At 47.1% G+C, this 284,260-nt stretch overlaps 6 protein-coding genes and 1 long non-coding RNA gene across 13 annotated transcripts; 3 read left to right on the forward strand and 4 right to left on the reverse strand.

Moving 5' to 3' along the window:
* The first annotated feature begins 324 nt into the window (after positions 1-324).
* On the forward strand, positions 325-38,060 carry OSBPL2 (oxysterol binding protein like 2). 4 transcript variants are annotated; one of them, XM_042801089.1, is made up of 16 exons: positions 325-383; positions 1,114-1,210; positions 9,011-9,170; positions 12,659-12,823; positions 21,080-21,227; positions 21,476-21,551; positions 23,169-23,303; positions 24,361-24,458; positions 25,180-25,362; positions 28,232-28,339; positions 29,607-29,696; positions 30,330-30,453; positions 32,328-32,456; positions 33,133-33,256; positions 33,923-34,013; positions 35,284-38,060. In XM_042801089.1, exons 4-16 carry the CDS (start codon positions 12,787-12,789, stop codon positions 35,384-35,386), a joined length of 1,446 nt encoding a protein of 481 aa, XP_042657023.1. In that variant the 5' UTR covers positions 325-383; positions 1,114-1,210; positions 9,011-9,170; positions 12,659-12,786; the 3' UTR covers positions 35,387-38,060. The 4 variants fall into 4 exon arrangements, with proteins under 4 accessions (XP_042657023.1, XP_042657022.1, XP_042657024.1 ...); XM_042801088.1 differs by lacking the exon at positions 9,011-9,170; XM_042801090.1 differs by lacking the exon at positions 9,011-9,170 and having other exon boundaries at positions 30,333-30,453.
* A 1,184-nt stretch (positions 38,061-39,244) lies between these two features.
* On the forward strand, positions 39,245-46,533 carry ADRM1 (ADRM1 26S proteasome ubiquitin receptor). Of its 2 annotated transcripts, none has more exons than XM_042801113.1 (10): positions 39,245-39,305; positions 40,054-40,264; positions 40,530-40,646; positions 40,726-40,849; positions 41,297-41,383; positions 43,626-43,707; positions 43,944-44,170; positions 44,473-44,630; positions 45,550-45,652; positions 46,308-46,533. In XM_042801113.1, the coding sequence occupies exons 2-10, from the start codon at positions 40,055-40,057 to the stop codon at positions 46,412-46,414; spliced, it is 1,215 nt and encodes a 404-aa protein (XP_042657047.1). In that variant the 5' UTR covers positions 39,245-39,305; position 40,054; the 3' UTR covers positions 46,415-46,533. The 2 variants fall into 2 exon arrangements, with proteins under 2 accessions (XP_042657047.1, XP_032866286.1); XM_033010395.2 differs by lacking the exon at positions 39,245-39,305 and adding an exon at positions 39,670-39,798.
* A 337-nt stretch (positions 46,534-46,870) lies between these two features.
* On the reverse strand, positions 46,871-150,901 carry LAMA5 (laminin subunit alpha 5). 2 transcript variants are annotated; one of them, XM_042801065.1, is made up of 80 exons: positions 150,584-150,901; positions 144,401-144,553; positions 110,768-110,885; positions 98,309-98,427; positions 97,913-98,083; positions 97,330-97,427; positions 92,230-92,345; positions 91,186-91,304; positions 90,294-90,384; positions 89,434-89,568; positions 88,904-88,966; positions 87,430-87,570; positions 86,936-87,073; positions 86,553-86,687; positions 85,935-86,069; positions 81,614-81,751; positions 81,385-81,437; positions 81,094-81,193; positions 80,540-80,592; positions 80,022-80,127; positions 79,216-79,315; positions 78,860-79,016; positions 76,600-76,729; positions 74,094-74,236; positions 73,886-73,992; positions 73,017-73,170; positions 72,522-72,682; positions 71,865-71,973; positions 71,251-71,348; positions 70,506-70,707; positions 69,973-70,099; positions 69,639-69,778; positions 68,710-68,825; positions 68,229-68,440; positions 67,786-67,990; positions 67,412-67,556; positions 66,701-66,841; positions 66,146-66,307; positions 65,861-65,962; positions 65,690-65,773; positions 65,197-65,427; positions 64,511-64,624; positions 64,101-64,228; positions 63,778-63,858; positions 63,130-63,344; positions 62,445-62,545; positions 61,791-61,971; positions 61,395-61,538; positions 61,167-61,318; positions 60,980-61,090; positions 59,868-59,979; positions 59,163-59,333; positions 58,064-58,260; positions 57,847-57,963; positions 57,615-57,769; positions 57,258-57,399; positions 56,851-56,953; positions 56,653-56,766; positions 56,354-56,533; positions 55,810-55,952; positions 55,401-55,586; positions 55,003-55,139; positions 54,405-54,558; positions 54,130-54,263; positions 53,851-54,013; positions 53,218-53,349; positions 52,864-53,015; positions 52,354-52,486; positions 51,920-52,060; positions 51,555-51,685; positions 51,312-51,470; positions 51,090-51,222; positions 50,815-50,972; positions 50,530-50,716; positions 50,126-50,278; positions 49,845-50,004; positions 49,607-49,737; positions 49,413-49,503; positions 48,446-48,565; positions 46,871-48,310 (listed from the first exon to the last, which is right to left on the reverse strand). In XM_042801065.1, exons 1-80 carry the CDS (start codon positions 150,887-150,889, stop codon positions 48,156-48,158), a joined length of 11,085 nt encoding a protein of 3,694 aa, XP_042656999.1. In that variant the 5' UTR covers positions 150,890-150,901; the 3' UTR covers positions 46,871-48,155. The 2 variants fall into 2 exon arrangements, with proteins under 2 accessions (XP_042656999.1, XP_042656998.1); XM_042801064.1 differs by lacking the exon at positions 76,600-76,729 and adding an exon at positions 77,018-77,156.
* A 37,536-nt stretch (positions 150,902-188,437) lies between these two features.
* Positions 188,438-192,618, reverse strand: RPS21 (ribosomal protein S21). The gene is made up of 6 exons (XM_033010353.2): positions 192,532-192,618; positions 192,279-192,372; positions 191,244-191,307; positions 189,394-189,465; positions 188,679-188,734; positions 188,438-188,500 (listed from the first exon to the last, which is right to left on the reverse strand). Exons 2-6 carry the CDS (start codon positions 192,326-192,328, stop codon positions 188,491-188,493), a joined length of 252 nt encoding a protein of 83 aa, XP_032866244.1. The 5' UTR covers positions 192,329-192,372; positions 192,532-192,618; the 3' UTR covers positions 188,438-188,490.
* A 212-nt stretch (positions 192,619-192,830) lies between these two features.
* On the reverse strand, positions 192,831-216,866 carry CABLES2 (Cdk5 and Abl enzyme substrate 2). 2 transcript variants are annotated; one of them, XM_042801140.1, is made up of 10 exons: positions 216,343-216,866; positions 202,657-202,728; positions 202,387-202,479; positions 201,602-201,679; positions 200,106-200,214; positions 199,293-199,458; positions 198,438-198,541; positions 197,933-198,039; positions 196,427-196,631; positions 192,831-195,952 (listed from the first exon to the last, which is right to left on the reverse strand). In XM_042801140.1, the coding sequence occupies exons 1-10, from the start codon at positions 216,837-216,839 to the stop codon at positions 195,812-195,814; spliced, it is 1,572 nt and encodes a 523-aa protein (XP_042657074.1). In that variant the 5' UTR covers positions 216,840-216,866; the 3' UTR covers positions 192,831-195,811. The 2 variants fall into 2 exon arrangements, with proteins under 2 accessions (XP_042657074.1, XP_042657075.1); XM_042801141.1 differs by lacking the exon at positions 202,657-202,728.
* Positions 216,155-226,301, forward strand: LOC116965746. The gene is made up of 3 exons (XR_004409618.2): positions 216,155-216,289; positions 224,155-224,360; positions 226,173-226,301. It is a non-coding gene; the product is annotated as an uncharacterized LOC116965746 (long non-coding RNA).
* RBBP8NL (RBBP8 N-terminal like) lies at positions 225,553-249,324 on the reverse strand. The gene is made up of 15 exons (XM_033010351.2): positions 249,225-249,324; positions 243,516-243,681; positions 239,755-239,897; positions 238,412-238,454; positions 237,818-237,913; positions 237,341-237,453; positions 236,125-236,197; positions 234,652-234,815; positions 234,053-234,135; positions 232,438-232,589; positions 230,574-231,390; positions 230,028-230,136; positions 227,876-227,937; positions 227,431-227,557; positions 225,553-226,175 (listed from the first exon to the last, which is right to left on the reverse strand). Exons 3-15 carry the CDS (start codon positions 239,819-239,821, stop codon positions 226,057-226,059), a joined length of 2,025 nt encoding a protein of 674 aa, XP_032866242.2. The 5' UTR covers positions 239,822-239,897; positions 243,516-243,681; positions 249,225-249,324; the 3' UTR covers positions 225,553-226,056.
* Positions 249,325-284,260: the final 34,936 nt, after the last annotated feature.

Below are 284,260 nucleotides of genomic sequence, written 5' to 3' on the forward strand. Positions count from 1 at the left end.
GCAGCGGAGGCTGCACCTTCCCTTCCTAAAGGCGCTCGCTGCCGCGGGGGCTGCCGGTACAGGTTTTATCTGCATATCCCCGCCCCCCGACGCGCCATTGGCCAGCAGTCTCCCCAGCCCAGGGGTGGTGCGGCGCGGGGGGCTGTGAGGCTGGGCGCCTTGCTTAGCCATTCGCCCCGCCTCCGGGCGAGCGGGCGGGGAAACCGATTGGTCTTTTCGACGGCGGCGGGGCGAGGCCGCCCTCGGCGATTGGTGGAGAGGCGCGTCGCTCCGCTTGCTGCGAGGGCCGCACTTCCGCCTCGGTGTCGGCCGTGGGCCGGGCGGCGAAGGGGCGGGAAGGGGCGTGGGGGGGGGCGGGGGTCGTCGCGGGAGCGTGGTGTCAGGTAATGCCGCCTCGCCTGTCCCGGCCCCCCGCTCTGCCCTGCCCTGCCCTGCCCTGCCCTCCCCGCCGCTCCCCTCCGCGGGGGGCTCGGCTTCCCCCAGCCCGCTGCAGGGGGTCCCCTCCGTGCTGGGCCGCCCCGGTTCTCCTCAGCGCCGTGGGCCGCCCCCCTGTCGGTCACCGGGCTGAGGGAGCGCGGTTCCCCCCCCCCCCCCCCCCCGGCATCCCGGCGCTGCGCTCGGCGGGCGCAGGATCCTCAACCCCGCTTGCTTGTTTTCCTCAGGGCGCTGCCAGCCCGAGGCCTGTGCGGCTGAGGCGGCGAGGTGCTGGGTGGGGGAATGGTGCTGCCCCTTTCCTGGGGGGCAGAGCCCGGGGGGTGCAGGCGGGGTGGCCGAGCCCTTCCCAACCGCGGCGTTCCCCTCTGGGGACAGGGGAGGCAGCGGGGGCTGAAGGGCATCGCTGTGCAGGGCGGGGGGTGGCGGGTCGGTGGAGCTCTCTCAGTCCTGCTGTAGGGATTCTTCAAATTTTATTTATTTATTTTTCCTCATTGCTTTTGGAGCTGGGTAGTTTAGCAAAGGTGCCTACGATACCCAGTTCCCAAGATGAATGTGTTGAGCTCAGCCCGAGAAGCCTCAAGGGGCCTTTTAGGCCACAGCTGAAGCACTGTTAGGATTTATTTGAATTTGTCTTTATTTTTTTATTCTTCATTTACCTACTCAATTTTTCTCTTACAGAGCTCCTGAAAGGGAGACAAGCAAGATGGGAAAAATAGCAGGAAAAAAGGCTTTTTTTTAAATAACATGCCACCAGAACTTCTGCTTGGTAACAAAGGTATAAATTATGTTGCCATTTATTTAATTTGGATATTAATCATGTTTGTGTTGTCTGTATGTTTGGATTCAAGACCCCTTTTGGAAGCGGTTTGTTACTCCGCAGCACTTGCAGGCCAGAATTTCAGATGTGTGTTTGAAATTGCCTTCTGTTTTTTATGTCTGCCATAGCCTTGTGTTTTGTCTCAGAAGTATCTGCCAAAGCGTGTTGAATGCAAGCAGATATTGCTTTCATTTACTGTGAATTTTCTCAATTAAAATACATAGTCTTCATTTAAGATTTCAGAAAGGAAAAGTAAAAAGGAGGTGCGGATCTGGAATGTAGATGAGCTTTATTGTACCACTCTTCTCATAGTGTTTCCTTTTTTAAAGCTTATGCATGCAAGAAAAAATGAATTTGTTTCATTCCAACTTAACCTTCCAAAGTTCAGTAACTCCATGTTCACGTTGACATCTGGGGGCAACCACATATGCATCATCTTAACAAACTTTATACCCGTATGCTCTGAGACTTATGAAACCTCAGGGCAATTTCGGGAAGCAGTGACTTGGGTAATTTCCAAACGTAAAGCACTGTGCCGTGGGATGGAAGTAGGAGAACTGGCTAAACTAGCATGGAAGCAAGAAATTCCAAGCAGTGATTTTCCCCTAAGTAACCCCTTGGGTTTTCAGTTACTGTAAACATAGCTTTTCTTAAAATAGTTGTCAAGTCATGCGAATGTTTGACCACGTGACAGAAAGTTGAGGGCAATCTAGGTTAAGATCAGGAGTGATTCTTAATGTTGCTTTTCTGAACCAACAGTACCTCATAATGAACCTGTAACTTAAGTGAGTGTTTGAAAGGAAACACTGAGACATCTGCTGTCCAGGAATAAATATGCCGTTTTTCTCCAGAACTAGCTCTTCAGCCATGCTAATATAAACTTAGAAGACAAAAATTCAGCATAGAAAGTGATGATTAGACAGCAAACTGTATGCCTGTAAGTAGTTGAGGACGGGATAGGTTAAAGGTTTCAATTGATGCAATACTGAAAAACAGTGCAGTGCACATAGTTATTTGTTTGCTAACATCTATGCAAATGTACATGATTTGGTAGCCGATCATGGAGGGTACTTTTCCCTGTTGGATGGTTTCTTTAAATCAATTTTAATACTGTTACTGCTTTCTATGATACGTATTTGCTTAAGCTGACAGGTCTTATGATTGAAACTGGTATTTCTTTTAGTCTTTCTTATTGTGAATTCTACTGTGTGAACTTCACACATGCTGACCTAGAACAAAGGTGAAAAGCTTAGCTTTCTGTTATATTAGTGTTGGCTGGAAAACACACCAATCAGGCTTTTTTGCTTTGATAAGGCTAGATTTTTAAATCACTGTTTGTAGTGCCAATCAGATGGGTTTTTGTTGTTGTTTGAAAGCAAGTTTCACATGCAAGTAGACTGAATTTTTATCCATTAGCTTTGGTATTTGAAGTAACTTGTTCTTGAACAATACAAAATTACATCATGCTACTTGATAACTAGAACTTCTGTTTACACGTTGGCATTTTTTCTAGACTTTCACTCAGCATCAGTTTTATCACCTGAGTCATGAAGATGTAAGAAATGTCTGTATTTGAGGCTAGTGCAATGTTTTAAAATGCTTAGTGTTTAGTCTGTGCTCAGCATCTTGAATGTTTTTGCCAAGTTTGAATTTATAGCTGATCACAGGGGCATCTTCACATTGTTGAATAAATTGGAAAGTGAGAGCAATCAATGAGTTGATCACCCTGTATCTGCCACTTTGGAAGATATGGGACTTTGATATGTTTCCTTTTGCAAAAAAAAATAGGTGGTGCATTATATAGATTCTTTTATGTTTTTTATTATTTCATGGAATATACCACTGTAGAACTTGGAATTAAAAAATACATTATAACAGTCCTCAAATTCTTAATAATTACTATGCAGAAGAATGTATGATGATGTAATTATTTACTTTTTTTTCCTAAAGGCTTGTAATAGCAAGTTCCATGAGAGCAGTAAGCAATTAGAATGTGTCAAATGTGGCTTATCATTACTTTCAGTTATAGTCTTCAAAAATTTATTGTTGATTCAGTGCACAAAGATAATGTCTTAATTTTCAGGATCAATAAGTTGCAAGAATAGACTAAGCTTGCTTAAACTTGATTATTTTATTTTTATACAGTTACAATTGGAAATTCATTTGCTGGTCTAGACAGATCCTTTAGATTATTTCAGTGTATTTTATTATGCATGTAATTTAATGAGACAGATTTTTAGTAAATTACAGCAGCCCTCCATTCAGAAAATGCAGGAGGCTGGATAGCGTTGTCTTCCTGGGATTGTTTATAAATCTGGCGGGAGCATGCACAAAAGGTGAATTGTGCCTGCAGCTGCAGAAATACATCTGGACCTTTTAATCTTGGCCCTCTTAGTTTTATAGTCCAGAATTTAAACTATACATTGCTTGGTTGGATGTGTTACATCTGTGCTTGGCATTAGGCTGAATGGAAACCTTGATCTGTGGCATTCCTGTTTGAGTTCAGTTCTTTTAATGTGCTGATCAGAGGTTTAGATGGGATAAGGGTTGTGCCTGTTGGGATACTATGAACCTCTGCAGTATTACAAAAAAAGTTTGCATGCTTATGATATTTGTCAAGAAATGTGTTTTCATGAATGGATAACTTAATTACATTTTTACAAGCATTATTTTTACTCTTCTGGGTAATTTTTTTTTTTTTTTAGGGCTCCCCAAAGAATCTGTTACTATATCTCATTGGGTTTTGATTCTAGTGATAGTTCAAAAGTAATGGTGATACAGAAAGTTTGAAGATGGTAAGCTCTTGAATTCTGAGGTGTCTGTGGTTCATGTCACTCACTTCTGACCTAACCAGCTCTGGCCACTGAAGTGACAGAGGCCAGTGTAGACCCTGTTCCCTACCATGTGTCAGTGCAGTCAAGTGATAATGAGAATCCTTTGAATAACTCAGTTGGGCTTTGCTGCTTTGGTTGTGTTGTGGGTTGACCCTAGCAGGCAGCTGAGCCCCACACAGCTCCCCTGCTCTGTGGGATATGGGAGAGAATCAGGAGGGCAAAAGTGAGAAAACCTGGGGGTAGAGACAAAGGCACTTTAGGTAAAGGCAGGGGAAAAAGCCAAGTGGAAATAACGAAAAACAAGAGATGCAAAAGCAATTTCTTGCTGTCAGCTCACACGTGTCCAGCCAGTCCCTGAGCAATGGCAACCCCTGCAAAACTCTCCTCCAGTCTTATTGCTGAATGTGATGGTATATGGTAGGGAAGATCCCTTTCGTCAAGACCGGGTCAGCTGTCCTGCCTGTGTTGCCTTCCTGCCACTTGTCCACCCCCAGCCTGCTCGCTGTGGGAGCAGAGTGAGAAAGCGAGAAAGCTTTGGTGCTGTGTAAGCACTCTCCAACGATAAAACATGGGTGTGTTATCAACACTGCTTTGGTCACAAATCCAAAGCACAGCACCATATGGGCTGCTAGAAAGGAAATTTCACTGTTGCAGCAGGACCCAGTACAGGTACTCAACTGTCCCCTTGTCATTTAGTAACTCCCAGCAACTTTATAGTAGGGATGGCTGTGATCTTCAAAGAAATGGAAAAGTGACAGTGAGCCAGGTCTTCAGCTGATCCTCTCAACCTCTCTGCACTTTGTTTAACAGACTTGAGAAGGAAGTTGTCCTTCTATTACTGTGGATATGGAGTTTCATGTTGCCAAGACATGTTGGTGGAAGATGCTATTACACTCAAACTTTGGAGTAAGAAACAAATTTATCTTGGTAAATAAAATCCTGTTCTGGATTCTGCCATCTGTGTAGCTGTGCTCTGGTTGAAGAGATTTTAAGTGCATAATAATTACAGCAGGTATCTAAATTGCCAATTAAACTGAATTCTTGGCTAGTTTTTATAGCTGTTTCAGATCCAGTGTTGTTGGTAACCTAATTTCATGAGTCAATTAAGATTCATCCTTGCCGAAGCTTTCATTCAGAGATGAAACACTGCAGTTTGATGCTTTCAGGAGATGTGTATGAAACAAACACATAAATATTTATCTTCTAGTTCAAGCTATTTCTTTCTTTCCCTTGAAGTACTACAGCTATATTTTATTTCAGCTAACAACTCAAGAGAAGGTGGGTTTGACTCTTATTCTACCAGTCATACCGTAGGACTGTTGAGTTTTTTGTTCTTTTGTTTAATTTATTATTTTTATTGTTAATATGAAAGGTATGTATATTTGATCTTCTGCTGGCTCTTTTAGAGTCTCTTTCTGGACAGAAGGTGCATCCTGAACCCAGGATAACAAACTAATGAAAATGTTGCTTTTTATTAACATACACTGATAGGTGGATTAAACAGGCCATGGAATTAATTTTCCTTTGTATCCAGCTATTTTTAAATTCTGTCAATACTATTTCTATTAAACTGAGCTTGTGCCCTTTTGATGTGTTAAAGCAAATGAAAAACCTGAAAACTGAGTATCTTTTCAGAGTTGGTGGGATTTGCTCTTTCTCTTCCTCCCCCTGGCAATACTTGTGCAGTATTTCTATCATGTGAGATTTGACAGGTTTTCTCTCTTTTTTTTTTTTTTTTGAGGAAGGCCTCCAGTGATTTTTTTTTTTTTTTTTTCTTGCTTGCAAGTATTCTCCTTTCAAGTTAATAAACTTAATTTGTTTTAAAATTTGCTGTGGAAGTGCACATTCAACAAAGCCTTGTTAGGCATGTGAAAAAGCTGATGAATGTGCAAGTTCATTAATTCTTTGGTAGCCAACTAATTCCAGTGTATTAAACTTCTAACACCCTACCTGCTCATGCTGGTGACCGTTTGTGTTTATTGTCATGACTGCTTACTGTTTCCATACTTGGTTTTTCTTAAATGCTTCTTGATCTCACAAGTAGATTCAATGCCTGTATAATGAACATGACCAAGTGTTCTAAATATGTCTCAAAGAGCTAGAACATGTGCTTCAAAAGCAAAATAAACAGGATTTGTAAAGGTAGCAGGATGGTGTCAACAAAGCAGTGGCTTTCCAGAATTGCTGCATGATGTGAAATTTCAACTTCAGATCTGGGGGAATAAGGCAGTGTAGCTGTAGTCAGCCAGCCAGACTCCAAACTGATCTTGCTGAACCGCATTCCAGTCAAATTAGCTGCTCCAGCTGTAAATGCTTACCTTTCTATAGAAATGTAAATGTTTCTTTAAGGAGGAGTAACTTTTGGTTAACCAACTGGGTCTTTATTGAGGATTAACACAGAAGAACAAGTTAGTATAGAGTAACTAGTTATTTTGAATTAACTAAGTCAAAGTAATTGCATATTTAAACACTTGTAGGTTGTTTTGAATGGGTACTAGTGTTTGAAGTTCTTTAATTGGTGTATAAATTTCAAGGATCCAGGATCTCAGAGACACAGACATAAGCTGGTTTTTTAATTTTTCCTGTTGAGGAATGGAATTTGAGAAAGGAGCAAGCGTACACGCTGACAAATTTGAGGGATTACTAACCTATCCAGATAAATGGCATAGGAAATTTCAACTTTCAGTACTTGATAGAGCTGCAAGCAAATGAAATGATGTCATGGACAACCATTACAGCTCATCTCCACAGCCTCATCTGGCGTATAGGTGTGGAGAGTGCCGGTGCCAGGGAGCAGCCTTCAGCTGCTCAGAGGCAGCGGGTGTCCCTGCCTTCCATCCCCGCTCGTAAAGATGCTTGCACACTTGTCACAGAACACGTTGAGCAAATTAGATACTTTATAAAGTGATTTGTGGAGTCTTGCACTTCAGGTGGGAGGAAAGGGTTTAAAATAGGTGGGATCTGTGTAAAGTCTGGGACTGATCTTATTGATACTGTATCTCTGGGAAAGAGTTCCCTGTACCTTCTACTGCTGGGGGCTGTGAGCATGTAGGGGACCCTCCGATCTGTGCAGAGTTAAGCTTTTGAAAGCAAAGAGTGTTACAGGAAACCAGATCACCTAGTACCTGTCACTGTTGAGTTACAGGTTCAACACAGTGCCTGACAGAACACTTTGCTTGACATTATTTGTACCCAGCTGATTGACAGGTATGCTGTGACTTTGTTCTTCCTTTGTCATGGGACCTTAGCTGTCACCGTAGTGTAGGTGGTATGAATAGCTGCATTCTCTGCATCAAGGCTGTAAAGATCACTGAGAGAAGCATGTTTTCTCCTGAGAGTAAGCCTCTCAGGATCTTAGTACTTGTTGTGACCATTGGTGTGCCATGCCTGTTTAGGAACAGCCCTTTCTGTTCTCTCTGACCGTGACAGATGTACTTCTGGAAAGCAGTATATCAATCTTAGGTTCTACAGAGAGGAAGAAATTACTATCTCAAGGTATGCTATGGACATGGTGCAGGTATTTTCTTGTGTTTCTGTAGTATTTATTGCAACTGCTGCTTTGTTTTGTCCTTTGCCTTTGCAAAACATCCTCATGTCCTTTAAGAAAAGGACTGTCCATGGTCTTCAGTCATACAGGAACGTGCAAACTTTTTCTAATAAATTGCGAGGATTTGAAGGAGCTTTAATGAGTAACCTGCTTTTGAGTAGTTGTGCAGCACTGGTGAGACCTTTAAATAACAAAAGTACAAAACAAACTTTGCCCAAGTGACCAGTAGTTGTATTTCTGTCCCTTACCTGTCACATTTTGGGGTTTCTTTTTTCTTGTTTGGGACAAACTTAGCGTTTTTATTTCAGCATTGGTATCTGCATTTCCAAATTGTGTTATTGGACAGCATAATATCTTGTTCAACCTCTTTGTGGATGGCTTTACAGCATCATCAAGGAGCAAAGCTTATTTCAGAGGAACCAAAATGGTAGTCCTTTGATTAGAAGAAGCTCTTACAAGTCTTTGACTTTGCATGCTATGCTTAGCTTAACTCTTGCTAGTCTGGTTTTGTATATTGTAGGCACTGGCATGCAAATAAGCAAAATGACTAGAAAAACTAGGTTTGGCCCAAATAACTAGTTCAACACTTGCTTTAATAAATTATGGTAAGCTTTGTTGTTTTCTGATAATTGCTTTGCCTCTCACTTTAAATGTAATTTCAAAGAGTAAAATCTCATTGTAACTATTCAGGACAACCTCATACAGAGAATTTCTTGAGACAGACTATTAGATAATAGAGCCTGCAGTACAGATTTACTAACCAATTATGAAGTTGTAATGTTGTGATGGGTATTATACTTTTTTTGAATGTTTTTATCTGTCTCTGTCAGTTTGAGTTTCAAAAATAGCATCTCTTTTGTAGGGAAATAAATCTATTACAAAAATAAAAATAAATATGGTAGGTTTTGTGCACACAAATCCCATAATAAATCAAATTAGTATGTAACAATCCATAGCCTTAAAATATGAGGAAATAAATGAGCTTTGTCGCTTATCTTGTAAACCACAAAGTCTGGGCTGCTTGTGGTCAGGGGTGTGTTATCATCATTAAATTACGCAGTTCCAGTTCTCAGCAGATGCCTCTACTTGCAGCTTTTTCCTATTATTTAAAAAATTATTTATATACAGTCTCTCTTTGGTCATCAATATGGCAGTGCAGCTGGGCTGCAGTCCCCAGGCAAAAGCCCCTTAGTGCTGGCTCTTAAAGTGAAGCCCACTAAGGTAATTTTAACCTGTAAATCCTGATTGCTGAAATAACATTCTCTACAACAAAGAGTGAGTGAAGTCCCGCATGGAAAACTGTTTGCTACGTGCCTAATGATTGCTCAGTATGTAAGAAAATATCTAAATAAATTTTTTATTTCTTCTTCACTGTAGGACTGAAAGATGTGAACGTGATATTGTGTTTATGCTTTATGAAAGATTTTCCAGAATGGCAGTTGATCCTAAGGTTCTGAAGGTCTGTCTGACACAGGAGTATTGCACCCTTTCTTGAATGGCAGTTTTGATAAAAGCTGTTAACTACGCTTGCTAGTGTGTAAGTGAATTCTTTTGGGTATATCATGGACATGGAGGAGGAAATACAGATTACAAATGCTGAATAGGAAGCAAAGAGGATGTTTTTGTCTTCTTGTATTTAAACCTAGTTGAAAGTAACTTTTTACTGATGCTTTTAGTAAGAGAGAAGGACTTAATCCTAGCTTTTTGGCTCATGAAAGCTAAATGCTGTTATCATTGTATGTTTAGCTACATGCAAATTCACGTTAATCTCTGGTAAAGAAAAGAACTGAATGTAAAAGTGATATGAGTGTTAAGTTATTCCTAGTGTAGCTCTGATGCAAAATATATTACTTTATCCTTTTAAAAATGCTTCTAGCACCTTAGGAGAATTTGCAACTTATTTAAAGGGACTTGCATGAATATTTTGTTCTTTAGGTAATAATTACAAAGCTTGTATATAACTTACAGGGGTATGGCTGAACTTTAATTTTCAAATAACAGTGAGCCTAAGGTGTGGTGTGAGGTGCTTATCAGGAGAACACAGCATAACTCTTGCTTTCAGTTAACTCCAGTGATTCTGGTTACTTCATTTGTACTTGGTGTTTTTATAGGAAAGCTTCATTGTCTTTGTAGTGAAACTGTATGCTGTGTGATGTAGTTCTACTTCACATGTCCTTTTGTAATTCAGTTGTTATAGTGCAGGACAGGGAAGAGGAGAAACTGGTGTTCATCTGTATGACCCTGTTTAAGGCTCTTAATAGAACTGGCGATTTTTTAAGTCATAATTTTTATTTCTCAGTGCCTTCTATACTGGACTATAGCGTACTGGAGTTGCTGTTCTGAAGCATCTCTGGATCTTGCAAGCTGCTATGTAACATGGCTGTGTTAGGATAGGGACCCTGAGGAAGTGTGCTCTTTGCATTTGAACTGAATTGGGGGTGGGTTTTTGAACTAGCCCCTTTTTTTTCCCTTTTATTGTTGCAGATAGATACAAGGCTGTTTCAGGACAGAATCTCATCACATGTGCCATATGCAACAATAGGATAGTCCTGTTGCAAGAGCTTAAATAAAAAAAAATAGAGACTAAACATAACCAGGGAAGATGCAAGAAAACATGGAGAAAGTGAGGGAATTATAGCGCTGATAATGAGAGGGCTCTATCTTGTGCATATACACATTCCTTCTGGAAATACTGGCTGTTGTTTTGCTGGAAGGATGCAATACTTTCAGAAAACTGAAACCATAAATGTCTTGCATCTTCAAGGATACAGTACCTTAGAGAGTTAAAGAAGCGCTTTAATGTACCTTCTTTTTTGACAAACTGATGGAATCACTCCAACATGGTGATAATGGCTTCTGGGTGAGCAGTTGTCCTGAGATGTCGAGTTCCTGTTTTCTGTAGCAGTAATTTTCTTTGGATTCCCTCTTTCTGCCCCTGTTGAAAGGTTCACATAGTTGCATCCTCAAGGACAGATTTTCCCCAAAGATACATCATATTTGGAGACCTTGGAAGAGGTACTTCCAGATATCCTGCTGGTGGGGCTGGAAAGTTTAGAGAAACTCTGACTGACAGCAGCTTTGGTTTGAACAGGCATTTATTTTTTATTTTGTTAAGAGTCAAGGACTGGCTTTCTCTAGGCAAGATAACACAGGGGTAGGTACACTGCCTTGTACTTACAGTCCAGATTTAGAACAATGCTATCAATCCTGCTGTTTAGTTCACCCAGAAATCTGAGCTCGCTGCTACTCTTGAACTAGTTGTTAGTTAAGAGGATTTCTCCCTTTCTTTGATTCTAAGGCAGGATGGTTGCTAGTGGCCTGAACTCCCTGTATCTTTTTGAAGTGAAGCTGCTGCTCCTTTCCCTTATTCAGGCAGAGCACTTGCGAATAACCTTTCACTGGAAGTCTTCAGCCATACACGTATCTGTTAATGTTTTGACCATCCTTACCTAGGAGAATGCAGCACTTTGACAAAAATGAGTCAGAAACTGTTGCTGATGAGCAAGAAATCTGAAGAAGGTTTAAAGGTTTCTGACTGGAGAACAGCACAGGAAAAAGGGAAGGAAACTATCATCCAGCTGAGAGCAATTGCAACAGCAGTGTAGCAACAGTCAAGAGAAGCAGCTGTATAAAGTTTTGTCCTTGTGGAGGTGAGGACTTGTAAATGAGAAATTGCTGTAGATTATGTGGAAGCTCAGATACCATGATGCAGAGATTGATATAAAATCATATAATGGCAAGGAAACAGGAAATTCCTAAGGGAAAAATGACAAACTAAAACACTTGGCCTTGACAGACATAACACTTCAAGGCAAACACTACATTCATTTACTTAGATGAGTTCCAAAATAGGCTATTTTAGCTCCTCCTGAATGTAGAATTGGAAGGACTGTATGTGTGTGAGACATTCAGATAGCTTTTGTTCTGGGCCGTGAGGTAAAAAGACTTGAAACATGGGAGGAGTCATGCAGTTTGATTTCTTGCAGAGAGGAAGAAGGAATTGGCTTCAAATATGGCAAGCTGTTCTACTAGGAGTAGAGTTTGCTTCTGGCTTTGTTTCTCTTAATTGGAATGGAATTGTGCAAGTTATAATTACTCTGGAAAAACTACTGTCACAAAAGCAGTGGGATTTTCAAGGATCATAAAAAATCGGGACGGACAGATTGAGGTTGTTTTGGAGGAGATATCTATAGCATTGCCATGCTGTCATTTATCATTGTGTACTTGGCTCATCATTGGTACCTGATGAACATTTGTAAGAATGGAAGCTAAATTGTCTCATTATTCCCCTTAGACTAAAACTGGGTGAAGTAAAAATGTTTACGTTACACCATTGCCAACCATCTGGAAAAAATCTAATTTAGGCTATCCATAAAGTAGAACTAGAGTGCTTCATAAATCTGTAAGTTATTTGCAGTGTGCTTGATTTTACTGAGAAAAGGTTTGTTGTTTCTTTACACTGTCCCTCTAGAGGGAAAAATCTCCAGTTGTCTCCTCAAGAGTTCATAGCAGTAGCCTGACAAAACTTCTCTAATGGTCACTAGATGCTAATTGCATGATGTACAGTGAGGCCCAGCATTTTTATGCAACAGTGAGATAGATTTTGAGATACAAGGTTCTCTTAATTGTTCCCAGCTTTCTTGGTTAAGGATATGGTAAGGCTAATCCTCTTGATGAAGAGGGAAATTTTTATTTTGCTACCTATATCTTCCTTCAGTTCTCTGTTCCTTCTAGCTGTATTTGCCTAAAAGGTACCTTGTGGTAAATAGGATATATTTTACAGTAATGTGTATATGATATATTTCTATATAGAGGAGCGTGACACAGTACATTAGCTGTTCTTGTGGTAGGTAGTACTCGTCTTCAGAATGTCTTTTGTATCAAAGAAGGCTGTTTATTATGAATGCAAAAATCCATCTTTTACCATGGGGAGAAACAGGAATATTAGTATTTGTCAACCGTGCATATTTGTGCACATAAGAAATGTGGAAACTGCTAATTCTGTTTCCCTGTCTTGTCAAATAGATCATCTAAAGCAGCTGGGTGTTTGCAAAAGAAGACTCTGACAGCACACAGATACTTAATCTCTAAATCAAGTTCAACGATGCATTAGAGGAAGTTGGATTGGCTGTACGGAGATTTCACACTGAAGGATGAATAGTGAAGAAGAGTTTTATGATGCCGTTACGGGTGAGTGAAAAAGGAAAAAAAAAGAGCTATAAACTGCATTGTGTGTGTGGCGAGGGGCTAGTAATATATTGCTGTTAATAAATAAATAAAATGTAAACCACTGTTGGTAAAACTTGTAGTGCTATCTTCTGAAAAGCAGAAAGGAAGAATTATAATTCAGATTCAGATTTGGAAATGAGAGTTTTTTTTATTAAAGCTTAATGCTGGCTATCATTTTATCACTGTAACAGTCCTTTAGTGGCCAAGTCTTGCTGTCATTTTCTGTAAAACGCAGGTAATTTAATAGCAGCTTGAGAAGTAATGCCTTTAAGACCCTTTGAAAGGTGAAATATCTTCTGTGGGTTACTTTTATTAATTTCTTTATTTTAATGGAAAACCTATCCTGAAGAATTGAAGTAGAAAATGTGTTTCTAGTCAGAAACAAATTACTGTAAAAGTATGGTTTCAAGATAGGGAACCAAAAGTCTTTGCAATCCAGCGTTGTTTCTTGAAAAGCAAACATGAATCACTTCACACTTGAGCAGTGTATCAAATAGTGCTTTTCTTTGAACTAATAAGGATAAATGTTTATTTATAAGAGCCTTACATGGTTTTAGTGGTGAAATAAAATGCTTAAAGTGTTTTAATAAAAAAAAAAAAATAAATCCTTTCAAAGATCTCAAACAATTTTAAAGTCTTCCAGTTAAATGTTTCCTCAGAAATGCTGTAATAGAGGTGAAAAGAGAGATGCTGGCAATGGTGAGTGTAGAGCGCTTGATGTAGGATCACAGGAATGAAAAGGGACTAATGGAAAGCATGAAAGCTGAAGGAATGTAGCATGGTAGATATGAATGGGTAAGGTAGACTTAGACATGGTTGGTTGGAAATTCATGAGAGGAGTAAACAGAGGGGGCTGGGTGAAGCGATGTGGCTGACAGTGGGTTGTATAGGGCTCATCACAATTATGTCATGGAGAAGAGAAGGAAATTTGGACTGCATTCATGCTAGCTAAGAGTGATAGCAGATAGTACTCCAAGTTCATCTGTAAAATCAAATTGTTGTACCATAAAAATCTTGAAAACACAATGGATTGTTCCTGTATGTCTTTAGTAATCTTTCAGTTCCAGGCACTCAGGACCATGGCCATAAATGAACTAGATTTTTTTTCTTCCACTGAAAAAGGTAAACAGAAATGTGCCTCTAAGAAAGAGGTCTGTGTTGTACAGCTTTGATGCATTCCTTTGTCTCTTGCTGCAGAAAGACACAGCCCTCAGTGTTTGGGTCACCTGTGTTTGAACGCTCTAGTTTTGTCCTCTTTCTTTCCCCCCCCCCCCCCCCCTTTCCTCAACCTCAAAAGGTTGATTCTCCCTGCAGGTGCTCAAGGTGGTAATGACTTCTGAGCTATTGTGCATGAGATATTCTTGTACTTTGCAGTCTTGGCTGGCTCTGCTCAGAGGTGGGATGTTGTGCATCAGTTCTGTGAGCACTCCTTCTCTTGTCCTAATCTTATTCTTCCACATGGAAGATTGTGATGACATGACATAAGTTTTGAAGCAAAAAAAGATCTGGTGTCTTTATAAGCTTTGAGCACAACCCTCTTCTAGTGGAGGGTGTTTGGTCTGCAGCAGCCACTCCAGGAACTGAGTGAGGTTGAACACTTTTTTCCCCCCTTATATATGTTGCCCTGGAGTGTGCCCCACAGGTGCTTGGTTTAAGAGCAGTGCTACGTCTGGAATAGTTTGTTTCAGATTCTTTCTCCCTCCAGACTGTCTTTAAAGACAGATGCTCAATCTCTTTTGCACAAACCTAGTGAAGTCTAGACCTAGTTCTTTGTAGCTGTGTCTTGTTCAAGTCATACATAAGTGTGATGCTAAGAACAACTGTCAGTAGGTTTTTCTGAATTCACGTTCCCCAACTGTTGATTCCTGTAGCAACTCTTTGCTCCTTTTAGCACCATGGACTGCATATCTTTCAGACAGTGCTTTGCTAAATTTTTGAGGTTCTAATGGGTCCTGATTGTGCCTGCCTATCTCTTAATTTTTGGATGGTCTGGATATGGTAAGTGTAGACCAAGTATTCCCAGGAGATCAAGTTCAGAATCAAGATCCTTTCTGAGGTAAGGTCAGTGTTCAGGTTCCACAGTGAAAACTTCAGGATTTGGGGTTCCAAATTTTGTTAAAAAAATGAAATGTCCTTGGCAGACTCCTGGTCTTTCCAACAATACTGTTCTTCCTTTAGGTCAGATCAGTAGATGGGCAGAAGCCACCTTTAGACATGCTCTTGCTCTGCTCTAAGTCTAGGATTAGGACACAGCTACCAGGAACGAGACATTCTCCAGCTGTGTCTTAGCTCCATGTTGCAATGAAAACAGCATGTACACCATACTCTTCTCATCATGCTCCCCCAGCATCCTGGGCCCTTGTTGCCCCAGAGGGAACTGCAATCTGTTCCCACAAGTTCACTGATGTTAGTAATTGGGTGCTATGGTTTGTGTCCTACAGGTAGCAGACCAGGCTTAGGAGAGCACTTCAACTCCATGGGAAGTTATGCTTTAGAACTCGGCAGCTGTCTCAGCAGTAGCCCAAGGATGCTGCCTCCTTCAAGATACTATGAGTTCACTCCTTGAGGAAGTCACAGCTTTTCTGTAGTTGTTAATTGATAACATCCACTTCTAGAACATGAATCTATCCTAAGAAGACTCCTGGGTTTTGTGCTGGATTTCGTCTCTTTGGCTGGGAGGTTTCTTGCTTCTGACACTGTCCCCATCCCATCCAAAAGATGCTCATGTGATGGAATTGTGAGCTGTGTGGTTGGGAATCATCCTCCTGGCAGATGGTTTGACTCTGACTAGATGATGACTGCACCTGTAAATGTGCAGGATGGACTGTGTTATATAGGTGATGAATCAAGTTGGTGACCGGTAAAGAGTTTCCATGGAAGTTTCTTTGCATTCAGAGGTTGTTAGCATTGCTGATTAGTTGGACATTTGACATCCTTACTTCACGAATGAGTACTCCCCTTGTGAATCTTTTGGGAATGTTACCTGTGGTCTCATTGAATTCTTGACAGCACAGCATCTGCTTTTTCTCAAATACAAGAGGTAGTCTTTTCTGAGTCTGGATGTTCAATGCTTTGATGAATTTCAGATTCTCTGAAATTTTATGTGAGGCAGCATATAGCTTTGATCTCTTGCCTCCTAGCCTATGTCACCTTGGGTTTATTAATTTCATTGCAGACTTGTTAAAGGCTGTGTGCCGTCAGGTTCTGCTCTGTCAGAACTGCACCCTTCATTAATTCTGCCAAATACCTGTTTGCCAAACTGTTTTGTGAAAGGGTCGCCACAGCACAGGAAAATGCTTGGTTCGTTACCAGGGTAATTTGTTTTTAATAAACATGAATAATTTAGTTTTGCTTTTTTAAATATTAACCTGCAGTTCCATGGAAATCTGTTCTGTGACCATGAGGTTAATCTAGCCTGGTGTATTTGTGAGGATGTTGCCCTTCTGTTTCCTACTGCTTGGCTGTTGTTCACTGTAAACTATTGCTTTCACTTGAGGAGGAGGAAGTGAGTTATTTGCTGCCAAATTTATATATTTTCATAATGTCTGGATCAAACTGAATCAGTGGATTCTGCCATAATGTTTAAGTATTGCAGATCTTGTGAAAGGCCAGCCTGCCTCCTGTCAGAGCAGCGCGATATGGCTGCATGTTGTGAAGATGGACTTGTGGAAAGTGGAGAATGGTAATTTCAGGCAAAGAAAAAATTAACCTCTTGCTTCACTTGCTGTCAACACTTCCAGCATATTTATCCCTAGTCCTTATGCCCTTTTGAGGTCTGAAGGTTCTTAGTACTATGCCATTTTGATTCCCTTTCTGTCTTGAGTGACAAGGCTTAATTAGTGTTTAAGGAAGTTGCTGACTGTACGAAAGAGGCAGTCTTGTGTCTTCGTACATGACTCATAGAACAGTGTGCCTCTCTGCTCCGTTGTAGGTGGATGTATTGCTTAGCCTGAGTGGACTTGTTTCATTTGCAGGATGTGGAAGAAGAAGGCTAAGAAAACTAAAGTTACTGGCAAGTCACTCTTTTTAAGCTCTTGAAATAGATTAATGTTGGCACCCAACTTAAGTGTTTCACTTTGAAAATTTAAGACTTTTTAAAAGCTTTTGTTTCACCCTAAACATACACGTTGGGACTTTTGGTTAACCAAATTTTTGATGTTTTATTTCTGTATGTGGTCCCCTAACTCCCTTTTAAGTCCTCGTTTTTATCCTCACTCCCAGAGGCTTTTCACTATAAAAACTGTCCTGTAATTAAAGCTTATCTACTCAGTTTTGAAAGTTCAAGACTTTAATAGCAGCTGGAGAAAGGCCCTTTTTTTAACTTAGAAAAACTACAAGAGATCTTTTTAGTGAAATGTTTTTATTCCAGATCACTACTTCCTCTGTGAAGAACATTCTCTGGATTGTTCTTCACAGAACTATAATGCTTATAACTTCATTGAGAAACAGCTTTTAAAACTTTCTTCATGGGTTTGTAGTAGACAAACCAGCTGATACTTAATGTTGAAAGTATAGTTGAAAGTCTAGTGAGTTTTCTAGCTGTGTACCCTAGAGGGTTTTATTTTGTTTTGTTTTTTAAAGTAGTTAGGTGGAGGTATACTCTAATAAGGCGGACTTTAAACTTCTGATATATCTTATTTTTCTGGAGCAGGGATTTTTGTTGTTTGTATGCAAGGCGCTTGTTTGAATTGGCATTTATTTACTTACCAATGACATATTGTTGTCCATAAATAATATATATACCTGAATCTAAGTTCCCGTTGTGCTGTACAGGAAAAGGGCAAACCAGTTCTGAATCATGGAGAAACAGAAAGGCTAGTGTGGATGAAAAGATTGAACACTTGATAGGATTTGAAAGGTTTCGGGTACAATGTAAAGACTATAATTCCAGTAACATTTTTCATAACTATTCCCCTATAAGCCAGTTGACTGTTCCTGTTATGAAGCTTTCCTTTTATATTTAGATGCCTTTATCTCATTGAAATATCCATTAAATGTGATGCTGTTCCTTATGTTGTGTGCGCTTGATCAGCTTCCTGGGTGAGGGCACATGTACCAGAGAACTCATCTGTTTGTTCCAAATTCATCAGTCAAATTAATAAAGGTTATTTTGTTATGCCCTACAGTACTTGCCTTTTCCATCTCCCTGTACTGTAGCAGATTAAAAAAAAAAAAAAAACTAATATGTGGTTAGAAATGCCATTTTTAAGTTATAAATATTTAGTTGTGGGTTGACTGAAGATAGGCATGTGGTTTTTTTGAAGACAGGTGTTTCAGGGTAGTCTTCATTTTAATGACCTGAATATATATAACTATCATACTTTCTAATTAAGTACTAAGTCTGCTAAGGTGTGGTTATTGCTGTATAATTACATGCTTGTGACATCAGAATGTAGGAGTTGGTTTAATACATGACATCACCCATTACGCCTGCTGTTTACCAAATAAGATCCTATTGGTGGTGTTTCGTTGTGCAGTTTTGAATGTTATTGTAACATGGTCTTGATCCCTGAAAAAAATGCAGCTTTTTGTTTCTGAATGTGTGCTTTGAATGAATTGTTCTAATAAAGTAAAAGCACCTTGTTGGAGATCTTAGCAAAAAGAAAAATTGAAGTAATAGTAATGATAGATACTATCTGTTTTTTAAAAATTAATGTCAGAGGATCACAACATTCTACTCTATTTAAAATTAAAATAATCTTTGTCAAAACTGATTTATTTACTCTATTAGAGTGCTTAGATGCTGTGTAGTATTTTGGAATCTTTATTTATCCACAGCTGGAGTTTGACATAGGCTGTAGCTGAGCGTGATGGTAACTGTCAGCACATACACAAGCAGTTGCACAGGTTGTGATAGCTGGAATGAAAGGAACACAAAAATGATGTTAGTGTATTCCTTAAAACTGTGGTAAGAATCCTATGCCAGTGGATACACATGTTTTCATGTTGCTTTTGGATTCTGACTCTTAAATTGGAAGCTGGAAACTAAAGTTGTCATGTGGTTCTTGATGAAGAATTGACCCTTGTGGCAGTCAGAAAGGACTTAATGCTCTTTGAATTATTTTCAACAAAAATGTTCATTTATGGATGGTTGCACTCCAAGAGTTGTGGTCCATGTCTCAATGTCCTAACAGAGAGCAGTGACAAGTGCTGTTCCTCAGGGGTCAGTGTTGGGCCTGGCGCTGTTTAACATCTTTGTCGGTGACGTGGGGAGCGGCATTGAGTGCGTCCTCTGCAAGTTCACCCGTGACACCGAGCTGTGTGGTGGGGGACAGGCTGGGGGCAGGGATGCCATCCAGAGGGACCTGGGCAGGCTGGAGAGGTGGGGCTGTGCAAACCTCATGGAGTTCAACAAGGCCAAGTGCAAGGTCCTGCCCGTGGGTCAGGGCAATCCCCAGCACAAACCCAGGCTGGGCGAGGGGTGGCTGGAGAGCAGCCCCAGGGAGAGGGACTGGGGGGGTTGGTGGGGGGAAAACTGCTTGTGAGCCAGCAGCGTGTGCTCACAGCCCAGAACCCACCCGTGCCCTGGGCTGCAGCCAGAGCAGGGGGGGCAGCAGGGCCAGGGAGGGGATTCTCCCCCTCTGCTCCGCTCTGGGGAGACCCCCCTGCAGTGCTGGGGCCAGCTCGGGGGCCCCCAACAGCAGAAGGACCCGGAGCTGCTCGAGCGGGGCCAGAGGAGGCCACGGAGATGCTGGGGGGGCTGGAGCAGCTCCCCTGGGAGGCCGGGCTGAGAGAGTTGGGGGGGTTCAGCCTGGAGAAGAGAAGGCTCCGGGGAGCCCTTCGAGCGGCCTCCCAGGGCTTAAAGGGGGGACAGGAAAGGTGGGGAGGGACTCTGGATTGGGGGGTGCAATGATAGGATGAGGGGTAACGGTTTTAAACTGAGGGTGGTGACGCTCTGGCACAGGTTGCCCAGAGCAGCTGTGGCTGCCCCCTCCCTGGAAGGGTTCAAGGCCAGGTTGGACGGGGCTGGGAGCACCCTGGGCTGGGGGAAGGGGTCCCTGCCCGGGGCAGGGGGGTTGGAACTGGTTGGGCTCTAAGGTCCCTTCCAACCCAAATCATTCAATGATTCTATTACAGTGAATGATCAACAGTGCTTTCTGTTGTGACACTGTGACAGTTGTGAAGAGGGACTGTATTAATGCATCTTTTTAGGGTGCTCTGTATTGATGCTGCAACTGATCCTCATTTGTTGTTAACAATTGTTTTGTTTCTGCAGTCAGTCTGTGTAGTAGTATTGACAAGAGGCCTGTTGCTGTTGATAGTGACCAAGTGTGTCTGTGTGTGTGTATATATGCATAAAATGTTGTATAAAATTTTCTTATTTCAAGGCATATGCAAAAATAGTTGTTGATCTAAGTGTGTAGGGAGAAGTAGTGTGACTGAAATAAAATCATTAGACTAAAATCTTGGTTTGTTGGTTTAGTGCAGTTTGTACCTGGGGCTGCTTGGTTGCAGAAGCTTGTGTTCCTGTAGATTTCTGTTCTTTTAACTTTTTTTATGGTTAAAACTGTTCAAAGCATGTTGTTATTGGGGGTGCTGGCATTTAGTTATGACAGTGTTTCCAGTAGCTGTCTACCTGGAATTGGGTCATAGGAAATGGAGCCACCTACTGTAGGTCATGCTTTGGGTCACTTATATTGCTCAGGGAATAATTCATCTTGGTGCCCACAGGTTCTTGCTGTAACCATTAGGGAAGTGTTGTATGGTTTGCACAGAGGGATGGCAAAAAAAGTTAGATATCCTACATTTCTATTGCTGTAGTCTGGATGTTTGCTGATGGATTGTCAAGTGGCCCTTTTCTATTTTTTTTTTTTTTTACTCCTTGCCTGTTAGCAGTGTAAGTAAGCTAAGTTAAAATTTTCTAAGGCCTTTCAGTTCTGTAGTTTTCCTCCGCAAAATTATTGTAATCACACTGCAGCTCTGAAGAGGAGACAATACAGCTAATCTGATTAGGAGCTACTGAAGAATTTGTAAGATTCTAAATTGGTTTTATATTCAGTGTGAAAAATAAGTTGAGAATGCTTGATTCTAATGAAGTACTTGACTCTAAGTACTCTTGGAAATTAGGTCACTTAATAAAGGGTTTTCATTCTGATATTTTTAAAAATAAAATAACCTGGTATAAGTGTATTTATGCTGTGAGAGTTATCATGTGATTGCTACTCTGTGGCATAATAAGGTTCCTAAGAAAACTGTTGCCTTACGGTTTTTATACAGGCTTTGATTCTGACAATTCCTCAGGAGACTTTTCAGAAGCAAATCATAAAGTTCCAGAAATGCTTGATCTAGATCCACACCAAAGCAATAGGACTGGAAAGCATAATGGAGAGACAGAGATTCAAGAAAATGGAATTAAGAAGCACAGGTAAACACATAGTACTACATAGTAAATGAGAAGTGAATATGTTCTGGCTCATTATCTTTTGAGGCATTACTGTTCTCATTGGAAGAGGTTAATTCTCTGGAACTGAAAAGACATTTCACTTGTCTGCTTCCTATCACAACTCTAGATTAACGGTTTGCTTCCTTTTAAAATTACTTTAATACCTATAAATGAAAATGTCTTGTTGTTTAAGGGGCTGATAATGACAGTTGTTTTTTTCCCAATTACAGGACGTCATTACCTGCCCCAATGTTTTCTAGAAGTGATTTTAGTGTGTGGAGCATATTAAAAAAATGCATTGGACTGGTAAGTTAGCTCAGATGAAACACAGTGATGTTAGGTCTCCTAACTTCAACTGGTTAATTTTATTGCTTAAACCTTAAGACACAGAATAATACCTGGTGCATTTTGCATTTTTTTTCTGTTGGGAACATCATCTTAAACTGCAACTCTCTAAATCTCAACATTCATTTATTAACTGTACTATTTCTTTACCTTCTTCAGCTGCTGGGAGCATGTGGATTGGCATTTCTAATGCTGTCCTATAAGAACTAGACTAATACCATTAAGAGTATAATCAAATATGGTTTGATTAACACGATACTTTTCTCTCTGCTTTTTTTATTCTTAGCCAAAGGTGATTTAAGGCTTTATTTTGGTGTGGGCTTTTTTTTTTCTTCCCCTCCATAATTTAAGCAGTTTGTGCAAAAAAAATTTCAATTCCTTCAATCAGATGAAAGCAAAATTTGGGATCTGTTAGAGTTTCTTAGAGAGCCCAGCATAGGCTTCAGATACCGATGGTGTGATGTAATTGGGTGACAAGATTTGTTCTTGGATTCAGAGACAGACCTTTACATCGCTCTGTGTTGTTAAAGGACCCTGATGCTTGCATTGCTACTGGCCATCACTGCTGTTTTCTTTTAATCCTTTAAGAATTCACTTACATGTTTGATTATTTCATTCTTATTAGGAATAAAAATTATGTTCTACACTGGAGGGCCTTGCTGTCATAGCTGCTTTTTAGAAGCATTAAGCATTACATTTATATCTTGTCTAGGTCTGCCAGTACAGTCCTTTGTGAATGCAACAGACACAGCACTGAGCCCTTCTGCTAGCTTAATTTGTCTCATCTAGGAGATACAGCTGTACTGAATGCCTTGCTTGAAACAAAGCAGTATAAGTCAGGGGTAACCCTTTTTTTCCGCTTACTGCCTGTGACAGTGTGAGGAAAATGTTGCATTAACTTCATGCAGTGGCATTCTCCTTTCCAAGTTTTCAGCACTTAAATGATGCTATAGTGCTCAGTCATGAGTGCAACTTTTTAATTAAACAGCAAAATTTGCTTCATTGTAGTAAAAGATCAGGGGAATTGGCAACCTCTCTGTGAACTCCATGTCTGTCTTGTATCCACATGTGAAATGAGAAACATTCTGATGCAAATAACAGGTTGTTTAAAGCTGCTAACATTTGTTAGAGCAATTCAAATCCTATTCTTTATGTAACTGTTCCTTTCAAAAAATAATTTGTGGTTACTGCAGTAAAATAGTTAGATTTTATGCAAATATGTATGTGAGGATTTCAAAGGAATGCATGGTTCTTAAATATCATTAATGAGCTGGTTGGCACATTATTGCTATCTATGGAAGTTTTAAGCTCTTCTGTTTTATGTGGACTGCAAAAGAGAGGGTAACATTTTTCTTGCATTTACTAGGTTAGCTGGATCAATTGTTGAAGTTGTTTATTCTTTCAGATTGTACTTCAAGCCCCTTTCAGTTGTAGCACTTAGAGGTCTACAGTAAACTTGCCAAATGTCTTTTGAAGAATGCTGTAAATAAACTAACCCACAACATATTTTCAAAATTCTTGTTGTCAGTTGTTAACTTAGTGTTCTGTCTAAGAAATTAATAGCCTTTTGTTACCTAGGAGCTGTCTAAGATTACGATGCCTATTGTCTTCAACGAGCCGTTGAGTTTCCTTCAGCGGATAACAGAATATATGGAACATATATACCTCATTAATAAGGCTTGTAGTCATTCAGACCCCCTGGAAAGAATGCAGGTAGGTAACAGCTACCACCTTCTTTTTAGTTCAGAAGAAATTTTTGTCTCCTAGAGTCTTTAAGTTTAAGACAATTTCTCACTTGTGTGTATTTCTTTCTCTGGGGCTATCGTGAGAATGCCCTTATTTGTCTGTCTAGACAAGTTTATTTTTTCACAGTGGCTGTGTCAGATATTTGTGACATTTTAACATCTGATTGTGCACAGAGTTTGAGCCAAAACTCTAGTGCAGGAAAGTGGCACAACTGACAATGCCCAAGGACCTCAGCCCTTTCCAGGACTGCTTTAACTGTGACTTTTTTTTGTGGCTTTATGTGTTGCGAAGGTGAAATCTTGGCTTTAAGTCACCCTAAATTGATTTATTGAGTGGCTCCATGATTTTTAAATTACTGGATGAAAAATTGTTGTGACAGAGATAAGCTTTACTGCTCTTTTCTTCTCCAAGCCTGGCTGTTGTTGGGAGTAGAATATAGTACTTGGCTGGTCTCTCAACAGTGAACTGAATATGGGTAAACCAGGCCTATGTACATAGCTCTGGTTTTAGTTAAGTGAAACTGGAATGTGTATCTTGTGTTCTGTGTTTGTGTAATACATATCTCTACTTACCAGCCTGCAGGAGCTTCTAAGTGTCATTTGTACCTGCTGATATGATTCAAGAAATCTCATCTGTGTTAAAAATAATTCTTGTTTGACACTAGGAGAAGCAAGACTTTGTTCCCAATGAGCTGAGTGTAGGGGACAGTCGAAATAGGGGAAAAGTAGATTTTAAAAAATCAGGCTGTCCTTTTGGAGGTAGGTAGAGAAGCATGGGGCAGAGTGTGACCTGACAAAATCTACTACAGAAAACAATTCCTTTTGGAAATGAGATGCTTATTATCTGCTTGTATTTCCCCACTTCTATATTACTTATCCTATGGCTTATGAACATTTTGGCCTTAAGCGATATATAGCGCTTTGTTTTTGAAAGAATAATGAGTTACTGTAATGTGCAACAAATAAAATATATTGGAATTTTAATGTACTGTTCTCATAACAATGTGTTCTTAATTTGCTTATAGGCTGTGGCTGCTTTTGCAGTTTCTGCTGTAGCTTCTCAGTGGGAGAGAACTGGCAAACCATTTAACCCACTGTTAGGAGAAACCTATGAATTAACCAGGTAATAATTACTTTAAACTGGGAGCTGGAGCTTTTTGTGTTCACGAGTTAGAAGACCCTTGTACTAGTTTGGTTGTTTATTCAGTGAAATAAATAAAAATTTGCTAGACTATATTTTTGAATATAGCTAAAATTCTTTTGTCCAACCATCTCGAAATCTTTGAGAAGCTGTTATAAAAGCTAAGAATTTTATTTCTAGGTTTAGGCAGAGTATTCTTTGAATTATTCGGAGAAAAACTGGTATCTGTTCTTCCACCAAAGACATTTCCTGACCAGACACTATTAATTAATTTAAATAGTGTTTTGCTGATCTTGTCAGATAGAGGAGTTAGTCTGAAGGACTTCCAGCTTGCTTAAATAAATGGATGATCTGTCTGCAGTAGAGAAAAGAATTGTCAGTCAGACCTCCTGCTGCCCAAAGTTTTTGGAGTATTTTCATGAGTTATTTCAGTGAAACTTCTTCAGATACCTTTCTGGGTAGAAAGTCATTTAGGTGTTTGAATGTGGGTTGGTTTTAGGTATAAAGAGATAGTGTTCAGAGTACAAATTCTTTCATTTCATTAATTGTAAGTATGTCATGGGATTAGAAAAGGAAAAGTCTCACCTTCAGTTTAATCTAATAATCCTTCCAAAATTTTTAAAGTATCAAGTAGCTCTTTTCTCTTGTAACATTACAAAAATTATTTAATGTTTAATTTACTGTTCTTTTTTGTTGTTGCTAGGGAGGATTTAGGATTTAGGTTTATATCTGAGCAAGTCAGCCACCACCCACCTATTAGTGCATTTTATTCTGAAGGCCTCAATAAGGACTTTATTTTTCATGGATCAATCTATCCCAAGCTAAAATTCTGGGGAAAGAGTATAGAAGCGGAGCCTCGGGGAACAATTACTTTGGAGCTTCTGAAGTGAGTATGAGAAGTAAATACCTTTATTATGTTGATCTCCTTAATGCTCAAATACTTGAATAAAAAGATAGGTGATAGTCATTCTCTTGTCTCTTCCTAGGTGATTATCTAAAAATCTCTTGCTGAAGGTGTTGTAAGAGTTTATTTACAAGTTAACTTTCACTGCTTAATTTCAGGGCTCTGTTTAAGCTCTGCCATGCTTGCATAGCTGTAGCAATTTGACCCTTTTTTTCCACTAGGAAAGTTAACGTTTCTTAAAAATTGAATGCTACTGACAGATAGTTCTGTGAGGGCATGTAAAATTTAAATAGAGATAAAATTCTATTACCAGGCTATTCAAACTTGTCTCACTTTTAAATATTGTTGTTGGTTTTGATTATTAGTGTGCATCTTTGTGTGGAAAGAACTGCATCTTTAGCATAGCTGTTCTGTGTCATAAGGGAGCATGAGAAATTTGTCAGGATTGCCTTGTCACCTGTTTAACACTTCCTGTGTATGATCACCTTCCTGTTAAAATCAAGAATGCCCGTCCAGATTACTCCCAGACTTAACTCTAATTGCATGTGTCTCATAAATGATGTGACTTGCCCTAAGCTGGCTTGTGCCCTGGTGACACAAAGACTTTTGAGCTTTCCCAGGTAGGACATAAGGATGCACTAGATAATAGCTGCAGAAAAAGTATTCTGCAATTGAACATTTCAAGGTACTTTTATAAAAGCTTTCCTCAGGCCTAACTCTGAGGTTGTTTGAAATGCTGTCTTACAAAATTTCTAGACATTTGTTTTCAATAAAGAGTCAACTTGCCTGCCATATCAAGCACTGACTTTTCCTGTAGTTTCTTTTGAAAGTATGGTTTATTTGTTGAACTGCTGGCACCTAATCTTCCAAAGCTTATAAAAGTATGAACTGATCTTGGATATAAATAGTGATGGAAATAGAGGAAATTTCTTCTGAATGTAGAAGGAACTATGAATGTTAGTGTAGAATGCAGACATGACAAAAATAAAGTTTGTTACTTGAGAGAGTGCCTTTATTTAGAAGACTACTAAAATGCTTGCTCTGTATAATCAAATTACAGGGCACAAATTTAAACTGGAATATAAATGGTTAAAGCATTTATTTTAAATAATTGCTTCAAGTTAGCAGCAGAAGTTGAAGTAAAATTTTGAGCCTCTCAGTGTTGTGATTCATACCATTCTGTTGGTTTGAGTACTCTGAGAACTGCTCAGGGCTGGAATGAACAAGTTTAGGAAGCAAAATTGCAAGTCAATGTTAAGTACTGCATTTATGATAACCATGACTATGCTTTCAAAACATGCATTAGGAAACACACTTCTTCCTCACTTCTGTAGCACAAATAAATGTTTCCATTTATCAGCACTGGCCATGAGTGTATTGTGGTTTGTTTTATGCTATACAGCTTTTGGTGTCAAGTAATTCATGAATAAAAATGATGTGCTAAGGCTGGTGGGATGCATTTGGGGGGTTCTGTTATTTTTTTCCCCACTTGAAGAGTAGTCATTGTTCTAAAGTATGCTTGAATACTTGTTTTGGAAAATAGTGAGACAGAAATGATCTGGTTTTTCTCTGTACTGGAAAATGACAGACTGGTTGGAAATATTAAATAGGGGTGTTCTCTCCATACTTACTGGAAGTAGAGTGTAAGGCGTTTGTTACATAGAGGACACTGCATATTTCTGTATTTTTTGGTATTGAAATAGAGTTTGCAAGCTTTCCTAAGAGGGATTGATTGCCAACCAGGTAACTTCAGCATTTCTTCTACCACTGTAGAAAGATGAATGAGAATAGATGGCTTTGACTCTGCTGAGCTAGTGATATCAGGAGTCCTGTTGTTTAACATTTTGACCGCTTTTAGAATAACGTCTTTTAAGGATTTAGAATCTGTTAACTCATCTTTGTAAAGCTTTTCACAAAACATTTAAAAACAAAATGAAACTAAGTGGAAAAGTCTTACATTCTAGGACTTTCCCTTCTCAGTAAATCTTTGGGAAAGGATGGAGTTGCATAATAAATTGGATTTTTAAATGTAATGTTTATGAAGCTTGAATATAGTGCTATTGTGTCCCACTGTTGTTAACCAGCCAAACAAAAATACCCCAAAACCACTCCCCCAAAACTGCCTTCAATGACAGTGGAGGAGGCTTTATATTGCCAATGTGGAAACCACTTACACGGTTTGCTGACTCGTGTCACTCTCTTCAGACTCAGAAGCCTTTACCATTCAGTGTTTGTAAAATAAAAAATTTTTAGTCTGACCAACCCTCGAGGAGGGGTGTCTTCGTATCAAACCTTTATCAGAACTGGTAGTGACTAACTCCTCTGCTAGAAGCCTCAAATATTTATGTTCAGTGCTTTTTTATCACAAAAAGGTACTCTGGATTATGATAGAGATTTACAAGAAGGAGCTTTAGGAAGAAGTTTGCGGTGCTGCTGCAATAATTGAAGACGCTATTAGGTGTTAGTCTGTCAGTCCGGTTCTCCTGCAAGTATTATGTTTTATCACGTACAACTTTAAAAGGGCAAATGAAAAAGATGAATTCCTGGACTGCTGTTTATGTTGGTCTGGATTTTGTAATCAAAAGCATAGCAACTCTAAAACTTACTACTTCAACTATGTGAGAAGGCAGAAAAATAAAGGGGGATATCACTTTATTAACTTGCACTAATGTTTAGATACAACACATTGTTGGCTTATAAAGAAAAGTCTGTTTCTTTTCTGTTTTGAAGTTAACTGCTGGCTGTTCATAGGAGTGTTAAATGCTTTGCCCTGCCATGAACAGGATTAAAAACATGCTTACATTCAACTCAAACTCAAGAAAAATATTTATTTCTCTTATTTTCTTTACAGACATAATGAAGCTTACACATGGACAAATCCAACCTGTTGTGTACATAATGTAATTATTGGTAAACTGTGGTTAGAACAATATGGAACGGTAGAAATTGTAAATCACAGGTAATGGTAATCATGATACTGAGGGTTGGCTTATAGAGACTGGTGCATGGTCACTTTTGTTACAAAGGAGAGAGTTCTGATTTTTGTCAGATTACACAGGAAGCTTTGTTTTGCAGGTCCAAAGTCTTGTCTGCTTTATTTATTTTTTTTTTTTTTTTTTTTTTGGCTTATGGGATACAAAGATTTTACATTTCTGAGTTACTCATTCAAATTCAGCCCTATTGACAGAGAACAGAATTTAAATTTAACTCCAGAACCATAAAATGGAATAACTGTTGGAGGCTTGCAGTGGCCCTTCATATTGACTGTGATTTGGCCTTCTTTTTAGTTTTGAAAGAAGATAATGTCTTAAATTAAGGGTACAGCACAGAAAAATGACTCCAGAGTAGGATAATGTGAACTTAGAGCATGTCAATTGCTCTGCCAACTGCCTATATAAAAGCTTTTGCCTTATATAAACTAAATTACTTCCTCTAATGATGAGGGAGAGAATTTTGTGAAAACTGTATTACTTCTGCACATGTTTTTCTGTCAATAAATGGGAGCTTTAATTCAGCAGGGCTGCTGTTTTGGTACTTCTCATAGCATCAAATCTACAATCCTGTCTCTTATATTGGCACAAAGGACCCAAAATGATCTCTGTATGGTTTGTGCTTGACATAGAAATTTGGCCTGATACCTCATCATGAGAGTTTAGTTACATATACGTATATTTCAATGCAAGGATGATGCAGAAATATAATGCTGGCTTATGTTTGTAAAACATTTAGTTTGGAATTTTTTATATGCAATTTAGAGGTACTTTTGGATGCATTTAACTAGATTTTCCTGCCTAGGTAGTTTGTAAAAGTTATTTCTCATTACAATTAGCTGTAAATAGTTATTAATCTGAAATGCAGTGTCTTAATAGTGTGGGTTAAGTAGTATGCAAGATTGCATTCCATTTTATTCTTAGTACTTTTGATAAATTTTAGATATACATGAAAATTGGAAGTATGGTTATGTTTTCTGTTGGCTTTCACAGACTGATGTCTTCATGTGCACATTGGTTTCTTTTCTGTCCTTTCTGTGGAATTTTGAAATTTGTATGCCTTTTTTTAATACCCTGGTCAGATAATAACCCATAGTTAAGGAAAAATAATGATATAAATAACTAGCCCCCAGCTAACTGTAATGATATGAAAAAAAGCTGAATAAGGTAAAAAAGTAAACTTACTAATGTATTTAGGGGCTTGGTTCTTTAAGCATGTACTTATTTTCTCTACAGTACTGGAGATAAATGTGTCCTTAATTTTAAACCGTGTGGACTGTTTGGGAAAGAGCTTCACAGAGTAGAGGGATACATTCAGGACAAAAAGTAAGTGATAAAAGCCTCTTGGCCTCTCCATTTCTGAGCAGTGTGGCATTTCTTTAGTGCTGGCATAGTGACCACAAGTGATGTGACTGCAAAGTTGCTAGCAATGCAGACTGTAGCCCATTTCTGTTCTTTGTGTCAGTATTAAACCCCTTGATTCTAGGGAGGTTGTTTGAAGCATGGTTAGAAAAACTCTCCAGGACAGTCTTTGGAAATAAAGGTATCCAGGGGAAATGCAACTCATTTCACTGTTGTACAGTCACAATTCCAGTCTTCAGTGTAAAATAATGAGAATATGGTTATTAGAAATTTTTAATCAAACCCAAACCTGTTTCATGACTCTGAGTCTCTATATTGTAAACAATTGGCTTTATTGCACCCACACTCATTTTAAGAGTGGCAAAAGTATGTAACTAAGTCATGAAGATGTCAGAATGTCTGAATGCCAGAAAGACTGGAATAAGCTGAAACCTTTTCTTTGCATTATCAAATACCAGACTTCTAAGAAATCTAGAAAGAAACATAAAATACAACAAAGTAGTAAACTGGATATTTAATATAGATCAGAATCATCATAACTTGGCTTAGAAGGCTTTAGAAGAAGCAAAAGCTAAGTCTCCTTTGCTTTCTCTATAGCAGAAAGAAGCTGTGCGTGATCTATGGCAAGTGGACAGAATGCTTATGGTGCACTGATCCCACTACTTACGAGACTTACAAAAAGAATGAGAAGAGAGGTGGTGAGCAGAAGAAATTGAAGCCGGTAAGGTTAAGGATTCTTTAGGGAGAAAAGATACTGAACTATAAGAAATGAAAGGAGAACATCCCCTTTACAGAAATGCTCAGATGATGGTAAATGGAGTGTTAAAACAGTCCATCTTTTGGTGGGGGTCAGAGGTGGCTGGTGTTAGTCCTGCGGGAAGGGATTGCACTTTTAACTTGCTTAGATTTTCATGTGAGCTGCTGGTATCGAAGAGAGCTCGTAGAAATGGCACTGGCTAGAGATTTGTCGAAGTAGTCATCAAATACCAGTCCCCAGCTGATGTTGTCCAGTCCTTGGGTGAGGAAAGTGGCTCTACTGCTAACTCCAGATGTAAAAATATTAGGATTTGGGCTTTAAAAAAAAAGTAATTACGTGGTTTTTAAGTTGGTCATGCTTTTTGGTGATGCAGCCTTTCAGAATTTATGATGTAGGTAGCCTTGACAACAAAGGGGTCTGGAAACATGTAGGGTTTTTTTCATCACGTGTAAGCAGTGTCAGTTGAGTTACCACCAAAGCCTCAGTGTTACATGGAAAATGCAAATTGTTGTATGGTGCAGCAGAGGACTGTTGGGTTTCCTGATATCAACACGGTCTTGCAGACCCTGGTTGTTCATTGAAAATGAAAATGATAAGTTAAACAGAAGCTAATCACTCTTAACATGAAGAGGTTCAAATTTTTTTAAGAATCAGAATAATCTAGAGCAACAACAGGCCTTGCTTACAGGCTTATATTTTGACTTTTTTTTTTTAATAATAAGACTCTTTTCATCTTATGAAAATCAACTCTTTCTTTCCTTCCTGTTAAAACTATATTTAGACGGGGAACTCTCTAACAGTAAACCAGATGTTGACATGGAAAGTAGTTTAAAAGAGTCTTTTTAAATAATGAATACTCAAACCAAATGATTGAAATTAGACTCTTAACCATATGGAGCTATTTTCTAGTGTATAAAACAGGACCTGTTTAACTTTAATATGGTATTTTTGAGTAAAATAAATGAGCCATGTCACAGGGGGGCAGAAAGAAAATAGAAAGGAGGTGGGAGTAAGGGGAGGGAGGAAAACTGTGTTGCTTTCACTCTAGGATGTTATTGCCTCAGACTTGCATTCTGGTGGTTGTGGTTTTGAATGGTTTCTCATGGTAAAACCCTCTGAAATTCCACCATGTAGCTGTCTGATTCTCTCAGATTCTGAGAGCAGCCTCTTGAAGAATACTGTATTTGATTTTCATATATGCATTTTAGCAGAGCATCTGATAACAAAGGAGCTTGGAGGGAAAGGCACTCTATTTATAAACTTAAGTACAAAGTCTCTAGTGAGAAAATTGGCAGTGATAACAGTTACTAGAATCTAGATAATAGGAAATCCGACTGAAACAAGGGTATATCTGTTTTTTTAATCTCACATCCAAATCTTTTGCAAATGATGAAGCAATATCCAAAAGCAGGCATGTCCTATTTATCTTTCTTAGACCATTACAGGTACTGGTTTAAATTGCAGTCTTGGCTCATTTCAACCTGAAGAAGTAATAGTCATGTTAGGTGAAATTAAGCTATGGCATGGCATGGAAGGGAAGCTAGAGAAAAGATTTCTGAAAGACAGTAATGTAATATTATTAATTTTTTTTAAACAGATATTCAAGTTGTACATAGGTGATGGAGACTATTCAGACATATCAGGAGCAAGACATTAAGATAAAAATGATAGGAACAGTATCCAGAGTGAGGAAAATCAAACATGAGGGGTGAGGCAGAAGTACAGGAGAGTGTTTAATATCTCAAATTTGAACAGATTCTTCAACAGTCACTGTAGAACTCTAGATGAAGCTGTCCAATTTCCCTTTGTTCCCCTGCCAAATGTTATCTCTGTTTCAGAGTGAAGATGTTATTAAATCTGAAAATGATGAGGCTGATGATATGCCAGAGGTTCAAGACACGGTGCAGTTCATACCGGGCAGTAAATTGCTTTGGAGAATAAATTGTAGGCCACCAAACTCATCACAGGTAACTGTTTCAATCAGTCTGTCTCTTGCTATCGCTAGTGAATTATTCTGGGGAACATGAGCTCAAGGGAAACCTTGCTGAAGTGTCTGTCCTTAGCATGAATATTGACAGGCTCTGGCAGTTCTTGCTGGAGCAGTAACGTGATAATACAGCAAGATCTCTGCTTCATTCCTGTGCAGAAAGCATCACTGCTGTGTTGAAGTTGATAGAAGGAACGGGTGCTCTGACTGCAGCAGCTTCAGTGTGGGTCTGGTGTCATAGGTTCTGTTGACCCTGCTGTTAGAGGACAACCTTCCAAAAAATGCAGTAACTAGGCAGCTGGATATTAACTTGAATAGTTTCAACAAGACTTTTCGGTCTTTTAGGTGTGGGTGTTTTTTTTTCATAAAAATTATGATGTCAGATATGGAGGAAAAATCTGTTTTGATCCTCTGAAGCATGGACCGCTTAAAAAATGAAAGCTCTGATTTCCATCCCCTTCTGCCTGTCCTTGTCCCTGCCCTCCAACAAAAAAAAAATAGTTTTGTATGAACCTAACCTTGCTTTCAGGGTAGCCAGTGGGAGCAGGTTCGACTCAGTAATTTCTCTTGACAGTTCTGTTGTATCCATTCGGTAGAGGGAACCCAGAGCCACGTTGCCAAAATAACTTGTATGTTATCTTCAACTTGTTTTTAAGATGTACAATTTCACCAGTTTTGCTGTGAGTCTCAACGAGCTAGAGAAGGGCATGGAAGCGATATTAGCTCCCACTGACTGTCGGCTACGTCCAGATATCAGAAATATGGAAAATGGAAACATGGGTATGTGTTTGGAGGAAATATTTTTACATGAGTAAGTTTTGAGGAGAATGACTGAAGGGAGGTTGGTTGGTACAGGTACACTGTCTTCAGTTTCTCATTCCCAGAGCAGCCTTAACTCTTTTTCATCCTGTGTTAATGAACATGCTTTTGAACAATGTATGATGTCTGATTTCTCCCAGAAAAGTCTGGGAGAGCAAATGTGTCCAAGGTGGATCTCAAGACTGCTATCCCATGTGATGGTGTGTTGCATGCTTGTTCACTTGGGGGGAACTCGCAGGCATGCTCTATTGCTCCGGGCTTCATCTGGAAGGACAGGTGGTGAACAGACATGCTCTGTTGCTCTGGTGTTTGTCAGAAAAACACATGGCCAAATAGTCAAAAAATTACACTCTATTATACCCAAGTTCTTTCCTGCTGTCTCAGTGCAGTGATTTTGATAAATGAAATTTTGGTGTTTTATCTTTGAGACTGTGGTAGCAGCTTTTCTGAAATTACAGTTTTAGTTTTTTGTTGCCTGAGATTTTCATTGTTGAGTGAGACTGTGTACAGCAAATGCTTTCTCTTCCTAAATGAACTATATTTAAGTTCTCTGCGGTCTTTTCTGTGTTTTCTGCATTTTTGATTTTATTTTGCTAAGTAACCAATTCCTCTTGAAATATTTGTTAGATGTGGCTAGCAAAGAAAAAGAGAGACTAGAAGAGAAACAAAGAGCTGCTCGCAAGGAGCGTGCAAAAGATGAAGTGGAGTGGCACACACGGTAAGGGGGAAGGAAGTTAAGCATTTGTTTAATGCTTGGAATGGTTTCGTGTACTGCTTGAAATATTTTTATTCAAGACAGTGTGTGTTTGATTTGCTGCATGACAGCACAATTTGTAGTGTCACTTAAAGCGTTCGCTGGGTCAACAATTAAACAATGTAGCTGGAAGCCAAAATTGCTGATAACTTTGTCCTGGAGAAATTATCTCATAATAAATGCTGAAATCTGTCATAATTAACTACTGTGGTAATGTTGGGGTTTTTTGTTTTTTGTTTTTTTTTAAAAAAAAAAACCTACAGAGGTCATATTTTTGTTAGAATTAATAAAACGTTAGGTCTCATCTCTCCTTTAACCAATTCCTGTCCAGCATTTGGCAGTTGAGTAAGACGTTGTGGCCCTCTAGGGACTTCATTTTCACACTCCTAGGACTTCTTGTCTCAGATGCTTCAGAAATTGCTTTTTTGATTGCATATTCCAATGACTTCTCAGTCATAGAATGCATCATGGAGTAATGTGTGATTTGGCTCTTGCTCCCACTGGTTGCTTTTCACAGATGCCAGTGCTATGCAGTCAAGTTTATGCTCATGGCCAGTTGCTGCAGGTGCTTCCTTCACAGGCAAGAGCTTTGGGATGCTCCCATGACTTCATGAAATTCAGAAGAGAAAGCATTCTCTTCCCAAAGCCTGGAGGAGCAGCAGCTACAGACTAATGCCAGTTAATGCCTTTAAAAATCTCTTCCAGAGAACATAAAATTGTTTTCAGTCAATGTTGCTAAAAAGTGAGCATCTGTTAATGTTCTATGCAAAGTACAGCTCCACAGAACAAAACTGTTTCCTGTTTGGACAGGTTTACAAAAAGGATTGTGTAACTGATTTGGCATTCTTTTAAAGTAAAAATTAATATATATAAATATAATCAATATATGGTCTAGCGTATCCATGTTACTTTTATTTGGAATAGGACAGCAATTTAAAAATCCATTTCCTACTCCTTGACTTTATGTACAAAAAAAAAGAAAAAAAAATCTTTAAAAGGTGGTGGTACTTGTGTAGAAAGTTTGCGTCATTTTTTGTGTTCAGAATATTTCCTGATATTTTTTTCTCTGATAAGAAATACCAGTGAGTTTTTGCAATGTTGTGAAAGAAGCAAAGTTTTTTTCCCTATTAATAACTGTTCACTGTCTGCTTTTTTTCTTTTATTGTTTCTTTCTCTTTCCTTTTCTTTTCTTTTCTCTCTTTTTTTTTTTTTTTTTTTTTTTTTTTTTTTACAGATGGTTTCATCAAGGCACTAACCCATACACTGGGACTTCAGATTGGCTGTACTCAGGTGGCTATTTTGATAGAAATTTCTCAGACTGTCCAGACATATACTGAAATTATGGAACCAACTGCTCATCTCATCTGGACATCTAGTTACTAGATTCATTCCAAGCCAGTTCCTCTGGTTTTGTTGATAGCAAAAACCAGCTTTTCTAAGTAAATTTTATCAAAAATTATATTGGTCAACAATCAAGGATTTAATTATCACTAATGTTGGATTGCCAAATATTTAAATACTGTTGCATTCTTTCCATAAAGCTGCATCTGAAATCATCATGTTTTCACTAACTTTCAAAGGGACCTTTGGTTCTTCATTTTTTTCCCTAGTTTCTTTGTCAGGAAGATACGCTGTATCCGGTAGAGTACATAACATCCTTGAAAACTAGGTAACTTAAATAAAATAGAGATAATATCCTCATTACTTAGTACAATAGTGAAGAATCTGAAGTTTTTGGAACTCGGAGCAGGGATGAAAAGCTAGTCTGGTACCAACAGGATCAAATCTAGTGCTGTCGATACTCCCCGTGAAGAGATGCATGCGAAACTTCCATACGGTATGTAGCACTACGTGGGGGCTGGAGCTCCTGGCCCCTCTCAATACGATTCAATAATTCAGAGACTCGGGGAAACAAAAACCAACCTGAGCTTCTCAAACTGTAGTTGTCTGTTACAGAGTCTTCACAACTTTTGGACACTGTGAGCATTAAACTGTGTACCTGTGATAAAACGACATAAAGCATACGTTAGGAGAAGGGAAGGGTGCATTAAAAAGTGTACTTTTTCTGAAGTCAAACGCTGTTCTTAAAATAGGAGAAGCTTCAGAAGCATTTGCAGGAATGTAGAAGTGGTTACAATGTAAAATATATTGCTTACTACCACTTGGAGGCTTAAATCTTCTGCACTACCTTTGGCAGCTTTGGCACTATGTATGCTTCTAGACTAAACTTTTATTTGGAAGCACTTTGGTATGTATATCCACACAAGTTCATATTTTGGGCAAGTTTTGGTTTGCATGTTGTTCCATTACTAGGTCATGTCTATTTTGTATGTTGTGAAAAAGCAGATTCAATTTAAAGCTTTGGCAGAATTATACCTATTACAAGTTTTCTGTGAGCACGTGATGTCAAAAAGTGGGATTTTTTGGTTCCATATCAAACCATTGAAGCCGTATAATACTGGAAATAATCAATTACTGAATTGACGCAGTCATTTTCTTTCAAGTGGTACGCTTCGGGGGGTAAGGGAGAAGAGAGGCTTGAAAAATTTGGTCCAGTAATTAAAACTAATCCTAATATTTCTTCTTCTTTCATGGATGTTTTTAATTGAGTAACCAGGCAAAAATGGAGAGTGTCAACATTGTTGTGAAGTTCACAGTAATTCAGAAATTGTCGGTGTTAAGCACCAGCAACTTGAGGATTTTGTGGAAGAACTGATCTGATTTGATGTCCAAACACGCTTGTGGTTTCACCTGAAGAGTAGATTTTTGAAGTGCTTCTCTCCCAGCCACAGGATTAAAAAGCAAAAAAAAAAAAAAAAAACAAAAAAACATACTCACAAAGAAACATTTTTGTATCAAATCATGCATCTAAGGATTGGATTAACTTTAATTGTTTGAGAAATGTAGTTGTTGTCTTCATTGGAAAAACAAGAGAAGCTGTAAAACTTCAAGGCAGTAAGTAAGGGCCCAATCTGAAACGTGCTTGTGGCAACTTTATTCTGTTGCCAGAAGTTGTACTTTGTGTTGACTGCAAGTCTTTGGGACTCACAAGCTAGACTTGGCAATACAGTGCGGACAATAGGGTTGTATTTGTTCCTAGTAAGTGCATAGGCACTTGTCTTTTTAAAGACATTGCTGATCTGTATGGGACAGCATAAAAATGCTTTTTATAAAAAAACTGGACTTTAATGACTGTGCCAGGCACCGTAACCCCCTTTCCAGACTCGCTCCAAGCAGCCTACGGAACCCTTTGTTAGGTGAGGATTGAAAGAATTCATGTATTTGTCCAGTTTAACATCTCATAGGAGTTTAAAACTTGGTTAAACTAAATAGTATGTTTAACGCTGGAGTAGTGTATTCAAAACAATACATATAAATATCAACTGCCTGAATGGAAAAACTGTAGAGTATAATTGCTAAAGAAATACTCTGTTTATAAGATGTGTAGAGGTTAGCATCCCTCTCATCTAAGTTATGGTTTAAATTCAAAGACCTGAAGCCTTGTTGCTATGTGAAAGCATGAAGAAATTGTAACACATTTAATCCAAACTTCAGTATAGCATCTTCATGGGATTTAAAAATGAACTGGGATGATTTCTGAAGTAAGAACACTTCGTTAGTTATGTCTTTACCCCCCTTCTCCCCTTCCTTTAGCGTAAGGTTTTTAGTAAAATTTCAGGTTCGTTCCAAATCCATTCTTCTAATTTATTGTTCTTCATTGACGACACTTAGAAAATACTTGCCCCTCGCTGCCGACACGTCTGTGCTTGGCTAGCCATGGGACTCCTAATGCTCTGAAAGTGGAAGAGTTTTATTTTCAATGCAGATCTCGCCTTAGTAGTTTACGTGTCAAAACATTAATAACTTTGCACCTTTTGAAAGAATGTCACTTTTATAACTTGATTAAACACTGTATATAAGATAACTGTGTTAGTATATGTTGATACAGCTATGTAGAGAAACCATCTAGAAAGAAATTATAATAAATACTTAATACCCTTTGGGCCTCTAGATGGTGATGGAGATGTTTGTGGGACTCTGGTACCAGGTCTGCTAGGGCACGAGGAGGGCTGGGGATGACCCTGGCTTTGTCCAGCCAGGTCCGGGTCTGTACTTTGTTTTCCCTGTGATGCTTATTAGACAAAGGCGATTTAAATCGGAGCCTTGAACACCTCCCGCTCCGCTTGCAGGAGCTTTTTCTCAGCCGTGTGTGGACTCGGTTCCTTAGCAGCCCGTGGCACGCCGGGTCTGAGAAGCGTGGGGTGACGGCGGCGTACCCCGAGAGCGGTGGTGGCGGGGGACGTGAGGTGTGGAAGCTGGGCTGGGACCCCACAAGCTGCGGGCAGAGGAACGGCGGAGAGGCCGGGCGGGAGCGGGAGCCGGCCAGCGAGCGGGCTGCTCCTGAAAAACGTGGTGGAAGTGGAAAATTAACTTCATGGCTGTGTAGCGTCTGCGTTTTTGTGTCTTTGAGGCAAAGTCATATTGTAAATTGGAAGCAGTTTGTTCAGACATCTGGTGCTTATATAATTATTGGTACCCAGATTAATGAGGACAGGAAGCATGTACCTTAAACTACCCAGAGAAGACAGAACTAATTAGCAGTATTTGTTCCTGTCTAATAATTAAAAGTAATTTCTCAGTAAGTTTTTTGCTGAAAAATGTTTTTCAAAAAAACAAAATGAAGACGCTTCCACCGCAGGGAAGCGGGGAGGCAGCTCCTCCTGTGCTGCAGCTGGGGCTGGCTGGGAACACCTGAGGTTTGGGCCATAAAGCAATACTTAAATTCTGTAAAGGTAACACCTGCTCTGAGCCTGGGTCGGGTTTCAGCGGGTGCCTCCTCCATCCTGCCCGGCGAAGCCCCTTCGCTCTCCCTGCTGTGGGGGGAATGGAATTTATTTTTGTAATATTTAATAACTGCCACTCCCCCCCTTTTTCTGTTGACAACCCATGTCTGTACAGGTCTGCGGACGCAACTGTTACGCTGTAAAGCTGTAAATGGGAATAAAGGCGGTTTTTGGAGAAGAGCCGGGCTCCGGCCTCCGCTTGGCGGGCGGGGCGGGGCCGCCGCCATCTTCCGTTGCCGTGACACAGCAGGGCGCCGCGGGGGCCGCCGGCCCTGACTGACAGCCGCGCCGTCCAACCGCGGGGGGCCGCGGCGGCGCCGGTGCCGCCCCGCCGGCGGGAGGGGTTCCGGGGCCCGGGGGTGAGGGAGGGCAGGAAGAAGGGGAGCGGGGCCTGCGGCGGCGGCGGTGGCAGGTACCGGTACCGGCACCGGCGGGACGGGGCTGCTGCCCGGGGGTGGGCCGCGGTGGAGCGGGGACTCCCGCCTGGGGATGGCTGGCTAGAGGCGGGCGGCTCTGCGTGAGGCGCCGGCCTGGGTCCGACCCCCGCCCCGGCCCGGCCCGGTGAGGCCCTGAGGGGGCTGGTACCGGCCGTGCGCTCGGATCGGCCACCCCCGGCTGCGAGTGGGGTGTGGCGAGCTTAAAAACAACTGCAAAGTCACTCAGGCTCGAGCGCTCTCCCGGTGTTAACGCCCGGGCTTGCCAGGGTGGGGGCGGTTTTTCCTCGGGAGAGACGCGAAGCTGCCGCGGGTGAGGCCCGGGGCGGTGGGGGGGGGTGCGGTGCAGGATTGCAGCCCGCGGTTCGCTGCTGGGATGCTGAAGCTGGAGCCCGAAGCTGCGCGTTGTGTCAGGGCTGCTTGCGGTTCAGACGCCCCTGGTCCTGGGAACCGTGATACCAACCGAAAAAGGTAGAGTCAGGGGGCAGGCGCTTTCATTTTCAAGTACCTCAGCAGACAGGCTGCTCGTTATTAGCGAAGATCTGAGGAGTGTCCTGTCTTCATCCTGGGTTCCGCTTTAGCTCTTCTGGGTCGCCCTGAAATCCTGCAGGCAGTGAGACCTGAGGCCTTTTGTGGAGCTCACTTGATAAAAAATTGAAATTTGATATTGGGAGGAGAGGATACGGGAAGGTTTCTCATCACATCTGCTGCTCTCTCTCTTTCCAGGATGTCTTCAGGTGCGTTATTTCCAAGCCTGGTGCCAGGCTCCCGGGGCTCTTCGAGCAAATACCTGGTGGAATTTCGGGCAGGGAAGATGTCCCTGAAAGGCAGCACTGTAACCCCAGACAAGAGAAAAGGCCTTGTTTACATCCAGCAAACTGATGACTCCCTCATTCACTTCTGCTGGAAGGACAGAACTTCAGGCAACGTTGAGGATGTGAGTATGGTTTTGTGTTTTGGTGCTGAGGTGTTAAGTCATGGTTCTGTCTTGTTCTTGTTCTGCTGGCACTGCTGAAACATCTTCTCCAAGACAAATTAGGATGAAATGCCACTGTGGCCTGGCAGACCTGTGCGTCCTAATCCTTTCTGCTCCTCAGAGCAGATAGAAGGAGGTTTGGGGAGGAAGGCAGAGGTCTTTGGGAGGCTAAAAGGAATGTTCATGTATTTCATCAAACATTTGTTTCTACTGCCACATTTTCTAGGATTTGATTATTTTTCCTGATGACTGTGAATTCAAGAGGGTACTTCAGTGCACTACAGGCCGTGTGTATGTATTGAAGTTCAAGGCAGGATCAAAACGACTCTTCTTCTGGATGCAGGTTTGTGGGATGTCAGTAATAAAGGTCTTGGAACAAAATACTTCCAGTTTGACTCGTACCAAAAGCAACTTTCTTGCAGGAGCCGAAGACGGACAAGGATGAAGAACACTGCCGCAAAGTGAACGAGTATCTCAACAATCCACCAATGCCTGGTGCTTTGGGTGGAAATGCAAGCGGAGGCCACGAGCTCTCGGCATTAGGAGGTACAGTCCATTCTCTGCTCCTTCATGTGAGAGCCTTTTTTTTTTAAATTTAGTTTTAGAATGAGCACTTATAGTTCCTTAGGAAGAAAGCACTTATAGTTCCTTAGGAAGAAATTCCTGATGGCTATGGAGGGTGAGTTGGGGACAATGTTAATACTAGAAGTGTAAACGTGCTTTTAGCAAAATAAGCTGTGCTGTTTAATAGGTGCAGGCTGAAAGTTAAGACTGCCAGAAGAAATCTCTCTGTTTCCAGTAGATTCTCTGGAGTCTTACTTCTTTATGAAGCCAAGTTGCATTTATCTTTTATGAGCATCATGAATCAGTAAACACTTGAAACTGTTTTTTCCATACAGAATGTGATGCCAATTAATCTCCTGCTGTTTGAGCCGGAGTGCTGTGAAAAAAAAAATATGTGAATATGTTGTTTCAGAATGTTTTTGTTTTTAGGTGAGGGTGGCTTGCAAAGCCTTCTTGGAAACATGAGCCATAACCAGCTCATGCAGCTGATCGGACCAACGGGCTTAGGAGGACTTGGTAAAATGCTTTAATATCTTTATGCCAAAATGGTATTTTCTCCTGCCAGGTTAAATCTTACCTGACAATATTTTCAAGTAGTGCTGTTGATTTGAATAGCGCTGCTTTCACGTGAGAAAGCAGGGCCCTGCCTCAAAGGTGAGCTAAGGGGCAAAAAAAAGGATACAGGAATCAGAGGGTACCAGATTCTACACAGCACTCCTCTTAGGGCTTGATCTGCAAGCAATGTCGGTTCTACTCCTTGCTCTGCTGAATCTTCTGCCTTTTTTCCCCCTCCTTTTTTCCATCCCTCCTCTTCCTCCTAAATATTCATTGGAGCAGGGATTGAAAATGGGCGACTCATCCCTGGTGAATGTCCCGGTTACCAAGCTGTGGAGTTGCTCACGCTGTCTCTGATCCAGTGAATATTTGTGTGCAAAATAGAGTTCCAGAGGAAGGTTGGAGCATACCCATCCCACAGCACGCTCTAGTCAGAGGAGTAAGGCTCGGGTTAGGGCTTTCTCTCCTGGGAAGCAGTGGGGAGAGCTTAACTCACCGTGCTGTTTTTCTGGAGAGGAGGAGAGGTGTGTTGGAGTCTCAGCTGTGGTCTGTTTGTAATGCTATCCTTGCTCCAAGGCCAATAGAGCATTTTCTGAGAGGTCAGACCCGCGAGGGGAAGTAGGCAAAGGAATGCTGGGCAGGTAGCAGTGACTAAGGTTTTGTGCTTAAGCTCCAAAGTCCATTTTTGTGGACCTAGCTCATGTCTTTTTAGCTTCAGATGCAAATCTCATGTTGGTGGGATGTTCAGATGCAAATCTCATGTTAGTGTTGAAAAATTCTGGCTTTTTAGGATGTGTTTGGAAAAGATCTCCCTTCTTGAAGCTTCACATAACTCCTGAGACTGTCTTCCTCTTCTTCTCAACACTTTTCTCAGCAGCTCTTCTTTCTTTGCTTTTACATCTAGCTGTAAGACAGCTTGATGTGAAGCTTACTACTGTAATGCAAAGAAAACCATCTGCTTTCCTCTGCAGAGGGTGATTGTGGTCAATCTGTGTGCATCTCTTGTCCCAGTAGCATCTTGTTCTTTTGCATCTGGTTCGCATCTCTCTCAGGACTCTGCCTTTACTGCAGAGCTCCTGCAGCAGAGCAGCTTTCTTACTCCTGGGTAAACTTTCCTAGCAAGGACCAGCTGCGTAGAGTAGCGTGTGGTACAGCCTGGTTAGCTTCACCCTGCTGCCGTGGAAGCTCTGTCCCTAGTGAACAGCGGTGTTACAGGCACGGTTCCATAGGAGTGGGTCCTGTACAGAGGGAGGAGCTGGTGGCTGGTGCTTGCTCTGATCCCCAGTGGTTCAATTAATCCCTTGTTTGCTAATGGAGCGCTGCAGTTCAGCCTTCTGCTTGCAGATTGCTCCCAAAAGGTGGGTGATGGATGCGGGTGCTTGTGTAGGGGCGTCAGACAGGGCACAAGAAACCCCCTGGGTGGGAGGCCTGTGGTAAATGGATGATGGGGCTCAGAGGAATCGTAGGGGGACGATTGGTCACTGGTGGCTCCAGTGGACCTAGAAGCCTTTCCCCAGCTCCTTTCAGCTGATGTTCTCAATGCTGGGGTGTGTGAATGGAGGAGGCTGATTCTGGTTTCTTTTGCACATGGCAAAGGCTCAAAGGCCAAGTGTTGGTTTCCTGCTGCGTTTCCTGATCATGGCTCTACTGGGAGCACTTTGCTCCTGCGTGGGGTTGTCCTTCCTTTGCTCTGCCTGTGAAGGGTTTAAGGACTTGGCTGATTCTGCTGCCACGTCTCTGTGTTAGGTTTGAAGCTGCAAAACTCAGGTGTGTGGGGAGACAGTGGTGGTGGTGACTCAAAAGCTGCCTCTCTAATCTTCGGCGGAGGGCCTTGGCTTTCAAATTCAGAAAAGTGTTACGTTTTTGAAAACCAGTAAATAAGAGGAGAGGGCTGTGTTACAGTGATGGTGTATGTATGATGTAAACCAAAGTAATTTTATCCTTGTGTACATCTCGAAATTGAGTCCTTTCTAAAACATGCAACTCTGAGACAGTTTTCTAATAGGGATGCAAGATCAGAAAACAAGAGCTGTTAATTTACAGAAAGGGGTGGGGGGGTTGGTCTGGGCTCTTTCACCCCCTCCTCCTTTATTTTAGCAAATAAAACGTTTCAGGTACAAGATCGACCTCTCTAGAGCAGAGAGGTGCAAAAAACCTGAAGAAATGAATTTCTAAACCTGTTCTTCTTTTATGTTTACGGAAGGTGGGCTGGGTGCACTGACGGGGCCTGGGCTGGCCAGTCTGCTTGGAAGTGGGGGACCCCCGACCAGCAGTTCATCGTCAAGGTAGGATGCCTGTCTGCCTGGGGTTTGTGGTAGTTTCGTACCGTAAAGTTGCCACTTGTGTGGGAGGAATCGTGGCCTACTGAATAGGAAATATGATGGGAATTAGGACTGCTTATGACCTCTCTAAAATGAGGTGGGAGATCTTCATAATGTAAGGGCTTGGAAAGAAGCTTTTCAAAATAGAAGACGCAAAGCTGTTTTCTGCAGGGAATTGTTGTAATAATTACCTTCTCCAGCTCTCGCAGCCAGTCAGCTGCTGTGACACCACCTTCCACTTCTTCTACCCGTGTAACGCCTGCCCCGTCCGTTCCTGCGGCTGCGTCGGTCACCAGCCCAAGCCCCGTACCAAGTTCGGGTAACGGAACCAGCTCAGCCACAAGCCCAACCCAGCCCATTCAGTTGAGTGACCTTCAGAACATTTTAGCTACTATGAATGTGCCATCTGGAGCAGGAGGACAGCAAGGTAACAGTGTTCTGAGCAGACAGCTATTGGGTCCAGGAGTCCTTTGGGGCTCTTTCACTGCCCTATCCTCTTTCAAATTGATTTCAAAGGTCTCTGGGAATTTTTTTTGGTTCTTTTTTGCATTTGAGTGCTGTTCTTGGCTGCTTCAAGAGGCTTATTCTCACTCCAAAACTGAGAGAGGGAGGAAGGATGCTAGCAGTGCGCTGTGTTCCAGTACTCCTCTGACTAGATCATTTGTTTTACGTGGCAAAACGTGGGGTTCTGTCCACACTCCAGCAGCCAACCCTTTATTTTCTTCCTAGTTGACCTGGCAACTGTTCTGACTCCCGAGATAATGGCTCCCATCCTGGCCAACGCTGAAGTGCAAGAACGGTTGATGCCTTACCTTCCCTCAGGGGAATCTCTGCCGCAGACTGCAGAAGAGATTCAGAATACCCTGACGTCTCCTCAGTTTCAGCAGGTAGATGCCTAGCTGTCACGGGAAGCGCAGCTCTCCTTCCCTCCTCCCCACGCAGCATGACTTGCCTTGCCCTGATTTTTCAGGTTCCTGACACTCTTCCAAGTAGGAAGTTGCTCAGTAGAAGTGGAAAGGAGGAGGGACGTGGTTTAATGGATCACTAGTTCTTCCTTCCTGCCGTCACCCAAGGGCAAATCAGAATGTTTTTCAGTTTTTCGTTTAGAACTGGGCTTTACCTTTCTCATTCTTCTAAATGCTCTCTGGCAAATGACAGGAATTATAGCAAATTCATTATTCCCTGTCAGAGTGGTGTGTCAGCAGTCTCCTTAAAGGTCACTTGAAGTGACATGGAAGATAAGAGACGCTCATCTATACACCAGTACACCCCTTCTTTCTCTTGAGATGGTGGTACTTCAGGACTGTCTGTGCATGACTAAAGCTGGTGTGTTACAGGCCCATTTGAACTAGTAACATTGATTGAAATTTGTCAATTTGCAAAATTTCAGTGGCTGAGACTGATTTTAGTTTAAACTATGGCAACACTTTCATGCAGACAAGACTTGGAAATGAGGAGTGTTTTTAATTGGGGATTTGATAGTATCTGCATCTAGATTGGAAGCCGTCCACGCACTAAACCAGCCAGAGGCTGCGTCGCTGGGGTTTGGTGTGTGCTCAGGCCAGAGGGGCTCATCATCAGTTTGCACTTACGGGCATCTGCCTGGCTGAGAGCAGGACGTGCTCCTGCCCCATGTATCCCCCCCACAGCCTCCCCCCGGCCCTTGGGGGCAGTGGTGGGAACAGGGACCCCCAGCAGCACCGCGCTCCTCACGCAGTTACCGCACAGGAGCCACCAGCTGCGGGAGAAGCGTGATGCAAACTGTTTTGTTTTTTCATTTTTGACGCTGTTGACTCCGATTCACAGGCATTGAGCATGTTCAGTGCTGCCTTAGCTTCAGGACAGCTTGGCCCACTCATGAGTCAGTTTGGCTTACCCGCAGAGGCGGTAGATGCAGCAAATAAAGGAGGTAAGTGTTGGTGCTGTTGGGAACGTGACGGAGTGGTTTGTTGGGGTGGTTTTCTTGCAGTGTGCACAGCCATGGAATGTGCTGAGTGACTGTCAGGAGCTGACTCTCGCACTGTTCTTTCTGCCAATGAACAGGCGAGTGGCTCGGGCGTTCCCCAGCAGACACGCTGCCGTGTCACACAGGCATTTACCAAAGTCAGGGCTCTGCGAGATGTGCTGAGCAGCCTTGGCCTTGTTGTCTTGATAGAGACGCACAAGGCTCTGGAGCTGTCACAGTCACCTTGTTCAGGAATGCCTGTGTTTGTGGAGTCGCTCATGAGTCATCTGCAGTAAGTGCACAGCTGTGGCCTGCAGCACCAGAGGAAAGGGGGTTACTGCTTTTCCCTAACGAGCTTTTAGCATCCATTCCATGACTGAAGTAATTCTGGTCTGAGGCTGCCTGTGCACAGAGTTAAAGTGCAGGAAATGCTGGCTATGTCAGGGAGATCCAAATGTGTCTGATACATTAAAGGAGTGCTTAAAATTTTCTTCCCTGCTAATAGATTCTTACTAAAGCAACCGTTTTATTTTCCAAGTAATGAAGCTTAACTTCATGTGGACAATGAACTCCTTCCCAGAAAGCTCAAAGTTAAATAACGAATGTGTTTAACTTCTAGATGTAGAAGCATTTGCCAAAGCGATGCAGAACAGTGTCAAGTCAGACCAGAAGGAAGGAGACTCTAAGGACAAGAAAGATGAAGAGGAAGATATGAGTTTAGATTAAGTTATTTGCTCTTCCTTACAGATATTCCTAGATACTAACTTAAGCAACCGCAGTAGGATTGCTAACTTCATATTATGCTTACATAAATCTACAAATAAAGGAATTTTCTTTATCTGCCATATTGCTCTTTCTCAGTCAATGTAATGTGCACTTACACAGTACTTGCTCTGGTTTCTGTGGAGTTGCTTACCGTTACATTTTGATGATTCTGACACCAGGCTGGGCTAAATTCTTCCTTGTGAGACGAGGCTGAGCCCTGTGCTGAGTATTGAGCATCTCCCTGCCATCCGCTTTGGACCCACCAGGTTCTGACCTGCAGGGCTCACCCCCTGGTCCCCCATGTACTGGGGCAAACACGCACACCTGTAACATCCCTATTGCGCCACGTCCCCAGGCGGGGCTTGTTCCTCATGCAGGTCTACATCAGCCTCGGATACTTGCTCTTCACGAGGAAAGTGAAAGAGAGTAACAAAACTTTATTCGACTCCAAAGTATGTACCAGTGATTTACAAAGACCATCTTTAATACTACAACTTAAAAACAGGTCATAATTACATTTGTTTAAGATAGGGACATGTTAAAAACCCATTTTACAATATTTACCCCTCATAAAAAAAAAACCCACAATATAATGATATAAGTTATAAGTCCATTTCAGAAGCAAGATTTTGTCCCCAAGTGGCTAGATATATATACACACACACAAATATAGATATGACGTGTAAGTGCACAAGTGAACCAGGTGTGTCTTGGGAGAAAAAAGGTTTTTTTCAAGTGAAGACTGCACTGCAGCAGGCAGGCGTGAGGCTGAGCAGGAGAGGGCCACGGCTGGGGGGGTGAGGGCCCGGGGCCGCCTCTGCCCCCAGCCAGGCCCCAGGTCACCTTCCTTTATCACTCCCCTTTCAAGCAAGTTTCGTTCTTGATGCAACAGGATTTTTGTCAGTGTGTCTAATGCAGCCGCAGAGAGTCAGACTGGTAGTTGTGGCTTCTGCTTTCCCTCAGCAGTTCTTCCAGCCTATTTTGTTCTTTTTTTTTTTTTATAAATTAATCTGATCAGAAGATGCTAATTCTGTGAACAGAATTTTGTCCAAGTTCCCCCTTGCAGAGCTTTTTGCGTAGCGGTGGCAGGTGAACTGAGACTGCCCCTGGGGGGGAGGTTAAATGCGTCCTTGCTTAGAAAAACACAAAGTGACAGAATTAATCCAGTTTGTCCTAATTGCATTTATTCCAAACCAGAAACTGCCTCCAGCCTTTAGCAGAAGACAGTCTGTGACTTATTAATAGCCTCGAGTGTTCCGTGAACTAAATCTATCCGTGCGTTGCAAGCGTGGGGTAAAGGGAACAGGATTTAGGACAAGATGCACGGCTGCTGTGTGCTTCAGCCCACGCTCTGCCGAGGACAATCGCTCTTCCCGCGAGCCCTGGGGCAGCACGAGCCCTGGGGCAGATCGCTTTTTTGTCGGGGAAGGACTCGGACCCGTCTCCACACCCTGCTCCAACGTTTCGGTTGCATTTGTGAAAGATGTCCCCGAAGTGGCCCCCCCTTCTCCCCACCTTCCTCCCCCTTCGGATTCGTGGCCCCCCCCCCCCCCCTCTGGTTTTGGCCCCAGACTTTGCGCCTGCAGTCGCTTGGAGATCACGTACGTTTGACCACGGTTAATGCTATGGAGTAGGCGATGTCTGGGGCCAGGGGAGCAGTGCAGCTTGCTGTCGGTCAGGCTGTACAGGGAGGTGCACTTACTTACAGCACGGGGCAACCCTTGAGGCCAACAGAGCCCCTGACAGTCCCGGCTCGGGGCAGGTCCACGCGGCTCCGGTTAATCACCAGGTTCCTTATACAGCCCACATAATGAGGGAGGGGAGGTAATGGTGACACTGTGCCGGCCTTGTCTGTCTCTGCAGAAGGAACAAGGAAAAAAATAGCATTAATCTGGCTAGTAACAGGGATTAAGTACCTCGTACTTGCACCAGGAGTTGTGTCTCTCTTGGCTCTGGGGTTTTTCGTTCTGGAGCGCGTCTTTCCCAGCTCACCTGGCAGCCCCCCCACGTAGACGGTCGCTTTTGTGCTGGGGGCAGGAGGCTGGCTGGGTCCCGCTGTGGAGTTGCCTTCTGTGTCCACATCCACCTGGATTATGTTTTTCCACTTGGTAACTTCAAAAGAAAACAACAGTCAATGCTGCTTCCTTACCCAGAAAGCACGTCCAGCCCTTGCCCCCCAGTCCAGCCCAGCCCAGCCAAACTATGGGAGGGTCAGTGGACCTGGCCTGGCTCTTGGGAAATGCCCAGAATCTGGACAGCCTCCCCAAAATCTGTCCTTTGGCCACAGCAGTCGCCCGTGAAGCGCCGTGTCTTGCTCTAGGGAAGAGGGCTGCCCTCTCCCATCAGGGTAGGACAGCACACGTCAGGGGATCGGCTCAGACCGGCTCCGGCCACAGCTGGGGAGAGGTCCTGGAGCTGAAAATGGGTCTCACCCTGTGCTGTGTCAAGCAAGATGAGGGCGCAAAATAGAGGTGCCCTGACATGGGGGGCTGTAGCTGTGACCCCCATCCCCGGAAAGGGCTTGGTGCAAAACCTTGGCACTCATTCAATGGCAACGACATTTAAGGCTGAGGTTTGCCTGTGCAGGTGTGAATCCTGCAAATCCCCAGTCCCAGGTGTGGGCTTCGAGCCTTTTGCGCACCCACTCCGCACCAGAGCAAGTTGGGCTTTTGCTTTTAGCAGGGCATGACTGGCACCCTGGGACATCCCTGGCCTTGCCAGCTGCTCCGTGACCTGGGGAAACACCCTGCCCACCACACCTGACAGCACTAACAAGATCAGGCAAAGACTAATTAGGAAACGACTTAATGGCAGTTACAATCTCCCAAATTAAGTGCATACAGGTGGGACACGGGGGTTTAAATACTCAAGGAAGGGCTCTGGGCTCCCCCCAGGAGATGTGGGCTGAGCAGCGGGAGTGGAGCAGCACCCCAGAACCAAGTGCTGGCTGTCACCTCACCCGTGATGGTGTGCCACCGCCCGTCACAGAGGGATGGGTATGGCACCGATGCGGAGAACTCCTCAGCCCCAGCGTTTGCTCTCGCAGTGACCTGTTGGGTGAGACAAACCCCTCAGAGCCCCGTGAGCTGAGCGGGGTGGGCAGGAGATGGCCGCTGCATCTGAAAACCTGAAGGGAAGCCACCCTCCCACTACCTTTGTCTCTTCCATGTACAGCAGGAGATGGTGGCTTCTCCTCGTGCCAATGTGGAAGATGAGGCCGGAGGCGCTGCGGGGACGGACCTCCAGTGTCACCTCCAGGTCCTGCTTGGTCACCACCGCGTCGGCTGGAAGAGAAATGCCATGGGCGAGGAGAGGGACGAGGGACCTCCCATGAGATCTGTCCCTCCCAGTCCCAGGGCTACGGGAGCCAGCCCAGGCTGGTGTAGGGTACCTAGGGCAATGGACCCGCCCTCCGCGGCGAAGAAGACCCCGCTCTCCAGTGTGCCCTCGTAGCACGGCGTCACCCCAAAGGTGCGTGAGGGGGGACCCAGGGGCCTCCCGTCCAGCTGTGGGTTCCTCAGGCAGCCCTCGAAGCTGGAGGCTGATGCAACCTGCAGAGAGAGGCCCCAGGAGTGAGCGCAGCGGGACCACAAACTGGCAGGCACGGGGTGACGTCCCAGGACTGGGAACGGGCAGAGGTAGGACAGTGCCATGGGACCGCCAAGCCCTTACCGGTATGTGAGCCTTGGGTTTTCCAGCCGGCACCCCCCCTACATACAAGGGGGTCTGGGCTACAAAGAGCCCTGTGGTGGCCACTGCAGCATCCTGGGCTCGCAGCCCGTCGATGACCAGCTGGGCTCGGCCCCGGTCTCTGCTGAAGAAGACCTGCAAGGACCAAAGGTCAGTGGGTTGGGAGGAGCCCCAGGGAGGGGAAACCTCAGCTCGGAGGTTCCGTCAGCCCTGGCCGTGGTTTTGCCGTCCCCTTCCCTTCCGTGGCACCGCGGGTGCCCCGTGTGCAATTAGGAAGCAATGCCCGCAGCAGGGCTGCACCGAGCTAACCCCTGCGGGGGCACCGGGCCTAAGGGGGGAGCGATGTGGCTCGGGGGGGTCCCGCCGAGCCCCGACTCTCTGCTCACCGTGTGCCACTGCCGGTCGCGGTACTTGTCTCTGCTGCGGATGCGCAGCCGGCGCCCGCCGACGTCCGCCAGGAAAACGAAGCGCCCGTTGGAGACAAAGAGAGCCATGAAGGCGCCCCGCTCGCCTCCCACGTAGAAGAGCAGCCCGCTGGAGGAGTTCAGCTTCACCTCCAGGGAGAAATGGGACCTGCAGGGATGAGGAGGGGGTGAGGGGAGCACCCTGCTCTCCCCAGCGCTGGTCCCCGGGGCTGAGCTTGGGTGGGGTGGGCACGGGGCGAGCCTCACCCCTGCCCGAAGGAGGCCGGGATCTCCTCGAACTCCCAGCGACTGCTCGGGGAGCCACCGAAGCGGAAGGTGCCCCCGGCTGCGCGGGGCTGCGGGTGCAGCCGGCAGAGCCCGTCCTGATCGTGGCGGCGGTCCTTCGAGGCGGGCCTGCCCGGCGCCTACACAAGGTGCACCAAGGAAATGAGTGAGGGGAGCGTCCCCGTGGGTGTCACGGGGCAGAGGAGGAGGAGGAGGAGGGGGAGGAGGGTGCGGGGAGATCCAGCAGCAGCTAGCACCTTGGGTTTCCGCCTGTCCTTCTTCAGAGTGACTCGGAGCTGCTGCAGCGGCTCACCCCAGGGGCAGCTCATGGTGACGTTGACGCTCTCCACGTTCTGCTGCAGGTCCACCACCATCTGTGGCTCTGACACCCTACATGCAAGGAGGAGAGGGTCCCCGTCACCGGGGCAGCTGGCAAGGGGCTGAGCCCCGCTCTCTGGAAGTGGCACGGAGCCGCTCACCGCTTGACAAAGACGTTCCCGATGCAGCCGGTGAGGTTGCCGAGGGCACCTGGCTCCGGCGAACCCCCAAGGTGGAAGAGCGGCCGCCCGTCCTGGCGCCGGCCGGGCCCAGCCCCTGCCACGCTGTCCTGCAGCTCGTCGTCCACGTACAGCCGGACCCTGGGGGGGGGGGGGGGGATGAGCAGCACGGGCTGAGCGTGGCCCCCTGGCACCCCGTCCCCCACGCGCCGCCAGGACACGTACCCACGGGTATCGCTGTAGAAGGCCACGTAGTGGGTCCTGCCATCCGCATAGACGTTTTCAGTGGTGACTTTGGTTTCCAGCAGGCTCAAGGCCAGCTGGCCCCTCTGAAGGGACACCCGGCACGTCCCCTCCTGCAGAAAGCATCACCCCTTTACGGCTCAGCAGCTGAATCCCAAGAAAAGGCCCATTTCCCCACCACCCTCCAGGAGCTCAGGGTGCAGATCTCACTGTGGATTTGCTCTCTGGTCCCACCAAAATCCTCCCTCCCCCCGCTTTCTCCACGGGGAGCAGCACCATCCCCAGAGCAGGAGAAGACGTTTCTGCCCTGCTGCTGGGGTGCCCGGGGGGGAACTGCAGGCGCCCACCTGGGTGGCGTGGTGGTACAGCAGCCCCTCGCGCTGGCTCGTTCGGAAGCTGAAGCCGCTGTAGAAGTCCCGCAGCCCTGGCACGTCCTTCAGGGCCAGGGTCAGGTAGCCGTGGCCGTGGATGCTGACTGAGCGAGCCACCTGCGAGAGGGACACCATGGAGGCGAGGTGAGAGCCCAGTTCTGGCGTTGCAGGGGGGCTGGGAGGCTGCCTGAGGCGCTCGGGTCCTCCCTGGGTCTGGCTAGTGCTATAACCAGCCATGTGGAGCACATTGCTACAACCCCCCTGCACTGAGGACCTGGGTTTTTTGCCTTTTTTTTTTTTTTGCTTGTTTCTGTGTGAATGAGGGGACATCAGGCCTGTTCTGGGGGTGGGTCCTGTGCTTCCCCCCTTTCCCTAGCATGCTGGCCAGGCTCCCAGGGCTTTCTGCTTACCAGGAGGTCTGAGGTGCACCCATAGCTCACACCGACGGTGCTCATGCGCTTCAGGTCGACGTATTTGCCCAGAGCCTTCAAGCCCTTCATGCAGCCCCGGATGGGCCCACCCGTGGGGAAGAGAGCTTTCAAGCTGCAGGATAAACAAGCAGTGTTACAAGAACAGCCCCAGGCAGGATCTGGTCCTGCAGCCCTCCAAACAGAGTGCCTGGGAAGGACCCAGGAAAGGTACAGGTATCTCCAGGTGCCTCAGGCACAAGGCTGCTCTGAAGCACCCAGCACAGCAAAGGAGGTACTCGGTGACATCCACCAGCACCTCATCCCTTACCAGAGGTGGAGATGCCCCATCCTCCAAAGCTCACACTGATGGACAGGAAGAGGAAATCTTCCCCCAGAGCTTCACCAGGGCCCCGACAGCCCTGGATGTGGCTGACAAAGGACCTGGGCCACCACCAGGGACACTGGAGGGGAAGATGTGACCTGTCCCACCTCACCGCAGGCTGGACCCACCTGGGGGGAAGCACAGCTGGGGGCACACCACCCAGGTAGTAGGAGACCGCATTCTCCAGGGAGTTCTCCTGCTCCACCATGAAGATGGTGAGGCGCTCCAGCCGCACCAGGATGCGCTTCTTGTTATTCATTTTGAGGAGGAAAATCTGGATCTGGAGACGGAGGAGAAAAATGATCCACCAGCCTGGGGCAGTTAGCTCCATTACAGAGGGCAGCACGAGGTATCTGGTTCATGGCTCTAGTCAAAGAACTTCTTGCAACTCTCCCCCCGCAAAAACAAGGGTCCGGGTGCCCCCCTGCCTTCTGGATGAGGAGCCCCCCAAGCGAGCTGGGCAGGCAGCTGTCCCCCCTTACCGCTTTGTTTGTGGTGCTGCTGATGGTGAGGGAGGAGGAGTTGCTGCTGGGTTTCGCCATCTCCAGGCCGGTGCTGAAGTCATAGTAAAGCACCAGCTTCCCATCCCGGATGGCCAGACACAGGAACTGACCCTGGGGGAGGGAGGGAGGACAGACGGACACTCAGCCCCACGTCCTGGTGTCCAGCTTGCAGTCGCGGCACTGTGCCCAACCTGCCTGTCGGCACTGGTGGGAGCAGGCCCCACTGCCAGTGCCCCAAAGTGTTGCTGTCACAATTATTGGGGATTTATCTGTAAACGGCAGCCGTGGGCTGGGGCACAGGGATAGCACTGCAAGCTGGAAATGCTCCTTGCAGCGCTGCTTGCCCCAGCTCACAGGGTCTGTACATGGATGTTCTCCAAGCTCAGGGGAGTCCCTCCAGCACCAGACAAGGGATTGCTTCGAGGTCTGGGTCCACCCCTCCTGTGGCTTTTAATAATAACAACGCAGAAATACTGCTCAAAGCAGCCCTGCCATCTCTGAAGCCCTCTTCTCTCTGGTGTCTTGACCTGGGAATGCCTGCAAGTGGGGCTGGGATTGTCCCAGCCCACCAGCTGTGAGGGGGAAAGGCTCCCCAGAGGAGCAAGCACCTGCCTGGTTCTCCAGGAAGAAGAGGATGCCGTTGTAGGAGACCACCCGGATCTCCTGTTCGAAGCGTTTGGTCGTGCCAAACTGGCTCTCAAACTTGATCTCCGCGTAACCGGTGCCATCAAAGTAGGAGCCATCAGTCAACCAGGGATCCCCGGTGGACTTGGACCTGAGCCACACGAGAAGAGGCAGAAGGCATCACTCCAAAGCCAGTTGCTGTGCTCTGGAGCAGCCGAGGGCCAGGGTAAGTGCCGTGGACCAGAGCTGGCCGGGCGCAGTCCTTACCTTGCACAGGGCTTCTCGGCGGTGGTATCCAGCTGGAAAGTGTGCTGGAAGTTGTACAGGCTCACCACCTCCTCGTTCAGCGTGTCCAGCTCCAGGCACCCGCGGTAGTTGGGATAGCGCAAAGTGGGAGGAGGCTGGGAATGAAACCGGACAGTTAGAAGGCAAGTTTGATCCTGGTTTCCCCACGAAAGCAAGGGCTTTCCCCCCCAAGAATCTCCAAAGGTATTGCTAACACCTCCTAAAAACCAAGCCTCCCTCCCTGCTGCCTGTCTCACCATGAAGCTGGAGGGATAGCCACCCACGTAGAAGACGACATTGCGCGGGTCGAGGTTGAGCAGCCCCTGCTCCCCCTTGGCCACGCTGTCCCCCTTGGTCTCGTGCACCGTCTGCCTCTCCACGATCACTGACATGTGCCCATACTGCAGGATCCTGAAGCAGGGGAGGGATGGATGGCTGGTCAAGACAAGGGGAGACCCCCAAAGAGGAGCAAACCCTGCTCTCCCTCAGCAAAGAGCCTCCCCACACAGCTCTACCAAAAAGGGGTGCATCTCCCCCTGGGGAGCCCCACAGCAGCAGTGCATTGAAAGGAGTCAGCTCTCGTGTTATCAGCACTGCTGAATGGACTCTCCATGATGAGCTTTGTCTTTCTTTTCTTGCAGACACCCCCAGACCCTCCATGACCTGGTAAGGCACCATCTCCCTGCTAGCTTTTCTGAGGTATCTCAGCGTCGATCATTTAGGGCTGACTGGATGCTGGAGTCCACACCTCTGCAAGCTCAGGGCCTGTCCAGGCTTGGGCACAGCACTACCTGCATCCGCTGCAGGGAGAGTCTCCCACTGAACTTCCCTGGGATGCATCCCATCATCACGTACCTGTTGATGCTGATGGTGGCAAACTGCTCTCCAATATCCTCGTCCACGGTTATGGAGGCTGGCTCCTCATCACCTAGTTTGTAGACCCACTGCACTTTGCGGTCCTTGAGCACGATGCCCAGGTAGTCTCCAGCAGCCTGAATGCAGAGAGAGAGACAGGGTGGCACGCTGGCATTCGGGACAAGCGATGCTCTCCTTGATGCTCCCAGGGCTGCACTGCTCTCCCCGTCCACCTCCAGCCAGGCCGACGACTGCGCCCAGGGCCCGTTTGTGATCCCCACAAAGACACTCAGGGAGCAGGCGAAGGGAGAGGGCCGGCGTCCAGGCGTGATTCCCCGTTGATGCTACCACCACAGGCTCCTGCTGCCCTCCCTCCTGCCCGCACAGCCCCGTCTCACCTCCCGGCTGCCCAGGTACAGCACGAACCGCCCCTCCTCTGCCCCGTCCTGCCGTCGCTGCCGGCTCCTGGGCTCAGGGTTTTGGATGTAGAATTTGAGGGATGTATAGGCTGCCAAATCCTGAAGGTTGCTGGGCATCCGGACCTGCACACCTGAGCTGCCGTTGAATTTCATGGGGACTTTCACCTGGAGGGAGAGAAACCCAAACCCACGGCACTGAAACCACTGCTGCTGTCTCTCACCTCATTGCCAAGTCAAAAGCATTTTCTGGAATCTTCCCATGAGAAAGGGACGCTGCCTGGCGGTCCCAGAGCTCTTCTAGATACCCTTTCCATTTGCATGCTGCCCTCAGGTCAGCCCTCATTCACCCCAAGCCCCGAGCACAGTCCTCACCCTGCCATGAGCCCACCTTGCTGGCGGCGTTCCTCGCCTGCGTGATGAGCTGCCGGATCCGCACAATGTTCTCCGACACGGTGGCGTTCTTGTTCCTCCTGTTCTCCAGGTTGCTCAGCTTCCCCAGCAGCAGTGGGATGGTGCTTTCCAGGCTGGACACTGGGGTTGGAGAGGAGCCAGGGGTTTTGAAGGTTAGTGAGGAAGGGAGATGTGAAGCTCAGGCAGTTTTGAGACATGCAAGTGAAAGCAGCGGCAGCTGGGAGCAGAGTCACAGAATGATCCCCTAAATCCAGCAGCCTTGATGGGGGGTTGTGAAAATGCTCTAGTGCATGCAATCTCCTGCAGTAAAGGTATAGGTGATATAGACACTGCAGGGAGAGAAAAAAAAAAAATAAAGGGACAGGACTTAAAACACCCAGTATCGGCCGCTACCTCCCTCTACTCTTGACCTGGAGCTGCAAAGCACAGCTTCCAAAAGCACAGAGCTCTCTGGGGACATCTGTCCATGCACTGGCTCATGCCAGACTCAGCCCTGGCAGCCCAGCAGGCTCTGTGCTCACCAGACTTCCTGGCATCCTGGACTGCCTGGTTCAGGTCTTCATTTCGAAGGCCTCCATACTCGTCTTTCCACTCATCCAGCTGTTTCTTCATAGTGCTCAGAGTATCTTCCACTCTTGCAGCTGTTTCATTGGCCTCAGCAGCTGCTGCTTTGGCATTCTGGATCATCTCTTTTGTGTCCTCTGGAAAGAGAGGAGAAAAATCTCTGGGATGGGCAAGAGCAGGGAGAAAACATCCTTGGGTCACAGCCTAGGTGTGAAAAGGGAGGAGACAGATCCAGTCTAGTTACCCCAGGACAAACCTTGGTCTCTGCCCAGCATGTCCTGCACAGACTGGAGCTGGCTCAGGAGCTGATCCTTCTTCACACGGAGGTCAGCCAGCTTGTCCTTTGCTGCCAGCAGAGTGCCTTTAATAGCTGCGATTAAAGAAATGCATACGTTGTGTGTTGGATCTCAGTCCAGCCCGAAGGACATCATACCCTGCAAGGAGCCTCTCTCACCCCCGTTGAGTTTCCTCTGCTCTCTCCTCACAGCCTCCTCCAGGTTGCTGCTGTTCCTCTTCAGCTCTTTAGAGATAGCCCCGAGATTTTCTGATATGACATTCTGCAAAACAAGCACACACTACCTGGGAGTCTGAAGAGGAATTCCAGCCTCCAGTCCTGACTGCACACGAAAATTCTTGTTCAGACAACTGCAGTGGGGTGTGCTGCTGGGGCGTGATGGGGAGACCCAAACCCCCGGAGTCAGGCCCCAGCCATGGCAGAGACTTGCTCTCTGGCACAGAACAAAGTGCTCGAGTCTCAGAGGGAAGGGGCAGCACCGCCCTACACGTGGGTGTGAAAAGCCAGAGGACTGTCAAGAGAGTTTGGCTTTTGCTCATCTTCACGGGGCTCCCCACAGCACGTACCATCAAAGCCTCGCCGGCTGCCTCGTCAGCGTCGTGGGCTGCTCGCTCGGCTTTTTTCACAGCTTCAATGATGCTGGCGTAGGCATTAGAGGCATCGATTGCCCGCTGGATAAAGCCATCCTGGTTTGTGCCCTGGATAATGCTGTGTCGGAAGACGAAGCCATCAAGTCCATGGAGACCACTCAGGCTAGGCTGTTGCCCATGTCCCCACAGACAAACCCCTTTGGGTTCCTCCTCCCAAACATGTTCTCCAGGATAAAGCTTTGGAGGTGGCACCCCGCTGCTCCCTTGCAGTTTCCCATTCCCAACTCTGGTCAGAGATGGCCTGACTACTGAGTGTCAGGACTGGTGCCTCACCTGGACAGGTTCCTTGCGAGCTCGTCCAGGAGCCGGGCATGCTCCTCCGCCTGCTCCACGATGGGGATCTTGCTGCTGGCTGGGGAGAACTTCTTGACCCGCTCAGTCAGGGGCAGCTTTGCCCCATCCAGCAAGGCTGCCAGCTTCTCGTACGCCTGCAAGGACACACGTCACTCCTGGGGGCTGCCACCCCCTTGCACTCCGCCTGTGCTGAAGTACCTCCCTCACTCACCTCCTTTGCCCTCTCCATCTTCTGCAGGAAGTCGGAGACCTGAGCCAGAGAGTCCTTGGCCATCCTCAGGGTCTCCTGCACCAGCACATGCTGCTTTTGGAGCTCACGGCTCTTTTGCTAGACACACAGACGCAGGGTTAGGCACTGGCAGGGTGGGGGTAACCCCCCCCCCTCCCCTCACTGCACGGTGGTGTGGGACCACCTGGTGAAGCTCTACCTGGCTCTCCTCCAGGTTGTTGCGGTTCAGGCTGTTCAAGTCCTCCGTCTGCCTGGTTTTGTTCACAGCCTCGTTGAGGGCGTCGCGGAGATCCATCAGCTGGGAGCTGTGCTGCGCCAGCCGGTCCCGGACGCTGCTCACCAGGTCCTGGTTGGCCTCCCAGCGAGCGTGCAGCTCACTCTTCACCTGGTGCAGCACTGAGGATGGAGGAGATGAGAACTGTTGCTAATTCATCCTCCTGTGTTAAAGGGCTCTTTCTGTGCTTGGCTGTGGGAAAGTCTGGTTCAGGTCTCACTCGGCAGGCACCAAGGACAAAAGTGACCACCTTCCCTCCCTCCCTGGCTGGATAGCACAGACTACTGTCCAAAATTGTCTTCCAAACACCCAGTGCTGGTAGGAGGGATGGGACCTCTTTCAGAAAGACACCCAGCCATGTCTGAAAGGATTCAGATGGTGGAGAAAACCCACCTGAGGCCTGTTTCAGTGCTTGATTACTCCCACTGTGAAAAATTACTTATTTCTAGAAAGGTCCAGTTTGTAATTCCAGCTTTCACCTTCTGATCTGTGTTTTGCCACTGCCTGTTAATCAAAAGCACTTGCACCCCACAGTCCCAGCGTGCCTGGTTATGCAGTGGGGCTTTGTGTGGGAGCACAACCCAAGCCCTTGCTCTTGCAAGAGGTGCCCACAGGATGGCAAAGCTGATGAGGGTGGGGGGCTGCTGGTTTTTACTCTGGACCCTTTTCCTGGGACAGCAAATATGAAGAAACATGGGGTGACTTATTCACATCCACATGTGGTGCATACATAATAATGATAACCCCTGGTTCTAAAGGTTGTCATTTTTGGTCAACAGAACTACCCAAGCTAATACAATCTACTCTAAAATTCACCTTAAGGGAAAAGGAACCATAAATGGAATGTCACAGGGGGCCCTAAAACTACTGTAAAACTCGTTCGGGGTGCTTCTTTTATTAACAGCACTCTCCAAACATGACCATGACATGTAGCATTCACATGGGCTCCAAGCCAGGCTTTGAGGAATAGCTAGACCCAGCAGGATCTGTGCAGCCCTGTCCCATGCCACGGAGCCAGACTCACACTTCCGAGCCTCCTCGTGCTCACGCCTTGCCAGCTCCTCCTGGCTGCCCAGACTTCGCTCCTTCATCTCCCTCAGCATTCTTTCCACCTCGGCCATCTTCTGCCGAAAGTCCTCAGCGGAGGTAGTGCTGGTGTTTGCTGCCCCAAACCTGGCCATCTGCCGCACCAAGTCTGCAGAGAAATCCAGATCCCCCGTAAACATTGACCAACCCAGGTCCTTCAGAATCCCCTGAGATCCATCACCCTCAACAAACTGCAGCCAGCTTTTATGCAATATTCAGGCACCTGAATTGCTTGAGAAGAGGTATCGTCCCCCATTTCTGTCTCCTTGGCTGTTACAGTAATGCATGTTATATCCCAAGCATCTTTTTGTGGCTTTACCTCCTCTCCTAGATCCAGTCACTCCCTGTTTTCCTAAATCTCTCCTGAAGCAGTAGTGCAGATTTCCCCCGTTTTATGCATTTTAATAACATGTGTGCAAGTTTAATGTGCTTCTTCCATAGTTTGTGTTTAGCCAAACAGCTGGGACTCACAATAAGCCCGCTCTACCTGAACAGCCAGAATTCTGCAGGGATCTCCATTTCATTTGTATTTCCCCTTGTTTTCTCCATGGCTCTACGTGATGCGATACTCAGTGCAGTTTGAAAGGAGAAGTGACGTTCCCAGCAGGAAAAACCCACAAAGCAGAGACCCTTCTTTACCTACCTGCAATGCCTTTCTGAATGCTCTGGATATTTAGCAGGAGCTGCTCCCCCCTCTGGTAAGTCTCTCTCGTGTGCTGCTCAATCCGGTTTGCTTCTCTGTGAGTCATTGTCATCTACAACAAAAACCACTGACTTAGCTGAAGTATGTGATTATATTTTTAGGTGATCTGTCAGCAGCAAAGATGTTCCCAAAGGCAGAGAAGGTTTCGGAATGTGCAGCTTTTGAGGTCCTGGAACCAGGTCTCCTCCAACAGCCTGTCCTGTGCTGCTCACCTACGATGCATTTAGTGATGGTCTTATTTAGCACCTTCAGAGAAGCACAAGTAATAAACGCAGCTCCACCGCAACAGGCTCTGGATCCTGAAACAACCCTAAGACCATAGAGGACAGCACTGTCCTGCGCTCTAAACACAGGAATAGCTCCAGAGCCTGGAGCCAGGCCCACCTGGGACCTGACCAGGACACAGGAGGAGATGGAGGGCTGCAGCTTGGCCGTTCAGAGCACAGATGTGTGTAGCTGTATGTATACACAGAGGCAGTTTGTCCATGCGGCTGCCTGGGGACACACTTCATCAAATAGAGACTTTTTTCTCTCCCTTAGATTAGGAGCGGGTCATTTATAAATCAAATCTAATCAAATCTTGCTCAGTTTAGAAGTTCTCTGAAGACATAAGTGGTGGTTTTTAGACTGTATATAGGTTGCATCTAGCAAAAGGTGTTGCTGTACTGAGGCTGCCAAGGACTATTACAATAAAAAGAGTCAACTCATTTGCTGACAGTGCCAGGCTCTCCCTGCCACAGCACAGATACATTCCTTCCCCATGTGCTTCTTCTATAAATGACATTTTATTGAATTTGTTTTTACCGGTTAAAGTTGGAGCTGCCCCAAAAGTAAGTAGCAAATGAAGAACCAACAATCAGTATCACAAGATGTTTAACAGCCCTCCAAGGGAGGGAAGCAGGTAATCTAGCTTGTAAGAGACCCCAAGCCTAGTGCTGGCTGGGCAGGAGATGCATCCTGCCTGAGCTAGGCTCCTCACAGCCTTCAAAGCCCTCATTTTAGGAAAAAGGGGGACTCATGCTCTGGCAAAGAAAGATGGAGAAATGTCTTACTTTGTGCTGCAGCGCGTTCAGGTCCTGTGTGAGGTCCACATTTTCATCCTCCAGCTCGTCAGCCCTTTGCCTGACCTTGTTCATGGCTCTCTGGTACTCACGCAGCTGGTTCTGCAAAAAAAGAGCTGAAATCAGGCCGGCAGGCCAGGAAACATGGGCAGAAATTGATGTTAAACCTTCCACGTACAGCAACAGCCGCCACAGTGCTGTTGAGACCGTGGAGGCGAGCCCAGGCGATGGAGCTGGCGTTGAGGTTGAGCAGCTGGCTGCGGATGGAGGGGAAGGACATCTCGACGCTCTGCAGATCCTCCAGCAGAAGCAGGACACAGCTGTCGCACACTGCCAGGGGAACGGAGCGCTCAGCACAAGGGCCCTTTCCTGGGGCTTCCCTCGCCTCTTTCCCCAGGATACAGACCTTCACACCTCACGCTGTCCGGGCCGTTTGCCACGGGGACCTCGTACTCGTGCATGCAGACGTCGCACTGCTTCCCCGTCAGCCCGTTGGAGCAAGTGCACTCCCCAGTGCGCGGGTCGCAGGAGCCCCCTCTGCACTCGCACTCTGCCGAGTTTAAGAACAGGTCAATGCCCCCACGGCATCATTTTGTGCCGTTACCACTCCGGAAAGAGGGGCAGGAGTGGTTCGATTCCAGCATCTCTGCTTATCTACATGCCACTGCTGGGGGTTTCCCCGTGCAACCCAGCGACAGGCGCAGGATCTCGGGGAGCGGCCAGTTATTTTCCAGCCTTTAACAGCGCAACAAGCACACGCGCCGCCAACGCCGCCTCCCACTCCTCCAGGCCCAGGACTCACTTGTACAGCCGCCCTCGCTGAAGCCCCAGTAGCCCGGGGCGCACTGCTGGCAGCGGGAGCCGCTGACGCCGGGCAGGCAGCTGCACTGGCCCGTCTGCACGTGGCAGCTGCTCCCCACAGCGCCCACATCACAGTCACACCTCCGGCAGCCGGAGCATCCCTCGAAGCCATAGTATCCCTCCTAGGGAAAAGCAGGAGAGCGGGTGCCCTGTCCAGCAAGAGGGCATGCGTGCCTCCCTCCCGGGGCAGGCTGAGGCAACGTGGGACCCCAGCCGTGCTTTCTAGGAGTGTTTTGACCCCCACAAAGCTCCTATCGACACGGCAAAGAGGCGGAGCTGCAAGAAGAACCCAGACACACTGCAGCACTGCCCCGCAAACCTGCCCTTGCCCTGCAGTGCCCACGCCGGATGCATACAGGAAAAGGGGGTTGATTGCAATTTCCCAAAGGGTACCCACATTACTGCCCATGCTGCAGCTGAACGTTGCCAGATCTTTAACGGGCTTTTGCCACGTACAGGGAGATCACACAAATCCAGCCTTAACCACCTGCCTGCCAGCACCTCTCTGCTCACAGGCCTGGGGATGACACACCGGGGCTGCCCCTCATCCCCGTGCCAGGGACAGGCCCCATCCCAGTACGCAGGTGGCTCTTACCTCGCAGCGGTCGCAGTGCTGGCCTGTCACTCCAGTCTTGCAGAAGCACTGGCCAGTTCGGGGATGGCACGAGTCAGTCCCGCAAGGCGAACAGTTGCACTCTGCCAGAGAAGAATACACCCAGTTATACACTGAAGAGCCTGCTCGGGCACTCACAAACCTTATTCCCAACAGAGAATCCTATTTCCCCCTTATTTAGCACAGTCTGAGCAAAGACAGAGCCTCTCTCCTCTTGGATTTGCTCCTCCCGACGACTTATTCCCATGACACCTGCGCAGGGCAGACCCCCTTCGGTGAGGTGCAGTTTGGCTGCAGTTCCTCAGAGGGAGATGAGCAGCACTGAGAGTTGGCTGTGCAAACCCGCGCTCCCGAGGGAGCGCCAGCACCGCTGCTGCAGTAGCTGCTGAGGGCAAGACCGTCCCAGCCTGGGTGCGGTTTGGCAGCTCGCATTCAGGGCTGGATTGAAGGTTATGGAGTTGTGATGCTGGAGGGCAGGTTTTTGGAGTTGTTTTGTTTTGTTTTGTTTTGTTTTTTTTCTTATTATCATCTTTAGAGGATGCCTGCGACGTGTGCGACCGCGTGACTCACCGGGGCAACGCGCAGCCTGGCCGAGGCACTAAACACATCCACAGCCAGTCTGTCCACCTCTCCCCCCATAACAGTGCTCACTCCCTGCCCCACTCACGTGTGCAGTTCTTGGCTGCCACCGCGTCCCCAAAGTAGCCGGGGGCACAGACCTCGCACCGCGCGCCAGCCGTGTGATGCATGCAGCCTGTGCAGGCGCCCGTCAGGGAGTCGCAGCTGCTGAACAGCATGTTGGGGTCCGTGTTCCCGCTGCAGTCACAGGGCTGGCACGAGCTGCCAATCACCAAAGGATTGCCGTAGTATCCTGGGGCACACCTGAAGAAATACAGAAAGTTAAAACACAGCCAGGGCATCAGGGGATCCCCGCAGCTCACGCCTGCGCCACCCTTGAGTTGTACAACTGTAAGTGCGAGCATCCAACACTTGTAACGGCTGCAGCCCTCAGGGATCTCAAAATGCTTTGTGTTTTGCCTTACAATACTCCAGAAAGGTGCCTTTATTACACACTTCAAGTCAAGGCAAAGCACAGCTAAGTAATGCATGCACGGTAACACAGTATTTCAGCAGTGGAGACAGCAATAGGGCATTTGCAGGCTGAAAAGTATTGAAAGAAATGCTGCCAGAACAGAGCACACTGGGGGCAGAGATGTTTCCTCTGCAGTTTTACTAAGACAACTTCTGTCACAGCAGTGGCTGCATGGGACTAGTGTGTCTGAGACCCCAGGGACATGGGTGCCATCACCCTTACCGCTCACAGTTGGGTCCAGCGTAGCCAGGCTTGCAGAGGCACTGTGTGTTGGAGCCCTTGTGGACACAACCGATGGCAAAACTGAAACGATAAGGGGTAAAGAGGAGGATGCAGTTACTCCTGACGTGGTGCCAGGGGAGCTGACCACTCGGCGTGGGCTGCTGGGACCCTGGGTAAGAGGCCGTGGACATGGTTTGGGGCCACGGACAAGGCTGGCACTGGGACACCTGCCAGAGCCAAGCCAGTGCCCCAGTGCGACACAGCGTGGGTCCCAGCGGTTAAACAGTGAGGCCAAACAGGGAATCCCATCCAAGGGTGCTTACTTGTTGGAGGCAACTGAGAGAGGGCACGGACACCCAACACACCGCAGGGGTTCTTCGGCAGAGTGGCTGCCCACATAGCCATCCTTGCATCGCTCACAGTGGTCTCCTTCTGTGTTGTGCTGGCAGTTCTGCAAGGAAAAGGCAGGCTGCAGGCTCAGCACTGACAGCAAGAAATGGTGGGTTGCACAAAGAATTCCCAGCCAGGTATCCGAGTGCTTCAGTCCTTCCTCTCTCCCAGAACTGTCTTGCTCCCTAAGCTGACCCTGAGCGGGACCACTCCTGAAACGGCACATGCAGCTAGTACTCCAATTCAGGCGCAGTTCTGCCAACTCAGTATGTGAAGAGCTTTTTAATTACATGCTACAGACCTTATAACTCCAAAATATCATGCTGCTTCACTGTTTACTTACAAGGCATATCCCAGAGCCTGGCAGACACTGATCTGAGTGGCCGTTGCAGTGACATGGGATGCATTTTCCCAGAAAGAGCCCCTTAGTGTCCCTGTAGTAACCCGGAGCACATTCCTGAGGAGAGAAAAAGACAGAAATCTGAAAAACAGCCTGATACATTCAGATAAATCAAAGAAATTAATTTAGTTTCCATGACAGAATTCCCACAGGGTTGTAGTGATGGAGAAGAAATTAAACGCAACAAAGAAGACTTTTCAGTGCAGCTCCTTCCTGCTCCTCGTCAATAGGAGATAATCGGCCAGACAGAGCGACCTATTCCAGGTACTGCATGCATGTAATTTTGGTCTGCAACACCTGAACGATTTCCCCATCATGCCTCTTCCAAGAGGGCAGATGCAGGTAACACACCTCTCCCAGGTGCACTGTGTTGTGGTGGGAGGGGAGCTGGGAGCGGGCTGGTGTGGGCAGCCTGGGAGACGTTCCTTCCTCCAGCACAACCCGATGTGTAACTTCACCTGAAGCCTTCAGGGGTCAGCTTGGAGGCTGGTACTCTGGCACCACTCTTTTGCACAAACATCCAAACCCTGCGGCTGCCAATGCCGCCAAGCACGAGGGGTGGCTGAGACCCAGAATGCGACTACTTGACCCCCCTCTGCCCGGAGCAGCACGTCTGCTTTCACCCTTACCTGGCAGGAGTCCCCCTGGTAGTTAGCTGGGCAAAAGCACAGCTCCACGTTGCTGGCACGGATGCCTGTAGCTGTATCTGTTGCCGTCTCCAGGACCACGCGGCGCAGGGACACGGATGAAGAGAGCTGGGAGAAGAGCGCCCGGATCTGCAGCTGTTCCAGGTTTGCCAGCACCATCATGAGCTCCTCTCTAGACACAGGGTTGTGAGTCTCTGTGTGCCTGAAGTTACCCTAGTGGGAACAGACCTGACGTTACTGGCAGGAAGCACAGGCATCTGAACATCCAGCCCAGCCTTCACTTCCCTGCTGCTGGGATGTCTCCCCTTTGCACAGGTAAAAGAGACCCTGGATTTTCACAGTCGGTTCTGCTGAAATAGGCAGCACCCAAAATACTGAAATCAAAGCAATTGTCCCTTCTGTCTACATGCTAGACTTGTCCTTTCAGTAGCATCTGAGCACTTAACTCAGTACACACTTGTGTGTGCAAACTCACCTCCACCAGCTGCAGCTGGCCTTCATGTACCTCCCCTGGGGATGGGTAGGTGCCTTCCAGAAACATGATGCTCATCTGATTTCCCTGGGAAAAGCAAGGAAGGTGTCAGCCGCCACCTCATCCTGCTCATGCATTAGCAGGGGGCGCACCAGGGAATTTCTCGGGTGGCACCTTCAGGATCACGTCCGGGCGGGACTCCATGGGAATGAACACGTCACCCCTCCGCGGGTTGGAGTGCAGCTCGTAGAGCAGGTGCCCACCATAGGAAGAAACCTAAGGGAGAGATAAATTGCATAAATGTTGCTGCAAGTCCACACCACTGAGATGAGTCAGAGCGGTTCAGGTTCAACCAGAACGTGAGCAATGCCTGCATGTCAGTGGGCATGCTGGTGGCACACACGTCCGTGGGGTCAGGGATGGGCACGATGGCTGGTCCAGCTGCCGCTGTGCTCTTACCTGGTCCCCAAGGTAGGAGCTGGGTGCGACCCAGTAGAGCTCCTGGTAGGCATCTGGGAGGTTCTTGAGATCAGCGCGGAGGAGCTGCTCCTGCAGGCTCAGAGCTGTCGGCACCTCCTGGCGATCGCTGCTCAGCAAGAGCCACCCGTTCATGTCGACAAACTGTGGGGGAAGAGCAACTGTAGATCTTCTGGTGGAGCTACAGAATGTATCTGGCGCTGATGCTTCAGAAGAGCAAGTCCCAGAGCAGCAGAAAGGATGGTAACAGGCTCACAACCTCACGTGCATTCTGATGAAGCCACTGGAAAGCTGAGCACCATCCCTGCCTCCCACCTGGCACCGACCCCCCCACGCCATGCCTTCCCACCCTCTGAGATGCCAGAGACTAGGAAAAGGGCCTGAAAGTGGAGGATAGGCACAGAAAGACAAAGATAACTCTCCTCACAGTGCATCTTCCAAAGGGGTAGGATTAATGCAGGACAGAGACCCGAGGGCAGCAGGGCAGATGGGACCACAACTGAGCTGCAGGCTCTGGCGGCCCCCGGCCCCTCTCACCTCAGCTCGGTGCTTCTCAGCACTGCGGCAGCGATCGGTAGCGCCAAAGCAGAAACACTTGGTGCAGCCCTTGGGGTTGCTGGCATCCAGAGAAAATGTCCCCAGGCGGCACTGGTCACACCTCGGGCCCTCCACATTTTCCTGGAAGACAAGCAAAGCTCAACAGCGTCAGCAGCTTGTCACTAGACCTTAGTGGAGGACAGAGGGGGCCCTACGAGTAGTCAAAGCACAGTGATATGATGCTGCAAGATGATTGAGCAGTCCCCGAACAGGTTTGCTTGCACATCAAACATAAAATTCACCTGGAGAAAGCACTTGTGAGCCCTGCAAAGGGGCTGGAGCAGGTAGCTCGGCAGCAGTTTATATTACTCTGCTGTCACACAGAAGCAGGAAGAGTCAGCAGGGCTGACAGCTTTACCTGCAATGGGCTCTGATACAGGGCAGGATTCAGACTGCCTGCCTCCTCAGTGACAGCCCCAAAGTAGGCCTTCATGGCCAGGAAAGATGGGGAGAAGGAGTCTTTCAGGGTGCTCTGAACCCACCACCACATGGGGTGGGCTGGCTGCTCTCCTCCTCAAGCCTGGCTCCTCCTGGCACACCAGAGACCCACAGCCCCCCCCCCGCCCCGCCAAGGCTGAACCAGTTGTATTGCCAGAGCAAGAGAGTTGGGCTGAGCAGAAACACACCACGCGAGGGCATCGCCGGACTGACCTTGCAGTGACATTGCCCCGTGACCGGGTCGCACACGCTTGCTTCGGTGCCAGCCTGGTGGCAGTCACACCGCCGGCAGTTGGGGTAGTGGTAGAAGCCAGAGGCACAGAGGTCACACTGTCGCCCTACGATATTGGGCTTGCACCTGGATGGGATGCAAGAGCTGCAGCATTAGAAACCTCTGCCTTGTGCTGCTGTGCGGGGAGCAGCTGGGCTTTCGGAGCTTCACCCGCCCTGGCAGGGATACAGTGCTGATGAGGATTTTCTCATCCTGCACGTTTCCCCCCCTGCAACGTGCCGATGAGTCCCACCACCCCCCGTGGGGACTGGGGTTGCTGTCAGACGTGCCCTGTGCTGGGACAGGGCTCCCTCACCTGCACTGCCCGCTGTCCACGTCGCAGCCAGGCTCCGTCAGCTCCTGCACGCCGGGCCGAGAGCAATTGCAGTCCTCACAGCCGATGAGGGGGTGGCAGCCGAAGGTCTGGGGCTCGCAGACGACACACTCCGGCTTCAGGGTATGCGGAGGGCAGATGCACTGCCCCGTCACTTCGTCGCAGAGACGTGTCCCACAGTCGCAGGCTGGAAGGGGCAGAAAAGGGGCTGTGTTTGCGGGGGAGCAAGAGCCAGGCAGCCCAAGGACAGCACGGGGCAATGGATGCAGAACTCAACTGCTCTGCGGGCAGCTGGGCTCTTTTCATGCAAGTGGAGCCATTGCACAGCTGGAAAATGCAGCCCATTTTCCCCAATCGGCCTCAGCTCTGTAAGAGGCAAAAGCAGCGAGTGCTGGGAAAGGAGGGCTGGAGATGGGACAACTCACGCCTGCAGTTGGGGAAGCCCCAGTAGCCGGTGGCACAGCGGGAGCACTCTCGCCCGATGACATTGGACTTGCAGGGACACTGCCCGCCGAAGGGCTCGCACTGGCTGCCCCGTGCTCCTGCCTCGTGGCACTGGCAGGGCTGCGCCCCGTTGTTGTAGAAGAGGGAGAGCGAGATGGCAGAGTCACGGCAGAACCTCGACGAGGTGCTGGGGCTGCAGGGGGAAGGCAGGAGTCACTGGGCTGCACACCCCCAAAGTCTCCCCCATCACCCCAAAATCCCGATGCAACAGGTACTGAATGAGTGGGAGGGACAGCCTCGTGACACTGAGATTCCCCCAAATAGCCACAGGTTTGGTCATTAGATAAGGAAAGCTTTAACCAGATCCCACCTCTGCCAAACACAAAGGGAATGGGTTTTTGCTCCCTGAGGAGCGTGCAGCCTCTGGACAGCAGAGCAGCCACTCAAAGCCAAGGGTCTCACTTGATGTAGAAGCTGTTGATGCCACAGCTGCTGATGAAATCATAGGACTTGTCCAGGGGTTCCTCCTGCAGGTACTGAGAGCTGTAGCTGTCCTCAGGCACCACAAGGATGTAATCCTGGCAAAGCAAGGACAAGATGGGTGAGCCAGGCTCCTTAGCTGAACCAGACAGATACCGTCCAAAATGAGCTCGCTCACAACTCCAAATGTACCTTTAATTTCTCATCAGCTCATCACTTGCTGGGACAGAACATATGCAAAGTGCCCAAGTACTAGAAAGACCAGGGGACACATCTATATTGGGACCTGACCATCAGGATCCATCTAATCTAATGCTCCACATGAGAAGTGGTCCAAATTCAGTGGAGTTAAAAAAGGCAGAATACTCCAAAGGGGCAGCACCGACTGTGCTTCAGCATAGAGGGAGGCAGTCACTGCCATCTCAAACTCCTAGACATGAAGGCACTTGGATTCCAATTTTGTATGTCAGCAAATTATCCAAATCAATCAAGACGAAGAAGATCAATCTAGGCCTGTTGCCTGAGGATAACAAGGGCTACCTGCTCCCATGATGAGACCTGACTGAACAAACAATATTATGCAGGTGCAAAATATTGCTGGGGCAGGAATAAGGCTTATTCTGGATTGCCACAAGCTATGTATGCCAAGCAACAGCTTCAAATTCTGCCTTATTGGTATCGAAACTACACAGTGAAAAATAACTGTCATATACAGATCCTGTGTGAGATTTCTGCCCTCAATTCTATACCACTAAGGTTGGAGACTGCAACTTTCTAGAGTAGTTCAGAAACTGAGTGATGGTGGGAAACATTCCTGTGGTCACTCAGTGACAAAAATCCCAAAGGACAAACTTCAGCCCTGCTGGAGCCTGGTCCAGCATGCCCTGAGAGCTTCCCAGAGAAAGGCTCACCAGCCACAGCTGTTTGCCCTCTGGCACTCGAACAACCACAGTCAGATCATTATCAGTAACATCCAGGATAATCTGGTCCTCGGAAACTACCAGGCTCCGGCACCCATAGCCATGGGGACAGAAATTAGCATTGGTCTGACCTGAAAAGACAACAAACATATTGGTCCCACATTTCCCTTGCAGTCCCCATCACACCCTCCCAGTCTGGAAGAGATGAGTCAGTCTCACTTCATCTTTGCGACCATCAGAGAACCCACAGTTGTCCTCTGACATGAAAAGCTTCCCAGGGTTTCTGCCTACCAGCAGCTTCCTCCCAAGTCCCTGCTCCTCTCACCCTGCCAGATGCGCCCACCGTTGATTAACACTTCCACGGGGAAGGTGGGATGGTTGGGCTGGTAGTAGTGTAAGATGAAAGCATAGCGTCCCAGGGTCTGGATCCGGCTGTTAAACACAACAGCAGCCTGGCCCAAAACAGGAGAACAAAGAGACAAAAAATCCACATCTGATGCTTGCACTCACAGCTGGGATATTGTTTTTATTATTGCCCAAATTTGTGCTCTTATTGCACAACTCTCAGGTCTTGAAACTCCTGGTGAATCAACACCCCGTGTCTCCACACTGTTCCCTCTAATGATGCCGCCTGCAAAGCTTTTCCTGGGAGCCCAAAGAACCAAGTAGGGTTGGATGGAGCAAAGGCAGGAGAGTCCACGGGAATTACAGGTTCAGGGACAGGTTGAAAGTCCAGATTAAACTCTGAAAATGCTAATTGCTAAAGCAACTCAATAGAGAAGAAGAACTTCTCCCCGCCCCAGGTGTGCGGTGTCACAGCACCAGCAAACCAGCCCAACCCACACCCGTGCCACTTACCTGCGGTGGTTGCAGGAGGAGGAGCTCTGCGGTGGGGTCCACCGTCGTGGGAGGCCGAGGCGCAGGCTCCAGCGGGACCCCAGCTGGGGCCACATGAACAGCCTGAGCCAGGGGGATGTCAGGGGCAATGGGCAGAGCCTGGCCCCCCTCCAAAATGATCGACTGAGAAAGCTTCAGGAACCTTGAGGGAACACAGGAGCTGCTGCAAAACAAGGAGAAAAACAGGACGTAAAAATCTCTGACAAGGAAAGAGAGATGCTACGGGGTCCTGGCAGGAGGAACGCGCCCTGTAACACCTAGCAGATCCCAAAGTGTGCCTGCTGAGGGACAGCTTTCTCCCAGGACCTCTGGGGCTCTAGGACACAGGCTCAGCAAGAACAGGAACCGTGCACAGGCTAATTTCTGTGCAAACATTTATTCAAAGCAGTGTCAAAAATTTGGATACAGTGAGTGTCTCTTGCTGTAATGTCAGCAAGCACAGGAAGGCCTATTCGGGATAATATTTGAGTGTCTGTCACAGGAGGCACTGTGGTGTTCAGATAAAGGACCAGCAGCCTGGCTTCCAGTCCTTACTCCATTGCTGCCTGCTCGGTGGACACGGGCAAGGCGCTTCACCTCAGCCAGAGATTTGTTTCTACTGCATCAAGAACTGAAAAGGCTCCAAACCTGAGGGAAGTGGGTGGAGCAATTGCTTTTGGAAACAGACACATTCATGCTAAAGCCCCGAGGGACCTGAGACTCTTACCTGTTGGATGAGAACGTGCCATGGACACTGATGCAATGCACTTTCGGCTCGATGAACTCCATGGTGAACTGTGCAGCGGGTACGAGGTACACTTTGTGCTGCCACACGTGAAAGAGAAAGACGCCCGGTTACATGACAGTCTGCCACTGGGAGCCTACAGCAGTTTTTGTGCCCACCAGTGATGAAGCTGACCACACTAAGCACCTCCTGATCAGACATTTCACTTAGTGCCCGCCAGGTCACGGTCTGTTTACTGCTCCTTCTTCCTCATCGCAAGCCCTAAGGCATTCAGGAGGTCCATATACTTATGGGATTCTCCTATCCTTGGCTAAGCAACTGTGAATACCTTCAAGAATTCAAGCACTGTCACACTCCTGCAGAGCTCCCTCTGCAAAGAGCAGCTTCTTCTCCCCAACTTCTTCCCAATCCCAGTCCCATGATCTACTTCAAAACACACCACTGCCCACATTCTCCACTTTGGATGGCTCATGATATAGACTAAGGTCTAGTATCCAGTTCAAACAGGACTAGAAAACTCTTCTAAAGGCCAGGTACCACTCCTGCCTCTCCTCCTTGCAACCTGTCAACAGAGCTGCCCTCGCAGGGAGCCTTACCAGGAAGAAGTCAGCCAGATCAGAGGTGAACCGAATGGTGGCCTCTGAGGTAAGTTCAAAGGTTGCCATGCGGCTCTGGGAATCTACAGCAATCCCTCGACAAAGGAAACTGTAAGAGAAACACCAATTTTGAAGTCAGCCTTGAGCAGGGTCATGACCCATTTCTTGTCTTGCCAGCTGTATGTCCTGAAGGTATTTATACAAAGTCCCTGAAAATTGATACCTTTTCTGGCAAGTCGTAAGGGTGAAGTTTCCCAAGAACACCCCAGACACTTGTTTCCTATTGCAAAGGTTGCAGTCTGAAGTCAGACACTTCTACAGTAAGGGACAGGATTTGACCTGCACCAACAGCTCCAACAAACCTGCCTGTAGGCCATTCCCTAAATCAAGGCATCCAGCTTTAAACAAAAACAACAGGCTATCTCCTAGCAGAGGCATTAGAGGACTACATTGGCACCGGCAGATATTTCCCAGGGATGGTCAGTCACTAAAATCTGTGTCCAGCTAGAATGAGTTTGGACGTATACAGCTTAGATGTACAACACCGAGGCATTGCTTTGTTCATGGGATAAAGCAGAAAAAGCTTAACTGGCAGGGCAGCCTGTCCTTGCCATGCCAGAGGACTGAACCCTTTCTCCATCTCGGAGCTGACCATACCTGTAGACACACGGGTAGAAGATGAAAGTGCCCTGCTGCATGGCTAAGTGTGGCGAGCTCACAGCAATGCCCACCGTCTGCAAAGCGTTGGTGTTGGCGTACTCCACCACCAGCACGTATTTCCCAGGCTGGGAAACAGGTAGGGACAGCTGGACTTCCACCTGGAGGATAGAGAGATGACTGAGTGACTCCCATTAGTGAGAGTGTACAGGATGCCTGTGTTACAAACCAGCCTCCTCTGCAGCTGAGGGGACAACGGGACAACCCTTACCATGTCCTTGCAAGCCTTGTGTGTAAGACACATTGCTTTTGTGTGCCTTGAACAACAGGGCATGCAAGCACACAGCTTCAAGACTGATGGGGAAACGGTGGGTGAACACAGATGCAAAATCCTTCAAGGAATCTGCCCGGGTACGTGTAAAGCACCAGACGGTGGGAGCAGAGAGATGAGTGCTGCAGTGCCCATGTGAGGGATGAAACAGAAGTGCCACTCACATCACTGCCGCTGCACGTCGCCATCCTGGGATGAAAGGGGGTGAGCTGCTCGGTGGGACACACTCTGGGTAACCGGTTGTCCAGCCTGCACACCGCATCCACCCCTGACGCAGCAGGGAAGCCGTCCACAGACAGGTACTTATATAAAAGGCAGCTAAAAACATTAAGAAAAAAATTGCAAAGTACAGTTGTTATATCATGATTGTAAGAGCCAAGAGCATCCACGCAGCCTGATCCCCGCAAGATCTGTAAAAGGCTTTGGTCTAATGTGAGGGCTCCACTGCCCCAAGGAGCATCTCTGGTTAGTGTGGAGCAAGAGATAGGACCAGTGGGGGCAGTAACAACAAAAAGCTTCTCCCCTTGCAAGGGGCTTTATCCTGGGGACCATTGCTATAGTGGAGTGGACAACTGGTGTCCAGAGCTCAACCAGTCTTCTTGCCAAGATGGAGAGGTCCTGGGCAAAGCAAGAAGATGCACTGAGAAGATCTAAGTACTACCAGACTCTGCCCATTTATTTTAAATAGTCCAGCAAGACCTAAATGACTGTAGCCATTTTCCAGGGCTGTTGACTAACATACAAACTGGCACTGGGAACCCAGCCTAGCAGAGGAGAGGGCTGTGGTCTTACTGGGTGAGCTGGCCCTCCAGTGTCCATAAGAACACAGACTGACTGTGCCATGGATGAGGAGATCTATGTGTTGGCTTTCTGGGACAGTGCAGGTTCAGCAGGCTTTACCAACCATGGCAAAAAACTATGTAGTTTTATTGCATCCAGACCCTCACAGAGTGTGGACTGCATATATTTCTTAATCCCAGGTCAAAAGGAGCTGAGTAGGTCCCACACAGCACAAAGACGTGGAGATCCTTACTTCTGGGTGGCTTGTTCTGGGGCTGGCTGGTAGGTACATGGCTCCGTGACCTTTAGCTGCAGTATTGGAGCTTCATAGTACGAGCTGGGTAGCAAAACTAGATAGTCCTAGGAGGAGAGATGGGAGAGTTGGTTATGTTTGGGACACTTGCCCCTGGGGAGCTGCTGAAGCTCCCTGTGGTGGATGGAGCATGGGGGCTGGTCCTTACCAGCAGCACGCCCTCTGCTTCAACAACCAGAGACCAGGTGTTGGGGTTGAGTACGAAGGGCTCCCCAAAGCTGTTCTGGGGGACGGTGACGAAGGCTGGCTCTGTGCTGGGAGCAAAGACAATCTGCTTGGTCTGCTCTGTACCTGGAGTGGGAGGGATGAGAGGTTGTGAAGGGACTGGGATGGAAAACCTGGGGCTGCAAACAGGAGGCTACACTCAGGGAAGCAGCTCTGTAGTACAGCAGGGAGTCCCGGGCTCCTGCTCTCTCAGCGCTGCCATAGCAGATGCACCACAATCCCACACTGTCCCGTAACAGAGACATCCACTGTGAATCTGCTCAGTAGCTTAATTGGGGAAAAAAAAAAAAAAAAAAAGAAATTCCTTAGTGCTAAGCCACAGCTCTCACAGTGTGCTCTGCATCCCTGGAGTGCAAATCACGAAGTATCAGATGTCAAGGAGCGCTTCACCAGCTAGAGAAGGAAGGAACTCATCTGCGAAGAATTTATTCTGAGACAGACAAAAAGAATTGCCCAGATACGTTCTTCCTTAGGGACAGGCTGACCCCAGCTCCACGGACGAGATACCTGTATTCTGGCAAACTCTCAGACCCCCAAGCTGTGCTCCTGTCTTTCTTGCCAACCACAGACTCGGCACCTGAGATTTAGACATTAATTTTAACTGACAGGATGGAACGGGTTTAAGGCCTGATCCTGCTGCTGTTGAACAGCTCCTTGGCTCAACTGACACAGTCCCATAACTGCTGAATTCATTAACTTTGGATGCAATAATGATACAGCACCTAGAAGCAAACTGTCTGCCTGTCCAGCAGTCTCAGGAGTGTTTTGAAGAGCATGGGTGACAGGGATTCACTGATTATGGCTGCATGGTGAGCCGATGAAGAAGGAAGCAGGGAATGTGGCACGCTGACTATCCTGGTACAGTACATGGACGTCAAGGCACAATGCAGAGGATCAGAAGCTAAAGCAAGGGCTTCTGCTACTGCTGGGATGGGTCAGCCCTTCCCATGTGTGCTAGCTCTGCAACATGCCTGGCATCAGCTGAGGCCAAGCCCTCGCTTTCTCAGATGCGAAGCAGAAGTGAGGACACAAGGAATGAAGATTTTCCTGAACAAGCAAGCAAAGGAGTAGATTTCTTGTCAATCTGAAGCTTCATATCTCTTTGAGAAGAAACACAACTCAAACTGGGATAGCTTCCGGAGGTGGGGTGAGAGAAACCAGTCTGCAGATCATATACTCAGAAAAGGCTTCCCTTTTTGCAAGCCACATCTTCCAACTTATCTTCTTTCCAGGCTGTTTGACCTTTACCATGTGAAGCCCATTCCACCCAGGCAGAAGGTGGCTCAGCATTTCTGGAGCCGATCTGGCCTATCAAGGAAGCTGCCCTCCTGGATCCCATTGCTGGTGCATCAGTCTGGCAGCACATTATATGGCAAATGAACTCTGCTGCTGGATAGGACAGATTAAATACTTCCTGACCTTTAGTGGGAATCTAAAGCATGGGCATGGCTCACGCTTCTCTTGTCTTTCTGCTGCATAATATGACTGGCCATAAAAATAACCAGCTATTTTTCCCCTCCAAAAAAAAAGCAGAAAAATAGTTTCTTGGCATTTCAAACCTTGCATTTCACATCAATGGCAAAACACCTTCTATGTCAATTCAAGACAGAGAAGAGAACTTCACACACTGATAAATTAGGTAAGCTGGTGTCAACAGCCACGTGCTGTGCACATATGGTCTGGAGGGAGAGCTTCAGCAGGATGATGTGGCTGTAGTACCAGAAGGGTTAAAATCAATCAGCCAACCACCCACTAGGACACTTGAATGGCCTCAGGTCTGTCCCCATGCAGTCTTGCTCATATTGATTCCCAGAATATTTGCTGTCCGATTCTCTAGGCTTGTTCAGCCATCTTTTGGCGGCTCTTCTTCTTCAGCAACTCATGGCTTGATGAGAAGACACTGCACCAGAGTGCAATGCCCGTATAACACGAGCAATTCCATGTCACTTCCAAACCCCACACCATGTGTGAAGCTAGCAGCTGGGTTTGGGAGAAGCGCAAGGCAAGGGCAGGCCTGCCACATGAGGGCACCTGCAGAACAAAACCACGTCCAGCTGCCAAAGTCTCCATCCAATTCCCAGCACTTGGCCTGTTCTGGTTTTGTGGTAACTCAGCTCAGTTCTGCCTGGGGCACTGGAGTGATCTTGTCCCGTGCTGGAAAGTCTGCACTGACTTGTACAACAGCCTTATCTCACAGCAGCCTGGCTGCTAATGGTCCTCAGTGTGCAGCCCCAGGACAGGGCCAACTTGCTGCTGTTTTGTTAAATAAGGGGGTCTGCAAACTCAAATCAGTCTTTCAATTGGAAGGGCAGGACTAATGGGATAAAGCCATATGGAAGTGTCTTCTGAAAAGGATGATGCAGAAGGTTGCCTGGGATGGGGAGGAGGTGGCGATGGTGCAGGGGAGCAGAGCAGTCTGGGATCCTTACCTCTCCTTCGTGGCTGATAAGCTGTAATTTTGCCATACACAGTGGCCCCTCCTGAATTAATATACCTCAGGATGACATGGAACAGATAGAGCTCTGCCTCCTTCACGTCTACAGTGACTCTGATTTTATTCTGCAAAAAGCAAAAAAGCACACGGGGCACACGTCACTGGGGGGCCAGCTCCTGGCTGCTCACCCGCTCTGCGGGAGAGCCGTACCCTCCTGCCTAACTGCCTGCCTGCCTGCCTCTCTTCCCCCTCCCTCGCCATCCCACGGCACGGCGCTGGCCGGCCACCTGAGACGGGCACACTTGGGATGGGCACACCTGGGACGGGCACACCTGGGGCAGGAGAAGGGGCAGAGGAGGAGTGTCGCAGCGTGGGATGCTCTGAGTTAGTCCAGAAGTGAAAAATGCACTTACAGTTGCCACAAACATTAAACTTTCCTTCCTCAACGACCGAGACCCTCCCTTCCACACTGGCGGGCCCCCGGCTGACGTAGCGGAAGACGAGGCGGAAGAGGTCGGGGGAGGTCACATTGAGAGTCACCACTACCTTGGGCTGGTGGGAGAGAGAAAGGGGAGAGAAGCAGAGCACACCTTCAATTACCTCCACCGCCAACAGCTACCAGCCCAAGCGCAGCCGCTCGGCTCACTGCTCCCAAAGCAACATGCCACAGCGCAAGGAGGAGACAAGCACGCCGGCCCTACTGCAGCGTCACGGCACGGGCACCTCGCGACACTGTCCCTTTTGGGACCGGCCCACCCAGGGAGCAACCTGCCTGCAGGAAGGGGGTGGAAAGGCTCTGACCACATCTGAAGATGCTGTGGCACAGCAGGGCGGTTCGGCTATCCTGGGGCACACGCCACGCCTGAGGAAAGGCGTTAAGAAATTCTTGCTCTTGTTATCGGCATGTTGCTTTTGGGCTTAGCGCGCCGTAACCAGCCAGCAGGTACCAAATGCTGAAGCGTTGGCCCTTGTGTTTACGGGGCTCTGCCCACAGAAGAGGCTGCAAATTGAGCTGTGCCTCGTCCTTGGGAACCTGCAATGCTAACGACTAGTGATGCTAAAGGAGTGTGCCACTGGTGGGTGGGTCAGCCCTCTGCCTGCCTGGACACTGCGTGGCCAGACCCCAGTTAAGGAGATGCTTAAATCCAACCCACTTCAAAGAGATCTAAGCATCTGCTTAAATACCCTCCTGGCTACAGGGCAAAGCTGGGGTCTGTCCGGGAAGACTCCTAATGAGGGCTCTGTGTTCTTCAAAGCTCCAGTTACACACCGTCTTCCCACTGGAGAGCAAACTGGAAGGATCTTGCAGAGACCAAACTACAGGTGAGACCTGCCAGCAGAAAGCCATGTGATAGCCATTCAATCAAGGCCTATTTCTATCTCCAACACCAACGCTGGATGCAAAACAAAAGCCGTGAGCTTGAGCATGAGCTCCACTCTTAAGCTTTAAGGATGGGGTTTTCTCAAGGGAGCCTATAGGAGTTCATTGCTTAACTCCTACCTACAAATTCAATGGGAAATGGCTAATGCATTTGGCCTCTCTGTTATTTTACCTAAGCATGAAAAAGTGAAGAAAACTGAAAGCACATGCACCAGAACAAGGAGCATCTTATATGGGACAAGACTGTCAGAGAATTGCTACCCTGCACCCCATCCCCAAACACAGGGGCGACACTTCTGCAGGGGCCATGCAGAAGAAGAATCTACCGAGGAGAAAAAAGGGTCAACAGATGAAATAGCTTCACTTTTATGGCTTAGACAACTCCAGATTAGTGTAAACCATCGTTACAGCAAACCAGCTAACAGCAAGAGCAGAGGCAGAATGGTAACAAGAGGTCCAAGCTGAACATGGCAGCTAAGGAGGAGCTAATATATTTTTGGAAAAGGAAGGGAAGGTTATGCAGAGTTGCAGGAAAGAGCAGTCAGATGAAAGAGCCACAAGGAAACCCAGAGACAGTGTTTATAGACATCCCTGTAAGTAATCACTAAGCTACCACCTTTGTCTAAATGGATTAGGATGTCAGGGGATTCCCAATTTAGGATCTTTTCCCTCATCAGTCTATGCTGTCCCCAGAGCTACAGGAAATATCTGCGCAAACAGGCTATATATATACTCTGCTGTTTATGTTGGCCACCATGTGACTTTGGGGGGTTTGAGAAACACTTGGGTGAAAGATGTGTGTGCCAAAAGCACGTCAGTCCTCCACCAGCTGCACCCTCCCCAGGAGGAGATGGGATGGAGACACCAGGCATACCTGGATGGAGGACATCTGTGCGTATCCTCGCCAGCTGAAGCCCTCAAACTCCAGGGGGTTGTAGCCAAAGCGCACAGCCCGGCCAGCCGGCGTGGTGCCTTCCTCCAGCTCGAATTTCAAGTGGTGAAGGTCAGGGAAATAATGGTCCCGCGCGGGTCTGGGGAAAAGAGGGAGCACAGTTATCTGCTGGGCGACCTGGAGGCAGAGGCAAGAGGACACCTCCGCCAGGCATGTGACTGATGTGGCAGCAGCCCAGCCGATGAGGTCCCCAACCCCACGGTGGCAGAGGACACCACCCCGCAGGGAGTGAAGGGGAGGCAGAGCACTCCAAGGTGCGTCTCTAGCTAGAGGCTTACTGGGTGCAGGTGGGGCCACGTGTGCTCTGCCGGCAGCGACAGGCTCCGCTCCGCTCCTCGCAGGATGGCCCCAGGGACCCGCCGACATCGCACCGGCAGCCTGCGGGCAGGAAGCGCCTGTTTACATTCCCCCCCCCCAACTAATGAGCTCCCGGTCACTAATCAAAGGCGTGCCCCAGCAGGCGGGAGGGCTGGGGCCGCTATTTTTATTCCATTGTATCCGTTTTCATATTGGCCCCGGCCCCACTTGGATCAGCTCCCCTTCCACCTCAGCACCGAGCTATTTCCAGACGGCTGATGGCTGCGGGAGAAACAAGGTCTGCAAACCCTCATGGCTGGGTGCCACAGCCCCGCTGCCAGCAGCAGCCTTGCTCCCTCTTCCCAACCCTGCCAGGACCGTGTGGGCCGGCTGAGAGCGGCCGGATCCGCTCCTTTACCTCCTCCCATGGGCATGATGGAGAGCAGCCAACCCCACATGTCCATGCCCACCTGCTCCCAACAGGAGGAAGGGGTACAGCAGCAAGGACACGGCCAGTGGTTAAAACACCTATCTTTCTAGGCTTTGTTACTCCCCAGCCTGACAGACCTGTGTACAATGGTGGCAAAACCATGAACTCGGGTGTCCAGATCCACAGCAACACCCAAGCCCCTGCTCTGGGTCATGCTATGATCAAAAGCAGAGGTGGGACATCTGCCGCTCCTTCTCTCCAAGTCCAACAGCCAGGTGGTATTTGCAGAGCTGCTTGCTCCAGGGTCAGCTCTTGTGGCCCCTCTCATTCACCCGACACATCACCAAGGGGGCTTACCTTGGCAGCCAAAGTAATTTGCGTTCTCCATGTTGAAGTAGCCATCTTTGCATGCCGAGCAGAACTGGCCGCAGATGTTTGGTTTGCAGAAACACTGCCCGTCGCTCTAGGAGAGAGCAGGCATGGAAGCTCATTCCCTCCCATTGCTCCTCACGGCTAAACTATTTCTCAGTTATTTGGGCTCTAGTCTGAGACACTGGAGAAACATTTTGCATTTCATGCTTTACACGGCTTCCTGTGCGTGGGTGGGCCAGATAAGGGCCAGATAAGTTAAATTACCCAACAATGCAGGCAAACAAAAATCCAGGCATCCTGGGCCAGACCCAGAAATATTTAGGTGCCTAATTTATGACAGGTCTTAATCCTATGTTCTCATACAAACCCAGATTGTAGTGCAACCTTTGAGAGCTCAGTGTTGGGACAGGCCTCTCCAGCAGCTGCTGGGATAGACGGAGCTGAAACACTCCCAACACAGCACACACCCGGAGATGCCTGGGAGCAGAGAGGAACAAACCCACCTGCTGGCACTCTGCGATTCTGCTGATGGTGCCCTTGGTATCACACTTGCAGCCTGGAGAGAGGGAGATGAACAAGAAAGCCAGAAGATCAATCAGCCCCCAAGATGAAGACTGATGGGGGACAGTACCCACCACACCAGAGGACACTGGCTGGGCTAAAAGGAGCTGGGAAATGGTCAAGTAGAGGGTAGTGTTGCACAAGAGCTGACGTTTCATTTTGGACAGTTACTGTTGAGGACACAACTACCAAAGACATTTGCTTTTTCTGCTCATTTGGCCATGAAAAATTAAGTCTGCAACATCTGCAGGGAGGGCTGAGAATGGCACAATTCATTGCATGAGCCCTGTATTTCATACCAAGTAAAAACTCCAGGCTCCAGCCTGTGACAGTTACCCAGACCACTCCAGCTTTGACATGTCACTTCAGGGTGAAGATGAAAGGAAGGGCATCCCTTCCATCCAGCAATGATGGTCCCCACTGGCTTGGGTTTGGGTCTTACACCGTTACAGCATGAAGGGGACTCTTTGGGGCTGTGCAAATGCCATTTCCTTACTCAAGCAGCCGTAGGGGTTCTCTGGAGTCAGGTTCCAGTATAAAGGCTTGCATCTGTCACAAGCTGGGCCTTCAACGTATGCCCGACATGAGCAGGAGCCCTGGGGAAAGGGAGGGGGAGAAAAGAGCAGGTAAGAATTAGCAGCACGGCAGCTGAACGTGGTGTCTGCTACCCTCACGTGGGTAATGGCTGCTCTCAGGCTGTGCTTAAGCAAGGACTTGGCCCAAAGTGAGAAAAAGGGGATCACGCAAAAATGACCTGCAGGGGTTGGTGGGTTTATTTGATACTCACCGGGGCCAGCGAGGGATCTGCAGTCACCAACCCTGCTGGGTTACAGGAGCCCACTAGAAAAGAGGCACAAGGAGAGATTCAATAAAGAGATAGCTCACACCCTGGCTGTTCCTAAAGGAGGTTATTTCTTCCCTTGCGAAGCTCTTGAGGGATGATAAGCCTGTTTATACCAGCACCACACCACTATGTCCCAAGACACCAGAGTCCCTCCCCATCAAGAAGGGGGTACCTTCACAGTGTGGAAATCCATAGGCGCCCGGCAGGCAGCTGTCACAGCGCAGCCCCGTCACTTTGGGCCGGCAGCTGCACTGCCCCGTCTCCTGGTCGCAGGTGCTGTGCAGAGAGCCCTCTCGGGAGCACTGGCAAGCTGCAAAAGAGGGGAGAGCAAGTGCTGGAGCTGCAGGGCACAGGGACTCCTGCATTCAAGGCGTCCCACCAGCAACCTCTTTTGTCTGCCTGACCTTCACCACCATCACAGCAGCCAGAAATACGGGTTATAAATAACATGCACGCTCATTCTTTGCTTTTGGTTGAAAGCACCCCCTCTTTCAACAAAAACAATAGAAGCTGCAATGTTTATCACACATTTTCATATACATTTATGTGTATTTCTGGAGGCTGGGAGAAGCTTTGTTCGAGGAAAACGGGAATATGTGAACTCATCTGCAAAAGGTCAGCAGCCAGCGACACCTCAGACCCTACAAAAGCCCATTTGCACCTGAACACCCAAGAGCAGCATTTGGCCATCAGGGTCTGCCCTGTGGATGTTGTAAGTGGGCAGCAGACCTGCAAGTGCCGGGCCAGCAATATGGCTTTGGCATTGCCAGCAGCCAAGGACAAGGGCAGGGCAGTGGCTCTGTGGCTCCCTGCGTGACCTGCCTCCTGCGAACACACATAGAGATCCTGCTGCCCTATCACACGAAGGTCAGCGAGCTGCCGGGGAGCTGCCCATGCCCTCCTTGCCCAGCCAGCTCTCTGCAAATCCCTGCCAAAACGGGATGTTTTAGGCTGACACCCTCAGACTGGCTAACTGCAAAACATTGTTCATAAAACAACAGATTAAAAAAAAAAAAAAAATGAAATCAGGTTCTCCTCTTCTTTCCTTGCTGTGACTCCTCTACAGCTCTGAAATTTGGACACTGCTTTATGAGACAAAAAAAAAAAAAGACTACTGAACTCCTGTGAGACCATTTCATCTATGTCTCCAGCCTCTTCAAAGGCATATTGCCGGCATCAGCATTTGTGAGCAGTGCTCGGCCAGCTGGCTGCGGCTCAGGCGTCTACATTTAGTATGGTGCAAGAGGGTGATGATGCTCTTTTGTTGTTTCAGGGAAACTGTAGCACAGATTATTTTTTAATGAGCAGTAAATTCTTGCTAGGAGACATAAGAGTACATCTGGCTTCCAGTCGGACAGCCGGCGCGACGGAGGGAGATGGGGACACGGCCCAGAGCTGGGGAGGGACATTCAGCGTATGTGGGGCCACAGGCACCTGCCACAGGCATTGCTCAGCCCTGGCACCAGCAGCTCTGCTCCAGGAGCAATGCTGTGCCCAGGGAAGTGGAAAGAATCATAGAACAATTCAGGTTAGAAAAGACCTTTAAGATCATCAAATCCCACCATAAACCTCGCACTGCCAAGTCTACCACTAAACCGTGTCCCTAAGAGCCACACTGACATGTCTTTTAAATACCTCCAGGGATGGCAACAAACCCACTTCCCTGGGCAGCCTGTCCCAGTGCTTGACAACCCTTTTGGTGAAGAAATGTCTCCTAATATCTAATCTAAGCCTTCCCTGGCTCAACTTGAGGCCAATTTCTTGTCCATCAGTTGTTACTTGGGAGATGAGATCAACACCCACCTCGCTACAACCTCCTTTCAGGTAGTTGTAGAGAGTGAGAAGATCTCCCCTCAGCCTCCTTTTCTCCAGATTAAACACCCCCAGTTCCCTCAGCTGCTCCTCACAAGTCTTGTCCTCCAGACCCTTCACCAGCTTCATTGCCCCTTTGGACACGCTCCAGCATCTCAATGTCTGTCTTGGAGTGAGGGGACCAAAACTGAACACAGTATTCAAGGTGCAGCCTCACCAGTGCTGAGTACAGGGGGACAATCACTTTGCTAGTCCTGCTGGCCACACTACTTCTGACACAAGCCAGGATGCTGTTGGCCTTCTTGGCCACCTGGGCACACTGTTGGCTCATATCCAACCGGCTGTCAAGCAACACCCCCGGGTCCTTTTCCACCGGGCAGCTTTCCAGCCACTCTGCCCCAAGCCGGTAGCGTTGCGTGGGGTTGTTGTGACCCAAGTGCAGGACCCAACACTCAGCCTTGTTGAACTTCATACAGTTGGCCTTGGCCCATCGATCCAGACTGTCCAGATCCCTCTCTATAGCCTTTCTACCCTCAAGCACATCAAAACTCCCACCCAACTTGGTATTGCCTGCAAACTTACTGAGGGTGCACTCAATCCTCCTGTCTAGATAAATCGGTAAAGTTATTAAATAGAACTGGCCCCAATACTGAGCCCTGGGGAACACCACTTGTGACTGGCCACCAACTGGTTTTAACTCCATTCACCACAAACTCTTTGGGCCTGGTCAGCCAGACAGTTTTTGACCCAGTGAAGAAGATACCCATCCAAGCCATGAGCAGCCAGTTTCTCCAGCAGAATGCTGTGGGAAACGGTGTCAAAGGCTTTACTAAGGTCCGTGTAGACAACACCCACAGCCTTTCCCTCATCCACTAAGTAGGCCACCTTGTCGTAAAAGGAGATCGGTTTAGTCAATCAGGACCTGCCTTTCATAACCCGTGATGACTGGGCCCGATCACCCGATCGTTCTGTACCTGCCACATGACAGCACTCAAGACGATCTGCTCCATAACCCTCCCCAGAACCAACACGAGGCTGAGAGGCCCGCAGTCCCCTGGATCCTCCTTCAGACCCTTCTTGTAGATGGGCATCGCATTTCCTAATTTCTAGTCAACTGGGACCTCCTCGATTAGCCAGGACTGCTGACAAATCATGAAAGTGGCTTATTGAGCACTTCCACCAGCTCCCTCAGCACCCTTGGGTGGATCCCATCTGGCCCCGTAGACTTGTGTGTGTCTAAGTGGTGTAGCAGGTCACTAACAATTTCCCCTTGGCTGACAGGGGCGTCATTCTGCTCCCCGTTCCTGTCTTCCAGCTCAGGGTCTGGGTACCCAGAGAACAACTGGTCTTACTATTAAAGACTGAGGAGAAGAAGGCATTAAGTACCTCAGCCTCTTCCCCATCCTGTGGCACTATGTTTTGCCCTGTACTAAATAAAGGGCAAACCAAATAAAGGCTGGAGATTCTCCCTTAGCCCTTCTTTTGTTGCTAATGTATTTACAGAAAAATTTTTTATTGTCTTTTACGGCAGTAGTCAAATTAAGTTCTAGCTGGCCTTTGGCGCTTCTAATTTGCTCCCTGCATAACCTCACGACATCCTTGTAGTCCTCCTGAGTGGCCTGCCCCTTCTTCCAAAGGTCATAAACCCTCCTTTTTTTCCTGAGTTCTAGCTAAATCTCTGTTCCACCATGCCAGTCTTCTTCCTTACTGGCTTGTCTTTCAGCACACGGGGACGGCCTGCTCCTGCGCCTTTCAGAATTCCTTCTTAAAGAATGGCCAGCCTACCTGGACTCCCGTGCCCTTCAGAACTGCCTCCCACGGGACTCTGTCAACTTGGCTCCTACACAGGCTAAAGCCTGCCCTCTGGAAGTCCAAAGTAGAACTTCTGCTGACCCACTGACCCTCCTCCTTAGTTCTTCAAGAACTGAAAACTCTATCATTTCATAATGCAAAACTCTCACCATGACAACAAACACCTTGAAGTTGGGACTGACATGAAACCCCAAATCCTGATCCTCATTGTTCACCCTGTTGTACAACCGTACTCCTGCTGGTTTCAGCACAGTTGCTTTTCCTGTGCATTGGCATGAACCAAAGTGGAGTAAACCCTGAAGAGCCTGGATGTGTCACGTGAGCCACATCCGAGCATCTCTTATCACCAGGGTATAATCTGAACATGTGGTTTGAGACTTTGCTTACCCCACTCAGAGCCCTGCTCTCTCTGGCTGCCGGCACTCAAGCCTGAGGACAGGCAGATGCAATTCAGCACATGTTTTACATGCATCTGCACACAATGCTTTTGGAGAGAGAGTCCAAACCACAGCTGCTCCCCAAGTCATACTCGGTAGGTCTGCTTCTTAATTGGTTGCTGGATTAGAGGCCATATATCCAGACTGGCTTTTATTTCTAAACTCAAGCTCCTGCTGTTAGTGACAGAGAATGAACTGGGGGAGACAAACTGCACGGCCTTGGGAGAAGCATTTCTTTGGGATGTTTACTCACTATAGAGCATGCCAGTCAGATGAGATAGCCAGGTGAACTGTGCACAGGCAAACTGCTGCAAAAGCCAACTATATTCATATACAACCCTAGGAGACAGGTTATGGGAAGGAAAACCATTACAAAGCCAGTAGCAGCAGCTATTGCCTTCCCTCCCCTGAGCGCCGACGGTGGTTACTCACGTGTGCAGCTGGGGTACCCATAGAAGCCCATGGCACACTGGTTGCAGGTGTGTCCTGCAAAATTCACGTGGCATCGGCACTGGCCAGCTGGGCTGCAGTTGTTGTCCACCGCACCCCGGGAATCGCAGGAGCAAGCTGTAAGAGCAAGACTCTCAATAATCTGATGAAACACGCGATCTGTGGCCAACCGCTGCTGTCATTCAGCCCCACAGGAATTAGCCATTTCCATGAGAACTAAATTAATTTCTTAATCCTTTGGAAAGACAGGCAGTATTTTCAGCTAGAGTCATGGCCACATCAGGAAAATGCCGCTGAGGGGTTTTAACGGCCCATTCAATGCTCCTCAGCAGTTTAGTAGATTAATGCACTAAAAAGACAGACAAAAAAAGGCATAAACTGAGACACCAGGTCGCAGCAGGGTTGTGATGAGGAAGTGCGACCAATAAAAACTGCTTTGTCTTCTAGGCTTTGACATGATCCATAGCCTCTGGAACAAGCCTGCCAAATTCACAGTGGAAATGACATGGGTTTTGATTTTGAGAAACACCAGCCTTGCAAAAATAGGCATGTTTTTCAGAAGGTGACAGACCAGCAGGAACTGAACGCTAACATCCTTACCGTAGCAGTGGGGGTAGGAGTGGTGCCCAGGACTGCATTGCTCGCACCGCGGCCCAGCAAACTCGGGTCTGCAGAAACACCTCCCGACAGAGTCGCAGCCTCCCGGCAGCGTCCCGACCGCGCTGCAGCCGCATACTGCAACACAGACAACCCGTTTGCCCTGTGCTGGGAGCACGAGGCAAAGCTCATGGCAATACGTTTTTTTTTCTGAGGTTCTGAGGGCATTTAGGTGCTGCTCTATGGGTTCAGACTGTCAATCTCTGCCCACTGCGTGTATCCACCAAAACGCCCACAAAACCACTTCCTAGTCCTCCCTCAAAACCCTGCCAGAAGACTCTGGTTTGTGCGTACCCACCCAGGCCCACGGCGGGACAGATACGCACGTTGGCACAGAGGGTAGTTGAAGTAGCCGGGAGCACACTGGTTACACAAGTGCCCTTCAAATCCTGTTCGACACAGACACTGCCCTGTCTCGCTGTCACAGGTGCCATCGTACTGCCCGGGGCCGGAGCACTGGCAGGCTGGAAAGCAATAAGGGCATTAGTAAATAAACAGCTTCTTCGTCTTTCCCCTTCCTAGGAAAGGAACGTGAGTCTTCTGGGGTAGAAATGCTGTTGAACCCATGGGGGACACAGCTGAGAGTAAGCATGCCTGGCCCATAGCTCACATCCATAGGGAATTTCTGAAAAGCCACCATTAGGCTAGGAGGATGCTGGAGGGTCAGGGCTGGGTGGAAAATACCAGCAAAAGTCATGGGAATTTGTTGCTTGGAAGTGGGGCTGGAGAATTCCTCCTCCCCAGCGCGAGTGGAGGACGGGGAGAGGCACGCTCCTTCCCAGCAGGGAGAGCTTGGGGCTGCTGACCCCGAGTCACTCACGCTGGCAGCTGGGCCCATAGTGGCCTGGGGAGCACTGGTCGCAGTGTGTTCCCTGGAAGTTGGGTTTGCACACGCACATCCCCACCCGAGGGTCTTTGCGACAGGCGTTGCCTTCTGTCCCACCGGCGTAGCAATCGCAGTCTGGAGTGGGGACACACAACAAGCAACACCACACGTGGCTGTCAGTCGATCCCTGCTGCTGGGCAGAGGTCCCACGGACAGGGAAGGAGCTGCCGTGAGAGGCAACAGCTTAAGCATTTGCCTCCTACTACTTTCCTACCAGAGGTAAATGTTTTAACCAAACCCTGCACAAGTGACCTGTATGCCTGGCTTGTGCGGTCGCAGGGTGATTTGGAGGCCTCAGCATCACCCACGTGTGCAAGGTGCTGGACGGGCAGCAGGGCAATGCACAGGGCAGACAAATGCTGTTTGCAAAAGCCCAGAGGGCCGATTTGGTGCAGCACTGCCCAAGAGCTGTGTGAGAATAAGCAAAAGGGTCAGGGTGGGGTTTGGGTTTTCTCTCTGGTCACTCCATGCTCAGCTGTGTCTGAGATTTCCCGCTACCAGGGCAGGCGGGTGGTCCAGGTCAGCAGTGCTGAGGCCCTCGGCCAGCCCTGCCTTCATCACCAGCAGTGGTGTGGGGTGTTGGGCTGGGAGAGGCGAGGGCAAAAATCATCCAAGAACCAGAAGGAGGGGGAGGTGGGGAAATGAGAAGGGAAGTGAGAAATTCCAGATCAGGAAAGAAAAACCTGTCTGGAAGATACAGAGTTTAAAATATCAGAAGGAAGGAAAAGGTTATCTGGAGTGCACTGGGGAGCATGAGACAGGGGAGAACTTAGTGGGAAAAGAGACAAGAAAAATCACAAGGTTGGAGATGGACAGAGAGAACTGAGAATGAGAGAGGAGGGAGGTGGAGGGGAGCAGGGATGAGGGCATGGGTGAGCTTTCAGAACAACAAAGGAAGCAACACAGAGCAAGCAGCTGCCTGTGCAAGCTTCCCAGGCGCCCGCAGCAGCACTACCTGCAGCTTTGTGCAGAGGGGGCCATCGGCACAGACCCACCCTCAAACGCAGGGCGTGCAGGTGCAGCAGAAGGACAGGTTTGTATCTGAACCCAAACACTGAGATTTGGAAGAATCCAGCTTGGGTTCTAGTTCAGCCAGAGCCCCTCCGTGATCTTAGCGGGGAGTTCCTTACGGGGAGGCCAGAAGGGACAGCCCCACATGGCGTGGACCCCAGAAAAAGCACATAATCACATGGTCACCATGGGCTAGAGTTTCCCTGTCTATAAAAGCGACACCATAAAACTTCTTTTCACCCACCCCTCAGCTGCCTCCTCTCTCAGAATCACTCTGTGTCAGGGCTGCCTCTTACAATGTATGTGCCCAGTAAGGTGAAGACCTTATCTTGCATTGGATGGTGAAAAATAGTAGCACGGTGATTGCCAAAGCATCAAGGAAAATTGCACTGCTTACTTATTATCTGTCCTGCAGGGAGCACTTGTTCTCCAGTATCGTTGTGAGCGAAAGCTGGAACGGCTACACAAAAAGATATTGCACAGGTCATCACACATGCTCAAAGAAATCCCGTTGGGATGTCAAGGGGTTGACAGTCCCAAAGCTGAACAGGCTGAATGAAAACGTGGAACATGGTAAAAAGGGCAAACATCCCACTAAACAAAGGTCCATTACAGCCATTTTTAGCCTGGGCTCTGGAAAGATGTCTTTCACAGAACGTTAGAGATGAGACCCCAGCCAAATGGGAAGCTCCCGTTGACTCCAGAGAGCTGGGTTCAGCCCAGTTCAGCTCTGCTCCAGCTTCTACCCAAGCCAAACGTGGGCTTGTCCCCACCTGCAAGAACTCTTCCTGGGACAGGAGTGCCGTGTGGCATGAGGAAAAGGCACCTGGAGATCGGTCACAACTGGAGCTGTTGGCCCCTCCTGCACCCGCTGGGTCTGTGGGGTCCCAGACCTGATGACTCCACAGTCCCACCCCCCCCACTTACGGTAGCAGTGGGGGAAGTTGAGGTACCCCTCGGCGCAGGCATCGCAGTGCTCCCCGGTGTAATTGGGTTTGCAGTAACAGCGGCCAGTGAGGTCCTCACAGGTGCCATCAGTGAAGTCAGACTCGCAGTTACAGCCTGCGGGGACAGACAAGCCAGCAGCGGTTGTCACTGCCCGAGACCCTCGCTGGCCATGAGCACCACAGAGGCATCACTGCGATACCGAGCCTCTGTAAGAGACTCAAATGAAAAGTGAGATTTTGCCTCCTCAAAAGCAGCCCGGTTTAGAGGAACTGCTGCCACTGTGCTTGTCCCGCTGTGTGGTCCCAAGTAAAGCAGCACAGCCCTGACTTGCTCCTCCATGAGACCCCCATTGCCCCAGAGAGGTGGCAGTGGCACACTGCCATGAGGACACGGTGCAGAACAGCCAATGTATCACAGCTCCCAGACTGAGCTGGGCTCCCCAGCAAAACAGATACAACGCACAGCTGCCTAGAAATCCCTGTCTTAGGGCACGGAGACCGACGGTCTGCAATTGCCAGCTGAAAAAGCACAGAGATGACAGCTAAGACTGGATTTCCCTGCAGGCACAGAAAGAGGGAGAACACATTTTTAGCTCATTCCAGCCTTGGAACATGCCACCACTTCTGATTTCACGGATGCTGCAGACAACTGTCTGCATGCACACAAACATTTCCATGGGCAATACAAGCTGCAGCAGGAACCACCCACGTGGTCCCATTTCTTATGGTGCTGGACTCCCTACACCAGAAAAATCTCACAGCCCAACCTTCTAGACCACCCTCCCGAGCGTCACCAAGTCCAGGAGGGCATCTACGACCTGCAGAAGAGATCACACTCACGATAGCAAATGTATGGAGAGTCGATCAGGTGGTCAGGGGACCGATAGTATCCTGGGATGCACCTCTCGCAATTAATGCCGGTGGTGTGATGCTGAAAGACAGCGGGTTAGAGGGGCATCAGTTCCTCTGCCCACAGGATTTATGTTCATCTGCCAGATTTACTAACAGCTTCAGGGTGTGGAGGAAGCAACTGAGGAGTGTCAGTACACAAAAGACCTAAATCCGCTCAAAATTCCACATACACCAATTTGAAACCAAAGCATTTCCTGCAAACTGTATCCTTCCATAAATGTAGTATAAGTTTCAGGTTCAGATCTGACCTTGAGTCCATTTCACTTGTTTCAGATGGTAAAATGTCCTGACCACTTTGTGTTAGGAGGATGGGAGCAATCTGTTTCCTCCCAGCAAGAAAGCACAGCTAAAAGTTTCATGCCACTGCATGAATTAACCAGCTCACAGACACCTTGAGAGCGGAAGAGCTACTTTCCCACTTTCACTGGGAACTTCAGAGACTGAGGAGACTGGCATTCTGGAGGTCAGAGCGAGATCCAGAGAGATGGCAGCACCTGAGCACTGCAACCCAGGCAGGGACTTCCCAATGTGCTCAGCTCCAGCCTGTCCCTCCCCATGCACAGTGCTTCAGCACACCTAACACTAAAGCATCAGAAAGGTAATGGTACTACCCAGGGGACAGCTAGGAACCCAAGTGCTGTTTTCATTACTGGTGTGCAGTCCTTTAATCTATGGCAAAGAGACTACATTTCCAGGCAGAGACCTAATTAAGATAACAGCGGGTGTGTGAGAGGGTCGGTGGAGCTGCCAGCAAGGCCGACAGCAGAAACAAGCACAAAAATCTGCAACAGCCTTTTCCACTGGAGCTCTTCAGGCCTACCTGACAGTCAATGCAAACACCTCCCCCTTCAAACTTGTCTTCGCGACTTCTGCTGGCTTTGTGGCGATCCACCTCTGGGTCATAGTAACAGTCATAGGCGTGGCCGTTGCAATTGCAAGCTGAAAATGCAAAGAGATGTAAGCTGAGCCACCAGTCCACGGAGATCCTTCAGTCACCAGCTGGATCTCAAGATATGAACTCTTCCTCACGGGTTTGACACTGGACGGGTTAACTTTTCAATAAGGAAAGATGCTTGAATGCACCTGGGCGATTACATGATCACCCAAGCTCCCAGAAGTCTCCCAGTCTGAAAGTGCAAAAGCAGCAACTCTCTCACAAAATCTAGTCTGCAACTAGAAAAATGCAGTAGGCACAAAATCAGAAGTAAAATATGTGCAGGCCTGTATAAATGAGAAAAACAAATTATCCAAGTTTAGGGCATCAAGTAGTCTGGTTTAGAGGGCAACATTCTCCACTCTTTTATCCCACCTGCGATAGAGGTGAGCTGGGAAGCTCAGCACCCGGTGAGGGTGCTCTACAAACCCATAGAATTAAGATCCAACTGTCCTTTGTTGCCCTGCATTTATAAGCGAACATGTGATGTAGCTATGCTCCACGCTCCACATTCCCAGTGCAGCATAAATTCCACTGTCGGCATTTACCAAAGGTTTCTCCAGACAAATAAAGATGTCCTGTATGTAAACACATCCAAATGTAATTCATCTTGGAGGCAGAATTGAGCAATGAGACTTGCCTGCAGGAACCCCCGGACACCGAGGAGGAACTGGAACATAAGCAGAATCAAAGTCCCGTACAGACCTAGTGGGCCTCCCTGTGTGACCTGAACATAATTAACTACTGTGTAAACTGTCCTCTCTGCAGCGCCAGTGATCTCCAGTTCACCCAGTGCCAACACACCACAAACCCCACCGTGTCAGCGAACGGCTTCCCCCGTGCTGCAAGGTCAAGAGGCTGGTGAAACGTGATCAATCCGCGCTTTGCAAAACAGCTGGAAAAGGAAGAAAAAACCCAGCTCCAACTTACGCTGGCATTCGTTTGCGCTGTCGGCAGTGGCAGGCTTCCACGGGAACTGGTTGAAGCCGGGGCAGCAGCGATCGCAGGACCCGCCGCAGGTGTTGTGCTGGCAGTCGCACTGCAGCCTGCAAGGGAGAGGGACAAGGTACAGCCAAGCCTGTGGCCACCACCGGGCTGTGTGGGATGGGAAGCCGACACGTAACCCTGCTGGGCATAACTATCGCTAGTCAGATACACTGAGTGATATTTGATAATCCAAATATTCTGGGAAAGAGGCTTCTAAGGCTTTTTTTTTGTTTTTGTTTTTTTTTTTACTTTTGAATTGCAAATTATTATTTTTCCGGAGTCAAACACCAAACTTTGCTCTTCCAGTGCCATTCTCGCCCTTCCTTCTCCTCCAACATCACTCCACTTCTCTTCCACAGGGAGACAAAAATCAGCGTGCCACTGCCTAGCCAGCGCTATAGACAATAAAGTGTGAAGTGGTTGGAGGTGGCAGTGGTAGAAACCTGAGCTGAAGCAAATCACTTGAGAGGGAGTAGCGTGGTGCAGGGACACGAAGATGTCCCCACCACTGTGCATGGGCAACGTGAAAGGAATAAATGATAGCCCTGAGCCGGAGAGGGATGGGGCCACGTGGGTCCCATCTGCTCCTCCAGGTATACCTGTGCTTGCAGAGAGGAAGGCTGTGAAATTTGAATTCAAACTTTTAGCAGATGCCGGCCCCGTGCTCGCTGTGAAATGCACCTCCTGCTTTTCTCGGCCGGCACAGGCAGGGCTGCGCTGGGTAAACAGGCGGCTCCGGAGGCGCCAGCAAGAAATCTCGACAGTCGACCGACGGATCTCGTCCCTGCTCGACCGCAACGGTGATTCATTAACATCAGTGACATCATCTCCAAAACTTCCACTTAGCAGAAGGCGATTCCCATCCAACACAAACGCTTTCTGTTGTATTAGACTTATGGATAATACAGCATGTTCCAGCTTTTATCTGTGCAATTACTCATTTCCCCTCAGGGCTGGTCTGCCACTCCCATCTCTCCCTCCTCCAATGCTTTTCCATTCAAAAGCAGTGTTTAAAAATAAATGTAATTTTTTAAAACGTCAGAAACAAATGGAGCAGTCATTCTGGGTCAAATGCAGGAGCGCAGAGATACTCTTCCATGCCTGCATTGAGCTGAGTGTCATAGTTTCCACCTACATGTATTTTTAAGATGTGGGACCTGCAAGTGTATGTATAGCAAATAGCCAAACAGGCAGCAGCACGGGACAAATGAACTCATTTTAATAAAATATGGGATCATCTGAAAGTTCCGGGGAACACGGGCAGGATCCACACTTAGCAGATTTGCTTCAGCCAGAGGGGGTTGAGAGGCAGGAGGTGCCGGCCCTGCTCCCAGCCCTGCTGGCAGACCTCCCCTTGCAGACACCGGGAAACGCTTGGCCGCGGTCAGCGCTTTGAGCACTGGTGATGCCCTGCCCCTACCCACATTCACGGGCTGGGCTGTGGCCAGCAGAGTCCCAGCATGAAACTGAGCCCCTGAGATGCTGGCTGGAGCCTAAGAGGCAGAAATGAGCCCTGAAACATTCACCAGGAACTTAATTCTCCCTGTGTTTTGTAGACCCAAGTGGGAGACTCAGTGAGAGGCAAACCTCGGCCATGACTGTAATGAAACCACCCGCAGACCTCTGACCTGGCTGACAGCACTTTCAAGGAAACGCAATTTTATGGTTTTTTTTTCCATGGCAGCAGCTGGAGATCAAGATTAACATCCATATACACATGTGTGGAGAAAGATGGTCACTGAGTCAGGGAACTTATAAACCTGTTGAGTGGTAATAATCTCCCTGTCTGGAGGACGTGGCTCCAGCCATGCACCCCAGCTCATTAGTGCTCAAGATGTTTGAAAAGCACTGGTTCAGTTCCCAGAATGCAAAAAGGTGGCACTCAGTGAGTAAAGATCCACGTTTCAGATGGAGAAGGAGCTTTTTATTTAGTCTCTGCTGTCCAGAGTTAGCAACGACCTCTCAGAGAGCTCATCTATCACGGCAGCTTTACTGCACCTTGTGCTGAGTCCGTCCTGCTAATGAACTATGGACAAATGTGCATAAGCTACAATATTTAGATGTTTCATTGATTGAATATATACAAGGAAGAAGAGGGAGCGGCTGTGTTCACATAGCACATACTTCCTGGTCGTCCTGTTGTAAAAAATAAAACCAGTCTTCCCACTGGAATTGATGCTCAATAACAGAAGCTACGAAGAGTTTCTAGTGAGCAGCTGTGTCAGAGCTGAGAGCAGCACACAAGCACTACAGCATCTGGATTTGGCTGAGACATCTGAGTAGCAGAATCAATAAAAAAAGGCCCCTTCCCCTATCTGCTTCTGACTCTACTGAGGGAAAACCACCTGCAAAAGGGACTCACAGATGGCACAAATCTACCAGCACACACGGTGCTTTCCCTTACAAAATGGGAAAGAGCAAGCTAGCCTTCGGGATCCAGCAGTGGGAAAGCATCCTTGATCTCTTCCTGCAAATCTGCTTCTGACCAGCCAGGCTGCTGTTATCTTGCTGGTTGTCTTCAGCATCAGGAACAGAAGCAGCAGCCAGAGTCTCCAGTTGTCTTCTCTCTCGTGTCATCCATGATGGGGCAGTGAACCCATGGAAACTGTTGCTCCTCTTATCAGACAGATGCAGAGCACTTGTGGGGTTCTCCTGAGCTCATGTCAACAGCAGCCACGTGTTAACACACGATTCCTGTCTGGGCTCTACATCTGCAACATGCCAGGTCCCTGCTGATGTTTATCTCACTGCTCACAGGGTTTGACAGGAGAAAGGTTTGTGCCTGGTCCTGCTGGTGTTCACCTTTAACCAGGAGAACTTTCCTTTCCTCTGCTTAATTCAGCCCATTAGATCTTGGGGCAAAGAGAGACAGTTGTGAAAAGTGCAAAGGACACTTGGAGGAGTCTGCATCTGCCCACACACTGTAGGCGCTTGCAAATACACACTCACACAGAGACCAGACATGCTGCCAACTTAACACAGCTGGATGTGCAGCCTCCGTAACTTGGCAATTCAGAGAAGCTTTCCAAAGCTGGATAAACATTATCATTTATAGTCAGGAAGTCAGCTCACGAACATGCTCCATCATGTCCTAAAGTCTTTGCCAAGATTTCTAGCTCACCTCACCTCTATCAAAGTGCTCATCCTGCCTTTCTGGGAGACAGGCACAAGAAACACAGGCATGTGCAGAAGAGAGATGTTAAAACGAGAAGCAGAGACCTCCCAGACAGGCTGAGACATAACTGGGGTTTTTAACAGAGCTGGGCCAATTCACATTCCTTGTCTCCCTCTATTTGCATTTCCTTGCCTTGCTGTTGTCACACATCAGCGTCTGAAGAGGCAGGACGTGCAGAGGGACACACCGCACCTCCTACTCAGAGGGGTCGCAGGGATTTCTGAAGAAATGACACGTTTCTGACAGCTGGGGCCCATGACATCAAGGGGCAGTGTGTCTGAGCCCCAGCTGCCCCTGCCATGCCTCATGTCATGCAGCGTGGTGGCAGGTATCACCACGCTGGCTCTGTGCTACGCCAGGGCAGGAGGGGTGGGATGACTGCCCAGCAGTGCCCACTTCTGCGGGAAGGCTGGACACAGCTGGTGCTCCTGGAGCCTTGGAATGGCAGCGTTTCACCAATTACTCATTTTTTCAACTGAAAGTATCATGTTTCTGCTGACTTCTCCACGCTCTTGGGCTTGCTGACAGGGTACAGCAATGCCATGAGAAGTTCTTCTATTTACCCGGCACCCTTGTCCTGATGTATCCCGAAGGGCTTCACAGATGTTATGTGCTGACTGTACAAAGCACCCAAGTAGGAAATGTTTTCTCCTCCAGGCAAGTGCGATCTGCTCTGGGTGAAATGCAACAGCTGCTTACAAACATGTGCTGCAACATTAGAGCACTGTTTGGGGCCAAGAGCAAAGATGCCAAATGGAGGAGGGGAATTCTGGGAGGCAGAGACAGCCATAGGCAGAAGTGGCATTGAACAAGGACTCCCAACACATCTCTCATCCTTCAAGTTTTCCTCCCTTTCTGAAGAGCCCCGAGCCATCGATATACCCAAGAAATGTCACGGCATTTCTCTGTTAAAGAATCACTTTGCACCATGAAGCCCTTTTGCCCTAGCACACAGGTGTACTGTGCAACCAGCAACACCGAAGTCTAAATCAAAAACAAGGAGCTGTACATTGAATATTTATGAACTTCCCTTTGTCCGAGAGTTTGGCACGCTAAGGCAGACTTGCTTACCAATACATCTTTGTTTTAATACTTAGCAGCTTTAGCCTTGGCTGGGACTCACTGGAATTTTATTTTAGAAGATCCAAAAACTCTACATGATCCTGATGAGAAAGAAATATAAGCTTCCCTTGTCCAGCTGAATCTACCCATCCCTTTCATAAAAGCAACATACAGGCTGCAAACAGATGGCTAAGAAGCAACACTTTCATGGTTTGAAGCAGCTCTTTGGCATTTCAAGTTGCCAAGGCGGATGGGAAGAGTCCCATGAGCCAAAATGTAACTGCTTTGCCTGCTCCTGTTCTTTGGCAAAGAGTAGTTGTTTAGCTACATACATAACCGAGTTATGGTTCTTATGAGTAGAAATGGGCAGCAGAGTCTCTAGTTTCTTGAGAGACCATCTATTTATGAGATCATTGCCCCTGTTCTTAAGAAGCCACATGGGAAGCAAGAGACTTCTCTGAACAAGTTCAGAAATCAGCCCTGGGCCTTGACAAGAAACCTCCTTGTTCAACAACAGTATTTGCTTTGCACACCCAACCTCCCATTCCAACACTCTGCTCCCATGGGGATAGCAAAGTTGTGCTCAGGGAAGCTAGACCAGGGAGCTGATCTGCCTGAAAAACAGCCCGACAAAATGTTTAGTGTTGCTACTTTGTCTAGACCAGTTTCTGATTCGTTCTCAGGACAGAGCCATGAACAATAGTGCTGACACAATTATGAGCTCAGGACAGGACACCACTAGGAATCTTTCATTCCTAGCACAATTCAAATGCTTTTACAGAGAACTAGGACTTTGAAAAACATACCTGTAAGGGTCATTCGGGTCTTTGGCATCACAGACATCTGCATGGCCATGGCAGACACAGCGCCCTCCAATGCTGATATCTTTGATGCTGTAATAATACTGGAGAGCACAAGAAAAGTTGGCCACTAACATTTTTTACAAATAAGCTTCATTAACTGCCTTACTCAGGATTCAGCAGGACTTTATCCAGTAAAATAATGCGTTGGGATATTCCCTTACAGTGACAAGCTGGACCTTGTAGGCTGCAATATCTGCCTATGGTAAGACTCACCCCCACTAGCAGAGCCCATTAGCTACAAATCAGGTCTCCCAGCACAGCCAGAAAGCCACCTGTGACACCAAGAGGTGTTTCCCAGTTTCACGTTGTTGGTACTAAGCACAGTTCTTCCCAAGCAGTCTCGATCCCCAGCTCCAGCCACTGCAGCCATGGCATCCACTGCAGATGCCTTCAGCTTGGGGAGCACAAATACAGAGAGAGATAATCCCCATGGGAAACATCCAGGGATATTTTCTCCTCAGAGGTGGCACACACAGCCCTCAAACACTTTCACCTCATTAGCAAGAGGTATCAAGGCCTGCCTTACCCTTCTTGTCACCGTAGGGTCCCTTAAAGCTTTGCCCATCAGGTGCCCAAGCAGAGTGTTTGTCTGCAGGAAGCGCAGTCTGATGTTGGTAGCTTTTGTGAAATTTCGCAGGAGAGGAGAGTAGGAGAAGTTCATGGCTCCTGGGCGCCCATTTACCAGAGAGACGACAATCTGTGAATGCCAGAAGGGAAAACAAATCTGTGTAATCCTGTAAGGTGAAAGGAAATTAATGTCTCCCTCAGTCACCTCCCTGCAAGATGACTGAATCAGTTCCCTGTCAGTCTCATTTAGCTTAACTGAGTAGCTTAAGTGGCATCCAAAACTCAAGAACGAACCAACTAATAAAAGTAATTAATAAGAGTCACTGAGAAATCCTAGAAATGTTCAACTGCTCACCTCCCCATTTTCTAAAGGCACAATCCGGGAGTATTCAGTAGTGCAGATGGCATGGTCATCCTTGGTGATACGATCCACAGTTTGCAGTCCAAATTTCTCAATGCAGTCCCTCTTGGAAGCTGTTCATCAGAGAAGAGAGCAGTATGAGAAAAGGAACAATTCAGGGCCCTGTAGTGGTTTTCCCACACTGACCAACAGGAGAGAAGAGTGCGTACTCTTTGTTAAACATTTACTACATACAGATCCCTTGTATCATTAACTCTGTCACAGCTAACACATGTATTCCACTAAGAAAGGCAGACACTACGAGAGTAACAGACGTGGTCAGAAAATCCCCCAAATCACCTGTAAGAAACTATGAACTAAGGGTATTGTTTATTGAAATTTATGTTAAGCTCAATGTAAAGGTTAGGTGGCAAAAGACAAAAAAACTGCTTATGCAAATAGCTGCCAGACACCACTTGTGTGAGACAAGATAACCTGTGAGACAAGATGACTGCGTGAGATAAGATAACCGAAATTGCTTACACAAACCAGATACTTGTGCAAGCAGAAGGGGGTACTGATCAAAGACAACCACGAATGTAAAAATGTATAAAAAGGAACTGTTTGAACTGATCAGTACGGCAGTTGGCGGAGCGCAGACTCCCCTGTCGTCCAGCGCTGTCTTTGCTCATATTCTACTTGCTATAATTAATAAAATTATAATTGGATTATGATCCATTGTGGTCTCAATTTATAACAATTTCATGGTGCCGTGACTCGGATAAGGAACGGTGGGCTTCTGTCCTCCGGGGAGGCGCCCCGCGGCAATCCGCGGCCCCGCGACTGATAGCCCACCCCATCCTTACCGACGAACCTAAATTCTAGAATAATAAGCAAAGGAGAAACCGGTAAAATCCCATAAAAATTCTGTGCACGGGAGTCCGGACGAAGACGCAGGATGCGTAAGTATATTGCGAATTTGTTCGCGGGTTTACCGTTCGGGCGGGATTGGGTTTCCTGGATTATAACGAATGAGAGGTTCGATATACTGAACCAAGCGAGTGCGGACCCTTAAGTACTGCGTTTCCCATTTCCCGCGAGGGACTGGGCCAGGAACAAGGGGAGCAAGTGAGTGTGTGTTTGTGGATAATCCAGAAGATGGGGGCGAAGGGCAGCAAGCCTTCGACTCCCATGGGAAGGGTACCCGCTGTACCTAAGAATACCCCTCTGGCATATATCTTAGACAATTGGAGATATTTCCCTGGAACACTAGGGAAAGATAAACAGAAAATGATAGAATATTGTACTAAGATATGGGGAGGGAAGAAGATTTCTAAAAATGTCTTTTGGCCAGTCTGCGGGTCAGAAGAAGATTGGATAAGGCAACAATTAAATCTCTGGGTTAATAATAAAAAACCCCTTAACCCGGAAGAAAGTCAGTATGCGGGAGTGTGGCTAAAAAGACTGGGAGCTAGACTTTACCCGCTGAATGAAATAAACTAAACAAAAGAAAAAGAAGGAAGGGTTAGACGAAACCCTTCTAACCCCCCCTCCTTACATTTCCCCTCCTGCTCCCACAGCCCCTCTAGAGGTCCCCAGAGCGCCCACTCCCCCACCGGAGTCGGAACAAGAGTCTCCCCCTCCTCCTAGACGTGTAACTAGAAGCCAAAAAGGGGCAGCTCAGATGTACCCCCTAAGGGAAATACCCATGGGGGGACCTCAACCCGTGATCGGATATATTTCCGTACCCCTAAACTCGGCTGACCTATGAGATTTTAAAAGAACCGAGATGGGAAACTTAATTGAGGACTCACTCGGAGTGGCAGAAAGATTAAATCAATTTTTTGGACCAAACCTTTATACTTGGGATGAGATGCAATCTATCCTTGGTCAATTATTTACTACCGAGGAAAGAGATATGATCAGACGAGCAGGAATGAGACTGTGGGATGCTCAACATGCCCAGGGACCTCAAGCGGATATTAAATGGCCACTCCAAAGACCTAATTGGGATAATCAGGATCCGGTGCATAGAACTCATATGCAGGACCTGAGAACTATAGTAATTCAGGGAACTAGAGAGGCAGTACCCTGTGGCCAGAATATTAATAAAGCATTTAATGAAATGCAAAAGAAAGATGAGAGCCCTACTGAGTGGCTGGAACGACTGAGGAAAGCCCTCCAGCTGTATTCTGGGGTAAATCCAGATGACCCTTTAGGGCAAGCACTCCTCAAAACTCAGTTTGTGGCAAAATCATGGGAAGATATCAGAAGATTGAAAAGTTAGAAGACTGGCAGAATAGAGGGTTAGATGAATTATTGAGAGAAGCTCAGAAAGTCTATGTAAGGCGAGAGGAAGAGAGTAGCAAGCGACAAGTAAAAATGATGGTAGCAGCGGTCAGAGAAGATTGTAAAGGACGAACTGGTGAACACAGATCTGCTGGAACGAAACAAGGGAACGTAGTAGTAAAGAAGGAACAGAGATGTTGTTTTTACTGTGGAAAGAAGGGACATATAAAGAAGAATTGCAGAGAAAGGATCAGGGATGAGGAAATATTGAAAACGGAATAGGAGAGTCAGGGGCTCTATATCTTAGGGGACCGGAGTCATCATGAGCCCTTGATAAAATTAAAAATAGGTCCCCATAAACAAGAGTTCACCTTTTTAGTAGACACTGGGGCTGAAAAATCGACTATTAAACAAATACCTGAGGGATGTAAAATTTCCCCGGAAAAAGTACAAGTAATTGGGGCAAAAGGAGAACCATTTAAAGTAAACAAAATCAAAAATGTGGTATTCGAAACTGAAAATAAATTTGGAATGGGTGAACTCTTGCTCGTCCCTGAAGCAGAATTTAATCTGCTAGGACGAGATTTAATTGTTGAATTACAATTAGAAATTAAAGTGAAAAATCAAGAGCTAACAGTGTCTACTTATCCTTTGACCGTGGATGAGCAAAAACAAATTAACCCCGATGTCTGGTACTCTCCGGACACAATTAGTAGACTGGAAATCCCACCGATTAAAATCCAAGTTTCTGAACCCCACATACCTGTGAGGGTAAAGCAATATCCCATTTCCCTAGACGGACGGAGAGGATTAAAACCAGAAATTGATCGATTATTAGCACAAGGAATCTTAGAGCCTTGTATGTCACCCTTTAACACCCCCATTCTGCCTGTAAAGAAACCAAATGGGAAATATCGGCTCATACATGATTTAAGGGAAATCGTTTAAGGGAGCACGGGGCGGCTAGGGTTAATCCCTTGCGGGGAAGTCCCAGCGGCAGGAATTCAAGGGGGGATGGGATTTGTGGATGTGCCGCTCACTAATGTAGAAGTGAGGGCGTATAAGAATGAATTTAGGAGGTTTTTAGAGGACCCTGTGGGGCTGTCAGAGAAGACTGATCAATTTTTGGGACCCAGTATATATATACATGGGAGGAGATGCAGTCGATTACGGGAATTTTTTTTTTTTTTCTCTCCTGAGGAAAGACAGATGATCAGAACGGTTGGAATGTGGATATGGGAGAGAGAAAATCAGCAGGGGATACCCGGGGAAAGGAAACTCCCTGTAACCCCTCTGCAGTGGAATCAGAATGAACAAGAGCGGAGGAGAGATATGAGTGACTCTAGGTCATTATAATAAGTGTCTGGAGGAACTCCTGAGAGAAGCACAGAAAGTAGATATTAGGAAGGATGAAGAAAAGGCTAAAACTAAAGCTAAAATTATGATAACTGCACAAGAAGCTGTTAGAAATAAACACAAGAAATCTCAGACGGGAAATCACAATTTGAAACAGGCAAGGGAATGAAAGGGAAGGTGGAACCAAGAGGCACCACTGGCTAGGGAAATCACAAGGGAATGTTTTTATTGTGGGGAGGGGGGGCATTATAAACAAGAATGCCCCCAGAGAATATGGGACCTGTTGGTGTTTGAAGTAACCCAACAGGATGAGGGTGGTAATCACTAGGGGTGTCAGGGACTCTACCTCCTGGGGGATATACCAACAGAAGAGCCCTTGATAAATTTGAAATTAAGACCCCAGGAGGAAGATTATGTAAAAGATACAACTTGGGCTGTAGGGGCTAAAGGTGAAGGGGTTTTTGGTCCCAGTTATAAAGAATGTGTTAATACAAGGGGAAGATCAATATGCTGTTAATGATTTGTTGTTAATGCCAGGGGTAGGATGTAATTTGCTAGGTAGAGATTTACAAGTGCAATTAGGAATAGGTGTGGTGCTGGGTGAAGGAAAACTAGTGGTTAAATTACTAGAATTATGGGAGGAGAATCGGGGAGGATATTTAGGAACCAGAGCATAACTGTTTGGATTTTATAAATTATCAAACGAAAATAAGAGAAGATCTGTTAAATAAACCTTTGCCCTATAGAGAAAAACTATTTATTGATGGGTCCTCTCGATGCCTAGAAGGAAAAATATTGGGTTATGTAATTATCGAGAGGCAGAAGATGGAAGTGTTTGAAAAGGGGAAATTACCTGCTGGCTGGTCAGCACAAGTCTGTGAACTCTATGCCCTAAAACAGACATTGGTATATTGAGAGATAAGGAAGGGACAGTGTACACAGACTCAAAGTATGCATTTGGAGTGGTCCACACATTTGGAAAAATATGGGAAGAAAGAGGGCTTATAAATACAAAAGGGAAGGAGCTAGTACACAAGCGGCTGATCAGAGAAGTTTTAGAAGCCCTGAAGCTCCCCACAGAAATTGCAATTGTGCATGTGAAAGGACATCAGAGGGGAGCATCAATGGAAATAAGGGGGAATAATTTAGCAGATTAAGTAGCCAGAGAAGCAGCTACAGAATCATCATCGGTAGTTTTATTGGTAATAATACCAGGGGATTGTGAGAATTTAGCCCCAAATTTCACAGAACAAGAAAAGGATATACTTAAAAATAAGGGGGGAAAAGATTCAGAAGGAAAATGGACTTTAGCAGATGGAAGGCAGATGTTAAACAAAACAAGATCATGAGAAATTCAGATCATGAGAAATTCTGTCATTAATACATTAGAAAATACATTGGGGAACACAATCACTTTGTGATCATTTCCTTAGACAATATGGGTGTATAGGAATATATATATGGTGGCTAAACAACCAGTTGATCGATGTTTGATTTGTTAAAAAAGTGAACAAAAAGGTAATGAGATAAAAAAAAAAAAAAAAAAAAAAAAAAAAAAAAAAAAAAAAAAAAAGGGTGGCTGGGGAATAGGAGCTAGCCATACAAAGCCTCCAGGTAGACTTGACAGAGCTACCTTAAATACAAAGGTGGAAGTATTTGTTGGTATTAGTGGCTCACTTAACTCATTGGGTGGAAGCAATCCCCCACACCAAGGGCAATGGCAAGCATGGTATCCAAGGTGTTACTGGAAAACATTATCCCCAGATATGGATTAATAGAAAGAATAGACTTGGGCGGAGGAACACATTTCATTTTAAAAATTATATACAACAGCTATCTGAAGCCTTAGGGATCGAATGGGCATGGCACACCCCATGGCATCCTCGGAGTTCTGGAAGAGGAGAAAGAATGAATCAAACTTCAAAACAAACCTTGACTAAGTTAATGATTGAGACTCAGATGTCTTGGATTAAATGCCTGCCATTGGCCTTATTAAGGATCAATACTCAGCCACGAACAGACCTGGGTATTTCTCCCTATGAAATGATGTTTGGATTACTATGTATGAGTAATGACAGGGATATTGTCATCCCTGAAGTAGGAGATCAGTATGTAAGAAAGTATGTAATAAGAATTGGTAACACTTTAATGAAACATTGGTAACACTTTAATGAAACTGAAAGGACTTCTGCCTCAAATATCACCATTGGCTTTTAAATATCCACAATGTAAAACCAGGTGATTGGGTATTGATAAAAGTGTGGAAAGATTAATCATTAACTCCCGAGTGGGAAGGTCCATTTCAGGTGCTGCTGATCACCGAGACAGCGATCCGAACAAAAGAAAAGGGGTGGACTCTTGCCTCCTGAGGAAAAGGACTGGTGGAAAAGCCTCAGGAGTGGACTGTGGTACCATCAACTGACCAACTACAAGTCACCCTCAAAGGACTAAGTAAATTCATCAGGAGGGGATTGAATGACTCTTAACCAGTGGTTTGACTGGGTTTTTGACTGGGTTCAGAGGTAACACTGTGAAAATTTACTTATTCATTTACTTACTTGCTGTATAAGGAAACAAAAACAAAAAAAAAAACCAGATAAAACCAAACAAAAAAACTGTCAGGGAAAAGCTGGCGTTTACCGAGCATTAACTGACAGACATGTTACAGAGTGGCTTTTGGTAACAGATTATGAGCATTTTGGATTCAATTAGGCATTGCTAGAAAATCAACCTAATAGGGTAATACCTTGTCTCGAGTGTATGTATGGATGTCATGAAGCGTGGGTTTTGTGTGAATGTGAAATGTGTTACCGGATGTGGTATTTCTTGCAGATGGAGAAAATTGTCTTATAACTGTATAGGGAAGGGGCATGAACTGTAACCTTGATTTACGGGGAAAAAGAGGTTAGTCCCCAGAATTTGTGATGTCCCTGAGAGTTGATGGGAGGACACTATTGGAAAGTGCCAAAATTTTGCTTTGCTTAGAAACAAAGGAAGTGGCTACAAAGGAGCTGCACTTGAATTGACTAACTCTTAACACACGGATTTGTTAAACAGTAGAGGGCAAGACCGGGTTAACCTCTGTGCTCGCCACCAAGAAGACCTTTTTCTCAGCTGTGGGCTGCAACCCCATAGGCATGAGAGGTGGGAGTATATGTTATACCGGACCTCTGCTAATCATCCTGGTATGGTTTGCTTTAATAGTGGCAAATTTGTGCAGCAAGTGCTTTACTGTTATGTCCAACATCAGAGTGGCTTTGCTTTCCCAAAGACAGAAGGGTGGATGGAGACATTTTAGTGGGAAGAAGAGAATCCAAGTAAAAGATGTGACAGAAGTAAAACAGCCAGTACCAAAACTGCCGAAAAGACCTATAACAGAATTTTCAACATGGTTAACCAAAGGAGATGGTGGTTTACATAAGCAGATACAACTACATGCGTACTTGAAAGAGGAACATTTACAAGGGCAAAAGATATGTAGTAAAAAGGCAAACAAAGTGAGGGCTACCAACATCAAGGCTGCACAATAAATTGCTGCCCATGCATAAGCACGCTCCATTGTTTTCGCGGTATCGGAGGTACAAGAGTGAGAGCGCGAGTGGCGAACCTGCCTGGTCTGTAGGGATCAGGAGTCAGGGTCCACATACGCAGCAGGAAAATGGATTTCCACGCCCCCAGCCCAAAGCGCATGTGTTGTTGGAGGGTCTCGAAAGTTCGGCTATACCCGGATGGCAAAAACAACTGCCAGGCCCGCCCAGATCTAGGCAGCACAGGCATTCTGGGTGGAAGAGAAACTTCCGCTCATTGCGCACTTGGACCTTCCTCGGTCAAGCCGCTAGCCTGGGGCTGGACTATCCCACTAATCTTACTGATCCCACTGGATTGCAATCTTGGGAAGATGGGAGTAGGGGACGATCCCGTGTGCGCTGGCCTGCTGTTGGGATTTTTCATTATATTGGTGGTGACTGTCGTTGCCATCGCGGTATGCGAGGGAATGTCTCGTGGCTGGTGTCGGAGATCACCTCCTCCCCCCAATCCTCCAAGATCACGAAGACAACTAAGACGCCCTCGAAACCTTGATGAGGTGATGGAAACAGACTTATAGTTCAAAGAAGAAAATGTTGTTGATCAGAGGAGTTACCGCGCGGCGTGTGACTGATGTTCTTGGACTCTTTCTATCTTTCTATCGCTATCGCCCCGTGAGTAAGGGTAACAAGACATCGAAGGACAACATCCAAAGGACAGTGCTGATATCTTTGGTTCTTACTTTTTCTCTTTCTGATTGTGTCGTGTGGGACTTTGCTGGATTGTTATACAGTTAATTATTTCAGGTTCTTGTTTTCTAATAAATTGTTGATTATTGTTTACAGAGTGTCTGATAGTACGGTTGACTGTGCAGTTCGGCACACAGCTCGAATGTGCTTAACACCAACAGGTGAAACAGTAGTAGCAAATTGCATGTTGGTCACAACTTGTTGGATTAACTGAACAAAGCAAGGAATAAATAACACACGGCAAAAACATTAAGGCGACAACTGCACATAGCAGATAGAATAAGAGCTGTTTTACCTATGGTGCTCTGAAAACACCCTCAATGTTAGACTCAGAATGGTGGGATGATCTATTAGGAGCTTCCTGGTGGAAAAGATTGTTGTGAATGCGTTATGCCACGTGAAAACTATGATTGTAATTGTAAGGTATTATCTTGAGAGTGTTATGATAAATGTTGGAATTGTGGAAAAAGGTTTGTTTGCAGTGACGAAAATGAAAGTAGCATCTAATAAACAATAATAGGATAAAAGAAAAAGGGGGGATTGTAAGAAACTATGAACTAAGGGTATTGTTTATTGAAATTTATGTTAAGCTCAATGTAAAGGTTAGGTGGCAAAAGACAAAAAAACTGCTTATGCAAATAGCTGCCAGACACCACTTGTGTGAGACAAGATAACCTGTGAGACAAGATGACTGCGTGAGATAAGATAACCGAAATTGCTTACACAAACCAGATACTTGTGCAAGCAGAAGGGGGTACTGATCAAAGACAACCACGAATGTAAAAATGTATAAAAAGGAACTGTTTGAACTGATCAGTACGGCAGTTGGCGGAGCGCAGACTCCCCTGTCGTCCAGCGCTGTCTTTGCTCATATTCTACTTGCTATAATTAATAAAATTATAATTGGATTATGATCCATTGTGGTCTCAATTTATAACACACCTCACTGCAGTAAATGAGGAAAGAGAGAATGGCCACTGTACCTACTTCGACCACCTGCAGAGAAACCCACACCTTAATTTTGGCATCAAGCTCACAGTTTAACCAGTTTGAGATCTAACCTTGGTATGAATTTGTTGCCTTGCTGACACTGGATTTGCTACACTGCTTCTGCTGAACTGAGGAAGGGCTATTTGCTTCTAGAGCTCTGCTCCTGAGGCCATCATGTTCACGTGTCTCCTTAACTTCTTGGGTAAGTCCTGAAGAGTGAGCTAGCACAGAACCACGCAATGGGAGCAACCACAAGCCACAGCCACGGCTGTGACATCTCCCACCAGGCAGGTGTGTGGAGGGGACCTGCCGTGTTCAGGAGAGGCAGAGCAACTGCCTGCAGGACGTCTCCTTCTCCCACCTTACTCTGAACTCTGCAATTGCTCTTAAACCAGCGCTACAAAACAGAAATGCCAAAGCCACCCAGCACGACGCCTTGGGGACAGCAATCGAGGGCTCCTGCCACTAAGTGGCAATGCAAGGCTGGCTAAAGCCCCGGGACAGCCACCACCAGGCAGTCACACTGCTGGCCCTGCAACCTGCTTTGGGGGACACTGCGTGCCAAGACTCTCCATGCAGCTGTAGGAGTGTCCTGGCTTTCCTGCACAGCCACTCCTGCAAGTCTAGCACCCTTGTCCCCAGAATGTCTGGCATCCCTGTGCGGGGAGAGCCAACCGAAAACCACAGTGGACATGATGGGGCAGTTCAGGACCCAGTTATGCAGGTTGGTGAGCACCCACATCTACCCCTGCAAAAACCTACACAGTGTCACTCTCAGGCCACTTGCTGGGGCTTTGCCACTGGGGAAAAGCCTGGGACAAAGGCTTCTACTTCTTCTCACTCCAGTTTCACCTGTGCTAGGAGCTCTCAGCAGTGCATGCGGACGCACACATTGCTGCAGTGCTCCTGAGGGTGTTTCCATGAGGAGAAGGAAGAAAAGGCAGCCAACACAGCCAGCTGCTCTTGCCACTGCTGCTCAGCTCACACTGGGAGCTGATGGGCAAACACTAACCTAATTCATGGGAATAATCCTCCAAGATCTGTTGCAATGTGTCTCCAAAAGGCATGACCCTCACTCCCTGTACTGCACTGGTAGGCTAAGCCAAGCAGGAGGAAGAGGAAGGGGGGAGCACAAAGATCTTCTGTCACCCCTGCCTTCACCTCTGGCTTGCACCAGCAACGTGGCCTCGCTCCATGAAACACTGTTTTGGTAACTGCAGGAGCTCAGTTGCATCCGCAGGAAGATGGTGTGGAAACATTTAACATCAGGTCTCTGGCCACCAAGCTTTGCTTCACCAGGCGCTTTTTTTTAAAGGCAATTTATTCTGAGGCCCCAGGTGAGGAACTTGTCACCACTGGCTCAAGATGATTGATTTCCAGAGCACTGCCATGGCGGGGCATGGAGACAGGATGCTCTCCAAGAGCAGGAAGACCGAAGAACTCCTCCAGTTATTGCAAACCTACACAATCGTGTGAGCCAGAAGCTGGGCACTCTGAGGTATAACAGAGTAACCCATCAGCCTTAAACCACAGCAATGCTTTAAGGAAATGGCAGACTGTGGCAGCCTACCCTCAGCAGATAAAAGGACAGAGCCTTGCTCTGTGCTGTGACTGCCTTCCCTTCTGCGGTGGCACTGCCCAGCAAAGCGAGACGAAACGGGCTAATCCTGCACGACACGATGAGCTGGGGCTGGCAAAGCTCTGTGTGCCTGGATGGACAGCTGGGACCAGGCACTTTTCATGTCCTGTCCCCATTTGAAACACTGTGTGGGGAACCCTTCATGCAGATAAACACCACCATAAATCTCTCCTTAGCACTCCTGCTTTCTCCTTTGGTGGCCGAGGAAAGCACGGTGCCTCCCCGCCGCAATGCACGGAGGATTCACATTGCCACGGTCCCTTCAGCCCCTCTCCCCGAGGGAGCCCATCAGCTGCGCTGACAGATGCTTTCCACAACAGTCATTTCTTCCCTCCTCCTGCAGAGCTAAGCCCCAAAACACTTCAGCAGCCTCCCCACTGCTGGGGGACACGAGGCATTGAACACCTCCCGTGATGAGCGGGGCTCGAGGGGCAGCACTGAGCCGGGGACGGTGTCACCCATGGCAAGGCTTGCTGGTGTCTCTGGAGAACACTTATATTTCTGCTGGCTGCTTTTAACCCTGTCACTGAACTGACCCGTGTTTTTATTAGACCACCTACAGAATTCCCCATGCCAAAAATAAACCTTCGCAAAGGACTTCTTGTGCTAGCGAATCTGGCAGGTTTTGGAGCAGCCACCTCTTTATTTTCATGGGAATTTTCCACTGGGCTCTGTCACTGCATGTCACTTCTCAAGGGGGGTGGTAACAGGGCCCGATGTTGCGGGAGGGAAGAGGACTCCAGACGTTGCAGCATTGCAGATACACGCAGGAACAAGCAAGCGGGGCAAGAGCTCCCCACTCAGCCCCAGACCATGCAATAACATGACTGTAATGGGTCTCAGGAGAGGCTTCAGAGCTGGAAGGGAAATTCTCAGACAAGACAGAAAAAAGCAAAGCAGGCAATCTGACAGCAGTAATTCCTCACTAGCACAGAGAAGAGGGGAAAACCACACTGGAGAGGAGCTACCATGCTAAGGCAGCACAGTGGGTAAAATGTCTGCAGCTCATTCCTGTACGAGAAAAGGCCAGCAAATCTCAAGCACAGGCTGACAGGTAAGCCAGAAATATGAGCCCTTAGGGGCAGCCCAGGGTGAGGCCTTTGAGTGCTCTGAGGTCCTTCCTTGCCAGATTTTAAGCTCTGGCTGTAGATCTTAACTCACATCTTCTCCCAATTACTGCTGCTGCTTCTGGGAGGGGCTGGTGGTTAAGCTCCTCAGCATCTGGCTACCCCATGGACCCTTTGGGAGAGGAGTCTTGTAGAACCAGCTGTTTCTAAAGAGATCAGATTTTAATCAGAGAATGGGGAAGTCAAATGCACAGACTGGATCTCTGCAGTCAACCCTCCGGTGTCTGATCCCACATCGCACAGCAGCAGGACAGGGGTTCCCTGCCCTGCACAGGCTGTAGCTGACCTCTGGTACCGGTAAGTGCAAGGGGACTGTTTCTGCCTCCAGACCTTTCTGTTATAGCAGCCGCTTGGAAGTGAGCTGCTGGTTTGCTTCTGGAGGAGCTGAAATACGCCAGTCTGGATACGGTACAGGGCAGACAGAGAGAGGAGGGCAGGGAGGAGACGATAAGAAATTTCACGTTCAGCAATTCCCAACTATTGACACTGGTGCCAACTTTGGCGTTCAGCATAGATTTGGGCGGGCACCAACGACAATACTTTAAAAAATACATTTAGCACCAGAGAGCAAAAAAGTTCTCCTGCCCTGAGGAGCACCGAAACTTCACCCAGCTGCTCTGATCTAAGCTTCAACTTTTGCAGCCTTATTGGGCAGAAGAAACAGGACATGTACTGCATTGCGGCAAGGACACAGGAACAACTCCAAACTCAGCCTTGTACTTGCACAAAGAACTGTCTTCACTGTGGTCTCACTACCTGGCACTAAGCTGCAACTCTTTTGTAACACGGGCATACTTACAAGCAAAATACTGCCAGGGCTCGTAGGTAAGGCCGAAGTCAGTAGATCGTTCCAGCACCCAGAGGTCAGGACGAGGAGAATTGGCAAATTTAATCAGGACATATGCTACATGGAAGAGCTGAAAGAAAGGAACACAGAGTTAGTTGGCTACTCGAGGCATCATGAAAACCAGGGAGAGCTTAGTGGGATCCAAGCTGAATAAATGAACTGGCACTTTGCAGATCCTGCTGCTCACAAGCAGCCTGTGGAGCAAAATCCTCCGTATCTAAAAGGATCGTGATACGACATGGCTGCTGGAGAGAGCCAGATTAGGGAGCTCAGCTCCCACCAGCCCGAATGCAAACAAAACACAGACTTTGTGGCTACGGGCTATACTCGGGAGGTTGTACTGGCCGATGCCTTAGACTTAGCCTTGACCTGAGCAGGCAGCACTATAAACCAGCTATGAAGCTGTTCTGGGGGACCCAGCTTTTGGGCTGTTCTTAGGGTAACAGGTGACACCCTGGACTGCCAGCCTGGGAACATCTGACTGCACTCTGCACACAATACCACAAAATCCTTCTTTTTTTCTTTTAAGGTTCTTCACATGGCAGCCCTGCTTCACCCACACAACCTGTGATTTGAAGTCGGTTGCAGAAAAGCCCCAGCACAGCTCCTCTTCCCCAGGTGCCACAAGGAGGGGAGAGCAGGAGACCAACTTGGCTTCAGCATAACACTGGGCTGCTCCCATTTGTCTGGACACTGATGTGTGCACACACACCCCTGCCAAGAATAAAATAAACGTACTCTTTAAAGAGCTAAAATGTCAGTGCTAGAGAGAAACAAAAGCCCCAGCAGAATTTCCCTTCCCCGGCTGGCACGGGCTCGCTCCAAGAATCCCCACTCCATCATCCTGTCACAAAGTGATATTTAAAGGCAAATAAAGTTCTCTTATCAGAAAAAATTCCTAACGTCAAAAACAACCCAAAAGGGAGTTTAGTGCTTGAAAAGCAGAGATTTATAGCTCAGGAGTCCCTCCTCATACCAAGCTGGTGCTGTATGAGCATAAATCCCCCCAAAGACTAACAGGTCTCCAGAGAGACATTTCTACAAGGGGATGAAAAGGATGGCTCCGTGCCCATCTCAGCCCACCCGCCCCAGCCACGACCAGCTACAGGAGGGCCAGAACAGCAGCCTGCACCTCAGCCCTGCCCCAGCCACACACATTGCTGAGCCAAAGGACGAGTATTAATCATAACATGCCTCCAAAACAGCCCTGACAATCCATAGAAGACTTTTTAAAGGGAAAAAGAGACAAGGAAGAGGCATTTAAGTCTACCAAGTCATCCATAAAGCACACGTCATGCTACGGTCATTTAGACAAGGGGGGTCTAAACATTGTTGTGTGAGTATGGAGCAAGAGAACAGGTGAAGCCCTGTATCTTGGCACCAGCTCAGACTCTTTCGCAGCAGGACCCACCAACAAAAACTCCCTTGGGCTCCTGCTAGACACTCCTTTGGCTCGGGGCAGCCTCTCTTCCACTTATCAGGGATTGCTCTGGTTCCCACCACAGGCTGATGGCACCTGAATTTACACCTCGGTGTTGGCTAAGGGGGCTTGAGAGAGGTACTCGGGGAGGAGTAAACTAGTTCCAGCTGGAAAATCAGTGTGATCCTGAAGCACAGCAGGTCAGAGGCCATTCTTCAGCTGTGAATGGGCAGGGGGGTAGGATTCGTCACCACTTTCTGTGTTTAGACTGGTAAGGACTGGTGTCATCCAGAATGAAGAAATCAAGGCGGTCACCCAACACAGTGCTGTGAGCTCAATCAATGGGGAAACAGACACCCTTTTCAAGTTGCTAAAAACCAAGGAAAAAAGACCTAATTGCTGCCTTAGTTCCCCTCTGCAGCCTATGTGTTGTCAAGGCATACAAGACCAAGCTTTTTTGGAGGAGCAGCATTTTCTGCCCCCGTACCCTCTCAGCAGAGCTGTTATTTGTTAGTGAAGCTCAAGAGGCTTCACCTCAGGGACCTGCTTTCTCTGCCGGCCCAGTTCTCACAGCCTCTTGGCATAGAAATAGGGCTGAGTACCAGCCAGTGAAGTTACACCTTCCCTCCACTGTAAATACTGCTCTGGTTTTATTCCACAGGGAATAAGCTAATGCTCCTGCTGGAATCTGGCAGAGCCTTTAGCTGGACAAAATTCACTGCAACTCCAGCGTACCTGCATGCGTTTTGGTCACAGGAACTGGGAGACCCTCTGCTCTGAATGAACAGCAATCACAAATATAAAGTTAGAAATGCGAGGCATATACCTATCTTCTGTATTTATCTTTTTGTAAAGCCAGCTATGTGTTTATAGTCAGTAAATCCCATGGAGGTTTTTGGGGGTGTCCTCCTCACTGTCCAGTTTCATGCTGGAAAGAAACGTTCTTAATTAAATGTCCTCAAGTCCAAATTCCTTGCACACTTCCAGCTCTCAAAAGTCCCCTGCCTCTGGAGAGCACAGGTTATGATCCAGCCAAATTGGTGCACGGTGAGAGGGTTTTTGCACAAACACTGAAACTTGATGCAAAACCAAGCCTAGGGCTCAGTGCTTCTCAAAGTGAAAACAACAGCCAAAAAAAGAAAATAGCATTGCTTGTTGCAAGCCCTGGTGTAAGAGCTCCTGGGACGGGGAGCGGCAGGGTCGGGCAGCACACAGGCTCATGACCCATACGAGCCCTCTCTAGTTGAAAGAAGATGATGTAGCTGGTTTCAGTACATTTTAAGTCATGGGAGATGTGGTTTGTGCATGTACACACATTGGGCGCTGTGGAGGAGTACATCTATGCTTGCTGGGAGCTCTCTGAAAGGCCAGTTCCACTCTCACTGTCAGGGTTAAATATCCAAGACCAGGGCTAGCTTGCCAACTTTTTCTCTTTTATTGATACATTTCACAGGAAGGAGAACCTCTGGGTTCTGGCTGGATCAGCCACAGTATCTCAGCTCAATCCCTGTTCGGATATTCCTACCCTGCTCCCACTCTCAATGCCAAACACAATTCCTCTGCTCCATATCTAAATCCATCGCTAGCACTGCTGTGTGCTGTTAGACTGCTACTGAATTTTATTCCAGTCATGAATGCAATTTTGGGACACAAAGAAGCCAGCCAATATTGCACACCCACTCCCCTCCAGCACATTATGGTTCAGGTCATTCCTACATGGAGCACAGAAAATATTCAGGAGTCTGTGAGCGCAGTGAACCCTATCCCGGAACAGGACCTGCATCCTGGTATTCAGAAGGATTTTTGTCAAATCTGGTGAGTCCCCTGCCCCTCCATCCAACATCCTTATCTTGCAGAATATCACAGCCTGCCGGAAAAAATAAAGGCAGATTGCCTGTTTCAAGTGCATATGCTGAGAAAACTCAGAGAGATATAAAGATGGAACAGTGTCTCTAAAAATAGAGCTGGCAGAAAAGCCAGACTTTTCATTCCATGTTTAGTTCCAGTACAGTTCTGCCCAACCAATATTGCAAGAGAAATGGTCATTTTTTTTTTCCAAAGCCTTTATTTAGCTCCTATTATCAGTCAGATGAATAAAAATCTCTATGCTCCCAGCCTCTTAGGCGATTTTTTTCCCTTCTCCATGGAGGAAGGAGGTGAAGCACCAAAACTGATGCACACATTTGTCTCCAGGCAAGCAGATCCCTTGCTCCTACCACCTCTGAAAGCATGCCAGGTACAACTCAACCTTTGACCCTTGCCTGGGATTTCATGAAAAGAGCTTTCAGCCAGGAAATTCTGACATGAGTGTTTTAATTAGCAACCAACTTTCTTTGAAAATAGTAACATCCCTACATCTACCCAATGTTGCTGTTAGTGGTTTTGAAGCATGTTTCCTTAGTAACAATCACTTGCAGCTGCCCCGGTGCTTGGAAGGATGGAGCAAGTCCTGGAGCTAGGAGAGGGAGATGAGGGCATTCCCTCCATCTCCCACCCACTCCATCCCTTTGTGTGGTTGGATGGCAAGCAGCTTTATCCAGCACCAAAATCCTATGAAAATGTAATTTTGATCACTGTCCAGTGTGACAGTGCAAAGATTTGAAGAGTAAAACCAGGATCCAGTGAGGCAAGAGAAACTTAACTGCTTTTGGAGCAGCATGTTCTATGTCTGTCTGTCCATCTATCCTGCACAAGCAAAACATGATGGCAAATTTGCACATTTCTCCTCTATTCCCTCCCTCAAGACACTGATTTCAGTTTTCCAGCTCTTGGAGGCACATGTGGAAACAAGACAGCAAGCTGGACCCAGCCACGGCCCATGTTTCTTTGGTGATGGATTTTTGGTGAAGTCTCACTGATATTCCTCCAAGGTGCCACAAAGCCATACAGTAATGTTTAATAAGCAAAATAAGTCTTCACGTTGTAGTACTGGCAACCACATTTTGACAAACAGCAAGAGAGGTCCTTTTCTGGTCCTCTGACTAGAAGGTACAGGCAGGCTATGTTGGTTGGGAGCGATGTGCAGCTCTACTCCTGGTCCCCGAGTGCACAGGAGTAGTTTATATAATAAACCACTCTAATTTTCTGTAGGACAGATTTATTACCTTTGGCATTGACTTACTAAAATAGACCATGTAAAAACAAAGCAGTTCATATCTCTTCCTAACTGCTGCTAAATGTCCCTGTGGATCTCATGTGTGGATAGCATTACCAGCGCTACCGTATTCCTGCTTGGGATTTCCTGGAAGGATCAGATGGACCAGGCGAGCAGGTGCGGCTCAACGGCGCAGCGCAAGGGCAATAAATCCCACTCTTTAGGGGCACATGAGGCCACCTGAATATACACAGCACGGCCGGGAGCAGTGACCAGCCTAAAAAGCTTCAGCACATGCACAGTGGGCACCTGCACCATTTCAGGGCATACAGCACCCCAGTCTGGGTCACTACGCAGCAGCTCCAGACATCTGCAAAACCCAGACTGAAGCAGGGAAAGCAGAAAAAAAACTCAGATGAGCCATTTCAGAACCACTCTGGAAAGTGTTTTTTTGTTCCTGTTTTTTTTTTTTTTTTTTTTAATTATTATAATTTATTTTTATTTTTTCAAAAGTAACCAATGCTTTTGCTTCCTCCCAAGCCCATCCATCCCCCCAAGCACTGCTTTGGTCCAGCACTGCAGCCACAAGCCCACCTGGAAGATGTGGCAGAGGCCAGAGCCCGGGCAGGGTTATTGGTCCCCAGCCCCAGGGATAAGCAGGTCCCTGGGAGCACAGGTCACCCCTCTCCAGAGCCTGGGCACCAGCGTTTGGGCAAGCAGCTGCCCAGATACCCTGGGCACAGCGAGCACTCGTCAGGCTTGGAAACGCTCAGCAGCGCTGGCACCCGCATCCACTCTTCCCAGCAGTGGCAGAACCTAAAGCTAATAAGCCATCAAGCCTCTTCATGCACCTTTTATCCCTTCAAACAAGTATGTGGAAGGTGAAAAAGCCCTGGAAAGCCAGAGAGCTTCTGACTTGCTTTGAGTATCTCTAGGTCAGTGATCTGCCCCTTTTGTATCTTTTGCCTGTAATCATTTATTCTCATTCAAGAAATGGATTTACTCATTAACAGTTTGACTGTCCCGCTGCTGAGCTTCTACTGCCCTACAGTGGATTTATTTCTTCCTAGCCCCATACATCAGTATCCTTTATTAAAATCTCTCACATTTAGCTGCAGGTAAGTATGTGCCTACCTTATATTTCCAAGAACACAAGAACTATTTCAGCTAGGCAGCAAAAAAAGGCCCTTCCCCTCCAAACAGGCATGGCTTTTTATCCAGTCATTTTTTATAAAATACTCAAGTCCCTGAGATCAAACAAACCCCACATAAAAAAAGCACAGAAGTCAGTGTTTGAAAGACGGGCGTGTACCAAAACACACTTTGCCCCCATTTCCCCCTCTTGCTCACAGCACCTCCTGCCTTGTTCTCATTATGTCTGTGTGTCAAGTTCTCACTCCTAAAAATGATGTTTTTCCAAATTATTCATGCAGGGTTACAGGGCTCTGAATGAGAAGATCCCCTATAAGCTTGTATCCGAAGATTTTGATAGTCAAGTCTTTGAAATAACCACCCATCCCCTTTCACGGCCTGCAGAGTCTGTGGCAACTCATCACACTCATGCTCAGAAACCCTTCAGGGTGCACCACGCCTCTCAGAGAAACCAGACCAGCCTGCCCCAGTAGGTAGGTTAGCTCTTCTCCTCCTCCTCCAGAAAGTCTGGGACAGGGCAGAGGCTTGGGGACAGCAGTGTCCCAGCTGCCCTCAGCCTGCAGTGGCTCCAGGAGGTGACATCCAGCCCCTGCCTGGCCCAGGACATATGCCAGGGAGCCAGAGCCCTGTGCAGAGCCAAACCCAAGGGGAGAGGGCAGAGCTGCAAAGTTGCAGCTATTCAGACTGTATATATATTCTGGGGAGAGAGGTGCGCACTGAGACTCAGGGGACAGGAAAGGGACTGATTTTGCACCAACTAGTTTTCAAATTCTTCTCTCAAAACTCAAGAGAGATTGAGAGACATCAAAGCAAATACTCTCCTGGAAACCACAGACTTGGAACTACCAGCCAGCATGAAACCTGCTCAATGTCATTACTAATGGCAACAGCAACCCAATGTTTTACGATGTTATTTTCTAAACTGCGCCTCTTCCCTTTCCAAGCAGCTTGGCTTAAGTGAACAGTTGATAGAGCATTTTCCACAAAGGACTTTTTCCTTTAAGCACCACTTCTGAGGAGGATTTGGCTTGTTCACTAATTTCACACATCTTCACAGCATCCTCCTGTGTGAGTTGTCCCTCCCCAGGCAGCACCACGCATGCCTCCTGCCAAAATTCCTTGGGGGACCAAATCTGCAGCACTTGATGCAAGGCAGGACAGAGTGGTGCCAACAGCTGTGGCTTTGCCGAGCCTGCACAGTGCTCAATTGAAGATTTGGATAGCCACGTTTTAGAAATGACGACCAGGTCAGCATCGAGAGCCTGATATGCAACAGGTTCAGCCAGCTGACACTAAAGCAGAAGAGTATGAGCAGGATGTGGGATTTGGAGAGCATCCCATTAAGTCCGTGCCTACCTGGAGCTACAAACACCAAGTGCCACACAGCTACACGTGCAGTGTTCAGGGGATGCTGACACACCAACCTGTACACGCTAAAAACATAAGCTTATGCTTAAACCCCAGCAAGCGGGGTCCCTTCTGAATTCAGAAATCAGCTCTTTCTGTGCTTGCCCAACAGCCACCCAAGTGTCACTTACTGGAGCCAGACGTGCCCAGGGTGGGTGTAAGTAACCAGAGGTGTCACAGCAGAGCAGAACACAGTCAGGACAGAAGGGGATGGCTGGAATTCCTCCGGATGAGTCTTCAGTCACTTACAGATAAGGACTTCGTCCACACTAGGCTTTCACTGTGCATTAGGAGATACCCTGCACTTGGCTGCGATGGCCTTTGCACCTTCTCAGTTGCTGGGAGGAGTGTTAAAGTAACCCCTTAGAGACAAGACTTAAACATTTGTCTTTTAGCCCAAACTTGACCTAGCACACCCTCAGGGAAGGGCTAAGTGGGCCCTCCTGCCTCCACAAAGCAGACAGCCTTGGACACCCCATAAAGGGGGACAAACACTGGCCCACAAGGCCAGCCCAGCTAGGGAAGAGGCTGAGGCCATGAACACGGAGAGAAGCGGGTTACCCAACCACGAGGACAGCAGCCCTCCCCAGCTTCTTTAATCTTCTTGCAAAGCCCAGCGGAAACCCAGCACAGTGGTGGCTGTAACAATGCCCTTTAAACTTCCTAATCCTTCAGAGATAAGACATGGTAATTATATTCAGGATTTCAGATTCTCAGGCTATTTACCTTGAGGTGTCAATTGTCTTTGACTGTTAAATGCTTCTAGGAAGCTTCTGGGAATGTTTTTCAGGAGTCGGGTGTTCTGGGAAAATATGTGCGTCATAGTAAGTCGCTGACAGGATTAGTGGCAGTTTGTACCAGGCTCTACCTCCCAGTAAAATATGGTATTACTTGAAAAGAGAGTTAAAGGAAAAGACGTGGCAGAAAGAAGAAAAAAGGAAAATGAAGATCAGCCTCTGGGCTCACAGAAGTACAAAGCATATTAATGGGTAGGCATTGATGGCCCCCCACTGTGAAGTAACATATGCTTGTGCCACACTGTCTGATGTGCAGAAGCAAAGAAGCCAAACTGCCTGCAAGCAGCTTCATGTAGCTACGTGAGCAACGAGCAGATGCCCCAGAAAGACTTGGTTTTGTAGAGGAATTTAACTGGAAGTCACTCAAATCCAGACAGCTAAATAAATCCAGCCACCTACATGATAATGAGCAGAAAAAAGCCACCACATTGTTCTTGGGGCGGGTTCTCAACGGCCCTTAGTCCACTGCCTTAATTCTTCTCCCTTGAACTAACAGGAGTTTGAGACTAATTTTAACAAAATAAAAACTACACCAGCAAAAACTCTAGTAATTTCAAAACATACAGAAAAAATGTGGTTTTCTATAAATAGAAAAAGCACAGAGTTCCTCTTTGCTAATACTAACTGGTGTGCTTGCTTCCTAAATCTGAAATTACTAACAAAAAGCATGACTTGAGGGATGTAATCTGACAGCAGTTATTTGAGAGAACAAGAAGCAGCAGTTTCTTCATAGAGCTGTCAGTTCACACACAGGGAGAGTATTTTTTTTGGTAACTAATGGGAAAGAACTGACTCAAGTTTTTAATGCCAAATAGACTTCAAGGGGCTAATGGGGAAAAAAAAAAAAGTCTCCTTGGAGTGCCCCACCCTATCATGGCAAATTTCAGATGACAAGCACATCTCTGGCCGGGAAGACCTTGGCTGGTCCCCATGCCCAGGATGAAGGGCTCAGTGCCTCACAGTGAGCTCTGGGTCATTCTCCAATGCTCCTGTTCACATGGACAACCTCCCTCAAGAGCAGCTCTCCCCAGCACCGCCTTTGCTCAGGGAACAATCTTACACTGATATTTCAAGAACATCAACTGGTTGCGCTTTGAGAAGAAAGACTCAAACAACAGACAATACACATGTATGAAGAGGATGACACAATATGTTGCCACAGCCTCTCCCCACATGGCTAATAAACCCCATCTGTCCACTATTTCTTCCCGTGAAGAAGGGGGAAGGTCCAACTTTAGCGAAAAACGTGTCCCTCTTCTCCAGTGACCAACCATCTCTGCATAGCAAGCACCAGCACGGCTGGGAGAGCCCAGGCCAGGACCTACCCACTGCCAAACTGGCCCAGCAGCTGTACATACAGTCTGTAAGGCCTCCCTGGGCACCCACTCCTGGGACAGAGAGAGAAGTCAAGAGCTGTAATACTTTTAGCAATGACAGTCCTGCCTGGTAGCTCCTGTTTATCAACATGAAGTCTAACGGGGTAGAAAGTATGACCTTGAGGACAAGGAAAAGAAAGAATCCCATTAAAAGACCACGTTCATCCCCCTACCAGCCAAGGACAGTGTCACCACGAGAGGATTTTGCCAAGAGTTTGCCAGTCAGAGCTCAGCACTGCTCCCGATCTGTCTCATTTCCTCCGAGTATAATTTAACAGCTCTCAGTTAATTTGGTTAACTGTTCACCCAGCTGCATGTGTGCTGAGATGCAGAGAATAAAGCATCTGCAGTCATGGATTGTTTGCTATTAAAACATATAGGAAGAATCCGTGACTTTGGCAGCAATGGCAACGAAAGCAAGTCATTAAAACATGGCACATTCCAGACCCAGATGTATGGGCACAGCTGTGAAAAAGCACAGGGCCACGGTCCAGCACAGCAGAGCTCAAAGCCTCTGATGTACTTGGGTCCCCCCAGGCCCTGCCCACGCTGCGGCTTGTTCCCCATGAACCTTCCTGGGAGGAGGCTGTGGAGAGCAGAGGGGCTCTTCTGCACTGCTCCTCTGACTCCCACTCTTGCAAGCCACCACCAGCTCAGGCAAGCACAATACAGCTTGCAAGATGCAAAGTGTTTGTGTCCTTATAAATAAAAGTCAAGGCGAAGCCTCTATGGATTTGCAAGTGGCACTGCCTCCCCCAAGCTGAAGCTCCCACACAGCCAAGCAGGAATTTCAGCGTGCACTAGGCCAAAATTCCTCAACTTCCTCCAAACAGCAAACAGCTCCTTGCTAAGAAATCTGTTCTGACCTTTCATACCACTTCATTTCTTCTGTTCTGCAATTAAAAAGCAGCAGCAGCAGAGCATGACCATAAATTTTTGCACAATTTCCATATGGAAACAGCGTGGGCCACTGAAGATGGGCTTGAGAGTGCTGAAGTAAATAGCTGCGTGGCATAGTATGTGGCACCTACATCATACTGTTGATGTCTAAGCTCAGCGAACACCATTTGTGGTTAAGTTACACCCCAATAAAGACGGGGTGCCTCCAACTATGGAACCCTTGAAAACATTTCAAGTCAAGCAAAGAAATCGGCACAGTGAGAAAGGAGAGTCTGCCTCGTTCTCAGTTTGGGTCCAAACCGAGCAGGAAGGTAGATAGCCTAAGCCCTCTCAAGCTCCTATGAGATGTAAGGCTCAGCAATTTTCAAAACCATGCTTCAAGAAACTGTTTTAGTTTGAAACTGTCTGAAACCCTCTGGAGCCAGCGTGACCCTGCAACCAGTTCCTGTAGCTTGTATCTCCCCGTCATTGCTCTGCCTTCAACACCTCCCAAACTCAGAGAGTTAGAGAAAGAAACCTGCAATGCAGACAGGCAGGAGCCCTCTCCATTGGGTTAACAAATCTCTAATGATATAATGCCAACTTCCCAGCAAGCTGGGGTGGGAGGGTGCAGAATCAAGACAAAATATAAAGTGATTAACTTCTCTTTGTAGAAGTGTCAGACATCACAAGATGGATTCATGAAATAAGAATGCAGGGGAGGAAAAGCTGAGGAGGGTACATGAGAGACCTTATGATTTAGACCAGGTATAAGAGCAAAATCCTTTAAATGGACTAAGGTTAAAAGAAATGAAAATTCAGTGAAGTAATATACATGGTGTCATACAGCTCTGAACATAATGAACTTGTATCTAACAGGTAGTCCAAGTTAAACTAGAAGCTGTTTCAGGTACATCACAAACCAAGTTGGCTGTGCAGAGTGGCTGGTGAGAAGAGTAAGCATCCTGACTGGCAAGAAGTTTAGATTTCCTCAAACCTTCCAGTCTGCCAGTTCACTTGTATTCTCTGAAGCGCATTATCTCTGTTTGCAGGGTTTACTCGTCTTTTACTGCTGCCTTATCTCCAGTCTCTTCCTGCCCCAGCTTCAAAAAGAACATTTAAAAATCACAGAACAATATGAATGAGCTAAAGAAAAAAGTATATTTATACACCAGTACAAACTCTGGCAACCTGGCTATCCAGCACATTTGCAGAGGCAGGATGGGGTTTTGCATGCAGAAATGAGGAAAAGCAATCTCCCCTGGCTGATGAGCACAGGATAATTACAAAGTTCCCCCAGTGCCTTGAGCGCAGCTTGGTAAAGCACTGGTCAAACCAGACAAACCTATCTGCGGCCCATCACTATTCTCAAGCTAGGCAGCATCCTCTGGGTTCATGTGAGGAGGAGAAAAGGCAAACACATCCTAGCTACATTTATGCCAGGACCATAAAACATGGTCTGTTCTTGGGTAAGATGGACTAATTAAGCAACCTATCTGCAGTCCATGTTGCAAACCTTTCAGGACAACAAGCACGTAGCAGTTGATTCCTGTAGGTGTGAGTATGAACTGAAAAGTGTTTCTGAAGAGCTAGAGAAAACAACTTTGTCTGGCTGAGGAAACTATGTCCTAGAGAAGACCTTTTCTAGGCACAACATGCGTTCATGCCTACTGGGAGAGATGTCCATGCCTGTCAGACCACCAAGACGGATCCCAGGTGGCAGGCAGCCTTCTTCTTTGATAACAGAACAGGATGCACGTGTCTGGGGGGGCACAGACCCCCTGCAGCAGTCAGGTGCTGATGAGATGCCTCAAGACACCTGAGCTGCCCCACTCAGCACATGCAGGACAAGCAGCCCTGCAGTTCTTTTCCTCTGCCAGATTTTAAAAACAAACAAACAAACAAACAAAAAAAAAAAAAAAAACCAAACAAAAGCAAACAAACCAAAAAGCCCCACATCCTTGGTCCCAGCACCTCCCACACAGGCCAGTGCTCATGAATCACAGCCACCACCAGCGCCCAGCCCGCCGCTACGGGATTTTTCCACAAGCCTGTATCTGCCCAGGAAGAGCGTGGTTATGACACCAGAGGCTCCATTCGAGACAAACGTAATCTCCTGAGATAAGGCTTGTCTGTGGTGAAGGGAAATTGGCTGCTTTCTTTCAAGCCAGACCTCTGTTGTCAGTACCTTTTTGCATATGCTTGCATCTCCTCCGCTAAGCTGCTCGGGCCCGTGGGTCAGCACCGGGGCTTGTGCAGCAGCAAAACCCAAGAATAAATCACTGCAGCGGGCTCCCCGCCAGCAGCAAGGGCTGTGGTCTTCTGTGAAACAGCCCTCCCTGGGACAGACTTAATTGGACCCTCTAGACTCGCTTCACATTTCCAAGAGAGGCCACTGTCCCCCATCACTATTTCCTCATTGTAGAAGCAAACTCAGGAGCCCTATCCATCAGAGCCTGATGTTAATGAAGACCAGTAATGAATTAGCAATCCCCCAACTCCCTCATCAGGGGTTTGTGAAACCTAGATGTGCTGCAGGGTGTTCACCTACTCTGGCAACACTGCAAGTCTCTTTGCAAAGCAGTTTCGAGGTCGTCCTGGCTATTCAAGTTTTGTGTTATTTTTAGGGCTCCAAATTATGTAGGGATATCCGGGAAGACTTCACAGATCTAGTCCAATTCCCACAGAGTTCAAGACCAAATTGCTCACAAACTCATTTTATTCTCAAGGGTTTTTTCTTAATGTTTGGCTTATGCCCTCCCGTTTCTATCGGTATTTTAATTTCATTTTAAAAAATTCTTATTAAACATTATTTTAAAGGGAAAAATATGCTCCAGTCTTTGTGGGCAAAATAGATACTTTAAAGCATTTCCCACATGGGGAATAAAGGTCTAGAATGTCTGAAAAGTCCATTCACATCCTGCCTTCCTGTTAGCTTTGGGCTGTTACCACAGAAAACTAGGGAGAAACAAAAAAGGATGGAGACATCTTTAAAGGTACATAGGCAGGAGAGAGCACGACAGGTGATTTAAGCTTCGAGTTAGCCTTTGCAGAGGTGGCAGTTACAACACAAACATTTGGTAACTCGGCCCAGTCCGCAGGCAGCATTCATGTCCGTTCCCACAGGGGTATCTGCGTGTCCTTATGTCCCAAACACCACAGGGGCTGCGCGAGGGCCGCCCGGCCCAGCTGCAGAACAGGGACCGCATCGGAGACCTGCGAGAAACCTCAGCCCTGTGCCTTGGCCACCTTCCCGCCTGCTGGGCTACTCCTTCCTTTCCTGTCTGACAAACACTTCAGCTCCATTTGCCAGCTTTGCTCTTTCTTTTTCAATCATCTTATCTCCCAGCTGGGGCTCATGCTGGCTCATGCTCCTTTGAATTTCAAGCAGCCCGTAGCAAAAAAAAAATTTTTTTTTTTTTTTCCTTCTCTCACACCACAAATTATCATCTACAGCAGCTGCCACTGCTGTTCTGCTCCACGGGCTCATTCATGGATGCACCCTGATTACAACAGCACTTTCACGAGCTGATTTAGATCATGGGTTGCTGTGAACCATCGATGACAGCCCCCTCTCTCCATCTCTCTGCCTTTCCAAGATCCCCTCAGAAGCAGACAATGCCGTTGCAGTCCCTGGCATCATCACCCCTGTGGAAACCCCAGCTGGATGCTGCAACTACAGACTGCAACTACAGACAGCAACTCTTGGAGATGCCTGAATTTATCTCCTTTAACTCCACGCACCTTCTTGACCAAAGAGGGAAACTATGTGCTAAACATTGGCAACTTAAGTACCTAATATTAGCTGGATTAAGTGCAAGGTGGTGTCCAGCAACCCTCCGATTTGTGGAAGTGCCCTGGCCACGATCACTAGAAGCACGCAAGCTGGAGCAACCTTGCTATGAGCAAAGCCAACACTGGCAGAGGAGGCAACACTCCACAAAGCTGGAATTCACCCCTTCTCCTCTTAATCCAAAATAGCCCCATTGCTGGCTCATCAGGCTCACACCAGAACTCAATTGCTCTGGGGTCAGACGAGGAGAAAGGAGTCGTAGGCTGGAGATGTGCTGTGAAGGCAGGAGCATGTTTGCTGAAAGTGGTAGTGCTGGTAGGTTAACACAAAGAGGCTGCTCTTTTTTTTTTTTTTAATTAATGCAAAGCTGCCTGAAGGCAGAACCAGACACTTGCTTATTGAATCTATACCCCAAAAAGTGACTGTGCACAGCCTGCAGACAGCTGACGTATTAAGGCAAGACCACAGCAACTCCCCGGCCCGTTCATCACGCCGGCATTCATTCTCCGCTGCAGCCGGCTCAGCCTGCTGCATGCTGCTGTGCAGAAAATAAATGATACTAACTCACTTGTCTACAGCGTATTATGTTTTGAAATATTTATTGCCACCCCTATCGGAAGAAAGAAACATTTCTCTCTTAGACATAATGAAGAACACATTTCCAGTACTTAACAGCTAGAAGCTGGAAAGGTGGCCAAAGAAAATCCTTAACTTTTTTTTTTTTTCCCTTTAAAGTAAGCATCTGGAAAACTTGTTTGCTGGGGAAGAGGAACCCTCCCAAACCAACCTGGGGAAAGAGTCAGTTAAACCTGGTCACAATTCACAGGCAGGAGCTGATAAGATCATATTGTGAGTGTAATATCAACGTGTCTTCTGTCTGCCCCTGGCAGCTCAACTCCAGTAAGATGAAAAGAGGCTGCTTTTATTTAATGAAATGCAGCAACTCCACCAGGCAGAGATCTTCACTATGGTTTTCATCAGCCACTGAAATATCAGGGAATTCTTTAATCTCCATGCCACATCTCTTCAGCTGATACTCTCTGGGTGATACTAATGTGTTGCTCCCCCTGAAATGGCAAGAGAGCCCCTCTCCATCCCCTTAAGTGTACCCACAAGCTTTAAGCTGTCCCCAGAACCAGCTCCTCCAGCCCAAATCAGCATGAACACAGCAGAGGGCACGACAACCAGCACACATGCTTGCAAGCATGCATGTAAAATACTGCTTTGTCCGGGCCAGATGCTCACACTAAACAACTAGGGAACCCCTATTCTTTCCACCCACTGTTACACCATCGCTCTCTGCACCCTGAGCGCACCCCAAGGTCTGCAGCCAGTTGCTGATTAAACATGATGGAGCCCCCACAGCTCCAGGAAAGCTCTGCTGTCAGATGCTTTTCCCAGAAGCACAAGCAGCTGACGAGAACAGAAACGTTCTGCTTTGAACAGGCTGTCTGGGAAAACGTTTCTCCTCTAAATTTCATGACAGGTTCGAATTCTTTTGAAGGGAGGACTAATTTGGGGTTGTTTTTAAACACATGCTGTGTTATTGTAACTAATAACAGGAAATTAATGGCTCGCTATGTGGTGGGACAGAAGGCAGGCCCTCTGGGGCAGGTTGCTGACTGTCCCCACTGTGGCTGTATCCTGTGTGCAGGCTGTCACTGCTGGCTGGGTAGCAGAGGCTGCCAACAGCACCGGACACCCCTCAGCGGACCAGGAGCAGATACAAGGGAGGAGGGAGGCACAATCCAGAGCCAAAGCCTTCCTGTGCACCCCAACCAACACGCTCTGTCTCCCATAGCTGCGGGGCAACTGAAGCCTAAAGCCTTTGTGTGGGTTTGTTGCATCTACCCCGGACACCAAAGGCACTTCCAAAATGAAGTGTGCCACCCTCCCCTGCCTTGGGGACAGGCAAAGAGACTCTCCCCTCCCTTGCTGGATCCCTGGCTGCCACGTACCAGTCACCGGGAAGAAAGCTGCTTCTGGCAAACACAAGGCATTTCTTTCTGAGAAAGAGCTCACACTGTTTTCCAACATTCAGTTATCTATCTCAGCAGGCAATCAGGCTTTGCCAGAACAAACAGCACATCAAATAAACAACACATTAAGACGAAGCACACTGCGGGCACGTGCGGTCACTATGGTCTCGAGCCCCAGTGGCTCCTGTGGCTCAGACATCTGCAGCTGCTTTGCTCTGCTCACCACAGAGCCCTGCTTTTCGCTGAGCTGCCCCAGGGCTACCTTGGAGGTACTTCACAGCAGAAAGCAGGTCTTGCTGCTTACAGACAAGCACAGCTCAAATGCAACAGCTTCAGTTAGCTGAGGACTGATGTTTTCAACACACCTCCAGCTATCCTGGTCAGAAAGCTGTCAGCACACAGAGAGGCCAAACAACGTTACCCCTGTAAGCATTTCTCCCCAGACAGCATCAAGCCAGCAGCAGCACTAATCCACCTGCTCACAGTTTAAACCCTGAATTTCTGGCCGGTGAGACACGCACACTCCCCAGCAGCCAAGGTCCAGAGGAAGAGGCGCAGCCTAAAACTTCTCAAGCCCGGCGGTGTGTTTCAGGTCGCGCTTCTGACCCAGTTTTAAATCCAAGCGGTTTCTATTCGCGGGGAGCAGCGCACCTGCCAGCCCTCTCCCTTACAGCAACCCGACCCAGGGCTGCTAACGCCACCGATGTGCTCGCATCCTGTCCCGGCCCTGGGGACACCGAGGCACGCGGGGCAGGAACGCTGAACCGCACCAGGTCTCGCTGCTGACGTCGGGATGTGTGGAAAATAAACCCTAAAGCCTTTCTAACACCGGGGCCAAAGACAGGGTCCCAGTCTGCACGGCAGCCATCTCATATTTCCTCCTTCCTAGTGGTGTAGATACACGATAACTGATAGGTCCCACCACTGCAGAAATCCAAACCCTTATCCTCACTCCCTGCCCAGAAAATGGCATCACCAGGGGGATTTACTACCCCTCAACACACACGCAAAATAAGGACCAATTTAAGCACTAGTTATGGACACAGTGTAAGCACGGGATTACAAATAACATGCCATGAATACCCGGCGCGTGTTCTCACTGCAGAGGCGTGGGACCACCAGCACGGCAGGCACAGGCAGCTCCTCTCCATCCGGCTCCGGGATTTGCAGCGCTGTTCGGGCAGGGACAGGGAAAGGGGCAGCACACAGCCACACGCGGGGAGGTGCACGCTACCCCGCACCGCTGCCGGGCTGTGCTGCTCCTCTGAGCCACGGAGCGAGAATGAAGGACATGAGGCTGTTATTTTGGAATATCCTACTAGGAGATTAACAAGAAGCTTTTAACGACCTGGTGTGCATATTCCAATAACATCTTTAGAGCAGCTGCTGAGAGTAGCCATTTAACTACTATCCTTTGCTGAACACTAACAGTTCTTCTAGAGGCAGGGACCTTGCAAGTGCAATTTATCATTGAATGCAGCACTGTGTATAACAGTGATATAAACACCATGGGGTCAATAATAAGTGGCTGTTGGGAAGAAGCAATATCCCTCAGCAGGATGCATGCTAACCTGAGTGGGTTTGGCTCACGAGCTGTTAGATAGCTGTACTTCACAGTCCAAGGGAGGCCACTGTACTATACAGCTCTGCTCCCAAGGGGAGATTTATAAATATTTTCCAGGATAAACATTTGTAAATAGTGTCTTTCAGCTTGTCTGAGACCAGATTCTTGATCTCCTGTTTTCAAAGAGAGTCATCATCTTCAAAGGAGGGGAGGCAAAGCCATTCATGCAAACAGGGTAGCTACAAGCAATCCACACTGTTTGGCACTCGCCTCCGAAGCTGTTGTGGTGGGTGTTTATAGTAGATGGTGTCTACCAGGCGCAGCCAAAGCCTCCCCTGCGATGCCTCCCAGCACCGCTCCCAGGCGGAGGGTACATCGCCCTCACGGCCTCCAGAAATCGGATCTGCCTGGGGAAAGGCGATCGCCTCCATTCCTCTGCTGCTAAGGGACAGGGGTCACATTCTGCTAAGATCACAGCAGAGCAGACTGGCATCTGACTCTGAGTCTCATGGTTCATGAAATCAATATATGGGCTGCAGTAGTAATGTTGCCTCTGCTCTTTGAAGATTTCCCTCCCTTTCCCCTCTGCTGACCATGAAACCAGACTCTGGGTGGTCCCTTCCAAGACTGTAAATTGGCTTGTTGAAAGCCTTAGTAAAAGAAATGTCAGATGCTTTATAAACTGAGCAAAACCGATAGCGCTATGCAATTATTTGCACATTATTCAAAGGATAGGCACATCCACACAGCTGCTTGCACCACAGCAGGCATCACACCTCATCCAGATGCACCCATGTTGCACAGGTTTCTCCCAAAACAGCATGTGAAGATGCAACTCTTAGCACCATGCCCCAAGCCTTCAGCTCTGGCTAAAGAATGGGGCAAAGACTGTGTGAGTTGGGGAGGTGCTGCCCTTCACTGTGGATGGTAAAGCCCATACAGAAAACAAACCTGTTGGGAAGCAGAATTCAGACTTTGTGCTCTCCAACTCTGAGGGTCAACAAGCAAGAAAGATGTCTTTGTGAGGAGCAGCTGTAAAACTCTGTCTTTTCTGCAGGATTAAACACAAGAGGACAACAGCATATATGCACATACAGATACACACCTGCACACACACACACACTCAAAAGGTTGATCCAGAGCCTGGGGGCTCTGATTGCATGCCGTGAAGCCACCGCTGAATGTCTACTGTAGGAAAGGGAAAGAAAACATGGGAGAGCCCAATCCCAGCAACTGGAGCACACCAGGCTGCAAAAGTGCATGGTGACTGGCCCCCATAGTCTGCCTGGAATCACTGAAAGCATTTCCCAGGACTTCACAGTATCCTTATTCTGATGGTCGGAAAGAAGGATAAGGCAGAGACAAAGGGACAGGGCCATACAGACACTTGACAGCAACGTTCAAGCCAGTTTTCAGCCCCTTTCCATGAGCTGACATCCACGTGAGAAACTGCAAATTTACGCTGCACAAACATGCTTCAAATCCTACTGCCTCACACCCTAAAAAAAAAAAAAAAAAAAAAAAAAAAAAAAAAAAAAGAAAACCAAACCCACAACGAAATACCTTGTAGAAACCGCAGCTGTGCAGCTATTTGTAAAAACCCAACTGTCCTACCCGTGCTCCTACTGTGCTCTGCCTTGCCTGTTGCTATAAGCCATACAGCATCACTGCAGGGCAAACAAGCATTTGTAGCTTGCTCAGCCCCTCCTGCTTCCCTGCTCCCCCTGCCCAGCCCTGGGAAGGAACAGAGATAAGGGGAGTGCTACAGAAAACACACGGGCTTAAGAAAGCTGTGATTTAGTGGAGATAAAAGGTCTGGGTGTGTAAGCACACACCACTGAAAGAAAGACCACTGCTGAAAGAAGGAAGGGTATGTGCAGTGGCATGTGTCCAGGGTGGGGGCATAGCACAGGTATGTCATTTGCTTGGGAGGTTAAAAACAAGTTTTTAAGCAATAGCTGCAATGTCATTCTCACGGCGCCACAGTCTGATGAAGTATGTCCAACTGGCCTTCCGCAGAAGTGACTTTCTGCAGATGGCTCGTGGATGTCTGAGAGACCCAGAGTGTGCAGAGAGGGGCCTCGTGGCTCAAATGAGTGCCCTGCTCCTCTGCCTCATGGCCGGGGGTAACCACTTGAGCATTTCAGGCAAAAAGCATCAAAGAAGGAAGCAAAGCTACATCAGTCTTGCCTGCAGCACCCATCCACCCTCCCTGGCAGCAGACCTGCTTCTCTGCTGGGCAGGCTACAGCACCTGCCTTCACCCTGGTTTGTGTGATCAGCACGTGATGGAAAAGGCTGGAATTCCAGCTGCATTTGTCAGTGCAGGAGGCCCAGATCTGCCCTTTGCTCACATTAAAGGTAACAACACAACTGCCTTGTGATTTCTTTGTGCAGTGCGATCATCTCCAGGGAACAGGCTCCAGTCCTTGTGCTCACGGTGCGAAATTAAGCTGCACTCTGGCTCACAAAGGGGGTGGTAGAGATTGGGCGCTGGACTGGGGGAAGGAGAGCACTGGTGTAAAACAGGTGGTGTAGAGCAGCATCCTCTGACTTGGACTGATGGTGTTATGAACCCAGCCTTGCCGAAAGCTGTTCTGACAGGTCCACAGACCTGCTACCAAAATTGTTGAGGCTAACTTGGCTCATTGGCTGAAGAAGGCTAACAACAAAGCGTGTATGTGTGTTGCAGAGGAAGAAAACAAGGAACTAACTGGATAGAAAAATCACACTTCCAAACAACATGGGACTTGCTGTATCATTTCTGCACAAAGCTGAGAGCTGGAGAGTGCCTGCTAGAAACGAAACCAAAATGACTGGGGCTCCACAGAGTCCAAACCAGCTCCAGTCTCCTACCCTACCCAGTAAATCTGAAGCAAGCATTTCACCTGCCAGCCCCAGGGATAACGTAAGCCTGGAACAATATTTCAGTGTAGCCCTTACTCTGAGCACAGAATTCCCCAAGCTCCTTAATAAGACATATTAATTTTTCACACTGTTAAGGGGAAAGCAAACAGCTTAAGACATTTCTATTCCTACATTAGGCTCTCAAGCACATTTGCCACATATCTTATCAGCACAGCTTTAGTACGCTTTCTAAGCTGTTTCAAGACTTTGGCCTTCCGAAACCTAGAGAGGGGGGTGGAAAAACCCTCTATTTATACTTACCAAAGCATAGCACATTTTCAAGATGACATTCCTGCCATCCAGAGCAAATACACGTTCCCAACTGTACATTCTATAAGTTAATTTCAACCCAGTAATATCAACCCAGGTTCGCTGTACAAGACAATTTAAATAGTCTTAGAAGTTCCTGGACCAGTTCACAATTGAAATGGAAAAGCCAGACAAAAGAATACTTGTCTCTGCTTTAGCCAGACTGCAGTACAGTTTATATCAAGAATTTTACAAGCACAGTTACATCAGCTAGGACCACAGACTTGTTGGGATGGGCTCTCCAAAGCGTGCTAGGAGCTGTACAAATCTGGGATCTGCTTCATGACCAGACATTCTTGGCCCTGCAGTACTAAAAATAAAAATTTAAAAAAAAAAAAACAAAAAAAACCAAAACACTATAAAAGAACTATAGTAAGACCCTTTTCTGTACTGACAAAGCCTTGCTGATTTGCCAAGTTTATTCAGGAAGCCCTTGGCTAAATCATGGTCTGAAAAAAGCAGCACTTGAGTCCCCTTCCATAGGATACAAATAGGATTTTGTGCTTTAGACACTGGATGAGACTTGAAACAGCTCCTGCTCTTTCTGTGGCCAACAGTGAGTTTGATGTCCGTGAGGTTCGCAGAGCTTTCTGGGGGGCCTGGGGAGGTGGTGTAGTGATCGCACCACAACACAGCATGAACACAGATAAATGCCACCTGATCTACTATGACAAACAGAAGTCCAATCTTCTGTCTTGCAGGGCACAGTGGGCAGAGCAAGGTGTTAGAGCATCAGCCCAGGCATCAGCCTGCTGCTCTACCCGCTTCCCCGAGGCAGAGCTGTCTCACCCTCTCTATACAGCTGATATCTCAATCGCCACAGAGCCCTGGGCATCACTGCTTTGGCCATATCAAGGAGTTAAAACCCAGATACTGTAATTCACTGTTTCTTGCCACCATCATTATAGCTCTGAATTTGTTACAAAAGGGCCTTCTGCAATCATGGCAGGGCTTGGGTGTCACCAAAAAGAGCTTCCAGCTACAACATGCTGAATGGTGCAAGGGCAACCACCATTTTAACCACACAACTGAATTCTCCTAGAAAACCCAGGCCTGTTGCAAGTTCAGCTTATATTCTCTTAACAAACAAACAAACAAAAACAAACAAACAAAAACAAACAAACAAACAAAAAACAACAAGAATTATTTTGACCTTGACAAGGTAGAACTTGTATGGCTGTGACACAGCAAGTTCCCATCAAATAGGGGACTTTAGACCCAACCTGTCTGTAGCCCACCCAGGTCTTCCCTTTCCTTTCATTTATGGGATAAAAAAAAAAGTCCCAATGTCATGCATTTCACTTCCAGAGTTGCAGGAAATCCACTCCAAGTCGCATGCCAGCTTCAGCTCCAAGGGTTTCCTTGGGACGTCCTTTCAGTGACAAGGAGAACAAAGCAACCTTGGCAACTGGCCATGCTACAAGAAAATATTTCCCCCATTCCCTTGAATGGAGTGGATATCCTGTCACAAACCTGCGCACATGGGAAGGGTGAGGAGGGTAAGGAAACGGAAGAGGATGAATTACCTCAAAATTGGCACAAAGTGAGAGGTCTCAGCTTGCCACCAAATCCACTGAAAGGCTTCTCATTTTAAATGGCCAAACACCAAAGATGAATGAGTCACCAACCCCAGAGGAGTCCCAAGCTTGCTAGAACTTAAGAGCAGCATACCTAAACCCTTCCTCTGTTGGGTTTGGAAGAAGATACGGATGCTCCAGCTCTGCCACCTGATCTCTGGCTGCTTCTGAACCCTGCAGTTCTAGGAGGTGGCAAATGCCATTTCCTTTTTGTTCTCCATTCTCTGTCTTTCCAACGTCCACCATGGCCATTCCCAGGGGGGAAGCAGTTTTGGAAGGTCCCTTTCTGGACCACCATCAGGCAGTGGCTCCAGAGCTCACACATACAGAGAAGACCCAGCTCCAACTGGAAAAGAATCTCCCTTGCACCACGTATTAGCTCCCTGCACCAAACCCAATCACACCGAGCTTCCAGACACTTCAGCAACATTGCTCTTCTGTAATTCTTCTGCACGGTTCCTGCAAGCCTTGACAACACTGGGTTTAAAGCTACAGTTGTTAGCAGATTTCAACAAAGACAAACCCAACACGTGCTAGCAGGTTTATTCTTCTAAAAATCTGCATTATAGCCATGCACTACGTTAGCATTTGTCAGCAAGTTTCCCCACCATGACACTGCCATTCAGAGCCGGGTTAGCTGATCCAACAGCAGCGCATACCAGGGCTGCAGCAGGATTAACATTCCCAATGCCACTGCTAACACCAGCAGAGATACACAGCTACACCGTTTGCGTGGCAGTTCTTGCTGCTGGTTCAGACATTCAAGGCTCACAGGAACACAGGTTTTGTATTCACAAACCCCAAGAGCCCCCTTGTATTTACAGAGACTTGAAGCAAGCCTACTCTAAGGCAGAAAGCAATGACTGGTAAAGAAAGAAAAAAACAAAACCCGTCCTGGAGTCCAGCCAAAAATCTTTGTGCCCACTAAGTTTGGGTGGACACAGACTTTGCAAAAGCCTGGAAAAGGATTAAGGAACAGCTTTAGCAAACAGTCAGGACAACAACAGTGAAGTGGCGGTGAAGCCAGTGATACAGATTTCTGTTTGCAATCATGAGTCTGTGTTTACAGTTTGCAACTATGTGCAAATACCAGAAAGCCATTCCTTTCCCCTTCCAATCAGGGCTTGGCATCGTCTGTATTTAACTAGATCCAAGAGATGCCTACAGCAGCATGCCAACTGTTTTTTGGTCACAGGGCAAGCTCCAATCCACAGTGACAGGAACTCATAAGAACCCATAAATAGAGCTCAGCTGAGTGTGTGTGAGGGAGAGCTCTATCAAAGCAGGCAAAGAAATAAATGGGAAAGAGCAACTAAACAGGTGTGAAAAATTGTGGCAACACTCAATGTTTGGCTGTTTGCTTGTCACTGCACGGGTTTAACAACCACTGAAAAGACTCAGGATGCAAAGCAGAAGATGCAAAATTACTCTCAATCAAAGCACACCAACTAGAGCAGAGTTATACACACAGGCTTTGCCAGTACATCTGCTCCATCAAAGATGTGGTTTTCAGCACACACAGGTACAGTGGTAAAAGCCATCAATTATATGCAAATCTTCTAGGATAAAGGCAACTTATTCCAACTTCCACATAACCATGTACACCATGCAACACAAACGTATCCCTGCAACAGCAGCTCAGCTAATTTAACGCTGCTGCCAGAGTCACCGCTTCTCAAGGTAGATGGGGCTGGGAACAAGAGGTATGATGTCTCCTGCCATGTCCAGCAGACTCACGACTCCTATTAATGTTTTGTTATTTAACAGAGGGAAGGACAAGACAGTCAAACTACCAGGCTAACACTGTCCTCCAGGAGCTCTAACCAACAAGCCCTGGCAAGTCTTGTTGCAGCAGCAATTGCTGGCCCCGTTACCTGCTTGTCCTCTCTCCCAGAGGCTGCCACCTCCGAGCAGACCTGTCGGGAAGGAGCATGTCCCCATCCCTGCTGCTCAAAGCCAGCTGGCTCCCTAGCAGTGGGAGTACCACGCTGGCAGACAGTTCACCACACCCACTTGATGACATCAAGTAGGGGATATCCAGTCTACCTAGAGAACATAAGGAACCATCTCAGAAGAGGACTGAGAAGGGAAGTGGATGCCAAGTCCCTAAACTGCACCAACAGCCCACCTCTGCTCTCCCTGTCTCTGGGTGGCTGCCTTTCCAAGGCAGCGTTCACAAAGCCAGGTTGGGGTGCTTGGAGGAAACGGGCACCACTGCTTCCAGTGCTGCACAAACAGGAGCTGGCACCATCCAGCCCCACCTTCCATTAGCCGCGATCTCACGCTAGCCAAGCGTAAAGTCATGCTATAGTCATGCTCGGCAAATCTTTCTACAGAGCACAAAATTCCACCATTCCTCCATCCTTGTCAGAGTCTCTGGTGACCAAAGTAGCCCCAAAACACCGCACTGTCCTCACCTTGTGCAGAGTCATCCATATGACACACTCAAAGGCCTCGTCCTCCTTCCTGGATCTCCCAGTATGACAAATCCCTGTTCCAATCTCTCCCCTCTAACCATCCCCTTAACACATCTTAAAGAGCAAAAACTCAGTTATCAGGTCTGTGTGAACAGGCCACATTTCCCTAATTAGCTGCCACTGATCTTGAGTCTACTGATAAGCCATTTAGAAAGGCTCTTCCATCCCATCGCACCGGGCACGTTCCTCTCGTCTTCCTACGGGTCTCCCTTTTATTTTCTGTCAAATGGGAAGCATGTACTATTTATTGTACTGCTTGGTGTTATACATAGGAGGGGAGGTCTGGAATTTGAAGAACACTGAAGCCAGAAAACAGGAAACGGCTGAGGATCAAGGCTGGGCATAGCCCAGAGGCCCACGTTTATAACTATAATAAAAGGATAAGGCAGAGATGAAAGCAGGGCTGATCCAGGCTTGGTAAAGCATCAAAAGAAAGGTGCAGGGGGCTAGAACAGGCTTGAAAGAGCAGAGAAGCTGACTAGGCAGATGATCAGAAGTGCATTTAGCATCCTCCCTGCCAGCCCGGTGGATCTGAGCCAGGACATAGCTGTGCCGGAGCCACGGAGGGCAAGGACGGCTCCTGGAAACCTGCCCCAGGCAGCAGGAACAGCCCACTTGAGGGGCTTCTCATCGTGATCAGGACAAGCGTCAAGAACTGAACCAACTGCACAATGCCACAGGACGAGTGTGTCTCCCAGCCCACGCCTGGGTCACACGAAGAGCAGGACTGGGCAGCACCTCCAGGCTCCCAGCCCTCGGCCGTGCATTCAGGGAACGAGTCCGTGGACAGCCAAACACCCCCCACAGTGCTGAGGGATGCTGACACTGGCTGGAGGAAGATAAGAGACAGAAAAGAAAGGCTGCACAGGGCCAAGCCAAGACCTGTCCTGGGGGCTTGACTCATGAAATCACTCTTCTGTAAATGATTTTGTGCTCATTGGTCTGGTGCTGTGTAGGCTCCAGCACACAAGCGGTGCGCACGAAATGATGGAGACAGTTGCAGTATTTCCATTTTGGAGATGGGACAAGCCAAAGTGCAGAAAATGCCTCTTACTTGAATGCCAGCACGCTCCATGTCAGAGCTGTGAACCTCTCCGGATCCACTGGGTACACTGACCTTCAAAAAACACTCCCTGCAACGTCTGTCTAAAGTAGGAAAACACAACTCTGCAGTAAGCAGAGGCCTGACCTAGACAATCCTGGTCTGTTTTAACTTGCCTGGTACAACCAGAAACAGGCTGGACAAAGCTGACCCCTGAAGCACGTGTACCTACACACACTCACACCCGATTCAAGGCACGCTCTTGTTTACCAGCCCAGCCAAGCAGACACTTTCCAGGAGAACAGCAAGAAATTACAAGGTTTGCCTTCCAGCTATTCATTACAAACTAAAGCCTCCCATACGCTAGCTTGCAGCTCGCCTGACCTCTCCCCAGCTTGTGCTCACCCCGAGGCTTTCTCCTAATCTTTGAAGAATCCCAGGATGTTGAGCCGGAACAGGCAGCCTGGAGGGAAGGGGGAGCTCCATGGCAGGAGACCTCACCATCAGCCTCCTCATTTCTCATCACGCCAAAATTAAAAATAGGCAACAATATGCAGGGAGAAATTACAGTGGAGATTTTGCACACACTTTTTAGAAACTGAGTAATTATCCTTTCATCAGTCATTACCTGGAGCTGTTCTGGGGGGGAGGTTGAGGCTTATTTTAACACCTGAATTCTCCACATCTTGTTCAGGTCCAGGCAGAACAAGCACAGCCTCTGGGAAGATTAAGCCATTGAAGCACAAGGGTCATTTGTACCAGATGCAAAGGCCAGGCAGAAACACCCTCCTTGGAGACCTCAAAACGTGCCACAATGCCGAGTGATCTGCCCAGAGCCTCCTGCTCCCCGGGAGCCTTCTCTGTGCTCACAGCCAGAGCATACGTGAGGCATGGCAGGTCTTTTGGGAGTCAAGTGTTACAAGTGAAATGCCAACTACTCATTGCAGCCCCGGAAAATTGATTTTAAGCAGTACTGGTTCATGACTTAAGTAAACATAACATACAATTAAAATTCATGTGTCATCCATGATTTACCTAAACTGCTATTCTGCACACCTTTTCCCTTATGCAACCAGCAGCAGCAGTAACAAAGAGGAAAGAAGTCTCAGCCTTGACTGCTCTGGATCCCAAAGAAGTGAACTTGGCATCCAACTTGGCAAGGCTGTTTGAAAAGGAGAGGATGGGTCTGCTCTTGCTGCCAGAGGAGACAGATCCCCACTTGATTAACAGTCAGGCACTCCCTTCCCACTCACCTGAGCAGCTCCCACACAGCCCCTGGAGCCAGGAATCCAGCGGGAGCTGGCAGAAAGCACAGAAAGGTTGAGAAGGGCCAAGCAAAGGCAAAAAACTCCCCTTAGCACACACACACACACACACAAAAAAAAAAAAAGTTGCTGGTCCAAGTTAGAGGAACTGCTGCAACTTTGAAGGAAACAGAACAGCCTTCACAAGCTAAGTTATTTCAAGCAATAAAAGGGAAAATATATTGGGAGACAAGAGACAATCCTTACACCTGGGCTCAGCGCCAGCTCTCAGTGCTGTGCTCTCTCTCACAGTCACACCTTTTCTGTTTTTCCCAGAGAAGCATTACAAATATGCACCCCGCTTCCACTTGACAGTCACATTAAAATACAGCAGCACTGAACACACTCTGTAGTTAAAGGGGAGCCACAGGCCATTGCAGATCTGGGAACTAGTATGCTGAAGCCTGTAGATGGACCAATAGAGATCTCGATCTACTTTTGGAGGATTTTATGGCAATTGCAAGGGACACTACACAGAAGAGACTGTAGGCTCAGCTGTTGAAAGCAAAAAGGATTTCTGCTCAGTCTGCTTAATATGGTTTATTTTTAATACAGCTTTTGCTCCAAAAGCCATAGAACAATTTGGAGAAATAAAGTCTTTGTTAGAGATTTTACACCTCAGCCCTTTACCTAAGGTGCAAAAGCTCACAATCAATGACACTAAGCCCACCTACTCCTTTCCCACAGTGGTACCCCAGCACAGTGAAGACCAGGAGTCCTTCCACTAAGAGAAATTAAGAAAAGTAAAAACTACATACAACAAAATCTTAAATCTTCACCCATTCTTAAAATGCTTTATGAAAAACACATGCCAGGCAGATAAGGCAGCCTGCGGCTGTGAGAGAAGTGGAAGCTCTGCATTTCCCAGCAATGTGTGCTGGAGAGAGTGATGGAGAAGACATCCACACCAAGGGGAAGGAAAGGAAGAGACTTGTTTCAAGTTTCTCCCTGTGTACAGCAAGAATGAACAAGAATGCCTCAGAGGGAAATGCAGGCAGCAGCTACATCACCCAGAGGTGGTAAGAGCCCTCACAGCAACTGAAACGAAGGTGCAAAATGAAGAAGGTGAAAGAAGAGAGAAATTATCTCGTTTTCAGCTGAAAATTCTTCTTGGATGACCATCACCCCTATCCCACACCAAGCCTAGGGAAAGCAGCCACTAGGACAACAGCTCCATTCAAAAACAAACATGAGCTTTCTCTTGGGATTTCATGAGTATACTCATCAAGAAGGATTCTTCAATTAATTAAGCCAGGGATAAACATCAGATTCATCTGTGTGCTGAAGGCTTTTGCCAGGGACAGGGACATAAGCCTCAGCCCATCGGCTTGCAAGACTTTCCTTCCAGCTGCCTTTTAAAGAAAGCTCATGAAGATCTCCACCAGCAGCTTTCATTACTATTTCAATTAAATGAAAATAAAGGGGACACTAGAAACTGAGGTGAAAGAAGATTTCAGAGCACTGTGACACACAAGGTACTATGCTCTGATTCAGTGCAGTTCCTTTAGCATTAGGCCAGGTGGCTTTTTCACCTACAGAACCCAGCCGAGATCCACCACGGATGAGTAGGAATTTAATATTCATTAACAAGAAATCAGTTTGCACGAAGAGGATTGACTTGTTCATGCAAGTCAGGCATTCAGGCACATTCTCAGAACCTGCAAGCATCCTGCATGTCCAACTGCTGTACAAAGCTGGTCCCAAGGGGCCATGCTTGCAGTGCAAGAGGGAAAGGAAGTAGGTTTATGCCCTGGAAATCCACCACAGGAAAAACACCCACCTCCTTTTGAGAGAATTTTCACACTGAAAAAATAGTAGCCTATTGGCCAAGGGCTGGAGACTCTAGTGAGTATTGTGCCAATGAACACCTTTACTTTGGAGCCAGAAGAGCCTGGCAAGCATAAGTTAAATCAGTACAACAGAGGCCAGAAAAAATGGCAACTTTGCCAGATCCTATTGTAATTACTAACAAACTCAAGAGGTACTTCTCAACGCACCTGGTAAAGTATTGATCTACTCCCTTGCCTAGACACATCTTACAGTGACTACAAAACACACCTTCAGACTGGCCCGAGAGCCCAGCTCACAATCCTTTTCATTTCCTTTCCATCTTCATGGGTTACCAATGAATGCAATTTTATTTCTTTTTTTGCTTTTTAACCCTAAGGGGATCTGCATTTTAAGCAGTAACAGCCTGGAGCTCTCCAAAGGAGGAGGTTTCTCTTCTCTCCCAGTTGGCAGAGGTGAATGGACGTAGATGTTTCTTGCTGGTGACCAGCGTGTAGGGGAGGCTGCATGCCCTCTGCACGGCACTGACGAATTAAATTCCTTTGGGGCGTAAATCAAAACTCCCTGCAAAGCTTCAGTCTGAAACTCTGCTGTTCTCTAGTGTCACTGGGGCCAGCAGACTCTGGGGGTGGGGGGGAGGTGGGGGATGCTATCCAGCCACCTTCTCACTGCAGTAATTAACCTCAAGCAAGCACTGGCATGAAGCTCCTGCTCTTGCATGACTGCAAGCATTCCTCTCCACAGAGTTTATCATAAAGCACCAACTATCCATAAACATCTCTGGGAAGGGCTGGCCTGGGTTCACCTTCACGCAAGGAAGATGTCAGGCCCTGGCAGGAAGCCAGCCATTCATGTTTCTTTAAACCTCCTGATTTTTGTCAGCTCTGACTCAAACGACCTTCTTGGAAAAAAAAAAAAAGGGCAAAAAAAAGAAGGAATCTTCCATCACACCCTTTCCTCCCCTCCACCCACTGTGGCACTTAACCACAGCAGGATCACCAGGGACAATGCCCATGGTGGCAGTGAGTCATGGTCTCCTGTCCCTCTGCTCCCTGCACAGCCCCTCTGTGGCAGAGGCACTTTTCCATTTCCAGCTGGTCTGGAGGCTCTGGGCAGGACAGGAAAGAGCCTGGAGATAAGACACAGTGGGACAGGCTTAGGAGTCTCCATCACAACATGGTCCTTCACCCTCCCAGTCAGGCAGGATGGCCAGTTTTGGGGACAAGACCAGATTTTTTTCAGCAGTAACACAACCCACAACAGTGTCCCCCCAGCACATATCACCCTTCAATTCTTCCACTCCACAAAACCTGAAACTGTGCTTCATCACGGTGCTGTGATGTATTTTGCAGCAAACACAAGCAGTGGCCCAGCCATTCATCCTAAACATACTAGAGCTTTAACCACAAGATCATGATTGAAAGCAAGAAGAAAAAAAACATTCCCTCTTCATACTACTTTCCCCAGCAGCTCCTAAAATCCATTTAGCTTCCCTCCTTGAAGCCATATGCCATATTTCTGACTCCCAGACCTGTGTCTGACATGGGAACCCTCAGCAACTCTTCCTTCCTTCCCAGCTTCCCTCCCTGTCCCCCCCAGTTCTGAAAAGAAAAATTACCCTTCTGCAAGGAGGCAAGAACAGACACGGCACCAGCAGGAGCAATTCAGATGCGACCCCCCCAGCAGATAATCAGGCACAATCTCTTCCCATGCTGTGGTGGGAGCTCTGATCTGCCTTGCCAATGAAGCTGTTAAGATTAGGCCACTGCTGGTACTAAGATGACATGATGTGAGTGTTTAATATATTCACAGCAGCTGGGTGGCCAGCCCGAGTTGTTCTTTAACTTATTTACTGGCTGTGAATGATATTCCCTCTCTCTCTCCCTCCTATAGGATTTTAACATCCCTGTGAGGAGAGCAAGCTCCCAGCCAGCAAAAGCAAAGACCAACAGGCTGCTTAATTAACTGCCCCTCTCCCAGTTACCACAGCCTTGCCAAATGCTGGAGAAACCTGATTCCTTCTGGTAATTAAGCAGTTAGGCTTGAGAGGGATGAAGACAGCAGGGAAGCACAGCAGTGAAGGGAGGGGGCTGACACCATAACCTCCTGTGCCAGCCCCTGCAGCGTCCCCACCAAAGCACCATGCCATCTGCGCGGTGCTCCAGGCACTCAGCATCCCCCAAAGGGACAAAAGCTTTTAGTGGCCACCGGTCCCTTAAATTAAATCTTAATTGGTCCAAAAGCTCCCTAGAGGGTTACATAGAGCAAGGAGAGGCCTTGCTTGCCAGCCAGAAAAAAAGCCCTGCTCTTGGAAGGGCGTTACCTGTGCTGTTTCACAGGTATCCAAGGAATGTGCAAAGTCTGGCAGCCAGGTACAACAGCCTGATCCAGCACTGGCCCTACAGACCCTGCTGGGTCCCAACAACATCTTTTTAACTCCCATCCTTTCAAATAGCCTCAATTTCAAATGGAGGAAATTAGCGATTCTGTAGCATTTCAACTTGTTTCTATTGCCTGGCTTACCAAAACAAAGGAGGGAAAAGCAAAGAACTGACTCTCACCAGGAGCATAAACACATTATTATAGCAATTACTTAATGGCATCTATAAAGAGGAAGCCACTAAAAGTGGGCTGAAGCTTTAGGTTTGTGCTCCTGTTGAGACCAGCTGGGCAACCGCTTCCTTTGTGAAGGTGGCAGAGCAGCAGAGGATCTGTAAGCCCAGAGGAACTCCCCACTGGGTGAAACAACAACAACCAGCACCACGCGTGCAAGTTCGGCTACCAACCTTGCAGAAAAAATGGTGCAATCCCACTGCCCAGGGTACCACGAGCAAATACAGAGCCTTGGGAGAGGAGGGCAGGAGAGAGAAGGCAAACTTACATCAGCTTAGTTTTAGCAGTACTGCAGCCTCCTCAAATGATTCCAGGCTCTGGCTGCCAGCACTGCAGCTCTGAAGGCTGCAAATCCCCAGGTGAGCCAAACGCAGCAGCTTGCAAGCGCACAGCGCAGCTGGGTTAGCTCTGGCCTGACGCCAGAAAGTTGCCACAGAGAATGACAAAGAATAGGAGAAGCTCTCAAGGAAAGTTGGTCTTTGAAAAATCCCTTTCAAAGGTCAGGAAGACTCATTTGCAGGCTGGCCCTTGGTCGGAGGAGGGAGTGCAAGTGATCCACCCACCCAGCACACCCCTGCCAGCTGGGAAGTTTCTAAGAGACCCAGCAGATGCCACCTACGTTGGCTAACGGGATCAGCACACTGTGTGCGGCCCCGGCGGGCTTTGCCCACACAGCTATTATGCGATGCATGATGTGCCCCGGGCATTAGGAGATATTTTGCTGGTGCTGGGTATAGGACGGCTTTAGAGAGCGGGTGCTCACGGGAGAGAACAAATCTGTGGAGGGTGTTTGAGAGGCTCCAAGTGAGTGCTACAGCAGGGCAAGGAGCCGATCAGAGACAATCCTGGGGACTAAAGTGTGCGTTTGAGGCATCTAACAGAAGGGTATTGTCACTGATACATGCTGGATATCTATAGCTGTAAATGTAGAGTCAGACACCTTACAAACAGCAGTGACAAATGAGCCTTTACTCCACCAGAGAGCGTGAAAAAGCCACCCCCAAGGTCAGTGCAAAGCTTCAGTGCCTGACAAGGCTTGAAATCACTGCAACCTGTGCAAACTCCCAAACAGAGGGGCAATGCACCCAGCCCCTGCCTGAGCAATCACAGCAGCCGGGTTCCATCTGTGAGAGGTGAGCTGCCCACAGCTGCACAACTGCCCTGTCCCACAGACCTTCCAGCAGAGAAGGATCCAGACTTGGCCTGTGGTGCTGCAGGGCTGGTAGCAGAGCTTGGGGAAGTGCAGCAGAGGAGGTGAAAGCCTATTCCTATCTGTTCATGGAGGCACTTCAGTAATAAACTACTAACCTGTCATAGATTACAGAGCAAATGCCCCAAATCCTGAACTACAAGGGCTACCAGACTGTGGAGGAAGGGGTGTCTCATGAAACCCTCTGCCCCAGGGTGAGGATTGAAGATTTCCCCCATCCAACCGCTGGAGCAATGGCCCCATATCAGAAGGCAGACCCACATCCCACAGCCCTTCAGGTCTCTGGCTTATGATATCCTTTCTGTCCCTGAAAGGTCAGCCAGGACATCTTTTCTGCTGCTTTCCTCTAAGTTGAGGAAAGTTTTAGAGAATAACCCATTTCCAGAGTGATGGTTTTGTGAATGAATAGGTAGGGGCTGGCAGCCCTGCTATTACAATGTTAATTCCCTTTGACTTGCCAGCATTAGAGACCGAACATCCATTGTCATTCCTTGTCTTTTATGGGAAGACCTTCAGCACCGACTCCTGTTTTTAAAGGGTTTTAAATGCACCAATTAAAGTTTTACAGCCCAACCCTAAATTCCTCACCACTGAGTTCTGGGGTAAACCAAGTACCCTCTTTAGGGGAATGGCACCTGCACAGTGAGGTAGGTTTCTGTGAGTGACTCAACTTTTAGGGATAACCTAAATAGTAACAGCAAATAGCACAGACTGCAGTTAATACTACAAACAGACAGACCAGAGATTGCCCTTTCATATTTTAAGCAGAGCCTCCTGCCCTGTCATTAAATGCATGGGTTTTGTCCCACCCTTCCAGCAAAGACCACCTAAGGGTTTTAGGAGAAGGACACATCCTTGCAGCACAGTCTACAACATAACCAAGAAGGCCTCGGGTTACCTGTCCAAGGTCCAAAGTGACGTTGACCTGGTTGAACTCCAGCCCCCGGGAAAGAGGGGGGCTCTGCCACCAGCGCTCCGTCCCGTCAATGGCATTTGTTATGGGGTGGGCCTTGTTGCTGTTTGCGGAGGAGCAGATGTCACAGTACTGGCCCTGTTGGAAAGTACAAAAATAACATTTAACCACAGCCAGAAAAATGTGGCACAAAGCAGACAGGTGTCACAGCAAAACAGAAAAGATAGGGTGTAAGCCCGCTAACACAAATCAATATATAAACTTTTTGTTTGCACAAATTTAGAGCACGGATGGAAAAAGGTACAAGGAAAAGCTTGAAAACCCCACAGCCACCACCCAGTGTAGAATTTGGGGTGCTGTAAGAAGCATCCCTTCCGTATTTCAGATATGCACTGAGCATTGGCAAAGGGACCCCGATGCAAAGAACTGGTTGCCAGATGCAGAAGAAGCAGCTGCACTGCAATGGAGAGCAGTAGCTCAGGCTCCAGGGCCACCAGTTCCTCTGCTGAGGCTGCCACTCACACCCCTGTTGACACCCAGGGATCCTGACCTGGACCATTCAGTCATTCCTATGGACCCTGACTGGCAGTTCTTCTGCCCAACTCCCTGCAATCTGTTTCTTGTCAACCTATTCATTTCACAAGTACAGTCCTTTCAGCTACATTTCCAAGCTTAGTAGTCTAGCAGCCAAGTTCCTTTTGCTGGCGATGCTGCAATGCGAGGCCAGAAAGGGACAGTCCCTGCTGTCAGCTGGCCAGGGACCTAGCTGCAATCACTTTTCTGCCTTGCTTTTGTGGTGCGGGTGGCTGTCAGCTCCATGGACACGCTGCCAGAGAAAACAGCTCTGCAACTTTAACAGCATCTTCTAAGCAGGATCAGACAAAGACCTAAGCTGTTTGGGGCAATTATTTCTTTTCCATTTAATGCACAAATGAATCTTAAGGAAACCTGCAAATAGCCCTGAAAATTGACAAGTTACTTGTTTTGTGGGGCCACTGTTCTGTCACTTGAATTGCCACTACAAACAGACTGGAAAGAAACTGTGTTACAGTCACTTTTCCTTTTAAAAAAGTGCAGTTATACCCAGGCAAGCAAGCTGCAGACAGCTTTGATATTATACCAGGTACGTGATCTCAAGACAAGCAATCTCCTTCCTGCATCTGCAGCCCTACAAAGGCTGAGGCAAGACAGAGCCACCGCAGAGCGTGTGATTTTCCAGATGCCCCAAACTCTGGAGGAATCCCAGTGCAAAGGAAACAGATTTCACAGCATTCTTCCCCACAGCTATGTGCTATGTTACTTGCAGGCAATTATGCAACACAAATTGTCCTAAACAAGAACAGATTTTTAATTAACTCATCTAGAGATATGAAAATAGCAGCTGGGCAAGCACAAGGCCAAAGAAAAGGGCAGCTGAAACCATCCAGTAAACCCTGATGCCCATGCAGGGAGCTCCCGCTGTACAGAGAGGTCAGAACAAGGCTCGTTTTAACATGCATTGAGCAAGGAGGGAGTGCAGACCAGATAAAACTGACCCAACTCTTCAACTCAAACCTTTAATGGGAACCGGTGCAACAGGTTGTGTGGAAATTTCTACTGCACAATACACAACACTGAGGTGGGGGGGAGAAGTGAGGCAAGGTTACAAAGTGGGGATAAATAACAAAAATAATAAAGTCTTTTCATACTTCAAATTCTTACTGCAGATGCAAAAGCCATTTTGAACCCAAAGTTCACACTGACAGGCAACAGTCAATTCAAGTTTAGTAAGAAAGGACTAAAAGTTAGGATCAGCTGCTCCCCATTTGTAGTGTTGCTGTTGTCCCTCCCCACTGCTGTGCAGCCTGCGTACGTTAGACACATCAACAGCTGAACTAAGTTTTCTGTTAAAAGTGCACTTAGCCCCTCTGATACACCTGCTCGTTATTTGTTTCATTAGAGCCAGACCTAAACCCGAAGAGAACCATTTCTAGCTATTTGCAATTTTTGAGCAACTTTGGCTCCTGAACAGTGCATCAGGTCCCTACAGGGAAGGGAGAAGTTCTGACATCAGCAGAGGATTGTAATTAAAATGCCAATTGTGAGCTGCAGGCTTAGCAGAGGCAGCAGGTTGCCAGAGCAGGAGAGGCATGAACGTCACTAAGGTACACCAAAGAAAGAACTTCAGCAATGTGAGAAGTTGTAAGGCAGTTTAGAGAACATAAAACTACCACTATCAGAGCAAACTGCAAAGGGAGAGAGATAAGGAGGAGGTTTGAATGGAGGGCAGTTTCCAGAGACCTGCGAGGCCTGATCCTGTTCCCGCTCAAGCCAGTGGAAACTGCCCTGAGCATAAAGACTATCCTGGCACCCTGCTGGCACCGCTTGCCTGGGGGAAAGCCAGATGGCTTTGTCCCGGTTTATCTGGCCCTGCCATAACCCAACCTCAGCTCTCCTCACCTAATTTACTGGAAAACCACAGGGAGTATGGGGCTGGGCTTTGGGGATGAGGTAAAAAGGGCAGGAAGTGGGGGGCAAAAAGTAGTATTTCAGACAAGGAAAGTGTGTGCTTACAAGCTGTTACTGGTGTTGTCCCTGCAGATCAAATAACTGCTCACAGAGTTAAGCAGGTGCTATAGCACTGGGTGTCTTTTCTGCTGGCAACAGCAACTTGTTCTAAAAACTGTTTTCTGCTGCAGTTAAACCACTGAAGTCCAGTGCTATCATATATGTAAACACAGAAGAGACATGTACAGAGAGGTACAGCATCAACAGTCACCCAAAGCACAGACAGCCCTGGGCTGAGCCAGCTCCCCCCTGCCACGCAGCACCACGGCACGGCATGGGGTAAAGCAGCACTGGGCTAAATGGTCACTAATTATTGCAGGATATCAAAAGGAAAAGGCGCTTAATTCAAAGACATTCAGGTACGAAGCAGCTCCAGACCTCATCTGTTACCAATGCCTGGAAGAGCCAGAGGCCAAGACCTCTGGTGAGCTCCAGCGCTGCAATCCAACGTGCAAACAAGCGCTTTGCAGCAGCAGGGATTAGCTGCAGACAGGCTTCAGATGAAAGCAAAAGCAGCGCTGATTTGAAATCAGTGATGTTTGTGGCATGTTTGTAAATTCTAAGGTCTATAATTGCTACAATTAATGCTAGTAACTTCCCTTGTTGATATACTGTTGCTAATCTCCCGAAATAATCATCTACAACCCTGCCTCGCTCCTCGGAGCGGTGTACAATCCCTGCCTTGTGGAACAGCCCCCAGGCAGCTGGGTGGGATGGGGAACACGAGGGTATGGCTGTGCCTTTGCAGAGCTGCCTCTGTCTTGGAAGACTGATAGCTACAAGCATCTTCAGTAAAGCTTGCTCAGAAAAATAAACCTATAATCTCTCTCTTTTGCCTCATCTTTAAACATTATCATTAGGGTAGGATTGCTCATGCTGGAAAGTGAGGGGGACAAGGGAAGCAAACCTCCATGACAAGTCCCTTTCAGCACACCTCAGCATCTCTGTGCATCACATCTTTGCAGACTGAAAAGCCCCCCACAGTTAGAAATGCTGTCTTCTGCCAGAGCCCTGAATAAAGCAAAGGAAACTCCTTGAAAAGGTTTACAGCCTTCCCACAAGCTGTGCCAAAAACACTGCAAGTGTCTTTAGGGCATCATTATTTCACAAAGCTTAACGATAATTGACATTTTAAGACTATCACGTTTTAAAGTCAATGAAGTCACTTTCCTGAAAGTCTTCTACAATGTCAAATGAAAACCAGCAGAAAACAGAGAACCAACTAAACTCATTGACCAGATGATTGTATTAATGCTTACGCTTGGTCTTTAGTCAAGCAAATTTCCCTTCACCACCACAGCACATGGAAATCTCTTGGAGGATGCCAAGAGACATTATTCCAGAATTCCTGACCAAAACCCCCTTTACATCACAGCTGCACCGCGCACGAGCAGCACTGAGCAGGTGAATGGAGAAGGGAAGGGACTGTCTGGTGGGACACATCAGCAGGGAGGACATCCTTGTGGAGTTGATTATTGTTGTTTCAGTCTGCTCAAATTGAGCACTTCCCTCCCACCTCCCTCATTGCTTTAGTAACCAGGTGGTGCCGAAACCCCTAAAGGGGATGAATTGGGAACTCTGACCTCCGCTCTGATGCCTCCTGTTTCCTCCTCTCCCTTTCAGGTGCTGCCTATGGTCATGGAAAGGAGCCACTACAAAAGGATTTTTCTAAAGCTTTCAGACTGACCGAAGACCACTGGCCTGGGAAGTGGTGCACAGATCAAAGCGACCCCTGTGCCAGAGCTGCAGAGGGAACAAGAGGGGGTCACTGCAGAAACTCATGGTGGAGGAGCCCTGCTCGGCAGCGGGCGGAAGCCGAGAGGATGTGCACACCCCACAGTGCCAGGAAAGGGCAGCACTTGAAGGATGATTTACAACTGCCCCCAGAGCTGGTACAGCCTGAAGGGTTTATTTGTGTCACCAGCATCCTTAGCGCAATGTGTCATACTAACCTAGCAGTGTGGCCGCAGCACAGCTGGACAGATGTAGAGCCATACGTGCACACATTTGCCAGCTTTTCCAAGCAGTCTTAATCCTCCCAGTTTTGCTTGGCAGATCATTCACATTTATTTGCAAGTGCCTACAGTAGCACTTTCTTCTTTACCTCTCCTTACTACCTTTGCCTCACTCTATGCACAATTACTACATCAAGGTAGTAATAAGTCTCCTGCTACTAGTATTTAAAGCAAAGTTTCTTCAAGTTACATCATTTTACAGTGCAAAGTGAAACAGATCATTTCAAAAGTTAGCAAAACTCAAAGGAGGATACATCAGCTTTTTGCCATTCAGTAACATCTTCAACAATTTCTGCTACGTACAGAACAAAATTCCATGTCATAACCGCAAAATAGCCAGAAAATTCCTAGTACAGCACTAACTTGGGAGAATGCAGCCAGAATAAGAAAAATGCTTCAGAGAGCATCTTATAACAAAGCCACCCTGACAAAAAGCCAAGACAGGCTCAATTCGAAAAAAATGAGTTTTCCCTCGGTCTTCCTTACTGTTACATACAACACAGACAACACTACTGCTCCATTGCAACAGGTGAACTGGCACTGGGAACCTCAGGAGCAACAAGCAGAACACAGGGCGAGCAGCAGCCGGTGGCTCCGGGGCAGGCTTCAGGCTGCAAAGTGTTTCAACTGGGAGGTGCTGGTCCCAGCTTGGGCTGCTCTGAGGGGGGCGGTGGGTCTGGAGTTCCTGCAGCTACAACTCCTGTTTTACAAGCCTGTTTACAACTGTTCTTTCCTCTTTTCAAGAGAGCCATAGCAGTTGAACTGCACAGCAGTTTTTAGCATCTACATTCCTGGCTGCAAGCTCCCTCTGGTCCACTTAAAATGGGACCCCTGAGATAAGTCACCTGACATTTGCTTGTAAAATTCACTCTCTTAATTTTCTCCTCTGCTCATCCTAATGCCCCCACTGAACACAGAGGGAATGGTGGAGTTAAGATCTATAAAGGTAAACGTTATTACGTTTATCATACATTGATTCTCTGACTGGCAGAGGAATTTAGGAGCTGGTTTGCCCGGGGTTTTGTCAACATAAGGAACCGATAACTTTAAAAAGAATGCCAAGGGAACTCAGCAAACCGCGTTTCACGTGTGCAACCTCTGGCAAGGCTGGGAGAAAAAGAGCACGTGTGCCTCATCACCCCACGGCTCCCGGGGGGCTCCCAGCCCCCCTGTACCGGCCTGGGCAGGGGAGGGTGCCCTGCACCCCACCAAACAGTTGGTGCACCGGTTCTGCACAAGGTCAGCTTGTGGTGGCCGGGCGAGTGGGGATGCGTGGGAAAACACCAGTGATAGTGGGGGCCGCGGGGCCCTGCGCACCACTCGCTCGCCCATCTCCGAGCTGTCCCCACTCTTCGCGGCAGCCTCTGCCCTTCCCAGCCCCCGGCAAAACCCAGCTCTGCCTTTTCTCGCACCGACGGCTGAAAACCAGGGGTGGGGACGAGAGAGCGCCGGCCGGGGGAGCACGAAGGGGGGTTCGGACCCTTTTGTACCTTCCCCCAGCCGGGAGGCGGCTTTGCCACCCCGGCGAGGCTCCGCAAGCTGCCCAGGTGGGTAGCCCCCCCCCCCCCCCCCCCCCCCCGCCCCTCCTCCTCTACGCCGGCCGTACCTGGATGGTTTGATTGGGGTCCCCCCCCGCCACCGGCCCCCCGACCAGCTTGCAGTAGAGATCCTCCACGGCGCGGCGGCTGCCGGCGCCCGCCGCCTCCTCGCCGCAGGTGGCGGTGGCGGAGATGCGGGTGCCCTCGGCCAGGTTGAAGTAAGGCGGGTGGAGGCTGTGCCCGTTCACATCGCTGGGGAAAGAGGCGGGCGGGCGAGCGCCGGCGGCCCGCACCACCACCACCACCAGCAACAACAACCACCACCAGCACCCCCCCCCCGGCCGCACGCCGCCCCGCTCCGCCGCCCTCGCCATCTTCACCGCAGGGCTGCCCGAGCGGCGGGGGCGGGCACCGGCCTCCCCCCGGCACTGCCTGCCGCGCCGCCGCCGCCGCGCTACTTCAGCCCCGGCGGCGGGGAGGGGCCCGTGCGCGGCCCCGCCGCCCTTAACCCTTTCGCTCGGGGCCGGGGTCCCCTCCCTGCTCCCCCCCCCCCTTAACCCTTTCGCTCGGGGCCGGGGTCCCCTCCCTGCTCCCCCCCCCCCCTTAACCCTTTCGCTCGGGGCCGGGGTCCCCTCCCTGCCCACCCCCCCCCTTAACCCTTTCGCTCGGGGCCGGGGTCCCCTCCCTGCCCCCCCTTAACCCTTTCGCTCGGGGCCGGGGTCCCCTCCCTGCCCCCCCTTAACCCTTTCGCTCGGGGCCGGGGTCCCCTCCCTGCCCACCCCCCCTTAACCCTTTCGCTCGGGGCCGGGGTCCCCTCCCTGCCCACCCCCCCCCCTTAACCCTTTCGCTCGGGGCAGGGGTGTTCTCCCTGCCCCCCCCCCCCAGGCAACCGCGGCCTTGCGGGAAGAGAGGCCAAATGGGGTGAAGTGATTCCCCCCCCCCCCAGATAAAGGGGGGATAGGATCCTCAGGGAAACAATGTGCCTATTGTATCTGCGGGGCTGCCCTGCCTTGGTCTCGCCCGCTGGTATTTTAGTACGTTAAACTCCATTAACCAATAGATCGGTTTATCTCCAGGAAGAACTCTATTACTAATTAACAAAACAGTAAAAGGCTCCACAAAATCCAGTTTACTCTCCTCGGGGTAAGCTGTTGGTTCTCATGAAATTTGGACAGTGGGAATTTCCTTCCGCTTTCCCCAGAAAGGCTGGCTTTCGGGGAAAGGCTTTGCTTTTTCTCCGAAGGGGGAAGCAGCAGCTCAGCGATCACCCAGCCATCTCTCCATCCCTTCACTGCCCACCCACAGTCCCTCCGTGGTGTGACTTGCAAGGACACACTGTCAGGTCTTTTATATACTATTGGGGCAAAGACACTTTATGATTAAGAAACTGAACATATTACAAGAAGTTACATATATACCAATATATACATTAACTCATCTAAACACTACTTTGATTTTCTAGCGCAGACTTTTTTAAATCCAAGAATTTGAATGATACACACAAAATATCATGCTTGAACTGGCCAATACTGTTTCTTTAACTAAGAAGACACAGAATGACCAACAGAGATCAGGTCTGGACTCCATACAGTTGGATTGCTATGATATCTGAACCCCACAGGAAGCAAAACAAGCACTTGAGTGTGTCCAGGTCTTCCCAGGCTGCTGCTGGGCATTTGATGGTTGCCTCACATCATCCTCTTTGTTTCTCTTTTGTGGACAGCCTAGCAGGAACCAGCCCTCTTGGAAAAGAAAAGTTACTGTCTAAAAGCTCTTAAAAAAAAAAAAAAAAAAAGCTATTGTGATGTGTGTAGTTCAAACACATAACTCCACGGATCGCATTCGCATATGGCATGTACCTGGCAGGCTATGCAGTTAGTCATTTCAGCACTTTGAAAGATCCCTTTTACTGTGCTTAAAGCACTGCATGTGGCCTATCATATAGCGATATATTGTAAGATTGCCACAGGGTGAGAGCAGGGTGCCCTGTGCTGCAGGCAGTCGGACACTCGCAGCCCCCCCAGCAAGGTGCTGCTTGGGAAGTTTGGCCATTCCCAACATCAGGAGGTGAAGGGCTGCAGAGCCTCAGGGACCAGGGAGCCAGCCAGGGCCAGCGGTTTCTCTCCTGGCACTTCGGGGAGATGGCATTAGCATGACATCAGGACTTGTGAAGGCAGGGTGGTGAGAGGTGCCTGGTTCCACATGGTGAGGAAGCATTGGAGCACAGCCGCCAAGCCCATTCAGTTAGAAAGACTTCCTAAAGGGCTTTCAGGAATCTTTTAACTCCTTCCTGCTTGTCCGTCTCTTTGGAGATCTTTCCCCTGGTTTCCCCACTCAATGCAAGATCTTATCACTCAGCAGATGAATGTATCCTTTAAAAGCTAAATAGAACCTTTTAAAACAAATTATTATGAAGGGAACAGGCAGTCTTTGCCCTTTAAACTGTGCTTGAAAATGGGTAGCTTGCTCTGGGGAAAGTGGAACAGCCACCTTTGAAAATGTGCTCTGCGGTAATCGTTAACTAACTTATTTACATATGGGAGACCAATACTCCACAGGACAGGAATTAAAACTTCCTTAAACTTTATCAAATATCATATTTAATTAGCTACTTACACCCCATGGCACCTGTGAATATGTGAAAAGAGTTAACAAGGAAAGCAGGGCGCAGATTAGGAAAATAATTTTCTCCCACCCCCACAAGAGAGTTACAAGGCAAAACACTTGGGCCAATCTAATATGCGTAATCCCTCTAGTGGTAATGCTGTGGCACATAATTAATCACCCCTCCAAAATGCAATTAAGGAAAGTGAAATCACAGTTAGCACATGGGTTTTGTGGCACAGACTCTGGAGCCCCATGCAGAAAAAAATGACCCTTGTGCAGTCTGAACTGGCCTCTAGTCAACCACAGAGCTACTTTGCAAAGACAGTTTGAAGACTGAAAACATACTCAGGCTACCTATGCTGACAGGATCTGAAGTTTCCCAATACAATGGAAATGGTCTAAATAAAGATGATTCTGAGGGTTTTTTTTTTTCCAGCACAGAAAGGCAGGGACAGATGATTTCTAACACAGCTAAACATCCAATTTAGAGGCCAACCAAAAAGTTGAGGTTAACAGCTTAAACTCCTATCCTGATGCCATCTCTGGTCAGCCACAGTCAAGAAAACAAGACACATTTGTTAATCTGGACTGGACACAAGTCCCATCTAGTCCAACGTCTCATCTGAGACACAGCAGCAGCAAATGTTTCAGGTGAAAATCCCTGTGGGTGGGCAAGGAATACTTTGCTCCCCAAAAAGACGTCTGCTGATCGGTAACAGCTAGAACTTAGTTTGAATACTGAAGCCTTTCTTCCATTTGAGAAGTTTTTCTAAGAATTATCTTCAACAGCCCTGGCCATCTACCATTCATGTTATTATCTGCTCTGATCCCTCTTTGAATTTTAATAGTTTCTTGAGCCAAGCAATGGTGCTTCTTGTCTCAGCTTCACAAAGCTACTGGTCATAGTGACACACTCTTGAAATAGGTGGTGTTGAAGCAGAAGAGGCTTTTTTTTTTAAAACCAATCCACTACCAGTGAATGCAGAAAGAACCGAAAAAACAAAAAATCCAGCCCGTAGCAATCCTACTCCAATCTTCTCTGAACCTACATGTAGCAACATGACTTCAGTCATGCTGCTATCCATCTGCAACCGTTAAAGGCATCTGAGTTCCACTGAAGTTTTTACTTTTGCCTCCCTAAAAAACTGCAGGACCATGAGTAGCTTGCCAGAAGCTGCCACCAGAAACCACAAGCTCTTTCTTCAAGCAAGCTATGGAGTAATAGCAGGGGTTTGGGAGTGTGGAGGGACAGCAAGAGTTTAAAAGAGATCCAAGAACAAATTAAATGTTTGGTCTCCCAACATCTTACCTTGATTAGGGAACCCAGTTCCTAAATCTGAACAAAGATTCAGCAGATTACAAGAAAGAGTTTTCCTGTCTGCACAGACCCTTTAACCTGCTGCAGAAGTGCAAGGAAGTGACCCACAGACAGAAGCAAGGCCTGTTGAGTAATTCAGTGGCAATGAAGACACATTCTGCTTGTTGTGAATAAATTATCTGGTTTTGTATTATCTATTACACAGAAGAATGAAAGAAATGATCCTCACTCTGCGAAAACCAACATATGGGCAATAGAAGAAGAACGGTTGCCTTCACGTGCTGTATTTCCTAGCAAGGTACCACCAGTCAGAGTCGTCAGTAAAAGCAGTGTCTGAGCCAAGAGAAATAAGTGAGCATATGGTTCTTGTACCATGTATTGTATAGGGTCAGGAACATGTTATCTTACGGTAGATTTAATTACTTTTCTGCTAGCCTGCTGCAAGCAGTGTGAAGGAACATGTTTCCTGAGCTTTGCTCTGTGGTCACCTAAGAACATTATGCCAAGATCACCTTTTTCATAAGCATGTCGTGTCTTGACAAGAGTGTGTGAAGAACAGCTACTAGAAGGTAAGAACTAATTCCACATGAGATGGAATTGAATCAACAGAAGCCAGAAGAGCAATCAATATCCTTCAAGCACATCTCCAGCTTTATAATTTTACAAGCTTCACAGGCTGTACCTGAGAAGACTGTAAAACAAAATAAAAAAAGACATAAGCAGGTTTCAAGTGAGGCTTGCACTGAGTTTGCTGAGTTCACAGAGGCATGGAAAGGAGTTTCCCTCCTGTTCACACAGTCCCCTGCACACATGCACATACAGACAGTTCTGTAAACAGCCCACAGAGACCCAAAGTACATTTCCCCTGTTTGTTCTTCAAACTGACAGCTCAATTACAGCTTATTAAACCCTTCTGCATAGGGGGAGCTAGGACACAGTGTGAATCTACAGTGGGAAATGACTGAAGAGTTTTGTTGAAGGTGTGAGGAATTTGACCGGGATCTGCCTCACTTTCTCAGACTGGTTCTTATGAATGTGTAAAACCAAAGGGCAGAAGGGATGATCAGACTCATCACACTACCTCATGGGCTATCTACTACAGGCCATAAGTTTCTACTCCACACTGTTATACCCAGCACAGCTCTGCTTTTATTAAAATACTCCTGATGCTGGTTTTGCAATGTTAACAGAAATGGTTAAAACCTGATAAATAAAACCAGACTGATACGGTATATTTTTTCAGAATGTAAATTACCTTATGTGAAAATGTAAACCCCTAAAGCTGAGAAGCACCAAATGAGCATCAGCAAGAGCTGAATTCGGGCATATCTGGAATTAACAGCTATTTTTCCTTCCTCTGTAAAATTACTTCAGTGTGTCTTATCTTTGTTTCCTTTATAGTGTTCCACCTTTAACATCTATTCAAATTTGAAAAAGACTGTTTTGTTGCACAGTTGGTCAATTTGCCATGCCCGGGCAGCACCTTTTAGTTAAAAACAAAAGAAGGCACACATCTGTGCTTTGTCTGTTGTGGACATTTTCACAAAGAGATCAAGAAGTCTCATAATGTAGCAGGACATGTTACTCTACACCAGAGAATTCAATTCACTTTAAGGTCAGCTTCTACCTTCCCTGTAATCAAATGGTTCCAAAACCCTCCCAAAGCCAGAACAGGTGTTTCATTCATACTGTCTACCTGGCAAGGACCCAAATACTTTCTTTTAAACCCTAAACTCCATATTATTCTGGGGCACATTGAAAACATACATATGTGCTGTCTCCTAGTCACGCTTCAGATTTGGTCATCGTTAGCTACGTGCTTTTCTTTGCCCAAATCAAACAGAAACACAGCTGCTTTTATGTTAATAACTAAATCATGCTTTAAATTTATGCCACACAGCTCTCCCTCCAGCCAGAAGAGCCCTGCACATTTAACGAGCCGACATGTCAACAGAGATCAGTTCACCCATCAGAAAAGTGCAGCTAGTTCTAGGCTGAGACATGGTAGCTGTTTAGCACTGCAGGATAATGAAGGCTGCTGTGTTAAGTTGAAGCCATGGAGGAAGCAGGGGGATGAGCGCATGTGCTTGGGATGAAAACCAGGGCAACAGTGGGAGTTAATGCACCCACTCGAGTGTGAAAGAGCAGTGGATGCAAGCTAGAGACACATAGACAGAACACGCTTTTACTTCTTGACTGAAAGGTGGGACATATCCAACACTGCAAATAGGAGACTGACTCAAGCCTGACTCAGAGAATAGGATTTTTCCTACTATGTCATTATAACTTCTTTGAATACCGGGAGGTTCATTCTCCCACAGATTACTTCACCAGGGTTTGTTTCTGTACCCTGTGGCTATGCGCACAAATATTCTTCAGGCATGGGGTCAGACAGACCTTTGCTGGCTTCCACAAACATCACATCACATCCAACTTTTCAAAATCTAGATGAAAATTATTAGTGGCAAAGAAACTCAGGGAATTCAGAAAAAGAACAGTTAGCACCTCCAATGCAAATACATACATTTCTTTGATGGAAGGGAAGGAATGGTTCACACCAATATGGATTGCTTCAGTTAAATCATCCACTGCATTTCCATTCAAGGGATTTCTTTTCTCATTGCCATTCGTGACAGCTGGTGCTAATGTCACAAATAACACTGAATACAATAGGTCCTGGAGAAAGTTAGTGGCTAACATGGCAAAAGGAAGATCTCATCCAGATCAGAAATGCAAGACACCAGCTGACCATTGCACAGTTTGCCTCTGCCTGCCCTGCCCTTGCGACTGCGTTTTCATTAACTGTGCATCTGTTCAGCTGGAAAGCTAGGGGTTTGCTTAGATCAGGGATATGCTCATTAGTGCAACTAAACCAGCACAAAACAGAGTTTGCGTGCTGTGTTTGGTAGGTGACAGGGCTGTCTGCAGGGAACACAGTGCTGATACAGATATACCTGCCCCCAGGCAAGCACGAAGCTCCTACTATGAAAACAACTTCTACCTTCAAACTGGTCTTTTGTCAGTAACTTTTGTCCCTTGCACTTGGGAACTTCAGGGTCAGACTGCTCCTTTCCTATAACCAGATTGCTCCAAATCTACTCTTCTGGTTTTGCATGGGAAATCTTTCTACTTATAATATAGATTTAACTGGAGTCACGAGATGGTGGGGCACATGCTCAAATATCCAATACAAATGTAAACAGTTCCTGTTAGGACTAATTACACTTTCATACCATGTAGAGCCAATTTCCCCAGGACTGATGAGACCTAAATCATGTCTTAAAGCCCCTCCACTATCAATTTCTAGTACATGGACTTCACGAAGAGACTATATCTTCACTATACAGGATAGCAGTATTGACATTTTCCTGTTAAGTCTTGTTTCTTTAATGAGAAATAGTACATAGTTAATGAAAAGTGTAATTAGGAACAAGCATCAGACCCCAGCAACATTACAAATGCCAAGCTGACTCCAGAAGAAGGGTCATCTCAACAAATACCCCACAACAGCAGATGTCCTTTGGTTTTCACGTGGGCTTTTCCAGCTGAAGGGGATGCCCAGTCCAACACAGTGTCTGTGGCCCCCCAAAGGAATCAGCAATAGCTCTTTTGTCAGTCACATGGAGTAGAATTAGAGGAAGGTGTACAGACCCAGCAACCCAATGGACTTGTTGGATTTAGCAGAATAAACATTTAAATTTGGAATTTCCCAGTTACCTTCAATCTGCAGTTTAGCTTGATATTTAAAAATGCACATAACTGAACGAAGCAGCAGAGACACCTTCCAGTTATAAAGCTCCAGTTTTTGCTGCTCCCCAGCAGCTTTTCTAATTGTGCTGCACATGTTTTCCCAGATGAAATGAGAACTGCAAGGCTTAGAAAGAGTACCAGCTGGTAAAGATATTAGATGCAAAGTTTGAAAAAAAAAAAAAAAAAAATTAAAAATGAAGGGTTTTTTCCCTCAATCCTTTCAAAGCAGTTTTTGAACGTGGGAAACAATTTCATTCCCCATGTGTAGGAAGTTGAATGACCAGTACCAGCAGCACTGGTATACGGAGTCGGTGGGGCCTCTGCCAGAAGGTCTCTGCCACACAGGCAGGCTGTGCTGGGGTCACCAGGCAGCCACAGGGCTTTGGCTGCAAGATGGGAAGCAAAGACCAGCCATCCATCACCCTGCCGCGTGTGTTACTTGTCAGAATTATAGACTAAGACCATTACCGGAACTGTCTGCGTACAAGCTGTCAAGGCAAAAACCAGTCTCAATGCACAGGTTTTATGTTTTCTTCTCACTTCAGACAGGGCAAGGGCAACAAAAAGCGAGGGAGAGGATAACTACTCTGGAGTAACAAAGACCAATGCGGACAAACAGAAGGAGATGGATGCACCATTGACATTAAGCACCCTGATGTTTGCATTAATTGATTTAAGCACAGTAGGAGATACAAATGTGATACCACTAACTCTGCCCAGTAGTCCCCATCCTTTACCAAAATGCAATGCAAAGAAAAAACAGTCAACAGACATTTGTGGGCAATGCCTCAGCCACCAAACAGCCTCTGCTTGCAGCACCCCCACACGCTGGCACTGGGGACGTGGTTCCAGCAAACACTCTGATCACAGCCCCAGCTGTGTGGTGGAAGTTGGCCCATCTGGAGCACGTTGGCCCTTCTCTCTGAGGGCACCAGCTTGTACTGGTGCAAGCTGTGGTGCAGCCATTCTGAATGGAACGTGGCACAGCACTGCTGTGAGGTGTCTTAGCATCATCTCAGCACAGAGGAGGATGAGTTCATACCTGCATTTTCTACTTATTTCAGAGCTGGAAAGAGGGAGACTCTCCACAGGGCACAAGGCAGTGCTGGATGACAGACAGAGTTTAGCTCCAGCTGCGCATTGTGAGCTCTGCCTATGGGGAATGCTTTACTTTTTTTATTTTTTTTTCTCTGGGATATACTCAATCCAAGCACAATATTGACAATAAACTCTTCTTTCTGAGATTCCCAGTCCTAATCCGTGGGACTTGCAGAGGGTGAAAGCATTGTAATGAAATATTAGCAAGAGTTGCCTTGGTAACTGCCCAGATGAAGCCCTCTTATATTCACTGAAGTTCTCCCAGCGTGACTAATACCTCCTGGGCTGTAGTTACACCATTCTGAACGTCCTGAATGCATGACCAAGTCAGCAGAGCAAACACACTCAAGCCCCATTTATACAGTTATGGCTTAATCTGATTATTTTGTAGTTTGACCGAGTGCAAGAGAAATGTGCAGAGCTTCACTCTACAATCATTAGCTCCTCGCTTTCATCTTGTCCCTCTTGCTAATTCAAGCTAAGATTTCCCATTCTGTATTTCCTAAGACAGAAAAAACAGCAGCCTAACAGCTGAGTGCAAATTGCAGTCATCTGTTAAAACTCATTTGGTAACATTTTCTTTATCCTGTTAACCTTATCAGTGAGTGTAACACATTGGGGGATGTGGAGGGCCTTCGTGCAGTGCAAAGCAAGAAGCACTCCACGTACAGGCGTCGTCAGCCTCTCTGCCACAAAATCCAGGTCACAGTTTTCAGCAATTTAAAACTGTTAGTGTGAGAGAAAACGGCCAGAACCATGAGATGCAGGGAAAGGCACTGACAGAGATCCTCACCTGACTGAACAAGCCTTCTGCCCCTGTCACTTCCCTCCCCACGAGCTCCCCGGCACTGTATGCACCCTTCTGCTGGGTGGAATCTGAATTGCCCAGGTATGTGCCCTTGACCATGTATAGCTTGAGGCTTGCACAGAAAAGAGATACTCTTCTTGAGCAGGGACCTGCAAAGAAAGCCCTAGACTGCAGTCCTGCTGTCCCCAGGAAGACTGGCACCATCCCACCCACGGGACTATGACAGCAGGGGAAATTTAAGTGGCTCCTTTGTAAACTGCAGCTGACAGCAGCAGACTACTATCATTACTCTAAACTTGAGTTCTCTCCTTGTGCTGGCTCCCTTTATCCCAGCTGTCCACCCAACCCTTCATTTTCCCCTTGCAAAGCTCCTTTCTCTGCCAAGACTGAGGATTTATAGGTCCCAGAGAGAACAACTCAGGGCCTTGATCCTCCCTGCTTCTCACTCTTGTCCTTATTTCTAGGAGTGCAATTCATTTTCTTGAGTGGGATCAGAGGAAGAGCACCTGTAAGAGAGGAAGACTTGCAAGATCAAGAGTTCTCATCTATTTAAAACTTTTTGGAAATGCACAAAATAATTTCCTTTGACAAGATAATCTCAGAATTCAGACCCTCTTATTTCTCTCCAGCACATCAAGCTCCCAAGAATTCTGCTTTAGAAGTGAGAGAGGGCAATTGCAATATCAGAGACAGGGAGGGTTAGGGTGACAACGTGCACTGTGATGTTTTCTCTTCAGTTAAATGAGGGGGGATGCTAGTTGCTGTCCAAGCATTTGGGTGGAAAGACTGAACACAGCTCGGTGACCACTGCGTAGCTCCTACAAGGTGACCACTGAGCTGTATTTTATTGTGGCTACAAGATCACTTGGTTCTTCACATCTGCCTGTGGGTTTTCATCCCCAAGTGGGACATGAGCCATAACCATATTCTCTGCAGGGATTAACTTCAGCCATCTAAAGCCTTGTTTTCATGGTGAAAGCAAAAGGTCGCAGAAGTTTAGAATCTTCTTCCTACAGCTCAAGGTGCACAATAAAATGCTGCTGCAAGTCTGCAGCTGTGGTTCCTGCAGATGTCCCTGGCTTAGCTCTGAAACAAGCAGCACCAGATTCACCAACAGAACAGCTGCTGCAGGGCAGAACTCCTTTCAGGCTGCAATATTTGCCTGACAGGATGGTAAAAACTAGGACAGCTGCGCTACATGGGGTACTTGAACATCCTGGTGCCTGCCCCGGACTCTGGTCTGCATAGCCTACTCCTGAAAAAAGGCTGTTTTAACAACAAGATAAAAATAAATAAAGCAGCACAATTTCTCCTGGCACTAGGGACTCATGGTTTGGTTTTGTGCTGCACTAAGATGCATACAAACCAGCTTTTAAGAGTCAGTTTACAGGGGACACAGGAAAACGTATTATTTCCCACTCTTAAGCTATTCACCAGGACCAGCTGCCTCACCCTTGAAAGGCACACTGCAGTCTGGGTGCGCTGCGGTGATGGGGATATTTATGCCTTTCATTAGCGTTTGTCCCTTGCGTGCAGCACAAGTGAGCTTTCACACCCGTGTCCACCATAGATAAGAAATAGCCATGGTTTGGCCTCCATATCAGGAATAGATTTTACATATTTCCATTGTCACCGCCATTAATCTGAAATCTAAATTACTTCCTATTTGGGAAAGCATCTGAGTTTTTTCCATGCAGATTATTTCTACAGAAGCTTAATAGGAACATCTAGATATTTTGTGCTTAAAAATAATTCCTGCCAGTAGGAAGAGATAGCAAATAGGAAAATAGGTGCTTTCTCCAAAATAGAAGAGCTATGAGCTTGTTTCTAGTGTCACAGAGAAAGATGGTGCCACAGCCAAAACCCTAGGCTGAGGCTGAGACTCAAATCCCTTCTCTAGTAGTTTTCTGCATGACCTTGCACACATCACTTAACTTTCTCTTTGCCTCTCTTCATCAACTTAAAATGAAAAGAAGTAACAGCCATGCAGTATGATGAGAATAAAAACTGTGATATTCTCAAATATCAAATGTAGGTGTATACGTTTGTAAAGAATTGATTTAAGAGCTAAGCCCTGCTTTATTTTGTAGGTCCAATAAACTTCTGGGAAAATCCTACACATTCTGCACAGCCTCTCCAGCTCACTGTCCAGGAGATTAAAGATCAAGCAGAAACATGGACAGGTTTGTCAGGATTTACACAATTCAGAAACACAACAGTGTCTAAACTCAGCTCCAAGGGCTGGTGATTGGAAAAGCCATCACCAGCTCTCATACACAGGGCAGCCCAAGAGATTCTTCCAAGGCTATGAGCTCCGGAGGTTGCAGCAGGATGCTACAGCAGCCTCTCTACAAACTGCCCTGCTAAACTAGAGAATTTTGGTTCACCTCAGGGGATGAGTTGGTGTGCAGAATGGCTGCATTCCAGGAGGTCAGAAACCCTTGTTTATATGCACAGGGAAGCAATTTGGGATCCTTCAGTGCAAAATTTTGAGTGTGGTTTTCCAGTCACAACACTTCAAATAAAATAGCTGGAAACATAACAGAGAGTAGTCCTGGGTTAATTCTCTCACTACTGGTTTTCAGCATGAGATTTTTCTCCCTTGCAATAACCTCCAATTTCCTCAGCACTTTAAGGAAGGTTTGTATTGTGCATAACTTTTGTACAGTCATCCAGGTAACCAAAGAAATCTTAAACTCAGAATGTCTGGTTTGCTGAGATAGATCCTTATACTGCTTTTAAATACTTCACATTAATATCAAGGATAATATTTTAAATAAAGAAAAAAGAAACATCATCATCACAGCTGGGCTATTTGTGGGAGGTTTCTCCTCAGTTTTCAAATACTATCAAAAAACTGGCAAGGAAACCAAAAGCTATTTTACTTTCTCTAGGAACACTAAAAGGAAAAAGGTACTTTGTGGATTAGGAGATTAAAATTACAAATACACTGTCTGGTAATTTTATAGTAATTAAAGTAATTAACTTGATTGTATACTGCCATTTCACCTGGTTTGTGCTTTTAGAATTTTATTTAAAGGAGCCACATCATTAAAGAGCTTCAGATGTGGAATTACTGCTGAAAGGTATCCACTCTGGATTGATCCACAGCTCTGAACTTTTAAGGACTCCCAAGATGAAAGCCATTTGGAAACTCCTTATGTGATTTATGCATACGGTGCCTGACATCCTCATCTTCGTGCTAGGGGATTTATTCCTTCCCTAATGAGGTGAAGGTCAGGCATGCCACACTCTTTCTGGAAAGGGAGAGGGTATGGGCGTGTGCCCATTGGCATTCTTGCCCTGAGCTCTGCGCTTCAAGCATGAGGTATGAATAAAGGAATTTAATTAGTTCTTGCCTGCTTCTATTAAACCGCTCTAGAGGGAGGGATGTAGAGACAGTGTAATAAAGAGGGTATGTGATTTGCATGCTAATAAAGGCACATACAGTTTCTCTGGACAAGCCTTGACTTGATACCAAGATTAGAATTTGCACTAAACCCAACTTTGTTCCAAAGTGAGCCTGCCACACACGGCAGTGTGAGTTTCACAGGGTTTTAAAGCTAATTACAATCTATTCTGCTTTTGCTGTTAACGTCTCTCTGGTTATTCCCTGGCCTGCAGCTCACTGAAAAAGCAGATTAAGTGCTTTGGGGTGTTTATCAAATCCTTATTATTACAGGCACTCGCTGGCTCTGGGAGAGGAAGCGTCAGATTCTCTTTTGCTATTTGTTGATCCTGTTTAGGGCTGGAGAGAACGGGGGAGACCTGCTACCCACACAGGAGGGACCGAGGCCCTGGTTTGACAACATGTTGTTTTTGGCAGTGGTGGTGACCTAATCAGTTTCTACTCTCCTTCCCCTTCTGGTTGTGCCAACAGAACCGTTTGTGGAACCAGGCTGTGAACCAGAATAGGGAACTGACCCAGCTATAAAAAGGGCTGTAAACAATTTTTTTACAGTTTATTTTTTTTAAGCTATCTTAAGCCATTTAAGAAATAGCCCTCCTCGTGAGACTGCACAAATCAGACATCTGGAAGCACAACGATTTCTATACAAGGCTGTTAACACAGGTAAGCACTAGAATTTGTTGAAAGGGACATCCAGCTCTTACTGGTTTAAGACAGCAATTCCTAATATTAAGAGCAATGATGTATAGTAAAGTGGAGTGTCACTAGGCCAGAACTGAAAGTGATTCATCAATTTTGTGGGAGAGGAAGACAGGTCAATGCACTCATAGCAGAGTTTTTAGTTCTTGGAGCACACAGAAGTGGTGTTGTTTCAGCTAGCCTTACTTCTATCATGTTAGGGCAAAAAACCCCAAAATTTTGCTGAAGTAGTCTTCAGCCAAATGCAGATTTGCAATAGGGATATCAGAGTTAATCAGGAAAGATAAATCTGCTGCAGTAATCATCAGCAAAAGAGAAAAAAAAAAAAAAACAAAAAACAAAAATATTGTATGTGTTTATCTGGGTGCTGGACTGCATCCTTGCTTTTCATGAGTTTCCTGCATGGTTTGGAAGAACTGCTTGACTGCAGCCCAGGTTCCCAGCTGTAAGACAGATACACTAGCACTGCAGACACAGCAGATGAGACACTAGACACTGAGGTAAAACACTCTCCTCGATTAACTGAAAAAAAAAAGACTCACATAACAGTACATGGCATCAGAGGAGGACAGGCAGATTGTACCCACTGCAGGGACAAAATGGCAATGGGATCTCCTGACAGGAGTCTTGAAGCACAGCCATGTTCTTGGGGAGATATCTGGGTGGTCTTTGATGCAGCTTGCACTGGTAATTTGCAATAAAACAGCATCTTGGCAACATACCACAAACACCTTCATACTAAATGAAAGCCCAACTTTGTCCCTGGAGCGTACTGTTCATCCTGACACGGCTGCTCTGAACACAGTCCAAAGGCCCTGCAGAGGGTGGGAGGTGCACGGGAAAACCCTGCAGAAGTGTAGGTGAAACAACCTCCTAATTTCCCCCAAACCCCTCAGTTTACAGCCCAGGCATGGCTTCGGCATTGGTGGTTTAACCACACCACAGTTGCTCGATGGGTTCATTCCCAGCCCCACTGAACCGCTTGCCTTAGTTGGACCTTCACCCCTCACCCCATCCCATCCCAAAGGATGGGAACATCTCTCTTGTTGAACTGCATCCAAAGCCTCCCCAACTCAGAGCTCTGTGAAATGACAAGCCTGGCGAACTGCTGCTGGCGATTCTCCCAGGTCCCCTGTTGAGCTCAGTGGCTTACCCGCAGGGAACGGGAAGCAGGAGCCAGCCACAGGTTCAGCTCTTCTGTTTTACCACTTGCTGTGCATTAGCAATCAATCATTAACCTCCTCGAATCTATCATGAACCTCCAAATACAATATTACAGATGGATCTCAAGACCAACAATACCCTAACTCACCGCTGTGGATAGAGTGCATTGAATGCATTTCCTGCCCCCCTCCAAATTACATTACTATCACCAGTTAGCACAAATTTACTTCAAATATAGAAAATCCACCATACGTCCAATGGGCTGGGTTTTTCAAAGGCTGCAGCTCTCATAACCCAGTTCCCAAATATTTAATTTTTGGGAAGACCTGCCTTCACACTTTTTAACCTCTGAGTATTTCACAACATGAAGGACTGATTTTTTTTTTTTTTTTTTTTGAGAAAGATGTGACTTGCAATCCAAATTTGTACACTGTAAAATGATTTCATTTTAAGGTAAATCATGAACTTCTGAAAATCAGACATGCTACACCAGACACTTGAGATCTATAGCTGTGTTCAGATGTGCTGCTCTGCATGCAAAAAATAAAGTATTTCACATGAATATGCTAAAACGGGATAAACATGAATGACAGAGGGTTCCTGTTCTGCAGTATAACAACGATGCTTGACAATCAGAACTCCTTCCCTGAGAACACCACAGCACCATCCAAGCCAGCAGTAAATCCCCAAATTCTTTGACAAGTACATACATCCTGTTACCCTGCTTTACAACTTCAGAAATTAAGGCAAACAACAGTCATGTCATTTACACAAGGTCACAGTGAATCCATGCCAGATTTCTTTAAAAATAGTTGAAAATCCTCCACTAACATCTCCAGACAGCAAGTTTGAAAGGAGATGAGCTGGGGAATAGCACAAGCTCCACCAAAGAAAAGGAATCCCTGTAGAATTCCTCAGGAATGTAGAATAACCTTACAACTCTTCCCAATATTTTTTCTACTCTCTTGGTGATTACTAATCTTTATGGAGTTTACATTCCAACTATCATTTTTATAAGCAGAGATCAGAAAGGGATTATGACCGGGGGCTGCAAACTATTCACACAGGGACCCTGTTTATCTAAGCAAAGAGAGCAGCTCTTCTACTTTAACCATTTATACGGTGGCAGAAACATTACCATCTGGGACATGTGCAAAGCTAATTTGCAGTCCTACACCAGTAACATAGGTGGTGCCATTTATATCAGCAGAAGAATCCCTACATACATAGTAATCACAAATAACAAGCACACACCCCAAGCAGACTGTCATTTTTACACATAGTTTACATCCAGCTTTTTTTGAGATTCATACCAATAATTACATCCCTTCTCCCACACTGCCGGGAGTGTGCTGGGAGCTGGAAGTGCTCTGACGATAGAGCGCTGTGACCCGCAGACCTCTGGCAGGCATAATTTAGAAAAGTCACAGCGCCGATCTAAATTCATACTAAAGGTCAAATTATCCCCTGGGGGCTCGCTGGGGCCAAGGCTCAGCTGCAAGAACTGGGCTGCCCAAATTGACCAGAAAGTAACTGAAGTCCAGCCCACGCTGCTGGATTTAGTGTATCTCAATCACCAACGTCTACTCCCTTGGCTGAAAAGGTTGGTTATTTAAGATGCGGCTACCACATCTTAACAGTAACAAACAATGGTGTTTGAAAAGGTTCCTTTGATCCTCAGCAAACATTACAGCCCTGATATCAGAAATACTGTAGCTTTTGTTTTGAAGCAATAAGTGATATCACCTGGCTTCCACTTCCCTTTGAAATGGAAGGTTGAATGAAAAAAATTAAAAAAAAAACCCAAAACAACAACAACAAGGAGCAAGACCTTAAAACAAAAACCAATAAAATACCTGTAAATATTCAGTGGCTAAGAAATTAAATTGATTCCTTGATCCACAACAGCATCTTCTTAAATATTGGGAAGAACAGTATCTGCTTTAATTTAGAAACTTAAATGTAATAAGAAGGAAGCAATTGATGAAGAGAAGGAAAAGGGATCTCAGGAGACTCTTTAGAGCAAGAAAGGGTTCCAGGTTACAGCAAAAAGGGAGAGTCAGGGTTTTAATGCTTATAAGGTCATATTGCAGACTTTCTGGGGGGTGGATTCTCCCCTGGTATTTGCTTGCAGAGTGCCCTGATACCTTTGAAGTACTATATAAATTATACAGTAACCAAGAAGAGTGGGACTTACTGGCCTGATAGGCCTTTACCCTGGTTTAAAGACCACTCCCTCTATACAGATACTCACATGTTACTTCAAAAAAAACCTGGCATCCCTCATTTTTCCTACCAGGTGTGTTTTTCATCTCCTGCCTACATATTGTCTCTGCTAACATATTTCAGTTCCTATCCTCAGCAAAAACAAAGCCTGTACAGGCCACCATCACTCCAATGGGCTGGATAGCAGCTGTACTGCCTGTGCACAGCCAGGGAATGGGCACAGGACTTTTTTGTGCTTTACTGGAAGATAAGCCACACAGACTGAGCAGCTATAGCGTCTGGAAACTAGCATTAAAAAGAAAATCTGAACATGCAAACCCAGGTCTTTAGTTGATGGGGAAAGGAAGAGTTACTTCAAAACAAAATCCAGCAGCCCCAACCTTTAGACAGGAGCTGTCTGCTTGCAGTGGGGCAGGTCTGGGAGGTGCTCTGCATCCCAGAAGGGTGACCAACAATCTTGTGAAGCAGCTCTCAACCACCCTCAGCATGAGCAAATCCAGCACTAGGGATCCCTCCCCAAAAATGAATCTTCTGTAGGTTTGGGTTCAGCTGATGCCGGCACTGCCGGGGCAGAGGTGGGCTGTGCTGCTGCTCGCTGTGACGGGACAGTACCCCTTCGGCTACAACACACCCTGCAACAGAGGAGCTGAGGCTTTCCAGGGCACCCTCTGCACACTCCTGCTCCCACCCTTGCAGGTATGAGCACCCACTGAATCCCACAGCTCCTCCCCACCTCCCCCGCAGCCTATTGTTGCATTTGCAGACGAAATCAAGCCTTGGGGACAACCACAGACAGCTCTGGGAGGCAAAGGTTACAGGTGTGCCCCACGCTGCCTCCTGGGTGAACCAACGTCGGCAAAATGATCTCCAGGCCCTGGGGTGACAGCTTGACAAATGGCATGCCACATCAAGGCTGGTAGCTTCTTTGCCTGGGAGGAGCAGAGAGGTTCATGAGCATTTTTCTCCTCTGAAATCATTCCTCTGCCTGACTGCCATTTCTACTCCCTGTAGTTATTTTTTTTTCCCCCTAACAAACTGTTTTAAAGATAAAAGGTACCAGAAGATCCCCTCCTTGAGATGAAGACAGTCAGCACTCCAGGGATTTCCATGCTTCATGGCTGGCAGGTTTCCCAGTCACCTCCTGGCATGACAAGGTGGCTGTGGCAAAGGGGACAACTGCTACAGGGGACCTGGCACCATCTTCTTGCTCCTTTCACAGCTGTGCAACGTGGAGAGATAGGACAGATCCTCATCCCACAGGTCACTCCTGATTCTTCAGAGCACTGTAGTTAGTGGGTATTTGCTTTGTCTTCTTCTCAGTTTGGACACTGGCTCTTCTTAGCTCTGAAAAGAAGCCTCAGGAGCTGTTCTGGAGGCTGGTGACTGCTCTTCATTTCCAGAACTTGTGGGAGCAGAAATCACCAAAGCACAAGCCACCAACTCCAGTCATTCTCTTACTCCAGGCAAATAAGAGAGATGTTGCTTTGTTAAAATATAACCCTTCAGAGTCCCTTTCTGCTATAGACAGAGGCGCCCTAATGTCAGCAGAAGACTCCCCAACCACATCAGCAGCTGTGGATAAAACTCAGTGATCTGTTCTGCAGCCCATACTGCAGCTCTAGCAGTGTCGAATCCTGCCCTGAGTGTAGTGCAGTGCCATCACAACACAAATACTGCACAGCACCACCACGCAGCCTCACCATTCCTCACCTGAGCTGCCCTGATCAGTAAAAAAATTTGCAGAAAAAGCCAAGTCCATGTAGAAAAATAGCTTTTTTATATATTTTTTTTTTTTTAATGAAGATGTAAAAGAAGTGAGACTGTCACATTCTTTTTACTAGAGGAAAGTAGACAAGTCAAGAAACACCAAGGAAGAGCCTAGACACCTGAGGCTACAGTCATCACTCAGATGGCTGTATTGTAGCATGGACACCAAATAGGTGGGAAAGTATTGCCTGCAGCTCTCTGCCACATCCAGGAAGGGCCAAGGCCCATCGCCCTCTGTTTCGGCAGTTTCAGTGACATATCTGACCATGGCTCATAAATCTCAGCTAACCAGGGCATTTCCTTAGGCCCCCGTATCTTTGTTTAATCACTTTCTCCAGACCATGCCGACTTTCCAGATCTTGCATGCAATAGCTCAGCAGTTCCAGCAAGCGACACGAAGGAACGCGCCGTCCCAGTGTGCCAACCCCCCCGGCTCGGGCTGCCGCCGCCTGCGCTCGCGCGCAAGAACAGGCATCTGCAACCACCCCGCGAGCTTCGGTGGGGCTGGTTCACAGCGGTGCCCCTCACCGAGAGCTGGCCTGGACAAAGGTTTACTGTGAGATATGTCCGTTTCTGCGGTTTAACATGCATCATCTACCATGCTGACAAAGATTAAATGAGTCATCCTTTAGCAAGTGTTCAGCTGGCCAAACTCAATCTCGTGGGGATCTTTGACTGTAACTCAAGCTACTTAAATCTGTTCTACATTAGACTCCCGTCGGCCAGAAGGGCTTAATTTAAAACGTATGTTGGGGCGTAATCGCACCTTTCAAAGCAGGCTTGATAAAACCCAAAGGTGCTTGAAAAGCCAGGGCGGTACAAATGACTTTTCATGAAAGCCTCCTAAATATGTAAAACAAGCAGTCAGCTCTCCTGAGAGAGCCAGAATCTGACTCAAAATGCACCTCGGTTAGATCATGTCTCTGTCTGATACGGCTCCATGGGAAAAAGTGGTATTAGTACAAGACACAGTAGCAAAGAGTTTAAATTGTCCATGTCTGGGGACTGTTCTTTGAGTTTTCAGTGAACGGCTGCTATTAAAATCTTTGTGCTGTAAATAGTCCAAAATCAATGATAATTTTAGCCTGTGACCCAAACAGAATTTAAAAAGTATTTTAAAAACAAAACAAAAGATGCTTCACTTTCATTTCTGAGTTACAAAACAGCTGAGTTTGGATTGGGGGAAGGGACACTAATTCACCTACAGAAATAATGCATGAGACAGTGGGTTATATTTTACAGAGTTTTAAACATGTTGGCCACAAAACTCCAGAGAATGCCTTGTCCCATGCATCGTGGCATTTTCGATCATTGGAAGACTCTAGCCTAACATTTAAAAATTAGAGGTTGGTACTTGCATGGTACAATAGTTTAATCTTTTTAACAATGAAACTGCCACACTGGCACTGGTGGTGAGGGTTAGGTAGAAAAATGCATTTTTATAAATGGGGACAATCAGTTAGAGGTGTCAGATTTGCTTTCATTAGGGTTATCAAAGGAATATCCAGAAGTGAAGGTGCTCATAGGGAATCAGATGCCAAATGCAGCAGTGCTCTGCATTGCAGCAATTAGCAAACAGGTGATGACTCATCACAAAAGAGACTCACCACGTGCATATAGACACGTACATTTTTGCAAACAGAAGAAAAATCTCATGAAATACACTGTCCTAATGACACTTTCAGAAAGATCTTACACTTCTCCCAATCCCACTGGCTACCTTAACTCATGTTATCATTTATACCAAGATAAAAATGATGCCCTGTGTGTTCATGAATAACACGCTATTACATGGTGAGCTACTTCTACATGCAAAGGACTTATATTTGGGCAATAAATTGCATAAGCAGTTGTACCACGTTTGCCTCTACATTTGCTCCTCCCTTGAGCAAATGTACTTGGAAGGGGCTGTGCCATGGGCAGCAATCTCAGGCAAGATGCAGCCATACCAGGATGAGGTGGAGAAGGTTTTGGACTCTTAATATTTCTGAATCGTGTCCCTTAGACCAGTTCCTGAAGCTGGCATGAGTTCCTGTGGGCATCTCTCCATTCAGTTCAAAGACATCACACTTGTCTGAGCACAAGTTAATCTTTCAGAACACTTGGGGAAAAAAATGCACCACAGATGGTGCAAAAGGGATATTCTCCCTTGCCTCCATACCAAACACTGCCGCAAAACCATAGAAACACATGAATAGGGTGAAGTCAGCATACACAGGCAGTCACTGTCTGTCATCAGCAGAGCAAATGGCCCCTACAATTAAGAGCACAGGCTCTGTCTGGTTTTGGCATCATTCATTTCTAATGGCTGCTGCCCTATAATATACAGATGCTGTAGATGAAATTAAACCTGGAACACCATGACAATATATCATTTTTATCCCCATCACTGATGTGAAAGGTATGCTCATGCTGGAATGTGACAATTTAAGTGTTGTTCCCGTCAGTCTTCAAAAGCATTTGCAGTCAAATTGAGCTGCCCAAACTACTTTACTCCATTTGAAGATTTATGAGGAATAAAAGTAGTGTTGGCTGATGAGCAGTGGAGACAGGTGATGCTGAAATGAATTAGTATGTAAAGTCTTGGAGACTTATCTGTATCTCCCCGTCCTTCAAGAAGCTGATCCTTGTAATATTTTGATGTATGTGGTCTTGGTTCAGGAGGACAGAGGCAAGTGGAAGCAGTGGGAAAAAAGCAGTGTCAGAGCAAGTCTATGTCTAAACAGTGGGAAACACTGCAGTGGAGTCAGGGAAGAGAACAGTTTTTGTACAGGAGAACCAGATCCCTTGGGATTTTCCGTGATGGGTGACATGTAGAGACTCTACAGTGATGGTAGCTGAGCAATTACCAGTACACAAGCAAGTGACTTTTCCTTCCCTCACCATTGCCTGGATCAGGCTGGGCTATGCAAGCAGCAGAGAGCACACTGTGTTCACAGCCATATACGCTTCAATCCCCACACACCCCTTTTCCATGTGGGAAGCCTGAGGGATATCAAACAAAGGGATTTTTCAAATTTCAAGTATGTACTGTAAGTACCACCGCTACAAACAGGATAAAAACAAGAGCCAGCCTCTCTCTCCACTCAAAAAAAACACTACTGCAGGGACACTGCCTGTACCAGTACTGTTGCAGGTCCTTTATCTTTGCAAACAGTGTCCTCAGCTCCCCATTCAGCCTGTTACATCTAACACAGGATTTAGTTAACCACATACAGCAAGAACACAGCCCTCTTTGTCAGAGCCCTGCAAGTGTAAGACTCATAAGGCAACGGGCGGGCATCACTTGAAATTATGGCACTAGTGAGGGTCAAACACTCCTTGTTTCCCTTCCATTAGTCACATCGAGCCTGCGTAATGCAGTGGAAAACCTGCATCTGCCCACTTCCAGGCACTGAGCAGGGCAGTGCCCATCCTTAACGATGCCAGGGCTGGTCTCCAGACATGGGCAGGGTGGCAGCAGTGGCGTCTGGCCGAGCACGCTGTGGCCATGGCTCCTGTCTCCAGCAAGGGACACCTGTTCATGGCACCCAGAGACTGGGAGAGGGCTACTGGTCCATCAGTCACTCCTAGTACATTTGCCTTGGAAGGTAACTTAATGTGTCTGTCCCCAGGGCTATGAGACTGGCTGTCACTGAAGCTGGTGCCTTGGGCATACAAAAGTCTGTATATGCCCGTGCCTGGCAGTGCCCCTCCAACACAGAGATGGAGCAATTTAGATTCCTACCACAAGCTGTCAAGCAAACTGAAGTTATTTCATCCCTCGCCTTCCCACTGTATATACAGCCTCCCTGCTTTTGGGATGGGGCTTGAATGCTCCAGTAACATAAAGTGGGGTTTGATGTAAACTCCACCAACGCTCTCTCAGCCAACTATATCATGACATCTCAGCTCCTTACCTCAATCTCTGCTTGACAACTTAATGAATCTGGTCTGCTAGAGTGGCAGAAACTCAAGCAGCAGTTTCTAGAAGTGCCTCTGTTGGAATTGAACCTTAAAACAGCTGAAACCACTCCACAGATGTACTTCACATCCACTTGTGTTCAACTACAGAGCTTATGGGGAAAGCCCAACTCATGGTTGCCTGAGGTAAGCCCAAATGGACACACTGACCCAAAAGTTATGTTCCCTACACTCCCATAATGGTGTTTTCAAAATCAAAAATTAGAAATAAGCTTATGTTGACTTGGGCTGGTAAATGGTCACAGGCTACCCTGTGTGGGCCAAACTACTGTCGTCCCAGGACCTACAACAGCCAGAAGAAGTGTGCGTAGGCAGATTTCCTGAGACCACAACTGGCCCTGAAAATCAGATAATACCATGGGAAAACACAGGGATGACCCCTGGGGGAAGCAATCCTGTATCCCTAACAACCTTCTTGAGAGTGACTCTAAGGCTGTCTTCACTGCACATAATGCCATAAGTTTCTGTAATTTCAGTAAATGCCTAGTTGTTTGAGAGCTGACTACACACTGCCTAGATCTGAGCAGTTAAAAAAAAAAAAAAAAAGTATATTCTACCAGCCAACTATTTAATTATCAAGAATATCAAGCACAGCATGCAAATAATAGAAAAGCTTTAGATTTTCAGAACAAACAAGAACTCTCTGCTCCATTTATTGGAAGGAATCAGGGTACATAACAGGACATGAGTGCGATTCATTCCTGGTGCTACCACCCATACTGTGGGCTGCAATGGAAATGCCACAGGTCTGGGTACATGCTCTTTGGTATGCTCCCAAGGCAAAAAGTGGCCTGATCTCCTTTTAAGAATCAGTCAAGATTCTCATTATGGAGAGAATTCCCTTGGTAGGTTTGTACTACCCTGTTACCATAGTTGGTTTTATGTCGTCTGTCTGACTGCCCCGATCTGCAGAGGAGAGCTTTTGGTGGTCTGGAAAAGGGCAGTGCTGAGCCCTACCATTTCTGGGGGATCTCACACTCCTCTGGCACTGAAAGCTCTCCAGGGAGATAATGCTGTCACTGAGTGATGAGCCCCCTAGGACTGCTGACACAGCATTTCTTTTCAAATGTAAACAGTTGTTCATGGTCCAAGAAAGCATTTCACACTTCCCAGCCCAAACATTTTTAAAAAAATCTCTCCTCTCCCTGAGTCTTGTTTAAGAATCCTAATTTAATTTTCAGTAAGTTAATGAACTTTGTTGTTTTTCATCTGCCTTTTGGTTTCTGGACCATCTTTGGGGTGTACTTCAAATTTGTGCTTGCAGATTTCATGAGTAGAAATGCAGTTTTTAAAAGGAAGCTGCAAGTAAAACATCTGATATTGCAAGACATGATAAAATCACAGGAGTTGGCAGAACCGTCAGGCTGCCCTCTCCTCCTCCATCCATGGCCCATGTCCTTTTATGAATTGGCCTTTGTTTGCTACAGATTCACTCTAGCGGTTTCTCACACCAGAAATTAAGCCCTATTTTATTCAAACCTGGCCCAGAGGGCCTTTGGCTCCTAGCCAGAACATACATAGCATTTCTTTTTATTTGCTCTTCCTTTCTCAGTCTCTCTTCCTTCAGGGTCCTGTTATTAAAAAAAAAAAAAAAAAAAAAAATCCTGGATTGTACTGATTAAAGTGCTTACTTTCATGTTGATACATTTGTTTTGTACTGCCTTTGGGGTCATAAGGAAGTACAAATTATTTTGAATTTAAAGAGAGCTGGGGGAAAGCTGAGGAGAAAAAGGGATATTATCAAGCATTCCTTTGGCACTGACACAGAGGCACTGATATTAGTCTGGTGATGATTCAGGACTGGGAAGGGAAATGGTATTTGAATAAAATGAGATGGCCTGTGATGCGCCTGCAACGGGCTGAGGGAACATGCTGTTATCAGCAGGGCCATGCCAAAGGACGTGCTGTGAGTGTGGTGGGACAGTGGGCCCTGTCCCAGCTGCTGCTGGGCTGGAGGCAGGCAGCACGCCTGGGAACAGGCATCGGGCTAAGCTCCATCGCAGCCCAGTGACTCAGCTGGGGCTGCATCCCCCGAGCCCGCAGCAATACATGCTGCCACTTCCCTTAGTGCCACAGCTTTAAAATTACAGGGAAAATAGCACTCAACAAGCTGGTCCCAGCACAAGCTTTGCATTCCAGAAGGGAGACAGATGCCTGACACCAGAGACAGCCCCTCCAGACCATGCCTCTGCCAGGTGTAGTTGCCTGCATCTGGCACACATGTGCAGCCAGTCTGGGACAGACTTCTTGTCCTACCTCGATGTGTCCATGCTGGCAGCTGCTTCCCACAGGGCTGCTCCTCTTCTGCTGCAGAATGTTGGTTTCTTGGCTTTGCTCCCAGTGAACTTCTAGGTTGCTGCTGCACACCATCACCTTCCCAGAGGCAGGCACGGAGTCCTTTGCTGATTTGCTGCTACCCTGAGAGTTAAGAAAACATCAGGTGAGGAATCTCTAAATGGAGATTGTGTGAGCAAAGCTAAACCTGCCCTCTCGCTGGGTATAAACGTAGGTGGTTTCACAGTGGGATGGAAATATGCATCTGAAAGCCAGTGATTTCCGCCCATCTTCCAAGTGTGTGTGAAGGTCTGAGATCAGAGATCTTTCTGGTGCACAGCTCACAGATGCTGCCACCTTCCTAACTCCCAAGATCTGGGGAACGCAGTGCCAGTGGAGTCATGAGCATCCCAGAAGGCACTTACTGTCCCCTGCACACTGACCCTGTGCAAGCACCTGTGCTCCTCAGGGATGCCAGCACCTTGCTCTGACCCTGGCCTATCTTTCTGGCTCTGATCTGCTCACCCCAAAACATATGGTGAAATCTCTGATAGGGGAGAATGATCATAATGAAATGGGGAAATATTAGAGGATTATAGGACAAGAAAAGTTTTCTTGAAGACTTACAGGTCTTTCTTTCCATCCTCCTCTTATCTGCTCATTTCCTTCTTCATATCCAGTTACCATTTCCACCTTCAAGTTCTCTTTCCTGATCCTAGAGATCTGACTGTGTGCAGGCCGCTTCCAACAGATAAGTGGCTCCTACCTAACCCTCACCTAACTCATTTCCTTACTTCTCTCCTGCCTGTGATTTCTTGTGCAATTGTCTGGTTGCTCCCCCCTAAGGGCTAGCTGTACCATCTTGCCTTCATCTGATAAGACCTGGACTCTGTAAACATTTGCTGAAAAGCATGGAAAAAATAGCTACATCTGCAAAGATCTCAGGCAGCCTAGAGAACAGTATCTTTATCCGAATCTGGAGTCAATTGTCTTTTAAAATCAATTTAAACTGAAATAAGATCCATTACGCCCTTGTTCCCTCTCAAAAATCAGCTGTAATCATAGGGCACTCTCAGTCTTGCAAAGGCTGGAGACCAGAATGCACCTCTGACACAAGTACTGGGCAATTTATCACAGGAGATTACACCCAGGGAGGGTGCTCATGTGATCAGGATTTAACAGTCAATTAAATAACACCGACATTTCTAACAAAGAAGCTGGGATTAAGGAAGAACTCTAAAATGACTCCTTTTCCTTCCTGACTCTGATGCCAACCTTGGGAATCTCCCTGTTATTAACCCAGATGTTCAATTAAAGCCGACCGGAACAAATAAAATGGCTTCTGAAATTTCACTACAATGGGAATCAGAGGGTCAGGTCTGTCCTCGAGGCAACCAGGCCCTTAGGAAAGCGTGCACAGGAAGCTGTCCTGTATCTTGGACTTTATCAAAAGGATTCCAGCCATGTGTTTAGTGCAAGTGATTACGCTGCTGCTGGTCACGTCTTTTCTAATGAGCAGAGAAGTACTACTTCTTTTCAAGATTAACTACTACCAGACAGTGCAGATGAATGCAGTGCTGCTGGTTAGAAAGTACACGTTCAGCTGTGATTGCCCGTGCATTTACAAAGAACATGTGGCAGTGCAATGCTTGCACAGTGATCCAAATGTCTGGGCCACACGTAGTGTATAAATACAAAAATCCCCTCCCTTTGCCATCTCTTCCAGCAGGCAGCAGTACCTCCTTCCAGATCTCAGTGCAACTTTCCTTGAAATTTCCCCCGAATCATGACCACTGAACACCTCTGTGTCTTGTCAGCTGCTCACTCCTTCCTCACCCACTCCTGCCTCAAGGTGGCCACTGCTTCTGCATTTATCCTGCTTTATCCCCCCTCGCAAGCAGGCCAGGCCAGGCATGGGGAATCAACAGACCCACTCCAGATGCTCAGCAGATCTCCTGTTCTGGTGGCATCAGCTCCAGTTTTGTGGCTTCCCTGCTCTTTATCTAACTACCAAGCCACTCTGTCTCTCTTCACATCTCACCTCTTGTTTTCTATTACGGTCCCTTGGCCCTCCCTTCTTGGCCATGAGAGGGTTGCATCCAGCTGTAAAAACATCTCATTCACCTGGCGTAATGCATTTCAAAATAGTGCAGGAATAATAGATGCTTATCACTGTACCATGTCTTCCATACTGTGTGATGCTGTATTGGGATGGTTTTTAAAGCAAGATCACAGGCTCAGCATTTAGGTAAGCAGCTCGTTTCAGGACAGCAAGAAGAGGTTGCTGCCCAACATTTATTCACCCTTCACCAAACACAAAACATTTCCATCTGCTCCTTTCTTTCAATGACTTTTTACATTGGTAAAAAAAAAAAAAAAATTATTATGTTACTAGTTTCTCATTTTATCACTTTCTTCCCCAAAACGCTGCTCCCCAGAACTGTTCTTTGAGAATATCACTTTGCACTGTGTCACCCCTTTGTACCAGAGCTGTTACAGCACCTGGTTTCAGTGTACAGCTACTATTCTACATAGGCACAAACAGCCTATTTAGAAGTTACCTGGATATAAAGAGGGACATAGCTTTTGTGACCCGAGTTTCCTCACCACAGAAGTTGGGGAGGCCATATTACACACTCGTGAAGGTAGCCAAGATGATGAACTTTTTCGTATGGCAGAAGAAATAACCTTCTCCTCTCTGTATTCCCCCACTCACACTGCAGGCTACCATAGAGATTTGATGCATCTCTTTGATTGACACCAAGTCTCACAGGTTCATACTTCTCTCTACACTTTGTGGATGAGTCCAGAGTATTATTTTATAGGCTCATGCAAAATGTCAGAGTTATTCCCAGCATCCTGTTCTGGGCAATTCATCCCAGCAGCGTATGGCATGGTGTTTTCCTAAAAGAGTATTTTATGAGGTCACTTCATCACCTAGTCCTTGTTCTGCAAGGTCATTCAAAAGTCATGACAGTGAAGGAAAAATCCCCTTATGCTCTTTTTGGTGTATTGGAAACTATAGAACTGTTTGCTGGAAGAGACAAAACATGGCTGAAATAAATCCACAGATTTTCCCCTAATAGAGTTGCTGGAATAATAACAAGGTCATGACTCCCTCTTGCTCCTAATAATTGTTGCGGCACATCCCTAAAAGGGATGGTTGACCACAATACATTTTTTTTTTTTTTTTCCCATGTAGCAGGAAGGAGTTATTGAGAAATCAGTTGGAGCACGTTACAGTCAGCCTAACACTGTATTTGGGACCAACTACTTGCCAGGGATGCTCATCTTCTCACGTCTACATCATTTTTTGACAGCAAATCCATAGTTTTCCATAACAAACGTGTTGTTTTTTTCCAAACAGTAAACATAAATTTTCTCCCAGAGGCCTGCTTCATTTTTATTAAGTCATAGTACCTCAAAACAAATACTTTAGGCAAAACCAGAGCTAAGACACATAGATTACCATGGTGTGGTCTCATGTCTTCCTCCTCAAGCAATCTTTATCTGCCAAGATTCAGGGTAGCGCTGCAACTGCAGTGATGACACCAAAAGGGTGACAGTCACGTGGTGAAGGTGATGCTATCCATGCATTCATGCTTCAAGAAGCAGGGGGCTATTTGGTGTCTAATTACAAGTCCCAGGAGAGACACTGGCACTGTGTCTTAACGAAGACTTTTCATATTCCAACAGACACTTCAGATTAGACAATGGGATCCCAAAGTCAACATTTAAACAACCTCCAGACTTCTGGCATGTTTTTTTGCCAATATATGTTGTTTTACTCATTAGTGCATTTCCCAGCCACCCGAGTGACAGTCAAATCATAACTTGGGGCTATTTATTGGAACAGTAACATGTTCTGCTCCTCTCCCTAAGGCCACACAGACACTCAGATCTAGCACCCCCTCAAACATTTCCCAGGAAATAGTGACTTTTGGGAACCTGAAAGATAGAATGGAAATCGTTGATCAGAACAAGCAGCTGTAGATCCCTTGAGGCAACACACAATGCAGAACGGGATGCTGCCTGACACACTGTTTAAATTGGGTGGATTTATGAGCTTCTCTGATAACAACTGTTATCTGAAGCTAGAATCAGTTGCCGCCCCCTTTGCTGGAATTTCTCTTGGTTTGTTCTGTTCCCAGCTCTGAGTACTTCTGGAGAGTGTTCAGTGTAGCTTTGTCTTTTGCAAATTCATGAAGGTGGGTATCTAACTCTAATGGGATCCTGTGAATTTACATTAAAGCCTCCATTGACCTCAGAGATCCAAGAATTCTTCAGACCAGACCGAAGCAGTAGTAGCAAACATGGCAGCTACATCCATGTGACTTGGAGTAGCGGTGGATTGCCCAGTGATCAGTGCTGTGTGCCATTCATGACTCCTGGGTCCCAGCTACTGGTACAAGAAATGGGTGACTGAGAACAGACATTGCTTTTTGCATTTTGGAGTTGACAAATACCAGAGGCATTATCTCAAGCTGCAGAGTGCTGTAAATCAGAGTCACTCTTTCCAACAGTCAGATTTGATATGACCCTCCCTCTCATTACCCACCACCTAAAGGAAGAAAAAATGGTCAAATAGCCCTACCCCCATAAATGGTACTGGATTCAAAAAGAGAAAAAAGATACCTGGATTATTCTTGTTATTCACATGTCCAGAAAATTGGTGGTGTAAAATTTCATTGACGAATAGAGGATAAAACCAGGGGTTAAAATAATAAACTAGGACACCTGCCTCTGGCTCAACTCTACTGAGTTTACTGCAGATCTTCTTTAAAGAATATATTCCTTGTATAAGTTATTTAAAGAACTGTGTCACCTTGTATTTAATTTTCTGAGCACTCCTCAAATCCATTCAAAGCTTCCTACTTTTTTCATTGCATTCATTTTAGATACGGGTAAATTCTAGTATAGGATGTAGCAGTTGACAGGTCTTGTTCAAAAGAAACGTCACTGTCAGAAGTAGAAACTAGGTCTCCTGAGCTTTGGCCCCAGTGCTCCAGTTTTTCTGAATGCCTGTGATGCACACTTCTTGGGAAGTATGCCAGGAACAGCTCTCTGCTCAGCAGAAACAAACAGCACTTTTTTTTTTTTTTTTTTCCTTTTTTTTCTTTTTTAAAGGCACTGAAATCAATGAGGGTTGAGTAACAGAACAGATATTAGCCACATGATATCTGAGGAAATGACATAGTTTGAGATTTTTACACAACTGCATGGAAAGTTGTTATACACATATGTGTATGAGACTTTCCTGAATATTTAAAATTTTCAGAGATTCAAGATTTATGGCATGAGCCAGCAGTGGTTCCAACTGAGGCAAGGATTAATTCTGATGTCAGGAAAGTCTCAAACCAGCTTGAAAAAGAAAACCCACAGAGATACATGACAAACAATACATTTTGGAAAATAAAAAGCCTGCATCTGGGGCCTTAAGACCAAACCAGGTCTGATACCAACCATTCAGTAGCCAAAATTAGAAGTGAACACTGGCCACAGTGCCACTGGCAGGCAGGTACACTGCCACATGTCCCACGCCTGCAAAGCCTCCTGTTCCCTAGACAAGTGCATCATCGGAAGAAGGTCAGAAAAATATAAAATTGTCTCCCTTTACCCTGAAAGGGTTTGTGCCTAACACGGTCACACTTGTATCACTCAGCAAGAAGGTAACTGCTGAGACATCAATTCCCTCTGTGACCAAAAGACCCAAAGCTTGGCACCATTATCTTCTGCAGGAGGATACAGGCTCTCCAAAGACAGTGCTGTGTCAAGATGTGCTGGGTTTCTAGAAATATGAGCTCTGTGCTACAATGATCAAGCTCTTTATCAGGTAATATACTCTGCAGTCTGAAAGTTGCTTCCTTAATCTGCCTTTTGTAGCTCACATTTCAATCAGTACCGTCAGGGATTGGCTTCCTTTTATTTACTTATTTTTGGGTACAGGCAGTCTTAGATTCTCAGATTTTGGTCAGCCCGCCTGGAAACTCTTCCAAGTTTGAGATTGTCAGCTAACGTACTGAACTCTGGGAAGATGGTTCCAGGCACTTAAGAACAGGCACCAGACAGCAGCAAAAGTGACCCATCAGCAGACACTGAGCTTAACTGCAGTGTCGACTTTTTAAGGTCATTATTTCCTGAGCACAGCTGGGTTGTGGGCTGTACAGTCACAGATCCAGCTCGTGCACTTGGCTGAGCGATCTGGCACAAATGACCCCATTTTCCCAGGAATGCAGAGGGAGTTCGCTGCGAGCATGGTTCCATTGGCCAGAATAGAAATCGGGTATGTAAATCCCTTTCTTTTAGCACCAAACTAGTCAAAGGCAGAATTAAAAGCCCAGCCTTTCTAGCCTTTGTAGAAGAAAGAACCGAATGAACCAGGGACAAGATGCAAGTAATGATCTCTGCCACCTCCCCCATGCACTACCCAATTTATTATGAAGTGCTATTTTTATTCAGCCTCAGACATTTGAAACACTTTGCCTAGAGCATGAACTATCACATTTCCCAGCTCAGTGAGCAACCCATATAAAATTGTGTTAAACAGTTTCTGAAAACACTGTTTTGTGAGATAAAACACACAGTATTTTAGCATTTTTGCTCAACCTTACTTACCTGACAGGCACTGCAACTCATGAGAGTGGGCAACAGTCAGAGTAACTTCATATCAGGTTGCCAGTGCATTGCCTTTTGGTATGCATTGATAGACGGATCAAGGTGCTCCTCAGGACTTTGATGCCCTGTGAAAACCATGAAAAGATTATTGCAGTTAGAGCAAGATAAACAACAGCTCAATTTTGTTGTGTGTGGCATGTCCTACCACACAGTTTACAATTGGCTCATCAAAATGCAAAATGTGACTTTTACTTCCATCCCTGCAATAAACCCCAGTCAGCCACCAGCAAGCCTGGCCTCCCTGCACAAGGATCATCCTCCATCCTCAGAAGAACATCTGCTGTGGGTTAACAGATAATATACGTAAAGCTCTGGGGCTCCCAAGATCTGCATTTTAATCCCGGTGCTATCAGATGTCTGACGGATGGCCATACCTCACTTTCAGAGCGCCATCTTTTTCCCAGGTGCGAGACGTGGATAAATATACGTATGTCTTCATAAAGCTGGTGGAGATTCGCTGCAGGAAAAGTGCAACACAAAAAAGAGGCACTGCTGAAGCCCATCACCAGCTGTAGCACCAAAGGTTTTCATTTTAATCGCCTTTTGACTGCGAGGAGAGCTGTGCCGGGTGTGGGTGCCCAGGCCTCGGCAGGACGGCCTCTGTGGGGAGCAGCAGGGCCGGTTCTGGCCGCCCCACCACAGGGCACAGCTGAGCCCCTCGGCAGTGCTGGGGGCATGGCTGGGAAAAACGTGTGTAAGAACAGGCAAAATAGGTGAGGTAAAAAAAAAAAAAAATAAGTGTGAGAGACGGCCCTGTGAGCGCTGGGGCAGGACAGGGAGCTCCGGGTGCCAGAGCGGGTGTCACCCTGAAACTGAAGCTGGGAAAAGAGAGTGGAAGGGATTTCTCGCCATCCAACACCTTTTTAATAAGCAATAAATTAATTTTCATGTTTTGCACATGATGGTAATTGATAAGTGATCTCCCTGCCTTCACCAACGAGCTTTTCCATTTTATTTTCTCTCCTGTCGAGGAGGAGGAGCACAGGAGTGGCTGGGTGGGCGCCTGGCAGCCGGCCATGGTCAACCGGCCACAGGACTGCAAAGATCAGCTAACGCTCCGCTCCCAAGATGAGGGTCTCACATCTCCAGCAGAAGAGGCATGTATCTGCTTTTCTTCACAGTCCCAGTCCAGTAGAAAGAAACCACATAACTGGATTTATTAGCAGACTAAAGCTTGGGTATGTATGCTGCAGAACAACATGCTTGGGTCAGCCTGGCCACATCTGTTTCACTTGCTGTCATCTATCTGAGAAAAGATGTTAAAAGAATACCTTTTTCATTGTAAGACACTAAAAAAAAAAAAAAAAAAAAAAAAATCCCTTATTAATTCTTCTTCATTCTTAAAATCTCAGATTTAGTCAAGAACTCCTGTCTGATATTAAACAATAGTTTCTCATCAGGCAAAAAAATGCCTAATTCATTTTCTATGTTTTTTCCATGGCTGATTAGTCCAATATACATATGGGGAAGTTGCCTGCCCTGGGATGCCTCAACACAAACAGTCATCAATGAATTAACTAAAATCAAAACCTCCTGTAACCTGTTCAAACTAATATTTGCATCAGAGGTGTTTTTACCTCTGTGTTATCACTAAGACTAACAGCAACTGAACAAAACAGATGGGAATAGACAGCTCTCCCTAACATCCAACTGAAAAACAAAATTGCTATCAAATCTAGTGTAACAGCTTAGCTCAGTTCTCTAGGTAGGATTTCAGCAGCCTCCAGCATCACTGCATGCTTTAGGAAGATAAACTATATCCCTCGCAAGCTGTCCCAGCTTCCTTTCTGTAGGGAGCACTGGTGAGACAGCCTCTGCTCCACACTCTCCTTGGGAGCTAGAGCCAGGAAGCAGAGAGCAGCAGTAATGGATATACTGGAAGGCAAAAGACACTTGGCCTTTTTTGTTCCTCTTCTGAGTCACAGTGCTCCTTTCTGCAGTGAAGCACAAGTGATGCCAAGGAAGCACGTCGCCTCTTGTCTTCTCCCAGCCTTGGCAGCATTTTGCCTGTTTGGCACCTTGCAAGCAAGGGTGATGTTATCAAAACTGCTAATGCTGTGCCCCCAGCAGCAGAAGATGCAGTGGCCTCCTAACCCTGGACCTCTGATCACAACACACTTACAGCCGAGACTGACTAAAGCAGCTTTTCAACACCATCTAGTTCATTAAAAGAATGTCAAGGCTTAAAAGGAAGATCAGTATTATGAAACATCTACAAGATCATACCAAAAAAACCAGGTGTTTTAAGAAGTAGATAGGCTCTTGTCTGAGCAACAAAATTTTGGCCAAAGACACTAAAATAGCCCTAGTTAAATCAGATGTCTTTAGGATGCCACTGCCAAGTCCTCGTAAGTAACAGAAAAGAATTTAATGACTTGGTGCAATGTAACCATGTAAGGGCAACGCTGTCCATCTTGTACAGTACAAGTACAGTTCATTCCCTTTCATGGCTCTAGAAGATCTGAACTATTCCTGTCCCAGGAAAACAAAGAACATTTTACATCACAATACTAGAAAATGCAACACAAAACTGATTTTTAAAGGGACACATGTCCTCCCTTGTTAGGATTCTGCAGATATTTTTGTAAGACCTCATGTGCTATGCAATCTCACTGGTGAAGATGGTGTGAACTTCAGGAAGCCTCTAGCACAGCACTAATCCATCTCCAATTGAACTAGGGTTTAGGACGTGGCACCATAACATTTCATAAGCTTATTTTGATGATAAATTAATGAAAAAGTAATCTTTTTTTTTTTTTTTTTTAAATTCTAAAAAACAAATGGCAACACTCAGTACTACAAAGCAAAGAAAGCTTGAAATTACAACATAATTCTTAAAAACTTAATCAATACAGAAGTGTATATTTGGTACAGCTGTATGCTAATGGAGTTTCATTGTTTAAAAAGACATCTGAGAGATCTCAAGTTCATCTTGAGCTTTTAAGCTGTCAGTTCACTTTGCCTTGTGGAGGAATTCCACAGAAATCCACATGGATGAACTGAGTCCCAGAGGATTAAAAGCAAGTCAACAATATTTAAACTCTTTGGTAAACTAGTAATTTATCAGCAGTAAACTGTTACTGGTTTTATTTAAAGTTCTACACTAATGTGAAGGCAGAAGCAGATAATTTAAGAAATGTCAGAAACATCAAGTCCTATTAAAACTTATCTACTTTTACTGTATACAGAGGAAAGTAATGAGGATTGGACATAATCCAAGCTGAAATCTCTCCAGTTTAGAGACTGTATTTGTCTTTCCAGTTAGTGTTTTCAGAGATTTATTTGCTGGAAAAATGAATTATTTCCAGAATCACAACTAACAGTGTCATCCCCCCCTTTTCTTTTTTTAACATGCCTTTTATGGTTCACTTAGATGTCAGAAGAAAATAACTCAAAAATAAAGTGTGGGTAATTTTTTTTTTCTTTTCTGCTTGTGCTATTTAAAAGGTAACTGTCTTGCATGCATTTTGTATTATTAAGTTCAACATAAGTCTTTTTTTTTTTTTTTCCTAACTGACTTCCCCCTTACTTGAAACATCCAGGAGTTTATCTTTTAAAAGTTCTGTCAGCTTGGAGGAGGGCGAGTAAATTCAAGTGTTATCAGTGGGAAGACAAAATGTGCAGCAAAAGATGTTTTAGTTTATATCTATGCTAAAAAGGGCTAACAGCCTGATTAATTTCTGTATTCTCTGCTTAAACAAAGGTTTAGTTATGTACTTCATTATATCTATACAGCAGCTCACACTTGAAATCCTAATTAATTTTTATGATTTGAAAAAAAAGTGATTCAAATTAAAAAAACACACCACATTGCAACTCCACAGTAACATGGCCTGATTTGCTGTTTAGATTCAACAGATATCCATAGTGTCAAGATGGGACCTTCCAAAGAAATACGCTGAATTTTGACATGCCTGAGAAGTAAGAGAAGTACAGATAAGGAGAAAGATACTACACTTGGGTAGTTCAGAGGCGATAGCATCCCTATTTCAGGCTCTCCTGAGAGAAGCCTGAGCCTTAAGTTTCCCACACCCACATGCATTCACAGTAACTTGCAAACAAGTCAGAAATATGCCATATGGTAACCAGCTCTACATGGAGACAGCTTACAGCATAAACAGCAGAGCATCACCAAAACAGTTTCTATCACTTGAGAAAACTTTGAGAGATGGCCTATGCAGAGATGCGAGTAAGAACAACTGCAAACATCATCCTAGAGATGACCACACAGGAATGAACATGGTATAACCTGGATATAACCTCTCTCAGTAATTCTTGAGAATGCATGGCCTGAAGAACAGCCTGTGTATGGTTCTAGATATTATGAAACTGGTAAAATGCAGCCCACTGTGAATTTTTACTACTAGTCATATCACACTAGCGTATTTTAAAACTATCAAAACCATATATGACATTCTATTTTAATAAGCACCAACTGACCAATAAACCTACTGTGGGCAAACCAACACAAAAGCAGCACTTGGAAGAAAGGATTTGGCTGGTTTTTGTATGCCTCCTGCAAAACAAAAATCGGAGACATTATATCACTAGAAAAGACACCATGCATTTAAGACTTTGTGGAATTATAGCCAAAGTAAATGAGAAATCTCTTTTCCCAGTAGAGGTGCTAATGATCCTAACAAGACACAGAAGTATAAAGCATCTGCTCTGCTCTGAACATCTGTTCTTTCCCCCTTCGCACACCCGTACCTCAGTGTCAGTGGTTGCTTCTAGCTTAGCACTTGCTGCAATTCTGTCTCTCAATTTCTGCAGAGTACAGGAAAATAAATTGTGGAGAGCTTTTGCAATTTAACACAGTGCTTAATGCTGTTAAAACATAACAAGCTCAGAATACTGCTGCAAGCACTGCTGCCCACTAGGATGACATCCGAGAGCCCAATGGCTCACTAGTGCAGCTACAGCACCTTGAGCACAGAACTTCTCAAACACAACTCCAGGGCCGAACATGAAAAGCTGATTATAGGAAAAAAAAAAGGCCATGAAACAATATATTTCTGGTGTTTTTTGGCACACACAGCAGTAGCAAGTTTAGAGGGGTCAAAATACAGTACTGCAAGGTCAGGATGATTGAATTTTTTTAAGCACCTCAGCTTGACAGTACATCTATAACCTCAGCCCTGCAGAAGAATCAACTTTATTTCTAATCCAGTATATGAGATTAATGCCTGATGATAACTCAGAAAAGTTTGTGGTTTGAGTAGCAGCGTAGTCCGAGTCAACAAGTGTTTTTTCTTTCCTAATAACTGCTTCAGAAGCTTTATGAGAAAACCACCCAGCTCATATTAAAACTAAACACCTGACATAAAACAGGCAAAATCTTGAAGCAATTCTTCCAAACCACATTATAAAAACTTGTGTTGTGTGTGTGAGACAAGAAGCACGAAGTGATGGACATTACCCAGAGCCAGGAGCTGACAGGTAAGAGCAAATGTCAGCAGATGTAGTATCACTCAAACTGCTTGCATCCTCCCTTGGTTCTGCTAGTAAGACAGCTAAAAAAAACATTTCACATCAGCAGGTAAAAAGTCTATCTAGCCATTGAAGGGCTATTAAGTAATTTATGAAAATATTGCCAAATACTCAGTTATTTCTCCTCAAATTTCTCCCTGCTTTTCAACATCAAGGCCTTATATAAAATTGTAAAACTTTGAGTCTCTCTCACATGGTAATCATTCTGTTAGCACACCAAGAAGTATTTCCAGTCAGGTTTCAATGTATTAGTTTTAATAATTTGCTTAATGAACGTGTCAATAACAGAACAAGTATTGTGAGCCTCTATCAGCAAAAAAAACCCACTAAACTTTGATATTACAACCAAAAGAATACCCTTAGTTTTTCCAGTGAAAAAGTAGCAAGCTGAATTAAATTGCTACATTGCAAAATATTCCATTACAGAACAAAAATGGTGTTGAGCCACAATCACAGAACTTACTAAATCTGGACAAGAAAGATGATAGTGAACCAAAGAGTGAAGTGGAAATTCTTGATTTTCAGCTCTGGCACTGCTTTATGAACTGATTTGTTTTAAGAATTCATAATCAGAATCTGTATATCTTTTGAAGACACACATTTCTAAGTCTTTTCAGACTAGCTATAATAAATCCACCGATGTTTACAACTTGAACAAAAGACACAGCACAATATAGGTTTGATCTGTTTATTTTACATCAGATGTTTCATACCGGAGTTTCTTCAGTTAGAAGTTCCTAGAAGAAAATGAAACAAACATTGTTACAAACTAGTTTGCTTCAACAACTCAAGTAAATATTTTTGACCAACCGTGTAATCATCGTATAAATTGTGTATACTTTTTAATCTTAAAAGCTGGATTTGGGTATGGAAGTTACCCCTGTAATAGTTAGAGGATAAGATAAACATACGCACTTGGAAACAATTCCATCATTTTTTGCCAGACGCAGAATGGAGTCATCTGATTCACCCTTTGGGAAAAAAAAAAAAAAAAAAAAAAGATATTCTGAAGTGACCAAATAATTACTGACACACATTAAAAAGAGAGGCAGCTGCAGCATTTAATGTTGGTAGTGGAATGCACAACACCCTCTACAGATTACTACATTTTATATGTACAGATTAGTGTTTTCAAAACAAGCTGTTAAATGCTTTGTCATCCTTTAGGGTAAGAAATAGTTTTGATAAAATATACACTTGCATTAACAAGACATATTTCTGGGTAAGCAGACTTCTGATGAACTCTGGGAAGCTTCACACCATGTTTAATAAATTTAAGACATGGTAGTATAATCTCTAATAATTATAAACAACAGATAAAAGCCAGATATTAGTAGTTTGCTACATTCTTAAAAGAAAAAAATTGCGCCCTTCAGTGATTTTTTAAAAAAATATAAACATACGTAATTCTACAAACCAAAGGAGTAAGAAAAAAAAAAAACCTGGAAAAAAACGATTCTTGCAACTGAATTTGTTCACATCTTTGCCTTGCCCTCATTTCCCCACAAAAGCTCTTCCTGTAGAAAGAGCTGAAGGCACATTGTATTTTCAGGGCAAAATACAATCCTAAAAAATTACTAATCAATATAAAAGGAAGCCCAATGATTCTGCCAATCAAGAAGGATCTTACCATTCTACGAATTGCTCCACAAATGGCATACGTTTTGAACTGGCCATTTACTCTGCCTGTTACCTTGTCAACCTGTAATTACATGCAAGTTACTCCATACAGATTCTTATAAAATTTTATGCTCTTAAATCACACTTGCCAAGCACCCAAAGATAGAAATTACTTGTTAAATACTGCAAATATTTTTCTGCAAACTGCAAAAACCCAAGGTAAATACTCAAGTTAGACAGCTACAGAGTACCTTTTCATAGCAACTTTACAGTTCACCTATAAAATCTGATGGATCACACAGTATAATACAAACACAGTACAAAAGGGTGGCTAAAAGAAGAATATAAGTTCTGAGAATAATGGAAAAGTTCAGTGTAAAGTTTACTTGTGGATTTTACTTGCCTTTTCTATTTTTCTCACGTTTCTTTTAATTAAGGTCAGCATTATGGAAAACTGAAGTAAAGGGGGCAAGAGGACAGTCTTGTTACACAGGTAGAAAAATGGCCACGCTGAGACAGATTGCCTCACTTCCTCCAGCTGCTAAGAAACTTAACAGGAAAAAATACTAAGCAATATAAATCATGAAACTAAATGGTGTAGTGAACCCTGTAATGCCATGTGGGTTTGTTTTCAAGTTCTGCTAATCTCCGATCCTTTGAAAACACAGAAATTGGGATCACTGAAGGAATGAAACACAGTGATCGGAAGTATTTGCCTTAGCATTTACAGGAAATCTCAAACAGAGCATTTTTAAAAGTGATTTATTTAGTCAAACGGATAACACAAGAGACTCAGTTATTTAAAAATATGGGAATGTAGTCTTGTGGGCTCTCATTGAAGAAATGAATCAAGCTATATAGCTCATAAGCCATAAGAATGTTGTGTCCACAGAGTTCCTGCAAGGTGAACACCAATAAACAAATGGGGGGGGGGAAGCATGCTAAAAGGACTTTAAATTAACTGGACCCCATATGCATTAACTGCAGGAGTCAAGGCCTACTGTGCTTTTCTCAGCATATATGTTAAGCTTGGAGGGATTTGCAGTAACACTACATTGAAAAGATGAATGAAACTTAGACAAGAACAAATTCCACATTACAGAAATAAAACTAACTGTACAATACCAAATCAATACAAATAACCTCAGGAAATGCCTCAGGAAAAATTCTAAGCGTATAATATCCAAGCACTGAGCTAATAAGATGATAATGCTGCACACAAAACACACAAGCAATCTCATTTCTAACCTACCAAGAGCAGCAGTGTCAAGTATTAACAAAGGCTTCAAGAAAAACATGAAAGATGGCATTTTAGTTAAGTAAAGGAGAACAGAAATAAGAGCTCTGCTCTGGAAACTGTATCTTTCTTAAGGTTTGGGCAAATTAGAAAAAACACAGAGAAGATCAACAAGAATAGAATATTAAAAAACAGGGTACACAAGGACAGACTGAAGCACAGTACATTCTTACAGACAGGTGAAGGCAGAAGGGGTAAGAATCTCCCAGAAAAAAAGAATTTCTCCTTCCTTCCTTCAGGACAAGGAATTCCCTAATTTATAACTCTAAATAGATTATCTAGAGTTAGGAAGTTGTATTTAGTCAAACAGCTAAGCACTGGAACGGACTGTACAGAGCTTTATGAAATTTCCTCTAATGCATATTTTCCAATAGTCTAAAAAATTAACCAGAGGTGACATAGTAATATAAGTTTGAAAGCTCTCAAGCTCTACCCTTATATAGTCTCTAGTGAGTTATCTGGAGATAACTCCAGATAGCACCACAAGCTGTTATATTTCTTAACTTCTATCAAACATGTAAAGGTGTAGCTCTCTCATCATATACTTCTGTTATAAAACTTACCTCAGAAATATTTATCTGAATAGAAGCATGATCCTTTGCACCTATTATTCGGTTGCTGGCAGAGCTAAGGAATAAAATAACAAGATATATTTAAACAAAAGCCAAATCTGCACGCAAATTAAAGCTGCACAAGAAGTTTAGACAATAACAGTTTAAGCTTTCAGTGCTCAGAGAATTAAAATCCACTTTTCAGTACATTTAAAGGAGACTTTCACTTGGTAGCATCATGCTAAGTTGTCAACTATCCTTTCACTTTGGTTTTTATATGCTCAGTTCACCCCTCTACAATACCAGCACAGGCCTTCAAAGCACACAGACTATCAAGCTTTTATTTTCTAAAGCACAAAGAATACTGCAATCCAGATAATTACTGAGAATGCAGTTTCTATGCCTTTTTCATTGGCAGCCATTACATCTGTCCAAAGACACTCAGGTTGCAAACCCTCAGGAATCACAGGCTGTAAAAACCATTTGTCTTAAACCTAATAAAACACAAATGGTTTAATTTCTAGTGTTTTAACACACGCCTTTACAAAAAGCTTCTCACTATCCATTTACTATAATCGCAAAATTGCCCTTAAGATGTGCTATTGCGACAAGCCACGACTGCCCAGGTTCACTACGACAGCTTGTAGCACGGGAACGCCAGCACACAAGCACATTTACGTCTGAAAGGAACCACACAAGAGCTGTCAAGTGCCACTGTGAGATTGACAGTTATGCAACAGAACACACACACAGTACTCTCTTTAGCTTTAGTCTGTGCTTTACATATTTGTATATATGGATGCGCTTTATGTATTTATATATATGGCACTTAAAAATACAGAAGCAGAACAAGGATTTTTCTGTTTGTTGCTTTTTAATTTATTTTTTGTGTTTTTTTTTTTTTTTTTTTTTTTTTTTCCCCAGAGATATTCGCTACCACAACAAAGCCTGCTTTTGCACAGACTGCATGGGCCCCCGGCCGGGTTCGCCGCCCAGGCCCCAGCTCCCCGGGGGCAGACCCGCCGCCCCCGAAGGGAAACCGCTCACCATTTCCGTGGGACGTAGAGATCCACGAACTCCCCGGCGTCGTTCTGCATCTCGTCCGGGCCGCCGCTGAGGCTCAGGCACCAAACGCTAACACCTACAAAGAGCAAGACCCCGACGGGCCGGGCTCAGCGCCGGGCCCTACAGCCCGCCCGGCCCGGAGCACGCCGCCCGCTCCCCCGGCAGCCCGGGAAGTGACGGAAGATCGACCCCTCGCCATCCCCGGGCAGGGCAGCGCCCGCCATCCCGCTCCTACCTCGCGTGTGCCGCGGCGGAAAGGGCGGGACGGCAGCGGAAGCGGAATGACGCTAGGAGGGAGCGTCGTGCTTCCGGCGGGGCGTCGTGGCGTCATCAGCGCGGGGCGCGACCCTTAAATGGCCGTCGCACGTCCCCGCCCCTTCCCCCCCAGGGGCGGAGGGAGCGTCATGGCGCCGGGAAGCTGAGGGGAAAACACCGTTCACTCCCTCAGGGAGACCGAAAGACCATTCCGAAACAAGACCTTTGGTTACAAAACGTGTACCAAAACAGTTTTTATTTCACAGCATCTTAATTTCACAAGTTCATGGGGGGGGGGGAGAAATGGAACAGGCTACAACTTGTCTTTTAAATAATGGCGTAAGACAGTATTGTTTACATAAAACTGTACAGCCTCTTCTGAAAAAAACAAACAAAAAACAAAACAAAAAACCCAAGAGTTCTCCGTGCTGAGTTACTCCAGCAGCATCTTTACTCGGCACACAGCGCTAGACCACCCCTCGGCATAACCCGGCGTTTCTCTTCAAAGCAAGAGGAGTTGGGCTGTGAAAATGTAAAGCAGGCATTCATTATAGTTTGGGTCCCACTTTCAGTTTGTTAATGGATCACGTAGTAAGAGTCCTTTGCCACATGGTGGCAGCTTTTAGGTGAAAAGATAGATACTCCCACACAGGACTGCAAGCTACACTCTAGAAGCGATTAAAAAAAAAAAAAAATTAAACACACATACACGAGTTACCGTATCTCTTCAGGAGGGCTGTTTCTGCACAGATACCACAACAAAATTATCCGACAGCATCAGCCCCAAACCTGCGCTCCACCAGAGACATTGTCGCAGCATTCAACAACTGCGCTGTTTTTGGCCTGTGCTCCGAACAGCTTTCGAGCTCGTGCGTACTGTGTGTGCCCAAGCCAAGGTTTACAGTAACCTTTAGACAACATTCGGCATTCTGTAATTTAATGCTCCTTGTCCTAATTTGTTATTCTGAATGAAAACAAACAAACAAACAAGAGCTTGCCAGTTTATGACATGAAACCGTAGATTCTAGGAGTGCCCAAATGCCCACTGCAACTAGAGGAGCTTCCACTGAACAGAGACTGCAGTGTTGCAAAGCAAAGCACATTTTTTTTCCCCCTCCTTTGGCAGTGAGAAAGTTAATTTTGTTACAGAAAGCTCTTTATACGCTAAACAAGTTTTCCGAGAAAGAAATTTTCTGATTTCATTAATACTAACCAAAGTGTTTTACTAGTTCTGGAGATACCATGCAAGAAGATTATTTGCTCAATTCTACCTCTGGCCCCTTCCTAATGACTTTAGGAAGTGGTGGGCCACTTCAGTCATCTTCACCACTGTTTGCTAATTTGAAGGCTCATTACATGTTAGATGTTTAGTACGTCACTATTTCTTGCATGGAAGGACAGTTACATTCAGTAGAAAGTTTAACTAGTATGCAATTTTTTAAACTTTTTGGAAGATAACTGGCAAGCTTATTGTCTAATTTAGTAGCTACCATCTCACAGAGACTGGAGAGTCCTTCTGTGTTAGAGAGAAATCACAAGCATATTAAAATTTCACACAAATAACTTGAAGCTACATACAGCTGAACACAGTTACAAAAGATTTTATAGTTACTGTAATTACTATATAGGAAAAATACATTTTCAGCCCTACTTAAAGAAGAAGGGGCTCCAGTAAAGTTTGCTGCAATTCTAATGAAGCCAAATTAGCTTCAGACAAAATACAGCTGAGAAGGAAAGATTCAGCTTTGTTTTTGGCTACAACCAACATTTAATACAAGGAACAGGAATTTACATTACTTTACATACCAGATAGCAGGTCCCTTATCTCAGTACAAGGTCTAGTATTTCATTTAGGAGCCAAACTTAAAATACAAATTTCTCAGTCATAATAGCCAAGCATCAGTTTTGTTCCTTGCAAATGGACACAGTTACTTTTATCATAATATTGCTTCAGAAAATAAACCCAAGAGCCACTATCACAGAAGGTTCCACATATAATCAAGAATTCATTCATAACCTGGATATTTGAAAAAAAAAAAAAAAAAGTACATGAAAGAATAGCCAATGGTCAGAAGTTATTTAACATCTGCGTAAGCATTAGAGTGCTGCTGGGCACCAGCCATTAAGTGGCTGTTCAGATGTGCAACAAATGCCAGTTTTATGAGGACTGTCACAGTGATGCAATGCTTGGAAGAACAGAGTAAAAAAGTAGCATTTTAAATACCGAGCATGCTTCGTTTCATTGGCTTAGTTTGGCAGCAGTAGCTCTACTGACTTAAGTATTTGCTCAGAGCACATAAGACCATATATAACACAGTCATACTAAAAAGGTGCTTATTTCAGACTACAGAACACTGAAACAAATAAAATCAGAAATGATGCATTTGACAGCAAATTGCTCCTAGTCAAGCGCTCATCTTCCACTGAAGAGTGAATTAGGATGGCAATGGCTTTGCTGCAGCTACCTTGTTCAACGTGTGGTATTTCATGACAGATTTTCAAACAATCTTTCTTTTTAAAATAAAATGTATATTCTTAAGGTATTAACTAACTAAATTGGAACGGAGTAATTTCAATCTTGCTACTTATAGATCTGTAGTATAGTAGAGAATAGATGCCCTGTGTATCATTAGTGCAGATATACTGGAATTGTTTTTCCTTATATGCAAGGCCAATGTAGGTAAAGAATAAATGGCTATACAAATTCAGGATTACCCACTAAACATAACTAACTTAAAAAGCACTGGTACCAGACCAGCCAGTTTTAGGCACATCTTTAAAAAAATAAAGTATGCATTTCATTAATGTAAAAATGTGAGAAGATTCTTAGAAACATCTGAACTTTATGGTGCACTGGAATGGAAGTGATGCTTCCTTTCGTCTCAAGGAATACAATAAAGGCTTAAAATAAAAAAGAAACAATACCATAGTATTCTTCATAGGGAAGAACAGTTTTAGTAAAACTGAAAGATAAATAAGGAATAATAAGCAGCCATGACAGCTGACTGGTGAATATTTGTGCTTTAAACGTCCAAAAGAAAATAAAGTTCAGTAACTCTTCTCGTACCATCCCCCAGACTTGGCATACGTGTCCATAATGCGCACCTCGACAGTTTAATAACACACTGTGGACTTCAAAACTAGCTGTAGCCACGGCAGGATGCACATAGCGGCACAGAATGGCCAGTGGCAACGTCACCAGCAGCGGTCAGTGATGCGATCCCCAGCACCACTGGCTCTCAGCTGGAGCGTAGCTTTGGTTAAGACTGTTGCGTGAGCCGTCTGTAATGAGGTAAAACTTGGTTTTCAGGAAGATAGAGCGCCAGTTCCAAAGCTACAAGGACGGTGAATTCAAAACCAATGAGATCTCTTCTGTTGAATCGGAATCTCTCTTCTAGTTTCTGCAATAGTAATAAAAAAAAAAAGGTGGGGGGAGAAAGAATCAGTTAATCCACAAGATACTAATGCGCTGTTAGATTAAGTCAGCATAAAACAGGAGTCAGCGATGCATGGCCAGAGCTGTACCTACAGAACTGAAAGTGTTGCCAGGGATCACACAAGTAAACCAACTTATCAGCTCAGCTGTGACGCCCACACAGCAGTTACATATGTTTGCCTGAGAAACAGTAAGTGCAAAAATAACCTCACTGTAGGATCAGGAGGACATTCGACTGCACCAATCAGCTAGTTTAATTAAAAAAAAAAAAAGAAAAAAAAAAAAATCAAAGAAAAGCCCTAATAAGACACAAAACTGACTGAAAGAGCTGGTCTTAAATGCAAGCATGCACTGCGGAAAATCTTGGCTTTAATTGTCCTGTTCTACGAGCTGGAGAGAAGGTTTTGACAACACCTGAAACAAGTGTCATAGTACTTACATCTATAAGGTGTTTAACTTCATGTTTCCTGAGATCACTGCTGATCTTGGCTGCAAGCAGAACGCAAGCACCAGCACACAGTTTGCGGTTCTGTTTGTTGAGTTTGCCTTGGAGGACGAGCTTCTCAAAGTAAACATAAGCCATGGAGACAGTGACTGGCTCCAGATTGCACTCTTCACTCAGGTTCCGCATCTCTCTCTTTAAACTGGGAATAGGAAAAAAAAGACCTTTTTAAACACAGCAGCTTTTATGAAATGCCCTAGAAACACTGCAGCATGGGAACTCAGGAAAGCATATGGGAAAGACTCCTCCTTGGAAAACCATGATGAGCATTATCCTAGACTGGAGAAGTCCAGCTGGCAGCAAGCTGGAGCTGATGCACAAACTGATCTAACCTGGCTGACAACATCTACTGTGGAAGAGCAGTTCCTCATCTGCCCACGAACATCAGGGTCTTGGCTGCCTCACAGGCTATCGCTGTATGATTCCCTCTGGGCTCCCAAACTGGTTTGTGATTCATATCATAAGACCGAACCACCTTGACCTACAGAATACCACATCAAAGCCATGCAGATCACAGCAGTTGCTGCTCAGAGACCTGTCTACTACACACCTTGAGGAAGAATCGGGTCTGAGGGGGAAGGCAGACTCGTTTACACACTTCCTACAACAGCCAGCCCTTCACTTCAGCAGGAAGGCAGACCTGATGGTGGCTGCCATCCATGCTACACCTACAAGATCTCTGTGAGAACACACTACTCAAAACAGCTACAAAGAGGAGCATGCAGGACACTGGCAGAACACGGACTCTGTCTGAGCCAGCCTTCCACTTGGAGCTGAGTTACACATAGCCCTGGTGATTCAGCAGAATCGTGTTTAAGCCGGCTATTTCAAAATGCCCTGATTGCATTAATTGACATGTAATACCAGCAAGATTACAGCTTTCTGAAGGTGCAACAGTGCATCTCGCTTATGAGCAGCCAGATGCATTTCCTGGATGATGAGGAATTCTGTGTGGTATAGTTCTGCCTTCATAAAATACTTTTCTTTACCGAGACTCCCCAGATGTAACACTCTTCTTTATCCTAGAATCTTCAGTTAAGAGTCCATGGTAATCTGTGAGTCTGGTAATTGAAAGGTGAAAATAGACAGAGGGTCCAGAAAGACAATTCAGTTAGGGTGGGATTGCACTACAGCCATACAATCAGGTTACAAGTATTTGTTTCAAGGCTAATGCTGATTCACTGTCAATTGGCTATTAGTGTTAGTACTCCACAGTTGGCCCTTTTAGGTGGAACTAGGAAAAGCAACTGTTACCCTTTCTCAGCATCCTAAGCATTCCTGTACAGGGCTGTCAGCCTACAGTCAGCTCAACTGGCAACAAGAGATTAGTATTTAATCATATACACTATTAATAGATCTTGTATTATCCCCATACAAGTGGAAGATAAAAGCGGCCTTGTACAGTGTAGATGATTTTCTCATTATTCAATGCTCGTTTCTTACCTCCTAATTTTGCTCAGTGTCAACTTGATATGAGGAAACTTCTCTCTAAAAGTTTCATTCATATCCTTTTTAAGGTCCGAGGGTTTCACGTATTCTATGACTGTAGTCTGAAAGAGGCAAAATTTGTAATTTCTCTTGTGAGCAGTACTGACAGCCAAATAAGTCTTCCAAAGACACTACTGCAAAGGCAAACATGAGTTTTATTACTCACAATTTAACATTTCTGTAATGTTCTAAGTAATAGACCATGTTCAACCTCACCTACAGACAAAGTCTTAAAAAAACCTAGTAAGCAAACGGTTACAAGAAGCCAATGACAACATGGATATATGTCAGGTTTGTCCTCGACAATCTGAGTTTACAAACCCAACTACTTGTATTTTTCCTAATCAATTCTCAAAAAATCACAACTTCCTAGATAAATTTGCTTCCTTGAGGAAGTTCTTTATAGGGTGATCTTCCAGGCACTCATTCACTCCTCTGTTCAGGTCTGCCAGTCACTCACCATGTAAGAGGCAAAGATGAGCACACGTTTGTGTTTTCCACAGGGCCATTGAGGATCATCCAAAAGGTTTGGATCATACTCTGCGGTTTCCCCAGCTTCACTTCCTGAGGGAACGAGGAAAACACACCGTGTCACAAGATCCAGAGCTTTAAATTCCCTGTTTCTTCTTCAAAAAAAGTTTTCAAATAGCAAAATTAAGAGTGTCGGCAGATCCCGTAGTACAGGCAAACTGCAGCTGCAGTCACACGTTTGCATTTCATAAATGCACTGGTCAGCTATAAGAATTATTAAAAAAACAACACAAGCTTTCTCCAGCATGTGCCTGGCGTACTATTTTAGACTTAGCGCAAAGTAAGTTGTCATCCACAAATATGCACAGAATACAACTGCACAAGACTGGATTCTTTTGCCTATAACAGATCAGAGCTGTCAGGTTTGCTCTCTTACACAAGAGAAGGGACTCTCATCACAAACACTTTGGCTTATGCATTGCTACTGTGCTGGACCGCAGGGAGGATCACCTGTATCCATGTACACCAGATGTTTCTTGTTGGGTAATGTTAAACTTCACATTTCCAAGGAAAAACTTTGCACTCCTTGAATTGCATAAACAGAACTAAAATAGGTATATAGAGGATCTAAGGAACGTGTGCAAGTCTCAGTCCTAAGGCTCATCATTTATATTGATTAATGAGCCTTTTTTACTAGGCTGTGCTAAAAATAGCCTCTTTCCAGCTGCAGCATATCCTTCCTAAAAATGCACTTTACCACTTGCAATTGTTTCAGACAACTATATTCCTTTTATGCTTTTCTGCTGTGTTCACAAGTGATGGCAAAGCTGGCAGCTGTCCTTACCAATGTCTGTTGGTGCTGGTATCGTTTTTGCTGTCACAGGTTTATATCTTGATCCAGGAAGACTCCGTGAAGCACTGGCTCGACACGAGGGGACAGCACTATGGCTGTCGGCTTTGCGAACGACGAGGGCATTGGTCGGATACAGGAATTTTGCATAGGACACAACCTTAAAGAAGAGAAAGTTGTAGTAGTTACAGGGGAAAATTTATTGAAAAGCCTATTTCCAGACATTGCAATTTTCCAACTCCGAGTCCTCTGGAGTTTGTATTTAGGAGTGGGGCCTCGAAATTGTGGGACGGGAGGAAGGGGAGAAGTTGAGTGAGGAATGCTTTGCTTCCACAACTTCATTATGGAAGTGCTGAAGAAGATTTGGCGGGGTGGCAAAGGGGAGAATCACATCCATAAAATTCTGACAGTATATAAATTTAAAGAGATAGAAGTTTTGCCCGTATTTCTATCAAAACATCACTCACATATTGCCTGAGATACCAGAGTCAAACCAGTTCTCCAGAAACAGAGGCAGAAGTGATCATGGCCTTCAACAGCCTCCTTGGAAGAAGCTTTGCCACAAACCAAACATTTCAGACTTCAAGGATCAAAACAAATTTCCACTGCTCTAAAAGTTACATTTTTCACTTTATGGCTAGCCAAGCACTGCATAAATTAGGTGATTTGGCTCAGCATGAAACAGTCCTGGGGTAAAAGCAGCCAACTTACCCACCTGTTGTCCCCTGCTCCAGTCAATGGTTTGGTCATTGGCATTACTGATCAAGAGACAAAAAAACCCCAACCAACCAACCAAAAATTCCTTACCTTGCCATCAGCACCCAGCTCTACTCCTTCCAGTCCAAGCACCATCTCAGTGGAGACTGAAACTCCTCCAGAAGGATGTCGTTGCTTCTGTCCCTCCATTTTTATATCACTAAATGCAAAGAAGAAAACGCACTATTGGAAAATGCAGTGTAGCCCAGTTTCCTCTATGGTAAATACCAGGTCCATCCACTAGCTACAGCCAACATCACCAGATCAGAGTTCTATGTGAGAACAGGGCAATCCCTCAATCCTATCTCCAAGAAAGCATTAATTTTTAAGTACTCTTTTCAAAACATAGATGTTCATTAACTGAAGAATCAGATTTCATATCATTTTAACTCAAATCTGTAACAATATACCTGGCAAATGTAAACTTTTTTAATATGGTCTTTCTGCATAAGACCAAACACACTAATGCTCAAACACTTAGCAGCAAACATGATTTATACTACTTGTTTTCCATGTTTAGAAACTTGCCTTTCAACTGCAATTTTCCAGCCACTGTGCACACAAGCTCAGATTAAGAATAAGGCTGCCAGCAGAACCCTGCTTCAGCAATGGCAGCGTGCAGCTTTGTCACCTATATTCCAATGCGAAAAAGCAGCTTTCAGCTGAAGAACTGCACTGCCAGCTTACAAGCAGAACGACACAGTGATCAGAACTGCTCTAAAATAGCTCCAGTGACCTTGCTGCTTTTCTATTAAGTGAGAGAGTATTTTCCCATCAACTATTTTTATGGCAAGTGTATTTGCATACAATACAATTCCCACCACTAAACATCCGTTTCCTTTGTCCATAAATTATGTACAGGACAGAAGTGACAACACAATTGTTTTGCCAAAAGTGGATTAGAATAAAATTAGTATTTTCTATGGTAGCCTTGTAGATCACAGACCTTCACAGAATCAACTTAGACTTCACAAGGGACTAAGCAAAGCTGCAGGGAAATCCAGTCACCAGGTTTTGTTTCCCTTAAGTGATCATATTGACAGTTCTATACAAATATGTAGTACAAACACCAAAAGCAGTTTCAAAACAGTCCAAACTGTTTCTGGTTTTTTTTTTTTTTTACATTGCAAATAGTGACATGCATGGCTTAGAGCTGAAAAGCAAAGGAGCATCTTAAATTTATTTAGATGTAACTTCACTATAAAACCTTGAAGATTTCCAGTAAAGGAAGCAGCATCCTTCCCCGATGCTCTGTATGCTTTTTTGCTAACACCATGGTTTGTTGCATCATCTGTTCAAAGTAAGTTTCAGGGATTTCACAGGACTGGAGTGCTTCAAAACGTGAATAAACACCTGAAGAAAAGTCTATCTTTTCCACTCTCTTTCTCTGGGAGTTTGAATGAACACTGTGACACTGTGGAAATATCTGATTTTACTGCTCTGATAGCAAGCTCTTGTCCTTACACATAAATGGTCCGTACTCATTTAAAAAGATCTTTTGTAAACAGTAGACCAGTCATTTCACAAAGCAGTTAGAGATGACCCACCTGATCCGTAAACTTTCCCCGTAAGGTAGGATAGAAAAAGCCACACAGAGTGTTCGTTTCGCACAGATTAACACTATCCTGTAAGCAGATGGGAAAAGATCAGGATATGAATTAAGATTCAGAAGTTACAAAGCAGCTTTTTATAGAACACGAACACAAGATGACTCTTACATTGCTCTGCAAGGCACACAGATACCGATATGGATTTTATGTTTTCAGAAAGCAGCACAAAAGCAAGTTTCACTCTGACTCTGCAGCTCCTTGGAGTGAAGCTCTGTATCAAACCCCAGCAGTCAGTAACTGCCATCACCTTGAGATGTCCTCAAAGCAGATCCCAATCTTTAAATATGTATCTATATTTGTGTAATTTTTACATAAACTTTGCAAAATATTATCTACAACTTTTCACATTTAAATGGAGTCTCACACCTTTATTAATAATAAATATGAAGGCAGACTCCCCTTTCTCTTCTGTCCAGCAACTATGAGCCAAGAATTTGGCTAAACCATGCCATTCTTCATAAATCCTCTGCAGCTCTGACCTCTCTGTGCACTAGAGATAAGGAGGGTGTTAGAAGAGAATGATTTAACCTCCTCAAAATAGCATGGCAGAACCATCAGAATATTGCTGCAGAGGTATGTATGTCTAAAACTAACCACGCCAAGGACATCACCTTATTCCCACTGATACCAGATGGCTAACTGCATTGAACTAGAGTCTACTTCTGAGCACATCCTCCTGTACTTCACCAAGTACAGGAGGCACCTTGGTCTCCAGAAGTTACCTGCTGTTCTTGGTGTCATACTGCCTCATGTTCTTGATGAAGTGCATCTTCTTCAAACTTTTGTGTCTTGGGGACCCAGATATATGCTTGGTTCTGCAATTATAAAAAAACCCCACCTATTAAGTGCTTTAAAAAAAGAAGTCATGCCAGTTGTATGATCAGATGGCAGCACTAGCATGCAGGACCTCAGATATTGGCGTGGAAGAGGGTGGAGGGAGGAGAGGACTGCATGCAACGAGTTGAGATTAATGCTGCTTTTGAAAAAAGTACCTTCGTACACTGGCATATTCCACTATGTCTTCTAAAAAGTCTAGAGAGCAGCGCTGGGAGATAAAACGCCTTCTGTAAAATGTACAACACCACGAAGAGTGAACAATATTAGTTCATGGCCTCTGAGTTTATGAACTGCAACAGATCTATGAGCTCTTAGGACAAATGGCTGGTTTTTCGGATTTTTTTTTTTTTTTTGTTAGACAAGTGCTTAACTAAGAGTTTCAAGTTCCTAAAAAGGCCAAGAACTTGTCTCCCCCTCCAGGACCCAGGAAGTACATAATTACACCAACTTCATTAACAAGAGCATTTGTTATCTTCAACACATAAGAACACCTACCTCTAAGTTAAAAACCTTAAAAAATTTCCAAATACTCAAAATCTTACCAGAAATGCCACAAAAAGCCCTTCTCCCATCAGGGCAAGGGAATAAGTAATTTTATATCAATCTATGGACAGCTACAAATATATCTGTATGATGACCAAACATCTGGGTCTATTCTTGATCCAGAAGACAGTTGTCTCCAGCTGCAGGAGTCAGCAGACAGAATCTATGACAGTAGCTCAATAAAACTGACAGATCACTCCGGAAAACAATAGAGAGAGTTATTAGAGGAAGCAAAGAGTATTCAGTACCCATTTGAAATGCCAGAATGGAAGATGTAAGGAGAATAGTAGGAATCATGTGAGTTAGTGTAACAGTAATAGGATATTACATTTAAGCAAAAAAATAGACTTTGGCAAAGTAAGATACATTACTATTGTCAAAGTCAAGTCATTCTTTGTTGGTAGAGATTTACAAATGAATTTTGAAACTATGACTGCAATTTCCATAGGAACAATGCATTCAGATTCAACTGCCACCTGCAAAATGCTGACACTACAACTATCAGATTCCATATTTTCTGCCCTTGTTTAAGCATACATTGTGCTGCATTTTTAGCACAAGTCACATGCATTCCAGTCCAACTTCCAAAGTGACAAAGTAACTCAACTAATGGACAATACCTCCATGGAAGTCAACTTAGAAGCAGCATACAAGACAAAAGTTGTAGGACTCTGGTTTGACAAGATTTACTTTTGGAAAAAAATTCAAACTTGAAGTTGCATCAGAGCTCCGGCATCCACGAGCTGCCAAACCGCTCTGACAGACAAAGGCCAGGCACTCATGCCTGTAAGTTAACATGCGACACCAAAGCAAAAGCATGGCACCTTGGGTGGCTGCAAGAGGGTCTGTGAGGGGAGAGGTCAAGAAAAATGGAGTTGCTAACAGCTATGGAAGAATTTTTACACAGCAAAGCCATTTGTAGCTTCAATTGATTCAAGTTAAAAATCAAAAAAGCTACTTGGGATTAAGTCTGATCTTGAAGCCCAGCACTTCAAGATTTTGAAACAGCTGGACAATCTGCTAATCCTAGTGACTTTGCCTTTCCTCCTGTCCAGCCTGAGCTGGGTAAGAAAGCAAACCACACTATTTTGCTGCTACAGAAGAGATGTACAGGCATTTGGGACATGAATAAAATCTGTCTGCTTTTTCTTAAGGATGATGTCCAGAAATGCAAATTGCCTGAGTGACAAAACAGGTGCTTTCACCTCTTTTCCCCCCTTCTTGCAAGTTATTTCTTCTCTTCTGAGCTACTTGGAGCTATTGCCAGAGCTGCCTGCCAAACACTGTGCTAGCAAGACATGGCAACTTCCTTCCACACAGCACATCACAGCTACAGGCAGCGTCGCTGATGCACAGGACTTGCTATAAAATTACAGATTTCCACAACAAGCAGATTACCAGCAACAGGAGCATTTGCCCCTCTTGCTTCAAATGATACCAGGAACAAAAAAGCCAACACTTAGAAAAGATGGCATTCTGGTATTCTTCCTTATACACTGACATAAACGTTAGTTAAAACTGCTGATCTGCAGGCAAGCCTCTGAAATAAGGCCTCTGAAGTTATTCCTGTAGCTGTACATACGAACAATTAACTAGAGGTTTTACAAAATGACACTTCGATCTGCATATGCCTGAAACCAGATGAGTTCCTCATTCCTCACGAGAAACATTTCACCCTCTTCTCCATTCTCAAGTACTTAAAGAGAATGATCACCAAACTAAAACATCCTTCTTCTTCCCCAAATCTGCCTACAATCTCCTTAATAAAATATAGTTAGTGCCCTTTCTCTATGAATTTGTCATACCTTATACTCCCATATAAAACTATTTCCCCCCCCCCCCAAAGGAAACAGTCTTCAGATTCTCAGCAGCACTGTTCACAACTCAAGACAGGTAGGAGGATGAAAAATTAGTGTCCCTTTTTGTAAACACAAGGGAGGTAAATCCTCCCACAGGACTAACACCTTCAGTATTACTAGAGACTGTCTCCCACACATCACACACATCACCAGCTATTAAAGGGTACTACTGAAGAACATTCCTGGCACAGCTCCAACACCCTTCACCAGCACTTCAGTTTTAAAATATTATTTTTTTTTTTTTTTTGCTTTTCAGCAAGAACTGCATAGGCAAGTTTAACCCTTTCACATACACATGGTTCTCCAGTCTACTTTGGCATCTAACCTGCCATAAAAAAACCTTTCATGAAATCTCAAACCTCGTCATGAATATAATTGGTAACATCCACCCTCTTCCTCCCTTCCTGGGGGAGACCTGGCTGGATGCAAAGACACCACGTGCGGTGAGCAAAGGAGAAACACAGCTAACGCCAGCAACAACAGGCACTGGTACAAAGAAAGCCCGTAGTTCTGTAAAAGGATGCCAATGTAAGTAACTGGGTGGACTGGGAGAGCCAGGGCTAGACCTTCCCTAGGAGCTCCACAGTGCTGGAGGGGCAATGCCCTCAGGGCCAAGGAGGGTGTGCTCACTGCCGTGATGGAGACCCACTGGGAGCATTACATCTTCTGAACGCTGCCTCGTTTTCTCAGTAACAGGGACAAGAATGACAAACACCTGAACCTGCTGCTCTGTAAGAGCATATCTGGAAGTAAAAACCTGCTGCAGCAAAGGGAAGATCCTGCCCCTTGACACAAAACCACAATGACTCATCCCCACTCTGCCAACAGGAAACTTCATTTTTAGCTATGCTTGTATTTTCTGTCCTCAAGTGAAGCTGTCACCTTGGAGGAATCCCAGATGCTAAGCAAGACACTCTCCCTCAAATCTCAAAACAAGGTGTGCATAAAGAGGCCTCACTAATCCAGTTAGAGTATCCGATCCAGTCTGTACGCTCGAGTCAACGTTTTACAGCAACACAGCTCCCTTGCTGCAGTCCAAGAGAGACTTGATAGATTCCTCAGTACCACTAATGTACAGAACTTCTTTATTAGGTAGTGCAGTACTTGGAGAATGCAAAGTTTAACACTGAGTACTCTGCACTTACTGTTATACATACACACATGTATTTTTAGTTTGAGTACCCTTCTCGTGCAGCCAATCCACGCTTCAACAATAGGCAACACAAGATCCCTTCAGCAGCTGCTAGCTTTGATGAAAAAATGTCGAGTCACATATCCTGTGCTAAGCAGCTTCACCCAGGATAACACTTCTTGCTTGTGCTCCGATCCGCTGGAATTCAAAGGATTTTAAGTAGTTTACACAGAGCATTTGTTGCCAAATGCAACCTAAATACTAAAACAGAATACCAAAATCTGTACGCACACTGTAAGTTACCTTACACACACCCTTATTGGCATGCTACCTGACAATTAGAAATCAAAGTATCCAATATTAAAATGTTAATGACTTCTGTGAAGCATGCTGTAATTTCAACACTATCCTAAAGAAAGTTCAAACACTATTTGCTGATACCAGCTATTACCTTCATAAGCTATAGAGGGTTTGCTTGCTTGTATGTCCTTGACCAAGAGCTCACTTTTGGGTGCTTCCCCCCACTACTTCAGGAGTCAATAAAGCAGGACCCTCCCAGAAATTCAACATCAAAGCCAGCAACTGTGTTTACATAGCCAGCAACTCTGAGGGGATCCACCAAGTGAGAAAACATGCGGAGCACATGCTCAGAGATAAGGGGCTATCAAGCAGAGGAATTCTGGATTACGCCTCAGCTTATCTCCACGTGGACACACGGACACATACACAATCCAAGACCACTGCTGAATCCCTGAGGAGCTAAATGTGCACTTAAAAAAAAAAAAAAAATCCTACAAACACCCCTGTGTTCAGATAAAAACCCATTAAATTAAGTTCAGAGTTGCATTTTGACTCCCATCCTGGGAAGCAGTAGCCAGCCCACATGTTTCTCCTTTTTGACGGATTTCTCACTGAGGAAACCCAACTTCTGAGTGCTTCCAGCTTCAGAGCTGTCCTCTAGTCCCGCCAGTGTCCCACCGAGCACTGGCACAGGAACTCTCTGCAGAGGGCAAACAAAAACAGCCAAGCAGTGTGAAGGATCCCCAGCCCCAATGCTGACACAGCTCTCGAGTGTTCCCAGCAGAACAAGACACAGCTAATAGCAATCTATGTATAGCACCGGTAATCCCTACACGTCCTGTCCTAGGAATTGAAAGGAAAAAGCTGGTTAAGTCACAGCTCCAGATTAAAGGACATTGACCTTTCTGATGGCTTGTCAAGAGTATTTTTCCTCCATCCCACTCACACACTAGGCTACCTGCAGACATCCAAGAGAACAAGGATAAAGTTTCAGGATGTTGCTAGTTTGAAGTGTCCAAGTTGACTGTTCTTTAGCAGATATTATAGTTGAATGCAAAAGCGATACTAACCCTGTGCTATCAGACGTGGCTTCAGGCACAAGCAAGCCTCTTCCACGCCTGCTCCCCAGCCACAGTGTCCTCTAAGGGGCAGTGGGGCAGCCCTTTGGGCACCCACACCCCTGCTCAGCACCCAGGCTCCGCTTCCAGGCTTGGAAACAAACAGCCCTCATGAATCTCATTTTAACCCCTAATATCGGGCCTTGCAGTGGCCAGTGATCTTACTTAAGCCCCTGCGTGCAGCTGCCATTTGGCCATTTTGAAGCCTCTCTGTTTTGCCCTTCTGCATTTCTGTCAGAGATGAACAGACTGGCTGGTCTCGCTCCTTCCTGAAGGGCTAAATCAGAAGTTTCTGAAATCTTATTGGGCTCCTCTTGCCATCCCAATTAACACCCACCTCTCACCCAGGCAGGTTTGCACTGAGCCAACCACACAGCCAGAGTTCCATCAGCATTCAGCTACTTTCAGCCACACAGCACCCAGAGCCCATCTTCTGCCGTGACTTCTTATCCTCACCACTTCCAGCATTGGCCAAGCCCTGCAACACGAGCACTCAAAGATGCTACAAAAGCCAGACAGTAACATGACTTGAGAGCTCCTCCAGCCGAAGGCACAGGCAGGGTGGATTTGTTTCAGCTGGAGTTGCATCCATCGCCCTTCTGCTGGGGGAAGGATGCCAGGCTGCACGCACCCAGGCAGGCACATAGCCCCGAGGCATGGGGCTAAAATTAGCAGCAAGGCTCATATCCTCTGTTGCTCTTTATCCAGACCTACTGCTAAGTGATGGGCGGAATGGGGGAGGTCAGGGATTTTTAATTACTGTGTAAATTAGGGGCTAATAGAATTTGGTTTGCTATTTCTCACTTGAAAGTTTTATTTTAATATGGATGTCCCTTTGTAAGGTCTTACAGGCTGTAGAATAATCACGGGTGTCAAGGGACCGAGTTATTAATATAACAAGGACAAAAATAATTTATTGTTTTTTGAAAGCACTGACTTAGTAACAACTGTCAAAGGTAATTTACACAAGAAACCCAGATCCCAAATCCTGTTTACAATAGGAAGATGTACCTGTCAGATTTGTTTTGCCAAGACATACTTTAAAGATTAAGCTGTATCATTTTCCTTCCTTACAGGCAAGTCAACAACTAGATATGAACTGTGCTTCAGTTTGACTAGGTAAAATACTGGCAGAGGGATTAAGAAAACCAGTTCCAGTTTTTAAGCTTACTTTTTCACAACTGCCATTACTTATGCAGCCCTGGAGACATTTACTGTTTTCAGGCTTGCATCTCAGAGTGTACAAGTGTGAGCATCCCTGTTCTCATATCATTGTCCTACCACCCTTGGTGCTCACGTTGAGTTTCCTGCTCCAAACCAGACTGATTACAGCTCACCAGTAGCAACAAGTTCTCAGTAATTAAAGCTAAAAGAAATCAGAGATCACATTTATACTGAATCACCATCAAAACCCACATATTTGGCAAAACAGATTAATGAAGAATCTACACCATGAAGTGCCCAGCATCAAGCAAGCCATTTTTATGAATAGATGGTTTCAGCTCTGATGTTCAACGAGAGGCAGTGGCTGAGAAGACACCTTGCATAACCAATAGTAAGCATACAGCTAAGTGCTCCACCTTTACAAAATCAGCTCTTCACTGTTTTATGGCACCACACACGTGCAATTTGGATAGCAGGCCACCGTCCCAGGAGATCGTTCTGACATTTGTGTAAATATCAGACTGCCAGAGAATAAATACAAACCTTACAGCAAGGCCAGTTTAAGTTATTCCTTCAGTAATATTAATTTTGAAGAATAAACCCAAATTAGCCACATGATAATGGAAAGTAATTTTATGCTTCAGAGCAGGCCCCTCTGTGAGACCTCAGGATGAGGCCCAATTCCTTCACCTTTGTGTTGTTATTCAAGGTTTGCTTGCAAAACTGAAGGGGTACCAAGGGCTTTCCTGCTGGTCCCAAACAGCCAGGAGAAAATCCTGCACTCCTCAAACACAAGTAAAAAAAATGTGTCATTCAGGCTACAGGACAGCCAAGAAAGAACAGAAATTAAATATAATTTGAATGAAGGTAGAGGCAGAGTAAGTGGGAAGCTCATTAAGCCTGGAGAGTTTTAAATACTAACAAGGAAAGAAATTAGATACTTTTCACAGCAGCTGCTACTTCACTGCTGATTCACAACCACATATGATTAAGACCTAATGCTACTAGGAAACGAGCTTTGTATTCATTGCGTTTCATAAATCACATTGTTTTGGTGCTAAGAATGTTTAGACAATGCAAGGATAAAATAATGCCTTCCAGTAAGTATTATGAAAGCCATCTGTTGCAACAGAACCACCAAGCCAGATGCAAGGTTTGCTGTGCCCAGAGCCCACTTCTAAAATCCCTGCTGCTTCTCACAAACCAAACTAGATGTGCTGGCCAGGACACAACCAGTATTTCTCCTGATTTAAACCAGTTTCTGGAGGCGTTCCTAGCTCACCAACCTGGTTCCCTCTGTGCTTTGTGCTCTGCTGACTAAGTACTGAACTGATGACCAAAGCAGGCAAGTGAAATGCAAAGTGAGCCCTTGATAACGCTGTGGGCATTATGCTAGAAATATTCAAGCACTTCCCTGAGAGATGATGCTGTCATTTCATCGTGTGCCTTGTTAAAATAAAAGCCTTCAGCACAATAAAACTCAAAAGTTTGTTGTTTTTTTTTTTTTTTTTTTTTTTTTTTTAAAAAAAAAGAAAAAAGAAGCTTTTAACTGGGAAGATGAAAATTCAAAACAGGCGACTGGAGAAAACCCAAAGAAATTTTAGAGAGGTCTCCCAGGGTTTTTATGGGCACTTAGTTCTTCCCACTGCAACATCAGTCATCCCTTCTAACCCACAATCAAGAGTTTGCAGCCTCACCAAGGCAAAATTTTATGCTTAAATTGCAGTGACCACAACAGAGCAAGTGCAGTCTGTCCATGCTGTCAAGCAAGCAGCTTTGACCAGCAGCAGTTCAGCCCATGCTGTGGCTGGCTAGCAAACGAAAGGGCTACCCAGCTCCAAGGCAGGTCGGCAGGCTGCACCGAGCTGGGAGCTGGCCCAGGAGGAACGTTCCCTGGAGAAGGTGGCTGCAGGGCCAGGGAAGGGGTGGCCAGGATCACAGCCCCGAGGCAGTGGGGAGAGCTGGAGCAAGCTTTTGGTTTTAAAGACTCAATATATCTCACAAATCAGAGGGCTATCTTGTGAAACACTCCTGCTTTGCTTGTACTTATGAGACCTGTTAAAGGTTTTTCATTTCACATTTTTTTTAAACAGGTTAGACTATAATAATTTACAGTAAATTATATATATACACAACAGCTATAAACCAAAGGTTAGGAGTTTAAAGCTCTGCATTTGAAGAGCATGACAGAGTGGCTTTAGCTGAGCACTCTCCATCTGCAGTCACCTGCTTTTTTTTTTTTTTTTTTAATACTTCATGCTCATTAAAAAAAAATCCAAATTTCATCATGTTTGTGTGCATGTCAGATTATACATTCTTAAAGTCAAACTACAGAGCCAGAAGACTTCAGAACAATCTTCAAAAGAAGGCTCAAAAGCATCTTCAGGCTTGCTCAGCCTGACAGCCTCACAGCTTTAACTGGTTGACAGATGGAAGAAGGAGGAACACATGACAGCTGACATTAAGTCTTCAAGATTTAATATAACTAAAACACATACTGCAGGAAATTAAAAAAAAATAATAGAGAATTTTGCAAGAGTCACTTCCCCTCTCTCCACTTTTCTTTTTCCTTCTAAACCAACCAAACAATACCCAAATGCAGAGCAGAGCAGCTCATTTGTAGCTCAGAACTACTCTTTAAAATTGAAAGCAAAGATCTTTCTCTCCTTGCCTCATTCCAGAGTCCATAGGAGCTTGCAAAAAAAAAAGAGATCACCGCCGCTGCTAACTCTTCTGTACTAGCTCAGTCATGGTGCCAAGAGCACACAACAGCCCCGAAGAAGCTTCACCTACAGCTAAGCGAGATCGCTGGCTGGCTGGTCAGAAAAGCAGATGCAAATTTGGACAGTTCACATTTCTGCGATTATCAAGAAGGACTTTGGGGCTCAGCGAAGTTATGGTAAAGAGCCCCGACAACCTAAACATGTCCTGGCCGTAACACTTACTGAAGGTCTGAAACGGGGCTCAACCAATTCCTCCCCAAAGTTAAGCTATTCAGGTTTTTACATTTCATTTGGTAGCATTTTCCCCTCTCAACTGACAACTCGCTGACTTGAAGCAGGACAACATGATTCCAAACACCCTCATCACCTCCTGCAGAGAGGAGCTGCGAGATGGCAGCGAGGGAAAAGATGGAAATGGCACTTCCAGAGCATCCCCCTTCCTGCAGCATCCCGAAGTCGGCTGCTGGGGCTCCTGCACAATTGCTTTCAAAAGCTGGTGAAATCAACCGCAAGGTACAGTTAATTCTCTCAGCCTCCTTCTGTCTGGAGATCAAAGTTACTTTAAACACCTCTGGACTCTTTTAAACGAAGGGGTCAAATAACCTTGGTATTAGAAGTGTCTAGGATGGTTTGACCCAGGCCCATGCACAGAGGTGTGTGGGATACAAGGACGTGGATTTTCTGATCTCCAAGTTTCCTGCTAGGCATACAACTTACTACTTCTGATTAATATACTTGACTGGGAGTATCAGATAATAAATACTACAGGCAGCTATAAATTATCAGCATTTAACAATGGACACATGCAATTCACCTGCACTTGCAAATATGAGAGAAAGCTGTCGAAGCAAACTGTGCTTGCCAAGGAAGAGATTATAGCCCTAATATTTCATCTGACTTCTAAATAAAGTTCAGGTTTAGAATATGTTCATTTTCAGCCCCAAGAAGCACATCCCAGTCTACTGTTCATGCCTGAAAGGTCAAAGCTTGCTGGCTCTGACAGATCTTGCTGCTTTTTGAAAAGCACTGTGTGTGCTCAGGCTATTCCAAATAAGGCTCAAAAAGAAAACTAAGACTTTAAAACATTATATTTCATCCATCTCAACAAAATCTGTTGATTAGCATAGTTTTTTTTTTTAAATATAAATATTTCTTGAAGTGAAAACAGCAGCTAGGTTGACAATAGGACAAAACAACACATTAACCATCACAAGCATAAAAGCCTGACCAAGCATTTCTGCCATTCCACCCAAGGAACTAATTTGCTCACACCTATGTCAGCAATCCGGCATCCAATAAACACTTAGCAGCAGCACTTTGGACCAACTCTGCTTTTATCAACTACTGTTTAAAATCCCACCCTTAAAATGACCTGAATTAGCTCAGTCATTTCTGATTTATCAGCAGCCATGAACATTCAGTTCATCTCCCTGACCACTGAACACCAAGGACATTAAAGCATCAGTTAGAAATAATATAGTCTCTGTATTTATTCTTAGGCTCAGCAAAATGCAGCAAATATATGGCAAAACTAGCTGCTTTACAGTGCATTATACTGAAACCTCAGAAGTACAAGCAGCACTGCCATTCAGGGCTCTTGTTCCCATTCTTCAAGCCTTCATAACCTGGCTATTTTCAGGGCTCTCTTATCTGTGTTTCCCCAGAAAGCTCTGCCAGTTTCAGACCCAGCTGCAGAAGTTCATTAAAAAAAATCTGTGAATGCTGATTTGTTCCCTGTTTGCTGCCTCCCTCCACTGCTTATTGTGAGGCTTGTTCTTTGAAAGAACAAAAGAACAGAGTAAGATGGAAAAGGAGAAGGGAGGAGGGATGGCAAGCAGATTAAGCAAGCTGGTATAACACAGCATTGTAGTTTAAGATCCTGTAAACAGAAGACTCCTTAGAAAAACGAAAGTGGAAGGTTAAAGTAATTAAATTTATAATGCTCAGCCAGCAGCGAAATGAAACCAAGCATCCAGATTGAACAGTGCCTCCAAGGGAGTGTGCACCGCTGAAGTTTCCATCCTAAAGGACCTGACAGCTACGGAGCAACTCCACGTTACATGAGCTGAGCAGATCCCTGATTCCTTGGGCTGTACCGAAGATCCTGCCTGTTGCTAATAAATAACCACCGACTCTAGCAGAGTTGCTGTCACAACCTGCCCTGAGCTACGCTGGCCGGTCTCATCAGCTTCTTGCAACCTTGCAATCAAGTCAAACAAGATCAAGTTTTGTAATAAAACTCTGCCCAGTGAGACTGCCAGTTCTAGATAAAGCGATCTCCATGGATCAGGGCAAGCCCCAGCAGGATGAAATCCCCGTTGTGGCACAGGACTGCTGGTCACTGAACACGGACGGAGCGAATCTGGAGACCCTTCAGCCCCTGCTCCTGGTGCACTGGAGGGAGGCTCCACCGAGGGCAATTCAAAGCAGCTCTTGACAGTGACTAAAAAAGGACTCTGAGGAGAGCAGCTGCCTTAAGTGGGCACCAAAGATTAGATGTCCAGAGCCGCAGCACAGATTCCACCTCCCCCTTCCCTCTGGTGACTTCATACGCCTGCATATTTGCACGATGCACGCCGTTAACCTATCTACAGTAGCAACATTACTGTATGGCAACACAATTCCTAGATGACTGAGTCCCAATAAAAGGAAACCCATTTTGCAATTGTTTGTTGATTTCTGAATCTTATTTTGCAAACAGCACGGCATGTACAGAAGGGGAAGCAGCATAACCACCACTGTCCTGCAAGAAAGTCCCTGAATCACCCCTCGTGTATTTGTGACAGGAGGAGATGCCACTGTTCTGCAGGGGTGAAGGGATGCTCTGTCACAGAACAAACATGGAACAGTCCAGCGAAAAAGGTGTTCCAAGTCCCCCATCCTGCAAGTCATGGGTGAAACTGTAATTACAGAGGGATGGTGCATCTCACCCACTTCTGTGCCCAGTGTGACTGGGAGAAGATATGGTGGGTCTAACACATCCCTACAAGCAGTGTAAAACCATCCTTTTATCAGAAGATGTGTGTGTCTCCATGTAAAGATGTGGATCTTCTACCTGATAGTTTCAGCAGATGTTCTCCACTCACTCTTTTCTTCTTTAAAGATAAAAAAAATAGATGAACTCTCACTCCAAATCACTCTCGTAAGTAGTATACAAAATGATTAATGTAATAAAATATACCCTTTCAGCGATTTCTTCCAAGCTGAAAATTCATGGTCTGTTTTATCATTACTCAGACAGAAGCCCTTTCGTTCCCTTGATTACCTCCTCACACCTCTCTCTACCTTTTATTTCTGATTTACCATTCTTTTCAGGGGGCTTGATTAGAATTACTATAGTGGAACAAACATCTAAAATCAGATGCCAAGGAAAGAGGCAGGAAGGACATCAAATGAGAAGATTCTAGGAATACTTTCTTAATGTCCTATTGACTTGGCATGGAAAGGAGAAGGATTTAATCATTTATACAAACTCCATCAGTCCAGAAGTCAGTACACACAGGCACACGGAATGTCACATCTGCAGAGATAACTGTGCTTCTAAAGCTCTTGATGCAAAACTTGCCCTCAAGAGCTTTACCTACAATATTAAATCAATGAAATGAATTGCACAGCACCTACAGCACTGGCTTTTGTGGACCAGGAGTGCTAGGAAGGAGCTGTGCCACAGCAACACCCTCACTTCAGGCTTTCCTGTTTAACAAGCAGTATACACCAGTGCAATCTGTGCATGCAGGGCATCCAGCTAGCAGAGCCAGCTTCAACTTCTCCAAGAAGTAAGGAAAGAAAGGTCTCTTTCATTACAAGAGGAAAAGCAACGGGTGGTAAATGACAGTTCAGGAAGGAAAAAACCCAGGAGGAATGACACACAAAAAGGCCCCCACACCTGGCTGACAAAAGGTACTTCTCTTTAAATTCACCTAAACCTCCCAGTGGCCATTTCCTGGGGACACACAGGACACCTCCACTTCGAGATGCACACTGAAACCAAACACCCATCAACTGCATTAGCAAAGCTGTCCAGCTTTAGAGCACAGACAACATCTCTATTTCAGCTCACCAACAAAGCTCTGGAAACCGCTAAAGACCACGGAGATTTGAAGCCTTTGATACAGCTTTGTCTATCTGCAGGCTCAGAGGGCCAGCTCACTTTACAAAGCTGTTTATGCAAGAAACAGCCTGAAAAGAGTTCCTTCAAAGCTCAGATCCCCAAGACCTGAGCAAGAGCCCGCCCTTCCAGTTGATCGGAAAACCAACACTTTTAGGCTGACAGAAGTCCCTTGGAAATGCAACAGTAGTCCTGCGGTGAAGGCCAGAACATCCTCCCCTGAGGCTGACTCAAAGTTCCCAGTGTACAAGCACTTATTAATACAGAGAGTTACTGCAGACAAGCAGCAGAGATTAGGAGAAGGCACTACATCAGCAGTGTGGCTGTTACACAGAGGAAAGGTCCTACCTAGCAATGACTCTGTCGGCTTCATCTGGAAACAGACAAAAAAAAAAAATAAAAAATGCCAAAACCGAGCTTGAGAAAAGCAGGAGGCAGGGTTCAGGATACCGCAGAACTGCAGCCAGAGCCTCAAAGTGATGAAAAACGCTGCGAACCCCCCTCGCCAGGCACTCCCGCAAGCTGGGGCATCCTCCGCAGATGCAGCCGTGCCCCCCCCCCCCGGGCACAGCAGTGCTCCCCGGCTGCCTGCGAGGATAAATCCGCCCCCCTCCCCGCTCCGGCGGGGCTGCCCCGGGGCCGGCGCCGCCTCCCACGGCCGCTCTCCCCGGGGGCAGCCGTTTCCCATGCTCCGCTTCCCGCCCCCCCGGAGCCACCGGCCGGCCGAGGGCTCTGGGAAAGTCCGGCTCTTCCCAGCGCCCCCGGGGGGGGGGGGGGGGGTGTCCCGCCGCTTCCCACGCCCCGCTGGGTCAGGTCGGCCCCGCCGCCGAAATGCCCCGGGGTGAGTGGTGATGGTGGGGGGGTGGCCCAGCGTGCCCCCGTCCCCTCACTCACCTCTGCCGCTGCGCCTCCAGCGCGAAGCCGCCGCCCGCCGCGCCCTGCGTGGGGCTCAGCAGCCCCGGGGCCCCCGGCTTGGCGGCCGCCAGCATCCCCGGTAAAGCGGGCGGCGCCGGGGGCGGCGGGCAGAGCGGGCCGCCCAGCAGCAGCTGCGGCAGGAAGATGCCCCCGCGGTGGGGGTCCGCCTCCCCTTTGGCTCCGGCGGCGGCGGCGAGGGCGGGGGGGACGCCGGGCAGCAGCAGAGCGGGCGGCGGCTGGCAGGCGGGCAGCGGGGACAGCAAGCGCGGGGGGGCTCCGACCGGCTCCGCCGCCTCCTCCCCATCGCCCGGGCCAGCGGGCGGCGGTTTCTCGGTGGGCGGGCAAGGCGGGCGGCCGTCCAGGGAGATGTTGTTGAGGAAGAAGAGGGCGGCCTGCCGCCGCCGGGAGTCACCCCGCTTCCGCGGCGGCGGCGGGTCGCGGGGAGGCGGGGAGCCGCACGCTGCGGCCGCGGCCATTCTCCGAGTGAAGCGCGACCCGCCTCGGCCGGGACGGCTTTGGGGGGGGGGGGGGGGGGGGGGGGGGCGTCCGCGCGGCCGTGCAACTCGCACGCTCATTGGATGCGACGCGCCGGAATGTAAATGAACCCGGCGGCGGCCCCTGCGCTCATTGGCTCGGGTTTACAGCACGGGTAGCCCCGCCCTGCCCGCCCCGGCCAGGTGGGGCTCGGCCGGGTCCTAGCGCCGGCGCTCAACGGCGCCGGGGGCCCAAGCGGCTCGGGGCTGCCCCCGCCGGGCGGGCCGGCACATCGCTGCGTGGCCCTCTCGCCGGGACCGTCACGCAGGCAGCCCTTTCCTCCCTCGGGTAATCCAGGATCACCGCCACGAGCCCACCGTGTCCCCACCCAACCACCCACTACGTCCCCAGGCAAACACCCACCGTGCCCCCCACCCAACCACCCACCGCGTCCCCACACAAACACCCACCCTGTCCCAACGCACGCACCCGCTGCGGCCCTCTCTGTGACTATTTTAAACCTTCTCCTCCCCGCATCTCCCCACCCAAACCCCCAGTGACTCTGGCAGCCGCCCATTCCCAAGGTCTCCTGGCCTTTCTGCAGACAGGGAGGACCCATCTGCTAAAACCATCGTCAGGCAGTTGTGCGCATCAGATGGCTCCTACAAAAAGCAGATAAAGGCTGTTGCTCCTCTTGCTCCAGCCCGGCAGCCTGGGAACCGGCCATCCAGCTTGTGGGGCTGGGGTGAACCCCAACCCCCTGGCCCCGAGGCCATGGATCCCCGTGCATGGCGTGGATACCTCTGCGCAGCGCTGAGACTCGCCAGCAGCCCCCAAAACCCGTGTGAAGGGGTGAATCCCCACGCCTGTCAGCCCCTGGAGCAAAGCTGAGACAGCGCAGATCCTGGGCCGTATATGGGCAAGGCAGACCCGGATCTGGGAGAGCGTAAACTTAGTATTTATCTCCACAAAGTGACTCAAGGCATTTCTGTGCAGCACGCGGCTTCCCAGACTGGTGTGTTTATACTGCATGGGATAAACATACCCCTTAGGCACTTGAGCTGATGTCTGCCACATCCTGGGGTGATGCTCTGACAGCTTGCCAAGTAAGAAAGCTCTGTCTTTTCCGATGTCCTTGGAAGACATTGATGTGCACCAGCGACCTCCATGCCACTGGGCCTGGCGGAGGAGGTTTGGGAGCTTGACTGGGTGTGATGAAGCCTCTGGTGCTGTGACCAGCAGGGTGGGGGTGCTGGTGGCCTCTGTGTTCCTCCAAAACTGAAATGGCCCTTGCAGGCTCCCACGCTTCCCACCTCACATATCTGGAAGCAGCTTGTGCTCCCAAGCAGGATTTCACCCATGGACATGGACATCCCAGCCCAAATTTGCCTCTAATGAGGGACTACTGAGATGTTTACAATTAACCAAGTATTAATGTGTTTGCAACACTAGACCCTTAGAATGGTAGATGCTTTTGCCAAATATGTTTAAAGAAGCTGCATAACAACTCTTAATATTGCTTGCGGTTTACACCAGCAATCAAACTGATGTCTGGTGATATGACCTGAAATATGGGCACTGAATAAAAGGTTTTGAAACTGTTTTATAAAACACATACAGCTTCTACATCTTTTATTATGGCTGTTTCATAAGATCCTTTTTTGTATACTGTTGCAAGTGGAACATCAACACTTGACTTATAGTATTAATAGTAAATAATAATAATAATAATAATAATAATAATAATAATAATAATAATAATAATAATAATAATAATAGGATTAGGATAGAAAACATAAACCAGTGTTTTCTTTTAGGCTTCCATTAAAAATATAAACCTTCCCCTGAAAATCTCAAGAACATCCTCAGTATCTTATGCTATTCAATATAGGTCAGATTTTGAGTCTAAATTATTTGTCAGAATCATATCACAGCTGCAGGAAAAATAATTTGGGATAAAAAGGAATTAAAATCCTTCCTGCTGGCAAGGTCATCAAATAAGCCAAGGGATAAAGGGGCATGGAAACCTAACTAGGCTCACTGCAAACAATCTCTAGAACCCAAGATTGGCTTTTAAAAAATAAATGTTTTTTTTCATTCTTTCCTTGTAAAAACAGCTGTAGGATGTAAATTTTCCCACTGAGTCAGTGCAGGATGAAGCAGAAAGAAGCCAGCCTCCATAGCTTAGTGGGTTGCTAACTTCAAAGCTGAATTTAGCAGCTTGAATGTTGCTGCTGTTAACGCTGGGGAGCTTTCATCTATGTCTGGCAAGTGAATTAGCTCACAATATATGAATACAGTGGGCATGTTGCTGTTTCAAGGAATCTGCTGCTAAAACAGATGAGTAGCACATCAACATCATTTCCACAAACGGCAGCGACCGGGTATAACCACGAGCAACCTTTGCTCCCAGGTTCCTGCAATGAGGGAGTCCCCGCAGTGGGGGGGACAGAGGGAGCCCGAGCTCTGTTTGACTGAAGGTGCTCCAAATTCATACACAGAGATGCTGTTTTGGAGAAAGGCTGAACTCGTCACGGTGTTGCTGCACAGCAGTTTCAAGTTCTGGGCTGAAGCACACTCCAATCTTCACTTCTGCAAAACCCCCGGACAAATGGGAAGGCAGGTAACTTTGCATTTACAGCAGCATTATTGAACATATATAAATGCATTACTCTGAATCTCCGATACTTAACTCATGCTCATTTTGCTCTTGGAGCTCCTGCTCTACCTTAAAGGAAGCCCTGGGCCACGTGGGTACATGTCTGAGCAGTCAGGGGTTGCTGGAATAAGGAGCTGGTGTGGAGTGGGCCAAACCTGCAAGTCCTTTTTCCAATATTATGTAGGGAGTAGAGTCACCAAAGTTGCCAGGATTTTTCTACATGCAAGAACTGCAGGATTTGGTCTAAGCATCAGATATGAGACAGCATTTTAAAGCATATATGTGGGCTGGGTGTTACATTTTTTGCAAAATTATGGCCCAAAATCAAGCAAAGATAAGCAGGTCATGAATATATTTAGGCTGGGAACCAGAAGAACAGCCCTCCAGTTGGAGGAACTGCCAGTATTAAGAGAAGGCACCAGAAATTTCTGTACATATTCTTCCAGCCTAAGTGGGGTGTGGATGGGGACCCAAGAGGCTTTGGGGGGGACCAGGGAGGTCTCTGGAAGCCTGGGAGGATGACACGTAAATGCAACGTGCATCAGGAGTTTACCATCCCCTCCCTGCTGAACAGGCTCTAATCCAAGTACCTTCTCCCAAGGATCTTATCACAGTTCACCCCTTTAAAACCCTCTCCTTAAATCAACACATCCAGGGGGACCAGCACTCTTTGGAGCTAAGCTTCACACTCACCACATCCCTCTAAATAGCAGCCATTGCATTTTTTGGACTATGCATTCTCCTGAGCTCATTTTCCCTCTCCTATTTAATATGTCTCAGAAAATGCCCGGAGGTACCATTCCCTACATGTGTTATGTATGTAAGAAATTATCAAACCCTTCCTAACTGCATTCACATGTTGGACCACTCCTGCTCTCTGCTGGCACATCCCTCAGCATCGCTCTCCTCCTGCATCCCAAACCCACAAAATGGGTTTGACTCAAGCTGTTGGCCCCACCAGTACATTAGCAGTGCAACCTGCAATGGTTTTAATCTTCCTCCAGTCGGTTCCAGTTGTGAGTCCTGGTTTCCCTTGGCCGCTGCTGGCGTGGTGTGGATTCCCAGGTGCTCACCCGTGGTGGGTGATGCAATCCATTGCTCTCACTGCAGATTTCCAGTTACAGCAAAATAACATGCTGAGCCCCAGGAGGCAAACATTGCCAACAGACATCTACTGATAACGGTGTGCCTTGGAAAATGACTCAGGCTCTCCTGTGTGACATGAAATATTAAAAAAAAACACAGAACTGATTGATTTAATCATCCAGCTCTGCACTCAGGAGGGCCATGTGCTCAAGTCATGAAAAATGTATGTGTTTACATGAGGATTTGTGAATGAATGAATCAAACCCTCTCCCCTGAACCACGTGGTGCTGCACTACATGCTGTTATTGATAGATCAATAATTTTTGTGGGAGGATCTTGCAAAATGCATTTTCTGGAGAGGTCCCGCTGGAGACCAGCACATCTAGCAGCAAGTTTGGTAAGAACAGGGTGTGCAGCACAGCCCTGCCAGAGCTGGGGAACTCTCAAAGGGTTGATGACAATGTTCAAGGCAGAGCAGAAGGCCATGATGCCTAAGGGATGCAGGAGGAACGTGCACTTTGGCTCAAGAATTCCTATCATAAACTTTGCTCGAGATAAAGGAGCAAAGGACCTCCCCAAATCTCTCCCAAGAACCACCACTGCATGCAGGACTTGCTAAACCTATCCACAACTTTACAGCCTCCTTTCAAAAGTGTAAAGCCTTGCCCTTGTGCTCTGTTCCAAACACCCAAGTTGTCCCTGTCCCCTCTGAGCTCCCAGCTGTGCACTGCAGAGCTGCATGCCGGGCTGCTTGCTGCCTTTTTCACACATGCAGGGTGCATCTGACTTTGGGAAGGACCTACACAAAATGTCCAGCCAACTTAAATCCCCAAAACAGGACTTAAGCAAGACTTCAGTAATGCCTGGAATGAGTTTCCCTGCAGTGAACTGAAGAGCAAAGCTGTGTTTCCAAAGCTAGCACTATAAATGGGCATTGCTTACTGATCAGATCTTGTTTAAAAGCATCTCACCACAGAGAAGGTGGTGCTCAGCCTCATGAAGAGGTCATGAATTAAGTCACCTTCAAAATATCTATTGCCATAGAGGCAATACCACTGCAGAATATTGTAAGGGGGAGAAGAATCTAATATGCATTTATCTTTTTTTGGTGCTTTTGGTTCCTGCATTGCAGCTAGCTGGGTCCCCAGCACAGTTCCCTTTTGCTTCAAGCTTGTTGGACTTCCTACTTTTCCTGCACAGCACCGTCTCCGTTATACATCAACAGAGGAATCTTTGTGTGGTGGCATTTTTTTTTTTTTTTTCCAGGATGGAGATTTATGCTCATGGCCAGGCTTGTACAAACTTATTTCTTATGAAATTTTACAAATCAAGTCTAGAGAGTAGCTGAAAATGTCAGTTTGCTGCTGAGTTTAGTGGGAGGCTGATGCATAGGGAGGACCAGGGTGGGGTCTGCAAGCTGAGAGCAGTGATCTGTACTGTGAGAATGATTCAGCACGTACAGATGCTTCAGGATCAGGAAGCAAAAGAGTTGTGATGGTCTGTTATCAGAATTGTTTTGCATGACGGGCAATAAGGAAACCAGCTGTTGCTATTTTGGATGGACTAAAAGTGAACAGAAATGCTTACAGCATTGCTCTTTCAGATTTGTGTGCAATTTTGAATCCAGCCCATGATCTGTGTGAACCCAAGCTGTGCTCTGAACCCGATCCTCTGGGAAACCAGTTCATCGGCCCAGACGTCCTACCTCCATCGTGTCCCTGATGACATCAGAGCTATAATTTGTCTAAACAAAACAAACATGAGCTGCCGGTCTCCCAGAAGGGCTGATCTGTTCATGGGACAGCTGTTCTTCTGCTTTACTGCTCTGCGGGTCATAACTCATCCACTCTAAGGGTAATTTCAGTGGCTTTTTGAAGATCATTGTGTAAATTGTCCTTCTTGGGTTGAATGGAAATGTGGCAAAAAAAAAATGGCTTAGCTCTGCAAAAAGCATAGATTGCTGGGTCTGGTACACAGATGCCCCTTGGAATCATTAGCCAAACTCCTGTGAAGTTATTAAAAGGCTGCTGTGCTCTCAGGGAAGGCAGAATCAGCCTGTTGGGCTGAACACTGCTCAGTGGGTTTCTGAAAACACATTACCTCGAGCAGAGCTGAACTTGCATACAGAAAACCTCTGCGAAGCTCCAGAGTTCCTTGCAGGTCTCAGATTTCTTCCTTACAGCAGAATAGTTCAAGTCTGAGGCTGCCTGCATATCACCAAATCAATACATACATTTATCTGTCAAGAATGACTTGAACAAAAGACTGACAAGCATAATTACAAGAATTAATGGACTTCAGCAATTATCCAGGTTCCCGCAACATGGTGTGAGGGGTAACAGCAAGCCAGAGGCTGGGTGGAAGCAGATTTTCCAGGGTTGGATCAAGTGTAGCGTGTAAAGTTTATTTCACTTCAGCAACTTGCTCGCAGGAGCACTTTGCTCGGAGCTGACAAAACTATTTTTTGTTTTTATAGTTATGGGATTGCCCTAACTATGAAATACGTGTCCCTGCCAGCCCCTCAGACACATCCTGCATAGAGATATGGGGCATCAGCTGAAGATGCCTGCTGGAAAAAGGCAAGAAGCAACATAAAAGAAAATCAAAGTCCAATAAATGAAGGTGAATTCTGTGGTGGTCTTGTTCAATGGGAGGAAAAAAAAAATCTCTGTGGAAAAAACAGAAATTGAGGAGTTCATTATTTTGGAAGGACTTCTGCACATTTTCCATACCAAGGGATTGTTATAGGGAGGGGATTATTTTATACTTGCAGAAAGGTTCCCTCCCTCCTTCAGTTCTCCCAATCCCAGGCTGCTTCCCTGCAGTCGGAGGGGCCTCTTTACAGGATTACATTTAAACATTTTTTTTTTTTTTTTTTTTTTTTTTTTTTTTTTTTTTTTCCTGGATGGGGTATTTTTAAAAGACAGATTTGTCCAGTTCACCATACATGTCCAGCACTGCTCTGGGTATTGCTGCTCCCTGCAAGTCAGTCCCAGCAAGGGACAGACGCAGTGCTGGCTGCCCGGGATGGAAAGGGGAAGGCATCACTTGTGGCCCTGATCCACTATGAGCTGGGATAAACCAGCCCCGCAACCCCTCACCCCCCCACCTGCCCATCCCCTCCTTGTGCCAGCTCCCGTGCGCTGGCTCCACATCACAGCGTTGAGATGCAAACTCAGAGATGGACATTACCTGGGCTGTGCCGGTCCCCAGGAGAAGGTGATGTGTAAATTGGGGTCTGCTCTTGGGGTAGTTGTGCCACGAGAGCCCCGGGCTCCCTCCTGTGCTGCCCACCCATCTCCCAGACACGGGGCATCACCGGTGCAGCTGGTGCTGGGGCTGGAGGTTCTGCTTTCTCAGTTACACTCGTTACCACTTTATAACCTGGACGTCTCAAGAATTTCTGAGCACAGACCAATAGAACGTTGATTCCCAGAATATTCACTGCCAGTGGATAACTCACAAGCTGGGACTTTGTGCAGAGCACGACTAAAGGGTTGAGCCCAAAGGACCTTCTCCAACTGAGCACAGCCTCTATTGCGTGATTTTTTTTTTTTTTTTTTTTTTCCAAGGGGGAAGCAGTTGCCACAGCAGTGCAAGAGAGATACAAGTTCCTGATGCAACTCCAACCCGTCAGCCCTCGCTCAGTTTTTTGGGGTCTGGCCTGCTGTTAATCAGAAGCTGCTGAGAGATGTGATTGAATGTGAGGAGGAAAAGCCCCTCAGCAAGGGAGATGATCTCTGGCAAAGGGCTGCAGTCCACCCATGACACGGTGAAGGTAAGAGCATGTTAACCCACATGTTCTGCACAAAATATAACACCTGCTGCTCTGCCAAGGGTCATTTGGAGGCTTTGCTTCCACCGCCAGCTGCTAAGGAAGACACCCTGTGGCATCTAATGAGCCCTGCAAATCCACTGAGATGGGAGGCAGAAGAGAGCCATCTAAATAATTTTTCAGCTTTGGAAGTTTAGCTGCTCTGAAATATTCTGGCAGCTACTGTCTCCATGGGACACCCTTTCTGCCCCCACCTTCCCTGGACACCTCGCACCCTCCCTGCTCCTTCCTTGGCCACCCAGATTCACCCTTCCCTGGCTCCACAGCCATCAGCTGCCCAGCCTGGAGCAGACCCTGTGGTGCTCCCCCAGGGGCTGAACAGCATCTCCCCCTCTCCAGGGGTGGCCCAGGCCTTGCTTGGCCCCACCACCCACAACTGCTCCCACCTGGCTGAGCCCATCTCTCTCAGAAAAACCATCCTCCTCCCCAGCTGGGTGCAGGGCTGACGTCCCCCAGCCCTGCAGCTGCCCCGGGCAAGGCTGAGCCTGCTCCCCATCCCTGCTCCTTTGCAGCTGGGGCTTTTTGGGGTGGTGTTTTTTTTTTTTTTTTTTTTTTTTTTATGCTGCCTACTTGAAAAAGGATGCTCTTGTCAGGCTGGGCTCTTGGCTTGCTGTGCTTTGCTCTTTGTTCTTATGAATGGGCAAGCAAAACCACATTTAAGTAGAAATAACTGCGGGTTAAGGAAATGGTGGTGCATCAGACTGGGCAGATACGACCATCTCTGGCACTTCTCTTCTGCTCTCCCTCCATTTCAGACCTGTTCTCCCCATGTGTGCTAGGAGCAACCCAGCCTGGCTCCTGGTGCAATGTCATGGCTGCAGGGATACTTGATGCTGAAAGAAAACTTTCCCATGCTTAACACATCAGAAAAAATTGTTTAAGAACAGTTTATCCACGTGAAAACAAGCTTCCAGCTATCCTGCCAAGGTCATTGTGAACTGCTGAGCTGGTCTTGCACACCTGCCCTTCCCAGGCATGCAGGACACCTTGGGGAGAGGCAGCATACAAGCCCTCCCCGTGCTCTTGTCCCTGTCCTCTCCAGGGACATGTCCCACCTGCCCACCCACGTGCTTGCTCCTCACTTAACTAGAAAAGAAAACCATCGGCCTTCTCCAGGTCAGACAAGATCCACACATGTATGAAACCCAGGTAGGGATTTAATCAATGCAGGTTTGTGCACAGGGCCCTGTGGTGTTCGGTTTGGTCACCACCCTTGGGCCAGCCACTGGGACATCGTACATGGGGAGTGGGGTCTGGGTAGTCCATTCTCCTTGCATGAAATCCCAGGGAAGAACACGGTCCTGAGTCGGGGCGAGTGCTGCAAAGAGGGTGTCTCCTCTTGCTAGCACCAGTCTGAGGGGCTGCTCTGGTGCAGGGCTGGGGTCACTGAATGTGCTGCTCCACCAGCAGTGACCTGTCTGCTCCAGGTATCACCTGCACGGCTCTTCCTTGCCTAGCCTCTCCCAGGGCACTGAGCGAGGATTTTCAGGGTGCTCTACTCATTAATGAGTCCTTATGGACTCCCCACTGCCTGGCCCAGCATGGCAGGAGGAGTTGCTCTCCCAGCATGGGTGGGATGATGAGGTCTCCAAGCCCTCTTCTTTAGGTTTGCAGCGTTGCTTCTCATCCTGCCGTGCTGTTAGCTCTCCTCAGAGGAATCTTTGTGGGAAGCAGAGCAGTTCTCCGGTTCCTTCATGATCGCTGCGGAACACTGCTCCACTTTGACTTTCTTTTTTCCTCTCATTGACTTCTTAGCTCCTGTAATCAGCAAGATGACCGCAGGAGTTAACCACAGAGCAATGGATTTACATGTACGAGGTCAGCGTGGCCTCCTCCCAAAATAGAGGCAGCACAGGAGGAAGCAAAGCTCAGCAAGGGAAAGATGAAGAGAAACCCCTCTCACGCGTGAGATGCACAGGTACCTTGGGGAGGCTGTTGTGTCCCTGGAGACAAACAACATGTGAAGCAGAAATAGGCAGAGAACCAACCTGGTGCAGGAGTGTACCTGAGAGGGTACCCAGACCAGCGGGATTAATTTCTTGGATTTCTCCCCTTCCAGTGTGGTACACAGCACACACCACACATTGAGAGAGGGGTTGTACCTCTCCATCACCCCATGCCTGCCCCAAGTGCATCCAGCCCTCACTCAGGACATCCCCGTCCAGTCCTGGAGGGTTGGATGGTGTCTTCCCTGAAGGGCACAGGGCAGCTTCCTCCCCATTTCTCTGAGTGGCTGGTTTTGTAGAGAAAATCCTCTTCTCACTCAGCTGCAGTGATGTCCCCTGAGCAAGCAGGCACCTCAAAAGGTTAGGCACAAAGCAGGGGGCAGTGCTTGCCATTGAACCATCTCCCTTCATGCTTAAGCAACAGCCCTCTCCACATTTATAATTGGGTCAACGCTTCCCCATCTTTATCAACAGTACAAAGGGGGTTAGTAGCAGGGTGTTTCTGACAGAGCACTTTTTAAGGCTTGACAGACACACTGTCTTATCCTCGTGCTTATCAGGAACAGTTTTCTGCTTATTCACCTGTAGGAAACACCAGTACAACACATTCCTCTGTCAGCAGGGAAAACCTCCACAGCCACACTAGAAGATCAACAGAGTTGGCAGAAACCTTTCTCTGAATGTCAATAGCTCGCCCCTGGGAATTTGGCCTTCTCCAATCACCACCTCCCCAACCAGCTAAGCAAACACGCAGGATTTAGCCCTGTTAGCTTAGGTGCTCAGGAGTGCTCCCCTGGCTAACTATTAGCAGGGGCTCCTCTGGCTAGAGATACAACCGTTGCCAAAACAGGGCACAGCGTGCCTTATCACAGGGAAACGAAAGACTCCACTGTATCACCTTGGGCAAACATTTGTTTGCCGTGTGGCATCCACTCGGCAGAGGAGCACCCTCCTCTCTACCTCAGAGAAGGCGGCCGATGCCCTCAGGTATTTCTCACAGGAGCCCCTGGGGAAGCAGCAGAAGCTGTAGCCCTGAGCTGATGCCATGAGGAATTCCTCCTCCCTACCTTTTGTCCAGGGATCTTGTCCTCTTTTTCTCTTCTTCTGCAGTGCATGAGCTTTGTCTTTAATGCAAAAATATTTCCCTTCAGCCTGAGCTTCTTGTAGGACATCATCTTCATATGAGGCAGCCACCTACACCAACAAGAGCAGTCAGTCTACAAACTACCCCACTTTCCCAGGGAGCTGGTGGCCCAGTGGCATTGCTGGGGACCTTTGTGACCTTTGCTACGGAGTGGTGACAAATGCTGTTGTTCATAAACCCTCTTGACTAGTTGGAAAGAGTAATATCTCTATCCCTCAGCAACAAGTTGGGTAACAGTGTGGGAATGGGGTTTGGCACCTCGTGTAGGAAGAGCCAGCACCTCCCAGACTGAGCTCAGGCAGGGACAACCTGTCTTATTCCTCTTGGACCCGATAGCCAAAGCTAATGGCTGAGAAGAGCAAACACACCTCACTGTCCGTCGTGTCTGGCTCATCAGATTCCTGTTTCCCAGACTCAGTGTCATCGTCATCTAAGGAAACACAAAAGGAAGATTTTTTTGGCTGGCGGGGGCCTGACAAACTCACGAGCAGATGCAGAGCCACCAGCCTAGGCTCTGAGAGCCATCGAGGCAGAAAACAGATTCAGCAGTAAACTGTGTTGCAAAGCAAAGGCACTCTGAGCTACGTGACTTGAAATTAATGTTTATGGGAGATCCAACAGGACTCTGTTAAAGAACCAGCTCCCAATAAAGCCGTATCCATAGGACTTTGCTACCCCAAGGTTACAAGTGCTGCCCCAAAGTCCGTGGCTGTGTGGAGGTTGGGAAGCTGAGTGTTATTTAAAACCTTGGACTGCTCCTTCTCGTTTGAGACCCAGGCAGGGAGAAGCATGTCTGGGTAAAGAGGCCAAAATGGACAATCTTCAAGTTTGCTGCCGGTGCTGATGGATGGCTCTCAGCAGGGAACACGTGCCGGGTAGTAGAAGAAGGAAAGCTGGGGGGAGCTGCTTCCCTGCCCAGCAAAGGGATTTTACTGCACACAGACCCTGAGGCTACACAACCCCAGACATGTACCTGCACGCACCAGACACGCACCCGACCTTTGCACAGAGCCTGGGACCCAGCCTTGCTGGTGGGGACATCACCCTCTCTGCACCCACAGCGGCACACCCGTGCTGGCTGTGGAGGGGCCAAAAGGGCTGGGGAAAGAGCTGTGCCCTCTTGTGAGGTGCAGGGGCATTCCAGGACCTCAATATTTCTTGCCTGTGACACCTAGCTCTACCTGGGGTGGGACTGTTGGCAGGGCAGCCTCGCTTGCTGCCCCTGTCCAGGTGGGAGAGCAGACGGTGCTGCTTTCAGATACTCCTTGAGCCCCTGTAGTCTGATCCTGTCCTCACTTTATCCTTCGGCAGGTCAAGGTTCACTAGAAAGTGCAGAAGTATTTGTGTATTGTTCCCTGGGCTTTGTGTCAACCTTAAGGTGAGAACTGAAGAAAGTCCTGTATTCCCACACCCAGAATGTAATCAGCTGAAATTCTTCTGCTATGATGATATCTCCTTAGCATATAAATCACAGAGGACTCCCTCTTTTTTTTTTTTTTTTTTTTTTTTCCATCATGCAAAATCCTACTCTGGAGAGTGTTCCCAAACCGCTCCGACACGCCCAGACCAACTAATCCAGGCGAGCTCAACTTTCTGGCCAAGCCAGTAAGGCTGGTACTGAGCAGCTCTCAGCAGACGTGCTTCCTGCTCTGCTCCCCATGGCTGCTGCCTCCCACCCGCCCGGGCAAATCTGGCACCCACATCCCGCAGCAGTCAGGAGGGGAGAAAGCACTGTGTGTCCCCAGACTAAGGGCAGTGCTGGTTTTGGGAATAGAAAGGGATCTTACAGGGGATGGAGCAGGGAAATGGAGGAGAGCATCCTGTCCTACCTGTTGCAGGTACAAGCATCCCTCGCTCCATGCTCAACCCTACGTGCTGCGCCAGCACAGGGCATGTTTTGGAGCAAGGGGGCACGAACAGGGATGTTTTTTTCAGTGCTTGTCCTGCAAACCTCTTGCATTCCCCCCATCTCTGCTGGGGCAACTTCTGAGCTTCTGCTTCCCTGAGAGGGGTGGGTAATGCTGGAGCAGCAGTGTTGTCTTGTCATGGCTCACTGTGGAGTGGGTTTTGCCAATGGGTCAGTGCTAAACTGACCTCTTTAGCTCCTAGAGAGCTCTGTGCCACCCAGCAGCTGAGTGCAGGGTGCTCTGCAGGGTGTGCAAGGGCACCCCACGGGTGACTGCTGGCCTGTGCTGGGCAGAGATACTGGGCTCTTCTCCAGAAGTCAAGGTTTTTTTTCTCCCTGTAGTCACTGAGTCTGAGTTTTGGGCACCCCTAGGGTTAAAAATTGAGCCCTCAAGGACAGAAATATGAAACCTGAAGTTCCCTTGATGGCTCAAAAGAGCTGGGATCCAGAAGCACCTGGGTCCCTGGAAAGGTGTCCCGTGCTGCTTTGGTCAGTGGGGATTGCAGGTGTGTGCAGAGCCCAGCACAGAGAGCTCCCAGCTCTAAGATACCTTCACCAAGATGCACCTTTTACTCTTGCCTTCCCCAGTGTCACATTTCACTGGAGCTTTTTACCTGCTTCTCCCTTCTGTGTAATGACATCCAGTCTCACCCCGGTCTCTGGCAGGGTCTCTGGGTTGCTCGGCGTGGAGTTATTTGTCGGATGTACCCGTGAAAGCGCGAGCTGTGGAATACAGGGAGCACAAGTGCTGATTTTGCCAGGCAGGAGGAAAGGACTGTGCCCAGCCCCTACACGATGACTGTGACACCCCCGGGGACGAGCATCGCAGAGGCATTTCTATGCACTGGTGGTGTGTTGCAGGGGAGCCCAGCACTCCTCCAGCACCAACCTGCAGGACTTGGCACAGGCACTGCTGCACATTGGTCCTTAGACCTGGATGGAAAACCTGTGGGCTCTGGAAGGAGGGGAGGTGGGAAACAAGAGCCAGGGCTGAACAGCTGTGGCTTTGCCATGTGCAAATGTGTCCCCATTGGCTTCACAGGCAGCAAAGCCATCCTCCCACAGGTCACTAGTGGTGGTCGTAACAGTGCCATCACCAGTGCTGGACACACTGGGAAGGGGCAGGGGCCACAGCTGATGCCAACAGAAGCTGTACTCACCACAGCTCCATCCTCCTCGTCTTCCTCCTCCTCCTCAACAGCACCAGGCAGTGCCCGGGCAGCATTGGGCCAGTGGTAGGGGAAGTGCAAGTCGTCCTGCTCTGTCCCGTGTCTCTTGCAGGGGCCGGGGGCTGCTGGCACAGCAGGGCTCTCCCCAGGGCTCAGCTGGGGGCTGTTGGCCCCCCACGGCTCCCGGCGGTTGTGCCAGCCTGTTTCCCTGCCACGGCCAGAGTCTGACAGATCCAGAGGCGCGTCTGCACCATCGTCCCTTGTCACCTTTGCCTTTTCTCGGAGTTCGGAGCTGTCTCGGCTCAGCCAAAGCCCCTTCTCTTCCTTCCCATCTGCAGCATCCTCCAGGAAGGACCTTTCCTCCTTGCATCCTGGTGTGATGCTCGGCCATGGGGAGAGGGGCCGCTCCTCGGGCACGGGCTTTGGCTCTCCATCTGCCCGCTGGCCTGGCTGGCACTGCTGCATGAGGAAATGCTGCAGCCTCTCCCTGTGCTTGAGGAGGTGCAGCTTCTCCTCCAGGTGCTGATCCCTCACGTACACCATGGTGGCAGGCAGCTTCAGCAAGGCTGCGTGATCTTCCCAGGCATCACGCGACCGCGTCCTGCTCTCGGCATCTTTGGCCCTGAGCAAATGGCTGGGGAAGCTGCTGCCATCCCGGTCGGCTGAGGCGCAGTTGTTCGCCAGCCCCAGCTGGTGCAGGGAAAGGTGCTTGTGGAGGAGACAGAGCTGCTCTCTCCGAGCGGTCAGTTTTAGGTTTTCATAGGATGGAGAAACCTTGGGGGAATCCAGTTTGCTTGCTGCTAAATAACTAAAAGAAGCAGGAAAAAAACCAATCACATTAATTAGAGAATTTTCACGTGATTTCCCAGCTCCTGCAGCTGATGTGTGTGGTCTCTCCTGCTCTTTCAGTGCCCTGCTGCAGCTCTTGGCCAGTGCATTGTGCTTGCCTTCGGGTGCTGTGCTGCGGAGGAGGGTCTCGATGGCCACGGGGGTCAGGCAGCGGCTCTCTGCGGTGCACACACTGCATGAAGCCATCACCATCCCACCACCCAACAGTGCTCTCCTGTCCCTGGGACATGGCAGCTCCAGGCAGGGGGCTGAGCGAGTGGGGAGGATGCCGTGATGGCTCACGTGAGCACTGGTGCCGAGAAGTCACTTGTCAAACCATACATTCTAGCCAGAAGCATCCTAAATACCCCCAACTGGGCTTTCTTAGTGCCTTGGTGGGCCTGAAGAGCTGCAGGACAGAGGAGCAGCCCACCCTCCCCTAATCTCACTCAATGGGAGATTTTTACAGCCACGTTAAGAAGGTTGGTATGGTGCATGAACCTGCTCTGCAAACTGAGTCCCTGCTATTGCTGGTTATTTGGCAACTTCTGCAAATGCGAGCTTTTCCTGGGAATGCTCGGCAGATCTTACTCCCACTCAGGTAAACGTGCTGTCTCTGCAGGTGAAGTCACTGGCTTTTCTCAGCCCTCTGTGCTTCTGAAATCAATGGGGAGGATAAGCCCAGAGAAGTGCTGAGCCCTGCAGAAAAGCCCATTAGAACAGATAAGAAGGAGCAGGGACTGCTGCCTCCCTCCCAGCTGGAGGTGGGGGCACCCAGTTCGCTTTATGGGTCTGTCTGAGGAAGCTGAAGTAACCAGAGGCTGACCTCATCAAGCTGGATTCCAGTCATTTTTTGCTGCTGTAAATTGGAAGACACCCCACACCCCCCAAAGCTGTGGGAGAAGTCTGAAGAAGAAGGTGGGCAGATACAGCAGATACCGACCATCTCATCGGAGTCTGCCCTGTGGGACAGCTGCAAGGGGCCATGGATCAGGCCCACACCATGACCCACGAGCAGGTAACTCACGCCTCAAGGCTGGGGTGCTCCGGGAGAGCAGTCTTCCTTGCCGGTGGGGACCCTTCTGCTCCCGAAGGGCTTTTTTCCAGGAGGCAGGGTCTGGAGCCAGGTCTCACCAGTGCAATGGTACCATGCAGCTGGTTGGCGACCCTCTGTGATGCCTGTGGCAGAGGGGAGAAAGTCCAGATCAGCCGTTTTGCCGTGCACCCCGGGCAGCATGCGGTTAAGGGGAACCCCGCCGAGCACAGACGCAGCCCTTCACCAGCGCGAGCAAGACAGACACCTCCTAAGGGCTCTGTTCGATACAGCTCAACCATAGTTTTATTGGTTTTCCCAGGAAATTTCCCTTTCATGTTTTCTATCAGGATCTACAGTACTCTTTATTTTCTTTATTAACGGCTGCGCTGATTTGTAGCCCAGCAGGTCTTGTGCCTCCTCTCAAGTCAAGCCATGATTCAGTGGCTTAACCAAGATAAGACCCTGCAAATTCCCTGACCCCTAGTCAGGCCACTAGACTTTATTCTTTCAAGCTCCTGGCATGCGCTGATTTGGTGGGTGTATTTCCAGTGGAGTGCCTGGCTGTGAGGCCAGGACATCATCATCTCTATCTGCTGTCATGAAAGGCTCACCACATGTTCTGACTTGACTTTCCCCTGCCCACCTGGAGATGTCACCAACCCTTCCTGCGATCCCTATTAATTATCCTCACAGTCTGCCTGCAGCCTTACCAAAACCCCTTTTCACCTGCTCTTTCAAGTTTTCTGTGGAGTTCAGGTAAGCAAAGCCTGTGCCAAAACAGAAGCATCTATGTGGGTGTGTATGTGGGCTTGAGTTCCCATGACCAAGAACAGAGCTCCAGGTCCTGCAGTCTCATCTCCCAGTGACCAGTATCACCATATCACTCAACATCCTTCAGCTGACACATACTCCCTGTGTTTTAAAGGCATGGCAGGCTTGCATCAATGCACAAAATAGCAACCACTGAATGTCAGGCCCTCTGAAAATACCAGTATTCATTATGCTGCAGATGGAGACACATCTGCGATGCTCTTGGGCAGGGCTGCTGTGGTGTATTTGTTCTCAGTACCCACAACTCCCACAGTTTACATGTTCTCCAGGCTTCTCCAACAATCACAATGCTCCAGCTTCTTGTTTGCCCAGATAATGGAGAGCTGACTCTATAACTCAGGATAAGCTACACTGAAATGTGGCTCAGCACAATCTCCTCAGGTCCTTCACTCCTCACAGATTTCTCCAGCAAGACATCTAAGAGAGGAACCAGAGCAACGGGCAGAGGACTCAAGGATGCTAGACATGTTGTCATGGAGGATAAACACAGGAGCAAACAAAGACATGTACGCTCACAGCAGGGACAGGACCCTGTGCCAAAATCCAAATGCTTTGCTTGCAGTGAGTGGCAATTTCTGCAGAGAGGATGCATTTGGCATTTTGTAGGTTCCCTCCTTGGCTCTGGCAATGGTAAACTGCTCAAGTCTGGGTAATTGCTTTACCCCTAAGTGCCTCCTACTCTTTCCCTATCCCAATCTACCTCTCTTGATCCAGTTCAGATGATCACAGGGTGGGGAGAAGGTCTGAGGGCATTAGGCTACCTCTGGCAACTCACCATTTCTGCGAGGCTGACTTCTTGGAGGACAGTGCCTGGGGAAGTCCTACTGGTTGGAGAGCTTCTCTGTCCTGCGGGTTTTTCTGCAAAAAAAAGACACAACCAGTCACCATGATGGTCCCACAGAGCTGTTGCAGGCTGCCCTGCCTTGCAGCGTGCTGGAGTCTCACAGCCTCCCAAGGATGCCACTGGCTGGAACCAACCATGTCCTATTGAAGATTTCAAGCCAAAATTTATGTCTGGCTCAAGCCAGCACCTGACTGAACGTACCCTCCATCGCATGTGTGGGTGGCAGCAAGGCAAGGACATGGTGCCTGCCTGAAATGGGTGGTGGGTCCACACCTGCACAGCACTCGTCTTACAGTGAGGACACCCAAGCACTCTTTTGCTCTAACTCGAAGCAGTGTGTTTCTCCCTTCACATGCATTTCCCCCCCTCCCCCCCAGCGGCTATTCTGCCCATGACAATGTCCATCTGAGCTGAAAACAGCCTGGTCTTTGCTCTCCAGACCCTTTCCCAGAGCAGCTTTGCACTGGGGCTCTCAGTCACTCTCCCCATCCCCAGGTCCTTCAAGGGTGGTGGGAGTCAGCAGCACCCACCTTCTCCCAGCTCGAGGCCTGGCACATCATGGTGGGCTTCTGCTCCTCTGTGAGCTGCTTTCTCGGTGCCAGTGTTCCTGCTCACTGAGGCCAGTAAAGCCAAGGGGGAGCTGGGAGTGGAGCTGCTTTCTCTGGAGGTGACTCCTGGTTGCTTTGTTCTGTCCCTGTTGAAAGAAGAAGGACACAAATGAATGAGAAAGGGTAGGAAAGGGAAGGTTTGAGAGCCACCGTACTAGGAGCTCTGAGTTATAGAGCCCGATATATAAATATACATATTTATATATATATATATATCTATATGTGGATATACTGGATTCTCAGGCTCACCTCCTTCCATTGCAGCTTATCAGTAGCTCAGCTGCAGGCTGGAGCATGGGACAGAGCCAACATGACAGCTCAAGGTCTGGTTTCCCCACTTGGCTGTGGGTAACGTCGCACGAAGCCACAACGTTGGGTAAGCCAAAACCCAACTGTGGCTATTGCAAAAGCTCTGTGAGAACCTGTACATCTCTGGCTGGGCTTTCAGCCTGATTTAGGGGTAGATTCAGCAAGGGGATGTGGTGACTCTTGCCCTTCACCTTATCGAGCTGGTGGGGCTGATGCTCTTGGTCACTAGGAGGAAATCACTGAGTTTTGGAGATCCACACTTATGTCATGGACAAAGTCCTGGCTGGACCCTAATGCTGAGACATGGGTGTTTGGCTGGAAATCTCCCTATCCAGCAGCCCAGGGAAGAGCAGAGCAGGAGCACTTGGTGCTCAGCAAACAGCCCAGCCTACAGCTCTGAAATTCCTTAGGCCTTGGGAATCATCAGGGAGTAAAATCAAGAGTTTCTCTTTAAGTGGATGGTGTTTCTGTGCTCCAAAGAAAACACATTTCTAAACTAATCCCTCAGTGCTAATTCCTCTGGACCTTAAACCCTTGAGGAATGAGCTGATTTGTATATATTGGCCAGCCTGGCAGGTTACTTGGCTTTCAGCAGAGTGCTCTGCTGGGATGTGAACCTGTTGGTGCAGATCATTTTTCCTTCTTAACCCCACCTCAGTCCCTTGGGTGTCACTCTCCTTCCCCCAAAACACAACCTGCTTCCTACAGACCCTTGCTGGCTGCTGCAGGAGGGGAGCTGGTGCCATGGAAAAGCCATAGAAGCCCAGGTGAAGGTCCGTGACGAAGGCGAGCAGCCCAGGGCTTTGCTTCTCATGAACAGTCCCCCATAGTGGGGTGATGAATAGCCTTGTTCCTCAAAAACTGAATCCTTGGATGCAGGTGAATAGAGGAGTGAGCAAAAGTCAACAAGGACATAGAGACCATTACGGGTGTTTTGCTGTTTAACATCTACAGGAATCTGTAGGAATTAGATGCTGAAATACCCCTGAGGATGCCACGGTCTGGACACAGCCCTACTCAGCGATGGGGATGCCTCTGTCCTTACCAACACCCCTTGTGATGAATGAAACCTGGGAGAGGACTTACTCCAGGCTCCGGAGCCTCTTCAGTTCTTCCTTGAGAGTTTTGTTCTCTTCCCTCAGGCGGTTTGTCTCGTTAGCTGCAGGGACACAAGTTGTGCCATGGATTCAGGTGTCGCAAGGAAAGAGCTGATGCTCCTCACGGCTTGCTGGGTGCACGCAGGAGGAGGGAATGGCACAAAAGGTTTCGGAGGGATGCTGGATTTCCTTCTATGAAAAGACGTTGGGGGTGAAGGGGTAAAAGGGAGCAACTTTCTGACTCTGGTTTGGTCAGGATTGGGGTCTGCTTGCAGCCCATCCAGCTCGCAGGGGAGGGCATGACCCAGACAGGGTGGTGGCTGTGGCCCGGTGGGATGGACACAGCCAGCATCCTGCCTGTGAGAGCACGGCCGTCTCCGACGAGTGGGTGCTGTGTTGGGGGGAGGGCGGGGGGGCCTGGGGGGGAGCAGGTGAAGGCCAGAGGGAGCTGTGAGCACCCAGCAGTCAGGTGCAACAGCGAAGAGGCAGCGAGCGAGAACAGGCAGGCTCCTGGGCAGGGTGGGCAGCTGCCTCGGCTTGCTCCTGCTTGAATGCAGCACTTGGGCAGCAATGACGTAACAGGGGAGATAAACCAAGGGCTGCTGGCACCTCTCCATCCCTCCGAAATGCCTTATCTCCTTTACCCCCATGGCCCTCTCTGAGCCAGCCAGGTCCCCAGGGAAAAACACCCCCAGCCAGAGCGGTGCTGGGAGCTCTGCCAAAGGCTTAGGAGAAGATCCATCACACGTGTTGCTTGATTTTCATTTACCCGTGCTGAACTGCTGCTGTGACTTTCCTGTTTCTGCCAGAGTGTTGCTACAGCAGTGCCAAATGCATCTCTTTTTTTTTTTTTTTTTTCTTCCCAGGCAGCTGACATGGCCTGGCCAGCTCAGGGCTGCTCTCGGTGTGAGGATCTCTCATTTTTCTGGAGGTGCAGAGGGCTGCAAACCCCCAGCTCTGCTGCTTTGTGTGAGCGGTTACCTCTGCTTGGGGGGGGACATGGGCTGCCATCTGCAGTCCTGCTCAGAGCTGATTTTTCAAAGCCTCCACATTCTCACTGACTCCCTCCCTTCTCTCCATCCTCAAAACCCCTCCTGGGTGCCCAGTCACCGGGGGGGACTCACGTGCAAATATCTGGGAGAGGCATTAACTGAACAAGGAGTCAGAGAGCCAAAGCTGAGTTTACAGCAGGCAGTGGTACGTACTGAGGATGAAGATGTGCTGCAGACTCTGGAAATGAGAGGTCTCATACTCATTCTGCTTCTTTTTTGCCAGCTCCTGGGTGACCATGCATCTGTCACAGAGACCTGCTCGCAGCCTGGAGGAAAACCCACGACCGGCTTGTTACCACACAGTTCCCATGGGGGAAATAAGATCCTGCTCTTTCCACGGAGAAGCATGAACACCCAGAGTGTTACCCAGAATTGGTGAGAGCGGTTATCACCCGTGCAGCCCAGCCCTGGCCCTTCCATACCCCCCAGGCCCCGTTCCACCACCATCAGTTTAGGAAAGCTCCTCTGCACGTGCCTGGGCTCCCCCAGCTCTCCCAGCAGCCAAGTATGAGCGAAAAAGTGGTTCATGTGCTACATCCCACTTCTGGGAAGACAGCAAATCCCAAACTCTCCCCCTAGGAGGGTGCACTCACTGCCACTGAGCAGCACCCTGTTGAAAAATAATCTTACCTGTTTTCTAACACCTTTACATTTTCTTTAAGGACCTTCTGTTGTTCCCTTAATTGATGATTTTTAGCAAACAACTCTTCAATTCTCTGAGCATCACTAATCGAAGAAACAGAACAAAGAAAAGAGCGTTATTAGATTTCTCCCTGAAATCTGTGTCTTTATACTCAGCACCCTGTCAAGGGGAAGGATTTCTGCCCTGAACCCGCTGTGCTGCTCACACCCGTATGGCTGAATTGCTTTTGCTTGTGTGGCAGGAGGGAAAAAAAAAATGTTTTAGAGCCCAGATGCTGCCCTTGGAGTTAGCAGCTTGCTACGTGTCAGTTTATTGCTTCCCAGGAGAGCAAGCGCCCACTGGCACGAGCATCGCTTACTGGTGGAAAGGCAAACTGGAGGTGGGCTGGGATCACCCCAAGCCCTGCCCGTGCTGCGGACTTGCATGGCGAAAGTAACCAAGGGGTTTGAGTTTGGCAGAGCTGGAAAGGCAAACGGTGTTCTCTAAATCAGGTGGCCTCGGATGAGTGCCCAGGAGGTCTGAAAACGAAGCAGCGTAACCTCCCCTCCGCGGCGCGGGCAGAGCAGAGGCGCATTGCTCACCGGCACTTCTCCGTCGTCAGCTCCGTCAGCTTGCTTTGCAGGCCTGGAATAATTAACAGAGGGGGAGAGATGGGTATTTATTGCCAATTCCCGGACATTCAGAAACAAAATGCAATGATGGAACTTCAAGAGGGTGCCTGGATTTGCAGAAACCTCATCGATTTACAAACCTTATTTCTGAGAGGGAATAACACATTGCTTGTGCTAAACAATATCACAGTTTAATATAGCTGGAAAAGTTGTACAAAATGTGAGCACATTTTGTATTTCCACTATTTAATAAGTCTTCATTTCTCTCCCACCCTCAAAAAGTCTGTTCCAGTTTTGTTTCTACTTATTTCTCATTACAGCATGCATTTCCCAGGTGGGCAGTATTTTATAACTCTCAGGGCTGCAGAGAATCTTGGAGGATATTTACAGCTGAACAAGAATGGCTTTCGTTGATGGATCTGCAGACATTACATCTTGTCAAATCCATTTTATGCAAAGTAGCTGTAAACATGTGGTTTAAATTGCTCAACAGTTTCCTCTAACTCTCACATGGTTTGAAATTACACAAGAGAAGAATGAATTCATAAGCCAGAATCATCCAAAAGCACTGTTATGTTCATAATATTGATATTGGGAATTATTCTAATAGGAAAACAATTGGATTTGGCATTTGGTTGCTTAACCTAGTGGTTCTTATTTTAATAATGTATGACCTGAGGAACAATTTATTCCCTAGAGAAATAAACTATCCAACCTGACTCTAAGGTTTTCTTTAACAGTCTCATATTCCTGCTGCTTCTGTCTGATAAATTATTGCATCTTTCCACTTTCCCTTTGATCCCTCAGTATCCAAATACACTTCAATCCCTGTTGCTAGGAGAAGATGCCCAGCAGGTGTGCAAGTCACTTCTGCAAACCTCCCAAATCACCTTTATCACAGACCATAGCAGCAGGAGTAGGAAAGGAGCCAAAACCAGTGTGCTTGATACTTGGAGCAAGTGGGATTCCTGCAGGGACTGAGCACCTCCGTGGCTTGGTCTCCAGGAACACCCTCTCTCTTCTGCTCCTCCTCATCATCCAAAAAATTACTGATTTTCTCAGTAAACCTCCTTCTCCACCAATGAGAGACACTAAGGTGGCATTAGAGGGTGTGCTCTCCTGAGGGCCTGGCTGTGACCCTGTGCCCCCATCCATCCCTGTGGGTGATGCTTGCTGAGCCCTAATTCCCCAAGCTCCCTAATCCACACCTGCTCCTTCTCCCTCCAGGTTATTTGAAACCGAACAGATCAAGGTGGCATTACAAAGAAATGGACCTTAGCTAGTTTTTAATAAGACTTCTCATGTCTCCTTACCTTGGACCTCTTTCTCATGGATTTCCTTGAGCTTATTCAGGAACTCTGCAAAACTCTCCGTGGTCATGTTCAGGGCTGTGCCACACGCCAGGCTGCTTTCAGTGCAAGGATGTCCTTTCGTTTCAAATTACTCAGGTTTCAGCCTAAAATAGAAACAAAAAGTCCAATAAAAGAGAAGTATCTTGTGTATGTGATGGTTTGTGAAGTCATAGAAACAGGGCAAAGCCCAAATCTAGAAAGTGAAGTCATTTGCTAAACCATGCACACGCATAAAGCAGCAGGCTCATCTGGGGATGCATTTTCAGACTTGTCTACCCTATCTCAGCCCCAAGCTGGAGGCGTGGCCAAAGAGGAAGAGCACTGAAAGCCCAGCTGAAAAATTGGGCTTTTCCTCTACTTTTTGAGCTGTTTAAATTGCATTTTTTCTGGGATGAGGCAGGGCAGGGCATCTTCTTGAGGAAGGGATTGCAGGGCTCATGTCGGGACCACATTCCTGGGGACTGATGGAGGGAAAACTCGTGGCAGCTTTGGTGTTTGAGCCTGATGGACTCATCTCCTGCCGGGTCCCGAGATGCTTCCGTGCACCCCTCCTCCCTCTGGCACCATGCACAGCTTCTGTGGAGGCCCCGCTGTCATCACCCAGGCTCCCCGCCTGGCCTCGCTGGCTGCAGCCTCTTCGAACCCTTGGGAGACACCAAACTGAGTGTTATTCACCCCGTTTTACAGAGAAACCTTGGAGAAGTGTTGCGCAGGGATGAGCCCTGCAGGAAGCCTGGTGGGTGGAGAACCAGTGTGGACACAGTGCTGGGGGGGTTGGATGGGAGCTGGGGCACCGTCCCAGGTCCTGCCCCAGGCTCAGGTCTCTGCTCCGCCTGCCCCTGCCTCAAGTGTCCCCGTTGATGTTATGGGGTTCTTAATGCTCCATCATTCTCAGTGCCATCACTTAGTGCTAGCTGTAGTGTTCAATAATTGCCTAGAACAGATAAAATGCTCTGCATCCTCAAAAAACCTTGCTTTTTCCTTTTTTGGTTGAAACCACCCCCAAACAACAGGAGAGATGGAGAACAACCCCTGACACCCCCAGCTCAGTAAGACGGGAAAACCAGGGGGTAAACAAATAGCCTGAAAATAAAACAGCTGTTTTTTAAGAATTGCCCTAATTTTAAGAATTTTTAAGAATTTTTGCCCTAATCCCATAGGTTTTGAGATTAATAGCAGGGGTGGAAAGCAGAAACTTTGGAGATTAGAAAGCTCATTACGTCAGTCATGACCTCATTCCTCACTGGGATTCTGATGTTGGGTAAACTCTTTCCCTTCCATGAGCCAAAGCTTCAGGGAGTCTCATGTCCCCTGAAACAGCTGGGTGGCCAGGACCCTCCTGGACCATGATAGTACCGGGGAGGGATATGTGTCTGAGCACCCCTGTAGAGAGTATCGTGGAGGATCCCCTGGGCTTTGGGCAGGAGGGGTGTACAACCTCGCTGCCCCTCCCCTAAGCAGGTCAGCAAAGCTCTGCCCACCCTGGGGTGTCTTCCAGGACCACCAAAACCACGCTGGGAGAAATGGCACTTCCATATGTGGACATTCAGCATCACCAGACAGGAGCTTCTCCCCTAAAAGTCATGCTGGGTTACTGAGTCACAGCCAGTAATCCCATTCCCAATAAAGCACCTGGGCACTCAGCCTTCAACCATACAGAGATGACCAGGGAGAAAACCTCTCCTCTGTGGTTCGGAGGTGAAAGACTGGGCTGGGACCCGGGTTTTGCAACCCCACGGCGGCACGGGGAGGTTTCTGCTGGGCTCCAGCACGCTCCCAGCCCGGCTCCCGCCTGCAGCCCGCCTGTGCCTTTATCTGCATGCAGAGCAGAGGTGTGCCGGATCACCTGCATATGCAAGATGTGGGCACGCAGAGCTGGAAGAAGAAACTTTCCCCTAAAGCGTCTGATTTTCAAAAGAAATGAGGCACGCGCCAACGAGCACAAGCAGCGAGCTCGGCTTGCTTGCTCTTAGCATGCTTGGATCAGCGAAACGGCTGCCTAAGCACAAACCGTCTCAGAGTCACTTCGTGAGCCTTCTGAGCAAATCTGGTACAAACGGAGCAGAGATCCCAATCTCCAGGGAAACAATTTAAAAAATACTCATTGCTCCCACTTCTCTGGGCAGAACCCACCCTTTCTCAGGGCTGGGTGACCTCTCCCAGCAAGTAAAAGCCACGCGAGGCACAGCATGTCTTGTCGTGGCTCGTGCAGCTCAGGATCTGCTGCCGTGGAATGGGATTGGGAACCAATCTTTGCTACTTATCCCTAAGAGCCACAGTTGAATAATGAGCCAGGAGAAATAATACCCAGATCTACTCCAGAAAGGAAAAAACCCAGACCCCTGATGTTAACAGGAAGCACTTCCCAGGATCGCTGAGTCCTAAATCTGGCTCTGCCCTGGGCGAAGCACCCCCCCAGGGCTGAAGGGAGGTTGTGAGACCCACCGCTGCCGTCATGGGGCTGAAACCCTGAGTGCCGGCTGTGAAGGATTTGAAGTGCTCAGGCACTAATTCCCATTGCATTTCCCAGTGCTGTAAACTGGGAAGGAATTGCAACTGGTAGCAGAGCTGGCGGCGGCCTCGTGGGCTTCCTATAATACTGGCCGGTGCCGGATCAGCCCCTGCCCACCTCGGTGCTGCCCTCTCCCCAAGGCTGGGGTCTCAGAGGGCTGAACAGCACCCGACATTTCAGGCCACAGGGAAGCTGGGACATCCCGGGAAGGTGACATCCAGGCTGGGGCTCGTGCCAGCCCGCGGTTCAGGGAGGCAGGGCTGGGCTTGGATGTGGCTGGAGGCGGAGGGTGCGGGGGCAGCCCAGGTGCTCAGCGCCGGATCCGGATCCCTGCTGCTGCTGCTGTGAGTCAGCGCTGCGGGCAGAGCCGGGCAGATCAGGATTTGGGGCTGGGGCGTGGGGAGCAGCTTTGCCTCCTGTGCACGGCTGCAGCTGTGCTGCCACCAGGGTTGGGGCTCACTCACTCCTGATAGTTTTTTTTTTTTTTCTCTCCTCAGAGCCCACAGATCAGCAGAGATCTGCGACCTGCTGGGGATCTGATCAGTGACCAGAACAGCTATTGCCATTTCTGGTGGGTTTTGAGATGCCAGCATCCATCCCTGCCTGCAGATGGGACTGCCACTCTGCAGCAAACCTGGGGAGGACTTTGGGTCTCTGGTCTGTGCACACACATGATTACAGAGATGTTGCATGAGCATCAACCCCCTGTGTATCTGTACCGAGGATTTGGCCTTTTGCTGCAGCAGAACAACCTTGCAGACAGCTCAGGCTCTCCAAGGGGTTCAGCTTTGCTCCCTTCTCACCTGGTGTAGACTGGCCAAGGCATGAAGCTGCAGCCCCCTGCTCCTCCACTCCACTCAGGAGGATTTATTGAGGGAGATTTATTGATGAAGACCAGACCACAGAGTCCTTCAGTGTGGAGCTCGCTCCCTGAGACAGGGATTTCATTTACAGCCCTGAGCCCTTTCCAGACCTGTCACTGTAATATACACCCAGCAGTGCTGGATGCGACCCCGTGGCAGGGCTGGGAGCAGCCCCTTGGCGTGCCGGTGGAGCCGGGTGTATTTCAAAGTGACAGGTGCCCTCTACAAACAGAGCCTCAGTGTTGGGGACCAAAGGCAAAGTCCTCATCCAGCCCCTAAATCCGGCGGGTTTGGAAAGCCCAGGCACCTGCAGTAGGGCTGTTGCCGATGGCTGTGGCTTTGCTCACCTGCTCTCTGTGTCCCCCGATGCTCAGCTCAGGGTGGGACAGGGGGTCCAGGTTGGGGCGCAGGGTCCCTGGCACGGCAGCTCTCATTCATGGGACTGGTTCAGCCTCCAGCATCGCCTGGGTACCGATGGCATCGCTCCTCGGGGCGGGATGCTCCTGACTGTGGCTGGGGAAAGGAAAAGAGGCAGGAAGGTTACTTCCTAGCCCATGCCAGGGGGCTTGGGAAAGGATGGACTTGGACATCCAGCTCTGACGGCACAACTGTCCCCCATTCCCTGGTCCCTGGGGGGTTTCTGGCCTCTCATTACCATCCCCGGTGTTGCCAGCCACGCTTGCATCGAGCCATGGCACATCCTCACCTTCAGCAGTGTTTCCTTTCAGAACAATAAAGCAGCTCAATAGGTAAATAAGCTTAAGATGCTAAAAAAAAAAAAAGAAAAATGACAGGACTCTAAAGTTCTGACACCGTCAGATCAGTGAAGCTTACTGGATTTACAACCAGATATCTCCCCATCAGCAACGTTGGAGTTGTTCAGCTTCAGGCTGGATTTATGTAATATACCTTTCGCTGGGCGATTGCCGGGCAGGGCTGCTTTCACCAGCCAAACTTTCTTTTCTTGGCAACCCTACTATGTTCCTGGTCTAATTTTAGAATTATAAATTGAATTTATACCCAGAAAAGCTGCTGGATCACTCATGGAAAATCTGCAGTGCCAGGAGTATTTTGCAGGCCAGCATGAAGCTGATCCATTTTGCTGTGTACTTGGCAGATTGGAGAGAGTTTTCTCTATGTGTTAGTTTTTTTTTTTTGTTGTTTGTTTGTTTTTTTTGTTGGGTATTTATTTATTTGTATGACTTAATGAGGCACAGGTTGTCCTAAAATGGAGCCCAGCTCTTGCTCTCCACCAGTTCAGTTTTGCGCACGGGTGTTGAATAGGGGTTGGCAGATTGCAAAATTACCCCCCGACGGGTGAGACAGGAGGAGCAGCTTTGGCTCTTTCCTCGCTGGGGAGGAGGGTAAGGTGCCTTCCTCCACTTTACACAACCCGAAAATCCTCCCCGAAGCAGGGCAGCTGCTCTGTGCTGCTCCACCAGCTTGGGGGCCGGTTTGCAGCGAGCCCTTGCTGCAGATAACCCTGCTCCAGGGTCGCCTCTGCTAAGGATGGGGATCCCACCCGCGTGGTGCAGGGCTGCAGCAGGGCAACGAGCTGTCACAAGGGTCCTTTGGGTTTGCTGAGGATCAGTGTGGGTCCCCCTGGTCACCCTGAACAAGCTGAACAGGACCAGCAGAGCCAGGGAGATGCTGCCCCTGCTCACGTGTGCACAGACGTGCCCCGTTGCAGGGAGAGGAGAACAAGAGTGAATCCTCCAAGATGAAGCTCCAGCCTCAAGTCCCAACCTGCATACCTATTTACTTCAACCCTATAAAGCGTGTTGCCATAATAGAGAGCATCCCCGGCTATCACAAAACCAGCAGCTCAGCTTTTCCCCCACAACCCTCAGTCTTTGGGGGAAGCTTCTGCTTCTCTAACCGCTGTGATAATCACCAAAGCAATGAGGATTTTCTTCCATTACCTCATTTCTGCTTGAAAGCCCCTACCTGGTGGGTATGCCTGTATTCCCTGAGCACAGGGACATCCCTTCTCCCAGAACAGAGCCTTTGCTGCCTCCGTGTTGCAGGATCACTAAGGAGGGAGAAGTTGATCCTCTGCAATACCTGAATATATCCAGGAACTGGTGTTTGGCTTTTACGTAGTGAGGTGAGCCGTTAAGGGGTCTGTTCTTGCAGTGTACCCAGTTGGGCAGGCAAGCTTTGTCCTCCTGTTCCCCAGTTCCTTTGACAAACAGCTCCCTGCTGCTTTGCTGAAATTTGGCAGTAAATATTTGTCCTGGTGCCCTCTTGGAGCAGGACACTTGTGTTGGGACCCACCGGCCATGCCACGATGCTCCCCAGAGCACGATGGGCTTTGGCTGGATCCACTTGCAGGTCTGTGTGCCCGCGTGAGGATTCGGAAGTTGATTAAAAGTAGCCACGTATCTGCCAGAACATCTTGGGGTAACCACAGCTTCTATAAACATTAGTTAATTAACACCTCAAAATGCTCAGGGAAGTGGGTAATGAAGCATTATCGCATTTTTCAGGTGTTTTAATTGAGAAGCGGTGAGGCTGAGGGAATAGCTCAAGGCCCCGTCGGGGAGCGGAGGCACGTGGCCGCCGCCTCCTCCCAGCCCAGCCAACACACTCCTGCTGCCTCCCCCATCCCCAGAGCCCTTGTCTGGGGAAAGTGGGTGATAAATACCCTGGGAAGCTCTGATAGACGGTGGTATCACCTCACACTTCGCTTGTGATCCCGTTAGGCTGCACACGGTGCCTGGAGAGCATCTTGGTTTTGCTGTCTTCTCCTCCATGGCAGGAGACCTCGACAGCAGCATGCCTCGGAGCCCACACTGCTCCTGACAGATGGAGAATCCATCGTTCCTGGTCCTTCATGGGCAAGCAGGTCTTGCGTGGGGCAAGGGGCATGAAGACCCATTGTAACCATGCTCACATAAACTGGCACCTCTGCTCCTGCTGTGTTAGGGGGTGTGTGGGCATCCTGAATCGGGCGAATGGACAGGCAACTGAAAAGAATAAATCTCTCTCCCCTGGATATGGTGCACATAATGAAGTCTTTAACTGAATCAGCTTTTTGTCTTCAGCCCTATTTTAAAAAGGGGTTATGTGCTAGGAAGATTCAGTCCTGCAAACCCATCCTGGGTGTTCGGGCCTCACTGGTTGAACCAGGTCAGCTGGATGGGGGTGGGACACCCTGTGGCACTTCTCCGTGGGAGCTCGCAGGGCCCTGGGGTGCTGGATCTGGCCCTATCCCCATGGCCAGGGCACTTTAAAGCCACTGATAGTGAGGTTCAAAAGCTGACCTGGGTGTCTGGGAGCCCCTGCCAATGGGGATACCCCAGTGGGGGATGCCCCAGCTTTCAGAAGGCTGTGAGACCACATCAGGCTTTTATCCACTGATGTAAGGCTGAAGTCTTGGTGGTCAGTAACTATTTCTCTTTTATAATAACAGGAGCTGCAGGAAAGTCTCCGCATGCTTTGCAAACCCAGAGCAACATCACTGTGTTTGCTGTTATTCTGCAAAACAAGCTCTCCACCCAACCACAGGACACCTGACCGGGGCATGGTCCCCTCGGCCGTTGGTGGCTGCGAGTTGCTGGGACCACAGTGGTTCCTGGTTTGGGGTGAGGGGAGCCTGGGGGGGCTGTGAAGAGCCCTTTCATTCATGGGGGACCTGCTTCATACGAGTCGTGCTTGCTGCTCCAGTCTTGGGCAAGACCTTGTGCTTTGGGTTTCCCCGTACATCCCAAGTGGCTCTTCTAAGGTAGTGATGGAGCATGTCTCTGGATGTTGCTTCTCTGCTTTCAAGGCTCCTTTTGGGCAATCTGAGCAATAACAGGGTTTCAGGTGTCATGCAGCTGGGGCCTCCCCAGGTCGACGACAAACAGGACAGGAAGGGTGGATGCTTTCTCTTCCCAGACTCAGCATCGGTTCCTGGAGAGGTTTGGTAGCCAGGTTGCCGTTGCTGAGGTGGTATGGGAACGTGCTCATGGTGTTGGGCAGCTGGAACAAATGAGCTGCCTCTGAAAGCCCCAGAGAAGCTTTGACAAAAGATGCCAAGGACTGATTCCACCAAATCTCCATCCTTTGGGGATTCCTGCAGCTTGTTTTGAAACAGGTAGGAGGTCGCACTTACCTCCCTGCTTCTGGAGAGAGAAAGTGCCCAGCACCTCTAATTTGGAAGAAAAACCCATCCAGCATGGCTTTGCTTTCCTCACAGCCATACATCAGTCCAGCCAGCTAGTCGACTCCCGAGCACAGCCCCTAACACACTGCGTAATTGCGGGCTAGCACCCGAGCGGATTGAGGGCGAAGCTCAGTGGGAGATGCCATATTTGGGAAATATCTGCTGCTTCGACAGACCTGCATGGGACCATGCTTCCTCACCTTGCTGGACAGAGCCCTGCTGCCTTTATCCTGCATCTGATCCAAACCAAATGGTGACTTGAGCCTCTCCGGAGCAGCTCTGCTCTGCCTGGGCTTTAGTCCCACTGCAGGATTACGGATGAGTCCTCTCTTATCAGCTCAACCCCACACTGTGCCACCCAAGTAGGGCAGCCACAGCCAGGCATTTTTATGGGCTGAGGCACCTCTGTTCATCCCAAATGCACTGGAGTTGGGAACACTTTGCTGGGTTTTGAATCAATATCAGCCATCAGTGTCCCATGTCCTCCACTGAAACTATGAGAGGATCTATGGTCATCTCCCCTGTAAGTTCTTTCAGGGCATTCCCCATTATGGGATCATCCCAGCAGAGGGGACAAGGAGCAGATGATGGGGACAGTCTAACCCACAGCAACAAAATCCTTGTGTGGGAGGCATTGTGTGTGGACACAGCTTCCCCCTGCAGCAATCCCACCATCACTTCCTTCAATCTGGATTTAAAGTAGGGAAGAGGGATGGCAGCCCCCACTAGCATCACACCTCATACCTGGGGCTGCTGGAAGCCCCAGCAAGCAACTGGATTTGCTGAATATTTACACTGCCTGCAGAAGCATATCTGCCTGCCCTTGGAGGGCACTAGCAGGATGTCCCATGGGGAATGTGATGAGGACAGAGGGTTTGAAGTGGGAGGAAGGATAGACAACCACCTCAACAAGCTAGTGGGGGTCACTGCAACCCAGCTGTCCCTGTGGGAAAAAGGGAGCAAATCTCTTGTTAGCCCTGTCAACAGAAATGCAGTCAATTTAGGGTGGGAAACAGGGTGGGAAGGGAACTCCATGACTCCATTGAAAGTTATTTACTGCCAAACATACACATGATTAGGCACAGGCCAGTTCTACGTGAAATGCTGCATAGGAGGTGGGCCAGAAGTGAAAGGGGGTGATGATGCCCCCCGGTTCCAGGCACCAACACCCGGGCGAGCGGCGCTGCCTGCCCACACACTCCCGGCGTGCAGCCCGCTGTGCATCCCACCACGGCCACAGACCCAGCTCTGCTTGCACCACGGCTGTCGCGCACCCTGGATGTTTGCTCAGAGAAAAACCTTTGGTGTTTGCTGCCTCTGGTCCCTGCTCTCTAGACGCAAACGTGACTGGACTCCCCAGTACTCACATAAACCCTGACACCCACAAACTGCTTCAAGCCGCGCACACTGAGCTAGAGCTGGATGCCGTTTCTTTGCATTTCAGATTCCAGTGATATCTCATTACCTCTCATGCTCAAGTGGAAAATGCCAGAGGAGAAGTTTTTGTTAGAAATGAGCAGAGCCCCGGGGTCCTGTCTGGGCAGTGACCACGCAGCCTGGGCTGGCTCAGCTCCACTCCCTGGCGACCCCACATGCCCACAGAGGCAGAGCCTCCGCTTTACAAGCCACCAACTCCCCAGCTGCTAGAAAAATCCAAATTTCCTCCATGAACTCTGAGAGGGGACAAAAAAGCAAGCAAACCCGTGACACGACAGCCTCTGCCCATCAGATGAGAGCTGGAGCAGGCTCTGGCTGCCAGCGCCGAGTGACAGCTCTCCCCGGCACGCTGAGGTGCCGATTTTGGGCAATTCTCCATGCATGGCTCATGCCAGCTCCCTTCCCAGCTATGTAACACTGCCCAAGTTGCCAGGGGATAGAGAAAAATCAGTGCAGGCACAATACTTACATTGTGGGACTGTTTCTGTGTCTCTCCCTTGACTCCTCCGGCTCAGTTAAGTTGTGATCAAGAGACGGTCATCTGGGACACGGGAGACAGGAGTGAGCAGTGTGGGTGAACTTGCACAGACAATAAGCCATAATTTTTCTTTGCAGTCTGACTGGCTCTACTGGTTTGCGTTTCTTTGCCCCGGCAGCAGAAAGGAGGCTCAGCTTAACTAAAGCTGCCCAACAGGTTCTGCTATAATACAAAAAAAGTGGCAAGACCAGTATGGTGTGAACCCAGATAGAGATTTGATTGTTTTCCCATAATTACAGTTCAACCTGTGCTGTTGGTTGAAGTCAATCACATTAGCAAACAGACCCATTTAAATAGTGCATCCACCATTAAGATGGGAATTTTTTCATTTTGTATAACTTGGCTCTTTCTGAGAAGAAGATAAAAAGAAGAATCAAATGTGACAGCAGAAGCATCTCACTAGAGTGGCATGGCCCAGGGCACACAACAGCCCTCAGCCCAAAAAGCTCATGAGAGGGGAAGGAACGTGTCCTAATTGACATAAATGGCTACTTGTAAGTGCAGGATGAAAACCTGTGGGCCCAGACTGTGTCTTGGGGGCATTTTACAGTGACTGGGGATGCGTTGGGGACCAGCAGGGAAAGGCTGGGTGACTTGGGTGCTGATCCTGGCCATCAGCCCTTGGCTCAGCCCGGGTTGCCTCCTGGCTTCAGCTGCTGACACAAGCAGCTTCCACCTCGAGCCGTGGGCTGGTGGAGCCGAAGGCAACATGGACACATCCTGAGCCTTTGAAGTGCAGCTCTTTCAGCATCCCCTGGGAAAACGCTGGCACTGATTCCCCTGCCCAGGCTGGGCAGGGACAGCCTTCCCCCACATCCCTGCAGACCGCAGCGGCACGCAGGGGCTCTGAAAGCAAGAGTTTCATTCGATCACCATCAGCACGGTGCCAATAAAAAGCAGTAAAAAGTTGTTGCCTACATATCTAAGACCCAGACAGCACATCCTGCTCGGCCAAGAGCTGCCCGATGAGTGCTGGGCCCTGCTATGCTGGCGCAGCCACCTCTGAGTGTGGCACGTCCGTGTTGCTTAATAAGACACGTAAGCTGGGGAGGGTGGTTTCCCTGTGGTATTTCCAGGGCCAGTGGATAAGGAGAGCTCCTGTGGAAGTGGATTTGGAGCACTGAGGCTGAGCTACTCCTCTGACACCTCTTCTGGGGCATCTACTCTGTGCGAGGAAGGCAGCTTTGTTATGCTGCACATCCCCAGAGCTCAATCTCCAGCCATCAGCTCAGACCTTCAGCTGGTGTAAAGTTGCATCCATCCACCTGCAGCAATATCACCACTGTGATTTACACCCCAGCTGCTGAGCTGGCTCCTTGAGCAAGCCTAGCACAGCGCTGAGCATCCTTGGCAGCGTTTCCCCGCAGCAATCGCATCGTCCATCTGCAGCTCTGCTGCCAAACGGTGGCTTTGAGCTTCGTTACCCATCCACGGACAGGTTGGGCAGGAGGGGAGCAGCCGGGGCTCCCAGGAATGCAGCTGCACACCCACACTATGGAAATGGGTGGCAGGTAAACAAGCAGCCGCTCGGTGAGCTATGGTCCTCGGCAGACTTGTAGGGACTGTTTGGTGGTTGCTCTACGCGCACGGAATTCCTGGCTCAGTCCTCTGCAAGAGGGATATAGCACAGGGCTAAGGGGGGTTATTTTCTATCTGAAGCTTCTCACAAGCCATCTGCAATGGGCAGAGGGAAGCTCTTGGCTTCTTTATGCCTCTTTTCTTTCCTTTTGGGCTTTTTCTTTTACTGAGGGGTATGGCAATTAGAGATCGATTGCTTGATAGAGGCTGGTACCTCAGGCTGATGTTTGCGGTGGTGGAATTAATGGCAATCATAGGGCAGAAAGATCCTTGCTCAAACCAGCCCAGTGATATCATGGGAGTGGCAGTGGGGTGAGAGGGAGGCGTGGAGCTTGGGGAGATAACCTGCAGCAGCAGACCTCCGAGCAGCGGTGGTGGGACATGCGGCACAAACCATGGGGGACACCGCCACCATCTCGCTCCTGCTTCCAACGGTGCAGCGACTGCTCTATCTGCAGCATCTCCCACAGGGGCACTGGGAAGGGAAACACCAAAAGGAGGGCTCAATGGTAGCGGCTGCTTGTGGGGAGTGAGGAGATCTGAGGCAGGAGCAGCTGCTTGGAATGATGTGCTGGTGCATGAGGAGGCAGAATGGACATTGTTGGGAAGCAGCAGGTGATGCACTTTGAAATAATCTGCACCTTGCCTTGCAGGTGTCTGTTGGAGATCAAGCAGACTGCTTGCAGGAGCCATGATTACACCAAAGATTGCTCTCCTTCCAGGCTGAAAAGCCAGATGGACAGTACATCAATATTTTTTTTTTGTTTTTTACAATTGAAAACTTAAATATTTAAAATATTAAAAAAAAAAAAAAATTCAAGCCCTTTTTCTAGAAGGAAAAGAAAAAAAAAAAATCTAAACAAAGAAACACAACCACTAATGCAACCTGGAGATATTTGATCAAGACTGAGACAGATGGCTAAAACTGGAAGACCAGTGTGACGGCAGAGCAATTCTGCGTGGACAGGGATTGAGGCTCTGCAGCACCAGGGCTGCTATGGGTGGTGCGGGAGAAGGGGCCACCAGATAATTGCATCTGGGAAAAAGCAATCATGTTCAGAGCTGGCGTTGTCAGAGGCTGCTGCCAAAATATATCAGTCACTGAAAAAGGGTGATCACTAGCTGGACTCAGGACAGAAACCTGTCCATAGCTGCTACAGGAAAGTTGCTTGGAAAGTGCCATGAAATTGTAAGAAACCTGAAGGAGGTTATTTGCTAGGGTGGGGTATCCAAATTAATGCACACTTAAAATAAATTAATAGAGGTCCTCCCCTTAATTGAGTCTTTCTGTAAGTTCAAGCATGTTTGCTTTGTAAGCACACTTCTCACCCTGCCAAATTCCAGCTGTTATCTTTACAAGACAAGAAGGACCTTCAATAGGTTTCAGCCTATTTGCTGGATGGAAAGGAGGTAGCCAAAGTCACAGAGGAAGCCCTGTGCTCCTGAGACAGGCAGCCCAGCTGCTGGGCTGGGAGTACGAGCTGGGCAGCTGCCTGCTCCATCCTCTGCCACGACCCACACGCCAGGGCACACACAGCCGTTATTCCCAAAGCTGGTTGGTCTTTGCCCGTAGCTTTGAAGTCTGTCTATGTAGGACCCAAAGTAAAGGGAAAAAACCACCCTCTCCTGGTAACAGAAAAAGCAACCCTCATAGTTTTCCCACCACCTTTTTGTACCAGGGTGCTTGATAGCACATTAGACAAGAGCAAGTTAATTGACCTGAGAGCATCAGCTCAATATATGTAAAGGGGGAACTATTTTGCTGGTGTGAAAATGCATCTCCTGAGTTGATTCATATGAACCCACACTCAAAGTCAGAGGATAAGAGTGAAGTATATTTTTGGGGAAAGCTGGTCACCAAAAATAACACCTGTGATGGATGTAGGTTATCCTTCACTCCACAGGTTTCAATAGAATAGGAAAAACTCCTGTTTCATGGAATAAAACACATTATTTGTTCCCATTGAAGGAGCCACCACAGGGGAACTAAAGACACCCAAGGGCTACAGTACCTATGCAAGGAGCAGAGCAGAGCTGGAAATCACAAGCAGGTTCATCCAAGGGCCCAGGTCGCTCGGTAAGTTCATGGTGACACGGCCAGAGCTGGAAACCAGTATCCTGCAGCTTTACTAGGACAGGGACTGACATCCCTATGCTGGGCTGAAATAGGCTCCAGGGACATGGATGTGGGTGGAGGCCCCAGGTGAGGCTCCTCAGGGCTGTTAAAGCCCATTGGTGCCTTCAGGGCCCTGATGAAAGCATCCCTACATCTTTAGCAATCACTTATAGATACAAGGAATCAGGCAAACAAGGAGCAGAGCTCAATGCCTAATTTTAGGGTACATCCACAGTGCCAGCTGCAGCGTGTGTCAGTGATACTGGAGCCAACGTCACCTGCAGCAGCCCGGGAGCTGGTGGCCCTGCAGCATGTACCTCCCCACCTGCTAACAACTCCACCGGGTGCAATTACCATTCTGATGAGTATTTTGAGGCCAAATAAAATTATATAGAAACCCGGGCTGACAGAAAAATTCAGAAGTGTCTGCTAGCTCCAGGGCAGGATGAGCAGCAGCAGTCGCTGCTGTTCTTGGTTGCATTGCCTTGACTTGCTCCATGGCATGGCCATCCAGCACAAAGCTCTCCTGCCCATTTTTACTTCCATTTAGATACAAGGCAAGGTCACAGTTTCTATCCTTCACTTGTTTTGCCTTCTTGCAAAACTTCTTTTTGCAGAAAGCATGATCCTTATCCCTGTTACAGTGTAAGTAAATAATAAATTTGGATTAGGCTGAAATCAGGACCTACCAGTGCAGCTTCAGAGGTGCAGGCAGTGCAATTAAAGACCAGAGCTCCAGATGGTTTTAGTGATCTCAGGTTGGAGAACCAGCATAAAAAAAGTCAATGTATGGTTTCTTACCACCTCCTCTGTTTCACTTTTGTTAACTGTCATCTCAGTACGGATTTAAGAAACGTTTTTCTGGGCTTGCAATCTTCATTGACTTGCCAACAGGGCTCTGGCATTTTTGCAGCCATGCTGAGCACAGTTTCTCTGAAAGAATCATTAGTGTGTGCCATGTGAACAGGAAATTTTTGGAAATACATCCTCTCTCTCATTTGAAGGCAAGTGATGTGGGCTCTGCATGCAGAAGCCTTGCTGGGAGTTGACTGGCATGGCTTTCCTGGGAAGCAAAGTGAGTTGAACACAGTTGTCCATGTTATGTACGAACTCATACTACCAGCAGAATAAAATCTTCCTATGGGCTAAGAAGGACTTTTCAGCTTGGTCCAACAGCAGACTCCCACCCGTTGGTCCCTACTGACAAGTTGAGTGTGCAGGTGAGGTGTGAAATGTTCCCCTTGTCTGAGGCTTCAGTGGGGTTTGTGCTGATAAAGACAAGTCTGAGGTCGGTGTGTCCCCACTTCTGGCCCTGACTGACTGATGTCAGTACCGGACATTTGATATAATCCTGAGGGTGCTTCAGAGCCTGATCCTCTTGGGCTTTTCATAAAACCCCATAAGGGCAACCCCACTGGCTGATGCCTAGAGCTCCCCGCAGCAAGAACAAGCAGACAGGAGCAGCAGCACTGGGCCCGTTTCAGCAGGATGCTGCTCTGCGGCAGAAGTGCAGAAACAAAGGCAAAAATATAAAGGGGAGCTATAAAAACACAACCAGGCAAGTGTTGCAATGAGATAACGAAATTTTCCCGAGTTAAAACCACCCCATGCCCACAACCCTGCTGTCCCTTCAGGGGACAGCCTGCCGGCTATGGCAAAGCAGCACCTACATAGCAGGTAGCACGTATAGCAGGCAGCACATATAGCAGGCAGCATCCACCAGAGGCTGCTCGCCGGCTTCAGAAATGCCTCTGTTGCCTGCAGCTGCCTGCACAGGACACGGCTCCGGGCCTTGCCTGGGGCAGGATCCGTGGGCCCGTGGGCCTGGAGGGGGGTCCTGGCAGCCCTGGCAGCTCTGGATGCTGGACCCCAGGGATGGATGCACCATCACCTGGAAAACCGGAGCCAAGAGGTTGCCGGTCACTTTTCCTGCCTTGCAAAGGCCCTGTGAAAGTAGGATAGGAGAGGTTAAGCTAAATCAGTTGTTTGCTGGTGCTGTAAGCATTTAAATAACACTAAATAACAAGGGCAGCCTGCCTTTGTGCACGGTGGTTGCACATTTCGCCCTGGATTTACGTGGGGTGGCACTGGGTGACACAGGGCGCAAGTGAGAGGGAGCTGTCTTAACCCTGGAGGACACCCCCAGATCTCCTCGGAAATCTGCTTGGAAAAAACTTGTTTTAAGGCATTACCTACCTTAAATTTCCATTATTAAAAGACATAAAAACAGATCAGCTGGGAGAAGAGCGGCCAGTGCAAGTGTACTGATGGCACAAACAGAATAAATTAAGTTTTCACATGGGTTTTCCTCCTGCCATCTGCTCCTGGAGAGTGTAACTCAGCTTCTCTGAGTCATCTCACTGATTTCAAAGCCAGGAGCTCCCAGCTTGCAAGCCTCCTGTCATAATCAGCAAACTGGAGCAAAATGCTTATCAAGGCAGAGGATGAACTTTGGGAAAACCCTAAACATTAAGACCCACAGCAAAGGGTATAACTTCCCAGATCTCAGAGCTCAATGCTGACACAGCAGCACTGCGGGCAGGGAAAGGCTATTTCTGGAAGGGATGCTTGGTAGAAGGATATCAGTGCTTTTTGGGCAGGTCTTTCCTGAATCAAAGGACCTACCTGCACAAGACGTGGCCACGGAGACTCCAAGTAAATGGTGATGTCAGATAAATGTGTGATGCTTACGCAGCCCCGCTCTCCAGAATATTGCCCGGCTCTTTGCTCTGAAGTGGGTAAATATTATCCTCTTTGCAGATTCAGAAGTTGCCAGTTTGAGAGATCAGAGCAACTTATACAAGGTAATGGAGCTCACTCGTGGCCCTGGAAACTACCTGATGCCTCGTGGGAGGGTGGCTGTGGTGCTTTGTGCAGCAGGGATGGATCCAGCCCACGGCCAGTGCCACTCCAGCGATGCCAGCGCTGGCAAACATGCTCTGCAAAACCAGCAGCACAACTTCGAGTTGCTCAGAAATTGAGGAGCTGGCTAATTTTTATCCTTTTACTTCTCAATATTGTCCAGACTCATGCAGAAAGTGGGGAAATTTCCTGAAAAAAAAAAAAAAAAATCCTCTTTTCCTTTTCTTTTGACTAGCGCTGCCAGCTCCGGCCCTGGACACACGCCTGCGAGCTGCACCCGCGCCCCAGACCTCCTCGCACCCCTGCTGCTTTGCCCTTTAGCTGTAATTTTTCTCTCAGATGGAAGGAAAAGCAGATGAGCCCTTTCCATTCCAACTCAGTTTTACTTCACCTTCTTGAACCTGCACCATCTGGGTTGCAAACACCCCGGACGAGTGGCTCTTGCCTTCCAAGGTGCTGCAAATGTGCAGGAGAGTACAAAGACATCAGCAAACCGGGTGACAGCTGTTCTCAATGAAGTGCAAAAGGATGATGGAAACGTAGCTGTCGATGTCAGGCTTTGGCACAACTTGTCTAGTCAGGAAACACATTGTAAGTTTTCGTGATCCCACCTAAATTCACCTGTTCCTATCGCTGTTGCTCAGATTTTCCCAATAGCCCAATGTATGAATATTTTATACCCTAAAAGCGTAGTCTGGCTTCGTGGATGGAGTGGTTTGGAGAGCACATGGTGCCTGGCTCCACGCTGAGGATGCTGGGGACCAGGTGGACTATGCCAGAAGTTAAACCCCTCTCTCCCAGTGAATCAGCCTGTTGAAATGAGCATTTCTTAAACTTTACAAAAATGCCCTCTTTTCGGCTCATCCATCTTCGTGAGACCCCTTGACTGGCAGCAGCTTGGCCCAGGCCAGGAAAATGGGAACGGGCTACACATACTGGGGCTCACCTCCTCTCCACCTGTGCCTTTCCCTTCTTCTGCAAGGAGGGGATTAATGCAATTAGGGTTTTTTTAACCATTTCCTCAGTAACATGAAAACATCTAGGCAGTGTTCACAGCCAGCTCCCTCCTCTCAGGGAAGGAGGATGGCCGGGCAGACCCTTTTCCAGCCTGTGCTCCCATTCAAGCTGGACCAGGATGCTGGTCTTGGCCTAAATTTATTTTTTTTTCCACAGGGAGAAGGGAGCCAGGTCCATTTTAAGCTGGCTCTCACTTGGCTGAACCAGAGAGGACCCTGCTGTCCTCTGACATGTCTTGGCTCTCTTTTAAGAGGTCATGACCTACAGTTTGAGAAACTCTGCACTTAACAGTCCTTCCTATCTGCTACTCCTCCATCTCTGCTCTGTCTCCTAAAATATCCATTTTCCCTTGCTCCTCCTTCCTTCTCTGGCCAAAAAGAAATAAAAAATTAAGTGTGAATTTCAGAGCCAAAGATGCTTTTGGGTTTTTTTTTTGCTTTTTTTTTCTTTTTTTTTTTTTTTAAGCAGACATTGAGAAGTGAAGGAAAAACCCTTCCCATAAATTATAGTCCCATGAAAATGGCTCCAATTGCACAGGGAGTTTGGCAAATTATAGAAGATGCAAATGTCAATCGAAGAAACTCTGGCAGTAAATATTTTTTCACAACTGCTTCGTTAGCAAAGCTTTTCATTGGAAAAGCTCCTGCTCTTGAGAGCTGGGGAAAGATGACAGCTCTATTTTTTTTTTTTTTGGTAGGCTTTAAATGGTTTACCCATAACATACAACTATGCCATTTATCTCTCTGTAATTAATTCATCAATAGTATCTCAGTTTTAAAGACAGGAAAACTTATTTTGAACTTAATTTCTGGCACAGATCCTTGGAAAGAAAAATTCTTCATTGCTTTCCTCTGCTCTCCTCGATGTGTTATCTCCAGCAGGGCAGCACCTGAATCCCCAACGTACGAACCCTGAAAGTGCCAAAGTCGGGTTTTTTCTCACTCTGTTTGCATCCCTTCTTCCCCATGATAGAAAATAAGTACTAAAGTGGTCACACCACAATAAAATGCAGGAAGAGATGATTTGCCTGAGTCCATCTGAAATGGAAAGAGTGAATGTCAAACCAGCTGTGGAGCATCCAGTGCCCCTAACTCATCATTGGTTTCTCACTAGTCTCCTGTTATCTAATGATTTTCTTTAGCAAGAACAAAGAAAACCTAGTTCTTTGGTTTGCAGTGGTGGCTGATCAAGTCTTAGGCAAGAAAAAGTATCTCTCTGCCAGCTTAGGCTGCAAAACCCCCTAGAAGATATTTCCCATAGCCTCCAAATAAAAGGTCTGAACTGAGCACTGCACTTACACAGACAAATCGCTAAGCTGGTGCTAGTGATGTTATGTTCTCCTTCTGGGGCCAAAACCTTTGGAAATCTCAGACTTGCCCTAGGGCCTCATTGCCGACCGGCCGTTTGTGTGGTGTAACACTCGCAGGGTGATGTACGCAGTTATGCAATGCCACAGCTCGGGCTGTGCAAGCCTGTGATTTATGTCCTTTCCTCCTGAGCGCAAATGAAAGACAACGTCATCCCACGTATTTGCAATGGACCTCTGTGAAATTTCCTTCTCCAAGTGCAAAAGCTCCTTTGGGGAACATGGTTTATTTGAGCCAACTTCTCCCCTGACCCACTCCAAGGGCAGTGTCCAAATCACGACTTCCTAGTCATGGTCTTTGCAGGGTTCCCTCGCCCAGCTTGCTCCCTTGCCTTGGCGTGGGAAGATGTTGAGCAAGCGTGCTCAGCACATGAGGGCGACTGGTGGTGACAGCCCCTGCAAATCCTCCTTCTCCCCTACATCTGCCTGCCCTGCCTGGAGGGGTCCAAGCACACCCACCCCAGCAAAACCTCTGCAGTCACGTGCTGCCAGGTCCCCCGCAGGAGCCCGGTCCTCCTGCAACTCCTTTTGGGAAGTATTTTAGCAAGTTCCTCTCCATCGCCCGGTAAAAACAAAACCCACTCCGTGCTCTTTGAAGACATGAACGTGCAAATAAAACCTGAAGGTGAAGGGCTTCGCTGCCTGCCTCCACGCCTGGACCGGCTGCTCCCAGCCCCATGATTTATGCTTTGATTTGTGAATGCTTCTTCCTGCCAGGTGATCACATGGGCCCTCGCCTGCACATTATTTTCGCATTTGCTTTTGCTTCCCTTCCCTCCCCACCCCCCCCCACCCTCCTCAAAATGGTTTTCATATTTATTAAAGCAATTTATTCTTGCAGTTGCCAAAGGCTTATCAGGTTCGGCATACGTTCAGACAAGTCATGCCTGGTGATTTTGGAGGGGGGTTTATGTTTGGGGGAAGAAAATGAATGAAAGCAACTCCAAAAGGGCGGCTGAGCGGGGCTGGAGCAAGCATGGCCAGGGTCCAGTGCCGAGATTTCGGCTCCAGGCGAGGGTGGAGGTCAGGATCAAGACAGCCTGCTCAGAGCTAGGGAGGACCAGAAAAGGGGTAAAGGGGATGAGGAGAGATATTTACACCCCCTTGAGCTATTTGCAATACAGCTGCTGCCAATCCAGAGCCCTTGGTATTTAAAATGGCATGTAGAGAGGTGTCTCTCTTCCCTTGAAGGTATGTTAATGAGTACCCCATTAAGAAATTCCTTGGAAACTTCAGGGGAAGACAAATCCTCTTGGTTGATGAATTAATTTTCTCCCTTTGCTTGACCCGTCAGCCTGTGCTGCCAGCAACGTTCCCATTAGCTTCGGCAGAGTTTGCCAACATTTGCTGAGATCCAAAACCCATAGAAATCCACTGGAGCCTTTCCATGGATCTCAAGGAGCTTTGGGTCAAGTCTTCTGCCTGCGGGATGAGGCTCGGGGTATGCGCGTTGGCTGCCTGCTCGGAGCCTGCCGGTGAGTGATGAGCTGTTGAACAATGTCTTCATCTCTGGGCAGGGCTGGGAGGAGGGATGGGGATGCTAACTGGAACCAGCCTGGAGTGAAGTCATTCGTTTCGCCGTGCTGTTTCCCTTCTCCTGAAGGCTCCCAGGGAGGGAAGCAGAGCTCGCAGGCGGCGATGTCTGCAAAAACCCAGGGCTCTTGTTTCGTTGTCTTAAAGCTTCACAGCCTCGGATGAGCTGCTCAGTCCCCGAGGATGTTACCCACCTCCAAAGATCAACCCACCACATCAGTCCCACCACGGAAGACCTCCCACCACTTCTTTCCTGCCAACACCTGGCTCTGCTGGGAAAGGGCTGTGGCAAACACCAGCGGCATGGGGTGAAGCGCGGCCCCCGCGGAGGCTGCCCTGTCCCTGGCCAAAGAGAGTAAAATATCTCTGAACCGACAGTTTTCAAGCACTCCTTGCGAGGCAGCTAAACATGGGTTTTATCAGCATATGAGAGCTTGAAAAGATAACACTTCAAAGAAAACACGTTCTAAATGCACCTTTAAAAGGCTTAATATGTAATTCCATAAATGTTTGTGTTACTCAGGCAAGAGATAAAGCCAAATGGTATTACTGAATTGTAGTGGGGCCGAATACCTGCAAACTTCCCTCATGTCCCTATCAGATGAATTGTTCACTTATTAATCTATATCTGGATACAGTAGAGCTCTCTCCTTTCTCAGTAAGATTTTTCCCCCCATCTCTATGTTGGCTGCTTTGCCACCCTGGCAGGACCTGGCTGCGGGTGCAAATCCCAGTAGAAATGCGGCAGCTGCACACACCCCAGTTTGATGCAGAGACCTCATCCCCACAGCTTCACCCTAGTTCTGAAGATTAATAGAAAAACAAGGTTGTAGAGAAATAAGTAAAGCCAATTCTCACTTAATAAGTGATGCTGGTCCTACTGGTTTGGAAGTGATCAATCCCTTTTTCCTCTGCCGTTGGTGGATCGGGACCGTGATGTCTCCCTGTCCCAAAGGATGGATTGCAGTGGCCATATTTCATCATTAAAAAAATGCTTGGAGGGATTTGTGGCAACCGAGGACTGCAGAGCTGTGGGGTACAAACATCTCACTTCTTTTGTATTAAAAAATAAAGAAAATTAAAAATACAGGACTGAAGCTGTTTATGCAAAATCCTGAGTTTAAATCCTTCACAGCACTGCAGTCAAATGAAAATGACTCACACTAACATGTGTCCAGAGAGACTTCGCCCTGCCTGGGGCAGGAGTGAAGGAAATCCCTGAAATCTCTGCTTTTCTATGAGAGCTCTGCTCTGCTGTTGCTCCGGGCAGCCAGTGACCTCATGGTGGGTACGTGTTTACACAGGCTTGTGAGTCTGGGGGGAGACCGATGCAGTTTTTCAGTTAATTTCCCTGCAGCTTGTTCAGTCCCTGTGATGCTTCTCAGGGAAGATGGCACGCTGTTTAACAGGCCAACATGGTGCATCATAACAAAACATCATGCCGACACCTTTGGAAATGTTGAGCCCTACAAGCATCAACCCCCAAAAGCTATTTGAGGAAGGGATCCTCCCCACGCTGGCACACGTGGAGCCCTTCAGCTGTCTGGACTGGCAGCAGGATTTGGCCATTAGTGGAAGATTTTGTGCCAATTCACCCAATTTGTCCTTAACTTACATTCAGCAGCTTTCCTGAAGCTCAGTATGGGGGGACCGGCTGGGGGTCCCAACGCCCATCACCAGTGAGTGGTGGCACATAAGAGCCAGGCAAAAGGACTTGTCTCTGAGGGGCTGCAGAGCCTCTGAAGATTTTTTTCTTACATGAAGAGTGGAGATGCAGCCAGAAGTTTTCCGGCAGAGCTTGCAGCCCCCACCCATGGGCAGGTCCCCCTGGCAACACTAATAGTCTGGGAGCGGAAACCAATGGAGGTGCAAAGGCAGCACAAATTGATCCAAACTCTTGTCTGATGGACAAAAAATTCCCAATATATCGTTCAGTGCACTTAGTCTTGAATAATTAACATTATTCTTAAGGTGCTTTCTTCTTTAAAACCCCACATCCACCTTTCTGTGTATTTAACCTGTGGAGACCACTTTGCAATCTCTATCACTTTCTTTCTCCCAAAACAAAACTCTCTGGATTTCTTTGGATGCCAGAAATCAAGCATTTGAATATTTGGTTTGGATCCAGAAACCCTTCCCTCTCTCTAAGCCAAAAGAAAGGCATTTGTGATTTTTTGTACCGCATAGTGCAGAAAGATGCTTAGAGAAAGAGGGGCAAGGGGTGGTCCAGGGTGTGCCACGTCGCCGGGGCCTTGCCCTGCTGGAGCCACCACCGGCACCCAACAGCCCCAGCAAAGACCCCAGGGAGCCAGTTTTCCCCCATAAAACCCACACAGTCTATAGGGAATTTCGATGATGATACTGTTTTCAGGGAAAGTGGCTCTACCCTGCAGGAAGCGGCTCTGAAAGTCCCGTGGCCAAGGAACGGCAGCTGGGAGCCGCCTGCGTGGTGGGCTGGGAGATGGAAATCAGGAGTCAACAAAGATGAAGAATGGCAGAGGGAGAAATCCTGTGTTTTTTCTCAAGGAGATGTTTTCTCTCCTTTATCTAGTGCACAAGCTATCTAGGCTGTGTGTACGTTCAGCTGTCAGTGCCTGGGACACTTAACATATTCCCTTCTGCTCAGCATCTGAGGACAAACCCAGAAAAGACAATGGTTGCAGCAGCACCAGCAGCAGCTCAAGAGCTTTAGAGAGCCAGGGTGGCAAGCACCAATCCTTCTCCAAAAGTCCCTTTTGAAACCCAATTCTGTGCTTGCCCAAGGGCTCCTCTGGCTCCTGGTACTCAGGATGAGTCCCCAGTGTGTGGGGCTGACAGGTCAGTGCTCCAGCTTGGTAAACTCAAGTCACTAATAGTAAATAAAAGCTTAATCATTTGCGTAATCTTTCCTAATTACCAAAGAAAAGCAGCTACTCTGAGCCCACCCAGAGGCTCCAGTGTCAAACATTTATCTCCATGGTGATTGATGCTGGGTCCCCAAAATTCAAACTGATAGGAGTGTGTTAAATGAATGCCGATGGGCAGGAGAAGGCACCCTGGAGGGTACACATCAACCCAGGGATTTATTTTCAGCCCAGAGCTCCTCAGCCCACGACTGTGAATGGTTTCTGCCAGGGCAGTCAATCATGAATGCTAGGACTGTCCACTCATGAGAAGAAAACACATTAAAACACCATCCCTATTGTTCTTGCACATAAAACACGAGTATCTGTGGCTGTGGGTGACCTGGTTTTGGGTGCAGCTTTGGGGGAAGGGGATAAGTGTATCCCTAAGGCACGCTGGCCTTTTCCCCAAGTCTGGCAGCACCCATGGGATGCTCCAGCTGCACGGAGACCCCACTGCAGCAGGGACATGAGGGTTCCCCCACGGGAACATGACCACACCAACAGCTGCTCTCACAATGCAATATCAAATTACAAGGGACCACCACAATGGGTTAACAAATTAAGAAATAATGACCCCCTTTTGACTGGGTTAGGGAGCAGAGAGATGCCTAAGATGTACTCAAGGTGTCTGGAAGGGCTGGACAGGCCTCCTCTTCTGGAGAATTCCTCCTAACACCCCCCCAGCTCTGCTGCTGAACAGCCACAGCGCTGGAAAACAACCCCTGCCCGCACCAAGCATCAGGACTTCAGCCCTCTTGCAGTGGAAATTTGGGCAGAGCTCAGGCAAAAGTTCCCATGTATTTTGGCATTCAGGGCTCCTACCACTTCTCTTACCACTATACTTTATTCAGACCATTGAAGCTGGATGTCCATGGTGGGATGGATGAAAACCATTAGACCAGAGAGTAAATGAACACGGCTTTCCTGAAACCCATGCTGACGTGATACCTGTTGTTTGCGGAGGCAAACGGGCTGTTCTCGGAGACAGACCCGAAGAGGGAAGCCAGCAGGGCTGGTCACAGACTGTCTGGAGCCATATTTAGACTTTCTATGCTTCAAATGTAATATGGCTTGTACAGGACTTGCTGCACCTCATCCCAAATGCAATGAGAAGAAAATGTTCTCCAAAATGCCAGTCCCAAAAGGTGATGCTCCTCTTTCTTCTGGCCAGGATACCCAGTTTTGTTGCAAAGAAGCTACTTTTTCTTTAGTTTTACCTGGCTGTTATGCTTTTCTTTCTGTAAGAGTCAAGTGCTATCCACCGGTGCTGCCCAAGTTTTCAGGTCTCTATGGCCATTCAGTCCTCAGTGGAGATGAGGGAGGTATTTCTTTAGTTGTATGACATCTCTGCAGCATGAATTGCCTCATGTTTTACAACACTCACTTGCAGTCTGCTGTGCATGCACACTATGATAATTTTTTGGCTAACAGTGGTATTAAATCATCAAATAAAAACTAATGAAGGAGAGAGCCAGAAGATGTGATGATGATGAGAAGGAGGAATTCATAGTAGCAGAGGGGGCCAGCCATCATTCAGGCAGGGCTGCTGAATTTGTGTGTGTTAATTAACATTTTGACTCATTACGCATGGCTCATTGCATGGCTTCATTGATGAGAAGGCGATTTCGGAGCTGGTGCCAAGCAAAAGGAAGTTTCTCCAGGTCCCATCCTCCCTTTGTTTTGCTGATGTAGGACAGAAGTGGCTCTTAATCTTAAATGCAAATTAAAAGGGAGCATGTCTGAGGGCCCAGGCAGCCCATCAACTGGCTGGAGCAAATGCACGAGCAAGTCTCCCTGCTGGCATCAAGCTTTCTGGGGCATTGCAATGGTTAAGAGAGTTTGCCAAAATCCAGCATCCGGATCCCCCAGCCTTCATTTATATGTACGGAAATCACTCTACATCTTCTCCTGGATGGCATTACATGGCATAAAGAGGTTACTGCTATAGAGATAGGGGTGGCCACATTACTCATGTGCAGTCAAGTGCTGAATCATCTGGGTCACCTTATGAGATGTCATCTGTACTTGTCATATGTATTTTACAGAAGGAATATTTCCAGGATGTTTTAGAGAACATTAATATCATTTATATGTATTGCTTCTTTTATCCCTTTGCATAAAAAGCCAGGTGTATTTTTTTTGCTGTGAATCTGGCCACCTGGGACTGGTAAGGAGAGAAGAATTATAGCTCAAACATTTCAGAAATCTCTAAAATGCACCTGCAATAGATTCCTCATCCATCACCGTACTGTTATTTTAAGCTTCAACATCTTGGGACTTCCCAAGTCTCCAAGTGAGCACTGCATGTCCTCTCTCCACACCTTCCTAGAAATTAATAACTACAGTTAAGAAGGTGAACCAACTTCTCTACGGGCAGAAATCAGCCCAACACCAGTCCAAGCCTTGTTATCGTTCACCAGCAGAAGTCCTTGCCCTACACAGCTCTAGACTAGAAAATGCTGATCCAATACCAGAGGGACACAAATGATCCTTCTTGAGGCACTTCAATATCTTCTCCTCTGACTTTTAGAGTAGGAATTACAGGGACTTATAAATACAGAAAATATCCTGATAAATTCTATCTGAACATCAAGAAACAAGGGGGTCAAGATCAGAGATTGGTACTTACTGTGTCCAGTCTGACTTGCCCAGTGCCTGGTGCCCAGCTTTTTACTGATATTGCTTTTTCTTCAGAAAAAAACCAGCCAAGTTGCTCTGCTGGCTCACTGTACTTTTAAGAAGTGCATTTGTCCTCATGAGAATGCATCAAAATTTTGATGCTTAGCAGAAAATAAAAATATTTGCACTCAGTTCATTTATAGAGCTGCACATAAAATGCTCCCCCTAAGGGCATATCCAAGGAAAAGACTAGAAATAAAATATAAATTCTAAACAGCAGTAAAATGTTTATCGCTTTGGGGGTTATGAGTGTTCAGCTTTTATTACTAAGAAAATCAATTTACTGAACTTGAGTTTACTGCAAAATCACAAAAGTGAAAACCTGAATTCTTTTGGTATCTGTGGCTTCACTGCTTCTCCCTTCCCGTGCTCAGGGAGAGATGTGTCCGGCATGGCCCCGCTCTCCTCATCCTCCCCACCAAGGCTCCTCTCCCAATGACAACAGAAACCGCCTTCCGTGGCTGGCAGCCTACCTGGGGTCCCTCTCGCTGGACCTCTCTGAGGACACCAACAGTCCAACCTGAAAAAACAAACCCTGAAAAAAAGAGGAAATGACCCATTTCCTCCACCAGTATTTTTGGTTGCATTTATGACCCTGTCATGGGCCACGATTTGGGGTGCGGATGCAGGATACGGCTGAGAAAAGGGGCTGCTAAAAGTGTGAAAACCCTCACATGAACTTCATTATAGTGGGACTGGATTATTTGCTGGAAAGTGCGAATATGCATGTTCAGAACAAAATTAGGATATTGTAATAGTGATTCAAATGGTCAAAATAGTAAAAAAATTGAAAAATAGGTGCACAGAAGTCACTTCACTGTGGCTGGGTATCATTCAGTGCAATTCAACCCACCAATAAATCCCACATAGCCACCCCTCTAATTTCATTTCTGGAGTTTTTAAGGCTAAAATCAATGCATGTTTTAACAGAGTTAGTAGAAAGCAGCACAAAGAGTTTGGCCAAAGAGCTTCAGGCTTGCTGTCCCTTAGCACCAGCCCAGAAGAGACCCGTGGCCAGGCAGTCACAATGGTAAAACTTTGCAAATCCTTTACAGTTTGGCACGTTCATCCCCCAGAGTCCCAGTTCTCAGTAAGTGCAAATATATCATATAAAAAGAATTTCAGCCCTGCTGATAATTTCTGGAAAAATTGTAACAGAAAAACCATTTTTTTTTTCCAAATAAAAAAAGAAAAATATTGAAAGAAGGTTAGGTCAGCTCTACAAATAGTCAAAGCAAACCTTTCGGGAGTGATGAGGAGGATGAAAGTTGCCGAACTGAGCAAGTCAGCAAATAGCTGGGGATAACAACAAATTCCAGGAAGGAGAGGTGCAGCTCGGGAGAGCATGTTTGGGGTGGAAGGTGAAACTCCTACCTGATATTAATAGGTTTGGCCTGCTCTCCATGACGAAAAGCTGTCAGAAACACATGAAAACAAGGTGTGTAAGAAGGAGGGGCTGCAAAGCCTGGTGTGCCAGCTGGGCTGGGTACGGGGGTGCCACACCAACTGGGTCCCCACAACCCCTGGAAATGGGGTTCAGGGCCAGCACTGCTGACCACCCCAGAGCTTGTACAAGGGAGTTTCTCTTTGGGTACAGGGGACCTGGGAGCTGGCACACACGTATTTCCTCTTTTTTCCCCCCTCCAAAAAAGAGTGCTGTGCTCAAATTTTGGCATATAGGGGGATGTCTGCCCGAGGTGGCCAGTCAGCAGCCCCAAGTGCAATCCCTGTCTCTGCATTTGGGGGAGGCCTTGTATAAATGAGGTTGCTTCTGGAGCGAGCCTCAACATCTCCCCGCAGAGGGCCAGCGGCGCTTGCCAGGACGCAGATTGATGGGGGAGCTGAGGATGGGCAATGTAAACAGCCCTGGCTCCAGGCGCGGTGTCCGGCCCTGCCGCCTCGCTGCCGGCTGGCCCAAGAGCTCTTGGGCATCCCCAAAATAAGAGCAAGGGCCAGGGACTCTCGGGTGCATCCCCTCCTTGGGAGTGCATGGGCTGGAAGGCACGTGGGGAGGTTTGGACACGCAGATCCAGAGCAGCACCATGAAAACATTGCTGCTGGTGGGTTAGTTTTTGAAGCCCCATTTTGCAGACCCCTCCCAGTGACACCCCCATCCTGTGGCCAGCTGTATTCCTCAGCCTTTTAGGGCTGAGCAGTGTGAAGAGCCTTTACGCTGCACATTTTTAAGCTCAGCACAATTTTCTTCCAACCTTGATAAGGGCACAGTACCCACGAGACAGCCCGAATGGCTGTGGAGGGGATGCCATCCCCCCAAAATGCTCTGGTGACATGGTCACCACTCACTCCAGATGCAGATGGCACTACTACCCTTTCTTTTACACCTCAACACCCTTCCAGCAATCCCACCCCAGCTGAATTTTTCAGGTCTTGCACCAAAGCGGTTCCTCAAGCTTTATCTATCTATCTTGTAAAAGATGGAAAGTGCTTTACAATTTTTCCAGAGTTCATCTGATAACCCTGTCAGGCTTAATTGTGCCATAATCAAATCCCCCCCCCCGGCGTGGGGCAGGATGAATCAATCGTGAGCAAACACTGCTGACAGACCCCACTGACATGAAAGGCGTGAGCTCAAAAAAAATTTATTAAAAATATGTATGATGGAGAGGATACGTTTTCATTTCCTAAAAAAAAAAAAAGTTTTCTTGGCTTGCAAGGGAGCAAACAAGAGATGGTGGGAAGAGGCCTTAAACTGCAATGAATCACGGAGGAAGGGCGGGTGGGGGTGCAGGAGGACAGGCTGTGCTCTCTCCACCGTGGGCACTCGGCCATGGGCATCGTGTCATGCTCGGGAACCCGGGGACCCTTTGCCCTTTGTGGGGAGGCTGGAGGGGGCACCCGAAAGGATGCACGGCCATGCTGGGGGCTGGGGCAGCGTCTCCTCCCCAAGGCACATTAACGAGGACATTGGTTTTTTTCAGCCACCCCCTACAGCTAATAACTCCTGATTTTGGGTCATGGTGTCCTGCCTGCTCTGCCCAGTGCAGAGCTTACCCGTACTTTCCAGGACGGTTAGCTGCCTGTCTTTAATACACAAAATAGTTGCTTCTTGGCATGGAGTACACCACAAATCTGCTCAGCTGATTCCTATTTGTCCAAGAAAAAGAGCTGTTCCTGTCACCTCCAACACACCAGATGATGGACCAGTGATGGAAACCTGTAATTACAGCCTGACACCCTTCCCTTGGACATTCAGAACCACGTGCCCCAACACAGAGGCACAAACTGCCCATAAAAGCCACTGCAAACCCGCCACCAAGGGGTGCTTCCCCCAGGGACCCGCTGTTGGGCAGACACGCAGGACGGGGCGAACTGTGGGGTGGCTTTCCAGGGATCACATCCTGCTCTGAAGACTTTCCTGTGATGCTGTCTGCGTGGGCAGGATCAAAAAAACTCAACTGAACGTTAGTTGTTAGAGCTGTGTTGGTCTTGCCTAGGAAAATACAAAGCCTCTTGAATTTTCCACTGCACTGGATTGATTTTCCAACAAAGCAGACTTCCCTCCCCCAAAAAGTCCTGGTGAATTGATACGCATGAGCAGGATTTAAATCATAAAGGTGCTTAGTTTTGCATCCTTTGAATAACCTTTGGTTGGCATCAATGGGAAGAGAAAAAGCACATGTGAAAAATAACCTGAATTTTCCCCCTAACTGAGGATCTTTTCCCTGGAGAGGTTCAGGATCTTCCCAGTGAACATTTTCTTCTATAGAAAACTGAACCCTGATGCTCCTGTGTGACAAAATGGCTGGGACAGTCCAAGAGGCAATGCTGATCCTGATCCAGCATCCCTTGGACAATTCCTCTGGGGATGCTGATGCTGGTTCCCTCGGCAGGACCCGGCTCCAGCACCAGCACTGCCATGGTGACGGGATACACATAGACGTACTCTTTTTGGCTCTGCAGTGCTCATATATTCCAGGTCCTACACAAACAACTCCTCTGTCATAGGTTGGTGGAAGAAGATCTCCTTGCTGTTACCGCCATGCCAATTCACCTCAGTGTGAGCAATGTCCTGATTTCCAAACTCCTTTGACCATTAACATATGGATGTTTATTTATCAGCAAAGATTTCACAGTAAATATCCCTATTGAACCAGCTTTCTGAGCCAACGTGGATTTCACAATAAATACCCTATTAATCAACTTTTCAAGCTACTGATTTCCAAAAAGAAAATTATAGATAATATATAGAGTATTTAATAGAGTTCCCCAGCATGAACTGAAGCCACCAGCCACTCACTGTTCCCTCAAGCCATGATGATAACCACAGTAACACCAAGTGACTCTACCTTTTTCCCATACAACTATTGCAGAAGGGCCATCGCACTGACCTCATTTCCTAAGGAGAGCCCCGCAGAAGCAGCTCACATTAAATATGGGAAATGACTGCCACCTCCAGCCCTCCGCCTGCTACTGGAACCAGCAGCTCCCAGCCCTCTTTGGGTGACTCGGGGAACCTGGAAACTTGTTTTACCACTTGCTTGTACCAAAGATATAAACAGTGGGGCTTGGAGAGCAGAAACATGAGATGGCAATTAGCCCAGAGCTATTAGCTGTGCCTGAATATCATATACTCCAAGCTTCCTTGATCCACTGGAATTTATATGACCGTTAATGGGGACTGTAAATTGTTGTCAGCGGGGATAACTCGATCCATGGGGTTTTTTTTGAGAGATGGAGGGATGGGGGGAGTGGGGAGGAAAAGGGGAAGGTGCCCTGAGATGGACACGAGGAGCTGTACAACAGCTTTAAGGCACTGCTGTCTGCTGGCATATAACAGATAATAAAAATATGGTTTAATTTAGAATGTAAGGATATGGTGTCAAAATAAAATGTCTCAAGGACAAGTAGGGAACATAAAAAAGTCATAGCCCATGCTGTGAGCATCAGCTGCACATCATAAAGATACATTAATGGTATATTTCTTTAAAAGATATTTTCATACTTGGGGGTTTTATGAGAAATAAGAGTTTAAAATATTAGAAGTGGAAATTTTATGATTGGAGGGGAAAAAATGTTCAGATGAAGGTGATGGGAATGGCAAGAGTGCAGAAGTGAAGCGCTGGTACCTTTGGTGGTGCCAGCAGTGACCAAGGGCTGTGACCCTGCTGTGCTGAGCCCGGGCCCCCACCAATCTGGTGTGTGAACCCCTCCCTCTACCTGTTCTGTATCCACAGAAACCAGTGGGATTTGTTATTCAATGGGAGCAGAATCAGGCCCCAGAGGCCAGAAATACAGGCACAGAGTAATTTCTTATTGTAAAACAACAGGCAAGCAAAGCTACTTAAACCAGATGCAAGTGTGTGCCGACAGACAAAAATAAAATCAATGAAAGAAACAACATTTTGTTGTCAAATCCAAATGTTAGAGACAAAAGCAATTAATCTAGGTGTGGATCATTCCTTTTTGATTCTGGGCTTGGAGAAATGTCCTAGGAAGAACTCAGGGCATTAGAGCATCTTTGCAGAACTGCTGGCTTTGCAGAACAGAATGAAGATGTCTGAGCCTGTGACTGGTCTTCCTGGGTTCATCTGGGCTCAGAAATAATAGAGAGACCCACAAGTTCATTTTTGTCACGGGAAAAAAGCTTTTTAACCCAATGATGAAAATATTCCTTCCTATTGTTCCACTTCTCTGCCAGCCACTGGGAAATCCAACCCAGGACATTTCCTTCCCCTGTCCTTCTGCTAAACTGCAGGTTTCAAGGGAAAGCTCACAAAAATGGGGAATTTCTCAAGTCTGATCTCCCATACGCAACCATCAACGGCAAGCAGCTGATGAAGGTCACTGCTTGTAGGGATGGTTTTACTTTGTATTTTGCTGTCATTAACATCCAGGTGTCCTCAATGGAATCAGGGTACTGGTATGTTCCTGAGCTGGCTTGCAATCATTTGCTGATTTAATGCTTCTCTTATATCTATCTGCAGGTCTCAGGTAAAGAGATTTTGCTGCAGAGCAGTACGGTTCAAAAAGGATGGGAATTGCTTACACAGAGTGCATTTGGTATCTCACGTTTGGAGGATGCTGCCTACCCAACTCCAGCTGAACACCCAGGCTGGAAATTAAAACTCTGGAGAAAGCAGGACTAAAATTTTATCCAAACCTGTTAGAAAGACATCTTTTTTCCCAAATATAAAGCCAAATTCTCAGTATCTTGAACACCATAAATATTCATGCAGAGGATATTATGCTTGTGTAGTGTAACTATTAATGATGCATGAATATTAATGCCCTGCATCTGAAATCTCTCTCAGGGCACTCCGTACTCATCAGCAAACCTTTGTGGCTCACAAGAACAGGTCCCTCCCTCCTTGGATTTAAAACCTGTGCTCAATCCAGTTGTGCCAAAATTGCAATTGCGAGCATTGCTGTAGTAAAATTTTTAGGAGGAATGTCTTTAAAATAAAGTAAAACCCTGTTCTCTTGGTCTCCTGATGCCACAACAACATACCCAGAGACCATTTTACACAACTGGACTCTCCGTGAGGCTGAAGGTGGCATCGCTCTTCCCCACGGTCCATAAAACATGCCTACCATCATTAGGCTGCTCGGAGCCTTGTGTGGTCCATTATATTTTATGCCGGTTTCCTAAACATTCACAGTTAAATAAACTATGATAACACTTCATAAACATTTTTCTAACATGCGGAATGTTTGACATGAATTTCAGCTATTTTAAAACTAATAAACAATTGTCAATCGGATGTTGGAGACTAAGCAGAAGCCACAACTGTTCTTATGGAACATCAAAGGCATAATAAATATCTGATTTTTTTTTTAAGTGAGGCTTTTGTACTTTTGCATATGAGCCTCTGTCAGAGCATGGAGGGACGAGCGCTGGGGCTTTGTGTTATTGTCTGCTGTGCTTTGGGTTTTGAGCGAGAAATAGGAGGTGTTACACTTCATAGAATCAGACTGCACTCAAGAAATCTCCCGGTATTTGTAAAAAAAAAAAAAAAAAAAAAAAAAAAAAAAAAGCAGCCATCAGACTCCTGGTCTGCCCGCTGCAGATGCACTTTTTTCTCCCAGGTGAAAGGCACCTTGCAGGGCTGGTTGCAGCCTCCCTCGCTCTGCCGTCTCTCCAGCATCGCTCCTGGGGTGAGTGTGTCCCACAGCCCTGCCCGTTCCCCACGCCGGCACAAAATCAGGCAGCTGAAGAGCTGCCTTTAGGCCACGGGTCGGTGGGAAGCCATGCGGTGAGGCTGGCCTGACTTACAGGGAAGTGGTGGTGGCCCAAAGGGTGTAACCTCCTTCCTGCACCCGCTCCCCCAAGTCACTCTGCGTCCGCATGCAGGAGCAGGGTAGGGGACTGATGGCATCGTGATGGCCACACAGCTGCCTCCCCGAAGGGCATCTCCAGAGGATTTAGCATTGCTGGAGTACCAGAGCACACGAGGGGTCTGTCAGCATTCAGGATAGTGCCACGGGGCAGGGATGGGAGCACAGGACCCTCACGGCCACCCCAAGCACTCGCAGCTCCTCCCCAGCACAGGACCAGCCCTTTGATCATGCCCCGCTGGGTGGGAAGAGAAGACATCTGAGAAAAATATTTGTCAGGAGAAATACAATACCAGTGGAATATTTTTTTCTGAGGAGTGCCCTGGATTGGGAAAAAAAAAAAAAAAAAGTCTAATTTAGAATAACAGCTCATTTAGCAAGAGATAGTCTGTCTCCTTCAATCTATTGTTCATGATATCCCAGCTGGTTAAAGGTTTCCCGGCCCAACAACAAGAGCTTGTATGCTTCAGAGAGGAAACTACCACTGCTTAATATTTATCTCTGGGCACATACGTCAGGAAGGAGTCACCCGTGGGAGTGGAGTTATCAGGCCCATGCTCATCTCTCCCGTGCCGCAAAGGATGTGTGATTCCAGACGAGATGAAAGTTGTCCCCCTGTTTAGGATGACAAATGATAGCCAGTGTGGGGGGAGGACTGCTGGGATAATTGTGCTGCTTTATAAAACTAGAGAATTTTGGAACCAAATCTAAGGGAAAGTTGCAAAGTCTCAGGGCCAGATGTACTAAAGGCTCCGGTTTTTGTCTTGACACAAGACAGAAGCACTGGAGAAATCCTTTAAAGCCACCCGTGAGGCTCACGGGGGGGTTTGGGGTGCTCTGGCCAAGCTGCTACAGAGCTGTGGGGTCCCAGTATTGCGCTACCCCCCGTGCCCTGAACAGCTCTTCCTCCCTGGAGTCCCTCTGCCCTAAGAAACCCCCACTCAGTAAAACCCCAGAGGTCCACCAGATGAGAAACCAGGAGGGTATGAAGCTGTCGAGCAGATCTCCCAACCTTCCCCGGGCGCTTTCTGCAGGCTCCCAGGTGTGATGCCCAGGGAAACCATGGCCAGGCCCTGCCACAGCCTCCACCGGCTGGACACCGCTCCCCTTCGCCTGGCTAACCCCTCTCTAAATTCGTGCCTTGGCCCGTGCTGCCTGGGCAGATGCCTCACGCTGCTGCTCGGGCTTTGCTTTAGCCCCTTCTGCCCTGGGACGTGGCTTCTTGCTGGCACAGCCCGGCCTCTCGCATCCGCGCTGCTGCCTTCTCCCCATGCTGGAGCTGCGGAAAGTTTTCGGCTGCCTCGTTTTTCCCCTCCTGCCCCGGCTGGCTGGGACGGGGCCGGCACCCAGTTTTTCCCACCGGCAGGAAAAGGCTGGTGAGCCCCACCGGAGCCAGTCTGGCTGCTTTCGGCTGAGCTGGGCGCTGGGGCAGATAAGTAAACACTTGCAGCTCTGACATAAATTACTTTAGTCCTTGACAGCAGGACACTGACCAGGGTCGCCTGATAAGGGAGGGAAAGCCTTGCATGTCTCTCAGTCCCACTCAGATATTTCACAATAAATGTCACTGGGAAAGAATAGACACTTCTGTACCCATTAGGCAGCTGCATGTTCCTGTCACCTTGAGAAGAAGGGACGCATTGTCAGAGCTGTCGGAGCAGGCAGGAACCAGCTGTTAATCTGCTCCAACATCCTTTTTCACAGAGCAAGTGTGAACGGGGTGTTGCAAAAAGCCAGTGGAAAGGTGATTAAAAATAGGTCCTCAATGAACACCTATGGGATCTGTCACCGCACCACTGATGGGGAGCATCAGCCAGAGGACCAGGATGGAGGCACCACCTCCTCCTGTTTCAGCTCCATCACTCCCTGCAATTCCCACCTGCCTGTGCCTCAGTTTCCCCTCAGCAGGGGTCATACTGCCCAAGGACAGGACATCTCCCTTTACTTCTGCTGGTGGCTGGAGTATATCTTGCTTTGAAAGGACTGAGGATCACCCAGATCCTCCTTCAGGGCTGAGTGTTTTGGACTAAGGCTGGTTGCTTGAGTCCAAGTGGCACAGTTGCAAAGTTGATTGTCAAAAGATGAGATGGATGGACCAACACTGCTTCATCTGGATGGGTCCTGGCAGATGTAACAATGATACCTGAGGATGCCACCAGCTCCAGCTGGACACCCTGCTCCTCTGTTGGACATCATCCATGGAAATCTGCCCGTGCCTTCAGTATCAGTGTCCATCTTCTTCCTCCACCCTGGCTGAGGGGGCCCTGCTCCTTACGGACCCTCTTGCACAGCAGCTGTCATGATGGGGCTGCCCATATTGGTGCAAGTGATGTGGAACAGAGATGCTGGTAATGGGTAGCCGGGGAGTCAAAGGTGCCCGATGGATGGCTCTGAACTGAAGTTCCTGGTGTGTCCACCTGGGAGAGGACCTGGGAATCACAGTGGCTTCATTGCAGGCAGGTGAGAGACCTGGAGCCTGGGCAGGGAGCAGCATGCCTGCTCTTCCATAGGTGCCCTGGAGAAAGTGGGACGCGGGGCTGAAGATGTATTACATGCTCATTTCAGACTCTGGCTTCAAATTATTTCCCAAATGAAAGATCCCTGCCTCCACCCCCTCTCCCTTTCTTAGTGACATTACTGACCAATGTACTGTTATCTGTATTGGAAATGGGTTTGATTTTTGTCTCGATGAGTAAGATCTCTACAGACCCATTCCCAGTTTTGTAGCTTGTTGCTTACAGCAGGACTTTGCTGGCTCAGCTTTCGCTGCGTGTAAATCACCTGCATGCACCCTGACAGATCCTTCATCTGCTCACAGATCTCCATGTCCTGCAGATCTTTGGGGGTTTGCTACATGGCCTTTTAGCTACAGGTCCTTTTTATTACTTCAGATATTAGAAAATCTTGGGTGGAAGATCTCTGCTTAGTGCCTGATGCATTTAGGATACTCACTAAAGGGGTATTTCCCCCTGTTCTCATGTCTGATCCCTAGAGGAGGATGCTGCTACTGTGACCACAGGCTGCCACATCTCACTAGAGCCCCACCATGGCACGGGCTGTGCCTCCCAAGCCCCACGCACCCCCGGGGACCTGGCCTTGGCCCCTGCCGGGGTAGGACATTTCTGGCCAACGCCATGAGCTGAAAGCTCCCTCGCAAACCCATGTTCAATATTTGATTTTGCTCCACTGTTTAGCCTTTTAATGTGGTTCTGCTTATTTTTACAGGTTTCCCAATCTGCCCCCTCCCCAGATTGTTTATATTTTCAGAAAGCCTTCTGTTTAGTGCCTGTAATACCCCTGACGTCCTTTAGCTGCAGTGGTCTTTCCTTACCCATTCCTCTACTGAGACTTAACTGGGATTTGTTTCAATACTAATCTCTCAAACTGTTTATTAAACCACCTCCTGATTTATCTGCAAAAGATTTTTCTTGAAGTTATAAAATTTCAATGAAAATTCCTTCGGGCATTTCGCATTCCCTTCTTACGATCACTAAATCCTATTTGTTCTCGGCGTGACCCCCCTTGGCTCGCAGCCCAGGCTCGGCCCCGGCGTGGCTGGAGGAGGCGGCGGCGCAGCAGAGAGCGCGGATGCGTGCCGCGAGCGAGCGGCTCCGACTGCCCCCCTACCCCAACAGCCTCCCACCTCCCGACAGCAAGACTTCTAGAGCCGCTCTGCTGAAACCATTTCTTTCCTTTTCACCTTCAGACTTAGCCACTAGCAAGGCTTCCCGGTTAGCAAGGGTGAGTTTTCCTTGTTGTTTCATCCCCTCGCACCTAGTTTCGAGGCCGTAGCACGCTAAATAATTCCTCTTCCACCTTGGTGTTTACATTCTTCAGATACCTTCCACGGCTTTTCATGTTCCGACTCATTTGGCCCTTCACTGGGTTATACCCGGCTCCTTTCATCTTTGCCCAGCCGAGCAGCCTCCCATCCCTCACTCCCTCCAGCCCGCCCAGTTCAGCAGTGGCAGCACCAGCCAGGCTGCTTTCTCCCCCAAAAAGGACTTGTCCACCCATCCCAGTTCTTCCAGGATGAGGTTGGCCCAAAGGAAGATCTCGTTCCCTATGCCTGGATCCCTGTTATCCAGCAGCTTTCCCAGCCAGTTCACTCTTCTTGATGTAAACCAGGTGTAGATTGGACCAGGCAGCATTTTATACCTATTTTTCACTTTGCAGGGAATACAGCTGTCTAAAATCCTGATTTGAGAGGCAGCCCATGAATGCACATGGCAAAGCTTCATCCTCCTAGACCCAACTGATCTACCCTATTTCCCACACCACCACGATGGTTTTTCCTGCACCCAGGGCAGCTTTTGGCCAGAGATGAAGGCAGAAAGTATTTCATCTATCTGGAAAAAAAATATTTGGTGTTCAGCCTTTCAAACAACTTTTGGGCTCTACTTATGGGAGGAGAAAACCCCTTTAATGGTCTGCATACCCGATAATGCCAGATCAGGGTCTCAAATCCTTCTGAGGGTTTTACCCTTGGTGTAATTTTATTATATATTTACGATAGAAAAAGAATGGTAGGTCAGTAATTGGAATAATACATCTCTGCAGAGAAGAAAAAAACACCTTATTAGTTTAATACACACTATTTCCCCAAAACACAGCTCCTGACTAAAGTTAGCCAAACAAAACAGTCCACCTACTATACTCAGGACACTTCAAAGAGAAAATTAAAAGGCACAAAACTGATATGAGAGGATGAGGAATCCCAGAGGGTCCTTATCAGGATCCCTTTCAGTGGATGTTCCCATGTTTTAGTGGGAAAAAAAAAAAAAAAAAAAAAGGGCAACAACAACAAAAAAGACCCGGGAGTGTGAGCCTCTGCAGCTGATAGAGGATTTTCCTCTGGCTAGACACAGTGTCTTTAAAAAAGCTGTGGCAGAGTGTGGGATCATTAAACACCTTCAGATTCCTTCCCCACTGCCAATCACGGCATCAGCAACCGCCCTCTCCATGGCGTCTGCTGATCCCACTTTGAAAACCTCCCCATTTATCACCGCTGGGAGAGATCCTGCTGAGACCGATGGAGCCTGCTGCTTGTCAACAGGGCACGTTATCTTCTCCAAACATTTACTTAACCCTTTGTCTGGAAGGCCGGGAACAATGGGAGCCCGGCCGTGGCCCCACACTGGGGATCCCAATTCCAGCCCTGCCTCGGGCAGGCGCTGCAGGTCCCTGCCTGGTCACAGGCACCGGTGTTGGGGCTGAGTGAAAGGAGGGTGCTGGAGACCACCATAGTACCAGCCTCTACCCCCATGGAAAAGGTCACTTGCAACATAGTGCAGAAGAGAATTATTTTTTCAAGTGTTTTCTACAAGGGACAAATGTACAAGGAGCTTTTCTAGCTCTAAGCAGGCAATGAAATACATCATCAGTAATTCAAATAGTCCCCCAAAATCAGCTACATCAGCCCAGAGTTGGTGGAACTCTACTTGAAGGAATGACATCACCTTCAGAAGATGTAGCTCTTGCTGTGTACCGCTCTAAAGATAATTTAAATTTACTCTGTACTCATTGCCGTCGTAAATAGAAGATTCCAGATGTGTCTTCATTGAACAACTTATTTCAGAATAGGTTTTCTTATAAAAGCTGGCTTTTTGGGAGAACTTTCCTAAGATGTAGCAAGGGAACGAGTCACAGGTTTCCAGTGGAGATGGGTCAGACACTTGCAACAGAAAAATGAGATCCCGACTCTTGACCTTCAATGCAACAGGAGAGAAACCCATGGGCCAGATCCTGGTCCCAGCAGCACAAAGCCTCTGATGTGCACCCACTGCTGCTGTGCCAGCACTGAAAGAGTCAAACAGCAGCGATGAGGTACCTGCTGTCAAGAAGGATGCCCAGGGGGCCACAGCTGAGAAATTTGGGCATTTTTGGCATGAATAACCTCAAGGATACACATCCTCACTTCATAACAAGCCTTTAGCAGTCCCACAGCAACTGATGGCAGGTACAGAGGCACTGGCCCAGCAACATAGGAAGTTAAAAACCTATAAAGAACCAGAGGATAGAGATGAGCAATCACAGCTCAGTTCTTCCAGTTGTGAACAACCTGCAGCAGCCTGGCTCAGCAGCTGCACTGAGGACAGTAACAAATGACTGTGTATTTGAAGCTGAGTTTTAAGTCTTTGTATTGTCATTGTAATGCTTTGTGCTGTTATCTGTGACAAGAGCCGGGAGTTCACATCTTTATCTAGGAATAAAGACTCACAGATCATGGCAGTGCTTGATGGTATGACAGCCTTGGGAAATCTGGAATATAGTTAGCAACAAACAGCCCTTCCAGCACAGAAGTGGTGGCAGACAGACACTCCTTTCTTAATCCCAGTCTGGATTACTGGATTCCCTGAAATGTTTTAATTACCTGTCCTTCATGTACTTGCTTAGCCAAGTTGGGAATGAGGTTGATATACATTTATGTGCTTCCTAGTACTTTAGCAAGTAACGCTATCCAGATGGTCTCCCTAAGCCATTTGGAGGGAATATAGGAAGGGATAAGGAGGAACTTTATGCTTCCGAGTCATGTATATGTTACATCCATACTCTCAGTTAGTTACATGCTTAGTTAAGCACATATTCACAGCCTTGGGGACAGGTTCTTGTATTCTTAACTCAGATGCCACCGAATGAAGCTTAGGAACCTTTCTATGGAGAAGGGTTATTTATTCTTCAGCAATGAGTATTTATATTGAGTGTTAGTGCTGGCAAGTGACTCATGCTGTATTTGTGTGATGTTTGGCAGGCTGATGTGGCCTTGTGGACACCACACTATTGTTCCTGAGATGCGGGCATGGACCTTCAGTAAAGGAAGGGACTCCTTCAAATATAGCTTAGGACACATCTGTGAAATCTGCATTCTCCCAGCCCATGGGAACAAGAGATGAACAAGAGTGATGTTACCGATCACTCCAGAACAGAATTGAGCTTCAATATCTAAAGGCAATCCCTCTAGGACAGGGGATCACAACCAATCAGTAAGAAATCGGCAACACAGGCAGAGTGTGCAGAGGTCTTGAGGACTTGTGAGTACACAAGCAGAAAGCTCTGGTAACCTTCTCAAGGGCACCAGCATTTACTCTTCAAACACTGCTTACAGCACAGCAGAGCCCTGGATGGAGTTAGACTGCACCCCGAATTTAGGCAAGTGCTTAAATAGTACTTAAACCAGTCTAAATTTTACTGAACTCAATGAACAACTGCAGTGGGAGTTAGATCGGAAAATATGCATTGAACTTTTTCTAGTGAGAACTAAGTCCCTCTATACAAAGAGGGGCTCTTTTCAGAGCTGTGCAGCTACTCCGAGAGCTAACGGGTAGGTCTTGGATCTATAGGAAAGTTTAGTGATGCTTTCATGTTACTTTTAATCATTTTTTTTGGATAGTGGAAGTGCCAACTTTTTCCAACTGTTAATGTATTTTTCTAAAAATCTGTGACCAAGAGGTAGCATTTCTTCATTTCTTCAGTGCCTCTCCACTTTTTCCACCCCACAGGCTTGTTCTGTGATTTTGGACAAGGAACACACAAGCTTTCTGCTGATAAAAAGGAGACAAGATTCCCTTGTCTTATGTCATGGTTTTTAAAGGATATTGTGATAGGGAGATAAGCACATAGAAATGGGTCAAAGAAATGGTGTTACATTTTAAGTGACAACAGAAAAACAGGGGCCCACCTTTATTCATTTGTTAAAAACAAAACAAAACAAAACAATGCAAAACAAAAGAAATCCAGGATATAAGTGGTTCAGATAGCTTTGGATCTAGAAAGGGCTTTTGATGAGGAAAGAAAATGGACTTTGGATGTAGCTTGTGCAACATTTATCCTAAGAAGAGCTATAGGATTGTGACATATTTAGCCAGCATTTCTTGAACTATAGAGGACACTGCTGTGTAACCCATGACTCCCATTTCCTCGTGTTTTTACTGAGAAAGGCTCCCTGAAATTGCCAGACATCTGATGTATTTCACTGCAAGTGAAGATAGTCCTTCTGGCACGGATCACGCAACCTTTTGTTTTTACAGAGCGTTGCTGGACTGACCGGTGAAGTGGCTGTCATGCTGCAACGGCGTGCTTTCCCCAAGTTAAGTGACATTCCTGTACCCTTGGCAGCAGAAGACATGTTTCTCCTGCGGTGGAAGCGTTCGGAGGAAAGCCCCGCATGCTTTGGCAATGCCAGCTGGGTACCTGGCAAAGATCACTCAACACTGCCTGCCCTCGCTCCATCCCACGTTACCTCCACCATGATAATGGGAGCCTGCAAGCATGCTTCTCCTAATCCCAACAAGGAAAAGTGGAATTACATCAATCTTGAGGGAAGAGAAAGACATCACTTTTCAGATGGATGACTTACAGTACCTCCTGTCTGATTTAGGAGAGAGGGGATAAACCACAGTTCTAGCTCACCAACGCAGGTGGGGTTGCACAACTGCAACACACAAGTTTCAACATGAGCAGGCAGGATTAGACACACTGAAGACAACGGAGCTGCCATTACACATTGAGTTATCATACAATGGTCCCATTAGTGCAAACAAGAATTTAACAGCAGCAGTTAGGTTTTTTTCTCCACCCCACCAGTAATGGGCAAATATTTAGCATTAGCATTGGGCTGACAGCACACCCAGACCTTTGCTGCTGTTCAGCAGATACTGCAGTGCCTTGTTTAGGTGACATGATTCAGCTACACACCTGAGTTCCAAGTAATACTGTAAAGATAAGGAAAACCCCTTCGGGATCATCAGAAGTACTCACAGGATTTTTGGAGCATGCATGTCGAAGCCACAGGTCTACGCCGAGCTCTCCTGCCTTTCCCTGGAGCTGGCTTTGCTGGAGCAGCAACCTGCCCGCACAGAGACCCAAAAATTATTGGTTATGTGATGGCTGAGGGAGCTCTGATGCTATAGCACAGCATGCCTACGGGCACATTTTGACTCCTCTAGGGGAAATATTATTTAGGAAGAGATGACTAGTCTGAAAATGCCTCCTGTATTTTTCTTCCAGGCATTAAACAGAAAAAGTTCCCTTCCCTTGAGCTACTTTTGTTTAACTTAACAAGGAAGGATAACTATCAGGAGGCAAGAGGCATAGTATTGTGTTTTTTTCTGCAGCTTGAATAAGTTAAATGTCAACTTTAGGCTTTCATTTCAAAATAGACCTACCTGCACCAAACCCACCAAATCTAAAACTAGTTTTTGAGTCACCCTCTTCAGACCCCTTTTGCCCCAGCCTTGCCCAGAGCAGTAAGTTGTTCTAGAGGTACCAATGCAGGGTAACAAGCTGTCTGCTGCATAATCATCACAAATCTGACTCCAGCTTGTTGGGTCTGAGACATTAATGGAGTTGAATAAGAGACATTAAGCCCATGAAACACCAATTAAGACACCATAGGACTTGGCCAACCAGTAATTAACTGATTGTTAGAGACCAGAAGACTGGACACAGTAGGTTAGTACCCACAAGTGCCGTCTTCCTCACTGTCTGCTAGTTGGCTAGTTAACATGATTTTGAGAGGAGAACTGATGAGAGTCCTGTGATTATGTTTTACCCACCAAAATATCCCCCACATTATGAACTTAATTTAATGGAAACTTATTATGAAGCAAGAGGAAACAAAAGAAGATACCCAAGGTTGTCATTAGGAGCCATGGGAGGGGTTAGAATAGAAATAATTGCTTGAAAATGCTCAGCTGTTATCACAAGAAAGTTGGGTTTTAGCTAATAAAGCAGCCAGGACTGCCTGCATTAGCCCAGTAATCCCACATACAGATAAATAGCTGCAGGTGAAGCTGAATAGGTGGGCTCCTCTGGGCTGTGTCCTGTCAAATGCGAGCACAGAAACCTTGTAAGTGGCATGTCCTCATCAGCAATTTGGGAACAGGAACAGGGTGGTCTCAGATCCAGGTGTCCCTGGGGAAGGGAGATTTCAAGCCTCTCCACTCATGAATGAAGCACCTCTAACAGAAGCCAAGATTACTTCAAACCCTGAAGCTGCATCCCTGAGACAACATACAATCTAACACAGATGGAGTCTGCAGGAGCCCCAAACAGGAGCAGGTCCGTGCTCTCCCTTGTCCTGGGCTTGCTTGGACTCACCAGGAGAGCAGCAAGTACTTACACAGGGGCAAATTCTGTATCATCAAAGGCAGTGGCTGCTTACCTGAGCCTGCTTGGGACCAGCAGTTTCTTCACCTTCCCTTCCCACCAACACCCAAGCACTCAAATAACATCCCTTATATAGCCCAGCCCCTCCAGCCAGGGCTGAGGGGCATCCTTTTTGATCTTAAAGAGGTGCTATCGGGATCAGGCCCATCCTTATTGGAACAGCCTTTGTTAGAGGGAGATGATAGCAAAGGAAAACTTTGGGCAGTGGCTGATGGATGTGCTACAGCTAGGGATGGATGGGGGTAATGCCCACCCCTCATTTGGGCCACATAACATTGATGGAGCGTCCTCTGTTCCATGTAAGAAAGAATGGAATGAATATTTTATGTGTAATTAATCATTTTTCATTCAGTGTCACTTCTATGAAGTGGCTCCAATCTACAGATAATTTAGCTGGAAGGGCATGAAAAAATATTTCAAGTTCCTACTCTTTCATGCATTGAACATTTTTCCACACACTCTTTCCAGTCCTTACTCATGTTGTTCCTCTACCTGTCATGGTCTTCTTTTAGGCATAATGTTGTTATCTATTACTTTAATCCCAAAATGGTGAGGGAGTGCTACATGGAAAAAAAAAAAAAAAAAAAAAAAAAATGGGAAATAGGCCCGGCAAATGGAGTTAAAGAGAGATAGGAAGGAGCCAGGGTCTGTCAGCTCCCCGGGGCCCCGCAGGATGCCTGCAAATGACAGACAGCATTTCCCAAGTATCAGACGAGGCCAAACACATTTCTTGATAAACTAATTAAGTAAATGTGTTGAAACAATGTGAGTGTGACTGGGTGTTTGCTCCTCTGTGTGCGCTGGCTGGGGCTGCTCCTGGGGCAGGAGGCAGTCCTGTGGCTGCTGAGAGGGGCACGGTGGGGGGGTAAAGCATCCTTCCAGGGAGACAGGACCAAATAAACTGCAATTTGGGAGTGGATTATGACCAGGGTGCCCGTTGTCACTGCTCGGTGGAGAATCTCAAGTGCCTTCTCAAGGGAAGATCTGTGGGTGCCCATCCCTGGGGCCATCACCCCCCTGTGTTGAGTAAGGGTCACTTTATGGGGTTTGCCTGATATAAAGTGGGAGTGCTGAGGTGGGCTGTGGCACGCCACAGTTCCTTTTAGTTGGAGTATAGAATCGTAGAAGACTTTGGGTTGGAAGGGACCTTTAAAGGTCATCTAGTGCAACCTCCCTGCAATGAGCAGGGACATCTTCAACTTGATCAGGTTGCTCAGAGCCCCTTCCAACATGACCTTGAATGTTTCCAGGGACAGGGCATCTACCACCTCTCTGGGCAACCTGTGCCAGTGTTTCATCATTCTCATTGTAAAAAATTTCTTCCTAATATCTAGTCTGAATCTACCTTCTTTTAGTTTAAAACCATTAACTCTTGTCCCATCACAACAGGACTTACTAAAATGTCTGTCTCCATCTTTCTTATAAGCCCTGTTTGAGCACTGGAAGGCTGCTATAAGGTCTCCCCAGA

The sequence above is a fragment of the Tyto alba genome, unplaced genomic scaffold (assembly GCF_018691265.1).
Source record: "Tyto alba isolate M040663 unplaced genomic scaffold, T.alba_DEE_v4.0 Super-Scaffold_33, whole genome shotgun sequence".
NCBI classification, from domain to species: domain Eukaryota; kingdom Metazoa; phylum Chordata; class Aves; order Strigiformes; family Tytonidae; genus Tyto; species Tyto alba.

Excerpts from the sequence above, each read along its gene's own strand:
- OSBPL2 (XM_042801089.1), top strand. The coding sequence starts at position 12,787 with ATGAATAGTGAAGAAGAGTTTTATGATGCCGTTACGG. Across the intron at positions 21,552-23,168 it reads TAAAAAAATGCATTGGACTG|GAGCTGTCTAAGATTACGAT; the intron begins GTAAGTTAGCTC and ends TTTGTTACCTAG. Across the intron at positions 23,304-24,360 it reads ACCCCCTGGAAAGAATGCAG|GCTGTGGCTGCTTTTGCAGT; the intron begins GTAGGTAACAGC and ends ATTTGCTTATAG.
- ADRM1 (XM_033010395.2), top strand. The coding sequence starts at position 39,704 with ATGCTGAAGCTGGAGCCCGAAGCTGCGCGTTGTGTCAGGGCTGCTTGC. Across the intron at positions 39,799-40,053 it reads CGTGATACCAACCGAAAAAG|GATGTCTTCAGGTGCGTTAT; the intron begins GTAGAGTCAGGG and ends CTCTCTTTCCAG. Across the intron at positions 44,171-44,472 it reads TGGAGCAGGAGGACAGCAAG|TTGACCTGGCAACTGTTCTG; the intron begins GTAACAGTGTTC and ends TTTTCTTCCTAG.
- LAMA5 (XM_042801064.1), bottom strand. The coding sequence starts at position 150,889 with ATGGCGAGGGCGGCGGAGCGGGGCGGCGTGCGGCCGGGGGGGGGGTGC. Across the intron at positions 70,708-71,250 it reads GGCACGTTCTCATCCAACAG|CAGCTCCTGTGTTCCCTCAA; the intron begins GTAAGAGTCTCA and ends CTTGTTTTGCAG. Across the intron at positions 61,091-61,166 it reads GCACTGTGGCGGCTGTTGCT|AACCAGCTGCGTGAGTACCA; the intron begins GTACGTGGAAGG and ends CTTTTTTTGCAG.
- RPS21 (XM_033010353.2), bottom strand. The coding sequence starts at position 192,328 with ATGCAGAACGACGCCGGGGAGTTCGTGGATCTCTACGTCCCACGGAAA. Across the intron at positions 191,308-192,278 it reads CTCTACGTCCCACGGAAATG|CTCTGCCAGCAACCGAATAA; the intron begins GTGAGCGGTTTC and ends TTTATTCCTTAG. Across the intron at positions 188,735-189,393 it reads GTGGAGCAATTCGTAGAATG|GGTGAATCAGATGACTCCAT; the intron begins GTAAGATCCTTC and ends TTTTTCCCAAAG.
- CABLES2 (XM_042801140.1), bottom strand. The coding sequence starts at position 216,839 with ATGGCCGCGGCCGCAGCGTGCGGCTCCCCGCCTCCCCGCGACCCGCCG. Across the intron at positions 199,459-200,105 it reads AGCTGGGTGCTGATGGCAAG|GTTGTGTCCTATGCAAAATT; the intron begins GTAAGGAATTTT and ends CTCTTCTTTAAG. Across the intron at positions 198,040-198,437 it reads TCATCTTTGCCTCTTACATG|ACTACAGTCATAGAATACGT; the intron begins GTGAGTGACTGG and ends TGCCTCTTTCAG.
- RBBP8NL (XM_033010351.2), bottom strand. The coding sequence starts at position 239,821 with ATGACCACGGAGAGTTTTGCAGAGTTCCTGAATAAGCTCAAGGAAATC. Across the intron at positions 232,590-234,052 it reads AAGTCAGCCTCGCAGAAATG|GCATCACAGAGGGTCGCCAA; the intron begins GTGAGTTGCCAG and ends CCTCTGCCACAG. Across the intron at positions 230,137-230,573 it reads ACGAGGAGGATGGAGCTGTG|CTCGCGCTTTCACGGGTACA; the intron begins GTGAGTACAGCT and ends TGTATTCCACAG.